This window comes from Fringilla coelebs, assembly GCF_963513975.1.
Source record: "Fringilla coelebs genome assembly, chromosome: 1".
In the NCBI taxonomy this organism is placed as follows: Eukaryota; Metazoa; Chordata; class Aves; order Passeriformes; family Fringillidae; genus Fringilla; species Fringilla coelebs.
The window spans coordinates 149,253,509-149,541,866 of record NC_140028.1 but is presented as its reverse complement, the minus strand read 5'-3'; the positions used below and the strand labels follow the sequence as shown (position 1 = coordinate 149,541,866).

The 288,358-nt window shown below is 44.2% G+C and overlaps 1 protein-coding gene across 2 annotated transcripts; it reads left to right on the top strand.

Moving 5' to 3' along the window:
• Positions 1–85,176: 85,176 nt before the first annotated feature.
• On the top strand, positions 85,177–230,720 carry CRHR2 (corticotropin releasing hormone receptor 2; the record flags this gene model as incomplete). 2 transcript variants are annotated; one of them, XM_084208557.1, is made up of 13 exons in its annotated part: positions 85,177–85,242; positions 99,265–99,358; positions 128,359–128,478; positions 164,390–164,475; positions 171,514–171,620; positions 187,539–187,656; positions 189,971–190,124; positions 192,749–192,809; positions 197,486–197,558; positions 209,216–209,301; positions 212,101–212,236; positions 214,655–214,696; positions 230,580–230,720. In XM_084208557.1, 13 exons carry the CDS (start codon positions 85,177–85,179, stop codon positions 230,718–230,720), a joined length of 1,284 nt encoding a protein of 427 aa, XP_084064683.1. The 2 variants fall into 2 exon arrangements, with proteins under 2 accessions (XP_084064683.1, XP_084064684.1); XM_084208558.1 differs by lacking the exons at positions 85,177–85,242; positions 99,265–99,358 and adding an exon at positions 128,099–128,216.
• Positions 230,721–288,358: the final 57,638 nt, after the last annotated feature.

The window sequence follows — 288,358 nt, the reverse complement described above, 5'->3', positions numbered from 1 at the left end:
AGTTATAACCCAATAACCAACCACCCATGGCTGCAATGGGGACTTTTTTATCCAATTACACAAAACCACCCAAACCCATGGAGGAGAAGGTGAAGAAAAAAGAGAAGAGGAAGGTGAAGAAGAAGAGGGACCAGCCTCCACTCTAAAACCTCCCTCTGGCTTTATATCCATTACCATATTCTAAACCCTTAAACTCTGAGTTTCCCACCCTGTGGTATCACACACTTCTATCCAAACTCCACACCCACAATCCCAGTTCTGCCATTGCATTCTGGAAGCTTCTCCACGGGCTCAGGTCAATGCAGTGTTCTCTGGGGGGTCAGTGCCTGGCAGCACAGAAATCTGAAATTCTCAGCAGCCAGGGCTCCAACAGGAACACAAATGCGTTTGGAGTCTGAAAGAAGGGAAAGAAATCAAAATCTGTTTCTCTTGGAATTATGAACTGACCCTGGATGCTGACACAAACTACTAAATTCTGAGTTCTTTGGGGATCCTGTTGTGCTTGTCACAGGAGCCTGGCACGGCCGTCCCTGTGCTGGCAGTGCTCCCAGCTGCTTCAGGGCTGCCTCAAACCAAACCAGGGGGTCAAGGCAATCTCCACACCTTGCTGTGTCCATGGATCCAAAAAGCTTCATCCAGCTGCACAAGAGGAAGGAGGTGATGGACAGACAGCTCCCAGTTTCTGATGATGACCCTCACTCTGTTAAGAACCTTTATGTCTATTTTGTGTGGCACTGGTTGTTCTCCAAGGGAACCTGGCCCTGGCACAGGAGATCTCTGCACCCTGTCACCTTCTGTGGCCTTCCCAGAGATGTTCAACCCTCTCTCTAATAAGGTTTTTATAAGGGAGACCCCTGGTTTGTGCTAAAGGAGGTATGAACCCACACTGCAGGTGGGCTCCCATCCCAGTGCCATGGTGTGCACACTTGGCTTTGGCTCCACTTGGAAAAAGAAACCCTGAATTTCACCTGTCTCAGGTGGAAATGTTTGCTGCCAGCACCAAATGTGGAGACAAGACAAAGTGACAGCAAAGAAAATGCTTGCTGCAGTTTAAATCCCCAGTTTAAATGCACCCCAACTGTTTGCAAGCCCACAGTTGATGGGCTGATGTCAAAGGGTGATGATGAGTGTGCTCACTCTGCTGAAGATGCCTTGTTATTCATAATTTGTGTGTTTTAAACCTGAGACAATATCAGTGAAGTTAAACATGTTGATTCAGTGGGCTCTGGTAGCCAGCAGAAATGTATCTCTTGGATGAAGCACTCCAAAAATAAATTAACAGCTTTTCTTTGACACTGACATTTCCTGCTGGCTAATAGCAGAATCCAAACAATAACATTGGGTTTTGTCAGAGTGAAATAGCTGGCACCAGCACAGCCTGAAAATGAATTTAAAATGTTTTCCTTAGGATGAAAAATCCTAATTTTCAGCGACCTCATTCATGCTTTTTAATGATAACGTGAATGAAAATTAAATGTTGCAACAAGCCCTACATACAAGATCTCTGTTTACCTGGTGAATATGAATGTATTTGAATGCCATGACGGAATAATCTGATTTTATTAGTCACTCTGTGGAGAGTATGATAAATGCTGAAGTCTAGCCAAGTTCTGTTAGTGCTGATAGGCTTATCTGGGCTTAGTCTGATCAGTGTCTTAAATGTGCCAGAGAGAAGCAGAGAATTCAAGGCTCTGACCTAATTTGGTCTATTCCACCTGGACTGGACTTGGGATGCATTTGAGCTCAGGGAAAGATTTAACAATTTATCAGTGTGCCAATTAGAGAGAGCTTTGCAGTGCCTGTTTCCATCACTTTGGAGCAAAATGTTGTGAGATTTGCACAACTCTCAGCCTCGATTCGGCTCGGAGTGAAAATTCACAATCTGCTCCAGGGCCCAGATGCTTCCCTCTGCCTTTGGCACTGAGAATTCCATCTCCTGCTTAAAATACTTCCCCTGTTCCCACAGACTCTTGCAAGTGGCTGGAAGTTTGTTGAGAGCTGGGTATCCCAGAATGCTCAGGCAGTCCTTAAATAATCCCCCTTTAACTCAGGGAGCTGAATTCCATGAGCTCCAGAGCTGGGCTCAGCTGAATGGAGAAATCTGGTGGCACATCAGGGACCTGTGGGTGGCCACCAGGGAGGGGACAGGATTTAGGAGCAGCACAGAGGCTCCTGAGGCTGGGCAGGACCCACCCACGGTGCCTGAGGTTACAATAGGTGCTAAACTGGGAGCTGCACATTCCCACGTCTTTCTGAAAAGGTCTTTTCCTTCCCATCTCATCTTTTCTCTTTATTTGCTCTTGCAGAGCTTGTGCAGACAAATTTTCCTTTCTGCATCCCCTAACAGTGAGATTTATTTTCAGAGCCTGTAACTGGATCTGGCTGGGAACAAAGATGTTTGGGAGCATATTTTAAATATCTCCAGTTTACACTGGAGAGGGTTTTTGCAGGTTTGTTTTTAGATCTGTCTTTTTTAAATTATCAGTAGGATCAAATCAAACCCCAGAATGAGGATATTTCGTGGGTAAAACTTGACCAAATCTGGTTTTCACTCATAACTGTGTGACTCATCTGTAATTCTCTGGAAGTGAAGAGCAAGTGAGGTGGCAGCTCTGCCACCTGTTCTACCTCACCCAGCTTGTTTGTCTCGCTTCTTTTATTTGTTGTGAGTGTTAATTAGAGGCAGACAGACTCTTCCAGAGGATGATTAATTCTGCTCCCCCCCATTTTAGCATCAACTGAACCTCTGCTTGGAGAAAGTTGCCTCTTTCCATTGCCTGGGAAACTCATTTAGGCCTAAACTTAGGGTGGATAAATATCTTTTAAGTGACTTGACCAGGGTTTTCCAGGGAGGCAGTGGCAGGAGTGAAACTCTTACCTCCTGCAATCCAATGCACTTTATTTCTGCTTGAAATCAGCCTAACTTGCACATAGAGCATGATCAAAACTCTTAGAAAGATCTTTGCCATGGCTATTGGGTATGGAAAGTGAAAATTAGCAAGGAGGTTGGGGGTTTATTTATCTATTTATTTCATTATTTATGTATTTTTAACATGCCAGGATCATTTAATGGAAACGAGCCAGTGGCAAAACAAAGGGGAAATTCCATTCAGGGATGAGTCTGATTCTGTGTGGTATCAACACCTGGGTAAAAGACAACTGGTGGAATAGCAGCCAATTTCAGTTCATTAATAATGTATGTGCACCCTCCAAAACACACTGCCACAGGAAAATTAGCAAATATGTCAACAAACTCATCAGGAGCGCTGCTGTAATTGAGTAAAGGATCCATGTGAAACACAAAACTAATTCAGAGAGAAACGTCACAGCCAGGCACTGAGGATGGTGTGATTAGCACATTTAAATGTGCACTCAGACTCATTTCTGGGCTGACTCTTTCGATTTAAACACTCTCAGTTATCCCCTCATTCCTCAAAGGTGACATTCACACCTTCTTAATCGTGTCTGGTGAAGCAAGAGTCAATGTTGAGGTGATTTATCAAAGCTGAAAGGCAGCAAAGGGATCAATTTTGTTCCTCGCTGCAGTTCTCCCAGGCTGGGCCTGCAGCCCAGCTCAGCTCTAATGGATATTGTCAAGAGTTGGATATTGTCAAGTGTTGGATACTGGGATACCAGAGCTGTCCCTTTTCGCTTGTAGAATTTGTTACTTCATTTTCAAAGCTATTTACTTTAGAATTATAGAATCCCAGAATGATTTGGGTAGGAAAAGACCTTAAAGGTCATCCAGTTCCACCCCCTGACATGGGCAGGGACACCTTCCACTATCCCAGGTTGCTCCAAGCCCCGTCCAGCCTGGCCTTGGACACTTCCAGGGATCCAGGGGCAGCCACAGCTTCTGTGATCACCCTGTTTCAGGTTCCCATTCTCACAAGGAACAATTTCTTCCCAATATCTCAAGTAAACCTGCCCTTCTGCAGAGCCATTAAATCAAATTAAACTTCCCTGGACATGGCTCTGCCGTGGGACACCAGCCTCTAATACCCTGTGGGTTTTACACTGATCAGCTCACTGCTCCTCATTCCTCAGTGACCAGATTTGGGAATGGCACCTTGAGCTCAGACAGTGTAAGAGCAGCCCTGGAGGAAGAAGAGCTCTGCTTCATGCTTAAATTACTAATTAAATTCCTGCTACTAGTTCAGGCTTAAGTGTCTAGGCTCATAGGACAGGATGATAGAATCATAGGCTCATTAATGTTGGCAAAGACCTCCGAGACCATCAAGTCCTTCCTGTTGGGATAAACCTCTCCCCAGTCCTGTGCAGAAAGTTGCTGCACTCTAGGAAGGCTGTGAGCTGCTCCTGAAGTTGTGTGGGGGTTTTTGCCTGGACTTTTATTGATGCCTGGTGGGGTTTTTGCCAACTGTCTTTGAAGCTCTGCAGAGGCTTCACACAGTCAGTAAGAAAGGTTTCGTCACGTCCAGTCCAAATTCTCACCACTTCTAAGCAAAAAAAGACCTAATTGCAGCTCCTGGCCATCAGGCAAAGAGTCCTGTCCATATGAGAAACAGCAAATAGTCCTAAAAATGCCTTGTTAAGGTCAACTCTTTGGCTGCTGGAAATTAGCACAGCTTGATTATTACTTACATGCTTTGAGTGTCAAACACCAGCTGAGACCCTGTAGCTGGAAGCTCCTTCTCCTTTTGGCTTTTTCTGGGCTGTTAGAAATGTGAGTGTCAAGCTGAGCAGAGCCAGCTAATGAAGGCATCTCTCTCTAGAGGGGGTGAGGCCTTTCTGGTGAAAGAAATCTGTTCCTGTGCTCAGAGAGAACCATCCTCATTGCTCCTGATGTCAGGGTGAAATGGGTTCACCTGCCCCAGGGCTGGAGCTTCCCCAGCCGCTCATTTGCGTTTGCAAATGCTTCAGGTGGAGGGACAGCAATAAAATGCAGCCAGGAACGCTCAGGGGGAAGGAAATGAGCTGCCACCACCCCTGTGTGCTCTTCATGGAGGGGGACACCTGTGTCCCCTCTGAGGGGATGTTACAGTCCAGCCACTGCTTCCCCTGGGAATTAATTTTTGGGGTTAATTTTTGGTGTTGCCTTGTGAAGGCTGACTTAGAACAGAGGCTAGATGGAGTTGAAGAATAAAGCAGGGATTTATTAAGAGGCTTTAATAGGTTTATCTTGGGCAGTATAACTTAAAATGGTCACAAAATGGACAACAGGTCACAGGGTCTCTCCCTGGGATCAGTTCTGCTCCATTTGCACCTTGCAGTTCATTGTCCCATCCCAGCTTCAGCCCCTGCAGTCCCACCCTGCTTGTTTTTCTCTCTCCAGCCCACGGGGTTTGTGCTCCTGGCCTGAGATTTGGCTCATTTGTCCTTGGTGCCCAGCTGGAGCAGGAATTGTTTTGTCTCCCTGCTCTGTGCACAGAGCTCAGCATCCCCTGATGTGAAGCTCAGACCCACACACTAAAGCAGCACAGAGTCTGAAAATATAAAAGCTGAAACCTGAGGCATTACTTTATGCTGGAATATACTGAATCAGAAATAACAGGGTTTTTTCCCACCCACAGCCTTGTGTTGTCTTCCCATTAGCCTCATTTTTTCATGATCCTGAGTCACCCTATGGAGAAAGATCCAGAATTTTCCCACAGCCAGTAACTGCAGCCCCAAACTCCTTCACCTCTTGCACATGGCAAATCTGAGCCCCTGACTGCTCCACCCCTTGAATCTGAAATACAACTCAAGCTTCATTTCCCAGCTCATCTTATTGATTACATATTAATTAATCAGACCACTAAATCATCCCGTTGGATGCAAAAATGCCAACACATGCAACCATGATGGTTTTTATGGGGCAGTTGCCACACAGGGGCAGCTAAAACCCCCAAGAACAGCTTTGCCCACCTGAAATTGCCTCTCCCATCTTGCAGTGATCTCTGTTCTCCTTCCCTCTGCTCTGGGCTGGCATGGTTCATAGTTTGTCACCTGCCCTTGCGGTGTATTTAGGAAAAAAATCAAATGTTTTATGGCATCTTGTAACCATATTTCCTACAGATTGGGAAATGCTGAAAATGCTCAATGGAAGGTGTCAGAAAGAAGTGCCCTGCTGGTGACCATCACAATTAATCACTGGGACCACAGTAATGAGGAGGTGCCATGAGACAACACAGCTCTGTGACCCAAATGGCTTCTGGTCGAATTGCACAAGTGGTCCCACACTGTCCCTTGAGTGGAGTGGCTCAGAGAATTGGGAAGGGGTTGTGTAATTGCCCCTCCATCCCTCTCATCCCCACTTCCTCTGCTCATAATGCAAATTCAAAGTGGGCCAGAAGAAAATTACTGGAGCTCTCATTTTTTATTGATTTATTTCATTTATTCCTACTTCTTAGCATCCAAGGCTCTTGCTGCACCATAAAAATGTGATCCAGATTGCTTTTTGTCCAAGGATTGATTCTTTTTTGTTGCATAGGACTGCTCTTCTGTGGACCTTTGCCATCTTTGCTTTGTGATTAGATTTGTGATCCAATATTGCAGATAATGAACCCCAGTGACACCATGGCTTGGCAGCGGCTGCAATTTTGTTAAAAAGTCTTCAAATCCTTCCCAGTTTTCCTGAGATGACTTCAATCTTGGAAGTCACTTTTTGTTTTCATGTCCTCCTTCTGGAAGGACCAGGGCAACCATAGAGCTGCCAGTTCCAGTTTTCCAACCTCCTCCACAGAAGTGCTTAGCTCCTTTTCACACGTATCTTTATTATCCTGTGTTTTACATCTGGTTTGTAGTTTTGAGCTGCCCCACTGAAGGGAACAAAGCCTGAAGAGAGGTGACCTGTTATTTGTGGTTGCACAATTTTTTTTTTCTGGCTGCTCTTTGACCTTGACTCTCTCCTGTAGCAGTGCCTGATAATCAGCACCAGTGCTCAAACATCCCAGAGGCTCAGCTCTTGGGCCTGCAGAATTGCTGTTCAATTGCCTTAAAACAGTTGTGAAATGGATTTTTGGTCTTTATAGCCTCAAAGAACTCTGATAGAGCAGGCACATGAACAGCTTCCACTGGGTTTTCCCACTGTAAGGGGCTCCACACAGCAGGTTCCCCTTCACCCTGGAGTTTTTGGGTTTCACACAGGAAAAACTCAGGGAATTTGACTGGTTAGGGCATCTCTAAAATTTATGACTCATCAGTTACTTTATTTTCTGTAACTTCTCCTAATCTTGAGCTCACAGAGGCCACAGAGAGACTTTGCTGACCCCATCCTCTCATGGTCTTTGTGGTGCATTTTTATTTCAAAGCCTGGGGGGAATGACAGCAGTAGGTCTGTGAGGAAGCTGTGAAAACTTCCCTCAGCTCAGCAGCTTCCCCAAAATTCTGCTTTCAAGCAGACATCTCCAATGAAGCAAGATTATTGTTGGTGACTCACTGTGAAGAGGCTCTCAAGAAGTCCCAGGAAATGGTCTTTGAAGGGCTGGGAGCATCCAACAGCTGCAAGGGAAAATGAGCACATTTAGCTCTGACGTGTTTTGATGCAGGACCAGTAATTTCATTTTTTTGGGCATTATTATGGAAGCAAAACATGTATTAACAGGGCGTAATTTATTTTAAAAAGGAGACCAAGAATGTTTACTGTCTTCCTGGTAATGCAATTGGGCTGTCCTATGATCATCTATCAGGCATGACAGCATCTCCCAATTTTATTCAGATTTGTTATTTAAGCAAATTTTCTGTAGGTGAGGAACAGGAGGGGGTGTTCTTTCTTTTAGTGTATACCTATAATTTATTTAAATCAGAGCTTTCCTGCAGGGAAGTAAAAATAAAATCTTTTGTTTGTGCTGCGTGACAGGAGCAGAATTTGCAGAAAGTCTCAATTTTTTGTCTCCTGAGAGGCAGCATTGGCAGGGTGGGACTTTCTGTGCCCCTCTGAAATTACCACACACTGAGACTTTGATCAGCAGAGCTATAACCAGAGTTTGGAGGCTTTTTTCTCTCAGCTTAAATATCAACAAAGGCTGTTGCAGTTTCTGACATTGCTTTCTCCTGGGAGGGATGGTGAGGAGCAGGCAGAGGGCTTGGGGACACTTCAAAATTACAGAGGCATGGAATCATTAGGGTTGGAACAAACCTCCAAGATCATGGAGTCCAACCCTTAACCCAGCACTGCTGTGTTCATCCCTAAACCCTGTCCCCAAGTGCCACATCCATGTTTTTGAACACTTCCAGGGATAATGACCCAGCCTGTGCCAATGCCTGCCCAGCCTTTCAGTGGAGAAACTTCTCCCTGTTTAGGAGCTGTCCCCACTGCCTGCTCACTCAGGCTCAGTTACCAAGCTAAATCCCCATAAAGCCCAACAAAGACTTCACTAATTTTCTCTCCCTCTTTTCCCTTTCCCTGCATCTCTGCACAAAGCCATGGAGTAAAATCCTTGTGCAATTAGTGGCAAAATTCCCACTGACTTCAGCGGGGCTGGGATTTCATCTTAGACCTAAAATTGCCTGTAAATTCCCTTCTAATTAAATTAGTGGGCTGAACTGTTTTCAGTGGTGCATTGAGAAAGAAAAGTTCTTTCCACTGCAGGAAATGGCAAGTTCAGTCCTAGGTCCTGCACTATTTATAGGGGACCCACATCCTCCATCCTGCCTTTAATGCTGGTGAACTTCCATAGCTTCTTACCAATGGGAATCTCTTTCCACCTCAAGCTGCTGGAAAGGATTAGCCCATAATTAAATTTCTTCAGTGAAAGGCCATCTTCAGCCTATAAAAAATCTGCCTTTTTGAGAACTGATCACTTCTCTGCTCAGTTACAGTGAACCTATAGCCACTAAATCAGAATAATTACACAGTGATGTACATACTTCCTTTTTTTTTTTTTGCCAACACAGAGTGAATTAAAAGGTTTAATTTTCTTTTGTGGCACCCAGTCTGGTTAATTGATGCTATCTGGGAAGCTTGCCCAGAGGTACCATGTAAGACATTCTGTGTCTGTCACACAAGAAATACCTACAAACAAACTCACCCCCCTCTGTTCTCTGTGCCTGAGCTCACAAAGAGAACGTGTTCACAGTGAGTATCAGAAATCTGATGAAGAGCACCAAAAGCCTGAGCCTTAACCATCCAAAACAGGGGAATTCCACAGATTTCTTCCTACCTTTTTTCCCCTCCAGCAGATGAAATATTTATTGCTCAGCAATTGCAGAAAGAGAAAGTGTTTTACATGTTTTACATCCCTAACATCTATTTCCCTTGGCACAGATGAAGAGGGCAGCAGATTTACCAGGCAGTTCTAATGAGCCAAGAGGTCATAATTTATACATCTGCCTTGAGATTCACAGGCCTTGCCATCTGTGCTGCACTTTGCTGGGTGTGAAACTCAGCCCAGGAAATGTGACTTCACACTGCCTCAAAGGTAAGCAATCTCCTTCTGCTACCTCGTGGCACCAAGTCAGCCTGGTTCTGCCCCTGCTGCTCCTGGGTGCTGCCCTCAGAGCACTCCTGGAGGCTGCAGGTGCAGAAACACCTCGTTCATCTCTGGGATATTATGGGAATTTTCCATGTTCTTTTGGCAGAATCCATTCTGTTCAGCCTGGGTGTGGTGAGAGATGTAGAGAATCACAGAACCACAGGATATCCTGAGCTGGAAGGGACCCACAAGGATCAGTGAGTCCAACTTATGGCCTTGCACAGGACAGCCCAGCAATCTTATCCTGATAGCATTATCCAAAGACTTGCTGAACTCTGGACATGAGAGATATTGCCCTGAGCTCACCTGAAAATGCAGTCAGCCTTGCTGGTTTTTGAGGGAAAAAAATAAAAAGGAAGAGGCAGCAATAAAATGTTGCATTTCAGAAGGTTTCATTCCATATTGGATATTGGTGGATAAAGCACACTTGCAGTGTCAGGGAGTCCAGGGCCTGTCCATACCATCCATTTGAACTTTGCTCACCAGAGGTGTCATCCCAGCACCTGGACACAGAGGTCAGAACCCTCACAGCACATTTTTCACGGATTTCACAGATTGTTCAGGGATGGAAGGGATCCACAAGGATCATCAGGTCCATCTCTGCACAGAATGGCCCATGTGGGGATGGAGCTCCTGACCTTGGTGACACCAGCACCATGTTCTGACCATCTGACTGTGCTGATGCCACTGCAATTTATCTGTGTGACCACGTGCTCCTGAGGTCCCAGCTGTGCTGGATTTGTGCCCCTAAAATCTCAGAATCATGGAATTGATAGGGTTGGAGAAGACCCTAAAAATCACCCAGTCCAAGCATTACCCCCACACCACCATGTTCACCACTAAACCCTGTCCCCAAGTGCCACATCCACACAGCTTTGGAGCATCCCCATGGATGGTGACTCCACCACTGCCCTGGGCAGCCTCTTTCAGTGCCAGACCACCCTTTCAGGGAAGAAATTTTTCCTGAAATCCAACCTAAATCTCTCACAGCACAACTTGAGGCTATCTCCTCTCACCCTGTCACTTGTTATCTGGGAGTAGAGACCAATCTCCACCTGGCTATGCTTTGTAATCAATTTCCAAGGAAAATTAATGTTCTAATTCCCTCCTAAAGGAATATTAATACCACATTCAGCTTCCTCAGAGCTGTGGCCTTTGCTTATGGTGAATGTTGGAAGAACCAGTGGGAGCCAATTCACCCCAGTGAATGTTCCCAGGGGAATTGCCAGCAGAAACACAACTGTGCCAAGAAATGAGCCCTCCAGGCTCCTGCTCTGTGGGCACTCCAGGGCATTGTGCACTGGGAGACTTGCTGGTATCTGATCCTGCTGGGAAAAAAGCATGGAAAAAACAACAATCTCCATCCCAGGAGCTGTGTCCAGCTATACCATAACAGAAGTCCTTACTCTGAGGTAAGGGTTCACTTTCCAGCAGGTGAATTGGTAGCTCTGAAAAGCCCAGGTTGTCCTGGCCATGGGCAGGTTTCCAGCCCATAGGATGGAATCCATTTTTCCCATTCCCACACGTTGTCTGTGTGCAAGGGAAGGCTCTGCTGGGATCATGGAGGTGAAGTCATCATGGAAGTGACTTTTTCATCATTTCTCCTGCAGCACTCACAGAGCAGAAACCCCCAATGTGCCATTCTATGTTATACCAATTAAAAGGTGGTTTGTTTGTTTGGTTTTTTTCCCCAAAAGGAATTACAAACCTCAAGCTGTGCTCTCCCTTTCTCTTTAGCACTCGAGGGAGATGATGCTCTATAACCAATCTGCTCCTTTAAAAAACAAGCTCTCCATGGGCTCTGTGGGTTCCTTGGCATGTTTTCTATATTCTGTATTTATTTTTCACTCCTGCCTGCAGCTCCAGTTGGAGATAATTGCTCTTTCTTTGTCATCATGCAAGGTCAGCTGGCTCCCCAGTGTGCTTGAGGATCTTCAAATACATCCCAGCTAGACCAGGAGCAAGACAGAATGCATTGTAAAATAGCTGCTTGCCCCTCCCAGCAGAATTTCAGCACAGGAAATACAAGATGACAGATTATTCAACCCCTAGGTAGGCCAATTAAAGGGGGAAAAACCCAACTCAGCAGCAGAGGCTCTGCTGTTATAGCTGGGAAAGGATTACTTGAGAAAAGAGACTTCGGTGTCATCTAATTTTTGGAAATTGGTAGTTGCAGTGGGACTGGCTTAGAACAATGTCCTTTTTTTTGAAAGGAAATTTTGGTGTCTTTAGAATTGCATCTTATGTACGTGTCTTGGTTGGAAAAGGCAGGTGTCTGCTAAGGAAGGCAGGAGCCTCCCTGAAATGGAAAATGTAAACCCCCTTCCTCTGAATTATTATAATTTTGAAATTAAGGGGATCTCAGGCAAAGATATGGGAATAGGAATAACAGTTCTTTACTAGCAAAATTAAAAATACAAATGCAATAGTACCAAAACAAGAAAACAAATCACTGCCAGAGCCAGAGCAGTGCCTGTCCCCAGTGTGTCAGGGTGGGGGCACAGCCCCATCCCAGGGGGGCTCAGCCCTCCTGCAGTGCCAGCTGTGGCTCTGCTGCAGCAGGATCCTGCACAAGGGGGGAGTTTTCCTCTGCAGCTGCAGGGCTGCTGGAGATGGGCCTGCTCTCCCTCTGGGAATGCAGGGCAGGAGAAAGCTGCTCCTCTGGGAATGCAGGGGGCAAAGGCTGCTGTGCTGTTCCAGGGCAGATTGTATCCAGGTAGGAATGCTTGGCTCCTGCCCTGGGTGCAGCATCTCCCCATGGGATGGTGGAATTTGATCAGCCCTGCAGGGACACTCACTGGCCATGGACAGCAGAGATCTGCTGGAGGGAGGATGGGCTGTGGGAGAGAGAAAGAAAAAACTGCCCCATGGACAGAGATAACTGCCCCAGCTCTGACAGACAGAACACACACAGATCATACAACCCAGGACAGTACAGCAGCATGAGGGAGTGATGGGGGCATTGTCCTGCCTTGCTTCCAGCCAGGTTTTGCTCATCAGCCTGAGACCCTGGTGTCAGTGTCAACTCCAGGAATAGCTGAGAGACACCGTTTGATTATGTGGATAAATGTGCCCCAGGAATAGGCTGAGTTATTGGATTTTGGAAGTAGAGCCAAAATGTTGGTTGGAGAAGTCTGTGACCCAGGTGATTAAAGATCTGTGTAGAAGCAGGAGCTGAAGCTTCTGGTTTGCCATCAGATATTGTACTGTCCCTTCACTGAAAGAGAGATTAAGCTTTGGAACAGGCTCTCCAGGGAAGTGAGGCAGTCACCATCACTGGAAGCATTGAAAAAACAAGTGGATCGGGCACTTTGTGATTTGGATTATTGGGCACTGTGGAATTCAGTGGAAGGTTGGACTTGATCGTCTTAGAGGTGTTTCCCAGCCTTAATGTTCCTGTGATTCTCTGAGTGGCTCAGCCATTGCCCTGTGAGCTGCTTTCCAAACCCTGGGCAGTGAAATGGGCCCTCATTTCCCATCTGAGAAGTGAAGTGCAGAGGTCAGCCCTGACAGGATCTGCTGTAGTTCTGTATATCCCATAAAAGAAAAGGATTCTTCCAGAGTCTGGGGCTGCTCTGGATGGAGGGACACAGCTGGGGCCCATCCCCTCATCCCTGGACAAACACCACACCAGCAGTTGCAGGGGGGTGCTGCTGTGCTCAATAAAGAATCCATCACTGCATTCCAGGCAGAGCATCCAATAAATGATAAAAACATCCTGCACCCATAAAACCCAGTGATAACTAAAACACAAAGCCACTGAGGCTGCAGCAGCTCTACTCCAGCCCTATAAAATGAGGAATCACACTGAGATTTGGAAAAAGCTGTTTTTTCCCCATCCTGGCAAGTGCTGTCTCAAGCAGTAAATCCCAAAGCCAGGAAGCCTGGGGGTGCTGCCTCGGGAGCTGTAAGTTTGACTGTGGTAACCCAGAAAAGGGCAAAGCTCTGGGTTAACACAGCCAGGCTCCTGCATTACACCCTGCCTCAGACAGTCAGGGGGCAGAGCAATCACATTTTCATTTGTCTTGCCACTCACCAGAGGTGTCAGTGCTCCAGCTGCTGACCTGATCCTTCCAGTGGCCATTGCATCACTGCCCTCTGGCTCCCAGCTGCTCCATAGAAAAATCATTACTGGGCTGCAGAGATACTCTGGCTTTTCCTTTTTAGGCAGAAACAAACAAACAAATAAAATATTCAGCTTTGCCTGCGTGGTCTCTTTGTGGTTTTGAAGAGGAAGGGGAGTGGTGGGGATTTTTTTCCCCGTCCCTGCCATAAAGTGCTGTGCTCTCTTTTCCCAAAGTGCTTGTGATTTGAGGCAAGACCAAAAAAAAACCCTATTAAAATGTGCTAATCTTTCAGCCAGTCTATCTGATAGACACATTAAAGAGGGACATGTCTTTATTTGTCATCCAGTAGGGCCAAAATTGCAATCCCTAGTGTAGAATTGATCTGTTTTGCAAGTACTGGCAGGACAACAGAGAGACTTTTTAAAGCCTGTGGCTCAGTTTATAAGAATAAATGCAAAACATATAAGAAAGGTATGAAAAGGGATCTGGAATTTTCCTGCTGTTTTCCAGAGAGAGGTCACAGCAGTGTTCTTGTGGTCTGACTCTGCCTCAGGGCTTTACAGCAGCAAAGCCTTGGAGTGTCCCACATCTTGAACTTCTTCTCAGAAATAACACAAAGAGTCCTCCAATCATTTTCTTCAATGGACACCGGGGTTCTCAATGAAGACCTGAAATACACCAGATATTTAAGACCTCTGGAACAGCCCAGGGAAGCTGTGGCTGCCTCTGGATCCCTGGAAGTGTCCAAGGCCAGGCTGGATGGGGCTTGGAGCACCCTGGGATAGTGGAAGGCGTCCCTGCCCATGGCACAGGGGTGGAACTGGATAATCATTAAGATCCCTTCCAACCTAAACCATTCTAGGATTTTATGATTCAGACAAGAATGGGAGGCCTTCAACTGCCAGAGTTTTTTACATCTGGCCTAATTAAAGTCTCAGTTTTCCCAGGATCCCCACAGAGGAGTATGAAAGATTACCTTGGTGAAGAGACCTGATGTCAGCACATCCTCCTGACCGTCTGGCACTGCAGATGCTGCATCTCTGTCAAACTCTTGAGGAATTCCACCCACTGGCTTGATTATAATGCATTTTGGGACTTATTTACTCACATTAGCAGGAGCAACTTGTGACTTAAAATCCAATTTTTGCCATCTAAGCAAAGGAAAAGATGTTTAGGTCCCACCATGGGAGACCTGGACCGCTGAGATGAATTCTCTAGTCCTTCCCAATTCACACAATTGTACCTCTAGACTCTCAAACTGACCATAAATATTTGAAATAACTAATTTGTCTCCTCAAATGAGTCATGGTGTACATTTTTCACCAACATTTTCTTTTAAAGATGTGGTTTAATTTCATCGAACAGGCGAAAGAGAAACCATATTGAAACAAAAGGGGATGCGGCAAAGCTTGCTGAGAAAGTTTTCCCAATGAAAATTGCCACAGAACAGAAATGAATCTGGCCCACAGTACACATCAACTATTTGTGAAGTGTATTAAAACCATTCCCACTAAATCAGTATGATAAATGCATTTAAAGCTTGAATAAATAATTTTGAGGAATAGCAAGCATCTTGGTTTTAATTATGACACTGTCACCTGGGAGCCTGAAGGCTCCTCTGCAGATGCACTTCTCCATCACCTGCCCCACACCTGTCTGAGTGCTTGTCTGTGCCTCCCAGGGGACAGGGAGAGCAAATAGGAGCTGCTTTGAATGTCTCCTTTCCTGAGGGATAAACTGCCTTCTGTTCACCCCCCAGTGCTGTGCTCAGGAACAGAAACACCCAGGCAGGGCAGGCAGCGTGCAGGGTCTGGCTGCTGGGTGAAATCCTTGGGATATCAGCGAGTGCAGGACCCAAATCTTCAAAGGGACTCAGCTCCTACTGAATGAATTCGATTTTGGGGACCAGGGGCATTGTTGTAAATTGATGTTCCACTCCCACGCTCGTGAGCCACAAGTGAAAATTTGATTTAAGGTCTTATAGAACGTTAGTCTTTTGAAAATGCAACAACTCAGAAACATGACTTATCTCGGTTAAACAGCCTTTAAAAATGATCACAGTCTGGCTCCATGCCTGGAACCCAAATGAAAGACAATCTCTTGGCCTGGGAAGAACCAGACAAGGCTTGCAAGGTTAATTTTCAGCCATTTTCAGCTGCTGTGCAAAGAGAAGATAAGGGAAACAGAGGAATCAGGACTAATAACAACCTGTGCTTTCTTGAAGCTTTTAATCTCCCTGTTAAGTAAATTAATTTTTATATAGGGGGATTTATAAGAAAAGTATTAATGTTTAATTACACTTAGTGCTTTGCTGCTGAGGGTAAGCCAAAGCAGATGTTTTTGTTGATGTCTGTGGCTTTGATTGCATCCATCTCAGACAGGAAATCTGAGGGGTACAAGGGAGAAAGAACAGCCCTGCTTTTAGAAAAAGGAGAAGAACTGGACTCTGGGGGCACACCTGCAGTGCTTGACATTACCTGAGGTTACTTGGACAGTGCTTTAGGAGCACCTGGAGCATTCAGGGTGTGATCTGCCCACGTGGTGGCAAATTCCAGTTAATTTTATTTTTATTTCGCCCATTTTGCAGCTGGCAGAGATGCCCAGTTATTCTGAGAGGTTAGACCTGAGTGCTGCACTGCCCAAAGGGGTGAGAAGACACAGACTGTACTGTCACAGACATATTTTCTGAAAAACACCTTTGCTAGGATTTTTCTCCTGAGAAGCTGAGAGGCCTCAGAAATGAAATGTAAACAATAATTATTTGCTGCTGTGGAATGTGGCAAGTGCATCTTTGATTGGTCTCATGTGGTTGTTTTTACTTGATGACCAATCACAATCCAGCTGTGTCGGACTCTCTGGTCAGTCACAAGATTTTATTATTCATCCTTTGCTACCCTTCTGATGAAATCCTTTCTTCTCTTCTTTAGTATACTTTTAATATATAATTTAATTTTAACATATATAATAAAATGATAAATCAGCCTTCTGAAACACAGAGTCAAGATTCTCATCTCTTCCCTCATCCTGGGACCCCTGCAAACACCACCACAGTGGGCAGTGGCTTTTTTCTGTTGCTTGGACTGGAAACCATGGGAAGAGTGTTCCTGGAACAGCACCTACCTGACAGGAGAACTACAGTAGATAAAGAGTAATTTTGAGGGAGGAACTGGAACAAAAAGGCATGAATTGATGGATTAGTCTGGGAAAGAGAGGCTGAGGGAGCTGGGGGGCTCACACTGGAGAAAAGGAGGCTCAGGGGGGACCTTGTCACTCTCTACAAGTCCCTGACAGGAGTCCCAGCCAGGGGAGGGTCAGGTCAGGCTCTTCTCCCAGGCTACCAGCGACAGGAGCAGAGGATGCAGCCTCACACTGTGCCAGGGGAGGTTCAGGTTGGGAGGTTCCTGGGGATGTGGTGGAGCCACCAGCACTGGTGGTGTTAAAAGGAAAGCCTGGACGTGGCACTCAGTGCCATGCTCTGGTTGGCAAGGTGGTTTTAGGTCACAGGTTGGACTCAGTGATCTCAAAAGCCCTTTTCAACCTAATTCTATGATTCCATCTGCAGCAGGGCTTTGGGGCTCCTCCCTTTACCTGCAGTTCCCAGATAAAGGAAATTATTCCTGCTCATTCTGGGCTCATCCCACCACAGTGTGGGCTCTTGAATAGGGAAAGGTTTTTCTCAGGGGCAGGAGAGTGACAGAGAGAGCACAGTCACACCACTGGGATGCCTGGACTGGGACAGGAGTCCAGGGGAGCCCTCGCTTCTCCTTCCTGGGCCAGGCCAGGAGCTGCCTGATGAGGGGCAGCTCTAGGAGACCTGGGAATATTCCAGAATAGAGGGAACCAGAGTCCCTGGACAGAGAGGTCCATGAGCAGCCCCCAAACTCCGTAGTTTGGGGAGGCAGGAGGACAAACTCAGAGGCACCAGTCCCTGAGAGATGCCTGTGTTCAGTCAGATGAATTCCTGTTCCAGAGCAGAGTTTTCACCAGCTGAGCTGGAAGCAAAGCAGATGCTCAGCCCAGCCAGGAGGCCATTACTCTGTGATTATTATTTCCATGTGCTTCATTTCCAGCTCTCTGGTGCCTGTCAGTGATGGATGCTGTGACAAAAAAAGTCCTCAATCCTTCTGATAACTGAAAGCACACAGGGACATAATCCTCTCCCTTTATTCTAGTAAATCTCTATTGTTCAGGTAAACCATCTGGTCATTATCCTCTATCCACACTTAGGCCCTGGAGGAATAAGTCCAAGTCAGGATAATCCACTGCTGAGCTGACAATGAGGGGTGACACGTGGTAAAATTAATTTTTTTTTTTTTTATAGTTAGGAGCATTAAAAAGCCATTCAGCAAAATGAAGTTGTTGTTATCACAAATAAATTACAGTTCAGCAGGAAAGAATTCCATTGAAAACTGATTGGCTGTAAAATTAATAATGGTTTGGGCAATGTGCCTGCTCTTGGCACTTCCCTGAAGTGTCAGCCTGTGGCAGTGCTCACTCCAGCCCCAGCTATCCACACCTCACCTTCTAGGAATGACGTGCTAAATCTTGCTGCAGGATATCTGACACGAATTCCCAAATATCATGGAAGAAATGTGGGATCTGGGCAGAGCTCCACAGGGGACATTTGCCCCTGTTTATTGCTGGCAAAGAGCCCATGAGCCTCTTCCACCCTCAAAGGAGGGAGAAACAAACCTCGTGAAAGGTGTTTCCACACCAGCTCTCTCAGTTTTGGTGTGTGGTCACACTGACAGGAGGAGAGGAGGATTTTGTTTACCCAAAGGTCAATTTTAGTTTGAGTGTCTGGAGTTTCAGTGGAAGTGTATTTGGGTGGTTCCCCATGGCAGGAAGGAAAGATGAATCTGAATCCATGTTCTCAGGAGGCTAATTTATTATTTAATAATACACTATTCTATTAAATAATGATATTCTAAACTATACTAAAGACTACAGAAAGGATACTTACAGAATGCTAAAAAGATAATAATGAAAACTCCTGATTCTCTCCAGAGTCCTGACACAGCTTGGCCCTGATTGGCCAAAGAGTGAAAACAACTCCCAGCAGAATGCAATGGAACAATCACCTGTGGGTGAACAATCTCCAAACACATTCCACATGAGCACAACACAGGAGAAGCAAATGAGATAAGAATTGTTTTCATTTTTCTCATATTCCCAGGAGGAAAATCCTGGACAAAGGGATTTTTTTCCAGAAAATAGGAATGCCACAGATATGTTGTCTCTGAGGCAGCTGTCAATAACTTGAGGAATGGTGGCCACATCTCCCAGGTGCCAAGTGCCCTTATAGAAACAATTCCAGCAGCAAAGAAGAGCCAGGACAGAGTCTCCTTCCCATGGAGAGCTGGAGGAAGCTATCTCAGAATCTGTCTGTTGGTATAGGATGTGTCTTCCTGCAAGGAAAACCCAGTTTTCTTATACAGACCCCAGAGTGTGTTGTGTGTGCTCAGGATGTTTTCCCCCCTCCTGTTCCATCAGAATGTGCCCATTCAGGATAATATGAGCAGGATTTTTGCATGAGGATTTCTGTTCATGATGGACTCTCAGCACTGAGGGTGGCTCTGGGCTCAGGACAGGATGGACACAATCAATACCCTGCCCCAGCTCCTACATCAATAATTCCTCTCAAAAGTTTGGTTGTTTCCATTCTCCCTCTCTGTCAGCTTTATCCTCCTGCCCATCCCATTAAGCAGGACTGATTTCCACCAAAAACTCCCCAGAGTGGTTCTTGCTGATGTCAGAAAATCCAGCTCCTGATCCAGATTGCACGGACACAGCAGTGAAATACCACGGTTATGGTGTCATTAAAATTGTGCAGAGAAGGGAATGTCTCCTAAAGAGGCTCTTTGGAATACATGTAACTGTGTCAGTTGATTCCTTTTCAGCAAACATCAAGCCATAAAAATGTCACTGAAGGTTATATATATATATATTCAAGGGAGAAACAGTAAGAACCATCTGAGTTCACAAATCCTCTGCTCCACAATAAAAGTCTCATCGGTAGTAATCATTCATTTCTAAAGTTGCTCAAATCTAAAATTGACTTGAAGCTATTTCTTGTTTCTTCAGTTTCAGAACCAACTGCAAGAGATTTATCTGCTTCCAAATTGTCTTTGCAAACTGTCAGTACCAAAAGGCAATTAAGCTGGAGCTCAGTGAGGTATGATGAAATAAAAATTAATTAGAAAAAGGCACATTCCAAAAAAAAAAAAAAGAGTTTTCTGGCAAAAATACATCTGTCTTTAAATTCAGACGTGCTGCAGGGATAGAGCTGAGCTGTTTGACTCCACTTGTGATATTCTCATCAAGCCCATGACACCACATGAGACAAAGCCAAGTCTGCAAGTCTTATTTCAGCATTCCAGAGTATCCTGAAATTCCAGGGTATCCTGTAAGTTCAGGTTATAGCTCAGACTTGCAGCAACACCTGGAGCTGATGTGCACCTTCTCAGCTTCTAAAAGGCCACAGCCTCCTGTGGCTCCAGTTGTGTACAAGAAACCCAAAGCTGAGCAGCTTTTCCCTATGTTTTTTAAACAAATCTCCATCTCCTCGAGCTGCCATGGTGTGTGGTGACTGCACATGCTGCATGTGACTACACACACATTTTTAAACTGTTGCTGCCATTGCATAAATCCTAATCCAGACTATTTTAGGTGCTGACAACACAGGAAATGTGTTTTTTTCCCTCAGCCTGATGATTTTGGTCCCAGCCTTTCCAGCTCTTGCCTTGAAAAGGTGAACAATGTGAAGTGCTGGGAGCACACCCACAGGGGTGAGGGGGAAGGCAGCACGATGCCCAGCCTTGCATGGCTTAGACTGGGTTCTATTCCTCAGGACACTGGTGTTTTCTCAGTGCCATTCCAGGCTCACAACTGCAGATCCAGGCAGCTCTGGAGGAGCTGGAGCAAGGATCTGCCTTTGGATGTGTGTGCAATGGAAAATGACCTCAGCAAAATGAGTTGTCACAGAGCAGTGGGGTGCTGCTGTCAAACTGGAGCCAGCTGCTGTCCCAGCTCCCCCGTGCTCACCTCCCTCCTGGTGTTTTCCTTCCCCCTGTTCCAGTGCCAAGGCAGAGGGAGGAATCTTTCCAGCACATCCTTAGGGCTGCAGTGGGACCTGGAGTGACACACTCTGCTGATGCAGATGGAAAAGTGGCTGTCAGGGCTGACATCACACGCTGTTCTTGTATTGTTCCCAACAAGCACAGCTCATTCATGTGAAACCCCCAGTGCTGATCTTCCCAAGAGGCTGCTGCTCCCGTGGGACTGGAGGGATTCACGCAAGGACAAACCCCTTGGGAACACTCAACAGCAGAGTGGTGAAAATGGCACTGGCTGCTCTCTGTTCCAGGGCTGACACAGCTCATTTTCCATGTGTTACCTGGTCCCCTGAGTCTTGCACATTTAGAGCCAGAGGCAAGGCAGGCTGTTGGCAGGGAGAGGGACTGGAATTCCATGGAGTGCTGGGCTTTCAGCAGAGTGCTTGGATTGCTCATTTGTAAAGGCTGGTGCTAATGCCAGGCAGCTCTGGAGCTATTTGTGTCCTTCCCTGAAGTGAGCAGCTGCTGTGGCATCCCTCACCCAACCCCTCATTCTGCACGAACCCCAGGCAGACCCCACGTCCCAGGCAATCCTGTCTGCCCTGCTCACACTTTCTGCAGCTCCTGGCTCCTTTCCTTCTTGGATTTATTGACTGTGGTCTCTCAGATGTAAAACCCATGACCACTGTCTCGTGCTTCCCTCCAGACTCACATTTGACTTTCAGTTTCTGGGGCTGTGTCCTCTGTGTGCTCCCATCCACACTCCGTGGATTTTAGGTTGGTTTGTTTTGGTTTTTTTTCCTACTTTATCCTTGATATAAAAATCATTAGTGATTAAAGATCCTCAACTCCAACCCATAAAGAGATCAGACTGCTGGCTCTGAAATTCTATTGGTTCAATTCCCCTTGAATGAAAAATTTTGGCATCTTTGTGAGAGGGCTTTGGTCTGTGCATCTGCCCATATGTATATTGCATATAAAGTGTATATTGTTCACCACACAGGAGCTGGTTTGAGGGGAGAATAGGGAGGCTCCTGAGCTGCTGGATTATCATGGACACAGCTGCTGGGACCCACACTCAAGTCCTCTAAAAACAGCAGAATTGAACAAAAATGCAAAATTTCCCTGTTGATTCCCATATCCAGAAGTATGTTTGTAGGGGAAAGGATCAAACAGCAGCTACAGCCAGATGTGCTGTCCCAGTTCCCTGATCTGTGTGTGGCACATCTTGGGTTCAGTTGTCCTTGGTTTCCTCTGTCTCTACAGACTGGCTGGAAATTCTAAAGTGGGGAAGGAGTGCAGAATATTTGCTGTGACCAGAAGCAAAGCACATGGCAAGAAGAAACTGATAAAAATCAGCCTGGTGTACACCCTGGATGGACATAACCATGATAAATGGTTACTACCTGGGAACCCTATCAAGCACGTCTGTGCTGGGTCTGTGTGCTGGAAATTCAGATAAAATCCATCAGTCCCTGCCTTGGACCTGTGTATCCTGTTGCTGCTTGCATCTAAAGGTCCCACACAGATCCCAGGGTCATTGCTGGAGGTGCTTCAGGTGAGCTGGGCCATTTTTCTTGGCATTCCATTAATCACAGAACTGTGGAAACAGTAAGGCTGGAAAACACCTCTCAGATCACTGAGTCCAAATGTTAACCCAGCACTGCAAGTCCACCCCTAAGACATGTCCCCAAGTGCCACACAGCTTTGGAACCCTCCTATGGATGGCAATTCCACCAGTTTCCCAGGAAATGTTCTGTCACCAACATGTTTTATGAAAAATCCTTTCTTTAGGATTTTTTCCTCCTGAGAAGCTGAGAGGCCTCAGGAACAAAATGCAAACAATGATTGTCTGTTGCTGTGGGATGCAACAGATGGATCTGGGATTGGGCTCATGTGGTTGTTTCTAATTAATGGCCAATCCCAGTCCAGCTGCCCAGCCTGTCTCAGTCAGAGACAAACCTTTGTTATTCATTCTTTTCTATTCTTAGCTAAGCCTTCTGATGAAATTTTTTTTATATTCTTTTAGTATAGTTTCTAATGTAATATAATATATATATAAAATAATAAACCAAGCCTTCTGAAACATGGAGTCACCTTTCTCATCTCTTCCCTCATCCTGGGACCCCCGTGTCACAATGTTCCAAAGCCTGACTCCCCATTCAGGGAAGAATCTGTTCCTCAGATCCAATCTGAACCTCCTCTGGTGCAGCTTGAGGCCATTTCCTCCTGTTGTGCCCTGCCATTTTTGTTGACTCTATAAAACCTGTTCCCTGCTCCAGGGAATGTGTATCAGACTATTTGTGTTTAGGGTGCTGTCCTCAGGCTGGAGAGGCTTTGTGGAAATGCTCTCTTCAGAGCAGGAATGCTGCAGAGCCTTTTCCATCTGTGTTTGCTGAGCTCATAGGGTGCCCTGAATGAAAAGCAAGAGCCTCCTGCAGCTGCAGCATCTCTGTCTCACTGCCATGGAGCAGGTGAGAGGCAAACACCCTGTGTCTGACAGAGACCATCTGTGGGACTGCTGACACAGAATTTAAGCACTTTTTGCACCATTCCCAGGTTTTGTTGCAGGAAGGGACGTGCAGGAGGTGCTGAGGAGCTCTAATGCAGCCTGCTCAGGGGGGTTCTGCCAGCAGACATTTGCTGCTCCTGTGCTGAGGGTTTGTTGTAAAATCTACCTTTGTGGCTTCTTGGAATGCACTGTGTTCTCCATGGTCCAGACATTTTTAATGATGTCAGCATCTGGCACAGCAGGCCAATGAAGGGTTAATAAATCCTGGTGCACGAGCTGGTTTGCAGGACTCTGCTATACATCAAACACCGGGAATGGGCAATATGGAATAAATTCACTCCCAGGCTGGGCTGCTTTCAAGCACAAAGCCAAGCATGAAACCCTGAGCTGTCTGCAGGTTCTGCGTTTGTTTAAAATCCAGCTTTTAAAACCTTTCTACTCAGAGGCCATTTCCCCTCTGATGTCCCTCCTGGGATCAGGGATACATCAGATTCTTAAAACTGGGTGGCAGATGGAGCTGTGGAGATGTTCCTGACACCCTTACAACCAAAAAATGCCTGGAGAATAAATCCCATCAGTTCCTGCTGCCTCCTGTGTCCTTCTCCTTCCCTTTCCATGGAAGCAAGGGGAGGGCACAGTCCTGTAGCATGAGCAGAGCCTTTCCCTGGAGGACCAGGAAATTTAAGGTCTCCATCCCTCAAGCTGCTCAGAGCCTTGCCAGCACGAGGAGTGGAAGGAGTTTTGCCTTGTGTGTTTAGGACAGGCAGGAGGTTGGTGACAGATCAGGTGTCTGCACAGATTTTTCTTTGCTTTTCAGGCTCATGTCAAGGAAATTCTCCCACCACCCCTGGGGAGTTCAGTGTGTTGGTGACACTGTGGCACCCAGGTAAATGCCAAACATTCCCTTCCACCTTTCCAGAGCAATCACAGCCTTACCACATGTCATGGTTTGAAAAGGCAGGTGTCTGCTAAGGAAGGCAGGAGCCTCCCTTGGAATGGAAAATGTAAATCCCCTCCCTCTGAATTATTATGATTTTGACATTAAGGGGCTCTCAGGCAAAGATATGGGAGTAGGAATAACAGTTCTTTAATGGGAAAATTAAAAATACAAATGCAATAGTACGAACACAAAAAAACCCACAAAACAAAAACCACAGCCAGAGCGAGAGCAGTGACTGTCCCCAGTGTGTCAGGGTGGGGGCACAGCCCCATCCCAGGGGGGCTCAGCCCTCCTGCAGTGCCAGCTGTGGCTCTGCTGCAGCAGGATCCTGCACAAGGGGGGAGTTTTCCTCTGCAGCTGCAGGGCTGCTGGAGATGGGCCTGCTCTCCCTCTGGGAATGCAGGGCAGGAGAAAGCTGCTCCTCTGGGAATGCAGGGGGCAAAGGCTGCTGTGCTGTTCCAGGGCAGATTGTATCCAGGTAGGAATGCTTGGCTCCTGCCCTGGGCGCAGCATCTCCCCATGGGATGGTGGAATTTGATCAGCCCTGCAGGGACACTCACTGGCCATGGACAGCAGAGATCTGCTGGAGGGAGGATGGGCTGTGGGAGAGACAAAGAAAACTGCCCCATGGACAGAGAGAACTGCCCCAGCTCTAACAGATGGCAATAGAACACCCCCAAACCATATCTTACAACCCAGGATACCCCAGCACATCTCTGGGATTAATACCTGTCTGATTTGCAAGATAGAAGAAAAATCCATGAGTTACTGATGGGACTCACACAAGGTCACAGAAAGAGACTTCAGACCAAGGGAGGCAGCTCTGTCCCCACTGTGTCCAAAGCCAAGCCGTGCAGACATCCCCAGCTGTGCAGCACATGTGGGGCAGGTGGCAGCACCTCTTCTAGGCTGAATTTGCCACCTCAAGCAGAAAGAAGTTCCCTGGTTAAGGGTCCAGCTCTACCACCCAAGAGAGCTCAGCACATTGACAGGTTAGCCAAAATCCCACCTGATTTTACACAGCTCAGGATGTGCCAGCATCTACATCCAACCATCAGCAGATGCCTAAGCAGGCTCTGTGTCCTTAGCAAAATTTGGTGACATGAACAAATACAAAACTTTTCAATTCTCCCATTGCATCACAGCACAGCAAAAGCTGAGGCTGCCAAGAAAAGGTTATGCATGTTGACTTCCAGCTTTAGTAGGATTGGGGGATAAAGTTCCTGTTCCCTGTTGTGTAAATTGCTGCTCAGGACACTTTTCCATCAGTGAGTCCCAAAAGAGGAGGAGGTCCTAAGGAAAGAGAAAGAAGCAGCTTTCAGTTTTGGCACCATCTGGTGCCAGTGTGATTTTATGGTCATAACAAGGCCAGGCTGGACAGGGCTTGGAGCAGCCTGGTCTTGTGGAAGGTGTCCCTGCCACGACAGGGCTGGAACTGGATGAGTTTTAAGGTCCCTTCCAACCCAAACCATTGTGTGATTCTATGATAACACTTCTTTAGTTGTACTTAGATCAGGGTGAGAGCAGCAGGAGGGTAAACTGGGATCCAGGGAGCAACTTTGTGTCTGAGCACAGCCACTGGAGGAATTCATGTTTTGTGTGTGTGCTCTACTAGTAAAACAAATCCATGAATATATATATAGAGAGAGATATATGGATATATATACTTGTCTATTTTTATGTATGTATTTCTGTTTAAACACATTATACAAACAGACTCCCGTCCTGATTACAATCATAGAATCATAAAATCACAGAACCACAGAATATCCTGAGTGGGAAAGGACCCATAAGGATCACCCAGTCCAACTCCTGACCCAGCCCAGACACCCCAACAACCCCACCCTGTGCATCCCTGGGAGTGCTGTCCAAACCCTCCTGGAGCTCTGGCAGCCTCGGGTGGGGCTGTGCCCATTCCCTGAGAGCCTGGGCAGTGCCAGCACCCTCTGGGTAAAGAGCCTTTCCTGATCTCCAGCCTGACTCTGCCCTGAGGCAGAGTTTGGAGGGAGGAGCAGCAAGGTGAGCCCAAGGTGCTCTCAGTGAGGGAGGGCTGTGCTCTCCCCTGCACTGCCCGTGTCAGCAGCCTGTGCCTGTCCCTGTGTGAGTTCCTGTCACATCCCTGTGTCCGGGTGTGCTCCCATGGGGAGCACAGGCTCAGCCTCACTGCAGGCAGGGTCTGAAGCTGTGGCAGCCTCATCTCAGCCTCATCTCAGAGTGGATGTGGCATTTCAGCACCCTCATACGGGCTGGTCTCTGCAGAATGGGTTTTTGTTTGCTTATGATATTTTCATTCATTTTACTCTTCTCTGTCCCTCTCTCTTCCCGTGGTGTTTGCCTGGCAGTGCACAAGTGGTGGTGAGACACTGTTCCCTTCCTGCTCCCCCAGACAAATCCCACTGGGCTGTTGTGCATCAAAATTCAATTCACATTTTTCTCCCCCATAGTATTCCAACAGTATTTCCAGCCTACCAGAGTCAGAGCCAACAAAGTTCTCCCTGACAGCCACTATTTTTGATATAAAGGCCCTCACTTGCACATGCTACTTAAACCAAATTGCATAAACTCAGCCCCAAAGTGACTTACAAGTTATGATGACAGCTTAACCATGAGAGCAAATTGCATCTTCAAAACCCTGTAATTTAAATTGTCTCTAAGTAGGATTGGAATCTAACAGTCTACCATTTGAGGCTTAACAGTGCAGTAATTGCAGCTGTACACAGAATACAATCAAAGCACCGGGGGGGGAAAAAAACAAAGAAAGAAATGCCACGACAACAATGCCAGAAAAATTAATTACCACATCAGCTCAGGCACTCTGAGGTGCTGGGCACTTCTACAGCAACATCAGCTGCTCCCAGCTGGCTGTGCTTAACAGAGGTAAAACAGGAAAGAACAAAATCCAAGGTAATGCAGGGATAAGAAGCACCAATCCTTCTGATCCCAGAGAAGTTGTGGACTCCCCTTCCTTGGGAGTGCCCCAGGCCAGTTTGGATGGGGCTTGGAGTAACCTGGCATAGTGGAAGGGGTCCCTGCCCATGGCAGGGGTTGGAAATGGATGATCTTTAGGGCCCTTCAATCCCAAACCTTTCTAGGATTGGTTTTTGGTCACATTACAGTCATTTTAATTACACCAGAGATTTTATATTTGTAGAAATAACCCCTTGCTCAGGGCATAAGCTTAAACCTGGCTTTCCACAGTACTTATGTCAAAAAATGTTTGAGACATTTGCTTGAAAATGTTAAAGCTCCTGATTTCCTTGCTTTCTAATAAAGATTCAGTGGGTCACACAGGCTGATCTGCTCAATTCATGCTGTGTGTCCCCTAAGCCCAGCACCGAGGGTCAAACTGAACCCTTTAACTCCCCAGGAGATGTTGTTTGTGCAGGATATGGCAGGAAGGAAGCCTCCAGTGCAGCAGGTCTGAAAAGGAGAGTTTGAATGGCTGCAGCAGAAGGGAAGGCTGAGAAATCATTTGATCATGCATGGAGAAAAACCCAATAAAAGAGATCTCTGTCTTATGGGGAAGAACAGTGGATGTTCCCAGCACCAGGGTGCAGCAGAAAAGAGCATTAACAAATTAGGGATATGCAGCAGAGAAGCATGGAAATGAGGGCATGGTTTTGATACCCAAGGATGACATAGATTCAACAGAGAAAACAGGGAAGAGCTGATACAAACACAGGAGTGGGGAAAGGGAAATTGAGCAGCTGCACCTGGAACCTGGAGCTGGTGAAATGTGGGGGGCAGCAGTGACCAGCCTGTCCTGTGACCCCAGCCCTGCACCCTGACCAGACTCACTGGAGCATCCCTGACATGTTTGCCCAGCTGTGAGAGGCCTCCCCTTCTCCTCAGTGCCATTCACCCTTGAAAGCTTTCTTTTGAGTCCCATTTAAATGTTCACATGGCATTTTCCTTCCATTTTTTTTTTTGATTCAGTGGATTTGCCTTCCCTTCTGGCACATGGGTCAGGTAAAGGCCAAATTCCCAAGCCAAAATGGTTTTGAGACTGTTCAGTTTCAGGCAGACTCATTCAAATGTGCTGCAATTTCAGACTTTGTCAACATCTAAATTCAACAGATTTTGGGTGAACAGAGAGAAAATGCTATTTCAGCTGAGTCCTTAAGCAAACTCAGCTTCTTAAGGCTCTGTGTCCACCTCTTCACCTGGCACTACAGGACACGAAATAGAATGACTCACATGCTGGAGCCTCCAAGGTAAAAAGAAGGGAAGTTTAATTTCTGACTCCAATATTTATAGACTTTCAAAAGTGACAGTGGATTGGAGGATGAAAGTGCCCCCTCTCCAATGACACTGGACAAACCAACAGTCCATCAAACTTCTCCTCCTCCTAAAAAGAATATAAAACAACAATTATTTACAGAAAAGTGTGTGAGAATCTTCATTACAATAATGTAAACATCAGAAGGCTTAGAAGGACTTAGAAGAACAGGGTGACATTCACCTCCATCCAACAACTTTGGAGTTAAAAAAAAACCAAACAGATAATTCCTTTAAAAAATTATAAAAAGCAGCATCTTGGAGAAACCCAAATCAATGGTCAAAAAAAAAAAAAAGCAGGAAGTTCTCAGCTGAACACTTTATTTTCAGTGTCTGTGGCTTTCCAGCTGGCACCTGTGTCACTCTGGAATCCCTGCAGCCTGGGGGCTGTGGGGCAGGGCTGGGACACCTGGGACACACTGGGAACCCAGCCTGCAGATCTGCAGGAACTTGGGCTCCTCAGATGCCACTTCTTGATTTTCCTTTGCAGGACATCTGCCCCTCAGAGAGGCTGCCAGAGGAACACAGCTGCCTCGAAAGCAGAACAACTTTTGGAAATGATGCTGCTGATTTCAGGAGGCAGAAGCAGCTCCTGCACACCCTGGGGCTGCTCATGTTTCTTGAGAAGGCAGTGGGCAGAGGTTTGGCAGTGACCTGAAATGCACATCCTTGGTGCAGAGTGGAGGGCAAAGTGATGATGGAGGGCAAAACACACAAAATTTGCCAGGCTGTAAGAGCTGAAATGAGGGATGCAGGACTCCAGGCAGCTCTTCCAAATGCAGTTTATTCCATCCAAGACATCACAGCAGTGCAGGGTTGTGGGTGACAGAGCCTGTGCCTACAGCTGTCAGCTCCAGCTGCTGTAGACAAGCCTGGAGACCCTTTAATTTAGTTTACAAATGCATTATATTCTTTTCTTTGCTGAGCACCTTCATACAGAAGAACCATTCTATACCTTAACTTTTACCTATAGCCTGTCATAACTGCTATCATTACCAAATTCACGTTACCATTCTCCAATCACTGAAAGTCAGTACATTACAGTTTAAGCTAGAAGTTGTTTTTCAGTTTTCTTGCAGTATAAAATTCTGAGACCTTTTTTCTACTTGTAACTTTGCTGGCTTGTTTGCCTGTGGAATATTTCTACTTGGTGAAAACATCTTGTTTGAGGTGGGTTTGCTCTAATTCATAAAAACCCCTTCTAACTAACACACCCTTTGCCTCCACTAACACTGGCTCAGCAATTCTTTTCTTCTATATCAAAACTTGCTTCCAACTCTATTCCTTCATCAGACTCCACATTCAAAAATCTTCCTGCCAAGCATCCATATCTGTGAGACTTTCTTGTCAAGCTTTCATCCTTCCCAACACCAGGCTGAAGGTCAGACCTGATATTTGGTTGAAAATAATCCCTTTTCAGGTCACTTCTGGTTTATGGTTTATCAGCATGGGTTCGTTTCAATTTCATTCTTCCAGTCTGTGGAATTGATGCTTCCAGCTCCCACTTAGCACTTTTCAGCATGAATTAAAAATCTGACAGCTTGTCTGGTGTCTGCTCTTCCCTCTGCATTGCCAGAGTGAGGTTAAAGAAGGCATTAAGGATATTTTAGAGGCCCAAGGACTGTTGTGCAGTGGGAGGAAATAATTTGCTGCTAATGCACACGACAAAGTGAAACATTAAATGTAAAGGTCATTTTGGGGGTTGGAAAGGAATCAGTTCATTTCTAAATGACTGCCTCATATGCCTCAAAATGACTGAATATCTCAGGAGGCAAAAAGCATCTGGAATATTTTGTAAAAGTCTGCAGGAGAGCCTCATGGGTTGAGCAGGAAAATGAAGATCTCCTTCTCCAGCCATCCTGGCTTGTGCTAGAGACCAAAAACAACATTACAGTATTGGGGAAATGTTGGGCCAGAGTCCTCTGAGGTAAGCAAGGAAAAAAGGCTTTCTTTTACTGGAATTTTTCTGGGGGAAAATGGACAAGGATTCAAGTTTAAAGATGAAGACATTGATTCTGAAGAGATGCAGAGTCCCACATGGTGTGACTGGAAGATGGTTTTGAGTTAAGCAGTGTGAAAGCAGCTCTCAGGAACAAAAGATTTTAAGGGATTTTAAAATTCCTTTAAAGATTTTAAGGAAATCTTTTTTTTTTTAAAGCCCTAAAGATTTGAAGGAATTTTTTAAGAGATGAGCTGGAAAAAGTCATCAAATTATGAAGAGCATTCAAATCACTAATTAAAACTCAGTTCTACAATTCAAATAAAATATAGATCACAAACCTCAGCTGGAAGGGGAGCTTTTAGAGCAGAAATTGTGCAGCACCCCTGAAATAAAGCACAGTGACCCCATATAGTCCTGAGGGATCAGACCAGAATTTTTAAAAGGAGCTCCAAGTGAGTAGAAATCCTGAGCAGGAGGTTTTTGACTTGTCAGAAGGAGGGAGCTGAGGGGAATTGCCAGAATATACTCAATTTGTGGGTTATTTTTTATCATCTTTGGGAATACTTAAAGAAGGAGACAGGCTGAACTACAACAAACATATAGTAAAGTAACATGCAAAATTTGGAGAAGTAAGCAGACATGAGGCCAAGCTGTGGGCAACTTATCAGAGTAACTATTTTATCTGTGATTTTGAACCCTTTCAGTTTATTTTTAGGTTTACCCAACATCTGCAATTCCTTTGTTTTTCCCTTATGCCCATGTCTTTGCCTCTCTGCTTGTTCTCATCACTCAACTCTGGAACACTTCCAATTGGGGCACATTTTTCTTGACTTCCTGCTAATCTTGTGGGTTTGTTGTTTTGGTTTGTTTTTTTTTTTTGACATTTTGCTGAGAGCTGTGGTTTGCTGTCTTGGGCTAAACAGGACTTAAAAACCAAGGTGCTCACTGGGTAGGATGGGCTGGGACTAAAAGTTTGTTACACCTGGGAATTGAACCCTTTCCACTGGCCACCTGCACCTGCCTGCACAGTATTTTCTGCTAATTAAGATCAGGTATGACAGGAATGTCCAAAAAATGAGAAATTTAGAGATGTTAGATGAGAAACAGTCGTTTATGTGAACATGGTCTCAGGGGTCTCAGGATGAAGGAAGAGATGAGGAAGTTGACTCCACATTCAGAAGGCTTGGTTTATTATTTTATGATATATATTATGTTAAAAACTATACTAAAAGAATAGAAGAAAGGATTTCATCAGAAGGCTGGCTTAGAATAGAAAAGGAATGAATAACAAAGGTTTGTCTTTGATGGAGACAGTCTGGACAGCTGGACTGGGATTGGCCATTAATTAGAAACAACCACATGAGACCAATCCCAGATCCACCTGTTGCATCCCACAGCAGCAAACAATCATTGTTTACATTTTGTTCCTGAGGCCTCTCAGCTTCTCAGGAGGAAAAATCCTAAGGAAAGGATTTTTTATAAAATATCATGGCTACAGGTTTTCACTTGGGTATTGTTTTCTTTGCTTCATATCAACAGGGTTTTTTTGCATCTGTAAAGTGGAATTTCTCAGCATTCTCCTCCTTCTGTTTCCATCTTTTTTGTCAAGGCTCCCCATTTCTGTGCTCTGGGGGTTGCTGTGTTTGATGCTTGCCCAGAGCAGTACCCCCACAGCCTTCCTTGTGACCCCATGTTCTCACAGATGGAGTCCCCTGGCAGCACAAGGGGTTGTTGGTAACAAACAGAGAGTGTGGAATCATTAATTTCCATCTCAGGTAAAAAAAATCTGAACTGTGTAGGCAGGCAGGGCTGGTGCTAAATTCATCAGAAATGGAGATTTATTCACACAGAGCAGTGTGGAGCTGCTGCTTTTCCCAGCAAGCCCCAGCCCAGCCACTGTGGTGCTCCTTCCCTCACCACCACCACCACTCCCAGGATTAAATATCACCTCTCAGCTGAGTTCACCAGGCTCTGAATCATCCTCTGTAACCTGCCTAGGGCTGGCTGCAAAGTTTGCTGGCAAAACGACGTGACTTTGGGACAACAGTGATAAAAACTTGGGCAGAAGATGCTGCTGAGCTGAGCTCCCTCTGCTTTTGCTGTGTGCCAGGACTCAGATCCCACACAGTCCCTGGGTGCTCTCTTCTCTCAGTTTTTAGTAAATTCTTCTTCTTGCTTGTCCTGGAGCTCGTGTTGGCAGCTCCTCTGGTTGCTCAGGATATTCTTGGTGCAGGACAAGACCTGCTGTTCACTCACCCCCTAAGCATGACCTAGAAATAAATAATGATGACATCCTCCAGGTCACCTATATGATTTTTCTGAAGTCCCTTATACTGCCCTTCAGGGTCTAGTAGCAAAATTATATTTTTATTTTTAGTTTCTGGCTATTTTCCTTCTTTCAAAGGAACTAAAATAGTAGTGTTTCAGATTAGTAAATATAAAGGATATCCCATGCATGAAGCAGTCAATGATTATCTGCTGGTAAATGTTCCAGGACATTATGAAAAGTGCAATTTAAATACACATTAGCAGCTCTTCATGGTAAGGCTTCCCTAAATATTGTCTTGAAATCACATACACACAAAAAAATACATTATTCTTAAAGGTTTTGTTCAGCACAGTGACAAGCATGCCTGTAAAGAAACCCAGACTATTATTAGCTCTAAAAAGAGAAATTTTATTTAAAAACTCTCAAGAGATGGCAATCTACTTGCTAATAAACAAGCAGCCTGCTCCTCTCTCATAAAATACTCAACCAGTAAAAGGGGGAAAAAACCCAGCAAACGTAAAGAAACATTGAAATCCTCTTCAGAACTCTTCCACCAAACTGGGTCAAGCTATTTTCAGGCTGAAGCAGTGACAGATTTTACCAGGAATAGGAAAGACTGATGTGGCCAGATTAGCAATCATCACTGATTTGGAGAGCTCGGGAGCCAGGAGCTGGGAGTTGTCCTGGGTTGTAAAATAAGTGTATATTCTATTGCCATCTGTCAGAGGAGGGGCAGTTATCTCTGTCCATGGGGCAGTTTTCTTTCTCTCTCCCACAGCCCATCCTCCCTCCAGCAGATCTCTGCTGTCCATGGCCAGTGAGTGTCCCTGCAGGGCTGATCAAATTCCACCATCCCATGGGGAGATGCTGCGCCCAGGGCAGGAGCCAAGCATTCCTACCTGGATACAATCTGCCCTGGAACAGCACAGCAGCCTTTGCCCCCTGCATTCCCAGAGGAGCAGCTTTCTCCTGCCCTGCATTCCCAGAGGGAGAGCAGGCCCATCTCCAGCAGCCCTGGAGCTGCAGAGGAAAACTCCCCCCTTGTGCAGGATCCTGCTGCAGCAGAGCCACAGCTGGCACTGCAGGAGGGCTGAGCCCCCCTGGGATGGGGCTGTGCCCCCACCCTGACACACTGGGGACAGGCACTGCTCTGGCTCTGGCAGGGTTTGTTCTCTGGTTTGTTTTTGTACTATTGCATTTGTATTTTTAGTTTTCCTAGTAAAGAACTGTTATTCCTATTCCCATCTCTTTGCCTGAGAGCCCCTTAATGTCAAAATCATAACAATTCAGAGGGAGGAGATTTAAATTTTCCATTTCAAGGGAGGCTCCTGCCCTCCTTAGCAGACACCTGTCTGTTCAAACCAATTCAGGTGTAAAACTCTGTCCATGGCTCTCTGGTTTCGCTTGGAGGAAGCAGCTGCCTCAGGAAGTCTTTACCTATTGAGAGAGGAGAGATTGTGTGAGATACCAGCATTTAAAAACTTCTTCTTTTAGAGGTCTTTTTGATAATTTCAGAGGGCTGATTAAAGGTTGGTTAGCTGGATGGAAAATCCTGGCTATTGTAGGATCAGGGATTGGAGCAGGAGGTGAGGATCCAGTGCTGGAGGATCTGAGACTGAACTCAGAATGGACGGCTGAGAGATGGGAGATGGGAAAAGGAGCATCACTTTAAACATTTCTTTCCATTTTAATATTTAACTGTCTCCCACTTGTAAAAACTCTCTTAAATCTGAAAGACTGGATGCCTCAAGCAACCATGAGCTCCAGTGGTGACTCAAATTTTAGTTTTAATTCACCCATTTAACTTTAGGAACTCAGATATTGAACATTTGGCCCCAAGTTTAGCCTAACACCTCATGCTATGCATGAGACAAACATGAAATAGATCTTTGAAGAAAACAGGTATCTACTTACTAGGAAATGTGTGCATTTCAAATTAAATTTTGATTGACTGGGATTATACTTTTGTCAGGCTTTATAGTTAAATATTATTATAACACTGTTCTGCCTTAATTGATGTCCTTAGCAAAAATTGTTCAAATAAATCACCTTTGCAACTCTTGGTTTTTTCTTCACAGAAATTTTAAAGCTGCTGTTTTAAAGAAGAAAAAAAATTGCTGACTTACATCTCTCCTGTCAGACCCTGTGATGTGATCAAGAATAGCTGAGATGTGTAACCTTCATTTAGCCCAGTGTGCCTTTTCCCTGGATATCATCCTTGGTGTTTCCCATTTGATTTCTGATTTGATTTTTCCCACAACCCCTGCAGACTGAACCATGTTCCCTTTGCAGAAAGATTTCACACATTAGCACAGACAGAGAAAATCTGGAAAGGAAGGAAATCCCTTCCCATTGTGGTTTGTTCCTGTTCTGGCCATGTCACAGAATCACAGAGGGGTTGGGGCTGGGAAAAACCTTAAAGATCATCCAATCCCAATCCTCTTGTCTTGCCCAGGAGCTGGATCCTGTTCTGAAGGATCAGCCCCATTGTTCATCCTCAGATGACTGCAGCCTCAGAGCTCAGCTGGCAGATCCTTAGAGAGAGGTCCTGACCGGGAACTGAGAGCTTGGATGGCTTTTTTTGGGGTGGTTTTTGTGTGACCAAGACCCTGTGGAAGATGGAACGATCCCTCTGTCTGTTCTACAGTTTGAAAATTGCTGTTTCATAAATGTCTAGACAGAGAGCTGTCGAGTTAAGAAAATATTCAGATGTAGCAAACGTAGAAATCAAATTATTTGTCTGAAGTTACAGATTACAGGGAAGAGTTTTGCTTTGACCCGACTCTGAAGACAAGATGATAACTCAGAATCTCTCCATATTCTTTACTAAATTCTCCTGGTTTTTAACCAGCTGTCAGTGAATACCACATCTCAGCTCCACTAAAAGTGACTTTTCATTCTCATGCACCTGTCATTTGTAGGTACACAACATTTATATTAAGAACAGGAATTATGGCCACTTGCAGGAACATGAGGCCACTTGCAGTGGGCAGGATTAAGCACTTCAGGTCCCCAAAAAGATTGGGAAGTAACTGAGTACCAAAGATGGTAGCAAAAGCATGCTTTATGGGATTTTTTTTTTAAATCCTCCCTTAAAGAAGTTCAGTGATTTTGTGTGTGTGTGGGTCTGTGGGCTCTCCATTTTTACCAGGGAAAAAAGAGGCAAACTCTAAGGGTGACAGATGATTGATGATTCTGGGTTCCTAAAATGAGACCTCCTCAGAGGTGAGCGACTTGTATTTCCTGAATATGTTTCCTGATAAAGATCTCTCTGTTCTTTGACATTCCCATACATTTTTCACTCTTGGATTTTATTCTTGGTGAGGACTGCCAGAATTCAGGGATTGCATTTTGCATTCCATAAATCCCAGAATGTACAAAAATGACAACAGCACACATGGGTTTATGTGAGAGCACATGCACACATTATTCATGGCACTGGCTGAATAGAGAGCTTTGCTTTTCACTCCCAGCAATTCTTAGCTGAGGCAATCTCACAGCCATAAATTCACTACAGAAAACATGCTAAAACTTAGGCGAGAAATGAAAAGCCTTTAATTCTGAAAGTGTAAATGTATTCAAGCTAAGCTGTGTGAGCAAAATATGGCTTTTAAATCCTTTACCCTGCCCTATTTTATTGCAGGTGCTTCTGACTACAGATTTAATTGCTACAAGAAGACAATGCTGAGGCTTTCAGCTATTACTAACCCATTTTGACTGAGACTTGGCTGACCTACAGGACCCCATGGAGCCACCCTTGTGCCATTCAAATGTTCTGGGAACAGGTTGTACAGAGTGGCTGGGGATTCCCCATCCCTGGAAGCCTGCAAAGACAAGTTCACAGGGTTCTGAGTGAGTGGTCACTCTGGTCCAGGGGAAGGTGTCCCTGCCCATAGCAGGAGGTTGGAACTAGATGATCTTTAAGGTCCTTTCCAACCCAAACCATGCTGTGATTCTGTAACTCTGTGGTTCTGTCCCCACCACCCCATTTCTGTGTTGGTGACACTCCACAGGCACTGCCATGGCTCTGTGGCACTGGGGCTGTGGGACATGCCAGGTGAGGTGGCAGTGACCCAGGGGGAAGAGCTCTTTGGAAGAGATTTCATTTCAATGCTCATCCTTGTCACTCTTTAGCTTGATTTCCTTGCCCCAATGTATTCCCTTGATGGATCACTACAGGGAATGTACCCATTCCCTCTGGGTGCAGCACTCTACACACCTGCTCTAAAATGGCAAAGAAAGCAATAATCCTTATTTCCCTTAAGGAGTTGCATTGCTTAGAGAGCTCATACCCATTTCCACCACTATGCCATTGTTTTAATGAGTTTTTAGGGCTTTACCCAGGGCTGTTCTGCAAAGCAGATTGCTCCTTTCTCTACCCCTCTCCCAGGATCGTGGTCTCACCACAGGTGGGCAGGGGTTCAGTCTGGGTAGCTGCAAATCAAATGGGGCTGTGTGTTCTATCACCATCTGTGAGAGCTGGGGCAGTTCTCTCTGTCCATGTTTGGGCAGTTTTCTTTGTCTCTCCCACAGCCCATCCTCCCTCCAGCAGATCTCTGCTGTCCATGGCCAGTGAGTGTCCCTGCAGGGCTGATCCAATTCCACCATCCCATGGGGAGATGCTGCGCCCAGGGCAGGAGCCAAGCATTCCTACCTGGATACAATCTGCCCTGGAACAGCACAGCAGCCTTTGCCCCCTGCATTCCCAGAGGAGCAGCTTTCTCCTGCCCTGCATTCCCAGAGGGAGAGCAGGCCCATCTCCAGCAGCCCTGGAGCTGCAGAGGAAAACTCCCCCCTTGTGCAGGATCCTGCTGCAGCAGAGCCACAGCTGGCACTGCAGGAGGGCTGAGCCCCCCTGGGATGGGGCTGTGCCCCCACCCTGACACACTGGGGACAGGCACTGCTCTGGCTCTGGCAGTGGTGTTTTCTATCACTGAATTTTTATTTTTCCTAATAACACTCTTATTCCTATTTCCACATCTTTGCCTGAGAGCTCCTTAATTTCAAAACTATAATAATTCAAAGGGAGGGGATTTACATTTTCCATTTCGAGGGACGTTCCTGCCCTCCTTAGCAGACACCTGTCTGTTCAAACCAAGACAGTAGCATTTATATTGGAACAGGGAATTTCAACACAGCTCCACCATTTCTGAGCCCAAACCATGCCGTTCCCTTTGTCTGTGCTGCTCTCTGATGACACAGACAAGTTTCATTCCTCTCAGAACAGAAATCTTCAGAAGTTTAATTTAGAATCAGCTCCATCTGAAATGAGAAACAGGGAGGCAGGGTGCATGAAAGGCAAAGGCACAGACCTCTCCCATGTGTTTGGAGGAGCCCAGCCTGCTCTTGGCTGGTCAGACCCCACACGAGGCAGTGTGAGACAGGTGCCTGAAGGTCTTTCTTGGAGCAAAGTAGGAAACAAGTGGTACTGAACAAAACAGAAAATAGAGAGAGATGCTCCTTTTTTTTTCATGAATAATGATCAGTGCAAATGTCACTGAGAAGAATGTGATTTTGCAGAACACATCTCTCAGTTAGGACAAGCCATTACAATGTGACTTCAGGCAGCACTTTTAACTCCCCTATAGTTGTGGACTGATTTTTTATTTAGTGGTTGGAGCTGTCAGTTTTCACTTGCTGGCATCAGGGGAAGAGTGATGGTAGAGAATGCCATTCCCTGGCAGGTACTGCCTTCAGAGCAGCCAGTCCTCTCTGTGAAGGGATGGATGTCAGCAATCCCAGTGCCTTCTCCAGCCCATGAGCTTCATGCAGGAGCTCCTCTTTCTGTGAAAAGATTTGATTTCAGTGCAGGGAGGAATGACTCAAATCTGCTGGAGATTGAAATCACCTGTGCATTGCTCAGCCCTGAGCAATACCTTTGGCTTTCTGGACTCAGCAGCAATTACTGCATGAGCTGATTCGGGACAAATCACTGATATTAATTAGGATAACCTCCACGGGCAACTGTCTAATTTAGGCACCATTTCTATTTCCTTTTGTGCCTTTATGAAAACACTAGGACAGCTTTTTCCTTCTGCTTGCATTGGTGTTCATTAAAGCATTTCAGAAAGGAACTGAAATATATTTTCCCTCTCCATAATTGCTCTCATCAATAACAAGTCACTGCCTGGATTCCAGCACATTGCCCTGAGCCACAGCAATGCATAAGCAGGAGAAAGAGCAGATGGAATTATGATATTTAAACCAAATTCTGTGGGGAGTTCTCAAGTGACAGCAACCTTTGCTACTGCCATTCATTATGGAGGCTTTTTGTTGAATGTGTAAAGAGAGCCATAATTATTGATTGCTCAGCAGGCTGCAGCTGACAGCTTAGTAAGAAGTATTAATAACTGGGATAAAGAAGTGACTAAGAAATCTTTTTTTTTTTTTCAGCGATTGGGTTTATTCCAGAGATAAATTGCAATTTTATAGCCCTTGAGAACATCAAGTGTAGGAGCAAAAAAGGTCTGCTCACACTTTCTGCCTGAGGAAACACAGAGGTGGAGCAGATTGGTTGTAAGTTAACATTCCTCAGAGGATGCTGAGCATTAACACTGAGGTGTTTTGGTGTTATTTCACTTTTCCCAAGCCACTGCATCCAGTGAATTTACAACTCATTTATGTTTTCATAAACAAGTTCTAAGTGCTTTAGTAACGCTCTGTACAAGCCATAATTATTGTGAATTAGGAAAGAGAGAAGTGGCTTTAGGTCTTGCAAGTATTTCAGTAAACTAGGCAGTGAATTTACTGGAAAATAAAGTTTAGAGAGACTAAAGCTATGTCTGGCTCTTGGCCAAATTTGGTAAATTACTTTGGACTGAAAAAAATCTTGAAAAGGAGCATGAAGAGCAAAGTGTTGCTCTCAGATTTGCTAAACAAAATATTCTGCTTTTTCATTTTGAGAGCAGTGCTTTAGATTGAAAAATGACCCAAAAAATAATTGGTTTAATCCCCCTACATTCATGGAACATTTAATTTCAGTTCAAATGAAATGATTCAAAATTAGCTCAAATTAATTTTGACTTCCTCTTCACTCCTTCATTTCAGATGGTTGGGGAAAAAAAAATTAAAATTAAAATCCTACATCTCTGTGCTTATCCCCTGAGCTGAACCATCCACACTGCCAGCTGTGCATTAGAGAATTCCAGATGTAACCAGCCAGGTTTTCCTGGGATGGAATGAGCAGCACTGCAGGGTCCGGCCCAGAGCATCAGTGGAAAAGGTCGAGAAATTGCAGCAGCAGAAAGAAATCTGAATTTACAGTAGGATATGGTGGACTGACCCTGAAATTCAGGACTGGGGGCTGATCTGCACCTTTAGGCTCTCTGAGGCCAGCTTGAGAGAGAGAGGAACCTCCTGAAGGCATCTCCCATGGCTTAGCCCTGTCCTGGAATGAGTGGGTAGGTGAGGTGATGCAAAAAAATGTAAGTGATTAATGGTAGCTGGAGGTGGAAGGTGATCCTTTATGTTTGCTTCATGCTTGTCCACAGCCTCAGTCAACTCCCTGGATCTCAAACTTAGAAAATGTAGGTCCTTACAGAACTACTGTTGGTGCTTCTCAGCTCTCACCTGTCACTCACTGGATACCTGATTTATTCTTACTGAGCCAAATAAGGGCTAAAATTAGATGGAATTCAAACTTTTACTTGGAAAAATTAATGATTTATCCTATTAAAAACAGTCTTCTGGAAGCACAGTTTATTGAGTATTTTACTGGCTGGCATTTTTGTTTCCCTCACCAGGGAGAAGTGAAATTTAACACATAAACACTTCAAATGTTTCCTTTTGGACTGAGTGATGCATGACAAAGGTCAAAACACATTTACTGTAGTTTTTCACTCTGGGACTTAGTTTAAATAATGCCACAATATTATTAGTTTGCTGTTTATGGATTCTTTGTACTCAATCTATGATTTTTTTCTGTGTCCTGCTATCATTACTGTAATACTTGGATGTCAGTAATGGACTCAGATTTTTACAAAAAAACATCAATTTGGACGCAGGCAGCCCAATTCTGTGCCATTTGCATCACAGAAAATAATTCATCACTGCCTCTGTAACCACTGGGTCTTGCTGGGAATGCTCCCAGAGCACAATACAACTCCAAGAATCTCAGTGGTGGAATTAATACCATAAAATATAGCTTTAAACTTAAACATTAAAGTGTGCTGAAGTGAGTCTCATATCTCTTTGATATTCAGTGGAACTCGGGTCCATAAATGCCTGTCTGACTTTTAAAAAATAAGACTTACTCACAAGATTTCTGGAAAATAAGTACTCTGAAGCAATTTGCTGTGTAAAATAGATCATTCCAGGGAGGGAAAAAAAAAAAAGTAATTGGTGCTATCAAACAAGCTGGAAGGTCGTGGGTTGTTCTCATGCCACACAGCAATCTCCAGTCGCTCTCCACCTCTCAACCTTGATGTAAAAAAATGTCAAAAAATTTTAAACTTTCTCCTTTAGGTGCTTGAAAGTCAGCACAGGGCTTGAAAATTGATGGTCATAAGGAGAAATGTGGGTTCTCTTGCAGTGGTGAGAGAAAACCAAGCCCAAGGGATGCTGTGAGCTTGGCCATGGGATGCCCCAAGGACCAATCTCCACCTGACTGGAACTGGGGGGGCCAGGCTAAGCAGAGCCAAGGCTGTTCTTTCTGCTTAAAGACAAATAACGTGGCATTGTTTTTATCTTTAACCTGAACTCTGCCCTGCCCCTCATCTCCAAAACCTGGTGGCTTCATCCAGCTGATTCTTATTTTATCTAAAAGTGTGGAAAAGGCAGATCCACCTGGACCTGAAAAAGCAGCAGCTACATTAAGAAAGGAAGCAACAAAAGATTAATTTAACACTGCTGACACTTGTGAAGTATTTGACTATTCTGTGCTTAAAAAATGAAAGGCTTTGTTGTACCAAAGAGAACAAAAGCCCTTTGTCAATCACCACGTGTCTTGTGTCCCATTTTAGTGACTTTAAACACTTATTTTCCACAGGTTTCCACAGGAAGCCTCTTTTAGCCTTCTGCCAGGAGCCATGGTTAATTCTTGTTGTATTTTCTGTCTCCTTTAATCTGATAAAATAAGAATAGCTCAAATCAATCACCAGGAAGGATGTCAAATCATCAGAAAGGATGTCACACCTAGCAGCTCAAAATGAGATGGTGGGGGAAGCAGTGAAGGTGGAATATTAGGAGTGAGAGCTGCCTGGAAGAGCAGGAGGTGCTGGATGCCCTCTTTTCCTCTGCTTTGGCACAGCCTCTGCCTTGAGTTTCCAGCTTTCAGTCCCCGTGGCAATGGGCATTTCCCTCCCTCTGAGCCACCTGCTGTTACTGACAGCTGAATTTGGAACCTCAACCAGCCATTTCAGGTTCCTGTGACCCCAGTGAGTCTGCTCAGCATCCCAGTGGCTCCTGAGGATTCTGTGAGACACCCCTGCAGCCCTGGCAGAGGAATTGCAGTGGGGTTCCATGAGCTCCTTGGAATTCTGGAGGAACTTCTGCTTTTGCCCAGCGCTTGGCACCACAAATGTGAGCATGGAAGGGATGGGGAAAGCTCTGCCTTGGGTACCCCAGGGTCACAGGCAAGGGAACAGGGGGGAATTAAATAGTTTGGGCTGTGAGATGGGATCCCAGCTACAGAATCCTCTTCCAAGCACCATCACCAGTTGTCTTGTGAGCAGGGTCCAGGGCTTGTCCTGGGATGTCAGATAATGCCCACATCCTCATTACCCCAACCTCTAATTTGCTGTATCAGCTTAAATAAAAGATGCAATAGTTGTCATACTCCAGGATGTGCCTCCCTAAATCTTCCTTTATTCCTGGCCTGTGAGTCCCCTGTTGCAACTGGTTTCCTGCACCCACATGTTCACCAAATGGAAAATTGGTCCTGTCTGTCACCTCCAAATGTGTCATTTTGGTTATCTTGTGTACAGTTCTTCCCTCACCCACAACAAGAGACAAGACAGTTTTGTGCTGGCCAGTGTTCAAGTTTTTCATTTGACAGTTCATGTCTGGCTATGGAGATCCACTGGCATTAGCAGGGATTTATCACAGGGATGGATCTTTTTGTGAAAACACCCTGTGCCCATTCCTGGGGCTGGTGCAAAGAGTCCTCCTGCCTTGAGAAACACCCAGGAAACAAAGGAAAACTTCTGCCTTAAAACCACCAGAGCAATTATTTCGAAGCATGGACTCACAGAATCATTTAGGTTGGAAAAGCTGTCTGAGATCACTGAGTGCAACATTCCCTCAGCACTGCCAAGCCCATCATTACACTCTGTCCCCAGGTGCCACATCCACACAACTTCCAAACACCTCCAGGGATGGTGGCTCCACCACTGCCCTGGGCAGCCTGTTCCAATGCCTGACCAGCCTTTCAGGGAAGAAATTTTCCCTAATATCCAACCCAAACCTCCCCTTGCACAACATGAGGTCACTTCATCTCCTCCTGTCCCTGTTCCTGGGAGCAGTGCCTGACCCCCCTGGCTGTCCCCTCCTGTCAGGAGCTGTGCAGAGCCACAAGGTCCCTCCTGATCCCCCTTTTCTCCAGGCTGAGCCCCTTTCCAGCTCCCTCAGCCACTCCTGGTGCTCCAGACCCTTCCCAGCTCCACTCCCTTCTCAGGACACACTCCAGCAGATTTGGGATGTCACAGGTAAATTCAACCCCTCTCCTCTGGTAAACCCCCAAAGTGGAGGAGGATCCTGTGGCTCTGCCTGGATGGGACCATGCTGACCCTGGAAATCAGCTCTGTTTCTTGTGGGGGGTTTTTTGTTCTGCCAAAGTAAATCACATGGCTGTCACTGTCATATTTTCTGGAAAAATCTCTTTGCGCAGGATTTTTCTCCTGGGAAGCTGAGAAGCTTCAGAGAAAAAGGAAAACAATATTATCTCATTTGCTTCTCCTGTGTTTTGCTGCTTTGGGATATAGTTTGGTGATTGTTTAATTGGTTTCATGTGAATTGTTTTGACTCAATGACCAATCACAGTCAGGCTGTGTCAGGACTCTAAAAGGAGTCAGGAGTTTTCATTATTATCTTTTTAGCCTTCTGTCTGTATCCTTTCTGTATTCTTTAGTATAGTTTAATATAGCATTCTTTAATATAATATAGTATTATTAAATAGTAAATTAGCCTTCTGAGAACATGGTGTCAGATTCATCCTTCCTGCCTTTGTCTGGGAACCCCTCAAATACAACACACGGCCCTCCTGTGAAGGCAGCAGTGGATGGATGGAAGTTTGTAGGTCAGGAGCAGAGAAAGGACCCATCCATGTGGGAGATGCTGCTTAGGAAGCTCCCCAGAAACTCCCCCACTCTCCCATTACATCCTTTATATTCTGTTTGTTATAGGCTGAACCCAAATAACCAAATTCTTCAGCTCCATCTTCACAAGAAAGTCTGGGGGAAAGACTGGGCTATTCCTCTGAGGAGTCACAAAGGTGGGATCCAGTCTATGACAACAAGGAGACCCTGCTGGCTGACCTCTGAAGTTTTTCCAAGGTCATTCTGGAGTTTTGAAATTGGTATAATTAATTTCTCTTTTCCCCCCCCCACCCCTCCATAATTACTGGGAAACGATTTGTACCGTGGCCTCAGAGACAGGGAGCACTGGGAGAGCTTTACAACTTATTATTCAGTGTGAGAGGCTTTCAAAGGAATTTTGAATGTATAATGAACTGTGAACACGGAGAGGGATTTCTCCCCCTCTCACCCTTTTTTCTGAATTCCCAGCACGATGTGGATGAAATGTGAAATATCAGGTCAAGGCAAATGTGGCTGCTAAACTGTGCAGGGAATAACTGTGTTCCCTTATAATAAGGCCTCATTTCCCAACTGCATCTGTTTAGCAAAAATGACTCCTGCAGCAGGGTGTTCTTTCATGCAAGTTTTGGAATTTGGTATTTTTCTTAAATTCCTTTTTTTCTTCCTTGTGTTGCCTTCTTAGGTTAACATGTGTCCTGAAACTAAAAGGCAGGAGAACAGGCATGTTAAAAAAAACCAAAAAAAAACCAAAACAAAACAAAAAACACCAAAACACAAACACAAAATAAACAAAACCAAAACCACCACCAATAAAAACAAACAAAAAAAAAACCCAACCAAAAAAAAAAGAACACCAAAAAACCCCTAAAAGAACCCAAACCAAAACAAAAATCAAAACAGGAGCAAGAGAAAGTCTAAATATGAGAGAATTTCAGGGAAGTGGTCTGAGTAGTAACTTCTGCACCAAGAGTGTGAGGCATATGCTGGCCTCACTCCACATCAGAGGCAGATTTGTTTCAAAAATTAAAATTAATCTTTTTAGCCCCCTAATGTTAAGCTTCCATCCATAGTGAAAGAGGATTATTGGCTGTTGGAGGAGAAGGAAGGGAAGATTTACAATAAACCTCTTCAAGCCCAGCAGCTCTCTGATGAAGAGAATTTAGAGATCTCTGGAAAAATGCTTTCTGTGGGATCTGAACAGCTCACCTGGATGCAGGATCAGGCCTCATGTGCACCTGTGAGAAGGGGGCCAGGTTTGGTAATCTCAGTGCCAGCCCTAAAAAACAACCTCTGGACTAAAAATGCTCAGCTCAACCCTCATTTTCTTAAGTTCAAACTCAAAGCTCCACCATTCACAGAATCAAAGAATTGTTTAGATTGGAGAAGCCCTCTAAGATCACCAATTCCAACCATTAACCCAGCACTGCCAAGTCCACCACTGAACCATGTCCCCAAGTGCTGAACTTACACAATTTTTCAACAATTCCAGGGCTGCTGATTCCATCCCTTCTCTGTTCCAATCCCTGACCACCCTTTCAGTAAAGAAGATTTTTCCTAATATCCAATCCAGACCTCCTCTCTTGTCTTCCCCTCCATTCCTTTTAAAAAACACTGGAATGCAGCTAATTAGACAAATTTCAACACTGAGGCTAAAATCTGCTTTAAAAAAACACATCTCCACTTAGAGGTTGAGATGATTTATTAAGTACAAGCAGCTTGGTGATTAGCCAATGTTCTGTGATCTGGAAGTAAATTTCAATAAAAAAGATGTAAGATTGCAAGTAAACATGCAAATTAAGGAAGGAGGAATGCACAGCTGATTTTAGTGCTTGCAAAGTGAAGCTGAAAAACAGGGATCTCCCATAAAAATATATATCTGTATGCACAGACATCTACTTAATGCACAGCTACCCCATATATTTCAAACTTGAAGTGGTGAATGTAACTCAGAATAGTAAAGGAGATGCTAATTTGTGTAACAGAGAGAGAAAGGCAAAATAGAGGAGTGTAAAGAACAGGCTTTGTGTTTTAATGGAGAAAAGCAACTCACCTTAGGCTGGTGTCCATCTGCAGCTCAATGAAGCTGTAAGAACCTGCACACTTGGCCAACATCTGCAATATATCTGCAGATATATTATGATTTAACTGTGGTTTTATGGCATCTACAGCAGAAAAAGCCCTGCTATTTTCTAGATTGTTCCTTTCCCAGCTTCATGACTTGTCCCAAGCTTCATCCTCAGGTTTCGTGTGTCAGCAGTTGAAGGTGACAAAGCTCATGAATGATGGAGCTTTAAGACAGGTTTTAATTAAACTCAGTGGTCCAACAAAAATGAAAGGGTGCAGTGTTGAGGTGGGGGAGGTTGATGTGCTCTCCTGTGAGTAGTGTCAGCTCTCACTGTCAAGCCAAGGTCTTTCAAACCTGGCTGAGACACTTCCCTAGAACACACGAATTTAATAATACTGGGAATTTAATGTGGGGATTTAATGAGTACACAGCTCACACAGACTCTCCTGGCAATCCTAAACTCAGAGCATCTGTGGTCCCATGGAAAATGAACAGCACTCTCATTTCCCTCTGAAGAAGCAGCAGCACAAATATCCCATCCAAAACCCTCCTCTGTTGCAAGGAAAACCCAAAACTACTTTTTCTTCCTGACCTGTGTTATGCCATCCCCAAAGGAGATAAATGACCCAAGGAAAATGGTTTGAGTTATTCAAGCTGAGGAGAATATCTGTACCCTCCAGGCCACCAGTCAGCAGCTTTCACTGGGGTAGAAAACATGTTTTGTGCCCTCCAGAAGTTTATTCTGAGGGTGATGGTGCCATGTGGGGCTGGAATGCAGTGAGAGGTGTCTCCCATCTCACAGGGCTGTGATCGTGGCCAGCAGCCCTGGTCAGGGGAAGCTGATAAAGGAAAGCTGAGAGATCTGCCAAGCCCTCACAGAAAATCAGCAGAGGAGCCACAGGCTGAGCCCAGGTGGGTTTCAGTGCTGGTCTGGTGTTACTGCTATATTTCCCCCAAAATACCACGGTCTGGTACTTTTTAGGAGGAAAAAAAATTCCAGCCACGTTTGCATTAGTCTGGCACAGGGTCAACAGCAGAATGGAGAAGGAGAGAAGTGCAGAGAGGAGGTAAATCAAAGGCAATGGGGATCTGTATATTGCAAAATAAAAACACTAAATCCTGGTCATTTGCATCCTCTGGAATTAGAGACATTTGGGTTTTGGTTGCATTTGATGGGCAGTAACCAGTGAAAAAAGGTTCAAAAGTTTAAGCAGCTTCACCATAAGTCCTACCAGTCAGTTCATTTTTATTTATTACTCTCCTTGGTATAAAGACAACCCAGGATTTACACCCAAGTTCATCTATTTGGTAGCTGGGGGGACTGTGGAGCTGTGTGTAACCAGCATGAGGAAAAGTTTTATTTCAAATCCTCTCAGAACACTCCAAACCACCTGAGATGCCTTATTTCAATTATCAATTTAAAAATAGAATTGGTTTTTGTTCCCTGATCCACTGATTCCTGCTTGGGTAACGTTAGAATCTCATTGAGGCCCAGGGGCAGCAAGCTTTTAATGAGGATTTAGCTAAATGGGTGATTATTTGCTGTGTCTCTTTTCTTCTTGAAAGGCTACAAGTTATCCTACACTGGTTGAACTTTTAAAATACATCACCAGGTTCTAGTCTGCAGGTCAAAATTTTTGAAAATTTTAAAGAACTCGAAGTTATAACAGATAAAAGTACTTTACACATGGTTAGATGTTACTCTACCCAAAGCTCGTACTCAGTCCTGGAGTACTCTCAGTGCTGGAGATTTTTTCAAGTTTTGGGTGTTTTTTATTTGGTTTTGGGTTTAGGGGTTTGTTTGTTTGTTTTGTTTTTTGTTTGTTGGTTGGTTTTTTGTTTTGTTTTTGTTTTGGTTTGTTTTTTTGGTTTTTTTTCCCTTTGGTTGGTTGGTTTTTTTGGGTTTTTTTTCCCCAAAGATATTTTTATTCTATTAGAAGAGCTACAGCATTTCAGGAAGAAAGAGTCAAAGATTTCCTTGGACATTTGACCTCAGTTGTGACTTAGGCCCCCTGTCATGGTCATCCCCAGCCACTTTTCTGCATGTGGCCCCACTTTATTTGCCTGTGCCACAGTCTGACTCCACCAGAGAGGACTGTAGGCAGCAACAACACCATCTTGATTTCTGTGTGAGATGTGGGATGTGAGATTAATCATACATTCCCCAGCTTCTTCCCACTGGCAGCAGCGTGTGCAAGAACAAGTGGGCATTTAGGGCCAAGGGGGATGTGAGTTTGGGGCTGCTGAAATCTAAAAAGGTTTCCTAAAAAGGAATCACTGTGATGACAAGCAGGAGATGTCTGTTTCTCCAGGGAGAGACTGGGGGGGATTTCTGATGCATGAGAAAGGCAAGTCAATAAATAAGCATTTGCTGAAGAATAAAATAATTTAAAGCCTCATCAGGAAAGCAGCTTTCTCTAAACATGGATGGCAACATGAAGGAATTGAACATCTGTGTGGTGCTTGTCTGCAGACCAAGGAGAATATATAAAAAATAATAATGTTTCTGAGTGCAGGAGGTCTGGGGTATTGGGTAGTTGGGAGTTGGGTTTTTAGGGGGGTGGTTTTGGTTTTTGAAGCAGCTTTCAGGCAATTTGCCCAGAGAAGCCTGCAATACAGATATCTTAAAGATCTAAATCCTCATGTGAAATTGAACTGGGCTTAATGTGTGTTTCTCTGGCAGTCAATAAAATGGGAGGGAGAGACACAGAGAGATTTCATTGTTGGAAAAAACCCCACTGAAGAGCCAGGAGTGTCATTTGAAGCAGCTGAGGGCAGACAGGGACACAACTGATTTTAAGGAGACTTTTTAGGACCTGTGGTTAAAGGCTTTTACCCTGCACACAGAGGAGCACAGAGAAACATTGCAGGGGGGTGACAGACCCCCAAAACCTACAGAGGAGCAATCCCAGGACCCTGCTGGCCCCAGGGCTCCAAGAGAGCCTCAATCCCACTTGTCAGGTGAGAGATGATGGAGACAAGAGGCTCCTTGCAGGATGGTAGGGAGAGCAGTTGAGGGGAAAGGGAGTATTTTGGCTGGCTGGGGAGGAACAAGCATGGGAAAACAGTAGGATAAAGAGGCTGGTCAGGGAGATAAGAGACCTGGAAGCCAGATGTTGGGATGGACAAAAGTCTGGGCTGGATATGGGAAGATACAAGACTGCTGAGCTGGCTGCTGGAGGGACAAAGGGCTCCAAGCCAGAGAGACCATCAGGTCTGGGGGTCTGCTGAGAGACCTCCTTGCTTCCTTATGTGTCAATTCTTTATCTTCTTTCTCTGTCTTGGTCAGGGTGGGGATGGAAAGTGCTCAAGACAGTGTTTCTTTTTGGGACTCGGATGTTTATTAGGTCTTACCTATGTCACAGTCTCACAAAACCTGAGTTCTGCAGCACTTCACTCTAAAAATACTACAAAATGGCCCCATCTCTCTCTCTACAAGGACTTTGAAGGATCAACTGTCCAATTAAGAAATGACACCTCAATTATTTTCACTTTTAACCCAATAACCAACCACCCGTGGCTGCAATGGGGACTTTTTTATCCAATTACACAAAACCACCCAAACCCATGGAGAAGGAGGGGAAGGAGAAGGAGCAGCCTTCACCCCAAAATCTCCCTCTTCTTTTATATCCATTCCTATATTCTAAACCCTTCAACTCTGAGTTTCCCACCCTGTGGTATCACACACTTCTATCCAAACTCCACACCCACAATCCCAGCTCTGCCATTCCATTCTGGAAGCTTCTCCACGGCCTCAGGTCAATGCAGTGTTCTCTGGGGGGTCAGTGCCTGGCAGCACAGAAATCTGAAATTCTCAGTAGCAGCCAGGGCTCCAACATTTGTGTCTGTGCACAAGGCAACTGGAGAGGAGAGGATCCAAGATCAGCTTCTGGGTGGGCAGGGTCCAAGGCCACTTCCTGGAGGGATCTATATTTATTTATTTATAGCTGTAGGAATCATCTTGCTCTTGAAATTCCCTTTCACACACCAGACTGATTGCTCTTTGTGGGAAATAGTAAAGGTAAAAAGATTTTTAGAAAGATTTCTGGATTTTTTTTTTCCTGCTTTGCTTTTCCACTGTCACATTCTCCAATGGTCATCACCCAATGTTGTCCTTTTGGATTAAAATCAACTTTCAGCTCCCTAGAACCATCTCAACAACACTGCCTTGTCTCCAGCTGCTGGTCCCCACTCTGCAGGGACAGTCTACTCAGAAATGTCACACAAGTGATCCAGCTATCACTGGATTATTTCCTGATCCTCCAAAAACTGTTGACCACGGCTTGCTTGATCCAGAGGAAGTTCTAAACAATAATGTGACATAACTCCCCACCACCTGAGACAAAAATTACTTTTTCTGAACCCTGAAAATGCATCTGCAATTTTTCAGGGTCATTTTGAGATCTGGAGTCACACATGGCTCAGGAAGGAATTATACAGGCAGATATTTATCTGGCTGTCTCTGCCTAATTTCATTCCTGAAAACTAATGTTCTTTGCTAGGAATGGGTCTTTTACATGAAGAATTTATTATCACTATGGTTTGCTTTCTTTTCTACTATTTTTCATGAAGCAAAACCATTTGTAATTGCACACCACATCACTGAGCTTTTCTGTCATATTTTTCAAGTTCTTATCATAAAATAAGCTTAACTGACTGGTGGGTAAGTCCAAATTCCACACAATGAGGCAGGATCCATTTCTTTATTCCACAAGTGTAGGCAGACTATTTTATCTATTATTTCAGGTTACTGTTTCTGATTAAACACAGGTTTTAAGCTCTTCTTTAAGTACCTTAAAATATGTTGGATTTAGCATTGTTATAGGTCTTTTATATGGGAAATGCTGTCTGGAGATTGGGACAGCAACCTGAGAGTCAAAAATACTAAATGGGATTTCTGAGGTTATGGGCAGCTTCTGGTAGAATAATTTTTTCTTCTGATTCCTGCTATGGAAACAGGGAAGGAAATAGAAAATTTTTCCAAGGAGAGCTATGGCTGGTTAGACAGCAATCTAACAGTGGGTCCAAATTTTCCTTGAAAACTGAATTATAATTATATTGCAGTGAATTTACAGAATTCCCAGGTTGGAAGAGACCTTCAAGGCCATCGAGTCCAACCCAGCCCCAACAGCTCAACTCAGCCCTGGCACCCAGTGCCACATCCAGGCTTTGTTAAACACACCCAGGGATGGGGACTGCACCACCTCCCCGGGCAGAACATTCCAGAACTTTATCACTCTTTCTGGGAAAAACTTTCTCCTGCTATCCAACCTGTATTTCCCTTGGCACAGCTGGAGGCTGTGTGCTCTGGCTGTGTCAGTGCTGCTGCAGACAGAGCCCAGCCCAGCTGAGCACAGGCACCTTTCAGGAGCTGTGAGAGTGATGAGGGCAGCCCTGAGTCTCCTTTTCTCCAGGCCAAACTGCCTGGAGAAATCTGTGTTTATAGCCTGCATATTAGCAGAGTGTTTGGAGACCTTTAGAGAAGAAAATGTAAGAGAAGCTCAATAACCTTCAGGGGTGTGAACTGTTCCTGCTCTGAGACCAAGGCTTGTCCACACCTGAGCGCCCAAAGTTTCTGTTGCCTGGGTCAAACACAGCATTGATAAATCCCTGCCTTGGAAATCAGGAGTATCAGGCACCTGCTGGGAGGAAAAGGAGCCAGCTGGAAATGAAACAGGAAAATCACCATCCCTGAGATACTCAAAACTCAGCTGGGAAATGTTTTGGGCAATCTGCCCTAACTTTGAACCTAACCCGCTTTCAGTGAGAGGTTGCACTGGAGGCATCAGAGGTTCATTTTCAATCTAAATTATTATAAATCATTACGAGTCCCTGGTCAATTTATATTCCATATTTTATTACATTTTATGACATTTCTGATCTTTTTATGAAGGCTCATAATGAAATCTGGGAAATTTTATAACTTTATTAATCCATTAAACTGGAATACACACAATATTGATCTGTGTATGTGATAGCAAACTCCATCCCAGTCTGACCCAATACATTTGGAAACGGGGGACTTTTCCCCCTTAGTTTATTTTATCTTCTCCTCCTCGTTTTCTTGTCTTCCTTCATAAAGTACTGTTTTCTGAAGCTATTTAATTCATTGATTTAATGCACAAGGAAGTGTCAGTCGCTGAGAAATATCCTGTCACTTCACACAGTTTTTCCCAGATTTTCCAATGGAAATGTGGATGGGTGCTTTAAAATTATCCCTGTAACTAGAATTTGGCAAAAAAAAAAATTCAAATATATATACACACACACACACACACACATATATATATATACACACACACATATGGAAATGTAAATAATCACAAACCAAGACTAGCAAAACATTTAATTAAAAAAAAAAGCTACAACAGGAGGTTTCCACAGTGTTAAAGCACCTTTTCTTCCTTGTATTCTTCTGGGGAAAAAAAAAAAAACCAAGAAAATTTTGGTAAATCAGTCTAGCATCTTGGGATGTTTCAGGTTTTTTCTGACAGTGTGTTTTCATACAACACTCATTAATTTAAAAACTATTTGCTCTACTGATGGTGCCTTTCTGAGTGTGTCAGCCCAGCTGTCTTCCAAAAACAACCAGGGCAGATTAAGTTGTTCCTGTGCCACAAACCTTTGTGATCTTGGCACCAGGAGAGAAAGAAGCTGTTCCTGCTCTCAGGGAGGTGTAACCTGTGGCTGCTGCTGGAGATCCCCAGCTACAAGCACATCCTGTGCTGTCAAAATTCTATCACAATGGGTGAGCAAGCACACACCTCTGCAGGGAGGACTGCTTTTCTCTTCCCCTTACAAATATCTGCCTTTGCCTGAAGATAAACATGAAACCACTGAAAATGAGAAGAGGGCCGTGGGTCCAGTGAAGTCATGCAGGAATTCAAGAGACTCAGATTCAAGTAGAGGAGCAGAATAAAATCTCTTACTCACGTAGGAACATTTCCTTACCCCTTCCATGCTTGTTTTGCCTGTCCTGGGTCAGAGCTGCCAGCACATGCTGGCCCTTTACAGAATCCATGCAGTGCTCTTGAGAAAGGCTCCAGTGCCTCCTTAGAGCCCTTCAGCCCTCCTGAAGGAGGAATAGCAATGAGGGAAGGAATGCCAGACTCCAGGAAGAAAGTCTTGACTGTAATGCCCCTCTTTATCCTCGGGTTTTGTTCGTAATGCTGTGGATTTAAAGGTTTGAGGGGATTCTGTTTAAAGATTACAGAGAGGAATTTAAGGGCTTGGGCCAGGTAATACTTAAGCAAACTTGTAATTGGTGAGCTCTGGGGTGGACTCCACCTTGTGACAGGGGTAGGGATGCATGTTGTGTGTGCTGGTGATGCTTTTTTGAGGGTTAAAAATGGACCAGGTTTCCTGTCTCTTTGTTTTACCTGCTAGAAGAAAATATCCATGAAGCCTCTGAAGCCCAGTCAAGAGGCAAAAAAGCAACAACAGATTTGTATTCTTCGTTCTTTCCTACCATTCCTTTAATTGATATTGGTGTGTTTTTCAGTCAAAGCAAAGATCTGAGATTTTAAGGGGCTATTCTTCCTTCACTGAACTTCAGGGCTAAGTTTGTTTTGCAGATGGTCTCATTAGGCAGTAAAACCAAGAGTGAAAAAATTCTGCCTTCCTAATTTTTCCAGTCAGTGCTTCAAATGTGTGCTCAAGTGAGCTCTGCCCATCACAATTAAACTGCACATGAGACTGGAGGTGTTCAGCATTCAGAACCTTCCTTTTCTCATGTGGGCAGTGGCAGAAAAGACTTTTGCCCAGAGATCTGTTTGTTCTTAGAGAGGAAATTTTCCACCCAGCAACATTTGTGTGACACAGAAGACACCAGGAGCTCCCAGCTGACTCTCCTGTCTTCACCAGCATCTGTTCACTGCTCAGCTCCAGAGAACATCTGGCTCCTCTTGGTTATTCCTGGAGCATCTGCTGAGGGCAGAGGCTTCCCCTCCAGCCCTGCATGACACCAGGGTGTTGTGTTATCAGTTTGCCCTGATTTGGGCCATTCAGTGGATCTGAAATGCTGTGGTGTGCATCAAAGGTGACTGGCCTGCTGGTTTTAGCAAGGTGAGGGAATCAGAAGAGCAAGGAAAGGGACTTGGCAAAGTTCTTCATTGAGAGACTGCCTGGTGCTCATGGAGAACAAAGCTGAGTGCCCTGGGAAAGACTGGTGGAACATTCTACAGAGGAGAAAAATTCCTTTGGGACAGCAACCTTAAGGAACAATAATCATTTTGCTTGCACAGATCTTGGTGTTCTCCCCCAGCTCCCAAGCAGAATTCCTGTCCCTGAAGATGGTTAATCAGGACCAAGCATCAATTTCTTGTTCACCCACACCCACTCCAGGCCCTGGGGTGGTCAGGGAGGCTGGAGCCACACGGCTGGTGTTGGCTGCAGGGCTCAGGTGAGTGCAATGTGAATAACTCCAAGGAAACCCTGTCAAAGCCAACAGCTGTCTCTGGCCATCCTTCCCACCTATGGGTCTTAGGAAGTACATGGATTATTCCTAAGCAGGGAAGTTGTCATTCTTGGCTTGGTGGAGCCCACTTTGCATGGGAATGTCTTTGTGGAAGTTTGTGGGAGTGGGTTCTGTTTTCCCCTCCTGAGAGTGCTATGGAAAAATTAATAGCTGCTGGGTTGAAAATATGGTTTTTTAGGAAGGTGTCCATGAGATCATACTGGTATAATAGGGTAAAAAAGAAAAACAAACTAACAAACAAAGAACTGACCCAGAAAAATCCATTATCGAGTGTCCACATGGCTTTTATTTTTTGGTGGAAATTTCAGTTGGTAATTACTGAGTAACCTGTTATATCAGCAGAGGGCATTTTGTGAATCTAATGGCATCTCACCTCCTTGTTCCTGGCAGGTGTCCCTGTCTTAAAAAGAAATTAAGTGATAAGAAGCAGAGAGGGACATTAATCCTGCAAAGTAGAACAGCAGGGACTCCAGTGAGGTGGATATGATCAGCACATGAAATCCCATTTTCCTGGGACCCATTAGGCTTTAATAGAGTAAATCTGGAGAGGAGGATGCACAAGTGTAGGGAGATTCCATCAGGAGACTGAAAATCATTGTGGGAGTGAGCCCAGGACATGCAGAGAGAGATAATTTGTTGTTGATGGGATGTAGAGTACATATGGTGCAACTCCAAGGAAATTTAAGTTGTAGCTGGGATATTCCTGCAAGAAGAGAGTAGGATCTGGATATTGAGTTACATCAGCTCTCACAATCTGAGGTGACCTTTGGTAAAGGTTACTTAAAATTGCAAGAATAAGGAGAAAAATAGCACTGACATAGTTTTTTCAAAGGTCTGGTATTTAAATTAATTAATAGTTTTCTTCTTAAAACTTTAAATTGGGAACTTGACCTGGTCTCTTGTTCCAGCTCCTTCACAGCAAGTCCAAGTCATCCTCACAATGGAGTTTCTTAGACCAACAGGGCCTCGTCCAACTGACTGACAACTTAATTATTTTTAATTGTTTATAAATATCAATGTCAATATTTTGGATTTATTATTTATTAATAATCCACATTAGATTTTCTGTTGGCACAGGATCCCTCCCCTCAGCAGCATCACATCCTCCAGATATCCCTGGTGGAGGAGTGTGGAAGGAACTTGAGATGCTGTGGCTGGCAGCAAAAAAGAAATTAGGAGGAATGCTCTGAAACTGAAAATGAGATATGAGAGTCAAATTCTTCCCACTACTGGCAATGGAGACAACAAAGAGCAAAAACCACAAGTTGCAGCTTGGGCACCTCAGGCTGGACATGGAATGTGATGTTTCCATCATGTCTTGGTTTGAAAAGACAGGTATCTGCTAAGGAAGGCAGGAGCCTCCCTTGAAATGGAAAATGTAAACCCCCTCCCTCTGAATCGTTATAGTTTTGAAATTAAGGGGAGCTCAGGCAAAGATATGGGAATAGGAATAAGAGTTCTTTATTAGAGAAGAAAACAAAAATAAAATAAAAAAATGCAGTGATACAGAACACCACTGCCAGAGCCAGAGCAGTGCCTGTCCCCAGTGTGTCAGGGTGGGGGCACAGCCCCATCCCAGGGGGGCTCAGCCCTCCTGCAGTGCCAGCTGTGGCTCTGCTGCAGCAGGATCCTGCACAAGGGGGGAGTTTTCCTCTGCAGCTCCAGGGCTGCTGGAGATGGGCCTGCTCTCCCTCTGGGAATGCAGGGCAGGAGAAAGCTGCTCCTCTGGGAATGCAGGGGGCAAAGGCTGCTGTGCTGTTCCAGGGCAGATTGTATCCAGGTAAGAATGCTTGGCTCCTGCCCTGGGCACAGCATCTCCCCATGGGATGGTGGAATTTGATCAGCCCTGCAGGGACACTCAGTGGCCATGGACAGCAGAGATCTGCTGGAGGGAGGATGGGCTGTGGGAGAGAGAAAGAAAACTGCCCCATGGACAGAGATAACTGCCCCAGCTCTGACAGATGGGGACAAAACACACACCCCCATTTCCAACCTAAGACACAGGGAATCCGTCAGATTCAGCAGCAGAAGTTCATGACATTTTATAAACCTGTCTTCCACTCAACAATCGTTGCAAAATTCACTGCATTTTTCCTCCCCTTGTTTTTTGCTTAAATTCTAGCTTACACACTACATGTAGAGAGATATTCCTAGGAAAACGGTGTTCAGCATCTCAACATTTGTACAAGAATTTAGTGGGAAACCTCATAAATGTATTTTCCTGACAGCCTGGAGGTCAGAACAAAACCATTACCTGATTCCTCACTGCCTCCTGTCCAACAAACACCTTTTGTGAAGGAGCCCAGCCCTCAGCTCACACAGCACCTTTACAGCCCACTGAGCTGTTGCTATAACTGCTTTTTATCTCCAGTACACATTAACATATCTCCTCAGTCAGGATTTATCAGGAGAGGATGTTGTTATTTTCTGGAGAAAGGCCAAATATGTTTTTCAGTTGGTGTGTGATTTGGGGCAAGGAATAACAGCTGCAAAAGTGTTTTTTTATCTTGCTGGCTGACACTGTACTTTTGTTCCCCACAGCTCAGACAGCCTTGTTGAACAGAATACAGAACACAAGACCTTTCCTCATATTCCCTTCTTATGACTGCCCTGAGGACTTAAAAATGCCATCAAGTTGTTGAGGCTTAATAGGTTATCAGAGTCATCTGAGATGTCTGTGCATTTGTTCTTATCCCAGGGCAAATGGCAGGGGATACAAATTATTCCAGACTGCCTTCATTGACAGCCACACACCAAAATAAATGAGCTCCTCCACCCCAGGGGCTGTAAGCACACACTGTAGCCACACAGCTAAAACGGGCAGGGCTGTGGATATCCACAGCTGAGAACATTACCTGGTGCTTCATCTGTCATTGCAGAGAACTGGGAGTTCTTAGGGCACCAGGCACCTGTCAGGTTTGAAAAGTCTATTTAGGGCAAGATGAATAATGCCCAGCAAGCAGCTCTTCCTCCCCATTATCTCTGCAGAGAAACCAGGCAAAAAGCTCAAATGGCACTGTGGTCATCTGGCCTGATGAATCTCACCCACTGTCTCTTTTTAAATCATCTTAATTGAGTGCCTGACATTTAAACTTCCAAACAAAGAGGATAAAAAGAGGTGTCACACACTGCCTGTGCTAAGAGTTAATACAGCAGCAAGGACCAGGTAGACAATCTCAGTGGTTTCTCTATCAAGTTACTGTTCCAGGCTTGGTTTATAAGTACAGCCATGTGGTATAATCTACAGATTTCAGGGCTCTAAGTGGATTCCAAGTGACATTCTGGCTGAAAAAAAGTACCTAAGGGACACATATCACAAATGAAGAACAGGTGAAATGTCAGAACTTGGAACTGTCTGTCAGTAAAGGATCACTATTACATGGGATATTTGTGAAGTTTCTCAGGAATTGGTGTTGTTCCTGGTGCTGTTGAAGATTTCCTGCCACTTTTTGGGTATAGATAAAATGATGGGTGACAGTGAGGACAGATGAAGGCAGGACAGCAGTGCCCAGACTTTTCCTTTTGAAAATCATCTTCCTTTCCATGCCCTGGCCTGTGGTCTACACGTTAACCACATTCCACATCTGAGTTGAGGACATGGGGAGGATATTTGGCTCATTTCCTTCAGTTTTTCCCAAAAGTGGATGCCAGGAACGCAGTCCAAGCCCATACTAGAGTGGCACAGAGTGGAGGCTGATTCCCAATGGGAACAGCCAACATCTGGTCGAGCAGTGCTGGTTTCTTTTGTAACAAGAGACAATTTTGCATCATGGACAGAAAATATATTTGGGGCCTTCTCCTCTGCTATTCCTCTCAAGGAAAGAATGTGGTCAATTCAGTGTCCCATTAAACTGTTTTGTGGCATCCACGTTCTCTGAAAAATTCCCTTCACCCAGGATTTTTCTCCTGGGAAGCTGAGAAGCCTCAGAGAAAAAGAAAACAATTCTTATCTCATTTGCTTCTCCTGTGTTGTGCTCATGTGGAATGTGTTTGGAGATTGTTCACCCACAGGTGATTGTTCCATTGCATTCTGCTGGGAGTTGTTTTCACTCTTTGGCCAGTCAGGGCCAAGCTGTGTCAGGGCTCTGGAAAGAGTCAGGAGTTTTCATTATTATCTTTTTAGCATTCTGTAAGTATTCTTTCTGTGTTCTTTAGTATAGTATAGTATTCTTTAATATAATATAGTGTAATAAAATAATAAATTAGCCTTCTGAGAACATGGAGTCAGATTCATCATTCCTGCCTTCATGGGGGCATTCTCTGCAAATACAATATTGTTTCTTTGGTGATAAGTGTTAATTAAATTTTAGCACCCAAACTATGTTGTCCTCTGAGGAACCCTCTTACCTTGTCCATCCTATTGCCTGGTGTTCACAAGCCTTAGAAAATGATGAGATTTAGGTCAGTTCTTCAAAACTTGTCTCTATGCCTGACCTAGTACCCCCTTGGGAATTTGAAATCTTCCAAAGGACCTTGCTGGTCCCTCAGGCAATGAGTAGAGGTCTCCCAATGGCAACTTTTGAAATTCAGTCCAGTCCTAGGTATTTTTGCCAGGTGAAGCTGATTTAAATATCCAATTTGCCATAGTGCAGTGGTGTACAGAGGGCAAGAGAAGCTGGATTAAGGCTGGTTTGAGGTACAGAGTGCCTGGCGAGCAGGAGATCCATCTTGAAGTTTGTGGCAATTTTTCTTTGTGGGATAAATTGTAATTTGATCTGAGCAGTCTGAATGACTAACCTGGAATATTTTTTATAGTGTTTTCCATGTTCTATAGTCTCTGTCTGTGTCAGATGCCATGTAATGAACCATTTCTTGTTTCTATAACTGTCTGCTGCGTGGAGGTGGTGAGGTACCACAGAGTAGCTGTGAAAAAGGAGGGGCTAATTGGACAGTCCAATGTCAAAGGGAAAATTAAAATCATCTGCTGTGCTTGTGGGAACACAACAATTTGGGTTAGTGCTCAAGTGTGTTTGCAGAGAGCATATTTGAAATGTGTAAACAGAATTATTCCCTGAGGAAAAGATATGCTAAAAGCTCTGTTCCCTGTGCAAGGAAGCAAAATGCAGAGCAGCTCCCCAAGACATCCTGAACTCTGATGTCTGTGTTCAAACCTATGGAAAAAAAATGCTTGTACAGAAAGTGCAGACTAAGAACCTCTCACAGATGTGATCTGACAAATATATTCATTCTCTGGACTGTTTGCACAAAGCAAACATGGCAGGAATATCAGGATAAACCAGGGTTTATTTAAAACCAGGAGTAAATATTTGCTGAACATCTCCTGCATTTTCATAGATAAAAGGTTCAAAAATAAAAACCATATGTACTCGATCTGCTGTTTAAAGATTCTCCTCATTAATCAGTCTACTTATTTTTAGTATTGCTAAAAATCTTATTTCCATGTTCTCTGTGCACCCTGAATTAAAATGTTCTAACCTTTAGCTTATGCATCATTCCTGCAGGGGAATAAAGGTTTTTCTCAGCATAACAATCTCAACTTTTTCACCATTCCTGAAGCACTTCACAATTTAGGCTTGTCAACTGTTGACACTGAGGCAGCAAAATGCTACTGTTGTGGGTGGGTGTGGAATCTGAGCCAGCTGTCTCCCACATCCACTTTTTAAAGTGAGGAACAGGGAGGAAAACAACCCTCTGAGCACTGCAGCTCAGTGGCACAAGGTCCCCCAGATTTCAGGGTGTCCTCTCAGGCCATGGCTGCACACACAGCAGTTGCAGGAACTCCAACTTCTCCCTCATTAGGTTTTTGGGGTTTTTTGGGTTTTTTTTTAGTATTTAGCTTTTTTTAGTAATTAGCATTTTTTAGTATTTAGATTTTATTTACATTTTTTCATATGGACTCTGGTGTACTTCTGTTTGGGTGAGTAAATGCCTTTGGGTTTGTTGGCAGGGATCACCCCACACACACACCGGGATGGTGCTGTCCCAGAAACCATCAGCCTCGTGAATTGTGGAGTCATTTGGGTGGAAAATGCCTCCAACATCACCAACTCCAATCTTTAACCACATTCACCTCTAAACCATATCTTTATGTGCTGCATCCACACCTCTTTTGAGCACTTCCAGTGCTGGTGACTCCATCACTTCCCTGGGCAGCCTCTTCCAGTCCTTGACAGCCCTTTTTATGAAGAAATTTTTCCCTAGATCCAACCTAAACCTCTCATGGCACAACTTGAGGCTGCTTCTTCTCTTCCTTTCACTGATTATCTAGGAGAAGACACCTCCTGTCAGGGACTTTTAGAGAACTACAAGGTCTCTCCTGAGCCTCCTTTTCTCCAGGATGAGCCCTCCCAGTTCCCTCAGCTGCTCCTCATCAGATCTGTGCTCCTTTGACCACTTTAAAAGCTGTTTTATTTCACTGCCTTCTGTCTGGGTTCCATGGTGTCCCAGAAGTTTTGTTAACCTGTCAGAAGTTCAATGAGGAGAGAGTGATGAATGGTCACTTATTACCTCTCAACTGCAGGAAAGAAGCCATTTCAGGTACATTTAAATATCTATTTGCAGGGCTCTGGGTTGTGCTGCAGCTTTGATAATATTTATATATGAGAAATCATATCAGAACCCTTCTTATTTGGTAAATAACACCAGAAAATAAATTAGATTGAGAAATGGCTATGGAAGTGATTGCTCCAAAAGAGACTAATGTGATCCTAAGCAGGTTTGATAATAAAAATTCCTGGCAATTTTATTTTTCCCTTCAGAACTATCAGTGTTTTATGGAAATGAGCACAGCATTTCAACAGATCTGTAATGTCTGGTCAAGTAAGGGTCTGACTGAAGGAGCAATAGTTCACTGCTCATCCCAGGAGCTTTGGGACTGCAATTCAAATCACTCTCCTGTCAGATTTAGGCCAGGGTCTTGTACTCACACTCCTGTGTCACCAAGGCATGCTGGTGCTGATTTATCCTTTAATCAGTAAGCACCATCCTAGAACACTTTAGTAAAATAATTCTTTTCTCTGCCATCCACTCACTGTCCTACAGACTCTCTCTGCTTTAGCTTTCTGCTTATTTTCAGCCACACAGTTTTCATGTTAGCTGAATAACAATAATAAAACAATTATCACAGATAAAAGAACAGCTGTACCACTGCCCAGGAGAGAGGATTGTGTGGGGGGATGAACAGGCAGCAGAAATAGAGAAATGACAGCTCTTCTCCCAGTCAGTCACAGCTCTTGGAAATATAGACTCAATACCCAGGAAACAACATCTTGGTTTCATAAACACATTCACAACAGGGGAAAAGCTCTTTGGGAGGAGGCAAAATGAGGCTGCCATAGGCACTCACACATGGACTGGCTGCTGTTGTTGGTATTATCACTGCAGGACCCTGTGCCAGCACCCTGGGGGGAAATTTGTCAGCAGATCTGCTTCAATAATCCTGCACCAGGCTCAGGTTTGATTAGCAGCCACTCTGGCCTGTCCAACGAGGCCAAGAACTGCCAACTCTTTAAAATGTACGACATTCCTGCCTTTCTGAGAGCAGGGAAACCACAGCAGGATGGGAGCTGGGAGCTGCCCCTCCTCTGGGACTGCTGTGAGCATTTACCATCCACAAAAGCGTGTGGGGCAGGACAAGGAGTGGCTACAGGAGAGCAAAATCTCCTGTCTGGGATCAGCTTGGGGTCACTGCTGGTCCAAATTCTTCACCCAATGCTGGTCAGAAACCATGGGGCCCTCTGGATGCTACAGTGTCTTGGTTTGAAAAGCCAGGTGACTGCTAAGGAAGGCAGGAGCCTCCCTTGAAATGGAAAATGTAAACCCCCTCCCTCTGAATTGTTATAGTTTTGGAATTAAGGGGCTCTCAGGCAAAGATATGGGAATAGGAAAAACAGGTTTTTAATAGGAAAATTGAAAATACAAATGCAATAGTACAAAAGAACCACTGCCAGAGCCAGACCCTGCCATGTCCCCAGTGTGTCAGGGTGGGGGCACAGCCCCATCCCAGGGGGGCTCAGCCCTCCTGCAGTGCCAGCTGTGGCTCTGCTGCAGCAGGATCCTGCACAAGGGGGGAGTTTTCCTCTGCAGCTCCAGGGCTGCTGGAGATGGGCCTGCTCTCCCTCTGGGAATGCAGGGCAGGAGAAAGCTGCTCCTCTGGGAATGCAGGGGGCAAAGGCTGCTGTGCTGTTCCAGGGCAGATTGTATCCAGGTAGGAATGCTTGGCTCCTGCCCTGGGCGCAGCATCTCCCCATGGGATGGTGGAATTGGATCAGCCCTGCAGGGACACTCACTGGCCATGGACAGCAGAGATCTGCTGGAGGGAGGATGGGCTGTGGGAGAGAGAAAGAAAACTGAAAGAATGAACAGAAGAGAGCTGCCCTACCTCTGACAGATGGCGATAGAACACACAGCCCAGCTACATCCTGCAATGTAAGATGTACAGCAAGTGTGGAGGCCACCACACACACAGCACTCTGCTGATGGAACCCAGTGCTGCAAGGGATTATCTACAGGTATAGAACAGGGGATTATCTATAGGTGCGTGAGCAGGGCTGTTGTTTTCCCTCTCTGATGCCCAGAGCAGTATCAATAACTAAGAACATGTCGGACAACTCATGTTTAATGAATATTGCAAAACAACCCTGACCAAAAAAAAAGAACCGTCCTGATGTACCTGTCCATAGCAGAGGGGTTGGAACTGCCTGATCTTTTAGGTCCCTTCCAACCTGAAGCATTCTGTGATTCTGGAATAAGTAAGGGCCAAGTAAACCCAGCACCTTCCACAAGAAGTGACAAAAAACATCACACACAAGAATACCTCCCTCTCCATCAGGCTCTGGTGGCTTGGAGCAGAAAACAACTCCTTGTTCCTCAATTAAGCCTGGTTCTTAGGAGCATAAAAGCTCCTTACTGAGAAAAGACTATTTACTGCTAATTGTTCCTTTCAGCTTGTAAACATGACTCTTTGCAATCCAAGGATAACTCATCTGAAGAGTCATTCTCTTCCAAGGGGGACACAGAAACCTGCCACAGCCTCTCAGAGCAGGCTGGTTCCTCCATGTCATACATTACATTCTGGCACACACTGCTGGGGTGCAGGTCGAAGGCTGGGAGTTACTTTCTGAAGTGTTTTGATAGGAATTTTGGGGAGGTGGAAAGGGGAGAAGAGAAATGAGAAATAACCGGGCAATTTACAAAGAGAACGTGGAGAATAAATCACTCATCTAAGGGTATTTGTTGACTGTTGATGAATGTGTTGCAATTCCCTTCATGCTCTCTTTCCCCGTATTGCCCTGATCAAGTTATGCTTGACCTTCTTTGTCTTTTTCAACACGACATTGACTGTTTCTATTTTTATTGATCCACATAATCCCTTCATGGACTTGGTGACATTAATATCCTCAGGGGTCTGTCTGGGTTCCAAGTCACTGAGCTGTTTTGCTTTCCCTTTCCCATCTGTGCAGGGCAGTGGCATTGCTCCTGACAATTAATTCAATAATCCACTGGATTGAGGAACGCCTTTCCAAGAATCTTGTGTGAAGTGTCTTGTAAAAACATCAGGCTTGATTAGACTTTCAAACTGAGCATTCTGAGCTGACAGTGAGCTTTGTGGTTTAGCAAGTACAAACAAATATCCTGATTTGATCTGCCTAATTTAGAGCTGAAGGACTGTTATGAAACTATGAAAGAAACTAGAAAGATATCACACATTTTTTAATCCATAGGATTGGGAAGATTGTTTAGGTTAAAAGATCAGCCTACTGGTACAGGACATAATTTAGTGAGAAAGGGACAGGTCCAAGGTTGGGATAAGTGTTGGGACATAGAGATTATTCAAGCCTGGCACCATTTTCTGACAAATAGGAAATGCTGAAGAAAAGAACACAGCAGAAACACTTTCTCCTCTTGATTCAAGCCCTTTTGGGTAGTAGTCAAATATTGCCACAAAAATAGGGTTCAGAACCCAGAGCATCCCTGGAGGTGGATGTCTGAATCTCATGTCAAGGGGAGGCAGAGGAATATTCCCCTTGGGTTGTTTCTAGAATTTGCATTAAATACCCAGGAGGGGAAAATCCCCTGACTTCAAGGTCTGTTAAGGGTTCCACTTCAAGCTTTGCACAGTGCTTGGCTTGTAAGGTAATTGGAGCAACATCTGGGGCACAGCTGTGTGCTTGAACCATCCTGGCTGTTCTCTGCTTTGCTTCAGCTCCTCAGAGAGCTCATTCCTTGTGGGGGCTCTCTCCTGATGCTCAGCTGAAAACAGCCTGACTTTACTCCTGGTAAAACCAATGCAAAAGGTGTCATCTTTATTTTGTCAATTTTATTTTGTGCTGCTGTCACCACAGTGGTGAAACATCCTCTGCATAAAATCAGCAGGAAAAGCAATATCTGACTCTGATTTGAGCTGGGAAGGAGCTGAGATGCCTGGATCTGCTGCTGCACACACTGGTTTAGTATCTTCAGCCTCCTTTACTTTGCAGAATTTACCTCGAGCAGCTCCTGGGCAAAGGAGGACAAATTTAGACTGTTTAAAGCTGCCTTTCTAAAAATAACCCGACTAAAGCACTCACCATGAGGGTCCTGCAGCTGCTGGGATTTCAAGGAAGAATTTGAAAGTTTGGCTCCACCTTCAGGGTCAAAAAGCCTCGTGCTGACACAATGGGAAACGCAGTGGTGAGGGAGGATCCTGTGGCAGGGACAGGCAGGCAGTGTTCCCAAACACACACTGCTATTTTTAAAGGAGAGCTGTCTTATGAAACAGATGACTTAGTGCTGCAGTCTCAAACAGGAAGTGTGAATGTGTGTTCTGCTAGCTGGGCAAGCAGGAAGATTATATTAATCATTCTTTTTGAAGTGGAGAGACAGTGGGCACAGGACACCAGGTTGGAGAGGGTTGTTAGGGTAGAAGAGCAGCATCAAGTCAAGGCATGAATATCCTGGATGAAAAAAAAAAAAACCAAACAAAAAACAATCCCTAAATCTCCTCAAATTTTCATGGCTATTATATTTCCATTACAAACTCTGAAAACCTGATCAAATAAGCTTTCTGCTTCAACCTGGCTGGCACACTGTATGAAACAATCAGTGGCTCATAATTTATTACTGAAATTCTCTGGTAACTCTGTGCTACCCACCCCTGTGGAAGAGGGGTATGAATTTCATTAATTCAGACATGAATTTCATGCCCCACCACAATTCCATGCTGTCAACTCACAACCTGTACTATGAGTACCCAACTAGTTCACACTCACTTGTTTTTCCAGATTCTGTAACAAAACCACTGGAAAGAAAATTAATGAAGAAACCCCTCAGAGCCCTCCAGTTTTACTTTTTTTTTTTTTTTTAAACTTTGATTAGTTATGGAAGGACTTCTGAACACTTGGTGCAAGAAAACCAGAAACTCCCTATAAATAAGTGGAGAAAGTTGTAATTAAGCATCTTCAAACCCTGCCATTTGGAAGACTTTTCATGATTTTGAAAAATTTAGCACTGGCAAGATCAACTTTAAAACTCCCTTCTGATATTCTGGGTATTAACCAGAAACTGCCCAAAAAACAGAGAATGTTAAAGCACAGGGCTGGTTTAACTTGCTGTGCCCAATAACAATAATAGTTTTTGAATAACTTTTCATTAGATCTTAATAACTGGAGTCAAAATTGGCTTAGCCTAACGAATGAGACTTGGCAGTGGAGTAGGTTTTTTTTGGGTTGGTTTGGGTTTTTACTTGTTTGTTATTTTTAAAGTCTTTTACAAAGCTTTCTAAAGGTTCTCCAGCAACGAATACAAAGCCTGATTTATGATGCACAATGGAAGAAGGAAGAAAAAAAAAAAACAATCTACCTTTTATTTTTCTCTTTTTTTTTTGAGTTGTTTCATTACCTGCTGTGTCCTCAGTAACCTTCATTGTGATCAGTATTTCAGTGGTCTGACAGTTTGATCTGAGCAGAAGTCCTGGTTCCATATGGCAAGGATGCTTTGTGCTCCCTGACTTTTCTCTTCTTCATATCAGCTCAGTTGCACCCTCATGGAGCTGTCACAACTCAACAAACTCAACAAACCAGATCCCAAAATCAACTGGGGTGGGAAAAACCAACCAGCACAGGTAAACATTTTTTCTGCCTGTTTTTGCCACTTCACATGACCAAAATATCACCTAAAAGCTCCCCGGGTGCACTGCTTTCAGGAGGCTGATGTAAATGGACTTTTTGACCATAGACTTGAAATATTTTGGGATTTAATCTGGAAAATACTACTTGCTGCCATGGTTCAGACTGATTTGGCAAATGTTCTTTGGCCTTATCATCAGCTTGGCATTTAAAGGCAAAAAAAAAAACCAATTAGAGACCATAATCTCTTCTTCCAGTTAGTGCCAAGAAATTCAAGTTTCATTCATCTTGTTACAGAACTAAACAACTGTTTCTTGGAATAAAGGAATTATGGTCCCGTCTCAAACTGACTTCTTGCATTTGCTGCCTGTATAAGGATATCCAAATGTGATCAGCCTGAGTTTATTCAGGCAATGTTATCTGGCTGAAGAAAGAGAAGGGGAGAAAAATACCTGTTAATAATAGCTATGTATTTAACTCCTAATTTAATCTACTGATAGAGTAATGCTTGGCTTAAAGATCAAAAATTTAACAGTTAGATTTATAAAGGTACTTCAGAGGGGAAGTTCTAATCAGTCATTGAATATATGCTCCTCTCCAAACTGTTCCACAATTTTGTCATCACTGCTACCCAGTAGCACAAGATAGTTTTTATTTCCATCCCTTATTCTAAGTGCCTCTCTCTCCCCACAGATGAGGTTTTGGCTGGTGGGATTGCTCGCCTCAGGGATTTGGAGCTATGAGGTGCTACTTAAGCCAGATCCCACATAATGAAAAATTGCTCCCCATTTTGGGGGAAAGTTGGCAGTTTTTGTGATTTTCCTTGCCTGGTGCAGTTGCAGGTTGTAGCAGACAGCTCTGAAATGCCCATGGCAGGGAGCAGCTGCTTCCCAAGGCAGAGCCAGGAGCTGAGGGTGATAAACCAGACAGCAGCCCCAGGAGCTCCTGGCTCTGATCCTGCCCTGCAGCACCCCAAAAAGAAGCTTTAACCACAGCTCTCTTCATAGAGAGCATCAGGCACCACTTCCCAAGGATATTTCCTGGGAATCGCAGCGAGGAACCTCAGCAAAAGTGAAAACAATTCTTATCTCTATTCTCTCTTCCAGTTGTTTTTGCACGTGTGGAATGTGCTAGGAAAATTGTTTACCTGAAGGGAGTTCTTAATTGGATTCTGGTGATGGTTGTTTATATTAATTGGCCTATTAGGTCCAAGCTGTGTCGACTGTTGGGGTCAGTTACAGGTTTTTCTTTAGTATTCTTTTAGTATCTCTTTATTATAGTAGGAATAGAATAGAATAGAATAGAATAGAATAGAATAGAATAGAATAGAATAGAATAGAATAGAATAGAATAGAATAGAATAGAATAGAATAGAATAGAATAGAATTTTAATAAAGCAATGGTTCAGCATTCTGAATCACTGGAGTCAGACCAATCATTCCCAGCTGTTGGGGGCACCCTGAATTCAATAGGGATGGCACTGAGCTTCAGCCAAAAGTCCAAAATCCTCAGGCAGGCTGATGGTGATGAGGCAGGTGCCAGGTTAAGGCAGGAAGTCATGGCTGGAGGAGGTCTGGATAATCCTGTCCCTGCCATGCTGGCCCGTGGTGACAAGGCAGGTGCCAGGTGAAGCTGGGAGGTGTCTGAGCCCAGATCAGTGATGTCCTTGTCCAAACACAGCTGGCACTGGCAAAAGGCAGATATTCATCCAGCATGACTCAGGCTGAGGCTGGAGGAACAGGACTGGACACAAAAGCAGGTGGAGTCCACAGGTGGGGTGGGTAAAGCCCCTCAGTGCCCTCAGGACTCTGTTTCTGTCCCTTTTGCTATAAAGGGAACAGATGTTAGTGTTCAGGAACTCATAATCACAGAATGATTATATGCAGGTGCTTTTATTGAAGAGCTTTGGGTGTCAGGGGTAAAGAATCCCAAATCTGACTCCAATGTGGGTTTGGGATGAACATGTCTTTATACCCTTATCATTATACAACTACATATTAATTATTACACTTACATTGTTCTATTGTATACATTGATTTCATCCAAGCATGGTTTTCTCTTGGTCCCCCTCAAACTCCTAACATAGTTTCTCATGATTCTTTAAAAAATACCTATCTAATCACATCTAACAATTATATCATTTATCATATACTGACTTCATAGGTGCAGTTTCACATGATCTAGCAAATACAAGGTCTAACATTTCCCAGGGCCTACTAAGCCTAACTTTCTTTCTAGTTCCCTGAATTTTGTGATTTTAAAATCTTTTACTATCACAGAGACAAGTTCAGACACCTGCAGCTCATCAGATGCATCTCCCATCAAATCTAACACCCAGGTTTTCCTGGGTCTGCCTTGGTTCAGAGCCTAAAACTGCTTCAAAGGAAACTTTTCACCCCAGTTAGAAGCAGGACACTTTTGGAAACTGGAATACCAGTTATTCATTACTATTTTGTTTCCATAGGAGGGATATACACTGCTTTCACAGAAGGGAATAACTGAATTAGACAATCCCTCCTCAGCATCTTTCAAGATCTGTCTGCTCTTGTGTGCAAGAGGCAGCAAGTTGAGGTCAGTGAACTCCAACCTGATGCTGCTGAAATGCAGTAACAAAATAGGCAAACTAGAATTTGTATCCCTGAAAAGCATAACAGGCATTATTTAGGAAGGTGGCATGAAGCCTTCATGAATAGTTTGACTCCTAAGTCTTGGAAAATCCAGATTTTCTTTTTGTGTACTGCATCTTTCTGATGACTGCCATCTTTTTCTCCTGCTAAACCTCAGGAATCCATGCATTTATCTCCTTCAGGCTGTGCTATGGTGACTCTCACAGTCACCTGGACAGCAGCTATAAAGAACATGACTATTTGTGTCCCCAGGGCTCTGTCAATTCAGTGTTTCCCAAACCAAGCTATATCAAATCCCAGGACAAACTCCTGTGTGCCACCCATCTCGTTCTGTGGGACAATCTGCTCAAGACATTCCAGCAGCTCCATTCCCTGGTTTTCTTACTGAAAGATTCCAGCCCCTCAGTCTTGGAGGAGATCTCTTCCATTTTGAATTTCTCTCACACTTTCTCTCACCACCACAAAACAAAATAACTGAGCCAAAAAAGCAGTGTAGCCTTAAATACACTCTGAATCTGGGCAGGAGAAATGCCAGAGAATCTGTGGAATACTGCTGTTGCTCCTGATCCTATATGGAAAGCAATAACATATTTTTGTGATAGCTGACAGCAGATAGATTATGGATCTGTCTCCTGGGAAATATCTATGTTCTGCCAAGGCTGAGATATTCAGTCTAGTCTCAACTAAGCTAATTCTGGACATGGAAACAATATAGTTGTGTTAGTAGGATGTTCCACTCAGATTAATTAGCCTTTGCAGCTGACCCATCCCTGCTCCCATCGAGAGGGATGTGGCCTGGGACATGATGAGTTTCCATGACTGTCATCCACAGCTTCCCACAGAAAGGAGGGCTCACACCAGGAGACAAAGGTGGGTAAAGCAAACCAGTCTCAGATGTAAAATATGCCAAATTGCACAAGGATTAAATCTTGTGATGTTGCTTCATTGCTAAAATCAACCTGATTTTATCCCACTGGAGTAGCCCTGGTAGCAGCCCTTGTCTGGTAAAGTGAAGGTGTTTGTGTCCATGGAGATTTTTGTGCAGTCACCCAGAATCCCAAGGTCAGCCGGTATTTACATGTCTTTGCATCTTAAAACCCTTCACATTTTTTTTCTTCCAAGAATTTACCCTTGCTAGTGCAATACTTACTCTGATTTTCTTCATTAAATCGAAATATTTCTGTGTTTTCTACATTTTCCTTTCTCTTTCTGAGAGTGCCTAATTATGGTGAAAAATACACATTTTTTCTGTTCTCCCCAATTTAACGGCGAAGGAGAATTTGAATCATCTTCCCCTTTTCTTAAATTAGGATATCTTGCCACAGCTACACACTGAGTCCTCAGCACCTCCCACCATGCACTTTAACCATTCCACTTCTGATTTGGGAAACACATGTTTTAATTAAAACCTGAGAGGGACATAGATTTTCTTTTTCACTTGAAATTCTGGGTGGGGGAAAAAAAAATTCGATTTTTCAATGGGTACTGAAGAAACAAAATTCCCCATAAAATTATATCAACAATTGCATTAGATGTCATTTTTTGAAGGGACGTTAAAAATTTATAATTATGATTACCCCATCCCTGGAAGTGTTCAAGGTCATGCTGGATGTGGCTCTGAGTAACCTGAGGCAGTGAAAGGTATCCCTGCCTATGGATGATCTTTAAGGTCCCTTCCAAACCAAGCCATCCCAAAATTCCATGATCTATGATTCTATGATTTCTGCTCTCTTTTTCTTTTCATGGGAAATAAAGTAAAAATAAAAGCTAGTTTAAAATGGAAATCACACCCTGCTGCCCCTGAAACACTGACAGGAGAATATTTCTATGGAAGTGTTCTATTCTGCTTTTTCAACACAGCGTTTTATCAACTTGACATATTTCCATGATACAATTTTCTTTTGACAGGTTGACATTTCCTCGTGGGAAATTCCATAGGAATGTTTCTGATGGGTTCTTTCAGATGATCTGCAGTTCTAAAAGTGAAGGCACAACTTGTGGGACGCTGAAAAGAGTTATAATAATCCTGGGGGGGGAGTTGGGAGCAGACTGATCACTGCATTTTGTGTTCTGCCTTAATGAATGCATAAACAAATTACAGGGCTTAAAGGAGCAGCTGACCTGCTGCCTCTTTATCATGAGAGCACAGATGCTGTACAAAATCCTTAATGTGACACTTAATGCCTTGGCTCTTGATGAGCATTCCCTCATTAATTGCTTAAGTCTCCAGATTTAAGCTCAGACATTGAGAAGGCAGAATTTACTATCAGTGTAACATACATTGGCTGAGAGGCATTTATTCCTTGAAAACAAATGAGCAGAATTGGGACTCAGCTTTTAGCAGAGCTTCCCCACTGAGGCTGATGAGAATTCCTGCCTTTTTTTGCATGCAGTGAGGGCCAGATCTGGCTCAGTAGTTTAAACATTTTAAAAGTCTGAAGCCATATTCTCACTGGCTATGAAAGCAGAATAATTCCAGCAAAGCTGACTTGCTTCAGCAATAGCACATTATCTCTCTTCTGCTTTAGATGATGTTCACACAAAGGCCTGTATTTTTGTCATTATTTTAAAAAAATTACTAAACCCAGCCTGTGTGCTTTTATGTCCTCTACAAAATGACTGTTTGTGCTATTGCTTGTGCTCACAACCAGTCTTCAGCCATTGAACTTTTAACTCAGATGCATGAACCTGGCAGTCATTATGTCCTCAATTCTGAGACAATCAGAATTATTGATCGTGGACCTTTAACTATCAGAGAAGGACAGAACAGTCTGTTAGCCAGTGGACTAAAAAAGGGCATGGCAAATACAAAACCAAGGGGATATTTTCTAGGTTACCCTATTTTCGTTTCACAGTTGTATTCTGTGGCTTTAAAATGGACTATATTGCTAACATAGTGGTGTCTGGAAGGCTTGGAGCCTGAAGGATCTGGAGAAGGTGGTCAGGGAACATTTGTTTACTGTTTCTTGCCTTGAAGAACTAAGAATTGTAAAACAAAACTAGCAAGGGTCACTGCCTTCAGCTGTGAAGCTGCTGTGCTCACACAGACCTGTCAGGAATCAGTGACATCTGCATTTTGTGTTCATTGCAGACAATTTGGTTTCATAACCATTTATTTCTTCCAGCTGAGCAGCCAGGTACAAAATTTCAGATTTCAGGGAGGATGTTTGCCAGGGCAGGTTTGTGCTGCTGAGATGAGCAGAGCAGATCTGCTCAAAGGATGGCTCTGAGATACAAACCTTTACTAAACACATCCACCCTGATCGATTTTCCATGGCTGTGTTTCCTCAAGCTCCTGGAAAGTTTATCAGCATGTTTGTCATTGAAGTTTCCACTAACTTAAACCACCACTGCCTGTTGCTACATGAAATTAATCCAGACCTATTCACCTGACTGCAGACCTATTAATAACATTCTTTGCATGCTTCAGTAGCCACAGACAAGCCATACATCTAAAAAGTGCTTTGGAACTACTGTCAAGCTCCTTTTTAAACCTCATTAAGATTGGATTACTTGGTTACATTAATCCTGGTGGCCTTATGCCAGTGGTCCTGACTCACAGTGGTTATTGTAACATGTTGGCTGTAAGAATAGGAAATAGCAAATTCAAAGGTGAGACTGAAAGAAAAAGAATCACAGAATAGTTTGGGTTGGAAGTGACTTTTTAAAGGTCATTAAGAAGGGGGATCTTCAAGCACATCAGTGCCCAGTCCAACCTGACATTGAATAATTCTATGGATGGATCATTTGTGACACTGTTTTGCCACTCTCATACAATAGTTCTTTCTTATATCTAATATAAACCAACCTTTCTTCAGTTTAAAGCTGTTACCCCTTGCCATGTCACTCCATACCATTGTAAAAAGTCCTTCTCCAGCTCTCTTACAGCCTTTTTAGGTACTGGAAAGTGCTCTCTCATCTCCCTGGAGCTGTCTCTCCTCCATGCTGAAAGAAAAGCAAGAATTGGTCCCAAAGGCCCTTTTAGTGTCTCAGTGTTGTCCACAGGTCAGATGAAATGAGGAGCCAGCATCCTGTGCTTTCAGGACTCAGTTATTGTGTGGCTGAGGCACACAGAGCTGCCTTCAGTTCACCTCCAATAAATTCAGTACCTGGTGCTCCCACCATGCAGTGGAAGGGAGCTTCCTGCCTGCCATCCAAGCACAAAAATATTGTTTGTGGGTATAAACACCACAGGTTCCATGCTTTGCAAACTGATGCTGAATTTCATGGTAACAACAGAAGCATTTTGGCTCTTTCCAACTTTCTAAGTAGGGAAAGCAAGAAGAGAGACTTAGCTTAAAACACAACGTGTCAGCAGTGGAATGTGTGAGATTTGAATTTTTGGCTCTTGAAGCCCTTGACATTAAACCAAGGTGGTCTTCCCTTCATTTTAGGTTTTAGGTTTTTGGTTTTTTTTTCTGAATCCAAGAATCAAGATACCCTCTACTTTGTTTGTTTCTGATGATTATGGGTACTGCATGTTCTAGAAAGTCTCATAATGAAACAGACTCATTTTATGGAAAGAGAGAGGTGAGGGGAGGATCAATGGGCTTCCTGCACAGAGAGACTGACATAGTGTGAAAATGCAGAGTATTATATCCTAATCTCTGGAAAAATTGATATAATCTACCATTTGCATTTTGAAAATCACCCATCAGAATCATAGAATCATTTAAATGAGAAAAGACCTCTAAGAACATTGAGTCCAACCACTAAACCAGCACTGCCAAGTCATAGGCTTACAAATAAAGGGAGGAAAAATGGGCATTCCTAAATATTCCTCTGAGTCCCTTTTGATACCAGTGAGGAGAAATTCTGTCAAAAATGAGCCCTTTACAAAGACAGCACCACAGGTGTAGAGGCACTGCTGGGAGGGCTCCTCTGCTGCACTCACCACCACAGTGGCTGATGTCAAGTGTATCTAAATTTGCCTTTTCTTGGCTTTAAGCTTTACTTGTGTGTCCTACAGTCTTGTTCTGTAAAGGGTTTCCCCACTGGGCTCACAAGGATCAAGCCTGCTGCTTGTTTTAATCCTGATTGCTGATGGAGTGATTCCCCTGGACAGAAGGGTCAAGGGATCAGTGGGTTTTTGTTTGTAGAAGGAGTTAGAAGGCAGGTGTGGTTCCATGCCAGAAAAGGGGATGAATCCTCTGAAGCAGGCAGTGTTCTCTGGACACTCAGCTCTGGGAAAGCCTCTCTGTCATAAATGCCTTTTCCTTTCTTCCAGTACAAGTATTTTTGTCTGTGTTTCACTCTGTAGCTCTGTGAGCTCTGTTTGACTTCTCCCTAATTTTAATCAGGTAAAATTTTTAAATTCACTCTGCTTTCCCTGGCTCCATTTGATGGACACCATTGCGGGGAGGGAGGTGTGTGGAAAGCAAGTCCAGGCATTTGGGGAAGCAGGATATCAAGCCCATCTATGCCACACCTAGCTCCTGGTGTAAATAACACAGGTAGAGCATTAGCTGACCAGGGCCACAATCTACCAGTGATAATCACACTTCACTTTTTGCCCCATCAGGATTTCTACAAAGACTTTTCCCAATGGAAAAATGTAAAATAAATTGCAATGAAATATGAAATCATAGATAAACCTGAGTTGGAAGAAACCTCTGGAGATGTTGATTCTCAAAGCAGGGCTGACTTCCCAGTCAGGCTTAGAGATTTTTCCAATGAGGTACAGAAAATCCCCAAACTTAGTTTTTAAATACATTAGTTCCCTGTGGCACTGTTGAAACTCTTTGAATGTCTTTTCCTTAAATAATGTAGAATACATTGGAGCTCTTCCCAACTTGGATCAGAAGAGATGTGCAAGCATGGTAAGAGACAACGTTGGTTTCATTCATAACTGCTGGTTCTTTCTGTCTCCATGGAGGGGAATTTCAAGATTTGTACCTTTTATGGAATACTGAAAGACATGGAATTCTTGTGGAGCACCTGAACAAATTTTAATTCAAAAAATATCCAAATATCCAAATTTTAGTTCAAACCCCATAAGGGTGATGTGGTTTTGCAGCCCAGCTGAATTTTGTGCTCACACCTATCAGAGATTCCCAGGCTGGTGTGCAGGAGCCACTGTTCTCAGGACATGAGTTGTATCTGTACATCTCAGCAGCATCCTGATTTATTTCCTGTGGTTGGAAAGAAAGATCTGTGGGGTCTGTCTGCCATTCAGCCACTAATACTGACAGCTGCAACTATTTGGGGAATATTATTCTGTCCATCCTTATGTGCTTTACCCAGCAGTTATAAAGATTTCAAATGACACTGAGAAAGCCTTTGTTAAGTCTGTCAAATAAGTTCTGTACCTGTTCTTGGGGCCAAAGGGAAGTTGAACTATTTTAGACATAAAATTTCTGTCTTTTACAGACTAGAACTTGTTTTGTTGTGGTTTGGTTTTTTTCTGGGATGAAACTCAAGATTCAGTCAAGTACTCCTATCACCTTATCTGGAAAGAGTGTCTGGCTTGCTTTCCACCTAAAAAAAGAACACAAGACAAAAATTACACACCCTGAAGCATTTCAACTGCAGGTGTCTTTAGCTTAATATCTCTACCTCTGTTTTTATTAGAGGGTAAATTGCCTCATCACTGACAATAATCTCTTCCTTTCCTTTTCATGCCTCAGGATGTAAAGCAGCATTTATTGACAAACAAGCAATACCCGGAAAACTCCATTTGTGAGCAAAAGGAAATTCTTTATTACCATATCTCTGATAAATAAACATGAAATGATTCATCCCCTTCCTGCTACCATAACTCACAGAAATGCTGCTTGCAAAGGGTGCTGACACAGCAGCTCAGTACAGACTGGACCAGATAAAAAGGAGAGTAGATGGATGAAAAGATGGTTTAGAAATGCAAAGTGGTGAGCAACCAGCATAAAAATCTTTTCCTTAAAGTGCTAGAAGAAAATTTCAGTGAGTGCTTGGGTAGCTTCTGCTCTGCTAAGATGAGTAAGTGGTGGAATTTTAGAGGAGTGTCTTTATATTTTTATGAGATGTTTTCCTGATTAATCCACAGGCTGAGTCCACCCACTTTGCCACCTTCCCTGCAGTGTCCATGGAAACACTGGGGTAAAGCTAGAAATTAATTGTGCGTGGCCAAACAGCCAAATTGTTTTTATTGGCAGTGGGGGATCCCTTGCTAACTTCATCTGACCTTTCAGGTGAGAGGTTCCAATCCTTACACAGGATTCAGGTAAAATTCAGCCTGGAAAAGGCTGAGCCATCCTAATCTAAGGCACTGTGAACAAGGCCATTATTTCTGCCTAACAGAAATTGTGAGCTAAAGAAATTTGATGCAGAGAGCTGCTCTGAAAAGGGATTTTGACTGATAGTCAGCCAGGCCAGAGGAAATAAGACAGGCAATCCTGGCTGAGCCACAGCAGGCCCACCAGCATGTGTTTTAATTAGGTACTGCCTGAGTGAAGCATTATTCTGTAAAATTTCAGACCCTTTGAAACTGCTGAGGCTGATTGCTGCAATATTTAGAGGAGTATTTACATGAGTGACTAACGGGTCCTCCAGCTCTCCTGCCTGGAAGAGCTCTCATGTACAACAAGGCAGCACAAACAGCTTTGATTCACACTCTGGGAGCCAGATGTTCATCACAGGGAAGTGTTGCCAAAGGTGGCACTAATTAATTGCTGTGAACAAGACAGGCTTCAGAAATGAAATGCTCTCATGCCTGAAGCTGGTGTCTCTTAGTGAGGATTTAAAGGTGTGGGGCCAGAGCATCAGTCACTGTGAATTGTCCTAATGCTGTGGAAATAGGAACAGCAAAGTGTACGGCAAGTTGTAACATTTGCAGGGTGATTTCTTTTGCAGCTAAAGACTGGGTGAATTCATAACTAATTTTAGTAACCTTCAATTCCCATCTGAACTCATTGTTTTCAGCTTCTTTCACAGACAAGGGAAGAAGCAGAGCAAAGTGGGATGTGAGTGCTCAGATGGGCCAGAGATACTGAGTTTGGGGTGTTGTGGAGCGAAGCTGGGCTGCTCTGGCTGTATTGCTCAAATCTCCACTGACTGCAAAGGGGGAATGGAGAAACCCAATCATTTGAAGACACCCTATAAATAATGTCTTTTTTCAGCCCAGTCCTACCTGTGATGGTAATTTGTTAAGCCATGAGATGTCTTAGGAACTGACATCTCATTTCCTATGTCCTTGTTAAAAGTTTAGGCTCCCATGCTGGACATCTTGTGAACATCTTATGCAGAGATTGAAGTGCTAACAGGAACCTCTGCTTAGTATTCAGTATGTGTGCTTGCATTTATTTCTATTTATCAACATCATTTCCAGACCCACTGTTTACCACATGGAGCTTTGTGCTGCTGCTGGCTCCAATGACTGGCAACACTGAGACAGCTGAAGGGCAAAAAGTAAAAAGAAAAAAAAAAAAAAAAAAAAGATGTGTAAATCCCTTGTTTCTCCTTTCTGCCAGAAGATAAATAAGTTATTTGTTTATTTATCAATGTCTTGGCAGCAAGATTTTTGCAAGCAGTTGATACACCAATGGAAAATTGTAAAAGCAAACCCTATGGTCACATTCAGGATAAGTGTTATATCTGTGTCCAACCTGAGAGTCCTAACTCACAGGGATGCCTAATTCTCAGTTTTTTAGAATCTGTTGCACTGTCACAGGTTGCCCAGAGAAGCTGCTCCACCTCTGGAAGTGTCCAAGGCCAGGTTGGATGGACTGGTTTAGTAGAAGTTGTCCCTGCCCATGGCATGGGGTGGAATGAGATGAGCTTTAAGGTCTCTTCAAACTCAAACCATTCTGGGATTCTGTGATATTTAGTTTTAAGTCTGAAGTAACACAAATGCATTTTCCTCCATGCTTTGAGTCACTTCAGCCACTCAGAATAGAAAAAAACCTGCAATAGAAGAAAAACCCAGCAAGCACGATCCAAAATAGAAGGCAGCTATTCCTGGGAAGAGGGATGCTTTTCTTCAGGGATGACACAGCACCATTAGGCTAGAGAAAAAGAGAGATAAATTATGTTGACAGCTTAATTCTAGACAAGTGGATGTAGAAAATCCCCATTTCATGCATTCTTCCACTTGCTAAGCCTGGTTCTTCTCCTGTGCGTACCTCCAGTGTGGATTCACTGAAACTCACATGGCTACAGAGTGTAAAATTGGATTATTATTGCTGTGACTGACAAATGGATATTTGTAAAATTGTTCTGATTCATTCACCTGCCAACTGCTGAGTCAAATTTCCAGTCCAATCCACTAACACTGACAGTGTCAGGCAAGAATGGCAAGAAATATCATGAACCTTTTTGTTTGCTGTGCTCTGAGCTTCCAGAGAGCCTGCAAACAGTTCTTGGGGGAAAAAAGAGAAAAAGAAGTGATTTCCAAACCTTCCACTAGAAAAGGTAAATGAGCGGCATTGCCAGATGATGGCAAGAAATAGAACAAACATTGCACTGGCAAAAAAAAAAAAAAAGTTTTTCTAAGGAAATTCCTGACAGGCTGAGTGATAACCCCAGACAAGGAAATCCTAAACTTGGCAGATCTGGGGACAGAAATTGCTGATAGCTCAGCTGCTAAAATAATTGACACCTCTAGGAATTCAGAGCAGCCTGTCAAGGGAAGGATCCTCCCAAAACTTTGTCTGGTGAAACTGCACTTCAGCAGGGAAGTTTCTTAGGCAATGATAAAAATTGTCAGAAATGAGTGTGAGCCCCAAGAGACATCTCTATTTGGCAGAAAAGTACTTTTTTTGTTTCATTGGGTTCCCTAGATCTACACTGATTACAATATGAGCTCAGCATTAAAATATTGAGGCACCTACAGTTATTTATCTCAGTTCACAAGAGAAATCCTGACCATAGTAACGTTTAAATTGCAGGACTAGATTGGATGTCTGAGCCTCAAGACAATGAAAGCTACTCTAGCATGTAAGAGGACATGGCAAGCTAAAAATTAATAACTTATTTGAGCCCAAAAATCCAGACATAATATTGAACCAAAAAGATCCAAAGAGGAAGGGAAATGGAAGAGGAGAAGAATAAGTTCTATGAATTTCTTTGCAAAGCAGTAAATCTTCCAGTTTTGCTTTATGTTCCCAAAAGTATTGTAATAAAAGTTCTTTTTGTTGAGGCCTCAACACTAAGTTATAAATTATTTCAAGCAAAAAGGACTGGGGGCTCAGCCCTTAAGTTGTGTCATTTATTTTAAGACTGCTGATATAAAAAAAATCAACCCTTGTAGAATGAGCATTGTATGAAGACATTGACTGTCAAGAGGGAAAACAAATACAAAATTTAGGAAACAATCCTAAAAACTGAATCCTGAAGAAAGAACTTCAGCAGAAAATACATGAGTCAGATTTTAGTGTAATCACAGTGGATTAAAGCTGGATGCAGGAACTGTCTCAGTCTTCATTTGATTGTTTAGTGCAATCTCCTGCTCTCCTTCAGTGTGATGCAGAAGACATTTCTGATAAAAGAGTGAAAGAGAGAGGCTGAATCATGCATTTCTCTCTGCTGTTTGGAAATCAAAGATTTATTTCCAGAGAAGTAACTTGAAATTTATTTGGAAATAATCAAGTTGTACCAAGAATCCACCAAAATGTCGTATCTGCTTAGAGGTGTGGCTCTACTTACTCAGTGTGGCTTGAAATTCTGAACCCAAATTAGGTGATTCCTCTCATGACTCATTTGCCCCCTCCCCCATTTTTAAGATGAAACATCTCTTGACAATACTTTTCACCATATTTTTAAATTTTATCTCTGAAACTGCTTTGCCAGGGAACTTTGAACAGTGTCCAGGTTGTCAGTTGTCCTTTTCAGCCTGGATCACCTGAAAACCCCAAGTACCCAATCAGCATCCCCAGATGTGGCAGCTTTGCTGTCCCACAGCTGGCTGGGCAGAGGGGAACACCTGCAGTCACCAGAAGAATTCTCCCAGCCCATCTGGGCTCGGTGCTCCCTGAGGTTTGTGGTGCCCTTGGGAAGTGAAGAGCCAATTGCATCTCCTTGGCAATAGGATGTGCCAAACACTGAGCATCAAGAAAAGCCCTGTGTTGTTCCATGAGAATACAGTGGCCACATGAGTTCCACAGTAAAGAAAGCCAGAAAATCTATTTTATGCTGAAGGGGCAATGCTTTCAGTTAATTTTCTTTCCTTCTCCCCACTCCCAAGGCTTATACTAGACCCCAGAGACTTCACTATTAGGAACCATTTCAGACAATGGAACTTTCTTTAAATATCACCGTTTTTCCCTCCATCCTACTTACATCCCTCCTTCCAGTGCCATTGCAAGTACTGACCTACTGAAGAGGAAGAAGCTCTGTGCCTTTGCTTTGTCAGAGTTTTCCTGTTTTCCTGAGCCATGCTCGTTACCAACTCTGACCCACCATTATTTCAGAACACCATCACATTCATAATTAATAAGAACTCTCCAGCTAACTTTCCTCCCTTGTAGAAATTATTCTGGTTTCAAATGTCATCGTGGCATTCAGTCATCCTGCAAGAATCAGGGGGATCTCCTCCCATTCCTTCTCCCAGCTTGGCCTTTTCCAGGTCTGGCACACCCAGATCAATTCCCCTGCCACTCTGAAACAGAGCTGAGATGCAGTCAGGAGGGAACAGGGCAGCACAACACTTCAGAGAATGGTAGCTGTTCTGAGCTGTCACATCTCTGAAAGGGGTCTAACTTTTTTCTTTTAGGGGATGAATAAAAATCTGATACATAGTTAAAATTGGACTTACTCACATCCAGCACAAGAGACCTAAAACCTATTCAAGTTCCAAATGGGGACCCAATTGGTTCCCAAGTGGGGACACATAGAAGAGGGTACTGGAACTCACCTGGAGGGATATACTTGGTATTTCCTGATGTTTCCTTTTAATTGAAAGACATCTCATCCCCCTGAGAGGTCCTCCAATGTTTCAGAGAGACAAAGTTGGCACCTGATTCAGCCCCCTTTCCCCCTTTGGTTACTGATGTCTTGTGGTTATTATTAAAATTGCTTTTCAAGTTATTTCATTTCATTGTAGAAATTCCTCAGGGTTATGGACACAGCAAGGACCTTGCTGTGTTAGATGTGACACCAAGAGCTGGCCATGCCCTTCCTCCAGTGAGGATTCTTTCTGTACAGCTTCACCACTGAGAGCTGTGGGGATACTTTAGACTCGAAGTTCTTTCAGGAGCTTTAAAGAGGAATAAAAATCACCACCAAACAAGCAAAAGGCGGTTATCCTTGTATGGGCATGACTGCAGGCCATGTCTGAAAGTCATCTGGGCAAGGACTGAGCAACTGGATCCTTGCCATGATCCCATGTGGAGACTCACTCCATCTCTGAGTATTGATCTCAGAGGTCTTGGTGTGTTCCCTGGAAGAACAAGGCTTACATTTCTCATGCCATATCCACACATAGCTATGAGGGCAGGGAGGGCAGGGAGTGATAACTCTGCTAGACACAGGAACTGGGCTCCAACAGGGTCAGGCATCCAAATCTGTAAGATTCCAACTCCCTGATCATCAGCATCCACCCCAGAGCAACCAGAGGGCCAGAAGCCCCTTGGGCAAGTCAGCAGGAAGATGAGGGGTGACCTTGCTCTGCCTTTCCTGGCACAGAGGTCTAGCCTGGCAAATATCTGTAGTTAAGAGCAGGACAAATGTCTTTTGTTTCAGAAACCATGGCCATGTGTGGATATCTGTGTCTGTACATCTCTGTTTCCATGTTATCCTTGACCAAGCTCCCCCTTAAATCCAGCCAGTAGAATTCGTGCTCCCAAAAGTTTTAGAAGAGGACATGCCGGGGAGAAGAGTCCCCAGAATAAAGGAAAAACTGCAACATGAGCTCTACCCTAAAAAAGCATCCAAAGGGGGGTGACCTTATTAGCAACCCAGACAACAAAAACCTTTGGTAGGACTTTGCAACCCAGCTGCAAGGGGAAAAGCCTCGGGCATGAGACTATGGGAATGATTTGTTTAGTCCTTAGATAGTCACAATTTTGGGGTTGTTTTGCTCTGTTTCAATACAACTTTTAAGATTACGAGGCTCTGGACAGTGCAATAAACACGGATAAATCAAAAGAGAAAGTCATGGAAAACCTTCCTGGTTCCAGGGCACTTGATATCTGCACACAGGCAGCTCCAGGCCTCTTTTACCCATTCCCATGAGTTCATGGAATCCTGTCACATGTGAGTTTCCAGTCCTGGAGGTGGATGTTTAAATGCAATAAAAGATTGGATTTATTCCTCCCTTTTGCATTTTCATGAACGAACTCATCTTAATTGGAAGCATGCAACTTTGGGATATGGCTTTGTTTTCTTTTAATAATGAAAGGAAACAAATGCTGGTGTGCAACAGGCAGAAAAGGGAAAACTAGGCAAGCTTAAATATTTACATGTATTCAAACTGTTGAATAACCACTGGAAAAGGGAAAATAATGCTGCTTTGTGAGAACTTTTGCCAGTCTCTTAGGAGGATTCCAAGTTTTCTAGTGTATGTAAGTGCCCATCTCCTCGCTGTGATGTTCATGTTGTCCTAAATGGGATTCCTGGAGGAAATTAGGAATGTAAGCATTGTTGTAGGTGTTTTAGAGAGGGTCAGAGGCTGTTTTATGCCTTGCTGAGCAAATGACATAAAGCAAAATAATTCAGCAAGGCCTTAAAGGAAGATGTCCAGGTATTTCTGCATCTGAGTAAGACTTGCCAAGCTTTTGCAAACCCTGAGAATTTGCTGAAACTCGTTCCTCTGTGCCACTATGACCTTTATGCCAAATTGATTTTGATTTAAAAAAAAACCCAACAAACAGCAAGGGGGGTTGTGGAAAGGCACTGTCATGGAGGGAAAGGAAGAAAAGGCTCCATCTGCCTGAAGGAAACAGCTGGCAACAGGTGACTACACAGGCAGGGTATGGCACTGCTCCCTGAGGAAATCCAGCTGGGCTGGGAGGGAGCTGCTCCTTTCTGCTCCTGTCCCAGAACTGAGACTGAGAGCTGTGTGCCTCGGGACACAGCTGGGCTTTTGGGGACAGTCCCAGCTGCAGCTGGGGGAAGGTTCTGACTGTGATTCACCCACAGCTGGCTGTCCTCTGGGCAGATGAGGTGGAGCAGAGGGTAAAATAATCTTATTAGGCTCATTGCTGGCACTGGGAAGCCCAGGGCTTGGCCTGATGCCCACACCTAACAACGCCACAGACACATCCATTGTATGGAGAGGCCAACTGGACATGGAGAGCAGGGAGTGATAACTCTGCTAGACACAGGAACTGGGCTCCAACAGGGTCAGGCATCCAAATCTGTAAGATTCCAATTCCCTGATCATCAGCATCCACCCCAGAGCAACCAGAGGGCCAGAAGCTCCTTGGGCAAGTCAGCAGGAAGATGAGGGGTGACCTTGCTCTACCTTTCCTGGCACAGAGGTCTAGCCTGGCAAATATCTGTAGTTAAGAGCAGAAGAAAAGTCTTTTGTTTCAGAAACCAGGTTGTGGAGAGATGGAATATAAGAACATAGTGCAGAAGGTAGTCTCACACCTGAGAAGTTGCAGCTGTACTAATCAATCACCAAAGATTAGGAACAGGCCTGCCCTTAATAGGCCACAGCTGTGTCCAATTAGAAGAGTGCTACAAAAGAGTGGCTTAGGTAGGTGAGAGGGTGTTTGTTGGTCGAGCTGTGAAGAGAGGTGGAGGTTGTGAAGAAAAAGAAGAAGGAGTCAGTGCTGTGAGGAGCTGCCCATGAGAAATTGCCGAGAAGGTATGAGAGCTTTGAAATATGATGATAACACTAGGTGCAGAAGGGTCAGCCAAGAAGCAGGTTTGGGGTTTCCTGGATAGAAGAGCGTACATGCATTGGGGAGTCCTAAAGGTCTTGGTGCTGAGGAATAAAGGGCTTCTCATGGCAGCTGGGAATAGCAGAGGAGGTGCCCCACAGCCTTTAGAAAAGGTGTGCTGATGAATTTGGTGACCAATAAGCCAGAACCTTTTTGCCCTGGAGTACAGAAGGAGATTTGCTTCTCATTGTCTTTGAGGTGGAGAGTCTCATCACATCTGGTAATGCTGCATAGTGGGCTAGAGGGGTGTCCTGTTTCTCTTGAAGGACAGGCAGGTGGTTCAGTGTGCACAGGGTCAGGGAAGATTCTTCCTTTCCTTCCCAGGCTTGGAGGCTGCCATAGAATCCTAGAAAGCCTGGGGTTGGAAGGGACCTTAAAGATCATTCTGTTTCAAACATTCTGCCAAGGGCAGGGACACTTTCCACTGTCCCAGGTTGTTCCAAACCCTGTCTAACTTGGCCTTGGACACTTCCAGGGAGGGAGCAGCCACAGCTTTGCTGGGCAACCTGTGCCTTTCCTAACAGGGAAGAATTTCTTCCTAGCATCTAATCTAAACTTTTAGCTTAAAAAGCATCCTATTGCTATGTACTCAAGCAAAGAGTTGCTCTCTCTCTTTTTATACATGTCCGCACACTGTGCACACAATGCAGCTTGTACCTGGGCACTGGGGGAAGCCTGTTGCTCCTGGAAGTTTTCAGGCAGTGGAGTTAACATTTTACCTAAATCCTGGCAGAAGTTTTCAGTCAGTGGAGTTAACATTTTACCTAATTCCTGGCAGAATGGGGTGGTGGTGAAGGGATTAATAATGTTCCTGGGGGGCTGTAGCGGGTGTATCCATTGCACCTAATTTTGGAAAATGATCCCCGCTGCACCCAGAGCCTGGGCAGGGAGAATCCTCTTGCTCCTGGACACTTTGTGGGCAGTGGAATTTCCAGCGTACAGGAGGGTGGAGGAGGATCCCCGTTATTTCGGGAAGCTGCTGTGGAAGGCGTCCCCATCGCTCGGGGAAGAGGGCTCTCCATCACCCGGCGCTCGGCGAGGGGGCTCCCCGCCGCCGCCGGCAGAGTGCGGGCGGTGCGGCCCCGCTTCCAGCCAGCGCCCATGGAGGGGGGAGCCCCTGCGGCGCTCGGAGCCGGGGCACAGCACGGTCCCCCTCGCTGCTGGAGCCTGTGAGGGTCGCGCTCCCCCGGGGGCCCCCCGCCGCCTCCATCCCCGAGGAATCCTGGGCGGAGGGCGGGCTCGGCTCCCCCTTCTCCCTCCCTCCCTGCCTGCCGGGGGTTTGCTCTGGGACGCGGCGGCAGCGCCGGGCTCGGCTCCGGGACGGCGGGCAGGGGTCAAGGGCAACAGGCGGGGGGCGATGCCGGCGCCGGGGCAGCGCCGAGGGTCCGGCTGAGCCCCGGGCACCCCCCGAGCCCTCATGGCGGGGCGAGCGCCTCAGCGCAGCCTCCCCGCGGCAGCGGCCGCCGCGCTCCTGCTCCTGCCCGTAAGTGCCGGGGACGGGAACGGGGCGGGGGCTGCGGGACAGGGACCGGGGCCGGGAGGGGGGGACGCCCCCCGGGGCCGCGGGGATCGCAGCGGGGCAGCCCCGGACGCTCGGGGCTCCGTGCGGGGACCGTGCCCTGCGCCCTCGCAGGTGCGTGCCCGGCGCTGGGGCAGCCCGGGCGGGCGCCGCTCCCTGCCAGGTGCTGCCCGGGGATCCGTCCGTGCCCGTGGCCTTTTTTGCTCCGTCACAGGTGCTCTCAGAGGCACTCTCTGCTCGCTCACCTCTGGAGCGAGTCCCTGGGCTCTTTTTGGTGCCCCCTGCCCTGTGACACAGCCACCTTTGCTCGCCAGAAGAGGTCCCAGCACGGGGACCCCGCTGGGGTGGCGGCTCCTTGCCCCAGCGGGAAGGGCTTTTCCCGGCCATCTCCTCGCTCCCTGGCGGTGCCCGGTGTCGCCGGCCTCTGTCCCGGTGCCTGTCCTGGCACCATGTGCTGCAGCAGCCATCGGCAGGCAGGGGTGGAGATGGGAGGGCTCAGCCCACGCACCCCGCCGAGCACTTGCTCCGAGTTTCTCCGGAGTGAAACCCGCAGGAAGCTTTTCCGCGTGGTCCTTCTCCATCACCAGCATCCCCCTGGGAGATGCTGGGATAAGGTGGAGATCAGGTTGGCCTCTGTCGGACTGGACTTCAAAAGCTTTCCCGGTGCTTTTTGGTAGCTTGTTTGTTTTGAGTGACGGTTTTAACTGTGCTTAAGCCAGACTTGAAAAGAAAATGTGAGCGGTTAAGCAGCTTTGAACCTGTGCAGAATTTGTAAAGGCTGTTCCCATAGCTTTAAAAAAGTGGCAGTGACCCTTCTGAACCGCAGGGTAATTGGTCTATCTTTAACATTTCCTTAGAACAGATTTTCTTTCTTTATCTGTTTCCCTAAGTTCTATTTTGTTTTGGTTTGGGTTCTGTTTGTTTGTGGGGTTTTGTTTGTTTATTTTGGGGGTTTGATTTTTTTTCTCCCCTTTCTAATTTAGAAGGAAAAAGAAAAGCCAGGTCAACAGCAGGCTTCAGAGACAAGCAACAATTTAATTTCATTTTACTTTTCACAGTAGCTTTCTTAGAAGTGAGAGAATACTTTCTCACCTCTGCCAGTGTTGGGCTTTTTTTATCCCCAAAAGAAGGAAGAGATCAGTGCACATGGGATCACAGTGGCATGGGTCTACACACTTGCTGTTTTCAACCCAAAATCACTTCCTGATCTTTGTTTCTTAGTCTCTTTTTTTCTCCCAGTCTGTGTTTTCTCTCTTTGATTTATTTTGGTCCATAAAAATACCTCAGTTTGTCTTTAGAGTGTGGGACTTACCAGTGAGGTTGTCAAAAGTACTCAGGTACTGAGTATTTAGTTAGACTAATCCATTCACAGTGAATCAAGAAATATTATGTGTTTCCTCTGTGGATACAATCTCTGGATTTTCCAGGTTTCCAGTTCTGCAATTTTGTGTTTGAATTATTTCTGCAAATTTTGGTAGTTGTGTCGCTGCTCTGAAAACAAAACTGCCTCAAAAGAAAGGGAGAAGGAAAGGTAGATTAAGGATCCAAAAGTGAAGTTTCTATAAAATGTGTTTAGTCCAAGAAATGAGTGTATTCTGTGTGTTTTTATAGGGGAGCTTGTTTGGGTGGAACATGCTGGTGTCTGACAGGGGCTTGTGTATACCTGTGTGGGAAATAACATTTTAAATCTTCACCTTCAAAGCAGCTCTAGTTGCTCCAACTGTAGCAGAAGGTTTTGCTGCTCCTTTGGGGAGTGTTTTAATCCCTGAATGTTGTCAATAAATCTGGATCTCTGCTTTCCAGCTGGAGGGAACTTTGCACTGAAAAGCTTAAGAGCAGTGTTTTAAAACTTTGGCTTAAAGCCAAAGCTCTTAAGTTCTTGTTTAACTTGAAGACACTCAAAAGTGGACTTGAAGTCAGTGACTTTATCCACATTTGTGGATTTGAGGAAAATAGCCGCTTGTGAGAGTGGGCCCTTACCCAATTAAGGGAGTTTAAGTTTTCACAGCAGCCGAGCAATTGTGTTTTATGGGAGCTGCAGGCTTGCAACGCCCACAAGATGAGGCAACTTTCTGGTACAGAATTAGATCTGCCACATGAAAATGCTGGTGCAAATGACCTGACAGATTTCACAGGGCTGGTCAGCAAAAGGGTGAAGACTTGAACTGAGATTTATGTTCTCTTAAAGGAGTTCTAGACGCATGATGCACTTGAAAACACATTTAAATAAATGTGGGAGATAAAAAACAAACCATAAAATGAAGGCAAATGAGTCTTATGACATTTTCATATAAAATCCTTGCTGAGTTCACGTAATTTGGAGGGGGGGATTATTCATCAAAACCAAAGGCAAAGCTTGCTATCATTTATTTGTTCTCCTGGAGCTGTTAAAAGAGCCAGGGCAGTGTGAGTGTATCAGCCAGTGCTGACAAGTTAAATAGTATTCCTAGTCTTAGGCTGCCAAAATTTAGCCCTATTGTGAATTAATGCAGCATAAACATCTCATCAGGAGAAGCCTTTCCTGGGGCAGTACTTTGTCAGGGTTTAGTTTGTAACCATCCCATGGCAATTACTGGATGTTGGAGGGAGGTGGCTGTGCTGGTGTTGGCTGGCTGTAGTTTTGCCGTAAAACATTTCAGTGATGATGTTCATCCCTGCCCTTAGCCAGCAAGAAAGCAGCTTTAGCTTTTGTGCATATAAGGCATCTGCTTACATATTATTATCCTATCAAGAGCAGAGGAAAAGTCATGATCAAGTCCTCTAAACTCTGTGACCTTCATATTCCAAACCAGAGCATGGTTATGGAGGAAGAGGGAGCTGGGATCTCTTTGCAGCCTGTGCATTATCAGGTGCAGAATTTTAATTTCAGCCTCACAGGTTCTAACTCTACTGCCACATCAATATCTCCAGGAAAGCTCTCCAGCCTTCAGAAAAAAAATGCCAGGGAGTGACTTGTGCTCGTGTGATTGAGCTCCTTGAGCATCTAAACCAGGGAGATGCTGTGCAGGCTGTGCACAGAGCTGGTCCATGGTGCTCCCAGATCATTCACAGGAATTGTGTGAGATCCCACCAGAGTGCTTGGGGCAGCCATGTGGCCAGGAACCATTCTAAAAATTGGACGGTCAAAGTGATTAATGACTTAGAACAGACCTTTGCACTGCTTGGTTTTTTGGCTTAGATGGAGAGTGCTGGGCTGCCATTGCTCTGGGCTTGCCCCAGGGAGGGGTTTTCCTCTAAGGCCAACTCTTCATTGCTTTGAATTTGGTGATCAGCTCTCTTTGTGTCATGGATTCCTGCGAGTTCCTGCTGCTGATGTGCTGAACTGAGAGATTCACCACAAGAAAAACAGGGTGGTGGATGATACAGACTTATTAAAGATGCATTTTCCTGTTTTCTTTTTATTTTCATTTTGCCCTATATATTAGTAAACCAAATATTTTAAAAATATTGTATTAGAACAAACATTTGCACATTTCTAGATTCTTTTAATAGTTCTGCAGATCTTATTTTTTGAGGAGAGGGGGAGGTGAGGAAATGTGGGTGGTAACAACAAGCTGCACATGCTGCTGAATCTGTTCCTTTGTAGTTTATATCACTTTCAGGTTTTGCAGCACTGCAAATGCAAGAAAGAGATTTAGGGAAAAGCTGATTTACTCTAGATTAAAAGTTTATCCAGCAGATGACTTTTTGCAGGAATTTTCTTTTCCATGCCATGTCTATAAATTGCAACAGATCGTATCCATGTCCTTGTTTCTTGGATTTTACACCACTTTTAATCCCAAATGTAGTCTGCTCTTCCTTAAAGTGCAAACATTAATTATTGGGTGTAAAGCTGGAGCTGTCCAGCGAGCCCCTCTTACCTCCCTGCCTCATGTGGATTCTCAATGGCCTGTGTTAAAGCACTGCATAAACATTGTCTTCGTCTCCTTATCTTTCTGTTCATGACAGCTAAACTTTGTGATGCTTTGCTTTATAAAACTATTTCTTTATACAGAAGTGCTTTCTATTACTGCTAATAATTCTTTTAATCTTAACAGCTTTGAAGGTAGCTGTATTTGATTTCAGTGTTGGGTAGAGTACTTTAATTTTCTTCTCTGAGAAGTTGTATAAATTTGGCTGTGGTTCTTTCTACAAGAGAAGACAAATAGAAAGTAGATCAGTCAACAGACAGAGCTGTCCTTCAGGTGACTGTCTGCTTGAATCTTGTCAGTCACATCCAAATACATGAAAATTTCATTTCCAGTTTGTGGTGCCAGTGTGGGGGTGTTTGTGGGATGCTCCCTGCAATGCTCTTTGACAAGGAGCACGTTCTGTGGTAAGCACTGCTCAGCTCCCTGGCCCTGGGCTCCTCTGCATTGGCTTTCACAAGCAGATGTTCTGCTGGATCTTCTCAAGGGCTGGTCCATCTGACTGTGGAAGGGAGAAGGAAAAGCACCTCACAGAGGTGAATTCCAATGTCCTGTCCTAACCTCTGACTCCCAAATCCCTCCTTGCTGTGCAGAGGAGGCAACACTGAGAGCCGGATGCTGGGAGTGTGCTGCTCCTTCCCCAGCTCTGGTGTGGAGCTCAATGGGTGGAGAACTTGGAATCTGCCTCTCCAAACATCCCTTAAGCCTCATGTGCCTGCACAGAAACTCAGCATGTTTTCACTAAACGAGAAAGAAAATCCACTTGTTAATTCAAGAGCTAAAAAGTACTTCTTCCACAGAGCTGTAAGGAAATGAAGCTAATTAAACAAAGCCAATTAAACCCCTATAAACTTCTGCATAATGCTGGCTAAGTAACTGTCCACCCTGGGCTGGGTATGCCAGGAAGGTAAATAGTGAGTAATGCAGATGGGGATTAAAATACATTAGCTGTCCTCACTGCAATGCTAAACCCTTGCCCTGGTAATAGTAGCTGAAGTGTCAGAGGGCTGCAGAGGAGCTGCTGCTTCCCAGGGCTGGGGGATAATCCCTGCTGCTGTTCCCCAGGGCCCTGGGAGGCAGGAGAGCTGCTCAGTGCTGTTAGCTCTGCACTGCCATGCTTTGGGAAGTGCTGTGCCCTGGCAGGGGTGGCTTTTCCAGCACAAAGGAAGGAGGAAAGGAGGCAAAAGGGAAGGGAAGGAAGTGTGCTGACGGGCCTGAACAGGTTTCCTGTGGGGCTGCCAGCCAGGCTCTGCTGTCTGAGGTATCGATTCCCTTTGAGTGGCAGGAGCAGATCCCAGGCCTGGGCATGGCTTGGGTTTCAGGGGGCTCAGGCCAGCAGAGGCTCCTGAGCCACACCAGGACTGTGCTGGGTGCTGTGGCCGTCACAGCTCTTCCCTTGCTGCTCGCTTGTTTTGTGAGCGGACATCCCTGCCAGGGACCAGGCTGCTCCTTCTGCTATCAACTGGCTCTCTCAAAGCTGAGAGGAAGCCCAGGGTGTCCCTTGGCTGCTGAGAATGGTGTCTCCAAGCTCAGGAAAGTATTTTGACCAGGTGTGCTTCCAGTCAGATGCACTGAGGATCTTTCCTCATTCTGCCTCAAAACTCACCTGCTGGGAGATCAGCTCTTCAGTCTAGCTTGAACTTGAGACACCTTCCAAAGTGTAAGAATCCCCTGCTTTATCAAAAGAAGTATCTTCATGAGGATTTTGAAGTCTTGTCAGACTTGCAATATTTCTTTCCTTCTGAAAGAAAAAAAAAGGATTAATTGAAAATTTCATCTTTAAATACAGTAATAATTTAAAAATATCTTGTCACGGTATTTTGAATAATATTTCAATTATAATTATGTGAACACAGTAAAAAATTCTTAAGAAACATGAGTGAGAAAAACCTCTAAGCCTCTGGGTTGCTGATTATTGTTCAAGATAGTCTGTAAGTTGTTTACTGCATTGCCCATTGAGAGATTTGGGGAGTAATTGTTATCTGTGAGTCTTTTCACTATAGGGACTATAAATCATATAGAATCAAAGAATGAAAAAATAATTTGTGCTGGAAGGGATTGCCAGAAGGCAGGGTTAATTCCAAAACCAAATCATTCTCGTCCACAGTTCAGTTGTGAAAATGTGCAAAGATGGAGCTCTCACAACATCTCTGAAATGTCTTTTTACAACATCTCTTTTCTGATGCTGTCGTTGTCATGGTACATAATTTTTTATGTTCTGTGAGATTTTCCCTCATTTCAGTTTGTGAATGATGGCTGTCTTGATGCTGTGCTGTCAGCTCCTGAGAGGAATCTGACTCCTCAGAGAAGAGTCTGTGATTCCCCTTCAGGTAGTGAAAGATAATTCCACACCTGGAGTTAAATTTCACAGTGATACTTGGTTTTCAAAACTAGGAGTGGGCTCCAGCCCAAGAATTAGCAGTTTAAAGAAGGATGGAGAGAAAGTTCACTGCTGATGCCCAGTGCCACCTCACTGGCTCATTTTTAAATCCCTGTCAGGAAATCTTGGGTCAGAGGAACATTTTGTGGAGGATACAGAGGTACTACTGTTGGCATTCCTTGGGAAGCTGAGCAGAGATCTTCAGCTGATAAACTCTTGATCCAGATGATTTTCAGGTGGCAGAGACATGAAAAACAAGGATTAGGAGCTCAGATTTGTTGAGTTGAAGCTGGGAGAGCCTTTGAGGTGTGGCTTTGGAAGGGTAGTGGCAGTGGTGACAATGGATGGGTGAATGATCCTTGCAGAGGCTCTGCTTGTAGATAAGGGTTAGATGAGGGAGGTATTGGCATTCACTTGGGTAAATATGACTTTTAAACTGAGCTGCTCTGGATTCTGTGAGTGTTTTGTCTCCAGTGCATGATTATCTCACCCTGGAGCCCATGTTTAAAGCACAGGTGATGGATTGGTCCTTGACAGTGGTTCCTTCTTCCACTGAAGATTGGGGAAGCAAAGGCTGGAATGGTGGGGGGTGAGGTGAGTCACACTGGAGCTGCTGAGAGGATTCAAAGAATGGGAATTGGGTGGGAAAAAATTACTCACAGACCTAAGGAGATGGCAGACATGAAGGCAGGAGTGCCCTGAGGGGCTTGCTTCCCTTCCAGGCTCTAAATATGATACCTACAGGTGTTTGGCAATGACCAACAAAACTCTTCAAGGATGTGAAATTGAAAAGCCTTTCCATTAAACAATCTTAGTTCAGGAAAGCTGCAGCTTGTGATTCAAATGCAGTTATGCTTATTTTTAACATCTCAGGTTGCTTTGGAAGGGCTTGGAGACCTGGTTGGACAAGTCCAGCCCGTGGGTGGCCTTAATCAGGTTTGGTTTCTATGTCATGATTCAGAAAATGCCTCAGCACCTGCGTGGCTTTCAGTGGATGAAGAACCTCCCCTCTAAAAGCTGCTTCAGCTGAGCATGTAGGCAGTGCTCACTGAAGGCACATCTCCAAGTTTCAACAACAACAGTGAAGTTCAGTGGTGGGTTCAGTGTAGCAGGTGCTCAAGGGTTTTTTTTAATTTATTTTTGCATAAAGATTGATTGAATTTCATGCTTTAAAACTGAGCATGTGTTTATTTGCTTTATTGAACTGGGCTCCTAATTCCCATTCCATGCAGACTTTTGGTCTCTTTTTCCAGACTTCCTGGAAGAGCTGCAGAATACATCTGGCCTCTAACATCATGGAGCAGTGTCTCCTGGAGCATTCAGTGTTCTCTAGCAAGTAGCAATGTTTTATGTGGCCACTTGGATTAACTCAGAGGGCGTTTAAAGAGCTGAAGGATGATTTGAAAATGAGCCTATTTTTCTTGAACTGTGCTCAGAGTCTTTCCCTTTACTGTAACCTTAGCTGGCTCAGGTTTCAGGTTGCAGGCTCCTGTGAAAACTTGTATTTAGACTTTCTATCCCAAATGGAAATTATTTTTCTGGTGAAGCCAAGCCAAACAATTGTACACTGCCAAGTGCTGCTGCACGAGCGATTTTAAGTCACTGTGTTGAGAAAGGCCAAAAACATCTTCATGCAGAGGGCTGACCTTTTTAGTTCTCCATAAAACAAAGTATTTCCAACACAATGACTACTGTTCTTTGATAAGCATCTCTTTCAGATGCATCTTGTGGATGAGGTAACCACATGGCAGTGGATATAAATCCATCCTGGCCACTGTGGGGATGACTTTCCTCTCCTTTCCTGTGCTAATCTCTGGTTTTGTCCTGAAGTAGCAGCTTTCACTCTTGTGATTGTGCATATTCCTTCAGGTGATTAGTAGTCAGCAAATATTCCATCTCCTCATTCCTTCCCATGTGTTGCCCTCTCTTAGAAGGAAAGAGCTGCTCAGGTGAACACTGGCATTTTTTATAAGAGCATTCCAATGAATATCTGGTGGTTTTTTTTTTCCCAAAGCATCTGTTTCCCCACACCAGTGATGTAGAGCTTGCCAGATGCCCACCTGCCCTGGAAACTGTTCAAGCAGAGGATGGATTTTGTCGAGGAATTTTGATTTTGCTGAGTTGAGCTCTTTCACTAATTACGTTTTCATTGTGAAGTTAGATGTTTGTGTTTCCCTAAAATGAGCTTCTCTGGACACAAACTAAATTTTTGCTTTTAATTGGGCCACTCTTCTGAACATGTCCATCCCAGAAGCTGGGATGAGAACTCAGTCTCATTGTGGAGATGGAGTGAATTTATTTGCTTTGCTTGCCTAATTGAAGAACTAAAAATTAAGTGTAGGTTGCCCTTTTCTCTCACACTTTTTCTTTTTTGTCCCTGAGTTCTGAGGCAAGGCTACTAAGCAGCAGCTTTTCTGTGTGCTGAAGACAGTTTTGTTGCAATTTTGATGTTGAAACGAGGCAGCATTTGCAGCCTCGGATATTTTAAAGAAACACATGGGAAAAGCTGGGGTCTTGAGAGCAGTGGAGGTTCCTAGAGACGGAGGGTAGGAAGAAGCATCCTCCTGGCCTGATCCATGCCACTGTCAGAGGTGGTTTCTCAGGAGTGGAAAATGCTTTGGCTTTATAGAGAGCACAGTGAATAGTGCAGGGTGAGACTTTGTCTGGCAAAGAAGACATGAGATGGACCCTTCTCTTGTCAGCTGTGGACTGAGCACGTTTTGTGTTGTTAACTCCCACATGTTTCTATGTTGGAAGGTTGCTTCATCTTGCTCAGTAAAAGAAAGAGCAGAGATGATTAAATAAGATGATGATGTGCTTGTGTCTTCTGCAGCCATCATCTCTAGGAATGTTTTGACCTCTCCCTCTCCTTTTTTATGCAGCGTCTAAAGAAAATTTAGGAAGGGTGCATCTATGTGACTGTCCCTGAAGTACAGAAGACCCAATCAGTAGAGATCATTCCAATTAAAAGATTTAGAATACTGCAGATGAACTGCATCTGGAAAATTTCTGCTTCTCTTCCTGAATTCCAAAGGAATCCCTGTGTGATCAGCTCAGCTGCTGCTCTGTTTTGAAGTCTAAGCTATTCAATACAAATCCCACTGCTTCTCTGGGAGTGGCTTTCTGCTGAGATGCTGTTGTACTTCCATGGGATGGATTTCTCTGGGACCTCGGGAGTACTAGAAACATTTTTTTAAAAAAGATTTTTTGCTCTGTTGCTTTGAGGCTGTGTCAGATGTCAGCACCTCTCAGCATGCCACCAGCAGATGTTTGACAGGGAGGCCTAACAACTGGCTTTTATTAGAGCACTGCAGTATGGCATCTGGGAATTCTTGTCTGAAGATGGGAAAGGGGAGTGTGTGCATCTGTCCATGTGTGGAAGCATCCACTGCCTCCAAACTCATCTCCACGTTGGCAAGGGGTGTTCCATTGTCATGGGTCATCCTTTTCCTCTTCAGTCTTTCCCTTCCCAAAGTCAGCTTGCATTCCTGCTGACTTCACTCACTCTGCTATCTACTGTGAGATATTTAAATTTAGCAGATGCTCTGTGGTGTTTGTGAGGGTCCCCAGGATGAGGTAAGAGATGAGAATCTGACTCCATGTTCTCAGAAGGCTTATTTATTATTTTATGATATATAATATTAAAAGAAATTATATTCTAAAACTATACTAAGCTATAGAGAAAGGATAGGATATGAAGGCTTCACAAGAATGAATAATAAAAACCTGTGACTGACTCCTCAGAGTCTGACACAGCTGGCCATGGTTGGCCATTAATTAAAAACAATTCATATGGAACCAATCAAGCATTCACCTGTTGGTAATCAATGTCCAAGTCACATTCCAAAGCAGCAAACACCAGGAGCAGCAATCAGATAATTATTGTTTTCATTCCTCTCTGAGGCTTCTGAGCTTCCCAGGAGAAAATCCTGGGCAAAGAGGGTTTTTCAGTAAATATCTTGGTGACAATGTCTCTGTGGTAGCCCCATGCTTGTATTGACATTTTTGGATCTATAGCTTTGGGGGTTGGTTTGCATTCCAAAGCCATTCCTTTATATTCCTGTAGCCATTTCTTCCATGTTTGAGAGGAGAAAACAACCTTTCCCATGCTGGTGAATTTTACTGCACCAGTGTTCATTTGGTTTTACATTTCTATATTGCTCCATAGTGGAACTCAGTATTTCAAACCAGGACTCTTTGTTAATTCTTCTTAAAATGAAGTTAAAAATCCTCTCTAAGCTGGATAAAATAACCACTGGATGGAAACTGTGAGTAGGCAACTCTTCTGTCTCATAGTTGATGTCCTCTGACAGAGATAAAGATCTTTCATGAATTAATGAAATGCAGTGACCATGTCCAAGGGGAAAGGCCCAATAAAATGCCCATTAGAGAGGCAGACAGTGACACCAGAGCAATTCATCCTTTTCCCAAAGTCCTCTCAGATAAAAATGGGAAGTTGACCAAAGGCTCTGTATTTTTTTTTTTTTTTTGAAGACTCAGAGCTGGCCTGCTCTTAGTTGATGTCCCTGCTTTGGAAAGTAAAAGATTGATTTCCACCTCAGTCTTTGGCTCAGCACATTAGTTTTATTTGTTCATAAATGTTCACAATGGCTCAGAGGAATTAAGTTGGCCATTTCTGTGCATGATTTAGGTAAATTTTCAGGACAAAAAAGAACTGATTTGGCGGGCAGAGGTTATGGAATAGCTGTTTTAAGAGAAATGCAGTTTGAGTAAAGTCATGCATTAGTGACCCAAAGCCATTATTTCAGTACTTCAAAATATAATTTCTGTGCAGTTGTGGGCCCAATTATTTATCTTTACAATTTTACATTACTGAAATATTTCTTTCTTTGTTTGTTTTGCTGGTTTTTATTATTGTAAGAGGGGTTTTTCAAGGCTGAGCTAGAACAGAGGCTGGAAAGAGCTAAAGAATAAAGCAGGGATTTATCCAAAGGATCTCCTCCATGGATGCACCTTGGGCAGCGCCAGAGCCCAGCCAGGGCTGCACCCAAGATGAACCAAAATGGCCCCAAAATGCCCGGCCGGGCACAGGGTCTCTCCCTGGGATCAGCTCTGCTCCATTTGCACCTTGCAGTTCATTGTCCCATCCCAGCCCCTGCAGTCCCACCCTGCTTGTTTTTCTCTCTCCAGCCCACGGGGTTTGTGCTCCTGGCCTGAGATTTGGCTCATTTGTCCTTGGTGCCCAGCTGGAGCAGGAATTGTTTTGTGTCCCTGCTCTGTGCACAGAGCTCACCATGCCCTGATGTGAAGCTCAGAACTACACACTAAAGTAGTACAGGATGTGAAAAATATAAAAGCCAAAACCTGAGACATCGTTTGGCCTTGTCTGCTTTAGATACAGTATTTTTATAAAAGAAGTTTTGCGCACAGCAAGTCTGTTGACTGTGGTTAGCGGAGAGAAAATGAAACCAAAAGTAACATAATATGTGGAAGGCACTTTTCCCCCCAGCCAGATTAACCTGAGCTGACCCTGAGGCAAATGTGACATTTAACCTTTCCTATTCCTGCCCAAGCTGCGCTCAGCTTGACCTCTGTCTGTTCTTTCCCATCGTCCTGGGGAGGGCACAGCTGAACACGCGGCGTATTTACAGTACACGGGGATGGCTTGAGTTCCTTCTTTGAAGTGAGGCAGTGCTTCAGCCTGGGAGGAGGCAGAGGGGTGAGGGTTGGAGGGCAAGAAATGCCTCTGCTGCGTCAACTCTACGTGCCTGGGTCTGTCGTGAGACGTGGCCACTGCAGAGTCTGGGTTTTGGGAGCTCTGTGCCTCGGGAGGTGGAATCTGTACCTGGCTTTATCTCCCTGACCTGACCGTGCATGGAGGGTTTGCTGTGGGAGGCAGGAGTTTAGAGCCTCCCTGGATGTTGGAATTTGAAATGCAGGGAACTCTCAGAACTTTGGGCCTGTAAGCCAAAGTTTAGCATTAAACACCAGATTTGATCTGAGACTTTAGAAAAGGCTTCCAAATGTAGGTACTAGAAGTGAGAACGTAGATTTGTAGTTTAAAGCAGAGATCTGTTAAGTAGAAGAAAGTTTAAAGTTGTAGAGTACAGTACTCTTAAGTTTGTGTGTTATAATTAAAAAAGCTTACACTGAGGTATGACTCTATAAAGCAAAATATTTAAGAATTAGGTAAAAATATAAAAATATCTTCGTTAGTAGCGTTTTATTAGTTAATAAGTCTTTAAAAGGTCTTGTGACTAGAGGGCTTGGGACTTTTTGCGTTATGCAGTGAAGATGTGAGCTGAGCTCACCTACCTATGTAAAAGATAAGAAAAATAAATCACATTATTTAAAATAACTTAAAGTCCCATCTCTAACTCATTCAAAATTCTTCACAAATCCTCACACCTGGAGGTGAAACAGCCCCCTCATGGAGTTAGTATGAAAAGAATGAAGTCTGGGAAAGGCTTTCTGTTTGTACTTCAACACTTCCTATTTTATAAAATAACAGCAAAGTGAGAAATAGGTAGAAAGAGATGCTGTACAAAGAACAGTTGTTCTTTAGACACCAACATTGCTGATGGATTCTATTGTCAGGAGCAGTTACCCTCCTTTTTATTAAGCAACAGAGAATTCAGTGACATAAAATGGGTTCCTCAATCACTTAACACACCTTAGAGCGCTGAAATATAATATCAACCTTCAAGGAGTATGGTTGTTTCCCTGAGTAAAAGCTGCTGAATTGTGTTGGAGTCATTCTGTGTAAACAGAAAACCAAAGGCATTTTGTGTGTTACCATGGCTTTGTATCCCCCTCAGAAGGATTTTCAGTCAGAAAGATTGTTTCACAGATTGAAAATGGAATTTTGTGTCATTGATTTGTCACTCCTGAATTTTCCTGCCACATTTCATTCTGTCTTTAAAGGACTTTCCAAGAGCTTCTCTTGCTCCAAGCAGCATCCCAACTTGGCTCTATATTTTGGTGTGGGCTTCTTTCCTCTGTCTGCACTGGGTGCTTCATTTTGAGTGTGAATATTAAAATATCCTCATTGATTTTCAACTCTATTTCCTAAAATTTACTTGGGATTGTATTGTGTCCTTGTACTGAACCTGAAGCTTTCTCAAAGTGCCAATGTTGGCATTACTGCTCTTTCTCACTGTCATTTGCCCTCAATAGAAGGCTCAGCCCTGAATGCTGAGGGTCAGAAACTTGTGTGTCTTCCATTGACTAAAAAGAGCCACAGGACACCTTACAGGGATGCCCAATTATCCTATGTATTCCATGGAAACACCTTCTTCAAGCCCTCTGAACTGCCCTTTGCCAATTGCTGTATCTCTTGAATGTGCAAGGGCACCCACATACCAATTAAAAGTTCACTGAAAAAACTCAACACATGATCATTAATGGGATGTGATTCAGCTCTGCTATTTCAGGTGTCTCCTTTTAATTGAGACAGAGTGGATCCTGAGCTTTGTTAAAGGCATCGAGCAGCTCCCACAAGGAGAGATCCAGATTAGGTGCTTAATTTGCAGTTTCCTGCATTTGTCAGGTGAATTCCATGTGATGCTCTGGAGCTGAGCAAGTACAACCACAAACCTTCTATGTCAGGGGGTGTCTGTACCTGAGTAAATCATGAATGGGAGCTGCTCTGAGACTGCTGGGGGCTTGTTGTACTCATGAATGAGAATCTGTTCTAGGCTGCTGCTTTACCTGCTTGGTTTCTTTCTGTTTATCCAGATAGTTCTCCACTGTGAATCCTCTGTGAACCTGCCCTTGTCTGTGCTGCTGGAAAAGTACTGTGAAGCTTTGTCAGCCCGCACCAATGTCACAGGTATTTATTCCTCCCTTTCTTGGTGGCCTCTTGTTACTGGAGGATCCCTTTTCAAAGTGTCCTTGCTCCAGGGAACATCTTTTCCTGCTGAGATAAACATACTGTTTCCAGCCTTGGCTTTTCCTTGGTGGCAATGTGGTGTGGTGTGACAAGGAAGGAAAACCTGGAATTTTACACACCTGGAGAGTTCTACGCACTTGGAGTAGGTCCCTTCAGGGGAACTACTGACAGCTCTTCCTTATAGTTTAATCTGATGAATTAGCTGTACTTACTGACTGATGTGATAGGTGAAAATTAGTATATTTGAAGTCTCTTCTCCATTTATCCAGACCAGTTTTTAGAAGCAGGGCAAAGCAGTTGTCTCTTGGGTAAAATACACCAGCACAGAAATGATGCTGTAAGAGATGTGAAACTGGATCCAACTTTGTTTCAGAAGTGGGAGAAGCACACTCAGAGCCACTCCTCTGCAGCATGACTTGGGGATGTGTGCTGCAGGGAATGGTGCTTCTGGGGGAAAAACTACATTTGTTCCCTTCCTCTTCACTTTCTTTCTCCCCCTGGTGAATATTTGTGGAAGGAGGAGCTTAAAATATAATGTAGGTATTATGATTCAGCCAGTTCTCCATCCCTGGAGAAATGGCAAAGGTAACGAGGCTCAGGGAATTAAAAACCTTTCTGTAAAATATGTTGGATCAGTAGTGTTTGATTCTGACTTAATCTATTCCTTAAGGACAATAAGCTGATCTAGATTCCAGACTGAAGTGTGAAAGTTGTGGTGCCTTAACTGCCTCTCAATTTGCATATAAATGGGTGTGTTGACCTGTATTATGAACCTGCCCCAAGCTCTGCTCCTTGGTGCTGTTGTGTTCCAGGGAGCAGCTCTGCCTCATGTAGCAGGTTTGTTTATATCAGTTTAATGACCATCTATTCCAAAACAAAGGGAAGATAAATGAGGTTCTGTATTTGGACCTTTCTTTTAGGTGTTCTTTGCCTTTTGAATGTGTTTGTAAATATTATTGTAAAACTTGCCGTTTATTCATGAAGTGTTTTTCCTTGTGCAGAGCTTCTGTTTTAGAAAAAAACCACAAATTTTCACTCCAGGCTATCTTAGAAGTGAGCAAACAATTTATTTTTCAGTTGTTGACAAAACATAATTTTCCTGGCTGTTTATGTGATGCATGAACACACAGCATATTCTCCAGTGGAGTGTGGCTACTGGAACAGAATTTTAATGGGAAAAGGGAAGGGAGAAGCTACAGAAGCCACTCTTCTCTTCCACTGTCTTTGTGTGGTGTCACTGACCAGAGGTAAAGCAATGCTCTGAAATTCTTGGAAGTTGATTTTTATAGTCAGTGCAACCTGCAGCTTTTTGAGAATAAACTTTCCTGTGATGCTTTAAAATCCTGAGAACCTGTACAGTGCTTTGAGAGTGGGTTTATACCTATAATAAACTCCAAATATAGTAAATCCCAAATTTGCTCCATGGTCAGCCTCAGGTACAAGCATGAGATGAACTTTGGGACACCCTAGGGACAAAAATTCACTTTGTTGCTTAGCATGGACCAGTGATATTTTCTCAGTGTGGAGGATCAACAGCAAGAACATGGTGGTTCCCATGACATGTTGGTTTTGTGCTCCATGAAAACTGCATCTTCCAAACAGTCTGAGCTGTTCAGCTATGAGCCTTCTCATTATAAATGGAGGTCTATAATACAATCACCACCTCTTCATGGTCAGTACAGCTCTGTTGGTACAGTTAAAGACCAAAGCACCATTTAATCCTAAATTAAAACCTAAAATGGAGCAGAAATTCAATCCTTTTTCTTTATTGGGGTCCAAGCATAATGAGCTTCTGGAACTAAATCTGCTCTAATATTTCAATGTCCAGAATGAGGTGAGCTGTGTTGCAGCCCTCATTTTGAACCTGATCCATGACCAGGATGTGTCACATGGGAACATTGGTGAGCTCCATTCAGCAGCATGGATGGAGAGAACCAGACCACAGAGCCTGCAGTGTCTGAGTCTTTTCTGTGGCTCCTGTTCTTTGACACAGTGCAGATATATTCTAGAAGGGAAAAAAAAAATCAAGAAAAGAAACCCAAGGAGAGCCATATTGAACAATCTTTATTTAGCTGGGAGAACAGTAAACATTAAGCTTTGTAATTCGTTATCTTCCCTGTTTCTTTTCCAGAAGATGCTGTTAATTAGTCCAATATGTTAATTTCCTCCTCTTATAATTACTAATTTCACCCCCAAATATGTTCACACTAAGTATCCCAAACAGATGGCATAAAATGCTTTTGAGAATGTAATGCATGGGTAATTTCACAGAATGGCTGAGAGAATGACATTGTAAATTCATTCTGAAACAATTTAAACCAAGAAATACTTTTTCAGAGTTGGAAAGCAGCATAACTCATTTTCTCTTTTGGGCATTTTTTCCTTGAAAAATCCCTAGATGGCACCTTCAGGATTGCTTGGATTCAGTTCCTGAGTGTGATGGTGTTATCAATGAGTGGTTTAGGTCATTACAAAATCACCATCAAAGCCATTAGCAGAAGTATGTTTAGCATGAATTTGTAAAAGTGTGAGTTAGCAAAGTTCAGTGTCAAGGTCCACTCTATCACTTTTTACATGGATGAATCACACAGAGGAAAATCAAGTTAGAATTGAGATAGAATGATTTATACAGAGATGAAAAATGCAAAATGGTAAAAGGGACCCTTCTGTTGAGTCATGTGGGTCAGAGTAGACCTCCCTTGCTTGTTAAACTCCTTACAGAGCTTAGGTGCAGCTCAGTCCAGTCTAAGTCCCAGATCTAGTCAATGTTTAAATCTAAAGGATTACACGTGTAGTTAATTAGCATCACCTAAAGCACCACCATCAAATGTATCCCAGCAAAAGGTGATCTTAATAAGATGTTGTAAAAATGCCAATTCACCACAGATGGAATTTTTACACAGCTTCTGAACCAGCAGCAGTCTGAGGTTTGTTCACAGTTTTTAGGTGGATTGTTGGAGCCCTGGCTGCTGAGAATTTCAGATTTCTGTGCTGCCAGGCACTGACCCCCAAGAGAACACTGCATTGACCTGAGGCTGTGGAGAAGCTTCCAGAATGGAATGGCAGAACTGGGATTGTGGGTGTGGAGTTTGGATAGAAGTGTGTGATATCACAGGCTGGAAAACTTGGAGTGTAAGGGTTTAGAATACAGTAATATATGTGAAGCAAGGTAGAAGTTTTAGGGCAGAGGCTGCTCCTCCTTCTTCACCTTCTTCTCCATGGGTTTGGGTGGTTTTGTGTAATTAGACAGAAAAGTCCGTATTGTGGGACATGAGTTATTAGGTTAAAAGTAAAATAATTTAAGTGTCATTTCTTAATTAGGTAATTAAGCCTTAAAAGACCTTGTAAGGAAAATAACCATTTTCTAACTGATTAGTGAAATACTGCAAAACTCACACCTTGTAAGACTGTAATATAGATAAGAAATAATCAACATCTAAGTCTAAACACAAAATATCATCTCGAGAGCTTCAATCCCAACCTTAACAGAGGCAGAAAAGGAACAAAAAACAACAGTGGATTGCAAGATTTTTAGCAGTTCCTAATCACTGACTAATTTAACATTTTCAGAGGCTGTCAGTAGAATTTATTACAACTACAACAGTCAATCACAGAGCTAAGACAGCAGCATTCATGCTACACTTTCTGTAGGTATCTAAATTTCCATCCTGGCCACAATCTGGGTAAGTAATTACTGGAATTTTAAAAATTCCAGTAACAATGGAAGTTAAGGAATGTTCCAAGTCTGTCAGGGAATGACTGAATATTCCCACTGTCACTCCTCACCCAACATGGTCTCTGTTCCCACCCTGGATACACAAAATTCCTCAGTATAGGGTCAGGGACACTTCACCATCAAACTCATTTCACAAAGGCCATGGGATTCCTGGGATCATAGAACAATCTAGAAGATATCTGGGTCATGGGGGAAATGCACAATACCAGATGGGAAGTGTCTTTGTGTTTGTGAACCTGAAGAAAAAAAATAGTTATTACTTATGAAAATAGTTATTACTTCACTTTCATATATAAGAGGAGTAGGTTGAAATGGAAGAATTTTTTTTTTTTTTTTGAGAACTCAGCTTAAGATGTTTCTGATGTTTTAATTTACCGGTCTGATTTGACTAGAACTACAGTGATATCCAGGATGAGCAGGTGGCTGGAATTCCATATATCTGTGTGATGTAGGTGCTGAATTACAGCTTGAATTTTTATAGGAACTTAGAGGACAGAGGTCCTCAGTTCACACTGATATTCCATGCATTGTGGAATGTTTTTGTTATTCCCTTCACATCTCTTGCCTTTCCCATCTGACGTGTTTCCACAGGAGACTGCAAGTCTCAGCTTGCATCTGATCCTACTTAATTTTGATCTGCATGGAAATCTTTTGATCCCCCTATTTGTTCCATTGACACATTTGACCACACAACCTCTAAGGCCTTGTCAAAAGATAATTCATCTGAAAACAGGAGTTTGGTCCAAAAAAAAAACACCAAAAACCACAACTCAGCATGTGGATGGCCAATGCTCCTGTGCCTTATCAGTATACAAATTATATTCTCTGTTTTTCTTCTCTTTCTTCCCTTTCAGTCAGTTTGAAGGTTGCAGTTTGCATTTATGGTGTTTAAGTGTATTTAGACAATGTGGTAAAGGAGAGGCTGGAAATCAGATGTCATACATTTCATTTCAAGAAGTCTGGGATGCACTGAAAGGAAAAAATTATTTGTTCCTCCTGGTGACTGGATCCTCTTGAGCTGGGGGCTGGTTCCTTGCCCTCATTCTGGTCACTTTGTAGTGAAAGGTTGTTGTCTCCCAGAAATGGTGGAAACATCCTGATTCTGAGTGGTGCAGGATGCCACCTGTACAAATCCAGGCTTACACTACTCCTGTGTTGTTTCCTGTGTTTTCCAAGTCTCTGGGGAAGCTGTGGTGTGACTGTGTTCGCAGGGGTCCCAGGATGAGGGAAGAGATGAGAAAGTTGACTCTGTGTTCAGAAGGCTTGGTTTATTATTTTATGATATATATTACGTTAAAAACTATACTAAAAGAAGAAAAGGTTTCATGAGAAGGCTCAGCTAAGACTAGAAAAGGAACGAATAACAAAGGTTCAGACTGATCAAAACAGTCTGAGCCAGCTGGACTGGGATTGGCCATTAATTAGAAACAACCACATGAGACCATTCACAGATCCATCAGTTGCATTCCACAGCAGCAAACAATCATTGTTCACATTTTGTTCCTGAGGCCTCTCAGCTTCTCAGGAGGAAAAATCCTAAGGAAAGGATTTTTCATAAAGTATCATGGCTACACTGTGGTTTAATGAAAGTGTTGGTGGATGTGGAAGGAGTGTATCCAGGGATGGATCTACAGCTCATCCTAGATGCTCATCAAGTCTCCAGCTAACTTGACATCACTTGGAGCTTGCCATCATTTTCCCAGTTGCTGGGACAGTGTTTTATTCTAGAGGCTCCTCACAGAACTGGGAATGTATGAATAATGTTGTTCTTGGCTGGCTTGTTAGTTTTAAATAATCAATTTCAGTCATCCTTGAACCAATGATCCTTTTAGTGGATGAAAGTTTTATGACACACAAGCGTATTTGATAATTTACTTTCCATCCCGAACTGTGAAGGTGAGCCCCTCTCTGCTCCAGGGGTTATTTATTTCTGTACATCACACCGTTCTGTTTCCTGGAAACAGAAGATTTGGCATCATTACATCCCTAAATATCCCTCCAGAGTAATGGTATGGCAGCAATTCTTGCTGCTTCCCTCCTGATTTTCCCAGCAGGCCACATCAATGAGCAGTCCCATTTAGAATGAGCCTTGGATGGGCGATTTATTTTCACAGATGCTTTCGCTCCCTTGGCGTCAGCCTGCTGGCTGCAGCTCCCCACGCTGCTCCTGCAGCTGCCTGGGGGACAGGGTCACATCCACAGCACCCAGGCAGAAAGATAACCTCAGACATCAATGTGTGCACCGTCACCACTCCAGCTGGGCACCAGCAACCTTCCCAGGGCTTCCTATTTTCAGATGTTGCAACAGCACTATTTAAATAGAGGTGATGATGTTGGTTTACTTTCCCACTGCCCCAAATGACATACCAGGCAGTCTAGCTCTGCTTGCTTGTGCTTCCCAAAATAAAGTTGACAGTGCTGGGTGTTGAACAATTTGTAATACTGCCCTTATAATTTTGAAAAGTTGCTTTATTTTTGAGTCTGGTGCCATTCCAAATTGAAGGTATGGAAATCCTTTGTGTATTGGGAAAGTGTAGACAGTCCAACAGGTTTCGTGGTCCCCTAGGGAGGATTACTAGAGTAAAAGAAAAATTTAATAATGCCAAGGTTGTGGGTTTGATCCCTGTATGGCCTGTTCGCTTAAGAGTTGGACTTGATTAATCCTTGTGAGTCCCTTCCAAATCAAATTATTCTGTGATTTATGTTGGAAAAGGCTCTTAGAATCATCCAGTCCAACCACTAATACAACACTGCCAGGTCCACCACCAAACTACGTCCCTAAGCACCACATCTAATTTCTACATTTGCTGCAGAAACAAAATATTTATGAGGGGTTTGAGGTTCTATTTTTTGGGTAAATGATTTATGGATGGGATAAGTAAACACATCTAAAGGTTCCTGCTTTTATCCTAGGTGGCCAGAGGCTGATGAGTTCTTCCAAATCTACACCAACAAATCTCTAAGCTGTGTAAAGGAGGCTCTAAAATCTCAACATGAAACATGTTTCTGTAAGAAGTTGCCCCAGTGTCTTGACGCCCTGTAAAAGTGTTTTTTCAGAACCTCAGTAAAGCACCAAAGGAAGTAATCTGCCCTCTGATTTTACATTACACAGGAATGTAAAGACCCTGGGAACAGACACTGAGGTTTTTTTCATATTTCAGAAGTGTGGCACACCTCAGTCCTGCCTCTGTCACGTCTGTCTGTGCATTCCCAGCAGCTGCTCAGTAATGACTGTTACAATGCCCCACTCCATCAAATATACCAAGTATTTGAATTTATACAGTTGGTACAATAAATGCCATTTGCTGAAAGTGGTTTCTAAATTAGATACCATTTTTTGCACACCTGATAGATGATAATAATACACTGTAGAACCTCTCATTTTGTCGAGTTCCACAGAACAGATCAAGTGCCTTTTCTGTTCACACAGAATCATCTCAGTGTGTCTGCTCCTAACTGAAAACATTCCCTGTCCTTTAAATCAGCATGTCTCTCTCTGGGTTTGGGGGGTGATGAGCCTTTCAAGGGTTAAAATAACACCCTGGCCAATCTAAGAGTGAACCCACCAGAGTGGTGCTACAGTGAGCACTGTTCTGAAGGATGGGTGGTTCAGAGGATGTCCAACATCTGCAGAGCTGCAGGATCACTATTACTAGGAAATGGGAGAGATTGGGTGGAATAGGCAATTCTTTTGTTGGTGTTTCTGATTTCAGTTTAGTGCCCAAATGTGGGAAATGGATTTATAGAAGAAAATTCTCCAAGCCTGACAGAAGGCTCACACAGTGTGTGCATCTGTATGCAAACCTTGAGATAAGAAATGCTGACTTAGAAACGCCATGGAATAGGACAGACATTGCTGAGAGAGAAATTGAACTAGAAAGAAGTTTCAAAGGGTGGCCTTGCAGATAAGACTGGATACTTTGGAGAAATAGAACTATGGAAGATGCATTGTAGTGGGACCCACGAGGGGTAATTTTAGATGACTGGCTTTAAAGCATTTACAGCATGATGTGGCAAAAGCTAATAAGCCAAGAAACACTTAAAGTGTATTGTAATTAGGAAATAGTTGGCTTCTGATGTGATTGTGATGTTCTGGTTCAGAAAAGAGCTTAGTCCAACACCCATGGACCCATGACTGAGTTGACTCTCCAGGTTAGCAGTGAGCCTCTAGATGTGCTCTTGCTGACACACAGTCATCGCCTCACCTTTGTCTCCCTGCTTTGGACAAAGCCAATGTTTCCATGCTTGATTTGGAGGGGTGTCCTGACCACACTCAGAGCCAGATTCACCACAAAGCCAGACCCAAATCACAAGGTGAGGCTGAGGTCCATCCATTTCCCTGTGAGGGTAAATTCTGTGTATAGATTTGTGCCTGCCAGTGCTGCCTCCTTCAGTACCAACTACTGACACCCAAAAAAGACCTTCAACCCTCTGTTCTTGGTGTGTGCAAGATCTGCCCAAAGCTGTTTGAGGATCCAGCAGTGGCTGCTTTGAGGAAGGGAAAGGATGCTTCATACTTGCAGGAGCTGTTCTGGCTTACCCCAGACTAGAATTTGAGCACAGAAAATGCATCAGAGATTGAGCTTGAGGAAATCACCTGCTGTAAAGTTTCAGCTGGCAGCTCCTTGTTTAACTCTGTGTTGCATCACTTGGTTGAACTTTGATGAATAAACTCTGTTATGCAGGGAATTAATTGGCCTTTACCAACCCTGAGATAAGAACATCTTATTGTATAGTCATTGAACCATAGAACAGAATTGTCTGAGACCTTTAAAATCAGTGAGTCCAGCCCTTAACCCAGCAGTGCCCAGTCCACCACTAAGCCCTGTCCCCAAGTGCCACATCTACACCTTTTAAATACCTCCAGGCTGGTGACTCAGCCACTTCCTTGGGCAGCCCTCTGTCCCATGTACACAAAAATAATAGTTAAGCACTAAAGCTTGTAAAAGTGCAAAGCAACCTGTAAAGCTCCAGCTCTGCATTGCTCAGCTTTCTTATTCCATTACCAAATAAGAACTTGAAGGGTTATTTTTTTTTTCCCCTCCAGGCATTCATCTTACTCGTTAAACTGTCAGAGGGTGGACACTGGCTGTATGAGAAAGAGAAAATGGAAAATGTTAACATGGTTTATGTAAGCCACTTGGACTTGAACTGCTCAACACTTCATGCCCTGTGCATCTTTTTTTGTAGCAGATTCATTCTCTTTGTCGTGCTACTGCTGTGCATAAATGGTCAGACAAAAGGGTTGTTTATGGATGCAGATATTTCAAGTTGCACATACCAGTAGCTAAGAGGTGACACAAATGAGAAACAGATTGCTAAGGGTATAAAATACTGGGTGGTCTCAGCTCCACTGATGTAGAACAGGAGTCTGATTTCAAGGCTCCCTGCTCACCCTCTGGACTCTCCACCTTGTGCAGATATCCCTGGTACATCAGGCCAAGCATTTAGAAGCTGATCTCTTGCCTACTGTCACTATGAAATACAGAGGGAGTTTTTACCATGCCAGAGAAACCTGGTCCTGTATTAGGAAATCCTCTGGGATGAACATGGGAGCTGGGAGAGTGTTCATTTATCTCCTCTCTCTGTGTTGTTCCCTAAATATCCCCTGCTGGAGACTGGAAGATGTAGTAGGTAGATCCTCAGGCAGAACCAAAAGAGCTGCTCTGGTATTTTTGAACAAGCCTGGGGTTTTTTTTTATTTATTGAGTTTAAAGGCAGCCTAAGGCCTGCTCAGCTGTAGATGCCTGCTTTGCAATATCCAGAGTTACAGGAAATAAATCATTCCCCTAAGAACCTGCTCTTTCTTTGAAAGTATCCCTGAGGTAATTCCACAGCAGGTGGGAGACTATTACTCACTGCCTCCTGTGTAAATAAAGGGGAAAGAGTTAATATCAGAAGTGAGATGTATTTGCAATTTTGCTGTTAATCTGTTCAAGGAGAGTGCTGGTGAGTTCATGCCCGTGGATGTGGGTGTGAAATCTTCATATGAATCCTCAGTGGGGAGCCATACCTCAGTAGGCATCAGCTCTTTGAAATTTGTATCAGCTAAACACAAGATTTCTGACTAAGATGGGGAACTTCTTATCTGAGAAATTAATTGTGAGTTATTAAATATACCTAAATATGTATAAAAATAAGCACATATAAGTATGTATGAATATCTGATTATTTTAGAAATCAAAAGTATCATTATGCTGAAACTGTCCTTCCAGTAATCACTGGGTGAACTCAGTTCTAGGATTTAGGAGTATGATCAGTATTTTTTTGCTGTCTTCTCTCCAGAAAAATGTATCTATTCTCGTTTGAGTTAATTTTAAACTTTGCGTAGATCTCCATTTTCTTCACGGATAAATAAACTCAATTCACACATTTATTTATGCAGGATGCTCACCAATTTTTTTCCCCCCTGTTACTCGTAGAGGTTTTAAAAGTCTTGATTTTCAGAGGAGGGAAATGCTATTTCAATGCCACTGTTGCCACCTAAAGTGCTTGTCACTTCTGCTTGGGTGAGTGCCCGGTTCACTCAGATGTGGCTGCTGTTCTCTCACATTGTTTTGATGGATTACTGGTCTTCTTTTATTTAATTTCTTATGAAACCTTCTCAGATCCAAATGTAAAATTCTTTTTAGCAGAAAAAATACAGGTTTTTTTAGGTTGCTGTAAAATAACTTGTGCTACAAATCTCTGATATAAGTAATACAGAAATTCACCCAGTAGATCTACTTTTTAAAAAAAGAATTATTTTTTACACAATGACAGTGAAAATTAATGTAGCCATCCATGTTATTAAATTTTTGGCTATTATTTCCCCTATCTGGAGGATAAAATTTTATGACCATTTTCAACAGGGAGACAGCTCAGGGGCAGCAGTTGAAACATGCACAGTAAAAATTGTTATGTCTTCTATTTTTCTGTTAAAATCATCAGAATTTTATCAACATCCACAAGACAATGAAATAAACGTGTCTGATTGGGGAAAACACACAGTAAAGGAAAACTCTATGCAGCATTACATGATATCTGTAACCTTGTTTTTCTGCAGTCCCATAGTCCACAGATGGAACAAGCAAAGAATACTTGATTTTTGATCTGCATTGCAGATTTCAGAGCACTTTGTCACTCTTTATCTCATTCCAGGAGGCCTGACTGTGGTGTATTATGTGAAGTCCATAATTTTGCAGTTACTTCTTCCTTCCAGTGCTACAATAAACTGAAATACTTTGTTCTGGTTAACTTTGTGTAGATTAAAACTTAAAAACCTCGTAGCAAAAGCAGAATCCGTGAAAGATGAGGGGTGGATATTTTTACCTCTTTTTTATGTATGGTGAAAGATGAAAAATGAAATTATTTTCCAAGAATTCAAAGGCAATCACCAGAGGAATATCAGAACTTGAGGCTTTCTCACTCTGCAGGCTGCCTGCAGTACTTGGTTGGGCCTGAACCCAGAGCAATTAAAAGCAAGCAGCTGATATTTTTGCATTGCAAAAGTTTTAAATATTCTGTGGTAGCCTGGCAAGCCCACACACAACCTGAGAGCTTTCTAATTGATCGGTGCAAGTGCTCTTGCTTTTAGCTGAGTCTCTCAAGTGTTGATATCTTCATTTAAACTTCCTCAGAGGTGATGCTCATAGTTACAATCCATGCTAAAAGAATGGATTCCATGTGAATTTTTGTGCCTGTTGGGAAGTTCCAGGGAACAGAAGTAATGACTCTGGAGAAGGAAATATTGAGGTGATCACAATGAATAATGCAGTGCCTGCTAAAAGCTCAAGTAAGGGCAGTGGGGATAACTTTTCCAACACCCCAGCATTAGCAGGAGCTGGGTTTGAAATTCCTCTCTCTGCCTTGTGCTCTCAACCACTCTCTTCCTCTAGGAAATGTGCCACTGAACTTATTTTGATGTGGAGAAAATAGGATCGAAATGTTAAGACACTGACAGTGGTTGATGTGTTTTGTGCTGCAGAAACACCTTTATGCCCTACAAGAGATGGTATTTAAAATGTTTTATGGAGCATGGGGAAGGTGATCAGCATTCTAAAAACATCTGTCCTCTTTATCTGTGCCATGGATACAGCTGGTTATTGATATGGAAATGTTAATGGGGATGCTGTGGGTGTGTTTATGGGATAAATATATTTGCTTAATTAATTTATAGGCAAGGTGGGCAAGGCTGTCATGGCAGAGGATAAGGATGTGGGCAAGGCAAAATCCTTACCTGATCACGTCCAGCCTTTGTGTGATCTGAGCAGGAGCTGGAAAGTCTCAAACATGTGATCAAACCTGACAAGGAAATTGAAACACAGTCCAAGTGAGTTAAAGCAAGCTCTTGAGTCACTTTGGTCCTGGCAGACCTCACTGAATATTGCGGAATATTCTGGCACACAGCCTAGGAGGGGTCAGCTGTGGGATTTACCTCAAAGAAAATTTGTCCAAACACCTCAGCACACGCAGTTACGGGGTTTAAGGTGTGACAGAAGTGCTGCTAACCTTGTTACCATGACAGCCTTTGGTCTATCCAGCACTTTTCTTCCTGGAATCTCTCAGGCTGTCCATGAATAAGCAGCAGAAGTGCTGCATTCCGAAGCTCTTTTTTTATTTCTCTTCATGTCAGTTCTGTCTGAGTCAGTGTTTTCCTTCACCTTCTATACCCTGTTCCTGAGACAGTAAAGATTCAGTGCTCATTTGGGAGTTTCACTGGCTGGGGAGGGGCTGAGCAGCTGGGACACAGCTGAGTGTGTGTCTTTCCCCTCTTCTCCAGACTTTTCCTGTACTCTCTTCCCATTCCTTCCTTCTCCTTCCCAAATTCCTGAGATGTAAGACATCCATCTCTCACTCCATCTTCCTCTTTAGACCCTCAGGTCCTGCTCTGCATTTTGTTGCAGATTTCAAGGTGTCCTCACCAGTCCTTATTGATCTTACAGAGCCTGCTGGGCTGTTGGGAAGATGGAGGTGGTGGAGATGAGGTGGAGCAGGATCTAGAGCTGGACTTTGCTCTGAAAATCAGGGTACCTGGGACTTTTTAGGGTTTTCTTCTCCTGCGGCCATTTCTGCACAAGCTCGGGGGTTTAAGACTGAATGGAGAAGCAGCTGCCATGGGATATTTCAAGAAAAGTTTTCTTTCAGTTCCCCTGATGTACTGAGGGATTCCCAAAGAGAAAATACAATTACAGCCAGAGTGTTTGCTGTTTCTTTCTGGCTAGGAATTTCCAACACGATGACAATGATAATATAAAATTACCCATAGGTAAAAACAAACTTTAAAACATCTGTTTAAAAGCTTAATACTTCTCGTTGGTAGTCATTGCCTAAGTGAGAGTAAACTGAATTTTACCTTTAGGAAACTCCAAATCATGCAGATTTAGGAATGTGTTTCATTTTCAACAATTACTGCTAGAGATTTTAAAAAAATCTTGATTTCCGTAACTGTAAATATTTTCCTTTAACAAGGGAAAAAATTTTACAAGCTTGGAAAATCCATTTATTTTTAAAAAAATCATATTAAATCCATAAAGGAAAAAATGTTCATAAAATCAATTTCTTCCCCTTATGTCTAATCAGAAGATTATTAGAAAATTATTAGAAAGTTAGACATTTATCAAAGTAAGTGCAGAGATTTCCACACTTTAAAAAAATGGAGATAAAACTCACTCTCCACTGTGGATGCCTAAAATTAGGAGAGAATAATTCTGCCCCTCAATTTTATCCTCCTATTCTCTGTTACATTCATTTTAGTGCAATTAAGGTGTCATCAACATTTTGCAGCCCTTGGCATGCATTTTTTGTGTGTTTCTCCAATAAACTGAATAGTAAATATCCAAGGAAATTGCTGTTCTGAACAACAGGGGTTCAATTAGGGAAAGCAGCAAGTTCATTTTGAAGGATGATCCTAGAATTATTGGAACCATTTGTGTGGAAAAGACCTTTACAACCATCAAGTCTGGCTGTAAATCCAGCACTGCCAAGCCCAGCACTCAGCAATGTCCCCAAGTGCCACATCTACACAGTGACTCCACCCTTCCTGAGCCTGGCTCAATGCTTGCAACCCTTCTGATGAGGAATTTTTTTTCCTAATATCCAATTGAAACCTCCCCTGGTGCAGCTGGAGGCCGTTTCCTCTTGTCCTATCACTTGCTGTTTGCCATATAACATTCATTTTCCATTGCTGTGGGCTTCTGATTCCACAATTTGTGTGCCACTGAAGCCTAGTTTTGGTGATTCATAATGAAGGAATCTGCTTTAGTGCTGAAATAACGCCCTTTTTTGTGTCATCAGCACACTTTGGTGTAGGTGATGTAGTTCAGAAATGTAAAAGAAGGGGCTATTCAGACTTTTGGCTCCTTAGAAGAACTGGAGTGGTTGTTAAAGTGCAGGCAGAATTATTTGAAAACTTTTTAAGAAACATTTTGTCAGTAGCAAGAGGGACAAGTGGAGTCAGGTGATAAAGCCAAGGAGGGCTGGTTGTGCTGCTGCAGCTGGCAGAGGAGGACACATCATGTCCAAAGGCAAGGGAACAAGGATAAAAAAGATGCAGAGTCCTTTTCTAGCCTGTTCATGCTTCAACCTCAATATTTTGTCTTCCTGCAGAGGGCCGGGTCACCCAGGTGTCTGTCTGCCTCTGAACCAGCCACTGGGCTTTGCTGATTTACAGTCAGTGTACAGAAAGAGGCATCTCCAGAGGGATGGCTCCTGCTAGGAGCAAATCACAGGGTAAAATAAATTGATTCATGAAGGCATTTGTATTCCTTGCTGGAAGGTTACCGGCTCTTCTTGGAAAACTTCATTTTCTTTACCTGGTTCTTTGTAAATCCATGTAAACTCTACATTCATAGATTCCCAGCTGCTTTCTATTTTAATAGTTTTTCCTTTATTTTTACTGTTTCAACCCTTTAATGAAAGCTTTTAGGAGACCAATGAGTTTTCATTTTCTGGGGCACTTCTAATCTCAGAGATGGAAACTCCAGATCTGTCTTGTGGTTATAAATCATACTTTTACTGTTAGGATTCATTTTCTCATTAGGAAAGGATCTCGAAGCTAAACCAGATCAGCATGTCTCTTGGGATAAACACTGCAGATCTCAATATAATCAGAATGGAGGAGAATTTTATCCTTTAAACAGTAAGAGTTTATAGTTGCTTGTTTGCCTCCTTCCTTCCCTTTGTATTTATTCTGGAAAGGATGTGCTTCAATGAGATTTTTCTTCTCTTAACTGCTGCTCTTAAAATTACATCAGTCCCAAACTGATGGGCTGTATTAAAAGTACAAGTGTAAATGCTGAAAAATTAAAATCTCTTTGTTATGCAAATGGAAGATACTCAGCAGAAAATCCCCCAAAACAGCACTTTGCAGTAGCTGGGTATTTTTTGAGTGCTTTGTAGAAACCTGATGATGTTGAGTTCTTGGTCCTGAGCAGTTCAGCTCCTACTGGGTCCAGGAAATGGGGCAAAATGAGTTGGTTTAGTGCTGTTACTTAGCTGGTTGCTTGTTACAGCCTCCCCCATGCTTCAACACACACTATGGATTTGTGAAGTCAGCAGGTGCAGGTACAGGATACAGCTCATTATTTCTAATTATTTCTTCGCTTTCCTCTTAGTTGGTGCTATGGGTTGGTGAAAACAAATTGTAAAGGCATAGAATGGTTTGGGTTGGAAGGGATCTTAAAGACAATTTACTTCTCCCCCTGCCATGGGCAGGGATGCCTTCCACTATCCCAGGTTGCTCCAATTTCTGTCCAGCCTGGCCTTGGACACTTCCAGGGATCCAGGGGCAGCCACAGCTTCTCTGGGCACCCTGTGCCAGGTTCCCACCCTCACAGGGAACATATTTTTTCCCCAATATCCACTCTAAAGCTCCTCTCTGGCAGTGGGAAGCCATTCTCCCTTGTCCTGCCACTCCAGGCCCTTCTAAAGAGTCTCTCTCCATCTTTATTGTTGGCTCCTTCAGGCATTTGAAGGCCACAACTGGGTCACCCCAAAGCTTCTCCTCTCCAGGCTGAACAAACACAGTTCTCCCAGCCTTTCCTCCCAGCAGAGCTGCTCCCTCCCTCTGATCACCCAGGTGCTTCCTCTGCTCTCACCCCAACAGCTCCTTGTCCTTCCTGTGCTGGACACAGGACATCACGGTTAGGAACGGGATTCCTACATAGCCAAAATAAAATCATCGCCGAAAATGGTACAAAAACAAAAGCCAAAGCAAAGCCTCAGTGGAAGCATTCAACTCTGCACAAAGTGAGGCTGTTTTTGCAGGAAAGTTCTTCCAGGCCTGATTTCAGATGGAATTCCTGTCCCTCAATCTGGACATTTATAGCACAGACATGTCCCAGGGAGCAGGTCAGCCCAGGTTGTTTTGTTTTTATTGCTAATTGAGAAAGAGACACTTTTAGAAGCAAATTTATCTGATCCAATTTAAGTTTCTCCTTTATGGTGACAGAAATCATCCCAGAGAATCCACTGACTTCACAGAGTGGATCCCTCTTGACTTTTAAGAGAACTTGGAGGCTTCTGTGCCCTGACAGCTCCTCTGCAGGCCATAAACTGAGACAAATGATCCCAGCCACATCAGCTGCAGCTCAGAGGAGGGCTGGCATGAGCAGTGCCCATCCATCAATTTTTTATGGACTGCTTAGTTTATATTTTCTGCAGGTTTTCCCTCCAGCAAAGACTTTTAGGGAACATAATCCATAAAATGCAGTGTAATTCTGCTGAAGAGGGGCAGTGTTTTCTTCTAAAAACCATAAATTGTTTATTCTTATATAAGAAGTTTCTTATGAGGAGATGGTTGGTTTTTTTTAATCTGAAGAGGGTAAATTGGGCTGTTCTTTTGTCTCCATAAAACAACCAATTATTTTGAATCCATGGCTTTCTTGGTGTGGGGGAACACTCAGCTATTGATTTCTGTGGAGAGTGGAATTTTAATGTTAAACTCACAGGATTGTGTTGGAGAAATAACTTTCGCTCATAATCATAGAATGGGTTGCAAGGGACTTTAAAGTTCATTTAATTCCAATGCTGTAATAAACACAATAGTAATAAGAATAATAATAAATGCATGTAAATAAATCCAAATATCTAAAAAAATAGAGGTGGAGAAAGCTTTAAGAAGTTTAATATACATAATGTAGACAACCACATTTAAGTCAGACACTTCAGACTTCGCTTCTGGGAAATTTCAAGTGTTGGAACAGGTCTCCAACAGGTCCAACCTGGCCTTGAACACTTATCAACATCTAAAATTTAAAGATCCAACCCATTTATTTCATTTGGGAAACTGAAGATTTCAAAAAAAATATCTAGGAAACTGATGTAAATTCCTGCTCAAAATCTTACACCTTTGTTCTTCTGTCTACATTTTCTGTCACCTGGCAAGCTAAAAATCCAGTACAATTCAGACTAAATAATTAAGGTGTAATTTAAATGACCCCTAGGATGTTTCAGCCCAACTCTAGCTAATTTTATATTCAAAGACAGAAGCAAAGGCCAAGAAAATCCATTTGTCCATTATCACTGGCATTTTTTTCTATCTGTTTTAGACTGTCTCAAAGGATTTGGGATAAAATGACCACAGCCAGGGCTCTTTATTCAAAGCTACTTCTAATTCATGGAAAATAAAGTATTTTCTGCCATGCCTCATGGGCTGGCTGGCTTGTGTCTCAGAATTAAAAATATTCAGGCTAACTGAGAGAAGTCATACCAGGATAATGTTAAAATCCACATCCCTCCCTGGCTGGTGGGGACAAAATTGATTTTGATTCAGGATATACCCAAGAGTTTGGGTGAGCAGTGAGAGATGTAGAGCAAAGTTCATCCCAAATTATTATTTTGGGGTGATCAAAGGTACGTATTTTTTCTTCTGGTACTCAATATGGCCTTAAGAAAAGATAGAAAAAATTGTTCTGTTTCCACAAAACAATTTAGTTTTAAGTAACTCAGCCCTTTTGATCCAAAAGAAGCAGGGGAAAAAGAAACAATCAGAAATTTTCATTGGGCAGTGGTCTGATGTTTGATGATTGATCCATCAGGAGCAAAATGAACCAGCCTGGGAAATTGGAATTGGGGTGGGAAATAAGGTAGAAATGAGCTGGCAGAAGGCTGAAATCACACTTAGCTGGAAAAGGAATTGAGTTGTGATTTCAGAGTGAAATGATGCAGCGTGGGGAGGAATGGGTGATGAAGGCAAGCACTGCTGGCCACCTTAAACCCATAATCTCATGTGCAGTTCATAAACTTGGGTGGAAAAGGAAATTTTCTCTTCAGGGAAATTCATCTCTTACTGTAACAACACTTTCTGCTGCCAAAGGCAGGACAGTGAAATGCATCTTTTTCCACATGTGGATCTCTGGATGAAGCAGTGAACCCTTCCTGTTTCCATAGCTGCTGATTTTGCATTCAGGTACCTGCAAGCAGGTTTTCTTTTGCAGTGTTTCGGTCCTCAATCAGACAGTTTCCTTTGCAGTAATGAAGAATTAGGAGAGCCCTCCAGTGGCTGAGGGATAAGGATGAGCCCTGGCAGAGAGCCAGACCAGCTTGGAAACCAGGGGCAGAAATATCTGCAGCATATTTCAGAAGTAGGAACTTCCAGCCCTGTTAGGGATGGCTTGTACCCCGCTTACATTAGTTCTTTGATCCAGAGGAATTCCACAGCACCTGAGAAACTCTGTGAGTGAAATAATATGTGGGTATTCCTTTGTTATTTCTGTCTAAAAAAGGGCTATTTGCAGGAAGGGGATAAACTGATAGCTTTTACACTTAATAACTTTACAGGGATTGAAAATGAAAAGAACTTGGTCCTCACAAAGGTAATTCTTAGTATCCAGAATGCAATAACTGCCAAAAAAAAAATCTCTTCAAAAGAAAATTAATCATTATTATTCCTTCATTTTGTAGTCCCCAAAGGTAAAGCCGTGATGAGCAGGTCTTGTTGCCTGAAACATTGCTGTAAGTGATGATTCTGATGATTTTATTAACTGGGGAAGGGAAGAAATGCTGAAAAATAATTTTTTCCAGGCATCAATCACAGATTTTGACATCTGCTTATGATAACTGGCAGTTAGCAACATCATGGATGGGCACTCTGGGGGGTGTTGGGACGTTTTGGAAGGTTAACAAGAAGATTTGATGAGTTCAGAAGAGAAGCATCACTTGCTTAGCAATGAGATGTTGTTATCTTGCCTTTGCAATTGAGTGTGAGAGCATGTGAGTGACAAAATATTTAATCAGAATGTTACATGTTTCCCCCAAACTCATTCTTTAATATTCATTGGGGTGAGACGTGCAGTTTTCCAAATAGAAACCACATTAACACATCCTGGGGAAAGAAACCCAGCTGTGCTGTCAAGCAGATTGGGAGTGCCACGCTTCCCAGGATTAATTTGTTGCTGCACCTGTTATTAAAATCCCTATCCCACTATCAGCTTCTTGGTGACATTTACCCGTGTTTTACGTCTATGCTGAAATAAATCTGTTTCAATGTTGGTGCTTATTTCAGTTTTCAGCTGTTTTGCTTTGAATTCTTGTGGATTGATCCATGGCTTTTGTAAAAATCCACTATAACCAATGCTGATGGAATCAGTTACAGATTGAGATCTGCATATCCAATGTCTTGATAAGAACAGAAAAAACTTGGGGTTTGAGGCTTTAAACTGTTTTCCAAGGTTTATACAGATTGTGAAAGTTCTTAGCCATAAAATGGGCGCAGACAATTTACAGGTGGCTTAAAATGTATGATTTAAAATAACAGCATTCTATAAGTTTTATACAAGATCATAAAAACTCAAATAAAAACATAGCATTTTAACAAATATGTGTGCATTTCAAAGCAGCATAAAGTCCTAGCTTTCAATTTCTGTCTGACATGTAAGTAAAACTCCAATACCCATCTCAGATATGTGATGTGTTGGCAGGTGACAGCTCTTTCCAAAGTACAAATATAGCTTGGGGTGAATAACATCCTACTAGTAGAATATCTAAGAGTTGTAAATTTGAAGAAGATATTGTCTCCAAATTAAATGAATCATCATTCTCTGAAAGTGTCCATTTCCCTGGAGACTGTTAGAGAACCTGATTTAGTCTAGACACCCAAATTTTAGGTGGCTGGAATTAGGTGAGATGAATCCTTCTGCCTCTATGAGATTCTCAAATACCCTAAACCATGCAAGACCTGAAGTACCCTGAGCTGCAGAGTCAGAAATACTGTTCCTGCTGGTGAAAACATCAAGGGGTAGTGAGCCAAGCTAGGGGGGAGATCTGGAGAGGGATTTTTTATCCCAGAAGGTATCCGGAATTATGTGAGGTCACTGATTCCAGACACAGGCACGAGCCATTGCAACAGAATTAATGTTCTGACATCCTCCCTGTTCTTCTGGGGCTGCAAACGTGTGCAGCAGCAGTTTAAAAATCACAGATCAGGCAATTATTACATTCTTTTTACTCAGTTATCATGGCAATAATAATATTACGATAATCCATTTTCATGCCTAATCATTCCAGCTGGGGTCTGGTGTGACTGGATCCTCCTCGCTGTCTGGTGAAAAGGATGTGTTTGAGAACCCCTGTCTGAATTCTCAAAGTCAGTATTCTTCTCGTGGTTCCTACCACTTCATTTCCAGGCTTTTTCTCTGATGTTTGCTGAGTGGTGGCTGGCAGAGAGATGCAAATCTATTGCACAGTGTTTGTGTTGTATTGATTTCCTCTGGTAAATAATTCCATTAAATCTAAGGCATGGAATCTCTAAACATAATGCTGCTGGCATTGAGATAGCCCTGTCCTAACAGGACATTTTTCTTCTCATATTTATTCCTGATGTGTTTAATTTCAAATAGTTTTGCTTGCTCTCCTATGAAATGGTATGCCCAAAGTTAGGATTACACACTGTCAAACCCTCCAGGGAGACGAGGTGGGCCAGTGGGGAAAAGCTCAGCAAACAATTTGATCTTGGTTCAGGGCATCTGGAATAGGATTAATCTGATTAATACAGACATTTACATCAATCCAAGCTGGTTCCTCTTACAGACAGCAAAGATCTACTCAGGGTACTGGTTAGAGCTGAGGACAAAATCAATCTCATCAGGTGAATATCATTGCAGAAGTTCTTTCTTTTTTTTTCTGTTGGTTGTACACCTCAGTTAACTGGAATCTCTGGAAACATTTGCACTGGGGGCACCATAACCGATGTGTGCAAAATTTGTTTCCTCTCTGAGATGTGTTGTAAACATAACAGTTCAGCCAAGGGGAGAAAATTGTCAGGAAAACTTTCCTTGCTCTACAAGGCTTGTGCTACTCTTTGTGTTTTAAGAGGTTTCCCACATTTATGAATGATTTAAATTAACTCAAGGAATAAAAATCTACTACACAGAGTAAAGCCTCTGTAATAATAGTGAAAGCCTCCCTGTGACATGCTGCTGATGGGATTCTTCCCTTTTATGACAGGCCCAGGTTTTGCCCAGTCTGATCTCTCCAGGTGTCCCAGAACACTTGAGATGCCTGAGGACAAAATGTTTGCCCTGTTTCACAAGGGAAGGATCTTCCTAAGGTCCTCAGTTTTCTGCCAGCCTCCTGTGGCTATTCCAGCCGTGCTGGAGTACTTCAGATCTTGCAGGGCACACACTTCTGGGCAGTGGAATCAGAGTCTTGATCCTTCCTGCCTATAGATGGCAGCTTTGATAACTCATGGAAAGCAGAGGGTCAGAGCAATCTTGAGAGCTGGCAACTCTGCAGTGTTTCAATCTGTTGCAAGTCCTCGATTTTCCACTTGGTTTGGGCACAAAGGAGTACAGAAGCCAGTAGCCCAAGGTCCCAAACCCAGACTGATGCTGCTCCTCAAAGAAAACCCAAGCAAATATGAGTTGGATGGTTTAAAACTGGGAGTCATGACATTGTAGCTACCATGGGTGCTAAGCCCTGAAGACAGGTCCCAGACCCCAAAGGGTTAATTATCTTACTTCTACTGTTAAAGCTGCTTAGGAAGCCCTGTTGATTAGATCATGGCAATTTGGAACAGGCTGGTTTTGTTGGTTTGTCTTAGTTTGAAAAGACGGGTGTCTGCTAATGGAAAGTGCAAACCCCCTCCCTCAAATAATTATGATTTTGAAATTAAAAGGCTCTCAGGCAAAGATGTGGGCAAAGGAATAACAGTTCTTTATTAGAAAAAATAGAAATGCAGTAATACAGAACACCAGAGCCAGAGCAGTGCCTGTCCCCAGTGTGTCAGGGTGGGGGCACAGCCCCATCCCAGGGGGGCTCAGCCCTCCTGCAGTGCCAGCTGTGGTTCTGCTGCAGCAGGATCCTGCACAAGGGGGGAGTTTTCCTCTGCAGCTCCAGGGCTGCTGGAGATGGGCCTGCTCTCCCTCTGGGAATGCAGGGCAGGAGAAAGCTGCTCCTCTGGGAATGCAGGGGGCAAAGGCTGCTGTGCTGTTCCAGGGCAGATTGGATCCAGGTAGGAATGCTTGGCTCCTGCCCTGGGCGCAGCATCTCCCCATGGGATGGTGGAATTTGATCAGCCCTGCAGGGACACTCAGTGGCCATGGACAGCAGAGATCTGCTGGAGGGAGGATGGGCTGTGGGAGAGACAAAGAAAAAACTGCCCCATGGACAGAGAGAACTGCCCCTCCTCTGACAGATGGTAAATAGAATATACAGCCCCTGCCACAGCTTGCATTTGCAGACTAAGACATTTTGGCATCTGATTTGGGTAATTTTTAGAGCTGGGATACTGAGCAGCATGATCATGAGTTATTTGTCTCTCTTTGTGCTTTCTGAGCTACCTGATGTTTCAAAATCAAGCACCGTACAGTGCCTGTTAGTTTCCAGAGGAAGTGAGGGATTGACTTCTGAACATTTTGGTGTCTTTTATTTCTGTACGTCCTCCCAGCTTATGGTGCATGGGAAGACTACTCAGATCTTCCCAGCATGCACAGAAAGGCAGCACAACCAAGCAGAGTGGGTGGCAGGGAGAGCAAAAGTTTGGCATATCCTGAATTAAGCCCCAAGGAATTTTGTAGCTGATGTGTGCTGCGGAGAGCAGGACAAGACCCCTGAATCTTTACATCCTTTCTGGCTGTGGTCCCATTGTACATAACAGAAAGAGTGGGACTAATGACACGCATCCTCATGGTCATCATTCGTTCAGATGGGACTTAACCCTCTTTATTTTTGCTATCTTTTGTGTTTATGCTGTAAACAGAGCACCAGGCCATTGCCAGGCATAGATAAATATATCAGATGGGCTCCTTTGTGTCTTTGTGTGTCTGTGAAGCGCTGACTCTGAATTTGACCCTGTATAAATTCAGAGTTATTCTGGAATGCTGCTGTGCTCTTCTGCAATAGATGATGTTCTGTACATTCATCTAAAGCAGCTCACTTCAAGAAAAATAGCTCTGGCAGTTTATTAGTGTGTCAAGGTTGGTTCTTTTGTGTGTTTTGTGTTCTTGTAATCTCCCTGCGGTGTCTCATCGTTTGTCTCATGTAACATGATTCACTCACACAGGTTTTATAGCTGTAGAGAATGACAAGTGTATTAATGTGCCAAAAGAAATATATTGATACTGTATTGAAATGGCTACAAGCCATTTATTATTTACACTGTTGGATCTTTTTACACCCCCAGTAAATATTTTCTAGCATCAATGAAGCTGAAAAGATTCATCACCACAGACCTGCATTTATTAATTTTATCTTTGCTCAGTGGAGTCATACTTCATTTCTAGCAATAAAGAATGTCTCCTGTTTCTAACAAATGAGTCTATCAGCTGAAACAAAGATCTCTATGTATCTGTGTCTAATCTTCACATACAACAATTTTCAACTCTGAACTTTCCATGTAGGTCTCAAGTAGATGCAGAAAGGACCAGATTTTGATTAAAAGTGTAGCTCTCAGTTTGAGAAGGGTTTTCTTTAGCAGTCTTCTCCTGCAGCAGAGTGGAATTCATTGTGAGGAGCCAGGGTGTGGTGTGGCAGAGAAGTCAGGCATATGTGACATATCCATGGCAGTTCTGGAGCTGTCTGTGGAAATCTTTAAGCTGTCCTCAGTCTCTTGCTGTTTGAATTACCTTGCTCCCTATGGTCCTAATGTGCTCCCACTCTGAAAATTGCATTAACACACCTGGAATGGGAAGATAAATATTCTACCAGCTCATGGCCATGTTGTCACTGGATTTGAGAAGTGCAGCGAGAGCAGTTTTACAGTGCAGCTTGAGAAGGAGGGCCTTGAGTTTTGTGGCCCAAAAGCCACTTTGGTAAATTTGTACCTTCCTCCAAGTCTTGCATTCCTTACCAAGCTGAAAAGTCACAGTAACTTAATAGTTTGATGCTGGAAGGTCATTGCAATAACACAGGATTACTGGGGGACACTTTTCAGAGAGGAAAAGGAGATGAGAAAAAATTGATTGTACCATTTGAAACCCTCCAGCCTTGTATTAGAAGTGACAGCTCCATGAGTGAGTTAACAGAGCAGTTTGTACATGAGATGAAGAGTCTGGATGTGGATATACACACCTGGGTTGGGGGAAGAGAGCTGAAGCGCCAACACTGGGACTGTGGCTTGGTGTCATACTTCCACACTGATGAGGTAAAATTCCTGACAGCCAAATGGCACTGAGGTGCAGAGGACATTGGTGTCACCAGATATGGACAGATGATGTGCATTTCCTGCCCTGAGCCTTGTTACAAAGCAGAGCAGAGGGTGGCTGCTGTGCCTGGAGAGCAGGAGCTCTTCACATTGACAGACAGAGAACGTGAGTGATGAAACTGTCACTGTAGTGGGAGGCTGAATACAGTGGCTTTTCTTTCTCTGAAGAAGGGAAATGAGGAGAGAACTTGTGTTCTGGTTTTTTTTCCCTCCTTGGTTTTATTCCCCCTCCTCCCAATAGTCATCCTGGGTTTTGAAATACACCAAGGGATTTCTTGGTTTTGTGCAGATTGAGTGTCTGAGAAGAAGTCAGGTGGTTCTGGAGCTCCTTCCACCCTCTCCAAACACTTCCAGTGACTGCCTGAGTCTGCATAGAGCTGAGTTTTGGTGTTGCTGGATAATCACAGCTCATCCTTGCTACTGACTGTTCGTGGGGCAAACAAAAAGCTGTGCTCTGGCTAATTCCATCAGCTGTGGCTTGGAGTGGGTTGTAGATGGAGAAAGCAGCTGTGGAGCAGTGGTGGGAGGGCTGACATACAGAGGTTTCCACTCCCATTTATGAGCAGAGCTCATTCCTTTCCCAGAAGAACTGCAGGTGACCTTTTAACAAGCCCTCTTTAAAGGGTCTTACTGAGCTCTGTGTGTGTGTGTGCACAGGTTTGTTTGTCTGTCCTGTTCTCTTCCAGAGCCTTGCACATGCACCCAAACCAGCCAGTGAATAGCAGCACGCGGGAACGAGCCCACTTGAAAGCTGGCAAAGTTTTTCTGCCTGCCAAGAACCAAATCCCAGCTTTCTTAGGATGCTGAGGAATTTCTAAGGCAGATCTCTGGTGCCTGGCAAGGTCTGATTTGTGTCATGTGCACCATGGCATCGGTAGAGAAGCAGAAGTGTCAGCAGCTGCAGGATTTCTGTCAATCTTTCATGTAATTGAATTGCTTCTTGCATAAAGAATAACATTTTCACATCAAATGAGTCCAACTGACAGAGTCAGGATTTCACTAGATCCAGTCAGAGGGAAACTTTGGTGAAGTGGGTAATTGTACCCAGGGATAGCTGCAAAAGTAGTTTTTTCATCAAGAGGTTCCAGTAGAACTGGGATTATTAAAAAATGGGGCTGATTTGTGGACTGAGGAACAATAAATTATTTTCTTCATTCGGATTTAATCCTCAACATTCATCCCCTCTATATTTATTTTTGCAGTGGGTTTTTAAATTAATATTAAATATATGGAACACAACAGGATTGTATGATACATAATGCTTCTAAGATTTTCTAAAACTTGAACTGAAAAGATGAAAATCAGTTTAGATTGAAGATTTTCTAGTTCTTCTCACTTAAATGAAGAAATCATTCTCCTGATCCTGAAAAAATATTTAGTTTAATTCAGGGCTATTGTTTCAGGTGTTAGCCACTATAAAGAACAGAACTGAAATGAAATTCAGCTTAGTGTTCAACTCTGTAATATTTGAACCATTTAAAAAATCTTCAAGAGTTTATTCTGGAAAACAGAGGGCAGAATTAGGAACATGAAACATTTACCAAATTTAAAAGTAGTTACTTTTTTTTAAACTGTCTTTCTTTTTTTGTAATTTATTGAGTGATGCATTCCTCAAAAAATTCAGGAAACTCCAATGCCCAAAGCCTCCGAGCAGGATTTTGATTCCAGTGTGCTGAACAAACAGCATGAAAAAATAGAAAGGGCAGACAGTAGGTGAGAAATGAAGACTTTTGGCCAGGCTGTGTGATTTTTCTCCTGCAGAGAGGCAGCAGAAGCAGGAAAAAAAATAATCTTACAACATCCTGGACCAGTGTCCTGCTGACTGCTCAGTCCTGCCTGTGTGGGAGCGGCCACTGAGCTCAGTGGTACCACTGGGCACATTCAGGTGCTGTCCTGTGAGAAGGTCTCAAAGCCACCCCTGAGGACAAAAAGGAATTTTATGAGCCCAGCTGAACTGTCAGGAAGGAGAAGATGAGGGTTTAGAACACCCTTTAACCCTCACTCTTGGAAGTTGGAGAAAAAGGTTTTTCTCCTCAAAGCACTGTTCAAAGCCAGCCAGTATGTTGGTCATGGTCATGTTACATGACTGGTGCTAAAAAGATTTTCTCACCTGCTTTTTGGGGTTAGAGGTGCATGGGACAAAGAGATCCGTTGGTGTTGATAAGGGTTAATTTGTTGCAATTGAGATTTCTCCAGAAGGGCTGCAGTTTTGGGAACATTCACTTGGGAAGGAGATCAAGGCTCCAGAGAGAGAAGCAGAGAGATGCATTCGCTTCCTCAGAATATCACAGTGTCTAGAGAGTTAGTACACTTGTTATTCTCCTGGGGTTTTACATATTTCAAATAAAAATACTTATCCCAAAACCACAGTGGCACTCCTCCCCTCTCTGCCACTGCAGTCTGAAAATGTTAAAAAATCTCCAGATTCCCAGATGGCAAAATAACATCCTGGCTGGTTCTCTTCTCAGTGCATGTTGTTAATTTATTTGTTGTTCTAACCCAGTTATTTTTTCTTTTTCTTCTCTCTGGATGCCACAATTCTTTTAGTGCTTCAAAAGTGAAGAATAAAGCCCTTCAGTCTTAAATACAAATAAAAGGAAAGTCCAGGCCTTTGCAGGGTGGGTGATAAATATTATAGGAAGTCCTGTACCACTGTCTTGAGCTCAGTGTAAGCACCTTGTCTGATCTAAAGCTGTGAACAGACTGGAAATGTTTCCTTTTGCTGTCTTTGCCTTCTTTTTCTGCATTCCTCTCTGCCATTTCCATATCTGCTGATCTTGGTCTACTCCCTTACAAGTCAGTTTTTTGTTTGCTTCCCAAAATCCTTCTGAATCTGATCATAAATGATCCTTAGCAACCCTTTTTTTTTTTTTAGGGATTTCCTCATAGCCTGGTATAGCAAGTCAGAAAGGCTGGTCAGGTCTGAGCTGCTCTCCAGCATGTCCCAGAGTGCAGCCCTTCACCCAGTTCCCATTCTGCTGAGTTTTGATTGCCTGAAGCCTTCCAGCTCCTTCCCATCTTCTCCTCCTTCCCCGTCACCAGACCCTTCTCCTCCTGTCCCTCACTGACCTCAGTTTGTCAAGCCCTTTGCTCTTCCCTCTCTCCCCACACCAGGATTTTCTGGTTTAGAGGCTGCTCCTCTTGCTCCTGGTCAGTGTGGCTGCTCATCCTTTCTGAAAACCTTGCCCCCTCCTACCACTGGAAAATGAGAGGGGCATTTCTTTTCTTCCTCTTCCCCTGAATGATCCATCCCTTGCTTCAGAGCTCTCTGTGCCTTGCCCTGCTCTACTGTCCACCCCATCCCATCCATGTGAGGAGCTGAAAGACGTGTTCCCTTGGTGCCTACACCCTGCTCTCCCCACTCTGCCCTGCTCTACTGTCCACCCCATCCCATCCATGTGAGGGGCTGAAAGATGTGTTCCCTTGGAGCCTACACCCTGCTCTCCCCACTCTGCCTCTGCTGTGGGTCATTATTCCAGATTTCTTTACTCCAGACCAGGCTGCACGGGGCTTGAAGCGACCTGCTCTATTGGAAGGTATTGGAGTGTATTTTGACCTTTAACTTCTCTTCCAGCCCCAGCCTTCTGTGATTCTGTGATTACTCCAGATTCCTTTATCCCAACACCTCTCTTCTATCGGATCATCTCCTTCATCCCTGCTTTTATTATTTCTCTTCTTTCTCAGGGCCTGCACAGCAGCTCCTGGACCGGGTCCCTCCTTCCCCCCCCCTGCCCCAGCATCCCTGCTCATCCTCAGTTCCACCAGCAAAGGCAGGAATTGCTTCTCTCCACACAAAAACCGAGGAGTTCTCCTCCTCTGATGGCTTTTCCTGTTCTCCCTGGCTTTAATTTGCAGCGAGTATTTTTTTTTTTTTTTTTGCAAAAGCTCTCATCCCTGGAGCTAACAATAAAACTGTGCCTCAGTGTGTCGGAGGGAGGGAGGGAGAGGCAGAAAGGAGAGGGAGGGAGGGGGATGCAGCAGCACAGCGCTCTGGCACGGTGAGGCGGCATCTGCGAGCCCAGGGACACCGGGGAGAGCAGAGCCCCTCACTCCGGGCTCAGCCCGATGCCATTGGCTCCCGAGCCGCTGGATTTAAAGGGAAGAGGAGCTCGCAGGGCTGAGCTGCACAGGCAGACGCAGGCTCAGCCAAGTTGTCAGCACGCTGCGAGCAGGAGAGGCTCGAACGCACCAGACTGCGGGGTGCCCGCGCCTTGATGCTCCTGTGGCTCCAGAAAGGGCAAAAAAGAAGAAAGGACCAAAAAAAATAAAGCAGCCAGAAAGGGGTGAAGGAGCCTGATCCAGTCCAGCAGTCCCAGAGGGAATAATGGATGTGACCATCTCTCAGTTCATCTTAGAAGAATTTGATGTGAACTGCAGCCTCCTGGATCGTTTGCACGAGACTTTTTTAGAGAGTTCCTCTCTCCCTTTCCTGGGCTTTGATGGTAGGAATTGTTACCTGGTGCAGAGCTCGGGGAAAGCTATAGAAGTGCTGAGATTCGGTTTGGTTTGTGATGCAAAGTGCGTGGCTTTTGTGCTTTCTCAAGTGCTTCTTTTTGCCTTTCTGTCCCGTTTTTCTAACCCCAGGTCCCTACTGCAATGCCACCACGGACCAGATCGGGACCTGCTGGCCCAGAACCTCTGCGGGGGAACTCGTGGAGAGACCCTGCCCCGAGTTCTTCAATGGGATCAAGTACAACACCACGAGTAAGTACAAACTCCTTTCTTCTCCCGCAGATCTCACGTTCAGAAGCCGCCTGGGGACACCCAAAATATATTTTCATTAGAGAGAAAAAAAAATAACAATAAAAGAAAAAAAAAAAAGTTTGCTTGGGAATCAACATTTCCTCCACATTCCAGCCTGTATATTCAAAATTTTTGCCTGGAATGATGCAGATTTCTCAAAAGCGCAGACTTGTGGACGCTGTTTCCTCTTTGCTAGAGTACATTTAGGGAGATCCGGGCAGAAAATATCCTCTGCAGTCTGAGGAGGGTTTGTTGTGCTTTGTGTGTTTGTGCATGTGTAGCTGCCTACAGCTCAGTGTGTTTGTAGCAGTGCTTCACCCACCTGGATAATTAGACAACCTTTGGCTCATGGAATACTTAGTCCTACCACCTAAACTGTATTTTGAAAGGACAGTCAGTCCCTTTTCCTGGCTGGCTGTGTGACCAGGGTTCAAACCCTGCTGGGAGTTGGATGTATCAGACAGAAAGAAGGCTGAGGGCTGCAATCTGTTTTAACAACTTCATCAGGGACTGGCTGCTGAGGCTGGAGCTGCATCAGCTCTGCACGGGAGACAGGAGAAGAAATTAGGAGGCAAATAATATTCAAAGCAAGGGAGCATGTGGGCTCCTTAGAAATCTCCTGGATGCTTTATTCTTCGAGGTAAACAATCATGATGACTCACTACAAATTTATTATTCAGGCTGTGGGACCCAGGCACTCATTTCCTTTTGCTTATCTGTCAATACCCTTTGGACCTTTCATTAAGAGTTTTTAAACATATTAATTCCAAATATGTGCAGCCACTTTTTTGTCACTCATTTTTTCAGTGTGGTTTTGATAGGGATAATTTCATTCCATGTAGGGATGTTTTCATTCCATGTTTCACTCTGAACTTTTGCTTGGGTATTGGTGATCTCCCTTGCAGGTAGTGTTAATTTTGTGGGGCCAGCATCCCATAAAAAAGTGACTCTGACATTTTAGATCTTATTTTTAAACTTGGAGAAAGTGAATTTATTCCTTCCCCAGCTCTAGGTACCATGGTCAGGTAACTGGCCAGAAGTTTGGTATGTTGGGCTCTGTGAAACAAAGTCCCCTGCCAGGTTTGTTCTCAGGGACAGGCTTTGAGCAGAGTAAAAGTTGCCTCAGGGAAGTGAAAATCATCCTAAAGCCCTCTGATCTCAGACCTGGGTCTTTGCAATAAAACAGGAGAGAGCCTGGAATGGGCTGGGTGATGCTGGCTCTGATTACAGCAGGCACTTCACTGCTCGCACAAGTCTCAGTTGAGACCAGAAGAAAATTTCTGAGAATTAAGGGCAGTGCAGAACACAGTGGAAAGAATTTAAATGTTTTTGCTGTATATGAGAAAAAAAAATGTTGACTACCCCAGTTTTGTTTTTATAAACTCTGTTGATGCTTTCACTAGTTCATCAATGACCTGATTTAAAGTTCTTCCCTGCTCTTCTCCTTCTCAGTGGTGGCTGATGCTTGTATTGCAGTGCTAATAAGTTTTCTTAAATTCTTTATTTTTGGAACAATGGCATGTTAATTAAATTAAAGACTAATGGAAATATGTCATTGAAATGCTGAAGCATTATTTTCTGAGGAAATGGACATTTTTCTCCTTTCTGCATAAAATGTGAGTAGCTACCTCCAGTTGATCTTATACACTTCGTGTGTGTGGTTCCTCCAAGCTGTAGTGCAGAAAACAGAGGGAAGAATTATATCAAAATTTGGTCAAATTTTGGAATCAGTAGCTCTTTGGGAAATAGCAGTTAAGTGATTAAAGCTTGGGAAAGCAGTAGGACAGCAGGTTAAGGTTTGAATACACAGGTGCAATCTCTTTTGGCATTTGAAAAATAAAATTACTGCATGCAGAACACGTCCAGCATTTGGGAAAACCAAACACTAACACACTCTGACCACTTGCATGATTTCACCAAGTTGGTTTGTGGGCTGCCTCTTTTGTGATGAGGCTGATTGTGCTGAAAACCTCAGCTGTGTTCCCCATGCAGATGATAAAATGAGCACAGACAACTGATTAAAGAATGGGAAATGGATCTTGCAAATCTCAGAGGTGAATAATACAGCTCAAAATGAGGGTCTGATAGGAGATGGCTTGAATCAACAGAAGATTTCTGCCTAGGACATGTAGTTTTGTTCTATTTTGTTTTGCATTTTGATGAGGCAGAGGGAGAAATGATGGTTTGTTACATTATACTGATTTTTTTTTTTTTTTGAGAACAAAATCAGACCAATTTAGAAAAACCACCTTGCATTGCTTTTCTTCACCTAAGAGCTTATCCAGCTCTAGGTTGTAGCTCAGCATTTATTATACTGTCAGCTATCCCATGTTCAGGAGCTGCCACCTTTTAGGAACTACAGCTTTTTTTTGGCATTGATTTTGTATATCTGTGAGTATATTTTGGATATCTGTGAGTATATTTTGTGTATCTGTCAGCATATCTCTTATTTGAAAGCCTGTAAAAATTTTGGATCTATTTCAATGATTTCTTTTTCAGTTTTAGAATTCAGACTCTCAAAGATTCCAATTTCCCACCAATTTCCTAAAAGCAACTCATCAGCTGAGGGAGGGAATGAGCCCAGCAGCATTCCCTGTCAGGGAAAGCTTTTGCATTGTAGACTCTGGCAAATCCAAACAGTGTGAAAAGCTTTTGAAAAACTCAGAGAAGCACAAGACACTGATCCATGGCCAAGTTTTGGTACTCTTGGGGCTATTTCTGCCCCTCACTGTAGCCTCTGTGCACGTAGGGGATGGAGTTCAAGGCCAAAACTGACAGGTAGGTTCCTGCACAGATCAGCTCATCAGAGGCTTTGGATGCACCTCCCCTGCTTTGTGTCCATCCTGTCACCTCTCAGGCTTGCTGCTCACTCTAACCCAGGTGGGGAATGCTATCAAACCCTACCAATGCCAGCAAAATAATCAAAAAGCATTTAGAAAACTCCTTAAGAAAAAGAACTTGTGCTTAAAAAACTCCCCTCCTGTTTGCCACATTAGAATAAACTGTTTGTGTGAAATATTTCCATCCTAACTGCAAGAAATTCCCGTGGTGATTCTGTGCCTGGGTCTGTGTTTCTCTGTGTCTCCTGGGAGCTGCTGAGTGACTCAGATAAGTTTTAGCTGCATTCATAAAACAAAGTCTGTCAGTCTGTGAGGATTTTTTATCCCTGACATTTTGTTATTTTGGTGATATGTTGGGGGTTTTTTCCTCCCTCTTTATTTGGGAAATAAAGTCGTGTTGACAAGATCACACTCTGGTTACCCTGCAGTGTGAATATGGGCAAAATGCTCTTTGACCAAGGATCTGAAAATTATGCCATCCACTTACAACTTTGCAATTTTTATGTATTATTCTCAAAGAGGAAAAAATTAAAAGAAACAGGGGGAAAAAAAAGTCTGTGTTGGTGCAGTGTGTGACTGTGCACTTGTCTCTGCTCAGGTTCTATATTTAGTGGAAAATGACAATATCATTGCTGCCCTCTAGATGTGTTTATGCTTTGACAGTGTGAAGCTTTTAGTCTTGTTTTAGGAAACAGATTAATTCACTTATTAGGATATCCTGAAGCTTGATTAATTCAGCAAATGGCCTGTAATGAGTGTGGTTTTGCTGCTTGCTCAAAAGCAGCTGTTCAAGCACAGACTTAGAGCGTGTTACAGGCTGAAGTATGCCTCCATTAACAGTTCCCCTACAGATTTCCCTGTGCAAAGGGAAAAAAAAACAGGGTTAAATGTCCATCTGATGGACAAAAAGTGTTGACTTTTGTAGCCTCAACTGAACTGAATTTGTCTCAAACACCTGGTGTGGCAGGGGGGGTGTTCTGTGGTGACACCCATCCGTCATGGGCTGCTCACTCTGCTCTGGGCTGCAGGCAGGAGCTGCAGGCATTCAGAAGGTTTTTCAGATTAAAACCCACAAAGCTAGGTACTTCCAAGTAGTATCAACAGCTAATTTAAGTATTTAAGCTCTAATACAAGTCAGAGCTCTAATTGACAGAAGGAGTGAAGCCTAGGGAGTTACTGAGCTCAGCCTAAATGAGCAGCTCAGCTCAGGTCAGCCTAAATGAGCAGCTCAGCTCAGCAGCCCCTGCAGAGGTGATAGTGCTGTCTGATTTGCCATGGGGTATTTTGGTGCTGTTTCAGCCTTGTTGTAGGATTGTGTTTCATCTCCCAGGCCTCACAGGTGTTGCAGATGCTCAGTGACAAATGATCCAATGCCCGTGTTCAGGCAGCTGAATTCGTCCCTGGGCGTGTGTTGTGCTGAAGAGATCCCACACCTGGGGATTGAGATCAAACTGCTTTTGTGATCCACAGGAAGAAAAGGTCTCTGTAGCTCCAGCTCCCTGCCTGCAAATCCCCCTGTCTCTCTCTCTCAGGGTAGCCACTTTGACTGAAATAGCCACTGCACAGGAGTGTTTTGGATATCACCCAAAGCATCCTCCTCACCTTTTCCAGCTGAGAACAGGCACATAACCACTGCTAACCTCGCCCTGATGGGGATTTGGTTCCTCCTTGTTTTGAGGGGATGGGCACCACCCTTTTCTTGGCCCTACAAGCAGCTGGGAAAGCTTTGGAGAGGGTTGGTGACTTAGCAACTGTTGTTCACACGGATGGGCACGGGGGAAGGAGCCCCTGGCACGGGGATCTCACCTGTACCTGTTAGCAAGGCTTGCTCCACACTGAGAGGAGAATTCCTGCAGCTCATGGCTGTCTCATCTTGATCACAGAGGAATGATCTTTTGTGTGCTGAGGGAAAGGTGGAGAAGTGAATTAATAGCTCTTCTAGTATGCATTTCCCCTCTCTTTGGAAAAGGTTTAAAGGGATGAGTCAATTAGCACAAAAAGTGCTAATTTTTGTAGGTTAAAACCCCGTTCTTTTATGGAGATCTAACCTTTGCTGCTTCTCCTTCTGATTAATTATTGTTCAGAGTTCTGGAAATGTGGCTCCAGCCTGCATATAAAACATGAGCCTTGCTAGGAAATTATGGATCTCAGGGCCTTGTTCGTATTTTGTGGGCAAGCCCTGTCCTGATCATTACAGAAATGTGCACTCTTATAAGTGGCTGGCCTAGAGGCTCAATTAACATTTTCATTTATGTTTTATCTCATGTATTTTAGTGTTTTGACCACTTCTGTTGATCACATTCACATGACTTACTTGTTCCCCAGAGGTTTTTCTGGCTTGATTTCTAAAGGCTGTGTTTTTGAAAGCAAAGTCCTGCTGTAAATGACAGAGAGCCCTGAAGTTCTGACGGCTTTTCATCATTATTGGAGAGAAATAAAATGCTCATCATGGCCATGCATGTGTGTTTCCACATTCAAAAAAATTACTATGAAACCCTAAAACTACTCTCACCTCATCTGTCTTCTGTAACCTTGTTAGTTATCCAGAAGGCTTTTATCCCACTGTTTAATGACAGGGGATTTGGGATAAAAATAAATGGTTTGTAGTGAATTTTAGTTATGGAGTCACTAGAAAAAGACTTCTTTCTTGTTAAAAAAGTCTGCAGCCTTGCAGTAGCCATATATCACCATCCTGGGGTGTAAAACACAGTATTTTCAGCAAGGAAGTCAAGATACATGAAAGTTAAAGGAATGAGACTGATGAGAAATGCAACAAAGTTGACAGTGGAAAAAAAGAAATCCAGAATTGGAATTCTGGGGGAGGAAATAAAACATCATTTTTAAGCTCGTAAAGGTTCTCTCTGAGGAGATCAAATCTGAAGCTGATTAGATCAGCTTGTCTCCAATAGCTCTGTGTCCAGATTAGGATTTCAACCATTTTTGTTCATTTTCTCTTGCTGCTTTTGCAGAGGAACACAAATACACACATCTTCTACAAATATAGTGGGAGGCTCTGGAGTTCAGTCATGCACAGATGGGAGAGGCTTCACTTGCTTCCCCCCCAATTTTTTTTTCTTTTTTTCCTTTCCTTTGTGAAGCATAATTTGTGGTATGAGATGGCTCTGATTTTGCAGTCTGGAAGAAAAGTGTTGGAAAAAATATTTACGAGGAGGAATGAAAAGAATCCATTTTTCTTGCTCCCACTACTATCATCATGTAAAACATGTGATTTCTTCACTGAGCCCAGGACACAAGTTAATTGCTGTAGTAAAATAAGGAGATTGTTAATGTTACTTCAGCCAACGTTCAAGGACCTTTTCTCCAGCCAATTAAACATGGATTTGTACTTTTGTTCTTTGCTAATAACTTGAGATGGCTTTGCTGTGATTCTGTTGCTCCTGATTTGGGTTCTCTTCAGGCTTGGTTTTGGGGCAAAATTCACCCAGACTTCACAAAAATTGGAACTGTAGCTGCCATTCTGCACCAAAGTCAGTCAGACCTGAGCAGTGGCACATCTTGGAGAGGGCTTTAAACCCTGGGCCATCGGGAGGGTCAGCAAACACAGGGTTGCCCACGTTATTTTGGAGGCTTCTTCGTGATTCCTTCTTTCCCTAAGGCAGCTGCCCCATCCATCTCTCTGGAACTTGCTGTTGTCTAAGCTGGCAGTGACTTCCAGCTGGCAAACAGATGGACTGAAGTCAATTTCTTTCCACAAGTTTGGAATTAGATGATACTTGCAAAAATGTGTGCTTCTGGAGCAAGGGGGTGGGGGAAGAGGGAATAGCTCAGGAGCAGATGAGGATGGGAAAGAATTAAATATATCAGAAATCCTTATCTCACCATATCAAAATGAAAAGAAAAATCCCACCCAGCTGCATGCAACGTGGACATGGGATTTCTTGTTCCTTGTGGCTTGGGATTTCTTGTTCCTTGTGGATTGGGATTTCTTGTTTTATGGTGCTTTATGACCCATTTTCCACCCAGACAAGGTGTGGGAGGCTGAGGTGGATCTGTGAAGGTGGAAAGGGGCTGTTCTCACCAGGTGCTGAACACCTGAGACTCTCTGGGGTCACCTGAGACTCTCTGGGGCTCACCTGTGACTCTCTGGGGTCACCTGAGACTTTCTGGGGCTCAGCTGAGACTTTCTCGGACTCACCTGAGATACTCTGGGCTCACCTGAGACACTCTGGGGCTCACCTGAGACATTCTGGGCTCACCTGAGAGTCTCTGTGTCTCGGGGGGTTGCAGCCTGTGTTTGCTGTCCCAGAAGCTGGGGGACAGTGTCACCGGGGCCATTGTCACCCGCCGTTCCGCCTGCCAGCCACAGGGTGTCACTTAGAGTGCAGGTAAAGCCAGTGTCCCCTGCGGGCTGGATGGGTACAGGGTCACCCTGCTGCACAGCTGAAGAGCCTCACTGAGGAGGACAGGGACAAGGACACCGTGGGGAAGGAGTTCTGGGAGGGATCCTGTGCCCCCTCTTCTGTGGGTGTTGCCTCTTTCAGCAGGGCTGCTCTGAAAAGCTGTGGGAAGGGCAGTGCTAAGCTTTGTTCCCAGGTGTGTGTTGGGGTGGAGGATGTGGAGCTGGACACAAAGCTGTCAGAGGAGCCTGAGCAGGCAGCAGGAGCCTGCCCTTGGATGATGCAGGGATTGCTCATGGCTGGACACGCTGTTTCACCGTGGCACTGCTGCCCTTGGCATCCAGCTGATGGCTCAATGCAGCAGCTGTTGGATTTTCCCTCAGTACCTGCAGATGCTCCAGGTGCTCCCACTGAACAGCAATAACTCACAGCTGTGTTACCAGAGGGGCAGGACCACCTCAGCTCTCACCTGCCTGCTGCTGTGTTCTGCAGAACAATTCAAGCAATAAATTGGGCAGATTTAGGTTCTTTAGGTTTCTCTCTGTGCTCTGCTGTGACATGAGAAGTATCTTTGCTGTTCATATAGTGGTGAATCTGCAATTTCTGTGGCTTGGAAGAACAGAACTTCAAGCTGCATCCTTGTCCAAATAAAAGTCTCAGGCTCTGACAGTCATTCAAGGCTTTGCCCAAGGTTTGCTGTCCTGGGAAAGGGAACCTCCTGCTCAGTTTTGGACCCCAACATCCAGACTTGACACCCAGATTAGAACAGCCATTCTTAGCAGCTTGAGAAGTTGATGAGAAATAAGGTTTCCCATGGAAATTGAAGGGGAATGGATTTTTAGTAGATATTTTCTTTCTTTTCTTTTCTTTTTTTTTTTTCAGTGTGGTTTTCATTCCCCTCAGATGTTATTCTTGGAGTTCATAATTGGTAGCTCTTGGGACAAATTCATAAAATCAATAAAACCAGGATTGCTTTATGCTGATTTCTCTCTTTGCAGTGGTGGGAATAACAGAGGAGCAGATACTGCTCCATATGAGACTTGTGCTGGGAGAAGCAATACTTTGAAACAAATTATAGGAACAGAAACTCAGTATTTTTTTAAAGAAAGAAAATACTCTGAAGTCCCATGAAGAGCTTTCCCTGGGAAACTGAAAGAAGGAAGAACCTTTCCCAGTTTGGTTTTATTGTCCCAAACCCCTGGTGGTTGGAATGCCCTGACCATGCTGTGAGAGAAGAATTCATGGAGAGGAGCTGCATCCTCCTCAGTCAGCCAGGGAGTAAACAGAGCTTTGGGAAATAGAAAATGTGTTATGGAAATGAGAGAAACACAGAAAATTGGAAATTAGTTTGCTAGTGCATCATCACCATTTTAACTAAACTTAGATGTGACTTTCTGGGGATTCTTTTTCTCATTTCTAAGAATTTTTATCTAACTTAGAAATTGCTGAATTATGCCAGTAATCCCTGAAACATCAGCATTTGTGTATTTCAAAGTACATCCAGAGCAGTCAGGACTTGTTGCAGGATCTCCAGGCTCCACACTCATTCCTGCTCTGCAGCTGGAGCAGCTGATGCAGAGTTTGGAAGGAGAAGGATTTCAAAGATTGTTGTTTCTGAGCTGATCTTAACACACTTGAACAACTGAAAACTCTGCTCTCTGTGTGGGAAGCAGTGTGGAAAATGGGAATTTGGGTGCTGGAAATGGATTTCTAGGATTCACAAGGAGGACACCCCCTGTTCCTTTGCAGGACAGCAGAGCAAAAGCCTGGGGATGATGGGGAAAGGGAGAAGCAGGGCCCTCCAAGAGATTTCCCAGTGTTGGCCTTCCACAGAGAAAGCTCCTCACTGATTCCTTCCTAGGGGGAATTTTTTGCTGTTCCAGGAGCTCTGGGGGGGACAGAGAGACTCTTGACTTGGAAATCCCTTTTGGGAGGTCCTTTTCATCAAGGGCTTATTTTTCTTTTCAGGATGTGGATGGTGGTGCCTTGGGTGGGACTGCAGGGATTTGGACAGGGCTGCACCCTGACAAGGCCTTTGGAGAGAGAACCCCTGTCATTCTTCATGGGGAACACTTTGTGTTAAAGAAACACAGGGTCCCTGCCAGAGGTTCACACTTTGGTTAATTTTGGCCATCTAATCCAAATTTTTGTATTTCCCACTCTACATAACTATCCTGTATAAACTCACCCACTTGCCTCTATGTTATTAATTACCAAATTAATGTCTGAAAATGCACATTTACACCAGAGCTGCCTGGGACACAGGAAGTCTCCTTAGCAACCCAAAAATCAGAAGGCTTTTGTTGGGTGTGAAAGTGAGGGAACAAATTCCCACTTTCTGCTTTCTCTTTCCAAGCCTGTCTCAGAAGGGACAGGGATAAATCCAAGTGCAGTTGTGGAGGTTCACTGCATCACCCAGTCCCAGGAGTGGCTGTAGCAGTGGGAATGCTGGGGTTTGCTGCTTCTTACTCCTTTTTGGGGAGAGCTAGAGGATCCCCACAAAGATCTTTTCACACAGTTAAGTCATCTTTGTCCACCTACAAACCCATTCTCAGTCTGGATTTTTTTTTGCCTTAATCTATTTTTAATCCCTTCATCTCTCCTGTGTTCACAGCATGTTTCCCCTGGGAAAAAAATTCAGCAACAGTAATAACAGCAGTTTTATTTTCCATGAGCATTTTGCTTTATTCCTTTTGTGAACACTGAGGGGGATAGAAGGATCTCTGAGCTGACCCAGTGAGGTGAGTGTGTCAGAAGAACACAGACATCAGAGCAGTGTGATTCAGTTTATCCTGGGAATATGTAAAAAGCTCTCCTGAAACTAGAAATATCCTAATCAGTAGCTGGATTTTTCAGCAAACAGGGGCAAAGTCTTTCCTGGGGATTCCTATTTTACTGATTCTCTGTTAGATCTCAGCTGCAAATCTGTGGCTGAGTTCCTGGGATTACAGATGACCACACTCACTGCAATTACAGGGCTTTGAGAGAAGCTGGGGGTTATTTTTTCATCATTTCTTTGAGTGGTCAGATACCTGCCTGTCTCCTGGCTGACTTCAGTGCATTATCCCTCCTGGGCTCTTTATCCAACCCCATTCTCATTTTCCCAGGCCCTGAGCAGGCACAGAGAGGCATGAATGGGGTAGATGTGAATGAGTCACTGATGCTCTGGGACCAGCTGAAAATCAACTGTGTGTGCACTGAGCTTCTGGTGCACCTGAGCTAAAATTCACTTCCTGAAACCTCAGGGAAGGGAATTGATTTCTCAGTGGTAGGTCACTTATGTGTGTGTGAGTCTTTAGGTTCCTGAGTAGCTTTGAAAACTTCACTGGGATTTTATTTCATTTCTTTCATGAAATGAAGCACTTCTGTGAATCTTGAGCGTGGAGCTGAAGAAGCTCTGGCTTTGCCTGGTGCAAATAAGCCTGTTGTGGCAATAGGATATTGCAGGTTGGATCAGATGAACTCTGCAGGCATTTCTGTGATGTCCCTGCAGATCTCAGATGGATCCTTCAGTGGCCTCTATCACCAACTGTTTGTTTTTCATGGACACCTGTGACTTGGAGATGGTGTTTTTTCTATGAAGAACTTGTGTTACCAACTGTGCAGTAGAGTGAGAGTGATCTCAAGCTCTTGCTTTGATTCCATTTACCTATTGATGCATAATATGTGATTTTCCTGCACCATTAAAATGGTTTAGTTCATCCTTTGCTTGCTTTTAGGGGAATTGAGTGATACCCATGGGGCACTGACCTTTGTCTAGTTGCCATGTTACCTCAGTGAAAATCAGCTGGAAAAGGCAGGGCTAATTGCTTTGATTTAATCCTGAAATGTCAATGACTCAGTGATGGCTCATTCATGGAAGTTATCTGCTCGAGGTGGAAGGACTGGATAAAAATAACTTCCTTGGGATGAACTTTAAGTGCTGGAAGTTTCAAATCATAGCATCAGAGAATGGTTTGAGTTGAAAGGGGCCTTAAAGATGACCTATATCTGACACCTCTGCCATGAGAAGGCACAAAGGGATGGGGCAGACCTATGGGAAGCATGCAGAAAGCATTTCTGGGGAAGAACTGAAGTGCCTCACTTTCTGCTGTGGCACAGGAGTTGCCATCCCAAAGAACAGCAGGTGAGAGAAGGGAATGGAGGGTTAAATACCAGATATAAACAGTAAGGTGATACTGTCCCACATCCAAGACATAGCAGAAACAATTCCTGACTGCAGGGCCCCCAGAGCCTCTGAGCAAACTAAAATTCAGCAGAAGAAAATGTCAGACCCAAAGTATTTGTCTTGTAAATGAAAAGGGGACGTGCAGATTGATTTTTAGTATGTTTGCCCTAAGTACCTTCTCCCTTCCCTTGTCTCAGCAGGAAAGATATGTCCATAAATTGGTTTTCTTCATTATTTTTCTTTCTGTGTCTCAGAGGATCTTCCTGTCCCCTGATTTGGTGGGCAGGCACATGGCAGGACCACAGCCTCCTGTTAGAGCCACTCTACTTCTTGTTGTGTTGCCTTCAGAGTGAATTCCAGGACTTCCCTGGCCCCAGCTGGCAGGGATCCATCTGGCTGGCATTGTCCTGCCCAGAGGCAGCACTGTGTCCAGTTCTGGGTCCCTCAGTTTGGGAAGGATGTGGAGATGCTTGAGTGCATCTAGAGGAGGCAACGAGGCTGGAGAGGGGCTGGGAACACAAACCCTGTGAGGAATGTTTGTAGGAGCTGGGGGTGCTCAGCCTGGAGAAGAGGAGGCTCAGAGGTGACCTTTTTGCTCTCTACAGCTCCCTGAAGGGAGGCTGCAGACAGCTGGGGTTGGTCTCTTCCACCAGGCAGCACTGACAGAACCAGAGGGCACAGTCTCCAGCTACATCAGGGAAGGGATAGGTTGGATATTAGGAAAAATTTGTCACCAAAAGAATAATAAAGTGATGGAATGCTCTCTCCAGGGAGGTGATAGAATCACCATCTCTGGATGTGTTTAAAAAAAGACTGGACATGGCACTTGGTGCTATAGTCTAGGTGAGGTGTTAGGGCATAGGTTGGACTCGATGATCTTGGAGGTCTCTTCCAGCCTCATTGTTCTGTGATTCTGTGATTTGTGGCTGTGACAGCGTGAACAGAAGGGATGGAGGCAGGTTCCAGCTTGTTTCTGTCAGAACAGGCAGCAAATGGGACCTGTTCATACCCTGCAGCTGGTCCCTGCTCAGGCTCCTGTCCTTCAGCCCTGCCCTCTGTAAATTAACTCCAATATTTAAGGCACTCTGAAGCTTTCCAACCCTGGAAAGACTTCTCTCCTCCTTTGTTTTTTGGTTTAGAGTGCAAGAAGTTCCCTGCTAACATGTCACCTTTATTCCTCAGTGTCATTAATTTCTCTGTGGCTGAGCCAGGAGAGTTTTGAGGAGAGAATCTGTGTCTTGCAGTGGTTTTTAAGAGTTTCCATACAAAGAACTTGGATGTACAAAGTGCTAAGCAGACAGCTGGGTTTCAGTGTCTTGCTAGTTTTCTCTCCAGGTCTCTTTTTCAGTAGTAAAATTCTTCTCAATATGGAGATGTGAACTGAATGGAAAGCATCCCTTTGTGTGGTCTGGGAAAACCAGAGATACTTTCATTAATACCTTCAGAACTGCAGAAATATCCGTGAGCTTGGATATTTAATTTGTGTAAGTGCTGGGTCAAGTCACCAATATACTTGTGAGTTTAGCCATGAGATTTCACAGCTCTGTAGCATTCACATTTTCTGGAAAAATCCCTCCACCCAGGATTTTTCTCCTGGGAAGCTGAGGAGCATCAGAGAAAAGGAAAACAATTCTTATCTCATTTGCTTCTCCTGTGTTGTGCTCATGTGGAATGTGTTTGGAGATTGTTCACCCACAGGTGATTGTTCCATTGCATTCTGCTGGGAGTTGTTTTCACTCTTTGGCCAATCAGGGCCAAGCTGTGTCAGGGCTCTGTAAAGAGTCAGGAGTTTTCATTATTATCTTTTTTAGGATTTACTAAGCGTCCTTTCTGTGTTCTTTAGTGTAGTTTAGTATAGCATTCTTTAATATAATGTAGTATTATAAAATAATAAATTAGCCTTTAATATAGTATAGTATTATAAAATAATAAATTAGCCTCCTAAGAACATGGAGTCAGATTCATCATTCCTCCCTGCCACGGGGGTCCCTGCAGATACAATACAGCTCTGTTTTCATGCCTTGCTGTCTTGGTGCAGGCCTCCTGGTCTGTAGCACCTGCAGGTTTTCTGTGTGCCAGATGAAGTGCTCAGTTATCACAATCACATTTATGCAGCTATTTGCTGCTCCTCTCTGCAATGCAGAGTTGTTTCCTAGGCTACATTTCCTGGTATAATACATATCCTGTTGTCGGATCCCTTCCAGTGGATTTGGCTTCATTCCTTGATCCAATGAAGATAAATTAGTGAACTGTCCTGCTTTATCAGTGGAGATGGGCTTTGTTTTCCATAAGCCAAGTTTTATTTTTTCCATTACTTTTTTTTTTTTCCCTGAAAACACACTTCAAACACCTCAGGTAACTTTGTACCATGGATGAAGAGGAATTTCAAACTCTCAGGCAAAACGATGTGAGACAAGGAGAGGAGGAAGCAGCCTTTGATCAGGCTCTGCACTGCCTTTTTCTAAAGTGCTAAAACCTAAATAAAAAGCAAAAAACTAAATAACAATGTATTGATTCTCTGAAGGCTTTCTGGTGTCACCCCTTGGGTGCAGGGGACACTTTGGGTGTGATGAGGAGTGCAGGGTGTGACAGGGTCAGCAGCCCACAAGTGCAAGAAATGGAGCAATAGGGAAACCAGCAGCTTAACTGTGGGTCCAAAAAGTGGGAAATGGATTTACAGAAAATTCTCCAAGCCTGACAGAAGGCTCACACAGTGTGTGCATCTGTGTGCAAACCTTGAGATGAGAAATGCTGACTTAGGAATGCCATGAAATAGGACAGACATTGCTGAGGGAGAAATGGAACCAGGAACAAGTTTCAAAGGATGGCCTTAGAAATAAGACTGTATACTTGGGAGAAATAGAACTAGGAAAGATGCATTGTAATAGGACCCATGAGAAGTAATTTTATATAATTAGCTTTAAGGCATTTACAACATGGTGTGGCAAAAAGCTGATAGACCAAGAAATGCTTATAGTATATTGTAATTAGGAAATAGTTGGCTTCTGAGTGTGATGGTGTGAATGAGAACATCTATATTGTCTCACCCTTCTCATGAGACTGAAAATAAAATAAAAGTGTTTAAAACGCCTCTCAGTTGCCCCAGCTCTGGGTCAGAAAAGGGCTTAATCTGACACAAGAAGTTGCAGAATCAGGGTTTGTACTTAAAAAGTAGTAGAAGGAGAAACAAAGCTACTGTCAGGACAAGGAAAGAAAGAAAAAAACAAAATAGGAAAGTGTGGTGGTTCCAGTTGTGGGTTTCTCTGGGTCTGGATTGAAGGCACTTGAGACAGCAGTTCATGCTCACACTCAGGTGTTTATTATTTCTTATCAGTAAAACAGTCTCACTGCTGTGAGTTCAGCAGCTTTTCATTAGAAGGCACAAAATGCCCAACAATCTCTTGTTCCAAGGACTTTTAAGACTAAGCTATACAATGAAGAACTGACACCTGGATTATTTTCCCTTTTAACCCAAGAACTGATCCCACAGAGCCCCAGTGCAGACTCTTCTGCCCAATTACAAAATGCCACCCAAACCCATGGAGAAGGAGGAAGAAGAAGCATGAAGAAGAAACCCAGGATGACACCCTGTGCCCTCCATCTTGCTGCCATCCACAGCACACTAAAAACCCCAAACCCTCAATTTCTCACCCAGTGACACACCCACACTGCTCTCTATAATCTATTTCACACTTTTGTGGCTTCCAGTCTATCTTGAAGTCTGGGAAACTTTCTCCATGAGTGAGGGTCAGAGTCAGTGCTGCCCTGGGGGTCAGGGTAGCAGACACAGAAATATTCCCAGTGCTCTGGGTTTCTGCAGAAAGGAGAGGGCTCAGCTTTTCCTGTGCACTGTGGGGTTTGATGTCAGTGAGTCTGACAGGCTGACTCTGGAGCTGAGCTTTCTGTGTCTGCTCAGCCCAGCTCTCACACACCCACCTGAAGGAGCCACAGCAGCACTTGCAATAAATCAGCATTTTTCGAGTGCCCCAGGCAGTGCTGATCCCAGCTGTGCTCTGGGGCAGGCAGTGTTCCAGGTGCAATCCTCATTCCTGAATGGGTGTCGTTTGCTCTCCCCTCTGCCCAACCTTCCCAGCTGCTCTCACTGCCAGCAGTCGCTGAGATGAGCTAATTACACAGATTATGCAATTTTGCTGCACATAATACATGTAATTTTGTAATGAAGGAGTGGTGCTATGTAATAACAGTTCACACAAACCTGCCTTTGACACGAGGCTCTGGCAGGAAGCTCAGCAGGAGAAACTTTGCATAAGAGTTAAATAAGACCATCAGATCATTGGTAGGGAAAAAGATCTCCAGACATTTGTATGTTCTTTTGGAATTGCTAATATATCCACAGAGATTTATTTTTTAATAAGTAGATTTCAGCTGCAATAATAGCAGTGTCCTGAATACTCAGATGAATTTCATGAATACAAGCAAATAAATGATTCACAGAAGACTTGATTTCCTCTTTTTTTTTGCATGATCAAGCAGAAGATTATTTTTGTTTGTTGCAACACTGTGGCTTGTTGCTGTGATGGTGTTTGTTGCAGTCTTCTCTTCATAAAATAATAGAATAATTAAGGTTGAAAAAGACCTCTAAGATCATCATGTCCAGCTATTAAACCAGCACTTCCTGTTTGCTTCTTTCTGTGTGGACAAGATTATTGATTATTGATGGTAAAATTAGCTTCATTTTGCTGGCACTGCTGTGGGACTTAAGGACCAGATTTTTTTTGTTTTGTTTTGTTTTTAATAAGCTCTAAACAAACTCTGGAAAATATTTTCCCTAGGCAACTACTGGGAGGCCAGAGAGGAAAGAGAAGAGCTGTAGTAGGTTAATGTGGCAAAGGTTTGGTAGCAGAGGAATGCAGGAGGGATTATTCTGAGAAGAGATTGTCAGGGGCTGTCCCCACGTTTGACAGAGCCAAATTAATTAGCTGAACTCGTAATTACTCACTAAGCTGTCTTTTTCTCATGCTAAAAGTTTTCCATCTTATTTTATCCCTCTATCTTGATAAGGAGAGGTGGAGAGCAAGAGGTCTGGTGGGCACCTAGCAGTCAGCCAGGGCCATCCCACCCCAGGGGGATATCAAATTAATGCAGGAAAATTCATCCTGGCATATTTTTTTTCAAAATTTTTCAATCTTGGGAATGCAGTTAGGAGGGCTGAATGCTGCACAGCACAGGCTGCTGTCCTAGGGAAAGGCTTCCAGAAGGCAAACTGGGGCATTTGAATGGAATTTTAAATTGGACTATTTATTCAATTTCATCTCTGACTGTATTTTACACCAGGTGGAAATGCTTTAAATCCAGCCTGTGGTTTATAGCTAAATGCACTCCCTGGTTTTCCATCTCAGAGCACAGTCAGGATTCAGAGTGCTGACTCAGAGACATTTTTATCTCTCAGTGAAGTCATGAAGAAATTCTCTCTGCCTGTAGCAGATATCCTTTCCCAAAACAGACACACCAGACTAATGTGATGTTATTTTTACATGAGATTCCGGCTCAGTTGTCTCACTTCAAAGAATATCAAAATTAGTCATTTTTCATTGAAACAAAGGCTCTGATCTGTGGTATCATCATTCCCTAGAAACATTTTTAAACTTCCCTGAAGTTCCTGATGTCATTTGACATGAGATATCCTTTTTGGCATGGTCCTTAAAATCCCACAGTAATGAGAGTTTCTGCCTTAGCTGAGGATCTCAGGTTCCAGTCTGGTGCCATCAGCTGATTCTTGAGGAGCTGTACCATGACACCTCCAAGCTCTCCTCCACTAAATGCTCTCCATTCAACTTCAGGAACTTCAGTTTCTGCCATTTCAGCAGTGTTTGAGACTCAAATTCCCTCTCAGTTATCACAAGGAAGGCTGGCTGTTAAACTGCTGCCCTCTGGCTCCCCAAACCCTCCTGCAAATGTGTTCAGTGTAGCTCAGTGCTTCAGCTCTGAGGCCAGTCACTTCAACAGATCACAAACAGCACTATTTCAGGGTGGGGAAAAGTGTAAGTAGAAAGAAAGTGGTAAAAAAACAGAGAAAATAGATGTAAAGGAGAGTTTGTAAACTGGCTGTGGTCACTTGTAATCAAGCAGCATTTCCTGCAGTCTGAAGCATCCTGTGAGTGGTTTTCATAAATTATTTCAGTACAAAGGTAACAGAGGCCCTTGGAGTCATTGGCAAATGCATTTTGCTGTAAATCTGTTTGGAGAGATAATGAGCTGTATTGTTCTCTCAGACTGAACTAAATCCTAAGTACTTCTCTGAAGTTAAATGTTTCTTCCTGACATATTTGTGATGTGCAGTCATGTAACAGCTAATTACAGTGATTAACTGCATTTCACAGAATCTGACCAGAAGAAACTATTACATGAGGTATATTGCATCTCCTTTTTGTTTCAAAAATAACAAGGGAAAATTTTAATTACCTTTGTATTGTCATTAGAATAATCTGCTAGCCTCCTTCTATTGATTAATCCAAAGATAAATTCTTGTGCACAGGAAAGGAAGAGACATTTTCATCTCAACACTTCATGTGTAATTACTTAAAGAATCTTCTATCTATAGAAATATTTAGATTCTATTTTAAGAGGAGAAGAGTTTGAGGGTGGTGCATCAAATGATCTCATTTCACATGATATAATTAAGATCAGACAGCTGAGAAGGAAAAAAAAAATCTTGTTAATCATTTAATTTTAAAAGCCATTATTGGGAACTACTCCAACTACTCCAGGATGTTGTAGCTGCGTGACAGTAAAGTCATCTTTTACTCACTAACATTTCATTTGGGAGCTGTTCTGGGGGAAATCTCTCTTTGTAAGGCACAGCAGGGGAAATGAAGGTTCAGCTGTGAGCTCCCTAATCAGAGAATCAGAGATTGCTTTGGGTTGGAAGGGACCTTAAAGATCATCCAGTGCCACCCGCCTCTGCCATGGGCAGGGACACTTCCACTAGACCAGGTTGCTCAGAGCCCCATCCAACCTGGCTGAAACACCCCCAGGGATGGGGAATCTCTGGTTTTGTTATGGACAGGATTTACAGAATCCTAGAATCAGAGATCATCCTGAGCTGTAAGGGACCCACAAGGATCATCGTGTCCAGCTCCTGGCCCTGCACAGACACCCCAGCAATCCCACCCTGCGCATCCCTGGGAGCATTGTCCAAACCCTCCTGGAGCTCCGGCAGCCTCAGGTGGGGCTGTGCCCCACCACTCCCTGGGGAAGAACCTTTTCCTGATCTCCAACCTAAACCTCCCCTGACCCAGCTTCAAGTCATTCCCTCAGGGCTTATCACCAGAGAGAAGAGATCCATGTCTGCCTCTCCACTGCCTCTCAGGAGGGTGTCAAAGACCACAGGGAGCTCTCCCCTCGCTCAGTCTCCTCTTCTGAACAAGCCAAGTGCCCTCAGCCTCTCCTCGTATGGTTTCCTCTCCAGACCCTTGACCATCTTCACTGCCCTCCTTTATATGAGTCAGGAGTGTCAAGTCTTAAATTCTTTTTGCCAAGGTCAGGATTAAATGTGTGAGATGGGGTTTCTTGTTGGGATTCAGATGTTTGTCAGTTCTTATCTATGTCACAGTCTCACAAACCCTGAGTTCTGCAGCACTTCACTCTCACAAACTGAAAATGGAGCCCCATCTCTCTCTCTCCAAGGCCTTTGAAGGATAAACTCTCCAATTAAGAAATGACACCGAAAATTTTTACTTTTAACCCAATAACCAACCACCCATGGCTGCAATGGGGACTTTTTTATCCTATTACACAAAACCACCCAAACCTGTGGAGGAGAAGGAGAAGAAGGAGAAGACAAAGATGAAGAAGAAGAAGAAGATGGTGAAGAAGAAGGACCAGCCTTCACTCTAAAACCTCCATCTGGCTTTATAGATATTACTATATTCTAAACCCTTAAACTCTGAGTTTCCCACCCTGTGGTATCACACACTTCTATCCAAACTCCACACCCACAATCCCAGTTCTGTCATTCCATTCTGGAAGCTTCTCCACGGCCTCAGGTCAATGCAGTGTTCTCTGGGGGGTCAGTGCCTGGCAGCACAGAAATCTGAAATTCTCAGCAGCCAGGGCTCCAACAAGGAGCACTTATGTAGAAGCCATCCTTGCTGTGCTTGTTGTGGCCATCACTCTTTTGGGCTGTGATCTCTGGCTGGGGTTTTTTGTTGTGCACTTTGAAGTCTCCTCACTGCCTGGCTTGGATCCTGCACCCAGCCTCCAGTTTCTTGTTCTTACCCTGCTCTTTCCTAGCCTTAGCTCACAGGAATTGTGGAAAGGTTCTGTTTTCAGTAACAGCCTCTGCTGCTGGAATTGAAGCCAGCACTGTGCAAAACCTCCACATGCCACATGAGCCCAATTCCTTAGGCTCAGAATGCTCTCCTGGGTATTGATCCATCACTACACCTGCTAAAATCATGGAGGGATCAAAGTCCAGACTCAGGAAGTGTTAACAGCTCTTCAGGCTGTGTCTTTCTGCATGGTCTGTGTGCACCTCAGGTAACCCTGCCACACCAACCCGTCCTGAGAGAATGCACAATTTCATTCAGATGTTATTCTGTAGGATTCTTCTAAGCCTACTGCTAGAAAACTGTAGCACTGAAGCTCAAGATCCAAAATAAGGGGGGTTTTGTTCATATGAGGTGGGCTTTATCACACTGACCTTGAGCCACCTCTGAGTGATGACTCCTCAAAGCCTTCTCAACTCCTGGTCAACAGAGAAAGGGGAAGAGACCAAATCACCCTCTGAACATGTCCATCTTCAGCAATAATCCCAGAGGTTTCCACATCTGAACTGTTTCTGTGACTAAAAATAAGTAAGGAAAGCCTTTTATCTCATCTTGAAGATGGATGGGCTCCTCAGATGGACTTGGAAAGGCACCACTGCAATACAAGCAAAAGAGGAAGCTTGCAGAATTATTTAGGTGTATTTTGTGAACAGATAATTAGAATGTAGCACTATGGACCTTTGTATCATCATTTTTAAAAAGCTTTCCCCCCCTTTTCTTTATTCCTCTCCTCCTATCTTGTCTAGAGATAAGATCTGACCCACCTCTGGAATTTCATTCCTTCAGGGGTGGCAAATGCATTCCTGAAGGAAGAACTGCAGGTGTTCCTGAAGGTCTTTGCCATTTGGCTTTGCCCTTGGAATGGGAGGTGACAGAGTAGTTGGACACAGGCTGGGTTTCCCTATTTCACTGTTTTAAAATCAAATTCATAGGGCAAAAAAGGGAACAAACAGAGCTTAATAGAACAGCACTTCATCCCTTGAGGCACTGGTCCAAAATGAGCATTTCCAGTGGAACTGTTAAGTAATTGCTTGTTTTTCTTAGAGAGGAGGCTTGAGGATTTGGATGTGCATTTGTGCAGAGGTTTTATGTTGCACTGCAGATTTTTTCATGTTTGCATTAAATTGAAAATAGGTCTAAACTTTCAAGCTAGCATATTTTTCAAAAATATTATGTAGCTTTTCTATACCCCACTCATGATGTGCACAGGAGGCTTTTATTGCCATAAAACATAATTCACTGCTCTTCAGATGCAATCAATATTTCACTCTACCTTTCTAAAAAAATGAAGTTGCCTTTTAATTTGTCTATCAAGGAAAACAGCTCTAGTATCACCGTATCACCTTTCCCACGTTTGATATACAAGTCAGTAGCTCATTATTACTTGGCAGAGGAAGTCTAAAGCTGAATTAATTTGAAAAGTGTTAACATTTCAGATGCTTTTTCATGCACTTTGGGTTCTTTGAAGTCCAAAGCAGATCATCTGCCCATTCCAGCATCTTTTTTTTACTGTTGTTTGTAGGGGGTTTTATTTCTTTTTTTGTATTCTACACCACAGTTGTTCGTGGCAAGCTTGGGATTTAAGGTTTTATGGTTTGGTACCAAGGAGAATATCAATTAAGCAGTCCTCACTTGACTACCCAGTGGTTAAATATTGCTCACTCAATTTGCTCTTGGGGAGCTTGTTTTGTAGTTGAAAAGCAAATGGCATTGAGGATAAATTTGCCTCAGTGTAAAAGATGTAATGTATGAGTTTCCAGTAGTTTTTCTTGTCATAAGAGAAGATCTCAGAAAATCTGTTGCCAAAGTCAGTAAATGTCTAAATGGCAGAGTCTCAGCTAAGTGGAAGTGAATTATGAGCACTAAACATTTCTCTGAGGTGAATGAGCGTTTCCAGACATATTTTACCTGATCTAATTGCTCTCTTTGTTGAAGGAGATGGTAAATCTCTTTTAAGAGACCTTTTTTCCCATCTAGTTTCTAAAACTCTTCCTGCATTTTCACTGTAAACACCAATCTTAGTGCCCATCTTCCACATCAGCACCACAAGAAACCAGCAGGTATTTTAGGAGCAAGAAAATCCAGCTCTGAAAGACAGGAGGTTTCTGCAGCATCCTCCCTTCTAGACTTTCCTGCAGTTACCTGTATTAAACTGAATCTGATGCTGAAGCATCACCAACTCTTTTATCCTCTTTGGAACACCTGGAACATTTCCTGCACCTCCAGTTCTTGGCTTATGTCCTTGCTGGATGCAGCATTTCTTTAGGGATGGTGTTGGCATAGGAAGACTGCCGTCCTTCCCTCTTTCATTGTTTCATTTCTGTCCAGATCAAATTTATTGTGCCATTTCCAAATCCCTGGAGGCAGTGTTTATGTCAGGACAATGTCCCAGGAAGGTGGTACATAAATCTGTGGCTAAACCTGCAAATTTGGGGTCTGGAAACTTCTAGATTTGAAGAGATCTTCATATCACCTTTAGGAAAAAAGGGAAAAAGCAAAGTATAGGGAAAGAATGTTGAGGAAAACATGGAGCTGAGCTGAAACAGTGACAGGTGTCATCTTAGCACTCTGAGAGGGGTCTAGAATATTTATGGGGTGGGGAGAGAGCTGTTATGTCCTTTTTTGTACTGTGAGATTTATATGACAAGCCTAAGATGAATGCCCTGCATGTAAAGCTGTGCAAGGTGTGCAGTGTTCAGAGCCAGCATGAGATGATTTATCCTTTCCATCCACATCCTTACCATTGTGGAACTGCATGGAGAGTGAATCCCCCTGTTTCCTGCAGTTCCCAGAGCTGTTTGAGTGGTACAGACAGCACTGAGATCACAGACATGTGGGTCTTTAAAAGATGTATGTGATGATGCCACACCATGCTTGCCAGGCTGCAGGGAACCCAAAACCACATGGGATGGTTCAGAGGTGGCCCACTTATCATTCCTGCCTGAAATAAGCTCAGGATCTTAAGATTCATCAGGGAGTTTAGCCAAGAAATGAAGCTGGTGAAATGCTTTTCTTAGACTGTCACAGCATGTGCTGACAGCATTTTATGTGCTATAAAATTAGAAGAGATTTTAAAATTCCCTTTCTCCCTCCCATGCCATTTCAAACCCCCAAAGAGACAATAATTACCAGGTGATAAGAAAGCACCTTCCCACATAACAGCAGGCTTCCCAAAGGAGAGATGCATTGTACTAATCAGGTTATGGCAGGGGAGCAGCCTCTTCACCTCTTTTCCAGCTGCCTTCTGCAGAAGATTATTCAAAGTCTTCCTGGCCAGCAAGTGATCACTCAGCTCCCTGTGCATGGGGGAATCTCTTGTGGAGCATCATTTGTGCAGGGACTGAGAGATGCCTTGGAAGCTGGGCTGAGGCAGAGGACCCAGGAGCAGTGCAGACAGTCCCATCTCACCCTCAGAGAGCCAAAGGCATATCTCTGATCTGTATTTGCTGGTTGATAAGGTGCTGTGGGCATGAAAACAGCCCTTACAGAACAATATAGTCCTTCACAGTTCCCTCTCAAAATTAATCTCGTACTTCTTCACTTCCTTTTTGATATCACTTGCAAACCAAATTTCCTGGTGTCTGTACAGCACTAGCAAACATTATATGAAATATTATTTCTCTCAGGTTTCTGATCTCACCCAAAGTTTCAATAAATGCTGTCCTGGAGGGAAGGACTGGCACATGATTCATATTCCATGCTGTATTTTGGGAAGGTGTAGAAATGCACCAATGGAAGCAGCAATATAAAGTATGGAAAGGGGAGCCTGGGGGGGTTAAGGAGTTGGTGAACTTTTAAATCCAAGTATCATCATCAGCCCAGCAGTTGCTTATCTACAACCTCAGCTATCTCCTGCTGCCCTTCTTACCAAATAAAGCATCTCTGGACACTGAGTTCCCCATAGCAGTGTTGTGCTGGGTGATTAATTCAATAAACTTTCGGGCACTGTTTTCAAGGATGGGAACAGAAAAACCGAGAGAGGCAAAACTGGAGCTCAAAAGCCCAGTGCTCCTTATTGTAATTTCTTTAATGATAATTTCCTGCTCCTCGTTGTGGCTGTGTAAGAAAGATCTGAGGTAGGTGTTGCTTTTCTCCTGGCAAGATCTGTTTTTAAACTTTATTCTTCACCCAGTAGGAGAAGGAATTTATGTGGAGGGACAGCCCACAGAAATGTAACACTATTAGTGTCTGTAAAAGGTTTTTGAGACTTGGAATTATTATATTTTCCTGTGTCTGCAGGGACTTTACTTTCCCTTCTCAAACAAACCTAATCTGTGGTGGCCTAAAGAATCTATTTATAACCTTCACATCTGCAATCTCCACCGTCAAAATTCGCCCTCGTGATGTTGCTGAACATTTTGCTCGTCCTGTAAAATTGTTTGGTCAGGGAAGGGGTTTTATTCTGACACCTCAGGTTCACTTCACAGAAATTGGGAGAACTAGCCCATTCTCATCCCCTTTTTAAACTTATATTATTAGAAGGGGAAATGTGGTTCAGCAGAATGGGCTCATATCTGCCAAGAAACATCTGGAATTTCTTATGTTCCTATATTAGGCTTCGCTATGAAAGCTGGCAGGGGCTGCTTTGGCAAACAGTCACTGGTCTGATGTGTGCAGGGTTCTTTTGTCTTGCAGACAGTCTGTTTCTTGCCTGCCTTCTCCTGATGAATATTTAGGCTTGGGGAAGACACAGGAGCTTCCTGGCAAGCACACACAGCACGAGCTGACAGCAGCGGATGTTGTGTTTTTATTCTGACGTCCCAAGACGTGCAAGTGTGACAGGACCTGTCTGAATCATCCTCTAGGGCTGAGATTTTTAAAAGGCAAGGATTACTATAAAGTGCTGGATGTATGATCTGGACAATGGTTTGAGATGGGAAAAAAAAGCCAACCCAAAACCAGCTAACAAAGAAAAAGCCAAGCAACTGTTGTGGTTCCTGGTGTAGGCAAACCCCCAGTGCTGACTCAGGGATGATAATCAGGTTTTGCTGATCCTCCTGGCCTTTTTGCCTGATTCATTCCCTGTGCTGTGTGTGATATTTTCTCTCATCTCTTATTATCTGTGTCTCCTGTGTGCTGCTTCCCTCTCACAGCCTCTGCTGCTGGACCAGAGGTTTCATGTGAATTCCTTGTCAAAAGGTATTTGAACCTTACCAGGCAAATCCCACATGAATGGGTGCATTTTGGAACCTGCTCTCATCCCTCCTTTTCTCAGCCACCTTTCTCATTATTTTTGCAGAGTTCTAAGAGCAGGCAGGATTATTCCCAGTGAACACTGACTCTCTGCTCCATCACAGGAGCCACTCCTACAGCTGCTGTGCTTTGCTTTTGTGACTGCAGCTCATAAATTCCCGAATAAATTCCAGGCAGTGAAAGCTCTGTGAGAAGAGTATTGCTTCCCCCATTCCCACTTTGCTATGGCAAGAATTAAAGTAGAGAGAGGCTGCACACACTCCTGTCTTTCAAGGGGTTGTGCAAATTGTCTTCTCCAGTTGTCTGTCCTAAACTCCAGCCTCCAGCTCCTTTCCTCTCCCTCTTGTGCTAATCAGATCTTAGTGCTTCTCAGTCCCACGGTGCTTTACTACAGGTAATAAAGTACAGTTACACCTCTCATTATCATTGCCATCTCTCTGTGCATTCAGTAATTATGCCAGGTGACTAATTGAATTTTGAACTTCAGCTAAGAAGCAATTACCATAAAGATGAAACATCATTACCAGCCTGTGCCCTGCCAGCCTTCCAGAAGGGGGTTAGGGAGGGTTTCATGGCTCTGTGCTCTCCTGGTCTGTCAAACTCAGAAACAATGGGTGCTGCAGCCCTGGGTGATGCCTTTCCTCCTCCTGATGCTGTGCAGGAATTCACTGCCACTGCACCACAAACAGAGAATTAATGACCTCTTGGACTAACCAGCAGGAAGAACATTTTCTCAGACTACACCTTTCTGTTTTTTAGGGAGCTGTGTAGGTGGAAGCTCCCTCTCTATACAGGTGGAAGTGTTCTGGGCTGGGGAATCTTTCCTGATAATTTGTACATGATCCATGCAAACACAGGTTGGATGATAGCCTGTTCCTTAAAACAATTGCATTACCCAGAGTCAAATGAGGGAAGTCTTTAAAATAAACAGAAAGTGATTGTTCCACATCAAATTACAGACCCATCCAGGTCAGTGTTTTGTTTACTCCTGGCACCTACATTTAGGAGAGAAGATGCTTCTATTTGCTGTAAGTGATTAAATCCCTCCTATCAGTGTGGGGTCAATGGAAGAACAACTCTGCTCCATAAGTAAATGGCCATGGACCAGCTGAATCTGTCTCAGCTGTGTTGGCTGCAATCTTGGGATCAATTAATTAGCTTAAATTTGGGAATTTAGTACAGTTTAATAGCCTGGGTTGAGTAGATACCATGGACATGACCTCAAAGAGTGCTGGATGTCTCTGTTGGAGCATGGACATGGTAACCTTCACTGATGCATCAGCATCTGCATCAGGACAGCAGAGTTTGAATGTCTTAATCTTGAGCTCAGCTGTAAAAGAGCAGTGTAAGACTAGGACAGGTGGGACACCATCACAATAAAAAACCAACTATTTCCTATTTACAATACATTATAAACGTTTCTTAACCTATCAACTTTCACCTCATCATACTGTAAATACTTGAAAATCAATCATCTAAAATTACCCCTCATAAGTCCTACTACAATACATCTTCCATAGTTCTATTTCTCAAAAATACCTTATCTTATTTACAAAACCATCCTTTAGAACTTATTTTTAATTCCATTTCTCTCTCAACAATACCTGTCCTTTTCCAGAACATTTCTAAGTCAGCATTTCTTATCTCAAAGTTTACATGCAGATACATAGTATGGAAACCTTCTGTCACACTTTAAAAATTTTCCATAAATCCATTTCCCACAGACTCTCCTGGGTGTTCTTATAGTTTCCAGCAATCCAAGTGTCAGTGACTTGCTGAAGTACAAGTGATGTGTGTGAATCTTATTTTGTGTGACACCTGTGTGACACCTGGCCTTTCAGGAGAGATTCATTTGAGCAACTGGGTGTGGAAATAAGCCCAGCATGAATGCCAGAATTTTATTTTCAACAGGATTTTGGGGAGTTATAAAATTTCTGATTTCTGTTCAGCTGGAAGTGAAGGGGTTGGGAGTTTGGTTTGACTTTTATATTTTGCTGGGCTTTTTTTTTTTTTCTTTTTTTCTTTTTATTGTGCTGAAAACCAGGTGAAGGAAAAGATGCTAACCTGAGGAATAATCTCTGCTTTGTAATCTCCCTCTTTTATCTTTCTTTTAAAAGATACATGGAGGTCTGAGCTGGAAACCTTTGGGTTCTGTGTGTGCTCACACCTGGGCTTGTGCTGTTTCAGGGATATACCTGCAGACTGCACAAAGCCTTGGGAGGCTGCAGGCAGGATTAGCCAAGCTTTAGTCAAGTTCTGCTGAGCCTCTTCACTGGGTTTTCTCTCTCTTCTTCTGGGTGTTCCTCAGCTGTTTCTGTAACAGCACAGCCCTGACGTTTCAGAACAAGAGTTTCCTCAATCACAAGCCATGAAATAATTTCTTAAGGAAATTATTGTTATATAGGGATATTAATGATATAATTAAATACCAATTCTTTTATTATTCAGTTATTAATAGGAGGGTTATCACAGGAGCTGTAAGCAATTTGGGATGAGGAAGGCAGCTTCCAGGATGATTCCTAAATCATTCTTCTGAGGAGTGATTGTCTTGGGAAAGGGCAAGTTTGGGAATTGCCTGTCAGTGCCCACACCCCAATCCTGAAACAATTCAAAATGAAGCTGTGAAGAAGCAGAGTATTTGCTATAAAAAATTGTATTTTATGGAAGAGTTTTTGCTAACCCTGAAGGCACGGGGAGTGAAAAATATTGCAGGAAATTTTGTTTCCTGAAGTGAACCATGCAGGGATCAGAAAGTCAACCAGAATGTGTGGGATTTTTTGTGAGAAGCTTTACATTAGGAGGTATTTCACTGAACAAGGTTGAAAAGAGCCTTTTTCTGCCAGTTCTGCACGATTCACTCTATGGGCTGTTTCTAATGCCACTGTTTGCTGCCAGGAGCCCCAGGAGAGTCCAAGGCCAGGTTGGACAGGGCTTGGAGCACCCTGGTCTAGTGGAAGGTGTCCCTGCCATGGCAGGGAGTGGAACTGGACCATTTTAAAGTCTATTCCAACCCAGAATATTCTGTCACCCTCTGTACAAACAGAGCTGAGTACCTCAGGTGCCCTCAATCTGTGTAAGTCCAACAGCAGGGTGCCTTGGGCTAGAAACCCACAGAATGTTTTCCTGAACTCTGAAAGAGCCTGGAGCACTTCTGAATTTCTGAAAGGTTCTGTTCCTGCCTTTGCTTTTGACCTGTTCTGTGACCTGGGTGAGCCACTTGAGCTCTGCAGCTGATGGGAAATCAATGCAGCAAGTGAGCATAATTAGGCTGCTTGAGGTTCTTGCAAACCTTTTTAGGATTTCTTGGCAAAGGAAAACAATAGAAAACTCATCAACATTTCTAATGTGCTTCAAAGCCTGAGGACACATCGAGCTGAGCCAGACAGAGCTGAGTTTAGAAATATTTTTCTAGGAGAACATTTCTTGCCTAAATTATGATTTATCTGCCTTCCAAGACTCTCCTATAAGTGCATTATATTTCTGTACTAATTAAAAAAAAAAAAAAACCCAGCTGTGACATCCAGAGAAAACCTTCTGGCTTTCAAGCTGATGTTGGCTGATGTACAAAGCAATGAGCATCAGTTGGATAACTGTTCTTGCCTCTCCTTATTTTTGTCAGAATATCCCTCATTCACAAATAAAAATGTGGAGAGAGATTATTTTTAATTATTTTTTCCAGTCTCCTGGATGTCACAATTATATGCTGCTGTCACTTAAAATTTCTAGAAATAGAAGGCAATTGTCCTGATGCTTTGTGAATCCTACCTGGCTCGAGCTTGTCACTGCAACAATCAGAAAAAAAATAAAGCACCAAAGAGGGAGTGTGGCACATGAATAAATAATTTATAGCCCCATGATTCAGCCCCTATTTTTAGAAGCTTGCTGTTTTTCTCAGACTTTGAAAAGAGGCTAAGAATAGTCTATACATGAAGTGATGTGTGCCTTATGCAACACAGGTTTTTTTCTGTCTCATTTGATCAGACTCCTGTGAAATCTGGGCAGCCAATCTGAGGCATTTGTATCATACAGTTGGATTTACTGGGGATCATGGTGGATAAGTACCCAAGAGAAAATTTTTTTGCTTAATACCAAGCAAAATGTCTTATTTTGAACATTAAATGAATAAAAATTGTTTGGAGGAGACACTGGGAGAATCTTATAATGTCCCAGTGATTAGAAGAACCCCCTGAAAAAGAAGGAATCCTTTAAACTGGGTTTGAAGTTCTCATGAAATCCAACATTGGAAGAGACCAGAGTTGAGCTCCACGTTGTGAGCAACTCCTGGGCTACAACATGCAGCACTGGGACATTTTGGATTGTTTTACTCCTGTCTTCTTTGAATGTGTCTAAAATTTTTCTTCAGGGGGTAAAACTTGGGTCCAATTTACATTTAGCAAACCTGTCTAGTGATTTTTGCTGCCCCAAAACTGTGCATTTCAAAATCCATTTATTCAGCTCAGAAGATGGCATCCAGCTTTAATCTTGTCACTGAGACAATGCAGGGTTTCTCCACTGTCTCTTCTGATTTTACAGACCAGCATATCACAGAAACTATTTTCATTTATATCTAAGGGAAAATCTCACTTACTTGGGCTTCTTTTCCATTGGAAAATTTGGCATAAACACCTTCATGGTGGGGGCACCATGGGCTGCTGGGCTGTGCCCTGAAGCCAGAGCAGGAAGGGATTGGTGAGATGTGGGGACAAGACTGGCTGCAAGTTGATATTCTAAAATTACAAGGTTGAACTCCACCTGTGGCAAATATACAGCTCTAACCTAGCCTGAAAAGGATGGCATATTGCTCAGCTAGGTCAGAGGTAAAACCAGTTCAATAGTTGTCTTAAAAAGTGAGGAAAAAATGTAGGTATAAGATATCAATGAAAAAGGATCACAGTGGGGAGATTTACCAGACTGCCTGTGAGAGTTTTACAAAATAATTACTGAAAATTCCTGGGGCTTCCACTTTTTAATCTGACTGAAGAAGTCCTGTGGGCAGGGAGGTGGATGGTGTGACCCACTGTGCTCTTGCCAGGTGTTCATTGCCTCTGTGAGTCTGTGCCACAGTCACCCCTAACCCCACTGCCCAGAGCCCTGTGTGTTCTAGGGAGTGTGTTCAGGGGGGTTCTGGTTTTCTGATGGATGCACCCTTCCTTTCAGCTCAGCTGACAAGGATCAGCAAGCTGCCCAAGCAGCCATATACCCTCAGCTCAGGGATTAACAGCCTGTCTTATTTATTTATTCATTTTTCTGTTTATTCCCTTCACTCCACTAGCTGATGAACTTGGCTCAAGATTCCATGGCCACTCTGTAGAATCCAGGAGATGAAAGGCATAAATAGCCAGATGAGAGGCATCAATAGCCAGAGAAAGGCATAAATAGCCAGAGAGAGGCATCAATAGCCAGAGAGAGGCATCAATAGCCAGAGAAAGGCATAAATAGCCAGAGAGAGGCATCAATAGCCAGAGAGAGGCATCAATAGCCAGAGAGAGGCATCAATAGCCAGAGAGAGGCATCAATAGCCAGAGAAAGGCATCAATAGCCAGAGAAGTCAGATTTCCATTTTAATGATAACTGGAAATGTAAACCTATTCAAAAAGTCATCTACATGAAACACAGCAAGACAAGTAAAATCTCTTTCAAAACCAGCTCGGTTCCAGTTGTCAGGGACAAGATCCATGGTGGCAGTGCCTGCATGCAGTGTCTGGAATTGTCTTTCACTCACTAATGGCTGGGAGGAAGTGGTGAGCTTCCTGCTGAGAATGACATCCACTTACCTTCACCCAGTGCTCCTGTCTCCTGTTTGTGTCGTGCTTTTAATGGACTTTTACTGACTGAACACCAGCCTGCCACCAGGCCAATCCATACATATTGAGTTACCACCACCTGAAAGGCTTTGTGCTCTTCAACAGGGTCGATCAAAAAAGAAAAATACAAAATACCACTCGTCAAACACTTCCCTTTACATACCCCACTCGGAAATGCAACATCATCTGCAGTTAGAAATTAAATTAAAGGCTAGGTTTTACTTCATTAACTGATGTAGAACATTGTGCCTGAGCTGTGTTTTAAAGCTGTTCCAGAGGATAATTTTATGCACTTATTCACAGAACCACAGGATGGTTGAGATCCACCTGCAGCCAGTTGCCCAGGAGCACATCTTAAAAAGGTTTTAAGTATCTTCAAAAAGGGAGACTCCACAACCTCCCTGGGCAGCCTGTTCCAGCATTCTGTCACCCTCACAGCAAAAATATGTCACTAGATTCTAAGGAGTGGGCAAATCACAGCTGGGATGGCAAATATTGGATGTTGCTGCTCCATTTTCTGTTTAGACACACACTGAGGGCTCTTCAGAAGAGTCTCTGGCAGTGTTGTTAATAAAGTGCAATAAATCGGAGTAGAATTCATTTTTCATGACTTTAGATGTGTAAAAGACACATTTCTCTTTGGGATAAAGGCCCTTGAGCTGGTTTGTAAAAACTGCTTTCATCCCATGCCATTTTTCCCACAATTAATCTGGTGATGGTAGTGCTGAGTTGCAGGGATGCTGAGGAGAGTTATGGGAGAAGTGGAAAGAGAGTTTGGATGTCTTCCCCCTTTACCAAACACCAGAGTGTGAGGAGTCCTTCAAATGAGTAAATAAAAGTCTGTGAGTTTCTCTCACGTTCTTCCATGTCAGATGAAAATCACTTTCCATTATTATTGATGTATGGGCTCAAATCTGGGTTGATCAGCTTTTTCTTTTTTTTCTTTTTATTGAAACAACAAATATGCTGGAGTTCCTTAAAAGCCCTGCAAACAGAGAGCTGTGATTATCAGAGCCTGTTTTTTTTTTTATAAATGCAATGTTTCTATTTATAAGTATTTTGATAAGTACAATGTTTCTATTTGGGTTTCTAGTATAAGACTTGACTAATGTGGTAATTACAGGCTTTTCTCTGTTTGACTTTTTCTAGTATCTATTGTGAATCTGTTAAAATTTTGGTGTGGTCATAAGGTACTAGATCATAATTGTAGAAAGTGTTTTTTAATAGTTGTTTGAAGTATGGAGAGTTTAAGTCACTCTCTTTTATTGTTTAAGTTTGTTGTTATGTGTCAATGGTATTTTTGGGGGATTTGTATTTTGTGTGTGATAAAATAACAGGCAATAAAATACTATAAACCTCACAACTTTAAAAACTATAATATAAATAAGAAATAATAAACATCTAAATCTAAACACAAAATATCATCTCAAATACTTCAACCCAACCTTAAATGAAACAAAAAAAAAAAAAAAAAAACCAAAAACCAACAATGCAACACTAATTTTCTTCCGCATTTAAGGAACTTTTGCTCTCACCTTGAATTTCTCACTTGCTCTTAAAGGGTTCTACTCCACGAAGAATAAAGTTCAGACTCTCTGTAGCATGGGTGGGTGTGTATAAATACATGAGAGTGAGACATTCCTGTGGGTGTTCGATTGTTTATCTGGATATATTCTGTAAAGAGATATAAAATAATAGACTGAGCTGGACTTTCCCAAGAGCTGGAGTCAGGGAGAATTGGGTATCCCAGCTGGATTCCTGCCAAGGCTTTGCTGTAGCCATGCTCAGATTTTTTACCTGCCTTTTTGTGGTGTGGAATGAGGTTTTTCAGGGGTGGAGACCCCTTTTACATCACCTCAGAGTCCAGGAGAGCTGTGAATGTTGGTGCTGCTGTTGTGTGTTGTCACTGTGATATTTTCTGGAAAAATCCCTTCGCCAGGATTTCTTCTCCTGGGAAGATGAGAAACCTCAGAGAAGAATGAAAACAACAATTATCTGATTGCTTCTCCCTGTTTTGCTGCTTTGGGATGTGGTCTGGACATTGTTTATCCAACAGGTGGTTGTTTGATTGTTTTCATGTGAATTGTTTTGACTTAATGACCAATCACAGTCAGGTTGTGTCAGGACTCTGGAAGCAGTCACAAGTTTTCATGATCATTCTTTAAAACCTTCTGTCTGTATCCTTTCTCTATTCTTTAGTATAGTTTAGTATAGCATTCTGTAATATAATATAAGTACATAAAATAATAAATTAGTCTTCTAAGAACACGGAGTCACATTCGCAATTCCTCCTTCATCCTGGGGACCCCAAAAATGCCACAGTGTGTCTGGGCTCTGCCTGCTATCCTTGGCTTTCTTGATGGAATGTGACTGTGATCAGCCCCCCTGAGTCAGCCCTTGGGGAAAGAGGATGATGCATTTGCAGCCTGGAGGGGTTGAAATCCATTCTGTGGAAGCTGGAAACCCTGAGGACTCCTGGATATTCCTTTCTGTTCAGGCAGTTCCCTTTCACCTCCCTGCCTGTCTCCTGCACTGATGGTTAAGCAAAAGAAACCAAGAGCCACAAATCTACAACAAAAGGAAATCAACATTTTTAAAGTGGAAGAAGAGACCATAGACTGAGGCCCAGGAGTGAATATTGGATGATGTGTCAAGAGCTCCGTGCATAAAGGCTGAGTGCTGCCTGTGCCATCCTGACTCATCTACTGCTCATTCCTCATTTGCATGAACATTCAATCTCCTTGTCCAGTTGTGTTTTACAATAACAATATATTATTGTGTTATACAATAATAATATATTATTATATACTAAACAAGTGCAAGTGCACACAGAGCACAAATAACCCCATGTTGCAACCACCAAATCTTTATTTGGTGTATTCCTTCTTGAGAGTAAAGTCAGGAAGGAAGGGAAATTATAAGAGAAAGTATGCTGAGTTCTTCAGTATGTCATTTGCCTAGGAAAATGAGATTTTACGCAATTGTTTTTCAACTAGGAAAAAATAGTGCTAATAGCCATATTTTTTTATAATTAGCTCTTGTTGCCCTAGAAAGATCATGTAAGTTCTTTTCTTCTTGGGTGTTCATTGTTTGTTTCCACAGTGGAGCTCTCAATTACGATTCCTGCATTTTTTTCCCTTTTTTTTGTGACAGTCGCTAAGAAGAACTGAACTTAATCCAGTGTCTTTCTGCACATAGTGCATGAACAGGAGCTGCTTCCTCCAGTGAGACTCTTACCTCACCCAGTAAATGAGATATTTCTCCTTTAAAGCACTGGATAAAAGAGCTCATTTTGTTATTAAAAAAGAGAGAGTGAGGGAAAGAGGAGGAGAGAGAGAAAGGAAAGGAAAGGAAAGGAAAGGAAAGGAAAGGAAAGGAAAGGAAAGGAAAGGAAAGGAAAGGAAAGGAAAGGAAAGGAAAGGAAAGGAAAGGAAAGGAAAGGAAAGGAAAGGAAAGGAAAGGAAAGGAAAGGAAAGGAAAGGAAAGGAAAGGAAAGGAAAGGAAAGGAAAGGAAAGGAAAGGAAAGGAAAGGAAAGGAAAGGAAAGGAAAGGAAAGGGAAAAGGAAAAGGGAAGGAAAGGGAAAGGGAAGGGAAGGAAAGGAAAGGAAAGGAGGGGAAAGGGGAAAGGAGAGAGAGAAAGGAGAGAGAGAAAGGAGAAAGGAAAGGGAAGAGGAAAGGGAAAAGGCTTTACTGTGGGATATAAATTAGCAATGACAAGTGGAGTTTGGAATGAGAGGTTCCCAGAAGCCAGATCTGTTTGCTGCTGGTGTTGAGAAGTGACTGATACTGGAGGAGATCCTGGACAAGAGAAATTCAGAGTTTGATTTTCCCCCTCCTGTTCATGCCCTCAGCACGTGGGAGATGTGCTGTGACAGCTCAGAGAGCTGCCCTGATGTGGGTTGTGCATCCCCAGTGCCTCGCAGGGTGGATTGTGTTTGTGCTCTCCACAGCTGAGCTGGAGGGATACAACCAGGGAAAATGAAGAGTCAGAATGAGTAAAACAAGGGTTTGAATGAAAAAAATAAGGGTTTCATATGAGCAGTACCTTGGAAGTGGGACTCAGCATCCAGCTAAGCATCAGCTCATCTGGAGAGTCAGGAGTTTGCTACAGAGACTCAAAGTCAGTAACAATTCTGCACAGGGAGCTTCAGCACTGGCCAAAGGAGGGGACAAATGCAGGGGCTTTTAGGGATGTAAATCAGATCCTGTCACCTGAACCCCACTCAGACTGTTTTGTTTAGTTTGTCCTTATCACTCCAAAAAGAAAGTGGAAAAGTGCAACTAGACACCAGCAATATGAAATTCAGTGATTTGTGGGGATACAGTGTCACCTGGAGCATCTGCAGGGACTGTTATTTGTTGGCTTCCCTTCTCAGTAAGAAAAAGGACCTTTTCAAAAGTCTTTTTACCTTTTTCAAAAGCACCTTTTCAAAAGTCTCTTGACCTTTTTCAAAGGCTGGTGTCAGCAGCACATTTAGGACCATTTGATTTTCCTGCACTAAATGACCGTGGCAAAGGCCCAAAAAGAAATTGGGTAAAGGGCAGCAACAACATCATGAAGAGTCCATCAGGAAGTTGCCTGTATTGGTCCTTGGGGGATCTTTCTGGATTTCCTGTTTTATTTTAATTCTCTTGTTTCTAAGAAACAGTTCAAAATAAGAATGGAAAAAAACCAAGAACCTCTTGCTTAGGATTGGATGTGCCTTTGAGGAGTTGAGGAAGGTTTGTACAGGAAAACTGCAGTTTTCTCTCAGAATTCCTTGGGATGAAGAGAGTGCTTGCCAGAAATTGAACTCCCCTCTTTGCCCCAGTATTGCCACATGGAGTTCCCAGAGCCTTGCAGGGTGATGTTGAATTTGGACATTAAATCTCTGCTTTGGTAATTTGTGATTTTCACTTACAATCTGTGAGAATTAGCACCCTGGAAAACACCAGGAATGGTTTCAGTTGCAGTGTTCTCGTACCTTTGCTGCTTCTGAATTGATATTCTGTTAAAAAAAATCTATTAATAAATACCTTTAAATACTCGTGGTCTGTAGATGTGTTTGTTTTTTATTTCTCCTCTTCTGAGTGGGTTGCTCCAGTCATCACAGAGGTGGGATAAGTTGATTTGCCTTGTAAATAATCTGTTCTGTCACTCTTGCCTTGAACCTGTGAAATGTCTAGGCTGTTCAAGTCCAGCACAGAGTGTTCATCTCTCTTTTATTTTGGTCTGTACCAGGAAATGCCTACAGAGAATGCCTGGGCAATGGGACATGGGCTTCCAAGATAAACTACTCTCAGTGCGAGCCTATTCTGGATGACAAGGTCTGTATTTTTCCCTTCATTCTTCTCAATGACATTTCTCAGCATAAATGAATGCAAAACTAAACTTAAGGTTAACATGCTGATTTGGGACCTCTGAGAGAGATTCCATTTCTGTCTCTGCAACAAAACCTCCCTGTGAATTGAGGCAAATCACTTGTCCTCTCTCCATATCCCTTGCTCACATGGTTCTTTAAAAAGGATGCTTTATCTCACTCTGTCCCTGATGATGTGTGTTTATGCAGATTTTGCCTAGCTTTGTTCAGAGCCTACAGCTGCTACAGTAAATGTTAGCAATAATAACAATAAGACCTAAAGCCTCTTTGGCACTAAAAAATAAGTTCAACCATCTGATTCCACCCTATATCTGCCCATTCTGAGGTCTCATCAACAACTGACCTTTACAGATCTCAATGTCATTTCTCCTTAAGCAAATATGTAAAGAGGCAGCAACAGAAAAAATACATAAAAAGTAGAGTCAGGACCCAGCTGTCTTTAAGAAATTGAACCAGTCTTGCATGATATGAGAATTATCAGATTTAAATTAGCATATGGGATTAAGTTCCTTCAGAAGGGATGTGAGGAATTATGCAAAGCCTTTTTCTTTTCAGATGTCTCAGAGACATCATTGACATTCACCCTCACACACTTTAAGCCTTCAAGCCCTTCATACTCTTCCTCTTCCTGCTGTGTTGGGTGCTGTGGTGGGACACAACCCCACAAAGGCTTTGTGCTCTCTCTGCCAGGAATGGCTTTTCCCTCTGGGAACCAGGGTGGAGCCCAGCAGCTCAGGCTGGTTTCTTTTGGTGATGCCTTGAGAAGGCTGACCTGGAAAAGAGGCTAGATGGAGCTAAAGAATAAAAGTAAGGATTTATTAGGAGGCCTCAATGGATCCACCTTGGGCAGCACCAGAGCCCAGCCAGGGCTGCACCCAAGATGAACCAAAATGGCCCCAAAATGCACGGCCGGGCACGGGGTCTCTCCCTGGGATCAGCTCTGCTCCATTTGCACCTTGCAGTTCATTGTCCCATCCCAGCTTTAGCCCCTGCAGTCCCACCCTGCTTGTTTTTCTCTCTCCAGCCCACGGGGTTTGTGCTCCTGGCCTGAGATTTGGCTCATTTGTCCTTGGTGCCCAGCTGGAGCAGGAATTGTTTTGTCTCCCTGCTCTGTGCACAGAGCTCAGCATCCCCTGATGTGAGCTCAGACCCACACACTAAAGCAGCACAGAGTCTGAATATATAAAAGCTGAAACCTGAGGCATCATTGGGATTCATTCAACTCATTGTGTCCTTTAGTTGTGCCATGCCAGGGGCAGAGAGGAGGAAGATGAGATCCCACATTTAGAACTCAGGGGCTCTCTGTGGTGATGGTGCACCCCAAAGAGCCAGGCTGTGCTTTGGCTGTGGTGCAGCATCCATCCTGTAAGATCCAGTGCTTGGTCAGCCTGGGTTTTCCCCAGTAGATCACAAAACAAATAACAACACACCAGCTGCTGAGGAGGAACCTGTTCTTACCCCCTGGCTAATTTAATCCCCCTTCCTTTTCCTAGAGGCTTCTAGGAATTAAGAAAAGTTGTGCTAGTACCCGACTGCCACCCAGAGGGACATTCAAGGTGGTCCAGCACAGTGGAGAGGCTCCCAAGGCAACTTAGTTTAGACCAACCTAAGCTGGGACCAGCCCAGTGCAGCCCCTCATTCCCATTTAAAATGAAAAGCTAACTTGCTGGATGAATCAGGTCCCTAAAGCATCTCAGTGCATTGTTGCAGGAACCTGGGGGGCTGGGAGGGACAGACTGACCATGTCTTAAAAGTGAGCAAGAGAGGGGATGTGGAGCAGCTGATTTGGAGGATGGGGAGCAGAGCTGAGCCAAGACTGGGTTCCTGTGGTGGGGTTTAGGTGGTACAGGAAACCTGAGCTGGGAGCAGTGAGCTGCACCCACTCAGGACAAGGCTGCTGCATTTTAATAACACTCATTACATGTTTGCATGCCTCCCAACAGTGGCTGTCTGTGCACAAGCAAATACAGAGGGGTTTTATTTGAAAAGGCTGGAGAAGTGTTGTGACTAGAGGACAGGATTATTTCCCTTTACTCTGTTTTTCCTTTCAAAAATTTTGCAGCTATGGTGATAGCTTAAAACTCCTTAAATAGCATGTTTCTTAAACAGATGAAAGTGCAGATGTTCCCCCACCCTTGCTTACAGAGGCTTAAAAACTCATTTATTAGATCTTTAAAGATTTGTGACGAGCTTTGCAAATATTAATATTTGTGAATATTTTTGAAATCTCTCATAATGCTCAGTGTTACAGATGAATACTTTGTGATCTCAAAAAAAAAGATAGAAACAAGGAACAATCCCCACAGATTTGCTCCATTTTGATTAAAGGTGAGATTCAGGCACACAAGTGGGTCTATTGTTATTTACTGGACTTAGCAGATGCTGAACATCAGCTGAGGGGTAATGCCCTGTGACTTGTGTTTATTTTTAATCCAAAAAAACCAACTCTGCTTTTAAGCTTGACGACTGCCAGGCAGAGTGCTAAAGAATCACATGGTTTTAATTCAGTGATTGATAACAGGGGACAGGAACAGGACTTTCCAACATCAATCCCATGCTTTATGACAGAGTTTTGGTAATGTAGCAATAGAAATTTTAGGTTTTTTTCAGCTGAGGGTCAGTCTTGAGGGGCATCAGCTCAGTAACACTCATTCACTGTGTTATATTAATGCATCATTGCTCTGCTTGTGGTTGAGACCTGTGGCAGCAGCTGGTAAAACTCTGCTCTGGGACTGATTTGCTGCTGGATTCCCACTCTGACTAAAACCTAGTTCCTTAAATGTAGTTGTGTAGTGTGGTTTAAAATGTCCCAGTGTCTCCAGACTGTCCTTTGGAATGCCTGTGTCCTTCATGCCCAGAGAAGGGAACAGAGCTGGGAAGGCTCTGGAGCACCAGGAGTGGCTGAGGGAGCTGGAGAGGGGCTCAGCCTGGAGAAAAGGGGGACCAGGAGGGACCTTGTGGCTCTGCACAGCTCCTGACAGGAGGGGACAGCCAGGGGGGTCAGGCACTGCTCCAGGGAACAGGGACAGGAGCAGAGGGAATGGGCCTCCAGTTGTGTGAGGGGAGGTTTAGACTGGGTGTTAGTGGAAATTTCTTCTCTGAAAGGATTTTCAGACATTGGAACAGGCTGCCCAGGACAGTGGTGGAGTCACCATCCCTGCAAGTGTTCAGAAAACTTGTGGATGTGGCACCTGGGGGCAGGGTTTGGTGGTGCCGAGGGAATGGTTGGAGTCAATGATCTTAGAGATGTTTTCCAACCTTAAAAAATCTGATTCAGCAGCAGCCATGGAGGTCCCACCAGGACCAGCTGGGAATCCAGGTGTGCCCAGTTCACCTCAGGGGACACAAGGTGTCTGTGTGTGCACACCTGCTCCTAAGCCATGCCTTGGGTGGGTACCCAAGTGTTGCTGTCCTCCTGTCAGACTGAATCTCACCCTATGAACGAATAGTTGGCTCCTCCTCCAGGCTCAGAAACAAGACACAGAAATAATCCTGATCCAGCTGGCTGCTTGGTGGCACAGTGTGTGACAAATGGAAAGATTCTCCTCAGCCTACAAGCTCCTGTGTTGAAAGGGCCTTCACTGCATCCGACACAAACCTCTGCTCTTCTTAGAAGAAAAGTGAGCGTCTCAGGCAGCACAAGAGACATCCTAGCCTCCAAAGAGAGCTGTAAATCAGGAACTTTGGTGTTGTGGTCTGTGGCAGCTGTATTTATAAATGTGAATTTGCTTCTGCTGATGTTTTGAGGTGGCTTCAAGCTGAGTAGCTGAGTTAGCACCACACTGGGCTCGGGCTAATGTATCCTGCCTAGGAGCACGGTCACGTCAGCCACAGCAGCTCCCAGCTGGCTCAGGACGGGAAGGCAGTGAGCTCAGAGTCATCTGGCATGACACAGATACTTCCCAGTTGCTTCTGAAAGTCTTTGGAGAGGTGTCCTTAAGCTGTGCTGGTGCTGAGATCATCCTGGCACCAGGAGGAAATTGGAAGTGACTGACTGGCAATGGCGTGTGCAGCCTCCCAGGGAGACGCGAGCTGTGAACGCTGGCAGGACCTGTCAGTAAGTTCTGTTAGAGGAAGCAGGATCCTTGTCAGATGGTCTGAGAGTGCTGGGATTAGGTGGGTATTGATCCAAATCACTCACTGAGCTGTTTAGGGCAGGTTAAGCAAGGGGGAAAGTGCCCTAGACAGAATGAGTCTGTCATTAGCCTGGAGGGGAGCCCAGCATGCCTTAGATGTGCAAAGCCAGTGCAGGTAAAGACATGGTGCTGTCATTCCTCAGTGTAGAAGCTCTGGAGACACCTCTGCCCTGCCTGGTGGAACATGATTGTCATGTCTAATGTCATGGAATGGGATTGCAGTGGTGGGACCTGCTGTGGCCAGGGGGTAAAACCATCTCTGGGTTCCCCATCCCTGGATTCCCCATCCCTGGAATCCCCATCCCTGGATTCCCCATCCCTGGAATCCTCATCCATGGAAGTGTTCCAGGTCAGGGGCTCTAGTAGCTGGCACTCCTGCTCATCATCAGGAATCATCATTAAGATCCCTTCTGACCCAAACCTTTCCAGGATTCTATGATCTCCTGCTCTAGCTCATTTCTAATCTAGCAACCTCCTCCTAAGCTTGAATTAAAATCTTTGTTTTAGTGAAGTGAATCTTCCTGAAAGCAGAAGGATATTGGGTAACAGGAGAAGGTTGTTGACATTTTAAATGTATTGGTGTCCAAGAGGGCCAGAAAAGAGCTGTGCAAGTGTTTTACATGAGCTCTGGGGGACAAACACATGATTTTCTGGCACGTGCTTTTCAGCCCTGAAGATGTTGCCTCCCATTCCAGCAATGCAGGTTGCATGTAGGCTGGTGGAAAGTGATCCTGCCACCCTGTCAGCTTAGTTTTCCCTAAGCACCGAGGCAGTTCTTGTTTCTGTGATGTTTGAATTTGCCTTCAGGAAACCTTGTTAGCATCAGAAGCAGAAAATATGAAAGTCGTGCCTGTTTTTCCTTCAGCATCAGTGCATCAAACAGGAGCTTCATAAATTTATTTTTCCAATTAATTTTCTCATGTTTTAAACCACGCCTTCTTGAAACTTGAGTGAAGTTCAAATAGTGTTCAGGAGCCAAAGGAGGGTCAGACTTAAAGAGCAAGAACCTCCTTCTGGAAAAACACAAGGTTTGCCATCTTCCAGGAGATTTCTGGCCCTAAATGAGCAACTCTGGAAACAGTTCTTAGTCAGATGGGTTTGGGTTTTGATAGTGCTGTGAGAAGCAGTGGATTCAATGATCCTTTGGGATCCCTTGAGATGTTCTGTGATCCTCTGGCTCTGTCAATTAAGCAGGAGAGTCAATGAGCCCTGCAGTTTGCCAGGGCATTGTTAAATAAAACTACATTGCACAGGTAGGCACAGCAGGTCAAGGGACTTCTCTTTCCCTTCAGGTGTCCCCTCAACTGAAGGATAAATAAAACACAGCGTGGAATTTGAATTCTGTAGCTTCATTTTGTTGCTTTTTTTTTCTTTTCACCTCCAGGCAATTCAGAAAATGGGCCCGTGGATGGGGAAGTTTATTTTAGGGGATTTTATAATAGACTTAAAAATACTCTGCGTGGTTGAGTTGTGTCCAGAAACAGCACATTACTCTGTGAGCTGAAGATGCAGGCAGGTTTCATCACAAAAATGATTCCAAGAGAGCTCCCTGGCTCTCTGGCAAAGTGCTGGAAGATGCTTATCTTCAGAGAACAATGGAACAGATGAGCTACAGCTGCTGGTTGTAGTTTCAGCCAAACATTCATTCACTGACAAATTCCTTTCACTGGAGTAAAATGTTAAGGGAAATTGTTAGGGAAAAAAATTTTAAAAAAGAAATTCAAACATTTTTTTTTTTTTAATGATGCCATTTGTAGGATTTTACTTTCATATTTTTATCACAAGAGAGGAAATGTAGGTGGTTGGTTTGTAAGAGCCAAGAGCCTTGTTCTTCTGAAGGAGGGCAACATCCCAATGTGGGGAAAGATCTGCTTAACTTGAAAAGAAATAAATGTCAAAACTAATAATAAATATATTTTTCAGGGACATTTAGTCTTCCAGTAGCAAACCTCTTTTTAGCCATCTTCAGTATTTATCTGAATAGTGTCTTTCTACTTCTTCCTAGCCAGGCAAAGAGAGGAGATGCTTCTCCTTTCTCCAAAGCCAACAGCAGCCCACCAATAAAGATGTTTCTGCAAGGGCAAATTTTGGTCACTAAATCCCTAAATTCACTGATTTAGATGGGAGCACTTCTGTACTTAATTTTTTTGTTTACAGGATCAAGGGCTTGCCAACCATCTCCCCCACATGCAAGGAAATAGACGCTAACAGAGAAAATTTCACCACATATTTGGGCTGCTGCTAAAAACAACAGGATCCCTGGTTTATCAGAACTGAAGGGACATCAGCTTTTAGTCTGCTTTGGTTTGAGGGATAAAGATCACAGCCTGCAAGGAATGTCCCTCAGGAAAATCTGCCTGTATGGGAAGGGCTTGTTGTTTATTCTTGCTGACATTTTTGGGTGAAAACCAAGCCATTTGAGTAGGAAAATGGCATAACCTGGCTCATTAAGACCGTGTTGTTTCCTAAGAAAATAATGTTTTGTAACTTTTGAAACTCTGAGAAGATGTGTCTTTGGTAGGTTTGTCGCCTAAAATGACAAAGATTTAAAATAAAGAAATCTGAGGAAATGGAAAAAAAAAATTAAAAGGGAAAAGTGGGGACAAAATAACATTTTTTGCAGATATTTGTAAGAAACTGTGGACAAATCCCAAACTGAAATGACACCAAGCCTGTGTGCCTGGACAATTTATTTACCTTACCTAGAGGCATCAGCCCTGGTGCTATTATATCATTATAAAGTTTTGAAAAGTAAAAGTAATGACTGTTTTCTGAAGTGCTGAACTGTTCCTGGATGCCAGTGCTGGGAGACTGATGGTGATTTAATGCTGTTATCTCTTTGCCTCCAGAGGAAGTATGCGCTCCATTACAAGATTGCTCTCATCATAAACTACCTGGGCCACTGTATTTCAGTGGGGGCCCTCATAGTTGCCTTTATGCTTTTCTTGTGCTTGAGGTGAGTAATGTGTTTGCATGTTTCTAACTCACTTGGGTGATGATTTCTGGGTTGCTCCAGCCCTCTCCTGGCTCTGTCCAGGTCGTGGATGGTCCTGAAATTGGTCATGGCTTTTATATTTCTGAGCAGATCTGTGGTTTTGCTGACTAATGTGCTCCTCCTCAGCGTAGGAGCTGAAGCCTGTTTGGGTCAGGGAAGGAACTGAACATGATTTATTGATGCAGCAAAAAAAAAATCAGTGAGCACAGTGTTATTCATTAAGGGACACCAGGATCTGAGTGTTCAATTTGCAAGTTTTGAGGGCAAATTTTGTTTTCTCACAAGGCAGAGCATGGTAATGTCTTGCATTCCCTGACAGCTAAAACTCAGATCTAAACCAAAGGAGGCAGAATGAAATATTTCCATTTTGCTTTGGGTTAATTTTCTTTTTTCTTTCATTAAAGGGCTTAGAAGTTTTCTTAAATAAAAAGAGGAACATCATTAGTGGAGCTTAATCCCCAGCAGTGCTCATGAAATGATGAATGCAAATCAAAGAGACTGCATAGAAACCCTTCCCTGCTCTGGTCCAGGGTGCTGAAGGGAGTTTGGCAGATGGAGATGTCAGAGAAAGCAGAGTTAGGGCTGCGGGGAAGAGAAAGGACAGGAGGAAAGGCAAATTGGTGGGAAACAAATAGATGTGGATCAGTCATCACATGTATGTCCACAGCCTGAATCACAGGAATGTATTTTCATCGGAGTGGCCTGATGGGTTAATTCTGTTTTATTTCTTGGATTCCATGCCTGGCATTTCTGTACAATTTGTGCTGTGTTGTCCAGGAGAGTTCGACCTGGACTTAAACCCAGCTCCACTGAGTGCTGTGCAATGATAATCCCTAAGAAAAACCTTGATCTAAAAGCAGAGGATAAACTGTGGGTGGAGGACATCCTCCCCCTGGGCAGGAGTACAGCAGGATGATTGACAGTGACCTCAGTGCAAGAATGACTGTTTTCCTGGAGCAGAGCATCCCCAAAGTCTTAGCTAAGTCTTCTGAGCATTCCTAACAAGGCCTTTTCTAATAACAATGAGAATCTTCTCACACTCCAGCATTTATAAACAGAATAATCTATGCTAATGGAAACAAAAAAAGCACCTTAAAACATTAAATGGGAACTTTTATGATGCATCAGTTTAAACTTCCATTTCAAGCCCTCTACAGTGCATATAAAGCTAATTCCCACAGTGCTTGGAGACCTGAATTAATTTGCACTGAATAAAGAATGCAAATTATTCATTGCAGTAGCTATATTCCCTGCTTTTATGCTCAGTCTTTTATAAATGCTTGAGTAAATAACACAAAAACAATTAGGTAGGATGATATAAATGTTACCCAGCTTCAAACACGGAGGTGGCTCACCTGAATTCTTCTAAATTGTTCTTCTGTTATTTAAACATTAAGGTTTAAATTTTGCAGTCAGCTTCAACATTAGAAACAGCAACTGAGTAGTAGCAATTAAGAATTTCCTGTACATGCTGTGAATTAAGATACTCCATCTCTTCAAATTCATATTGTGTTGTGCAAAACGTGTCCAGTGTGCAGCCAGAGTTAACCAGCATGAGATCCCTCAGGGTCTCTCAATATACATTTTCCAAAGTTCTAGAGATGTTCCAGGGAAGGCAACCCAAATTCATGTTTCATTACAGGTTGTCCCTTCCCAAATTTTGGGCTGTGGAGATCATCACATTTACCTCTATAAAATGCCCAAGAACAAATCCGTTTTGATAATCAATTTCTTTTATTTGGGGCTTTCTTTAATGCTGTTTTATTTTGGATGGAAGAAGGTATGATGGAATTGGGTAATAGGAGAGATTTTAGGTAGTTCCTGGCCAAAAAATACAATCTGACTTAAAGCAGGAATCTGCCCGTTCTTTATTCCTGTCCCACTCCATCCATCTACCTCACTCCATGAGTCCCTGCTGAGGGTGAAAATAGAGGAGACCTCCAGGAAGATTCAAGTTTTACATCTGCCCCCAATTTTTGTGCATCTTCCCCAGGACCTGCTCAATTTTCCTTTGCTCTGTTGGTGTAGGTGGATCCCAAAGGCAACTCTGTCTCAAGGGGGAGGCTGCAGCACACCTGCTCTGTTGGAATAGAACTGCTGGAAAGCCTTTGGGATCTCTCACTCTGGGGGTTTTAGGAGCAGGTGAAATATTTGGCTGGCATGGCAAAAGGCGTTGCTGTTTTGTATCCAATAAAGGATTTGTTCAGCTGGTCAGGAGGGTGTGCTGCTTTTGGAAATGAGCTTCACCACCCCTGGTGCTGCCCCAGCCCAGCTGGGCTTAGTCCTCACTTGTGCTGAAGTGGGAAGGGGGAAAGAACTGGATCTCAACCCTGTTTTTCCAAATTTATCCTGTCACCTTGTACCCAGCTTCATTCTTCCTCCATTTCTTAAGCAGCTTCATCCTTTGTTCCCAGCCCGCCCTTCATTTAGCAGAAAAGTCTTGCTGCCCTAAACACTGAGGAATCACAGTGTTTTAAGGGTCAGGAACCTCAGATGTAGCAGCAGGTGATGAAATCATCTGCCATTTGGTTCCATGAGACCCCAACACAACTGGGAGGGGATGAGAGCTCAGCCAGGACCCCCTTTTCCTGGGAAGACCCATTTTAACCTTGTTTTCTCCAGTTCTGTCTCATCTGAACCTCTGCAATGACAATCAAGCCAGTAAACATTTCATTTAGCACCTAAATAATCAAAAGTGAAGGAGAAGCCTTGATTGCTGCTGGCACAGTGGCTGAATGCCAGTGAGTCACTGAGGCAGCAAGTCAGCATCAGTTTCTCAAGGTCTAAATGTTGGAGGTCTTAAAATTGTGAGAGCTGTTCTGTCTGTACCATGCAAAAGCAAACAAACTCACCCACAAAAGGAATTCAGCAAGAAGGAAGAACAAAAGGATTTGTGCACAAAGTGTGCTGCAGGAGTGGATCAATCTCCAGTACAGGCCTTGGAGAGATTTGCTCAGGGCACTTCACTTGGTGTTGTTGAATGGATCTGCACTGCTGGGATTCTCAGTCTGTTTGTTCTCATTAATAGTCAAGGTTTGCTCCCTCCCTCCTTCCACTGACTCAGCCTCATCGTCCCACAGAATCACAATCTCACGCTGCTGAAGCAGAAATTTTCCATAGGTGGAATTCTGCTATCAGTAATACTGATCAAACTGAAGAAAAAAATAATAAAAATTCCAAAGGATTAAAACACTTGATTTTAATCCCATTTTCCCGTTGCTGTTGCTGATAATGCAGAAACCCAGATTGCTTTGTCCTGGATTTTCCCTTGTCACTCTGCTGTTAGAGCATCCTCTGAGGCAGAATAAGAGTCCTTTGTAAAACTCCTGAGTTGTTATTAAACAATGTCCTGGCAGTGGCCAGCAGTGACCTGAGTGGATTCCATCAGAAGTTTTATTTGTGCAGTGGTTATCAGAAAAGAAGTAGGGGAAGAAAGGTATTTGTTCTGGGAGGCATCCATGTCCCTGCTGAGTTTTGAATCCAATAAAGGACAGTGCTGACAGGAAGACAGGCTGGAGATTAAAACTGATATGTCCTTGCTGGATAAAGGCTGCTCTAAAAACAACCAAACCCACAAACATTGTCATAACATCTTCTGCCACTACTATGGTGGCAGTGAAAGCAAACTGAGGACTTGAGGGAAGTTCTGCTTTCTTGTAGCCCTTAAATTTAGCTCTTTCTATTTCCCCTGTAAAGCATCTGATATGTTTTCTTCTCACAGGCCTGAGGCAGTGTCCCCATTCTTTTATGTGATTACACACAGATTTCCTAAATCCCACATATTATTTCTCCCCAAAAGACTGGAACATTTTTTTTCCTCAAACAATGTAATCACTTCTTTTTTTCTTTTTCTCCCCCCTAACCATCTCCTGTCTGCTTTCCTTTATCCTCTCCTGTTCCAAGCTCCTTTGAATTACCCTGTTGCTCTTCAGTCTGCTGCAGGCCTCTGTAAGAATGGAAGAGTTTGATGAAATAATTTGTAGAAACCTGTCAGGAGAAATGGAGAGCATCAATACAGAGTAGGTTTCATAGAGCAAAGTGAAGCGACACCTCTCAGAACCTGCAGACTGAGGATATCTCAAGTGGGAAGGAGATCTGCACAATTAGTTCTGGCTTGCATTTAAGAGGATGAGGTTTCTGATGTAATCAGAGCAGGCTCCAAATCTAAGGCACAATCCTTTCTTGTGTGGAGCAAGAGGCAGGAGCAAGTCCCAGGTCAGGACATGACCTGACAGAGTTCATGTCAGTGCTCCATCACCTCCTGCCTTCCCACCCAGCCCAGCTCAGTCTGTTCCATCTGCCACTTCAACAGCAGAGCCTTCATTCAGGATTCCACACGTGGCAATTTGAAACTTCCCCGTGAATCCTGGGCTGGGCTGGGCTGGGCTGGGTGCAGCGTGGGTTTGAACACAGCTCTGTGACAGCCCACAGTGAGGACCACAGAGAAAGGCAGGTATCACTGCTAGCAATGAAGGGACGGGACTATTTTTGTGTTAAGAAGGGTTTATTGCTCAGATAAACATCAGTCTCAGAGGCTGTGAGATTTCAGAGGAGCAAGAAGTCAGCCATAGCTCAAGAGCTCAAGAGTAGTCACAAATTTCTTTGTTACAAGGTAATATAGAACTTTCTAACTTAATAAAACAGTTGCTCTAGGGTTTATTTTGCTTTTCTAACCTATCACTTTTACTCACTTCTGCTGCACTCTGGATACTTTTATTCAATAGGCATATTTGCTTCTATTAAAACTTCTAAACTCAGCCTTTTCTGGACAACTACACTCTTACATTATAAACCTTTCACTATCCTTATTAATACAATTTTTCACTTATTTAAGGCATATTCTTACTGACAACTGTAGAAACATAAGTTTATGATTTTTCTGCTTTATATCTGTGTATTGTATTTTTACATCAATCTAAGCTTCTTCTAAGGTTGCAGATCAAATCTTTCCATGTCTGTGGAAGGTTTTGTTTTTCCAATTCCCACAGGCAGGAATGAGAATTATGGAGCTCTGTAAATAAGAACAAGCCCAATGAGGGGGGCATCTTTAAATACAAAACATCTGAAGTGCCTGTACTGCCTGAATCTCTTTGAAGAGTCTCATCTGATGAACTCAGATGAAGGCCAGGAACACTTTTCCTATTGATTAACCCCAGGCCATTGCCTTTGCTTCCCACTGCCTTTACTCACCCCCTTTTTATCTCACATCTGCAGGACTTGTTCTTCACACTCTTTGTGTAGAGCCTACCCCACACAATATAAAATCCCAGATAGCATGGCCCTCATGAGCTCCTGGAACAATACCAGTAATTAAAAGTGTGCCCAGAGAGCTCTGTTCTTAAAATGTGAAAGGTTTCACAAGCTGCATCTGAAATTGTGGTATTGTAACCTAGCACAATGAAAGCCACTGAGGAGTGTTGTTGCTGCCTATAAATACATCACCATGGGATAAACACTGGGAACTGAAGAGCTGCTTATGATCAAGGACAGTGTCAGTGCAAGGAAAAATGGGTATGGGTGCTCTACAGACAGATTTGTCAGTGGATATGAAAGGATGATTTCCAGCCCACAGAGCAGAGGGGTCCCAGAGCAGTGTGGTAGAGGAAAAAAATAATTGAGTCAAACTAGAGAAGCAGGAATTTATGAAATGCTTTTGGTCAGTTCCTTTCTTGACCTGAGGTTTGGAGGCCACTTTCTGTCCTGTGCCAGAAGTATGTTACTGCTGGTATATTTCTGTTGCTGCCAAGATTTTAGTTGTGAGATTTTGGAGATGGACATTAACTTGTTTAAATTCTGATTATAGAACTGCTCTAAGTCTATAGACTGTCAAGCTAAAACTTGTCTATGTTCTACTTCTGATGATGATGGAATGGTTTTGGGAACAGTGGAGAAAACATTGCAACTTTTCCAAGATTTCAGAGAAAGGGGGAAAGCAAAGTTGGGTCTTTGTATTTTATATATGAACCATGCTCAGGAGTGCAATTTTATTTAAAAAAAACCACATCCTGAGTCATCTCTGGGAAGGAAAATCAGAGAATATGTTTTCAAGATGATGTTGAGAGTTATCAACTGCAGATGCACCTGTTCAAGTGCCAAATGGTTCAGTTTCAGTTTTCACCCATGGAATTGCACATGTAGGTCCCTCACTAACTCCACTGTAGTTGTTCAGCACTCAGGAACTTTCTCTTCTGCCTGATCTAAAAGATAATTTAAGTGCTGGAGAGTGTCCAGATAAGGGGATGGGGATGGAGAAGGGTCTGGAGCACCAGGAGAGGCTGAGGGAAGCTGGAAAGGGGCTCAGCCTGGAGAAAAGGGGGATCAGGAGGGACCTTGTGGCTCTGCACAACTCCTGACAGGAGGGGACACCTGGGGGATCAGGCACTGCTCCCAGGAACAGGGAGAGGAAGAGGGGAAATGGCCTCAAGCTGTGTCAGGGGAGATATAGGCTGGATATTAGGGAGAATTTCTTGGTCAGGCATTGGAGCATCCTGCCCTGGGCAGTGGTGGAGTCACCATCCCTGGAAATGCTCAAAAAATCTTGTGGATGTGGCACCTGGGGACAGAGTTTAGGGGTGCTGGGTCAATGACAGAGTTTAGGGGTGCTGGGTCAATGGTTGAATTTGATGATCTTGGAGGTCTTTTCCAACCTAAACAATTGCATGGTTCTGTGGATTCTGCTGTTTCACATTGCCCTGTCAGCTAAAACATGAGAGAGGGGAGAGGTGGGCATTTCTGTCACCCCTAAATGGGCCATGGACACCCCTGGCAGCTCTGGGGTGCCTCTGCCTGTTTTGGGAACACCATCTTTCCCTGGGGAAGTGCCCAGGCTGAGCCACTGGACACATTTCCTACTGCCCAGTGAGCACCATGAGAATGAGGAATTTAGACCAAGCACAGGAATGATTATCTGGGAGGTTGCCAATCCTCAATTCCTGGCCAAGTGCTCCAAAATAATTAAATATTTCACACCATGTCTTGGTGTAAATGAGGCCAAGGAGAGTGTGAAAAGCAGCATCAGCAGTTCAGACTTTCCTCCTTGGTTTATCATCACAGTATTTGCAAATGCAGATAATGTAATAAACTTTGCTAATTGTGTAATTGTATTAAAAGTTTAAAAAAAAAACCAAAAAAAACCATAACCTTTGAATTCTCTAGCTTGTCATTTAAATTAATTTTGTTTCAGATTTTACTTTTTTTTTTTTGTATAATCCCATAAGGGGATTATAAATGAGGACGTGCTGTGCACTCTATTTCCCAAACAGCAGCTGTAAGCCAGATCAACCACTCTGAGCTCTCCCTCTCTGGCCTCTGAAGTCCTGTCTCTGATTTGTGCAATCCCACTGCAGTGGCCACTCTCCATGGAAAACATTCACCTTTCCACATGTGGACTGCTAACTACAACCTGTGTCAGAAAACCTGAGCTGCTGCAAGGTGTTTTCTGCTCAAAGAGATACTTTCCAGCCCTGTTATCTCTTTGTTCAAAAATTTCTGGCATCTGACCACCATTTAGCAGAGCAAATTAGAGCAGAGTCCTAAATCTTTTTCTTCAGCCACAATCACAAGCTGCACTAAATAAAGTCATCTGTATTTGTATCATTCTTGTGAAAATTGGGAATTTTCTGCAATGGATGTCTTGATGGCACAGTCAAGGTTGGATTTCTGTTTGTGGAGTTTGCAGGGGCTGGGTTTCCCTTATTTAAGTGAGTTTAAGTTGTCCCTTATTTAAGCAGCAAGCACAGCCAGTCTGGGGCTGCCCTGGCTGTTGTGTGTTGTGTTGGCTGCATCCTTCCCACCCCTGGAACATCAGTGCTGGGAGCCCTTGTGTCTGGAGCAGGCAGGATGCCCCATGTCCTGTGATTAAAAACTGGCTGGAAGGCAGGAGAGTGAAGCTTTGGAAAAGACAAACACACAGATGCTTCCACAGTGGGTTTATTTTTAGGATCTCTGCACATCCTAAATGCTCATGGGAGCTGCTGCTTCTCCTCCTCACCTGAGCACTTCACTCCTGTCCTCCTCATAAAGCTGTCACCTCCTTCCAGGCTTCCATTCTTCCCTTCCTTTTCCTGTGGGAATATTTACATTCCCCAGGCCACTGCCACCAAGAAGCTGATTTTCCCTGCCAGCATCTCCAGCTGCTGTTCCCATCTGGAAGCATTAGCAGTTCCAGAATATGTGCCCTGATTGAGCACCCAGGGGAAAGAAACCATGGGGACCTCAGGGGAGGCTTCCATGTGGGTGAAAGCAAATAGGCCCTGACAGGCACAGAGCCTGGGAAATAACTTGCTGTGAGGTATTCTTCCCACTCTGCGCCGTTTATGGCTTGTGCATGTGCTGTGCCTGCCCTAGAAAAGACTAAAGAGGGGAAATAATTTTTTAAGTATTGTCCGCGATTCTCCTTCTGGTGTGTTCCAGTCGTGGGATGGGAAGAGCTCCAGCAAAGTGCACTCCTATTTCTCCTATCAACTGTTTCCAGAGAGACTTTGGGACAGCAGTCTTAATTGAACATCATGATTAATGGAATACTACATGAATTAATAGAAGGTTTCCAAGCTTCCTTAATACAGTTTTCATTTGCAATTATTTCTATGCAGATGATTCAACTGATTCAGCGAGCTTTCAACCACACTGGCACATTATTATGATTGTTAATGTTAATTGTTTGTCTCATGCTTTGAATCAGAAAATAGTGGCTCTGTGCATCCCAGAGGAAAAATACCACTGTATGGACAGAGTGAGAAAAAACCCAATAAATCAACAGAAAGCTACTTTGAGTTTTACCAGGGCTATTTATAGATGTCCATTTCTGAATCAGTGAGGCCACCTTTACAGAAAGGATTGATGTGATTTTCTTTCTGCCTTTCCAGATCTCACAATTTTGCAAGTAAAAGGAATGGGGTTTCTATCTCTGCTTTCTCTGTTGAATCACACAATTAAGGTCATTTGGTGGAACTAATAAGCAGCACATCCTCTCTCTACCAGCCATCAGAAGCTCTTCCTGCCCACCTCTGACCCAGGCTGCAGTCAGCTGCTGGAGAATTTTGCTTTTTTTTCCCCTTTGCTGCTGTTTTCCTTCGTGGAAGCCCAGCTCTGACACCTGCACACAAGGCAGTTCAGGATGCTGGTGGCTGGAAGCCGAGTCAGGGAGCAACATGGTCTGTTCTTAGATCAGATAAAGGGGTTCTTGTGTGCAATTTCTCACAATACACCTGGCTCTTGATTTACTAATTAGGAAGGCCAAGGAGGAGCATGTTGGCTTTCACCCTAATTGCTTCTTCATGTCCAACGTGCTGCAGAGCTGAGCTGAGTGCTCTGTGTGTGTGTGGTGAGAGGGAGGCTCATCCCAAATCCCAGATAATCTCATCTGGTTTGGCCAGCACAGCCAGAGCCAGGCTCTGGCACTCTGGATTCGCTGGAATACACACATCTTCCTGCAGAGCATGGAGATCACTGAGCTTGGGGTAGACCTCTGAGATCATTGCCTACAACCATTACTCCAGCACTGCCAAGGCCAACACTGAACCCTGTCCCCAAGTGCCACATCTGCATGTTTTTTGAACAGTTCCAGGGATGGTGACTCCACCACTGCTCTGGGCAGGCTGTTCCAATGCCTGACCACTCTTTTCAACAAAGACATTTTTCCTAATACCCAAACTAAACCTTCCCTGGTGCAACTTGAGGCTGTTTCCTCTGGTCCTGCCCTCTGGGAGGAGAGCCTGACCCCCACCCAGCTGCATCCTCCTGTCAGGGAGTTCTAGAGAGTGAGAAGCTCTCCTCTGAGCCCCCTTTTCTGCAGACTAAACACCCCCAGCTCCTCAGCTGCTCCTCATCAACTTGTGCTCCAGATTCTTCTCCTTCTCTGCACAAGCTCCACTAGAGTTGTCCCCTGATTCCTGCAAATATCAAACAAGGCACTTCATAACTCAGTCTCCCATGAGTGTGCTGTCACTTGCTGCACTCCTCTACCCAAAGCCTCACATCATCAGCCTTTGAAACAGGTTTGGTGCCGTGTAGACTGACCCATGATGAAAAAACCCCAAAATTCTCCTGGTGACACCATGCTCAGAGCTGCTGGTGATGATCTGCTGGTTCTTCCTCTTCCTTCCTTCACCATTCCCTCCAAATGGAAGGATAGAGAACAGTATTTGTGCTTCTTATCCTTTAACCAGTTGTCTGGATGGAGACATGAAAACATGAGGATGTGAAGACATAAAAACATGAAGAGATGAAAGCATGAGGAGATGAAGACATGAGGACACGAGGACATGAAGACACCTCTGCTAAACCCACAGCAGGACTCCTGTGCATCAGAACCTCCTGCCCTTTCAGGAGGAGGTGTCTGGATACCATTCAGCAGGAAAAGTGCTGGTTCTTAAGGAATCATGAGGAATCCTTTCATTTACAAAGCCAAGATGCCTCCAGTGGCAATGTCTTTGCTCTCCATGTCAGAAATTGTCCATCCTTTTCTCTTCTCAAGGAAACCCTTTTCCTTCTGCCTGCTCCTTCACTCAGGATGACACACACCCCTTGCTTGTGCCTGTCTCACCCTGCTGTATTTCAGGGGGATATTTCCTGCCCCAAACCTGCTCTCAGGCACAGCCAGGAGTGAGATTGCTGCATGAACTGTGTGACTGCAGGGTGCAGCACCAAGCACTCCTCCCAGTTTGCTCCCACAGCCCATGGATGAGCAGTTTCTTGCTGTCCAGACCCAGGCTTTTTCTGTTCCTTCACCCTGCAGCTCCCACAGGACAGGAGGGGGTGCATTTGTGAGGAAATGCCTCCTCACCCAGCCCTTGGGAGTGGGCAGACAGGCAGAGGAGAGGAACCCACACAGGCCAAGATGTTCTGCTGGGAATAACAGGTTATGAGCCCTTCAGTCCATCATGTTGGTGGAGTAATCCGTGGTTTGACCCCAGGGAACCTAAACCACAAAAGGAGTCCAGTGACTCCTGTGAGGAGTTGGGGCCACCAGTGAGGTCATTTAATGCATTTAAATGCAGCTTCTGAATCAGGAATATCAGGAATACTGCCAGGAGCAAGGAGGTAAGAGCAAGGAACAACTTGCAATTCAACTCCCTTGTTTCCAGTGCTCTTTCCCAAATTATTTTTACTGATCCCCACAGGGATTGGTTCCCAGCCTAAATGGCACATTGGTCTGGGTGGACATGGAAGTTCTTATGTCTTTATATTCTGACCTCAGTCTTAAAGTTTGTGCTGCAACTTCTCTCTTTATTCCACCCATCCTCAGACCCATGCATCAGGGAAGAGCCAGCAGAAGAGTCCAGCCAAAGCTTTGAGCAGTGATTTTTGCGTGAAAAGGAATAGAGTAGGAAGAAAGTAATCAATTCCTCCTCAGTGGAAGCCTGTAGCCTCAGTCTGTGGTGTCTTGTGATGTGCCAGCCTTCAGGATCTCTGGGTGGTGATTTGTGCTGCTGTTCTTGCTCCATTCAGCACACATCAAGCCTTGTAAAACAAGGGGAAATGGCATAAGTGATGTTACCTGACATGAAGAGCAATAGGAAACCTTCCATCATTAGGTCCTTTGGGCTGTGGAACTCTGAATGTGTCTGTAAGTCAGAATTCCTTGCCAGCAGTGCTGTAATTGTGTGTGAAGCAGCAGTTCAGCTCCCAGTCCCCATTCCTCCTCTCTCCCACGTGATTCTTTCCCTCTTGAGAAGGAGCTCTCTGCTGCTCTCTGTTCTCTCATTTCCTTCATGGTGCCACTGCCACCACCCCCAGATTGGGATATCCCCCTCCTGAGGTAAGAACAACCCCCAATTTCTTAGCTTCTGGATTTTGGGGAAATTCATTCACGCCAACCCCAGTGCCTCCAGAAAAGCTCAGTTCACTAACTTCTAACACAGCTTAATGTGTTCTAAATTCCACTTCCTGCCAGTTGCAGAGTTATAGGAATTTTTTTTTTTTTTTTGTGCTGCCTGTGAGGGCAATTATTGCTGCTCCTGGAGCACAGGTTTGGTTACTTTTCCACTGCACAGAGCAAAGCCAATAATTAATCAAGGAGAAAGGAATTGTGGGGCTCATTGTCATAGAAGACTGATAGGAGTGTTTCAGTTTTCAAAATGGGACAGGTCATTTTCATGAATAACAGGGGCATTTACATTTAAATTAAGGCTCATAATTTTAAGGTACCTCCTATCTGCAAAGAGCCAGGAAAAGACCTGTGGAGGAGAAATTACTCCTATGAGTATTCTGAGTTGTTTTCCCTCAGGCTTTGAGATGAATGAGTGTGACAAGGTCAGCTTTGTCCTTTCAGCAAACATTAGCTGTGCTGCAGGTCTCCTGTTGTCCAGCACTTTTGTTGCCCAGTTTGGGGAATGTCCTTCATTCAGTGCCCACCTCAGACTCCAGCCTGGCTGCAGAGGTAAATTCTGTGCACAGAGTGAGCTCCCGAGCCCAGCAGAGCATTTTCACCTGAAAAAAGCCTGGAATGAGGAGATCCTTTCCTCAGCACCCCTCCAGATGCTTTACACCTGCTAAATTACAATAACTCCAGGCACCAGCAGTGCCTGAAAATGAGAGCAGCTTTCTCAGGTGCCTGCCAAGAGATTGTTCCCCTGTTCCATGGACTGCAGCCCTGCTGTGCCCTGCAGCCTCCACACACTTTATTATCCTGCAGAGTCTCCCTCCCCTCTGCAAACCTGACACAGTTATTTCTCAAGCTTTCCCTGCCCTTGGCTGTGAATTGCATTATTGCCACTGATTTCTGTGCTGGTGGTAGTTAGGAGAAAGAACAATGGGCTCTGGGCTCGTTGTGAGCAATAACAAACTTTCAGTGTCCAGTTGGGGCTCTTATTAAAAGAAAATAAAAGGGGAAAAAAATAGGGAAAAGTTAAAACCATTCTGTGAGTTATTTGAGAAAGTCTGTGACACTTTCAGACATCTCTCAGGTTATCTTTCATGGCTCTGCTAGCCCCAAAGACAGGAAAAGGAGGTAAAAAGACATATTTACCATCTGAGCCACACACTCAGTGTCTCCAGAAGGGAATGGGGCAGTGGGGTGAGGTTACTCATACCCCAAATATGGCTTTGGCTCAAGGCAGTGGCACAGGAGAGCCAGCTGTGCCTGTTCCATGTCCAAGCCAAAGCTTCAGGCTTCATTTTGGTCAATTCCAGCTGCTGGCCACATGTATATAATTCATTTTACACCAGGAGCACACCTTCCCTCAGCAAACTGGGCTGGAAAAGAAGAGACCATCAAGGCCCCTGAGTTTTTCAAAGACAATGTGGTTTTGATGATTGGGGGAAAATCTCTTTTTTATGATCCAAAAATCTACAACTCTTTATTTGATCCTGTTTGCCTGTGTGTCCAGTCCAATGTCCTGCTGTAAATCTTGTGGCAATAAGATTTCCCTAGCCAGGTTCAGTGATGTTTCAGCTTATGGGATGATTAAACTGAAAAATATCTAAATATATCTATATCTAAATGGATGCCTGGAGCAAGGATTTTTTCCCCCTGCTCCTTTATCTTACCTTTTCCAAAAAATACATTCAGGTGGCAAGTGTGCCAGATCTGTTTTGTTGCTAAAGCTCTCAAAAGCAATTCATTTCATCGCAATAACTCACAGTTTGACCTGAATTTCCTTAGTTCTAGTCCCCTGCCTCCTTCTCTCCCTAGAAGCAATGTTTCAAACTCATCCTTTCATTTGCTAATCCCTGACCTGGAGGGAGTGAATGAGACACGTGGGTGAAGGGGAGTTGCAGGATATTTATGGGCAGGGAGATGCTCTGAGCAGGATCTTTCAGAGCCTGGTGCTCTCCTGGGGCTCAGCATGGGCAGCTTGGTTTCCTCCTTTCTTAGGAAGCCAAACTTGAACCTCAGCCTTTTCTTAAAAGTGAAATTCTCAAAGTGAGGCAGGTCTGACATGTCTGAGAGCAGTGTTTTGGAGTTTGTAGCTTAAATAAAAGAGAGAGGGTCTGAGCAGCTGAAGATTTGTTCTCCAGATTAACTCATCATGAGTCACTGAGGCTCTCAAACCAAAAACCAATTTCATTCTGACTTCTTAAACTCAGAGGTGATTTTAACATTGGCTTAGCAGGGTTATACCTCTGAGTGTCTCTCTGTAAGTATCTCATATGTGGGAGGTCTTCTGGGTTTTTTTTTTTTCTGAATTGCTTGAAATCTCTGAGAGATTTGTGAGGCTGAAGGACATCACAGAATTGCTTCTGGCCCTAAGACTGACTCATTTAGTCCCAAGAACAATACAATGAGTGTTTTATGGTAGGAAAATGTTGTTTGTTGTTAAGAAGAGGGACTTGTTTGCCTTGCAAAAGACCTGAGGCAACAAAAAGTTGGTTTCTGGATTGTGCCTCTCTTTTTGTTGTCCCTGGGGTGAGATCAGTCCCTTCCAGCTGAGCAGCTTTGAGCCACTTTCTGTGTTTGTCCCACATCATCTGGCAGCTTCCCTGGCAAGCAGAGAGCCTGATACGGCCCTGCCAAATCCCAGGAAGTGCTCTGGCTGCTTGAACCCCTGTGGAAGTGATTTTCATAAATGGAGGGGTATTGTATTTGTGGGGTGCCCTGTGGCAGGGAAGAAATGATGAATCTGACTCCATGATCTCAGAAGGCTAATTTATTATTTTATGGTACTTTATTATATTAAAGAATACTATACTAAACTATACTAAAGAATACAGAAAGGATACTTACAGAAGGCTAAAAAGATAATAATGAAAACTCCTGGCTCTTTCCAGAGTCCTGACACAGCTTGGCCCTGATTGGCCAAAGAGTGAAAACAACTCACATGAAACCAATGGAACAATCACCTGTTGAATAAACAGTATCCAAACACATTCAAAGCAGCAAAATGCAGGAGAAGCAAATGAGATTAGAATTGTTTTCCTTTTTCTCTGAAGCTTCTCAGCTTCCCAGGAGAAGAATCCTGGGTAAAGGGATTTTTCCAGAAAACAGGAATGACACAGAGGGGTTTGCTTTGAGCTGGGAAAAGATCATTTAATTGAAGGTTCTGTAACTGCAACACTGCAACTTGGCACTTGCCATCCTTTACCAGCTCACAAAGAATCAGAAGAGAAATGTTCTGGTCTTAAATGACTGAACCTGTCACGAGTGACTCTGTCTTGCTTCAGTGCTGCTTTGTTTTCTGGCAATAGCATCATGCCCTGGCTGCCTCCTGGAGCCATTTCCAGCAGCAAGTCTATTTCAGGTGTGCCCTCTTTTGTTTTATGCCACTGTGTCCCAGCTTACTGTAGCTCATATTTTACATTGTGCTCATAATTTACATTGCACCTGAATGGGGGCTGGGGAGGGACTAAAACCAGACACAAATGTTTCCTGATGAAGGAGAATGTGCAGCTCTGCCTCATTTAAGGTACAAGTTTAAGCCAGCTAAGCTCAGGATTGAAAAGCAGGCAGCTCATGCTCTCCTGTTGCATTAATTCAGACTCACACAGGTGAGCCTGTTCAAGAATTAACCAAATGTAAACTATTCCAGCTTTGCCACTCCAGCACAAATATTTGTCACTAAATCTCCTCCAGTGAACAACTCAGCAGCCTCCAGGGCAGCCTGGTTGTTCAGAGGCTTTTCTATCAATTCCAGTGGTTCTAGAGATGGAGGGAAGGGGAGCAAAACTAATAACCAAGGATGAAATAACAGTTTGAATATTTGATTTATTTTTTTTTTCCAGTAGATCCAAGCAGTTTCACTCGCTTGAATTGATTCAATTGTGTTGTCAAGACAAATTATTGTCTGTGGCTTTGCAAAAACACAAGGCTCCTTTTTCACAGAGTAACCGGGGGATAAACTGTGCAATGAACAGAATTTACCCATTTGTTCTGTATGGTTCCTGATGTGGGGGTGGATACATTCATTATATATGTTCACTTCAATGTGTTTCCCTGCTCAGGAGTATCAGATGCCTGAGGAATATTATCCACTGGAACTTGATCACCACGTTCATCCTGAGGAATGTGATGTGGTTTCTGCTTCAAATGATAGATCACAACATCCATGAGAGCAATGAGGTGAGTGCAGGGAGGTGGCAGGGCCCTGCCCTGGAGCTCAGGGTGCTGAGTCCCTTTGTGTGGATATTTCAAGGGACACCTATCCATGTGCTCATAGAGATTTCCATGCTTCCCTTCATTTCAGTGTCAGCTGGGCACTCATCATCCTTGATGAGCTCTTCAAATGTAAGATCTGACATCTGAACTTCAGTCCCATGCTTTGGGAAAACAAATAGAGAAATCATTAGTGCCCACATAAAGAAGATGTCCATGCATAAATCACTATTATTACTCATCCAGATGCTCCTTTGAGAAGATGTAAATTCTGTTAATTCAGTGTTTGCTCTGTCTGTGCTTCTGGCAGTGTCACACTCCAGAAGATGGAGTTTAGGAGCTTTATGGTCAACAGTTCCATGCTGTGTGACTTGCCCTCATGATTATGCTCCAAATCTTTATTGAGATTTTTACAGTTATTTAGGAAAAATCTGTTGGAGACAGGACTCAAATACCTCTTAAAATGTGAGCACAAGGTGACAACGAAAATATAAACCTGCAAATATAAGGATGGGGCATCACATGCCCCAGTTTTCATTAACTCATCTTTTCTTTGCAGCCTTTCTGGGAAAGGTGCTTTATACAAGCTTGGTGATAACTTTGTTATGTGATTGTGGGATAAGTCAGTCAAAATAACACCACCAGAATAAATAGGAACATCATTTATTCTAGCTATTGATGTGATCTCTTTGTGCTGATCCATGGAGATTAAATAACAGATACAGAAGTATCAATGTGGAAATATTTTGCAATAAGTTTATAATGCTTGCAAAAAAAAAATCAAGAAGGAATTGATGAAGTTTTCTGGAGCCTAATGGTGGGTACATGTGGGATCAAGAATCCTCAGTCAAATAAACCAAAAGGTGTGAACTAACGAGCTCTGCAATTTTATTCAATTCTATTCCATTTTAGTAAATCCACAAAGGACTTGCTCAAAATTCATTTTATCCTGGTCTCCTATGGAAGTCATGCAGGGGGAGATCTCACCACCATTATTTGTATTTGTTTGTCCCAGAATCTTCCCAATCCTCCAGCCAGTTCCTCTTAGTTCTGACGGAGGAAAAATTAACTTGGGTGTAATTCTTTTTGTAAAATTCCTGTAAAGAAAGGGAAAGAGGAAAGGAAAAAGGAAATTTTGTTTTAAACAAACATTTGAAAACAAAATGTTTAAGCTTCTGGGATGTTTTGGGCTTTAATCCTATTTTAAGGGTGAAGCCAAACTAATTTTCAAATATTAATGAAATAATACAGAAATGAAAGTGTTAACATATCCAAAAGATTTCTTTGTTTTATTTCCATTCAATACACAGAAGTGATCACAACTTGTGGATGGGCTGTCATTTTGTGACTGTGCTTCTTGCCCAGTAAATTCTTAAACCTCAGAATTTTACTGGGCTCTGTGGTGCATCTGTTGCTCTGTTGGCTGCCTGTAGACCATCAGTATCTCCTGCATATGAAGGCTAAAATAAAATTAACTGAGGGTCAAAGTTGGAAACACTTCACTAGAGTTAGTTAAAAGGCTGGAGAATGGTGAGACCAAATGACCAAAATCAGAGACAGCAGAGAACCCAGGTAATTAGAGATGTCCTTCAGGGAATGCACTCAGTATCTGCTTGGTAAGAAAGAAGATGAGCAGCACTGTGGAAATTGCCCTCACTTCCCTGTGATTTATTGCTGGGATATTCCCATCTGGAGCTAATTGTGCCTCCCACAGCTGTGCTCTCACTGCACAGCCATTTTGGGGAGAAAAAAACCACATTTTCTCACATTTTACAAAAAATTCCTGTTGAGGTTGTGGCAGAATTCAGAGGTGACATGTGACATGGTGTGACTTACAGAATGAAGCACCAGTGGTGGGAACAGAGGGGTTAAATTGGCTGATAAAAATATGCCTTTAAAATATTTTTTTGCTTTAAATATCAGTTATGCTCCTTCCCCTCAGTGGAAACAAAGCAAGACCATGACATTGACACAGCTCAGCTGTGGTGACATGACCTGCTCCTCCTGGAGGCTTGTTCTGGAACCTGAATTTTCTAGACAGGTTTAGATACAGCAGGTCTTGCATGTTATGGTCAAAGCCAGCCTCAGCAGAAGTTCACAGATGGATCTGTGAATTCCTGTCAGCACCTAAAATATTGTGATTCCAATCCACAGGACAAATCTGCATCCCATGAGTGAATCCTACCATGGATATTTTTTTTTTAAAGGGAATAACAACATACAGAATCTTTGAAACGTTCTCACCATGACTTTAAAATCTTCTTTTCTGTTCCCTTTCCAGCCCTGGTGTCGATGTATTACCACTGTCTACAATTACTTTGTGGTGACCAACTTCTTCTGGATGTTTGTGGAAGGCTGCTACTTGCACACTGCTATAGTGATGACCTACTCCACTGATAAGCTGAGGAAATGGGTCTTTCTCTTCATAGGGTGGTGTAAGTGACCTTTGTGGTTAAAATGGTGTTCTGTGGTACCTGGCATTAGTGGTAAAGACAAAAAGGGGCAAGAATAAATATTATAAACACCCCTGGGGTGAAATCTGGACCACTCTGTCTGAGCAGACACTTCTAAGTGAGGAGCTGACTTGAAAAAGAGCTTCATTATCCACAGCTGCTGAGGGATTTGTTCCTAGAAAAACAGCCTTTAGCAGAGAGTCTCCCATCATCTTTGGACTGTCCTTGGGGCTACTCAAAGACTCAGCTGTGGCAAAGCTGCCTTTGGGATGCTGTGGTCAGTTATGGTTCCTGAGGTCAGAAAGGGATGTGGAAAAAACTGGAGAGATTCTCCAGCTGAAAATGTGATCAGGGATATAAAGGGGATGAGATGTGATGTGAGGCTGAAAGAGCTGAGCTGCTTTAATCTGGCAGAGAGGAAGATGAGGAGGGATCTGTTTGGTACCAGGAATGATCTGAAAGATAATTACAGAGATGATGGAGCCAAGTTCTGCTTGGTAATAGCAGATGTTATAAAAAGGGACAATATCCATGAACTGCAGACTGGGAGGTTCCATTTGGATGTTAAGGAAACAGAAAATGTACCAGGAGATGGTGGAACACTGAAACATGTGACTGAAAAGCTGTGAAACCTCTGACCTTGGGGTTATTAAAAATTCAGCCAGGCTGAGCCCTGGCTAAGGTGGGTGAGTATGGATGGTTCTGCTCAGAGCAGTAAATTGGGGCAAACACCTTCAGAGATCCTTCCCAACCAACATCTCCATGTTTTGAGCTCTGCCAGGAGATGTTTGGCAGGACAAGCCCCACGCAGGCAGTTTGATCATTTGAATGAAAATCTAAGGTCAAACAGAACTGGTGAATCTAGCAGTTCTTTTCTGTTGAAGGAAGAAAGGTGGAAAAAAGTCACCAATATTTTCTTTCATGAAAGCAGAATGACATTTTGTTCAGGAGTGCCTCTCCCTCTCTGCAGAAGTAATTGGATTGCAGTTCTGAAGGCAGAAGCAGCCTTTGAAACAAAATATGTCATTCAATCCAAAATCAAATGGGAGGAAGGAGGAGTTGTAGTAGAAAGAAAATGTTTATTTGGGGAGTTGATTCAATTTTTTCCTCAATAGTTTTCAATTCTCTCAGCAAACTGGAAAATCAGCTGCTTACACAGCTCTCACACACCCACAGACTGGTTTGATCCCTGGTGTTTTCACTCCCTACCTCTGTCAGAATCCTCTGGGTCTCTCATTACTAATGTAGGAGTGCTGTGAGCTGAATAAACCTTTCCAGCCACCTTGTGGGTGCATTCTGGCTCTGCTCTGCCTCCTCATACACATTTTTTTTACCAGTCTAATTCTCAAATCCCTATTCTTCACTAAAAAAGGAAAAATAAAATGTTTTCCTTCAGGAGAGAGGACATGGCTCCATTTTCTCTATCCATTCCTCCAAGAACGTGGGGAAATGAGTGCACCAGACCCTCTGAGTCCATGGTGAACAGGATGAAACAAAACACAATTATCTGAAGGGTACAGGAGCCACCAGGGATGATGTGGCAGGAGGTGAGAGCTGCTCAGGCTCAAGATGACCCCTCAGCAACTCAGCCCCATCCCCTCTGTGTCGTGGTTCTTTTTCCATCTCTTCAAAGCCTCCATTGCCCACAGAAGGGGCAGCAGGTGGGAGGTTAAAAGAGACAAATCTGTGTCAGAGACAAATGCACCTCTGCTCCTCACTGGGGCTCTGTCCACGCTCTCACCTCAGTGATTTCAGTGGTTTCAGAGATGTGAACCTGCATTTCAGATTGGTGAGGCTGGACTTGTTTGGGTTTTCCTGAGGTGAGAAGTTAAAGGGGCAATGGAGAGGGAAAAAAATCTCCCCTTTGAATCTTGACATCCCCTTGCCTGAGTGTGAGTCAGGAGGCCACTTGCATTTACTCTTCCTCCCTTCCAGGTGCCTTCTCCAGCAAATCCCCTTCAAATCAGCTGGTTTGGAAGGCCTAACACAAAGTTAGGGAGTGCAGTGATGTCTGTAAAGTTAAAAGTAGCTGGGTCCTTCAGAAAGAGAAAAAAACCCAAGAATTCTGATACTTAAAGATATCAAGCTATTCTTTCTCACAATCCTGTTTCATAAGGAACTCAAAAAAAAAGAAAAGGTGGAAAGTTTTGAAATTGTGTTTAATCTAGAGATCCCAGTATGTTTACAAGCTTCTTGGAGCCTGGGAAATAAAAACCTAAACATTGACTTCCAAGTGCTGTCTTTAGAGATTCTGCTGTATCAACTGCAGGAAAGTGAAAAGGGACCAAAACTGCCTTTAAGTCAGCCAAAATTCTTCTGGTCACTTCTATGGAGATACAGGTATTTATGTGTGTATTTGTTAATATTTTTATTAACTTTCCTGACTGAAGTTTCGTTGGGATGATTTTTTTTCATTTCTAAATTCAAAGGTGTTAGCAGTTGTGATGTCTCAAGCAGACCAAGATAGGACCACTGTGATTTAGAGTCTCCCATTCATTAACTCAGACTCTCCTCACACAGATCTGAATTTACTTTGGTACCATGGACGCATACATCTCTCCATGATGAACTCCTAATTTTGTTTGTTTGTTTGTTTTCTCCTGCAGGTATTCCCTGCCCAATCATCATTGCCTGGGCCATTGGCAAGCTGTATTATGAAAACGAGCAGTAAGTGATGTTAATATTTGTGTTTGTGTGGGTCTCTAAACAAATTAGGAAATGGATACACATCCAAACCATTTCCCAGGTCACATATTCCTGCTTCCCCTGGCTGTGCATTTCTTTTTTCCACAGTCTGAGGAGCTGCTCCTTGCTCAGCCATTCCCAGTCCCTGCCTGTCCTGCTGATTTCTTACATGTGGCATTGGAGAGCTCTGGTTCCCCGAGAAAAGCTTTGTTCCCTAAAGAGCTGCCAGGTCTGATCAGTTCCTCTGTCCCTAAAGACAGGTTCCCAGGGGGATCTCATCCACTGATTCTCCAAACAGCTGGAAGTTCCTCTTCTAAAATGCAGGGTCCTGACTTTGCTCCTTGCCAGAGCTTTTGTCCGTTTGTCCTGAGCATTGGGGGAGTCGTGCTGCTCCCAGGAGGGCACGCCCAGCCAGAGGGACACAGGCAGAAACATGGACTTACCTGCAGCTTCCTGTGCAAACCCAGAGCACTGGGAATATTTCTGTGTCTGCTCTAGGTGCCCTGACCCCCAGGGCAGCACTGACTCTGACCCTCACTCATGGAGAAAGTTTCCCAGACTTCAAGATAGACTGGAACCCACAAAAGTGTGAAATAGATTATAGAGAGCAGTGTGGGTGTGTCACTGGGTGAGAAATTGAGGGTTTGGGGTTTTTAGTGTGCTGTGGATGGCAGCAAGATGGAGGGCACAGGGTGTCATCCTGGGTTTCTTCTTCATGCTTCTTCCTCCTCCTTCTCCATGGGTTTGGGTGGCATTTTGTAATTGGGCAGAAGAGTCTGCACTGGGGCTCTGTGGGATCAGTTATTGGGTTAAAAGGGAAAATAATGCAGGTGTCAGTTCTTAATTGGACAGTTTAGTGTTAAAAGGCCTTGGAACAAGAGATTGTTGGGCATTTTGTGCCTTCTAATGAAAAGCTGCTGAACTCCCAGCAGTGAGACTGTTTCACTGATAAGAAATAATAAACACTTAAGTCCCAACATAAATTGCTATCTCAAGTGCCTTCAATCCAAACCCAAAGAAACCAACAATTAGTACCCCCACACTTCCAAGACTGTTTGAGACTGCCCAAAATTCAGGTAAAATGGGAATTTCCTCTTTCTCTGAGTCTCCATTTAAGTTGTGTGGAGGTTGAGCTGGATTTCAGGTTGTGTAGCTCATCGTAGTTGAAAAGCTCAAAATAGAAAGAATGTTAAGAAAATGCTTCAAGCAACTTCCTGACTTTTTAATCTTTGTATTTAATAGAGATCTTTAATATTAGAGATCTTTAATATCTGTTAATATTAATTTAATAGAGATCTTTGTATTTAATAGAGATCATTTGCTGCACAGTGAGGCAACTATAATTGGTACTGTGGCAAATATCCTGCCTGGGGTTTATCACTTCTTTAGCAAAATATGGCAACTCTGGGAAAAAAAAAGTGCTGTTAAATCTCAATTTTAAAAATCACCCACAAATTATCAAGAGCTTTTGCAGTAATTTCATTGATGGGCATTTGTTAAGGGGAAGAACATTAGTGAGACCTAATTAACAGTAGTGATAAAACCAGTGGTGGGTTTGGTTATATGAAGAACTATCAGAGAACCCTAAAGAATATTAAGTAGTGCTGTTCAGCAGAAATGTGTTTTACATCTCTGAGTCTCATCATAACTGTCTTCCTGAATTGTCCTCTTCAATATTCAGGAGGTGTTTATTTATCTTTCCAGAGGTAAAAAGAAGAATAAAAAGTGGTTAAATGGCTTTTATTTCACACAGATGCACCAAATAATTGTCAGTGATTTAAGTTTCTCTTTTTGCTTTCAAAGAAATTATTTTATTGCAGGAACAATGGCTTGTGTTGGATTTAAAGTAAGAGTTCAGATGATTGGCAGAACAGTTTGCAATGTCTTAGCTAAAAGTTCTAGTTGGAACAGTTAAGACTCTAAATATGAAATTTTGCTAATCAATTGCAGACATTTATAATGTTTCTGGCAAATAACTGTCTCCTCTCTGTGCTACCCAATCAATTTAATTAGAAATATGTATATTACAATGTAACAGATCTGGTTTATAACCTTATGAGATGAACACAGACCTAAAAAAGCTGTTGGATTTTTTTTTCTCCACTACCTACAAAAGGACCCTTGGAGTACCAACACCCCTGGAGACTCCTGTGTTCCAGAGTCTGTCCTTGGCTACAGCCTTGTTTCCTCACTGTGGAAATAAATCCACATTAATTCTTCACTCAGCACAACCTTGGTCTAATGCTGGACTTTACATAATAAATTTCAGCATTTTGGTCTTCAAGCTAAGCAACATTTAAATTCCAAAGAGCAACAAGAACAGCCTTTGCCCTGGAACCTCGTTTGTGCTCTACCAGCTCAGTTCCAAATTATTTGCTGACTTTTTCTGCCACATGCCTCAGTCTGCTTCATATTAGTCCCACTGCTAGGGCAGCCAGCTTCCCAGGAACTCTGCTTCTCTTAGTTCTCCGAGTTTCAGGCAATAAAAAATAGTTCTCCCAAAATACCCTTCAAAATCTGCTCTCAAATGTAGATCTTGCAAGTTCTGGAGAAATTTGTTGCCTGCCCTTGGCATATCTTGTAATGTATTTTTTTATTCATGTCTTTCCAGCTACATTAAAAAAAATAAAATTCAAAAACACAGTTTCATTCATTTAAGGCTGCCCTGGGGATTCTTCTTGGATGATAACTTGGCTGGAGGAGGTACCTTATTTCAAGTCTTGCTCTCATGCCTGAATTTTGGAGGATGAGTTGCAAAATTACCAATTCACACTCGGTGCACCAGGGAATAGCAGGCATCTTTCACATTTCTAAAACATTCAAAGCTCCCTCATTCATTTGGAACTTAAAGGATGCGGGAATTGAGCCAAGAAAAGGCAAATAATTGTGAGGCCCTGAACTGTTGCTGATTCCAGCTGTGTTCCTCGACACTCCTGTGCAGTCAGAGCATCTTGCAGTGGGCAAGCAGCTCCTCCTGTTTTAGCAAACACCACATTTTGGAGAGGGGCTTTGAGGGTGTGGTGTGATCCACGAGGATCCCATCTGAACCAGAGCTTTCCTGATCCCAGTTAATTTCCCCAGGACTTGTGAGGTCTTGTCTTGCAGACTCCAGCCTCTTTGAGGCAGCCCATTGCATCTTGCTGCTTGTAAAAGTGCAAATGTGGCCCTGTGGTCTCCCTGGCTCAGGAATTACCCCTGTTTCCATGGCTCCAGTGGCACTAAATTATCTGTTTCACAAAGAAAGCATGGCACAACTTTTGCTGTATAGATTTGTTATGGGGTATCCATGACAGGGAAGAAAACTCTCAGACCCTTGAACTCCAAAATCTACTTCCTAAGGGATCTGGAGCTCCAATGATCTCAACCTTCAGGAATTATGAATGCAAAGCTGTCTTAGCTTGGTGGAATCCTGGATGCAGACCCTGTGGCTGTATCTGTAAAACTGAATTAGCTGGGCCTGGATTAATTCCTAGGGCTCCACTTCCAAATAGCATGCAGTAATTCACATCCCTATCATTAAATCTTCTTGGCCTCCAAAATCAGGGGAGCTGCAGTTTGTGGACTACTGGGAATGTCCTCTGGCTCCTGCTAGCTCCAGATTTGTTCCCAGGAATAGTTTTGGCCTTGGTTAGTTTTTGGCCTGGACCAAAACTACCCCAAGGAAAAGGGAATGGTGTGAGCTCAGACCTGAGCCCAGTCTCTCATTCGTGTACCAACATAAACAGAGCAGATTTATTATCCTCAGGGAAGAGGATGAAGTGAGTGTCAGTGTGGGTTGCTGTGAAATCACGGGGTTCTTTTGTTGTGTAACACATCAGGCAGAAAAACATTTGGAATTAGTGGAAGTCAGGCCGGTGCTGGCTCACATGGGACACATCCAGGCTCTCCTCTGCTCTGGGGCCACTCAGCTCACCTGTGAATTCTCTTCACCTGAGTCCATTTCCCAGCCTGTTTTGGGTTGTCCCAGACAATTTGGAAAGGGATGTTGGAGCAGGAATTTGGTGGCTTCAGATGATGGTTCTGCTCTGTCTGCTGGCTTTGGTGGCCGTGGAATCATTAGGGTTGGAAAAGGCCTCTCAGATTGTGCCCAGCCACTCCCCAGCACTGCCACTAAACCCTGTCCCCAAGTGCCACATCTACATGGTTTTTGAGCACTTCCAGAGTCCCCAGTGATCCCCAGATTCGTTCAAAGCCAATGGGATGGCTCCTTATCCATTCAGTGTTTTATTTAGACAGCATTTCCTTGCAACTTGACACATAGCTTTAATTAACAGTCCTTACTTTGTGAATGTGTCTCTGAGCACTGCAATGCATAACAGGGTTTTTTACTCTTACACAAAATACTTCTTTAATCCCTTTCTCAGACATCTCCTGCATCCTTCTTACATCAGGTTCTCATATTTCTTACAAATATTTACATAGGCAATAGCCAAAACCATAGAGAGAGCATGAATGTTCTAATGGAAGGGGAAAGTGGGGCTCAGATCTGTGTCCAACCACAGGTGATGTGCAGCAGGAAATTCCATTACTTGCTGATTATTTTTATATAAACAGTGCAGTGAGCAAAGGAACACCTCTCTATAATGTCCTTCATATTGCAGTCTAGAAGAAGTGAATTTACGTTTACAAATTGCTTTATTTTGTTTTGTTTTTTACAGGTGCTGGTTTGGAAAAGAGCCAGGGAAATACATTGACTACATCTACCAAGGGCCAGTGATTCTTGTTCTCCTGGTAAGTGTTTATGTGGGTGGAAGAACACTGCCATCTCCCACTGAGAGAAAATTTCATCTGTCATGTTCCACATCTGCTTTTATGGAAAATAAGACACAAACAAGGCCAAACATCTTCAGGTGTTCTCTGAAGTAGCCACAGCAGATAACGCTGCAAGAATTGAAGTGATTTGGTTTTGGCTGTTCCTTTGGGTTTGGGCAGTTCTTTCCTCCTCCCTCTGCAGTGCTGTTTGCCTTTGTACAAGGTTTTGAGAGGTAGAAAGGAAAATCTTCAAAGCCAGGGGGTGCATTACAATACCTGCTCATCCACCTGGGGCTCATGACAACTACAGCGATTCTGTCACACACATTATTTAGAAAAATGTAATAATCATGGTCAGGAATTGCATCCTGCACTGTCAGCTCCATTTGCTCCATCACCAGCACTGCTGTGTGTTTGTTTCCAGATTTCCTGTTGTGAAGTTTCCTCCCCAGTGCTGCCCACACTTACCAGGCTGTTTATCTGTTTACCCAACACTCCGTCTCTTGTGCCAACCAAGATTAGGCAGAGGGAGAAGGAAGCTCATTCATAACCCATTTTGAGACTTCAGCTGAAGCACAGTGGTGCTTTCCCAGAGACAAAATAAACCTGAGTGTGGATGGAATGTATTAGTTAGCTATTAGTAAGGACAGAGCTGAAAAAAAGGATTCTGTTCTTACGGGCAGATGAACCAACAGGGAATTCCCAGGGCTCAGTGGGTTCCCCCTCTTAGGGAGCCAAGGTGTCTGCTGAGGAAGGCAGGAGCCTCCCTTGAAATGGAAAATGTAAACCCCCCTTCTGTGAATTATTATGATTTTGAAATTAAAAGGCTCTCAGGCAAAGATATGGGAATAGGAATAACAGGTTTTTAATAGGAAAATTAAAAATACAAATGCAATAGTACAAAAGAACTACTGCCAGAGCCAGAGCAGTCGCTGTCCCCAGTGTGTCAGGGTGGGGGCACAGCCCCATCCCAGGGGGGCTCAGCCCTCCTGCAGTGCCAGCTGTGGCTCTGCTGCAGCAGGATCCTGCACAAGGGGGGAGTTTTCCTCTGCAGCTGCAGGGCTGCTGGAGATGGGCCTGCTCTCCCTCTGGGAATGCAGGGCAGGAGAAAGCTGCTCCTCTGGGAATGCAGGGGGCAGAGGCTGCTGTGCTGTTCCAGGGCAGATTGTATCCAGGTAGGAATGCTTGGCTCCTGCCCTGGGCACAGCATCTCCCCATGGGATGGTGGAATTTGATCAGCCCTGCAGGGACACTCACTGGCCATGGACAGCAGAGATCTGCTGGAGGGAGGATGGGCTGTGGGAGAGAGAAAGAAAACTGCCCCATGAACAGAGATAACTGCCCCTCCTGGTTCTGACAAATGGCAATAGAACACACGCAGATCTTACAGCCCAGGACACAAGGTTTGCTGTAGCTGTCCCTTATGTCACTCCAGCCCCCACAGGGAAGGTGCAAATGCTCCTGAACAGGCACCAGTGGCAGCTTTCCCATGTTCTCACCTTGTCAGTGCCCTGTTCACGGGATTCAGTGTGAAAAATGTTTCTGTGCTGCCCAGCAGCTGATCTGAGTGTATGTTCTGAGAGCAGGAGAGTTCATTTCTGTTTAATTGTTAAGATTAACAATCTTAACAATCATTTCTGTGTTAACTGTTAAGATACAGCAAAAAGATCACCTGAAAAGAGGAAAAAAAAAACAGAGTATATTTTTACATTAAAGTTCTTTTCTTTACGTTCTAAGGAGAGAAATAGCAATGGGTGTGATATACAAATATAAATTGTGTTGCTGAGGGAGCCATCACACAACCAGAAAGAGCCTCACAGTAAATTGACCTAATTGATACAGAGATTCCCTCACAAATAAATTCTGTTTAGATGACACAAGGCGGGAGATTTGTGATGCTTGGAGCACTTGGGTTTCACATCATTGCCTGGAAATGTCTGAATTTTCTATAACCCCTTTAGTCCACAGGATCTGTAAAATCATTGGGTAGCATCTCTGACAGATACCATAGAATCATGAAAATGGCATTTTTCTCCCCAGAACAGCACTGTAAATATTTAAAGACCCCAAAGAGATCCAGAAGATGGAGGTATGGTTGGGAGCTGCCACTTTCTGTACAGATCATTATATCTGCCTCTAATTTGGAACAGCCTTGAGACCCCTCTAAACTGGGCCAGTGACTGAAGAGCCCAGAGCTGACACTGAACTGAACCTTCCTACCTTGACCTGCCTGCACTTGAGCCCTAATTAAAACACTAATGAGGTAGCAGCAGTAATTGCACTGTGGGGTGGAAAGGAGCTGATAAAATTTAAGGACAAGCCCTTCCTCCCCTCACTTTAGGGTTATTCCCCTCAGAGAGCACTGCTGGAGGAGGAAAGCATCCCTCTCCACACTCCTGATTCCTAAAATCTGCTCCTCTGCTTTTTCTTATTTTTTTATTTGAACTGTCAGTTCATCTTTGGAGTGTTTCTAATTAAAACCCACAACCCCACCGTGTCTTAAAGCCCCTTGACATGCTCACTTCTTTGATCCTTATGTGAATAAATTAAAACTGGAGATAATGACTGAAGCATCCCTTGCTGTTACTGGAGTCAGTGACCCTTTCAAGGGTGCTGTGAGAAGTGCTGGGTGAAGAGCACAGAAATCTGACATGTGCCATGTACCCAGGGCAGCAGTCAGACATCCCTGCCCTCGGATGGGATTATGTCTCTGCCTTAGCACAAAGTGCTGCCTTCCTCTTCCCTCCGGTGAACAGTGGCCACCACAAGTGGAAAACACAGGGATTTTCAAAAGAGGACAACTCTGTGAGCTCTTCCAGTCACTGCTCATGAGCTGGAGTTGAATTAATGAGGAATTGAAGTGGAGCTGCAGCTCTGGTTTGTGAAAGAACAAACAGGACAGGGCACAGGCCTGATGGGGCAAGGGGGAATGGCTTGGAGATAAAGGAGGGTAGATTGAGGTGGGATATTAGGAATAAATTCTCTCCTGGGATGGTGGAAGGTGTCCCTGCCATGGTAGAGGGTAGAACAGGATGGGCTTTAAGGTCCCTTCCAACCCAAACCATTCTGTGACAGCTCTGTGAGACAGCTGTCCCAGGCCTCTGCTGGAAAAATAGAGACACAGATGTTACAAGAAGAAATTAGTGTTATTTCCAAAAGAGGACTAACACTAAGAGCTGAAATTCTAAATCCATGAAATTACAATTCCTGTGCACCTGGGGCAGTTAAAATTGCCTTCACCCACCTGAGTGAAGAGCCAAGAGCTCAGTGTCCAGCTCAGGTGAGCTTTGGTTACCCCTTGGACACATCTTGGTGTATTCCAGAAACATCATTGCACCAAGCACTGGCAATATGATTGGAGTGCTGAATATTCTTAGAGGGATAAAATTTGCTTCTAAAGATGCAATTATCTTGAAATATTATTTTTAAGGATTTTTTTTTTCTCTGTCAAAAATTATTTCCACTGGTTTTGATTTCTCATTTTCTCACCTCTGTGCATTGAGCTGTTGCAGCACAGGATGGTGGAACACAAGGAACAGGTCATGCAGGAGCTCTAAGCCTCGCTGGGAAATAAAGATTGGCCACAAAAAGGCCTTTGATCATGGCAGCAGCCCTCAAGTCCATTTCTAGATCACATTATTGTCTTGTATCTTGGGTACAAAACCTTGAATGAGGCAGTGGAGTTGTTGGATTGATTGATTGATTGATTGATTGACTGATTGATTGATTTTCTACTTGTCTGTGTAGAAGGAGCTCAGAGATTGACTTGGGCTGAAAACAGGGAAATTATTTTAGAGACAATTGCAGAAAAAAAAGGAAACTGATTCTAAGTGCTCATTCTGTATATTGGGCAAGAAACCTGTATTTTTATTGACAAAACATGTCAGGGAGAAAATTTAGGTAATAACTTTTTTTTTTTTTTTTTTGTTTCATTCCTGAATGGATTTTGACTTTTCCATATCCCACAAGAGAATTAATAATTGAGCACATTGGATGCTTTGATATTTAACTTCTCATAGCACTGGAAAGACACACTCTATTAGATATTTTCAATTGAGCACATTGGGGTTTTTAATTCTTTTCTCAGAGTCACATAACCAAGTTTTAATCACTGAAGCTAAAAAAGAGGCAAAGGATTGGGAAAAAAGCCAGGGAAGTGAATTCCTTAATAAAATCTCTGAATCCTCCCAATTTTATTAAGGAAAATGCATTTCTTGGGTTCAATTTGAGGTGTAAAACTGCCAAAAAACTGGTGAACCTTGAAAACAGAGCAGGGTCAGAGGAGAAGTCTCAGAGGAGAGGCACCAGAGGTATTTACCTGAGCTGTTTTTCCCCTCAGTGACTTCTGCTGTGAGCTCACCCCCGCTATGAACTGCTCTGCAATATTTTTCAGAGTTAAAACTGTATAAATTTGTGACTTTTCAAACAGGCAGATCAATTTTTTTTCCCCAAAAACCTTTCATTCAGCTTTAATAGATTTTTTTTTTCCCCCTCATGTGCTTGAGAACTGAAGAGTTTTGCAGCCTCTGGGGTTTTTTGTGTCTGGATGAAAATAATTCCCTAGAACCAGTTAGCTGCTGCAGTGAGTGGGTGTATGAGGTGGGGGAGGCCCTGGAGTTCACTTCTGCCTCTGCCTTCATCATTTATTTAATTCTGAATAAGTTAGATTGCTGCTCAAAGCTCAGCTTCCCCAGCTATAAAGCCACTTTACTGATTATCTCTTTTAAAACTACTATTTAAAAATTATCCTCCCTTGCTTTGAGATTCCTGGATGACAAGTAGGGGTCCTTATTTCAGTGTGGGGTTTTGCTCAGGAGAGAAAACCACAGATAGCCAAGAGGTGTTTATGATGTGCTGCTCATTAAAGATGCAGCATTTTTGTGGTGGCAAGTTCAAACCTAACCCCAGTAATCAAGGTGTGACCACACAAATGGATTTTTACATCAGCATCCTCTTGCCTGGGTTTTTCTTTCTCAGTAATTCCAGGGAGGTTTTTTTTGTTTCCTTTCTTCTGCTGGGAGCTGGGATGAGGTTTTCAGGGAGCCACTGAGTTAATTCCCGCATTTCTTTTGTGAATGAAAACTCCCAAAGCTCATAACTCTCCCTGTAAAGCTGAGATTGTTTTGTCTCCCCTGTGGTGTTACCTTCCCATCAGGTGATTTCCTGTGCCAGGTTATTGCCTGATCACTCAGTCCCTGGACAGCTCTTTGCAATCAGTCTTGATTTTTGCTGCTCTGAGCAGTTTGATGCCACCAAAAATCTGTCAGCCTGTTCTTCAATCCCTTTTACAGATCACTGAGATTTGTGTGAAACAGCACAGATCTGCTGCTAGCCTCTTTCAGTTGAGAAACCAGAATAATCTATGTGTATATATACATATATATATGTATTCCTGCCCTTTTCCCTTGTGTTCTTATGCACAGTGCTCTTCCCTTCGAGCCTGCAGCAGCCAAACTTCTCTGGGAACCTCTGGAGTTTGGAATTTGAATTCCTTTCAGATGATTGTCCACTGGATCTCCCTTGTTGTCCAGTTGACTCTTTCAGAGGACTTCACAAACCTCATCACTCTTCCCTGCACACCTTGTTTCTCTTCTTTACAAAGGATTTGTCCAGACCAGCTTCAGTTTATGGGAAATATCAGTACCTCAGTGTAGCAACCACTGGCTGATGCTCTGGAAGGCTCTGACAGGAAAAAAAATTCAGTAAATACCTGAGTTAGTTCAGTTTTTCAAAACCAAGGCTGTGGAAAGACAGGGTGTTTTTAAAGTTTGTCACATTAGAGAGTGGAGGTGCTTAAGCTTATCAACAAAATCAGCTGATTTATTGACAAAAAGGAATTTTCAATGAGTGAGAGTTTTCCTCCCACTGTCCCAGGCTGCTCCCAGCCCTGTCCAGCCTGGCCTTGGGCACTTCCAGGGATCCAGGGGCAGCCACAGCTGCTCTGGGAACCTGTGCCAGGGCCTGCCCACCCTGCCAGGGAACAATTTCCTCCCAATATCCAATCTAAACCAGCTCTTTTTCAGTTTGAAGCCCTTCCCCCTTGCCCTGTCGCTGTCTTCACTTCTTTTGATCTGTCATACTCCATTTCAAACACCACAGTCCACATTGCTGAAGTTCTTCTGATCTTCTAAAGAAATCAAAGTTTTCTCACTCACTATTTTATGTAAAGTATCTCACCTGTGTATGTAGCTGTATGCATTTCATTTATGGTGTTTTTTACTGAAAAGCATTCCCTAGTCCTGTGTAAGCATCCTCCTTGCTGACACAATTGCTTCTCTGAATATTTTCTTGGTTTCTACTGACTCTCTTCACACTTCTGTTTCCACTTCTGCATTGCTCTGTTCCGAGACTGAGATTTTGTTGTTATTATTATTATTATTATTATTATTATTATTATTATTATTATTATTGATACTTTTTTTTCATTTCTCCTTCCTATCTGAATGGCTTATTTTTTTTCTCAAACACTGATCAAATTAGTTTTCTTATTGATTTTTTTAAATCTCTAAAGAAGAGCAGCTCCTCCACTGCTGCAGCTTTGCAGTTCATGACCCATTGACATCCTTGAGTTCTTCTTGCAGGATTTTAATATAATTTCTGCTGTTTTGCATGCAGGTTGGACTAGCTGCACAGAGCACAAAGATAATGTGCTGGTTTGATTACAGTCCATCCAGAATTTATCTCTAATTTTGCCACCATTCTATTATTGACTTTTTGCTATTCATATTTTGTAGTTGTGGAGTCAGTAAGTGCCCAGCAAGGTGTCCAGTACCACAAACACTCTACAAATATTCTGAATTTTCTACTTCTGTTTGTGTAATGTTCATCCTTCTTAACCACAAAAGGATTTCTTAATCAAATAAGGACTTCAGGAATCCTTATTCCTGATTTTACATAGAAGTGTTTTCCAGCCCTTTGCCCAAAAGAATCATTGTGGTGCCTGTGACCTTTGAAAAAGAAACTTTTGTGATAAAAAGCTCTGTCTGAGGATCAGGTCAGGCCAGCATGGTAGGACAATTAAAACAAAGCATTAATTAGCTGGCAGAGTGCTCATCTGAGGTCAGGGTGGCAGCATCCAGAGCTCTCACTCAAAGGACTGCTCTGATCCCAATTTGGGTTACTTAACCCTGAGGTGATTTTACAGCACTGCATAAAAATATGAAATCTAAATAGAATAATTTTTATGGTTCCTGGGAGTGAAGAGGAACAAACATTCTAGGAAGCAGAGGAGCACAGGCTTTCTGTGAAGCATGAAATACAAAACCCAGCAGAAAATGAGCAAAATAAAAGCCACTTGTCCATTAAATTCTCAAAAGAAGGAGCAGAGCTTAATGACCTCCCTTTTAAACTCCTGGGCTTGGGGAAAACTGCAGAGGAGCCCTCAGAGTCAGCATTGCCTCTTTTGTGCACTTTGGCTATTTCATCTTGATAAGGGAGATAAATTTCCTCTCAAGTGCAGTTTGCTTTTTAGGAGAGAAAAATTTTACCACCAAAATCATTTACTGAAAAGTTTCTTTTGCTTCCGAAGAGTTTCTGGGCTCGTGTGTTCAGGTTATGATAGAACAGTGCCAAAACAGATGGCTCAGATACTTTCTGGATCACTGGCTTGTAACTCCATTTTGGGGGTCTGAATTTTCATCCCAATTTAGAAATGGAAAGACTGAACTTCTGGCAAGAAATGAAAACTTTTTTTTTCCCATCTGTACTTGGAGAGGGTCTTATTCCAACAGTAATGATATTCTTAGCATGGCATAAATAAAGGAGAAGAAGAAATAAGCCATTTTATTCTGTCTTCAAGACTTTGCCTTTGGATTCATTTTATCTACCAGTAAATGTCAAGGTAAAAATCCCTAGTTATGCTCTCCATTAGGAAGCAGAAAACATGGATAAACAGAAATGAATGAAAATAGAAAATGAGCCTAAAGAGGAATAAAAAGGATACACTGCCTTTCATCATTGCCTCTCTTAAATGACCTTTCCTGGGTCTCCTTTGATGGAACTGATGTGTGGGTTTTGTTAGAGCTGCCAGCCCTGAGGAATTAATCTGTTGACACAGAGCTCCCATAATAACAAAGAAGTCCTTGACAAACAATTGTGTACTTTGGTTCATACAGCACTTAGGCTCTTTGCTAGGAAAACTCACTTTGCAGTGGAGTGAGATCCTTCTCCTTGTGAAACACTGGGATCTAGCTGAGGAACAAAGAGCAGAGCCTTCATCTGCTCTGCTGTGAATCAGGCTCAGTCTGGTGGCCACTAGAACTGGATGGATTCTCTCCAGCTGAGAAAAGAGCTCCATTTTCATCTCCAAACCTGTTCCCTGCTTGGTCATGTCCCCTCTCCTGAGCAAACTGCCCCCATCATCCCCACGAGCTTGGTCTCAGGCCCAGCAAGGACAAACAGACAATTAAAACCCCATCTGATTATGCACTGAAAATTGATCTTCAGATCAGTTCATAAAATAGTTCTTCAGACCTCTCTGAGTGCTGCTAAAAGACCCTACTGAGGCAGTTTCTTTTTCAAATGGAGTTCAGAGTGCCTTTATGAAAAGGCATCAGAGTGAGTAGTTGTTTTTTTTTTTGTTTTTTTTTAAGAAATCATTAAAAGTGAACACACTGAAATGTGCTTCTAGAAGGGAAAACCAAAACTAAGTATTTTGCTGTGACCACATTTTCATCTTTTCTCTTGGATTTTTTGCTTGCTAAGATCTGCATTGTAGGGGTGACCCTATCCAAGTCTTGAAGATGTCTCAGAAAAGTCTTAATAGAGACAAAATGTTGGTGCCTCCAAACATTTTTAAGCTTCCATAGACTGTAATGTCAGAGAACCTCATTGACACAGTCCCATTCACTTCATTGAAGCTCACCTGAAGATCAGTGGAAGATTTGTGTGGGCAGCTGGTTCAAGTCCAAGCCCTATTTAGTCCAAAACCACTCATTTAAAATATGTCAAATGAACCACTGTTGAAAAGTTTCCATTTCTTTGCAGTGAATATAAATAGATCTTGGGATAACCAACTGCTTAATCTGACAAGAAATGATGCCAGCCCAACTCAGTTCCTTCTGCTCTTGCTCTTCTAATCCTCACTCTGGGATGGAATTGATTTATAGCCAAGGCCAAGTCACTTGGCTTTTCTCTCTTACCTACAAAATCCAGAATGGGGAAGAATCAATTATTCCTTTTTCCTGAAGGAACTGTGGGATGAAGCCAGCAGCAGGAGCTGTGTGGAACGGGGCTGCACTCGTGTCCTGTCCTGCTGCAGCAACAGCTGGGCAGAGAAACCCAGGAGAAAATGAAAAACCAAGCCTTGAAGGAGCTTCACACATCCTAAAGGAGGTTCTAAAGGCAGAAGGAGCTGTGAATTATTTTTCTAAGCTCCCTTTATGCACTGAAAAGGCCAGAGGATTCTCCTGACTCAATGTTCCCCTGCATCCAAGCCATCACCTCTTGGGCACACACACCAGACCCATTTTTCCAGCACCTTCCCCCCAGCTCAGGATCCTCTCCTTTCCACCTGTCCCATTCACCAGCCTTTTAAAAAAACCCAATTCTGTGGTTTGCAGGTAAAGGCAGACTGGTAAAAGACTACAGCAATGATGGAAGAAGCAGAGTCAAAGTCACCCTGAACTTCAGACTGAGGTTCCTCAGGAGGAGGATTCAGTTTGAGTGGCCAATGCTGCTGTTGCCTTCTCCTAGAAAATGGACTTAGCAATCATGTCCTGGCAGGGTTCCTTAGGCACCTGGGCAGTTTTTTAAGTCAGCACTGAGGCATCTGCCTTGCTGGTGCTCCTGGAGAGAGGTGAGGTCTCTCACCAGCTTTGTGTCACATGTGCCAGTGCCACTCACAGACTCCAGGGATGCAGGGGTGCCTCAGGTGCTGCTCTGCTCTGGGCTTGGGCAGCTGAACTGGGAGAATTAAACCAGGCTTTTATAGAATGAGAGTGTTTCTGGGGAAAGAACTTCCAGAATTTTCAGCTAGCAGTTCTTCTGGACTGATGAATCACGCCTCTGCAAATGAATTTCACAAAAGGCCAGAATCCCTCATTTTCTGATGCAGGCTGTGGCAATTTGAATTTCCAGTTCAGATGGCAGGATGCTGTCACATCGAAGCAGGACTCATGAAACTTGAAATGCCTTCTTCAGCCCAGTTCATCACTATAATGCCATGTGATCAGTCCCACTGATATTTGGAATTTTCTCTTACCTCGGAGTCTGTAATTCAGTCTGGCACTTTCCATTACAATTGCAAAACTGGAACATTTTGGATTGGTGCCTTTTTTGAATCCTTGGTAGAAATAACCCGAGCCTGGCTCTGAGCTGATGGAGAACCTCAAGATTCAGTAGCAGAATTGCAGAGGGAGGTTTTCATTCTGTGGGTGAAGGTCACCTCCACTCACCTCCTGCTGGGCAGAGTCTGCCTGAACATCTCTCTCTGTGTTACTGAGGAACAGGGCAGTCACCAGTGAGAGGAGTTTAAGATTCAACTCAAACCACAGATAAGGAGCTGCTTTTGTCTCTGATAAATAAAGCATGAACCAAGTATCAAGCTCTTAATATGACAAAAAAACAAATCTGAGAAGAACAAACACGCAGGCTGCAGTGCTTTGTTTACTTCTTGTACTCCCCAGGGCCCTGCTCTGCTGAGGAAATCATTTCCAAAAACGCCGTGTTAACTCCTAGAACAGCATTTCTGTATCTCACATAGGGTGTTTGCACAATTCCCAGTGCTGCCAGTCTCCCAGAGTCTGCTCAGGTGTTTTATTGCTCCATTTGTTCTGAGCCATGGAGCAGGGAATGCTCTGATGGATGCCAAGATATGTAAACATTGAAATATACCCCATAGCACCAGGAAAAAGGAGCATATTTTGAGAACACCTTTCAGTTGGCAGCTCTGCTGGGGTGTTTGTAAATATTCAGATGTCAATCACAGAATTGTTCCATCCATTCAGGGGCTGAAAAACACCAGGAGCCCCTGGGATTGTGTGTGAGGTAAATATTTTCTCCCAAGCTGTGCTGGGACCTCAGCAATTGTGTAGTTCTGACAACTTTGGGACAGACCCATGTCTTGAAAGCTGCCCTGCTTTATGCTCTGAAAGCAACTCCAAACCTTCTCCTGAGAGCCAAATCCTTCCACTGATCACAGGCTAAAAATCAATCTTCTCTTCAGTTTGTTGGGCTTTTTTTAATCTTCTGTTTGCACTATGCAAGAAAGTTGCCAGCAGATGCTACACCAGTAATTAGAGGAAATATCAAATCTCAGTGGGGAGGCTGCAGCACAAATAATAATTAGCCAGCTCAGCAGATTGAGAAGGGGAGTGGCAAATCCATCAATCCCACCTTTAGTTCCTCATTGCACCCAGAAAAGGAGAAAAGGCAGTAAAAAGAAGCTCCTTCTTAGGGCAATAATGATGTACTCCGTTTTCACTGCTGTTTTGGGAGCATTAGGAGTTGTTGGATGTTTGCTGTATAATCTGATATTTCTAGTAAACTTCTGTCTGTTGCAATCAGTGGTAAAGCCAAAAGGCTGTTTTCAGTCAGATTGAAACTGTAAAATGTGCTTTTTAAAGTGTATCACATCCTGTAAGCCATTCTTTTACTGACTGGTTGCATTTGTTCCCTCTCTCTCCCTTCTTTTCCAGATCAATTTTGTATTTCTATTTAACATAGTTAGGATTTTAATGACAAAGCTGAGAGCTTCAACCACTTCAGAAACAATCCAGTACAGGTAAGCCAGCTTGTGATTTCTGGTGCTAACAAAGCTCTGCCTTGATTGTCCTGTCCTTGTCCCATCTTTGTCTTTCCAGGTGCCACTGTTGGTGGAGCCCTTAAATTAGGCCCACAGAATTTATCTGTGCAGCCTCTCCAGAAAAGCCTGCCTGCATTTTTCTGTCCACTCCATTTCACTTCAGGGCCCAACACACACAGAATCTCCTCCTTTCCATGAAATCTGAAGGATTTGGTCTCCTGTGAGGACAGATTTACCCATTTCTGTATGTGCACAAATGTTTATGGAGTAATGTTGCATCCAGCTCTGGGCTCCCCAGCACAGGAAGGAGCTGGAGCTGCTGGAGCCAGTCCAGGCAAGGCACCAGGATAATCCCAGGGATGGAGAACTGGGATTGCTCAGCCTGGAAAAGCCTTTGTGGTGACAGAATTTTGGCCTGAAGGGAGCCTGCAAGAGGGTGGAGAGAGACCACTGAGAAGGGTCTGGAGTGACAGGACACAGGGAATGGCTTCAAACTGACAGAGAGCAGGTTAGGATGGATATTAGGAATAAATTCTCTCCTGTGAGGGTGGGAACCTGGCACAGGGTGCCCAGAGAAGCTGTGGCTGCCCCTGGATCCCTGAAGTGTCCCAGCCCAGGCTGGATGGGTCTTGGAGCACCCTGGGATGGTGAAAGGTGTTCATGCCCATGGCAGGGGCTTGCACTGGATGATCTTTAACCTTCCAACCCAAACCATCCTGGGATTCTGTGATTAATGTGTGCATACAGGTATTTAATGCTCCAGTTAAAATGTGTAGGAGGGGAATGAGGGGTGATTGTGCCCCTTCCTTTCAGCTGGTGCCAGAATTAGTGTCACCACTCAGTGGCTTGCATCACAGAACTGATCCTCAGCTAATCAGTTCATTGGTGTTTGGCTTCTCAGGGAAATCAGTCCCCATACCCAGCAGAACCCCACAAACACTGGGATGGCAGGAAGGAAATCCAAGAGGAAAGGTGGCCTGACCCCTTCAGACACCAGTGTGGGCTTAGATCAGCCCTAACAGCCTAAAACAAATTCTCAGACTCCAGGAGATGCTGAGTGCCCTCCTCTTGTCATCTGCAGTATCTTGGAAGATATTTGGGGGACGTAGGGACTAACAGGTCCTTGCAGGAGGAAATGGCACAGGTTTTGAGATCAGTCACTCTGCCTCATTTCTGGATAAAATCTCAGCATATCAAGCTGAGTTGCATCTTGCTGTCCTCAAATCAGGCTGCACTTTGGAGGCAGTTTTGCTGCAGTAATGTGCTTTGTTGTTTTGCCTGATTCCTTCCTTTTGCTCCTGTCAGGGTTTTGTTAGTGGAGTTCATGCGGTGGTCTGAAGTTCAGACCCTTCTCTGCACATTTCCTGAGAAATGAAGGGAAGAACACCCCTTTTTCTTGCTCAAACCTCATGCCATAAAACTAAAACTGGCCTGAAAAAGCCCTGATTCAAACCTCTGTGCATTTTTAACCCTTCTGCAGCTTGCAGGGAGGCATTAGAGACATTACAGTGAATCAGTCTACAGCAACTGCCATTGTTCTTGAACAGATGACAGTGATCTTATCCTTGCAGTCTCTCTGAGGGAATTGTCTTTTCCACAGCCTAAATGGAAACCTTTAGAATTCCAGCAAAGCCTTGAAGCTCTAAAGCAGAGCAGAGCAACCCTTTGCTGAGCAGATATTAAATTGTGTGGCAGTGGTTCCTTAAGGCTGTCACTTCATCCTGACACTGGTTTTGTGCTCCCTTGCCTGTCTTTATCTACCTGGTATGGCATTATTCAGGGATTTATACAGACTTAGCCAAATTTCAGCCTTTTTGTTCATGCAATGACATTCTGCTCTCAGCTGACACCCCAAGATGCTGTTACAGCACCAATAATAAGGATTAGCCCCTAATAATTCTGTTAATCACTGATGATTATTGATGATGATTCTTTCACCACCTGCTTTGTGATTTGTGGTTCCTAAGACAGCCCTGAGCAGCTGAGCTGGGTGTTGCAGAAAGTGTTTACACTGCAGACAACATCAAATGATGGGCACAGAGCAGGTCTCAGCTGAGCTGGGCACTGATCACATCGCCCTGAGGTGTCAGAAATCACTCAGCAAGCCTGCAGAGAATCTCAAGGCTTTAAGCCTCACTGGTAGGAGAGGAAAGGAAGAAGAGAGTGAAGGAGAGGGATAAAAATAAGGTTCCTATTCACCCCCTGGAGTTCAGAGTGTGGGGGGAGCAGCAGATTCAAAGGCTGTACTGGGACACTCCCCAGGTGGACAGGACTGCTCAGGCAGGGAGGGTGGCACTCCTTCCATGCTCCTCCTTTCCATGGTTGTTCTTCCCTATGTTCATGGGGTATTTTTGGGGTCCCCTGTCGTGGGGAGAAATGATGAATCTGACTCCATGTTCTTAGAGGGCTAATTTATTATTTTATGCTATTATATTATATTAAAGAATACTATACTAAAGAATAGAGAAAGGATACAGACAGAAGGCTAAAAGATAATAATGAAAACTCCTGACTCCTTCCAGAGTCCTGACACAGCTGGCTGTGATTGGTCATTAAGTTAAAACAATTCACATGAAACCAATTAAACAATAACCTGTTGGATAAACAATCTCCAAACCACATCCCAAAGCAGCAAAACACAGGAGAAGCAAATGAGATAATATTGTTTTCCTTTTTCTCTGAGGTTTCTCAGCTTCCCAGGAAAGAAATCCTGGGCAAGGGGATTTTTCAGAAAATATGACAGTGACAGTTCACTTGTTTTCTGTTCCCTGCCCACAGGAAGGCAGTCAAGGCCACCTTGGTTCTCCTGCCCCTGCTTGGCATCACCTACATGCTTTTCTTTGTCAACCCTGGTGAGGATGACATTTCCCAGATTGTTTTCATCTATTTCAATTCCTTCCTTCAGTCTTTTCAGGTAAGAGAGCAGGTTTACAGCTCTATCAGCTGAAAGCTCTATCCTCTATACAGCTCTGTCCTCACTGCTTTTCAGCCATGAAACTTCAGGCAGGGAAGTCTGTGATAGAAATTATACTTGCAAGTTGTTGGGAAGGATGAAAGTTTGACAAGAAAGTCTCACAGATATGTCTGCTTGGCAGAAAGAATTTTGAATGTGGAATATGAAGAAGGAATAGAGTTGGGAACAAGTTTTGATATAGAAGAAAAGAATTGCTGAGCCAGTCTTAATGGATAACCAAGGAGGCAAAGGGTGTGTTAGTTAGAAGGGGTTTTTATGGCTTAGAGCAAAGAATGAACCCACCTCAAACAAGATGGTTTTTTACCAAGCAGACAAAGTCAGCAAAGTTGCAAGTAGAAAAAATGTCTCATAATTTTCCATTGCAAGAAAACTGAAAAACAACTGTAATGTACTGACTTTTAGTGATTGGAGAATGGTAACATGAATATGGTAATTATAGTAGTTATGACAGGCTATAGGTAAAAGTTAAGGGATAGGTTGGTTCTACTGTATGAAGGTGCTCAGCAAAGAAAAGTCTATAATGGATTGTAACCAAAACCAAAGGGTCTCCAGGCCTGCCTGCAGCTGGAGCTGACAGCTGTAGGCACAGCTCTGTCACCCACCACCCTGGGCTGCTGTGACATCTGGGATGGAATAAACTGCATTTGGAAGAGCTGCCTGGAGTCCTGCATCTCTCAGCAAATAGCTCTATGAATAATAGATGTCCAAGAGTGTCATGTGGGGTGGGAAATCCTCTCAGGTGTGGACTGGAGGGATTCACCTCCCTTAGCTCAGCTCTGGCTTCAGCTCCTCACAGAAAATCAACAGAGAGAGAGAGAGATGTTTTATTCCACCAGCCTGAGAGAGGATGAGGGATCCCCTCCCAAGGTGCCTCTGTCTTCCCAGAGCACACACTGGGCTGAGGCTTGGACTCAGTGTTGCTAAACCAAAGGGAAACAGCTCCCACATGTTGGACTTGCTGCTCTATTTGGGTTGTGAGAGTCTCCAGACAAGTTTTTGTTTATTTAATCCATCAGTCTCACCTTTAGTTCCTCACTGCACCCAGAAAAGGAGAAAAGGGAGTAAAAAGAAGCTTCTTGTTAAGGCAATAATGATGTGCTGTTCTATGCAGCCAACAGCCCAACATTTAATTAACATTTGAAGTTATGTAATGTGATGATTTTTTTTAAAGGGATGTTAGGAATTTATTTTAACTATTTTCTCTGATTCAGAAAAAAAAAAACCATGGTGAGTATAAGTTTAGAACCAACCAGTTGGTTAAAAAGAAAGGAAGACAACAAAACATTATTCATCTGCTTTCAGAGAAATTCCTAATATTTCCTAATATTCAAAGATCATTCATGCTTCAAGGGGTGGATCACTGAACAAGCTTTTGGTAGGAATTTCACTGAGAGGTAAGGGACAGTGTTTCAGACACACCTGAGCTGTGTTGCCCTGCCTGTTTTGAGCCATCAGCCCCATCTCCTCCCTCCCCTGGATTAACTGGAGCTCTGGCAGGATGGAAAAGCCAGTGGAATGTGAGCAATGGCCCCAGCTCTGTGAATCTGACACAAACCCAAAAGCAATGAACACCCTGAAGGCTCTTTAGCCACTCCTTCCTGCCCAGGTGGGTCCTGCAGCTTTACCTCCTGAACTAGGGTGGGAGTTTGTTTGACAGTGATGTTTTTACCTCCTGTGTGCAGGAACAAGTGCTGTGATACCCAGGATATCAATACAAGCACGCAGCTGGCAAGCTAAATCTAGGCTGGGCTTACTGTTGTTACTGATTGCATCCCACCAGAAACCACAGCTGACTATCCAAAATAAAAAATGTCCCTTTTAACCTGTCAAGGAACCAACCTTACCCTTTACCTATGAAGTAATTCCATGTTTTTCATTCCTTAAAATTGTATTTTTTACCTGCTGTTGCTCAGTGTCTCAAAGAGATGCTGCATTGCTCTTTAGTTCTGTGAAGAGGTGTGTAAGAAAGCAAGCACAGGGAGTCTCTGGTGACTGGTTAATGGCTCTGGTGGTTAATGATGATAATAATTACAGCCCTGAAACCAAGATGGGCAGAATTCCAACTTTGCAGTCATTACAGGGATTTAGGCACTGCTGTCAGCAGATTGCCCAGAGCCTTTGAGCTCAGGTGAATTTAATCAATCTGATGATGCCCTTGCCCCTGTGGGACCATCCAAAGCCATTTAACACCCCCTGTGAGTGCCTGGGGTGTCCCCCAGAGCTGTCAGCCATGGGGCAGCTCCTCTCAGGGGGACTGGATGCTGTAGAGATGTTTTAGCCCAGCTGCAGGGACAATCCCCTCTCAGTGACAGTGTTCAAATGTTCACCTAATAATTGCCTGCTTTTTCTTCTGCCCAGGGTTTCTTTGTGTCAGTGTTTTACTGCTTCTTGAATGGTGAGGTAAGTGATTCACCCCTGGGAGGTGGAATTTGTTTGGGTGCCTGATTACAGAGACCTGAGATGTTTCCAGGGGGTCCCAGTCCCATCAGTCTCTTGTAGAAGGCTCTTAATGTGCACCTGAATTTCCCAGCCTTTGTCCTCAAAACTTTATCAATTTCAAAGAAGTTTTGTCAGATTATAAATTTTCTGTTCTTCATCTTAAGACTTCTTTGAAGTTTCTCATGAATTAAAATATGATTTCTGGGCATAGCTGATTACTTGTGAGCTGGACTCTGGTTAAGTGCTGCAGGTGTCCCATTTTTATAGTGCCATGCTGGGCTGAGGGAGTTTGTCCATGTCTCTGTCCTTGTCACTGTCTCTGAGTGATCAGTGCCTGTTGCATTCAGAAAAGAGGGTTGAAAACTGATTAAATCAAAATTAATATGAGGTACTGCTACTCAAGCAAGAAATGCTTCACTAATATCCCTCAGTGTTTGACTTCCACCCCAAAGTGTGAGAGATTTAAATCTTTCCCCTGCTTATATTGTCAGTGACTCATTTACCTGCATTAAAATGTGTCATCTTTGTCAGCTAAAATTTTAGTCCCTGCAGAAATCAATTCCATACTTTATTATTCCTGATGCATTGGTATAAACTTGGTTTGTGCTGCTTCTTAATTTCATTGTGGGCTATGAAAAAGAATGGGCATGGCTTTAAAGCAGCAGTATTTTATTTGAAATATTTTCATTTTACAAATTGATTTTATTTTTATTATATTTCTTTTGTTTTGTTTTACATTAATATCTTTCCCTCTTCATCATGAAGTCTGAGGTGATGCTAACAAGAAGCAGCTCAGTTTTCTGAATTAAGTGCATCCCACTTTTATATCTTGGCAGCAGATTTCTCTGTTCTCTTTCCAACTTTCCTTCCATAAATTGTCACCATTCCATTTGCCTATTAAAAAATATGGAGTTTAAATCTTCCTTCAAAATACAGGTGCCTGTAGAACTGCACTTACCTCAGGCTGTGTCAGGGGAGGTTTGGGTTAGGTGTCAGGAAAAGGCATTGCCCAGATCCCCAGGGAATGGGAACATTCCCAAGGCTGCCAGAGCTCCAGGAGTGTTTGGACAACACTCCCAGGGATGCACAGAATTCCCAGAGTGACGAGGTTGGAAGAGACCTTCAAGACCATCCAGTCCAACCCAGCCCCAACCCCTCAACTCAGCCCTGGCACCCAGTGCCACATCCAGGCTTTGTTAAACACACCCAGGGATGGGGACTGCACCACCTCCCCGGGCAGAACATTCCAGAACTTTATCACTCTTTCTGTGAAAAACTTTTCCCTGCTATCCAGCCTGTATTTCCCTTGGTGCAGCTGGAGGCTGTGTGCTCTGGCTGTGTCAGTGCTGCTGCAGACAGAGCCCAGCCCAGCTGAGCACAGGCACCTTTCAGGAGCTGTGAGAGTGCTGAGGGCAGCCCTGAGTCTCCTTTTCTCCAGGCTGAGCACCCCCAGCTCCCTCAGGGCTCCTCTCAGGGTTTGTGTTCCCAGCCCCTCTCCAGCCTCGCTGTCCCCTCTGGATGTGCTCAGCCCGGGGTTGTTGGGGTGTCTCTGCAGGAGTTGGACTCCATGATTCTTGTGGCTCCTTTCCAGACTGGCATTTCTGTGATCTACTTGTCATATTCATCAGGCCTGCACTGTTCAAGCAGAAGGAGAATCTTCCTGCAGATACCAGGCTTTTTTAAAGTCTTTTTTCCTTTTTCCCCTGGTGTCCCAGTGACCATCAGGGGCTAGAACCCAGGCCATGTGATCTCACAGCCAGTCAGGACTTTCTGTCACCCCACTTCCATTTTGTGGCACTCACACTTGGAGCTGTTGGCTGTTCACAGCAGGTTTTCACTCTTCTGGCTGTTCTGGCAATCTTTCAGCTCTTTTTACTGGGAGAAATATCCAAACTTCCCCTTCCCTATACCACTCTGAAACTGTCTGTCCAAAGCCATGAGCCAGCATCCCATCTCCTGTAGCTTTGATGAGTTCAGACATAATTGAGCCTGTCAAAGGAGGGTGATTCACCTCATGCACTTGTAGACCTTTAGAGCAATCTACTGGGAAATCTGGGCTGATTCCAGACCTGATTTTCCAGCTGTATCACACTGGGAGTAGGCATTTCTGAGGGAGTCATTCCAGGGTTGAGATACCCAGCTTGGGATGTTGATTCATTTCCCTAAACTCAGATTGTTGGTGCTGCTGAGGAGGCTGCAGAGGATCTGAGGCATCCCCGTGGCTCTTAGCAGCTGATGCAGGATCTGGAGAAAATTCTCATCTATTGTATTTGCAGGAACCCTCTTGGCAGGGAAGGAATGATGAGTCTGACTCCATGTTCTCAGGAGGCTAATTTATTATTCTATAATACTATATTATATTAAAGAATCCTATACTAACTGTACTAAAGAATACAGAAAGGATACTTACAGAATATAAAAAGATAGTAATGAAAACTTGTGACTCTCTCTGGAGTCCTGACACAGCTTGGCCCTGACTGGCCAAAACAACTCCCAGCAGAATGCAATGGAACAATCACCTGTGGGTGAACAATCCCCAAACACATTCCACATGAGCACAACACAGGAGAAGCAAATGAGATAAGAATTGTTTCCTTTTCTCTGAGGCTTCTCAGCTTCCCAGGAGAAAAATCCTGGGTGATCCTGTGATTTTTTCAGATAATGTGAATGCCACACTCATCTGACTGGGAAGTGGGAAAGCCAGGTGGGATCCAGTGGGGCTTCTCACATGGCTCTGTGTCAGTAATTCAAGCCAGCCAATACAACCTTTTTGCTTTTTAAGCTTTTCTCAGCTTGCTTTACAACAGGCACCTCCATCTGCTCACCTGAGCAGCTCCAGCCTGGGCTGGCTCTCCACTGCATGCCCAGAAACCCTGCTGCCATGGGGGCACCCACAGAAGCTGAATTTGTGAGGGAAATCTTCCCTGTAGCATTTTTTGACATAAAATGTGCAGCTTCCACTTGACTGACTAAACCATGGCAACTCTCTGACTGCTTCTTTGAGGTGAACCACAAGTCCAGACCTCCCAAATATTAAATATTGTCTATTTCAAAACTGTGAAAAAACTTCGGGCTTGTCTTGATGTACTCTGAAATTGGGGGGTTTTTTTGGACTATCATAAAGCTTTTACAGGATAAAATCTCCTGTTCTGTTCTAACCTCAGTTTTACACAGCACTGAAGGAAGCAGCAAACTCAGAGAATTTTCAGAGCTTTCTGGGTGTGTAATCACATTGTCCAGAACACAAATTTGCATTTCACAGTACACTGTTTTAAAAGCTGAGCTGCTCCCAGCCAGGCATCCCTACTAGAAGTGGTGATGAAGGCAATGCCACTCAATCCCCACGAGGTACCAGATTCTGCTCAAAAAGGGGAAAAATAACCTGTGAGGAGCAGCCTTTCAGTAGCCTGAAAGTTTCATAGAAATCACTGAAGCCTTGTTGGTATCTCTTCAGTGTTCCTGTGTCTGTGGTGGATGGCTTGATAACTTGCTGTCTCAGAAGGTTGTGAATACTTCAGATTTTCCACTTACAGCAGAGCTGGGTTCTTTAAATGCCTGTAAAGGTCTTTATCAGCTTACTCATCCCCCCCAGTGCCAGGCTTGCTCTGAATGATGACACAAGCAAAAAGCCTGGAAAATCCATCAACCTAAGCTTTAATAATGCTGTGACCTCAGCTCCATCCATCCCATCCTGTGTTTGATGCACATCCTGCTGGGTGCTTACAAACTGCCAGTAGCTGTCTGTAGTAGAGCTCAGAAATTATGGATACCCCTCAAAAAAACCCCAAAAGTCCCTTCATAAGATCTTCAATGAGTGCTTCACGTCTGGGGGACTTGTCCCTTCACAATTTGTGTGTTTCCTTTTGTTTCCTGTTGGACTAAAAGCTGCTGCATTTAGTGGAAGACAGAGGAAACACCATTGTGGGTTCCTCAGGTGTGAAAGAATTGCTGTAGGGATGTTCTGCTCCCTAGGAAACCCCATTAAAAACCCTGATTTGGGGTTTTTTCCTGAGGCTCAGTGTGTGATTTCACTGAGTTTTCTCATCAGGAAGTATTTTTGAGGAAGAAGGAGAATAATAGGAACTAAAGGAACAGAGGTGATCTTGTTTTCAGCAGCCACTGAGGGACCCCCTGCAAAATTCCTTCCCTGTCAGGGCTGGAATTGGATGCAGCCTTTGCACAGTTGTGCTGGATTTTAATGTTCTCAGAATAAAGAAAGGCTACAATTAACCCCAGTCCCTTATGAGGAGAGGAAATTGTGCAATGAATTTACTGCTTGAAGTGCACACAGAGATTTTGCAGTGAGATTTAGTAAATGTTGGGACTATTTCTCAATCTGATGTGAAAATCATTTGGTTTGGGTACAGGGAAAGCGTTATTAGAAGTTACTGGAATCTGAGCAAAAGGCAGAAACATTACTTAAGGCTGCATTTTGGTGGAGTCACAGGAAATGGAACCATGTGTCCTGAGAAACATGCATGAACTGAAAAATAAAGAGGAAAATTCTACTGGCTCTGGTACCTTTATGCTGCACCCCTCAGTGCAGTTCCCACAATATCTGAGCAGTGCAGTCTGTGGAGCTTCAAAACCCCTGTACAACTAAAACTGGGTTTAAAAATCAAAATCAGCATCTTAAAAACACTCAGGATGTGAGAGGCTGTTCCAGAGAAGAGTTTGCCTACAGAGTTGGCAAGGGTTGGACTCCATGATCCTTATGGATCCCTTCCAGGCTGAGATATTTTGGGATTCTGGGATTCTATTCTATGAAGTTTCTGTCCCTTTGTCAGAGTTCTGCCTGTGAAGTTTGGAAAATGAAACAGCTGAGAGTTTTTCCTCTGTAACTTCCATTGATTTAAACAAACATACCTGGAGATCTAACCAAAAATGACACCTTGGTAACACCTGATGCCACCTAATTTTCAGTGATTTGGTCTCAAAAACGTGGCAGCACTGGAGGGAAAAAGTGAAGCTTTAAAATTCAGTCCATGCAAAGAATTTCAAATGAGATGAGTTTATTTCCTTTATTTTTGAGTGGACATTTGACCTGGGCATGCAGCCCCTGCCCTCATTTCCACAGAGCACAGTGCTTCACACAGCTCCTGCACTGGCTTGCTTGGCTGCAGTGAGAGAGGCTGTCAAGCCCCTCAGCTGAAGATAAAACAATCAGTAAATCAAAGAACCAATCTGAGATAATCCAGCTGAGCCATTCACCCCACACTGCCAACCCCCACCAAACCACGTCCCCATCCACAGCTTTTGAACTCTTCCAGGGATGGGCATTCCCCCACTTTGTCTGTCAGCCCCTTTCAATGCCTGACCACCCTTTCAGTGAAGAAATTCTTCCAAATATCCAATCTACCCCTCTCCTGCTGCAATTTGAGGCCATTTCCTCTCATTCTGTCACTTCTGATTTGGGAGCAGAACCACAGGGTCCCTCTGAGCCTCCTTTTCTCCAGGCTGAGCCCCTTTCCAGCTCCCCCAGCTGCTCCTCATCAGATTTGTGCTCCAGACCCTTCCCCAGCTCCGTTCCCTTCCCTCTTTCCAAGCCTCATAGACAAATTATTGCAGTGAGTCCATGGAGGAGAAGCAATTTAGATTAAAAGTTTACAGCTTTTTGTGTTTTATTGCTTCTGAAAAGGTCTGAAGCTGTTTTGAATGAAGTGTGTGTGCCATGGGTGGGCACAAGGGGCCGATGGCACTTGACTCATTAATTTGTTTAGAGAATTTCTGGAAAAAAAGTTACATTTTTGTTTTTGGACAGATAGAAACACTAGAGGGCAAAAATATGCAAATTGCACTTAATCCAAGTAGAAAAGAGCATCTCTGGACTTCGAAGAAAATTGACAGTGAGAGGTTTCTGAGAAATGGAGGTGTTATGAAGAGTGGCATAATGAAAAATCTGTATGCATTTGTGTTGAATGCCACTTCAGAAGACTGAATGCAGCTGGTGAACTTCTGTTTCAATGACTGCAAAAAAACAAGGTGCTTCTCAAATTTTTTTCAGTCAACTCACAGATCACAAGGCTGAATTTAATTTCAGATAACACTGGATTTTTAAAAAAAAAGGGTTTAGAATGGAGATTTTTGGAGAAAAGATAGAGTTTACAAGAGTATGTAGTGACAGGACAAGGGGGAAGGGCTTCAAACTGAAAGAGGTTTAGATTGGATATTAGGAGGAAATTCTTCCCTCTCAGGGTGGGCAGTCCTGGCACAGGTGCCCAGAGCAGCTGTGGCTGCCCCTGGATCCCTGGAGGTGCCCAAGGCCTGGCTGGAGAGGGTTTGGATCACCCTGGGATGGTGGAAGGTGTCCCTGCCATGGCAGGGGTGGGATTGGATGAGGTTTAATGTTCCTTCCAAGCCAGGCCATGCAGTGATTCTGTGGATGGTGTGAAACTGGGTTGGAGGGATGAATTCCCACACAGATCCTGCTGGAGCCTTTTCACTGCAGGTCAGTTTTTCCTTTCAGTTCTTTAGTGAGCACCTTCTGCTCTGGGGAGTGTCACCATTGAGTCAGGAACAGGAAGAAAGGTGACACTTGACTCCAAACATTCTCAGAGGCAAAAGGCTCCTTCATTACAATCTCACAATATTTACAACCAGCATCATCCACCCAGAACCTGAGTGGTTCTTCATCAACACCCCTCACATGATTGGTTAATTAAGGAAACACCCTTTGGTGAGCATCTGATGAGAAAACAACTGTCCAAAACACCAGCTGCAAGATTGTTGTAATTCCTTCTCTCAGCCTTCTTAAAACTCCCCAGAACAATTCCTGGGAAAGTTTATCTGTTTTTCTCTCTGCCCAAAGTGTCAGTATCCACAGGGGAAGATGGGTACAGCACTCCCAGCATTTCTCTTCCACCTCTGACTCATCCCACACAAAGTTTTTTAAAGGAAGAGGGATCCTCCATCCAGTTCCCTTCCTGGTGTTGTGTTTACCTTTCAGCCAGACCTTCTTAACAGTGATGGTTTTCTCCTGAGACAAACTAAAGTATTTCAGAGAGAGGCAAAGAGTGCATTTAAAGCGTTTCATATTGCAAAGAGGGCTGGCTGCACTCCTGCTACCTCAGCAGTGATGATGGGAACCAGAGGATAACAGAGGAGTAAGAATCCCTGCTCCAGAGATCAGGTGCTTCATGCAATTTCCAATTACCACCAGATCCCTCAGAGAGTTCATGGAAAAAAAAAAATCACTTTTTTTTTGACAGAGGGGAAACACTAGAGGGCAAAAATACGCAAATTGCATTTAATCCAAGTGGAAAAGAGCATCTCTGGACTTCCAAGGAAATGGAAGCATTTGCAAGTGATCCTTGCAAGCCTTTCCAGCCATGATGGGAGGTCCCAGCAGAGCCATCCCAGAGCAGGAGCTTGGGAGTGGAGGTGACTGTTTGAGAGCAGCCCACATCTACAAAGGGATGGTGCTTGATGAGGGGCTGCTCAGGGTAGAGCAAGCTCCTCTCTGAAGCTGAATGAAGGGAACAAGGAAAATCCTGATTAAACAGGGAAGAAAAATACAATAGTAAGGATGTTTAAGCACTGGAAGAGAGGCTCAAAGGTGTTTTGAGATCCCTGTCCATGTTTGTGCTCAAAATGACTTGATAAGACCCTGCCACAATTTCAAAACTGGATAAAGCCACTGTGCTGCATGTGCTCTGATCATGGCACAGGACCAGAGGCTTCTGATGTCCCTTCCTACCTTCATTATTCTATAATTCATGAGTTCTGTGTCCATTATAAGGTACCTGTCCTTCATTCCTATCTATATCCTGGATGGATGCATAACCAGCCAGACCTGAGTCTGAAAACATGCTTTTAGAGCCTGAATTCTTAGCTCAGCACTCAGACTCAGTATTATCTGACCAATATCAACAATCATCTAGGAACTGACATTTAGAATGCAATTAGCTGGCTTGGAGAGAAAACACCACAGAGAGGAATAGATCAGATGCCACTGTAAATTATTCTCACAACAAGGTGCAAGACAAAGATAAATATGTTTAATTTTTTTTCTGTTGACCCTTTAGCCAAGCATCATCTGTCAAGCTCAAAGTGGCTTCCTGTGATCTGATCATCTTGGGAGGCTGTTCACTGGAAGTGCCAGCTCTGAGTCAGCCCTGAAATGGTTTCTCACCCCCTGCCCATCAGCCCAGGCAGGCTCCAAATTATTCATCCCAAGCCCAAAGGATGTGTATTAAGCATTCCTTAATATCTCTGAATAAATACCAATATGGAGGTGGGCTAGAGGGCTAAACTTTAATTCCCTTTGCCCTGAGGGTCCTTCCCCATCCCCTTTTCCTCCTCATTACCCCAGTGCTGATGTGAGGGTGACTCCAGAGCACCCCACAACAAAACCAGAGGGGCTTGGGGTGGGCTGGGTGCACCCCTGGCCTCCCTCTGCTGTGGGTAGTTCTGGTCCTTTGTGGTCCAGAAGAAAGGAGCAGCATTTGTTTCCACATAAAAATGTGTGGCAAATCTGTATGGCTAGTCAGAATTGTTGAACTGTTCTTTATGAACTTCTGGAACTGCTATTTATGATACCAAAATTGCACTGCTGTGGCCTTGGAAATAAACTTTGACATCCCAGGCTGGCAGGTGCTGTGAAAATATCCCCAGATCGTAAAAAATTGCTGCCAAAGACCCTGAGGGGAAAAAAAATTAAAAAGGGATTGCAGACCAATTAAGCAGGATAATTTTTAGGCAGAAAAAGACCCATAATAAAGTTATATAAATAATGGTGTGAGGTAGGGTACTTGTTGAAACAAAACCCAACATTGTGCCCAAGCTTTGTTTTTGTTTCCTTTCAGCCTTGCAGGTTGTTTTGACTGCATCCCTTCCTGAGCTCAGGAGGATTAAATTCTGATAATGGCATCTTTGTGGGGATGTTCAGTTCAGTATTTTGTGTGATGGTAACATGAGCACCCTTGGCCTGAGGGGTTGGGGCTGGGGGAGCCTTGCACAGCTGCTCAGTGATGTGGTTGATTTACAAAAAACAAGGATAAAGACACTCCTGTCTCTCTGGGAGAATCAGAACTCCTCACCTGGAGATCCCCAGGTCTGTCTCTGTGCTGAAGCCACTCTTTTTCTTTGTTTCAAATCATTCTGTGCTTCATCCTTCCAAGGACCTGGAGAGGTTTGACCAACAGCTGCTTCACAGCATTTGCCATTAAATACAGCATTTGCCATTAAATACAGCATTTGCCATCAAATACAGCATTTGCCATTAAATACAGGATTTGCCATTAAATACAGCATTTGCATTAAATACAGCATTTGCCATTAAATACAGCATTTGCCATTAAATACAGCATTTGCATTAAATACAGCATTTGCCATCCCTCCTCCCTGAGGAGCACCCTGAACATTTGGAAAACTTTCAAAGTACCATTTAAGGCATCACCTTACTTTTATTTAAGTTCTACTAAGTAATGGATGGGATTTCCCCCCCTCAAATCTTAAACACCTAATACATGCACAGAACCAGTTGAGCTTCTCACCTTCAGCTTCATTTATGGGCAGTGATTCACACAAATGAGACTTATTTAATTGTCTTTTTTTGATGAGGTGTTGCCAATACCTCAGGCCTTACTGAGTCTTTACAGGGAGAGGCCAGAACTTCAAAAATCTCATGAAAATTAATTTCACTGCAGAGTCTGGTGCAGTGAGATCAGTGCCTTGATATTTAAAGATCCATTTTGCTGGACATTGCTTGAAATTCCCACTTGTTCATCATTTTTATTTAATTATATAATACTACTTAAACACATAAAGAAGAAGGTGAAGAAGAAGGATTAGTTTTTATTTTAAAACTTTTATTTTGTTTTATTTATATATATTATCACATTTTAAAATTTTAAACTTTTAAGTTTTTTATTATGTGTTATTATATTTAAACTACTTTTATTTATATTTATTTATTTATTTATATTATATTTAAACTACTTTAATTTATATTTATTTATTTATTTATATATATTATATTTAAACTACTTTTATTTAAACTACACACTTTTATTATTTAATTTTGGAACTTTTCTTTAAGACTTTAGGTGAAATGTGGTGTTCTTTTGGGGGTTAGGGTTTGCTAGTACAGAAAGGTTACAATTTTCAACAATTAGGGTTCTAACAAGAGAGGACTTGGTGTCCTTCTGGCCCTCACCTGTTGACACTTCCAGGTGAGGGATGTCACCTGGGGACAGAGGATGGTGACATCCCAATGGCCTTAATTCCAGCTTCCATTGCTGTGGCAGCTCATCTATTCCTACTCTTCTTTCTATTATAAAAACTATCATATTTTAGTATATTATAATATATATAAATAAATAATTTTCTATATAATTTAATATATATTAAATATATACTACTTAATATATTTATTATATAGTAATTAATAGAATGTATATTATATTTAGTATATTTATATATATAAATTATATGTAATACATTTTAGTATATTTTAGTATTATTACATCCAAAAGCCCCAGGTGTATCACCCCCTTTGTTCTGTGTAAGTGAATCAAAACTTCTTCCTCTCTTGTAATGATACAAGACATTTCTTCCAAAATCTGATTTTTAGTGTTACTCAGGGCTGTTTTCTCAGCCCATTTCTAGTTGAAATGCACTTTCTTGCAGTTTCTTGCAGTTGATGGCTGCAAGAAATGACCCAGCAGCCAGTGTCTAGCACAGGTAATAGCAGCACAAAGTTGATGTCTATTTTGTCAACAGAAAACCTTCTCTAAATGTTTTCATCCTTCTCTCCATCTCTTTCATTCTTTTTTATTCTGCTGTGGAGGAGGAGGAAGAAAGGTTTTTAACAGTATTTTTTATTTAATATCATCTAAAAGTTTGACAAGTCCCCTGCTTAGGTGATCCAGTCAGAAGAGAAAAAGTCACTCACTGATTTCCTTTCATCCCATTATCCAATTCCTTTTTCTTGACTGTTCCAAAGCAGTGCCCACACTCTGCAGGCACAAATAATGCTGGCAAACCTGGTTTGACCACAGCTCAGAAACTGGGATTATTCCCTGTACACAAAGCAGAAAGAGCTGAAAAGGGTGATTCTGAAAAAGGACCTATTTGCAAGAAAAAGACAGACCAAGAGTCAACACAGGCACCCAGCTCTGTGCTCAGAGAAGGGGAAATTTTGGTCCTGTCAAGCAAGTAGAGCTCACAGAGGTGAGGCTGATAATTTGTGTTCCCAGGACTCCTTGTGGAGCTCTAACCACCAATGACAACCCAGAGCATCCTTGGGATGTGACAGGCCAGTGCTGGCAACTGCAGGTCATAAATGTGCTAATGCTGACTCTGGGACATGGTCCTGACTCTGGAAATGCCTAATAAATAGAGGAGGCTGCTCTTATAGAGATTAACAACCATAGTTGATATTTTGCATTCTCTTTTTCTTTTACTCTTCCACTGTACTATAGCTTTTTTTTGGTGTCTTTTAGCCACAGCCATTTTTTTTTCCTTTTCTAAATCACAAGATATAAATTTGACCTTAACTTTCTCTGCTTGCACTCTGGTCACATACTAATTGCAGTTAATTATTCTGTCATTAAAAACTGCTTTGCCCTCACCCTTGAAAGTGCAGAGCCCATTTCCATGTGCCCAGTACATTAGGAATGGCTCCAGCTGTACAAGAAGACAGCATTTTTGGTTTTTTTTTATTTTTTTATCCTGTCTCAAACCATATCACAAAAGCCAACTGCTTGTTTAGACTCACATCTTTATCTCCAGGTGGCTCTTTTTGACTTGGTTGGCTTGAAGCACAAATGATAAATCTAATCTGGCTTCACTGGCTGAGTAAGTATCTCTTCACACTGGTTCCTCAGGGAAAGAAAGCCCACAACAATAAAAACAACAACAAACCAAACTCACCCAAAAAAAAAAAAAATAAAACACAAAATTTCACTGCAGAAGAAAGGAGGAAAATTTTCTCTAAATCTCAGCAGGGGAGAAAGGAGCATTCAAGAAGCAACATCCCTCTGCACCTCAGGTATTCAGGGCACAATTTCCCATGACAGTGGTCTGACACTTCATGTGTTACTTAAACCACTTGTCAGGTTTAAGCATTCATTTAGGCTGGGTTTGTACCCAGGGGAGCAAGGAGTCCTCAGGGGGATTGTCTCTGTTCCTCCAGTGTCTGTACTGGAAGCATAAATAATGGATCCAATAATTGGATGGGGCTTGGAACAACCTGGTCCAGTGGAAAGTGCCCCTGTCCATGGAAGGGGGCTGGAAAAAAATTAACTTTGAGGTCTCTTGCAGCCCAAACCATTCAGTGATTCTGTGATAATTGGCCAAGATAAGGTGTGAGGCTGTCAGGGCAGGTGCCTCCCCCCTTGCATGGACTCTGGCACGTGGATTTGCCTCTGGGTGTGCTTTATATCCTCCCTGCAATCCAGAATCAGGGGCAAGGATCCCTCTGCCACTGCAGGTGGAACCATGGTAGGTTTGCCAGTAGTGAATTCCCAAGTCCAGCTCCATGGCACAGCTCTCCAGTGTTCCTCCTGTGTTCCCAGGAGGGTTCAGTGAGCCAGGGAGATCGGTTTGGGGAGAAGAGGATGATGGTCAGCAGTCCAGGCTGCTGCAGTTTGTGATTGAGTCCATCCATCCTGACTCTGCTATTTCATATAACTGTGTCATTGAACTCATTTTATAACCTGACCAAACCCCATCATGAAACTGGTGGAGAGGTGTTGAAGCTACTGCTCCATAACGAGAGGCTCTTCCAGAAATCCTCTGCACTGTTGTTTAACCACGTTGTTCTCATTCCCATCTCCAAATCATTCATGATGATCATGTTCTTCCTGGCAGTTCTGTCTTTATTTCCCCTTTTTTTGGGTGTTTTCTCTTTCTCCAGTTGTATTCCCTCATATTCTTTGTTTCATTAGGTTCTGTCTCACCCCTACTAAGTGTAAAAAACTCTATTATTTATATTGAAACAAATCATTGATTCAAAATTATAAGAAACCCAGAGTGGCTTTCTCCTTACCTTACCTTAGAAATCTGCAGCTGCTTGCCTTAAATCACAGAAGCACAGCATCAGTTAGGTTGGAAAAGACCTCTGAGATCACTGGGTCCAAGCTATGAGCTAAAACCACCATGCTAACCATGGCAGTAGCACAGATCACAGACAGCTGAGAACACAACCAAAGAAATCAATCCTCTGCTCTGATTTGCCCAATCTCTGCCTCTAGAAGGGCTCTGATAGAAAAGCCACCTTTCCAGGTGGAGGATTCCTCTGAAAAGGCACCAAAGAGGCAATTGCAAAACTGCTTTCCAGGCTGGTGCTCACAAACCTGCAGAATTCCATGGACAAAGCTGTGCTGGGAGGGGATTACTTGCTCACAGTTTCTCACAGGCAGTGCTGCAGCCCAGGGCTCTCAAAGCCCACCCAGAAATGGGGAAATTGAAACCAGCTAAGAGAAGGACAGCAGTTCCCCCTTTTCTGTGTCCTCCTTGTAAACTTTGCTATGTTTTGACCATGGGGCCTTCACCCTGTTCATCTGGGGCACCTAAAACTGACAGGGCATGGTTTGGGTTGGAAACACCTCCAATCCTGGAGCTCTTCATCTCACCTGAGCACCCTTAGAAAGGACGTTTGAGCTGCTCTGAAGTGGGGCTGGAGACTGTGTGTGTTCCCTGTGTTTTGAGTAGACCTCACAGAGCTCCTGCAGATAGTCCTCAAGCTTTCAAAGAAATGACAAAAAGCAATGATTATTCATGTTTGGGCATTTTTTTCTTTGACTCCACCTCCCCTGCAGTGCCAGTGGTGGTGACAGACACGCCCAGGGTGGCTTGGATTGACCTCACCCAGGTGCTGAGAGCTGAGAACCTGTGCCAGCATGGGCTTCACAGCCTCTGAAAGCTCCTCCAGGCCTTGTGCAGTTGCCATGGCAGCTGATGCCTTCGAGGTCTCCTCCACAACAGCATCACTGCTGATAACACCCAAAGTTCCCCCTGTCCGTGGTAAAATGGGGCTTAAAATGATCTTTCACTTTTGGGGGATGCAGGGAAAATAAGCACATTATAAAGACTAAAAAATAGCCATGGTTAGATATCAATATTGTCTGAACTTACCTAAATTTATAAACCAGACATCTTAAATAGAGCTTGTTGTCTAGACTCATTTTATAACCAATTAAAGGAAATAGGTATTTTTCATCTGACCACAAATATCTGGTCTGTTTTGGACACCTGCTTTAGAAGGAGATGAATCATCCCCTTTGACCACACCCTTTGGTTCCCTCTTGGTCAGGAGGAGATCTGTAGGTCAGTGGTTGAGGTGTAATGTCTATATTGTATTATTTTGTAAAAAAAAATGTAATATTTTGTAAAAAAATGTGGTTTTGGTAAAGGAGACCCTGGCTTGATACAGAAGTTTTATGTCACGATGCTTCTTCCAAAGTTCACCAGATTCCAGGTTGGCAGCAGAACATCAGCATCCTTTCCAAGTGTCATGAACAGTCCAGGTTTTGGACTCTCCAGGAAGATGGGCCCTGATTCCTCTCATCTAATTTTGTAGGCTTATTTATCTCCCTGGGTTAGGGGTTTGAATTGCTTTCCTCTCTACAGTAAGCAAGAATATCCAGAAACTGGTCCAAATGCTTCATGCCAGGTTCTCACTTTGAGTCTTCCCTGCCAGGGATTTGGTCTATTTTAGGAGTATTTCAAGCCTTCCCTCCCACTGTATTTGAGGTTTAGGGTTCCTTTCTCCTGTTTTTCTCTTGCATATATATGTATATATTTGAGCCAGAGTTCCTGGGCTCTCTCTATGTTCCGTGAAAAAAAAAAAACCACAAAAAAACCCACTAAAATTCAAGGTTCATCTGACCTATTGGTCAGCACCTGCTTGAGGATGGCCTTCTGCTGATGTGGAGCAAATTCCACTGCCTGCTGGAGGTGTTCACAGGGCTGGCTCAGGTGTGCCAGAGCTTGGCTAGATCCCCTGTCCTTCTTCACATCCAAGGGCAGCAGGGTCCCCTGGGATGGGGCTCTCCAAGAATTCCATCAGGTCTTGGACAGACCTTGGATGCACCATCCATTAGCCCACCCATCCTGAGGGCTTGATTCAGTTGGGAATGCTTAGGCCTGTTGGGAATGCTCTGGGGTATTTAAGATACCAGATACAAGACATGAGGTGTGTAAAATGTTTTTTCCCTGAGTCAAGTACTCAAGAGAATATCAGTGAATTAGAAGCTCCCGTTCAGGCGTCTGAATCAGTCCCTGTGATGTCTAAAGAGGCTGACCTGGAACAGAGGCTGGACAGAGTTAAAGGAATAAAGCAGGGGTTTATTGAAATGCCTTCAAAAGATACACCCTGGGCAGCACAGGAGACTGGCCATGGCTCTACCCAGGATGGACCCAAGATGGACTCCAATTCACAAGTTTTCAACTTTTTATAAGTTTTGGTCCATTTCCATATTGGGGTTAATTGTCCAATTACAGCTCCAGGTTATGCAGTCCCATCCTCCCAGATTGCTCTCCTCAGTTTGCTGTTTGCACTTTTTGGGCCTGAAGCTGCAATGGTGTCCTTGGTTCTGGGGCTGGAACAGGATTGTTTTGTGTGCTGAGCTGTGAGGAGAACTTGCTGACACTTTGTGAAGTTCAAAGTTATATACCAATGCAGTACAGAGTCTGGAAAACGTGAAAGCTAAAACTTAAGGCATCATTTCCCCCCTTTAAAAGCTTAAAGCATCACCTGTGACAATTTCAAGCCTTCCCTCCCACTGTTTGAGGTTTAGGCTTCCTTCCTCCTGTTTTACACTTGCTCATCCCAGCACTGTCCAGCCTCCCTTTACACCTGAAGCTGTGCCTTCACCTTGTCCCCTGTGTTCCTCCCCAGGTGCGTTCTGCTGCCAGGAAGAGGTGGCACCGCTGGCAGGACCACCACTCGCTGCGGGTGCGCGTGGCTCGGGCCATGTCCATCCCCACGTCCCCCACGCGCATCAGCTTCCACAGCATCAAACAGACCGCGGCCGTCTGACCGCCCACCCCACCACCACCACCACCACCAGCACCCCGTGGCCTTCAGAGCTCTCCTGTCTGCGCTGCCACCCCAGAGCCCCTTCCTGCAGACTGCAAACTCTCCTCCTTTGGCCCCCTGATCTCTCTCCAGTGAGGGGCCCGTCTTGTTTCGTCTCCCACGTCCGCGATGCTGCTTGGAGGCAACCGGGAAAAAGCCTCTTGGAGTTGGTGGTGGTAAAACAGATTCCAAGAAGGAACAGGTTCAACCCTGACTGCGTCCTGTGGAAGTTCACAATGCAAAGTCTAAAACAGCACACTGGCAGGAATAATCAAATATTTTTTCACCTTCCTTTCTTTTTTTTTTTTTTTTTTGTTTGTTTTTATTCCCCCTTTCTTATTGCAGTGAACAAACTGTTTTGAACACACTGCCCATCTCACCCTGTACATTGATTCCCAATGATTTCAACAGTTTTGGTGTATAATAGCCCATCCCTTTCTTGTTTTCCTTGTAAAAAAGTTTCTTCTGCGCAAAACTGTCGTTTGAGAACTTGTGGCAGCAAGAAGAAGAGTGTCTGAAAGGTGGTGTGAAAAGCCTGAATTTATCTGCCTCCCCCATTTCTCTTTTGGACAGACTGGGAATTGTCAGGGCATCGCTGGACTGTTCCACACAGGGCACTTTGCCTGGTGAGCACCATGCCCTGCTCTTACACAGATTTTCAAAGGACAGGAGTAGCTCTAAGTAGCTCCACAAAATACTCTCATTCCTCTTAGCCCCACGCTTCCAGCACAGTGTAAGTGGAAAGCCTTTGGAAAGTGGTTTGTTTTCAGCTCAGAGCATTAGGGTGGGGAAGGACAGCTCTTCTGGGTTTAAAAAACACAAAAGGGAAGCACTGTAAAGATAATAAGGATGACAAGAGGATGTTTGTGTTCCAAGGATAATGCTACCTGCTGCACAAAGGTATCTATTGAGCATTTTGAACTAGAGCAGTTGTATCTACCAGGCTTTTTATGTGATGTTCAAGAAAACTGTATATTTTCAATAATAAACACTACTCTGGGTTGGTTTCAATAAAACCAGGCATCGTTTTCTTTACCTCTGGAAAGGAAGAGGACATCTGTCTTGAGAGTGGTTTTGCAGCTAAAATCAGGGAAGGAAATCCTGTTTGATAGTGAGCCAAGAAGAAGAACAACCTCGTGATAAAATCCTGACACGGGGGCATTTAAAAGCAAGAAGAATTGCCTCCCTTCTCAGCTCATGGTTTTATACTGGATCCCTGTCCCTCTGCACCCTCTCCACTGGGCTTTGCCACAGCAGTAAGAAAAATGTTGTGTTATACATTCTCCATCAGCTGCATCTCAACTGAGCTGGAGTAATTTGCTCTTTCCACTTTTATCGAGCTTACTCTGAATTTTCTTCAGATGTTTTATAGGACTTTTCAGCACGAGCTTGATTTAAACCTCCAGATTTATGTTGCTCTGGTTTTCAGGGGCTGGAAAATCTCTTGGAAAACACTGTTATAAATCCCCTGCTTATGGGGAGGGGGTGGGGGGGGTGGTGTGGGATGTCTGTCCTAACAGCTCAGTCATATTCAACTATGAGCTTGCTGGCAATGAACAGCAAATTTAAATAAACAACATTTTGTAACTTTTCCCTCTCCTAACTCATTTGGATTCATGTGCCTCAAAGAGATAACAGAGGGAGGAAGGAAACAGAGGGAGGATGGAGATTTGAGTGCCTGATGAGAGAGGACCTGTTGTATTTTCTGAGACCTTTGATGATAGGAGGGATGTTGAATCTGACTCCATGTTCTTAGAGGGCTAATTTATTATTTTATGATCTATATTATATAAAAGAATACTAAACTATACTAAAGAATACAGAAAGGATACAGACAGAAGGCTAAAAGATAATAATGAAAAATTCCTGACTCCTTCCAGAGTCCTGACACAGCTTGGCCCTGATTGGCCAAAGAGTGAAAACAATTCACATGAAACCAATGAAACAATCACCTGTTAGATAAACAGTGTCCAAACACATTCCAAAGCAGCAAAACAGGGAGAAGCAAATCAGATAATATTGTTTTCCTGTTTATCTGAGGGTTCTCGGCTTCTCAGGAGAGAAATCCTGGCAAAGGGATTTCCCAGAAAATACAACAGTGACAAGGACTGGGTCAGTGCTTTTATTCCTCACAGCAGCAATGCACAGCCCCTGGCATCTTGTGTTTGAAGGGAGGGACACACCTACAGGTTAGAAACATGTACAGTGAGTATGTCTGTGTTTGCTCTGGCTCTGGGCCATGCTGGGGTGAAAAAGGGATTTTCAGTGCAGCAGATTCTGTCAGAAATTGCAGGTTATTGGTGCTGCCAGCAGCGTAGCAGACATCCAGACTTGGAGCAGGTCTGAATAGAGAAGAAATTTGGCAGCTGAAGCAGTGAACTAATGGTTAACTCTGGGGTCCTTTAGAGTTTACCTCAGTGAGCCACTGGAATGTATCAGTGCCAGGGCACCCACTTTGTGCCAGTGTTCTGGGCTATTGCTGCAATGCCCCCTTTTCACTTACAATAATATTCCCTGAACATTGAAGACAATGAATAGGTGAAGACAGTTAAATTTGGTTTGTGTCTCACTAAGTCAGGTGTCTGGTGTCCCACTGCCCTTGGTACCTACCCAAGGAAAATGTGCAGCTTAAAGAAAATAAAAATAACCTTTTAGACTCTGCAAGCTCTCACCCCCAGGACTCTGGAAGAAGCTGACAGTTCACTCTCCTGACAGCAGTGGTGCTGCTCTTGTCTCTGCTGCACTGTCTGGTGGAGGGCTAACATCTGTCACAACAGCATTTGGCACATCCAAGCTGGATGACAAACTGCTCATCTTTCCTGGGAACACCAGCCAGAGTAGCTGCTGATGACATCCCAAGGCATGGGGTGCTCAGAAATTGATTAATTTGAGTTTAGCTCTTTGGAAATCAGCCCAGGAGATAACACCTGGGAGCAAAACAGATAAGCAAGAACTTCCATTTTCCCTGAGTAGCCCTTGATAAAAATGCTGGAGGTGAGCCACACACCTTCACGCCAAGAAAACAAATAAATATTCCTGAATTTGCACTGAGTGATGTTGATCTTGCCTTTTAGCAGTGAATTCATGGTTTGGTGATTATCCAGGATACCTGTGAGCAGAGCTGCTGAGATGTTCCCCAGATGTCTTGGGCAGCAAAGGGGGCTCCGTGGCCACGTGGGTGAGGAGCAGCAGTGTGGAAAAGCACCCAGGGAGCTCATGGGTGCTGAAATCAACCCAAACCAGGCAGGTGGCCTGGCAGCAAAGATCTGGGATGTTTTGAAGGAAATGATTATTCCCTTCCACTTTGCACTCCTTGGACCACTGCCAGATGCTGTGCCCAGTTTGGTGACCCCAGTGCAGGAGATATTAACAAACTAAATCAAGAACAGCCACAGGGACACCAAGATGCTCTGGTCTGGAGCACTCTCCATGTGCAGAGATGCAAAAGGAGCTGATTCAAAATGAGGAAAGGATTTTGGATGGAGCTAACAACAGCCTGCCAGTACCTCAAGATTACTGACAGAGCCAAGCCCTTCACAGTGGTTTGAGGCAGGAGGAACCAGAAAACTGTAACAAAAAAGGGCCAGATAAGATGGAGAAAGAAGAAAGTTTTTCCTCATAAAGACAGTTAAGCAGTGGGAGAAGTTTCCCAGTGAGGATGGGAGATTCTTTCAAGATTTTTCAAGACCCAAATGGATAAAGCCCTGAGCAACATTCTGAGCCTGCTGTGAGTGGGGGGTTTGGACTGGAGACCTCCTGAGGTGCCTTAGGACCTGGATTATGCCATCCTCCTAGTGCTGGTGTTGTCAGTCGTGCCTCTGAGACAAGAGAAGGATTAACATGATCAAGGTCTGGCTGCTGCCTTTTTTCCCTGTGCACCTCAGGGGCTTCAGAAACACGCTCATGTCTCCTCTCTTCAAAAGAAGGTTCTTTCTTTGCTGTCTCCTGGCAGGAAGGCAAAGATGAATAAAGTCACACTCTTCAGGGAAAACTTTCCTCTTTACTTCGTGATGCCTTTTAAAGCTGTGTGTCCCTTTCAACAAAATAATCATTTATGGCACAAGTCTGGGATGATTCAGATGTAGCTTTTGGATCAGCAGGAGCAGTCTGAGCTCATCAGTGCCAGGAAGATGGTGGTGGATCTGTTGCAGTGACAGCATCTGTGCACGTGTGTGTCTGTGTGTGTGCTCAGGCACACGTGTGTCCACGGCCCCCTGTGCATTTGAAGAAAATAGATCAAATTTCTCTGGATTTATGGCTTACTGTGCAGGAGAAAAACAGAGCTGCTCATGTTCAGTGAGTCATTATGAAAATGAACAACTCTGAGCACTCAAGTGCTTGAAACAAGACTCTCCAAAGCTCTTCCAGGAAAATGTTTGCAGTGCTGAGCACCACAGATCATGTGTGTGCCAACTGGCTGGGGCACAAGTGTAAGCTGACTTTGGAGCTGGGCTAATTGCTTCCCTCTGACACTATTTAAATATTTTTCCCCTCTTTCTTTGCAGTAAATGTCCAGTTCCAGCTTGCAGTGGAGCCAGCTGTGCTGCAGTTCCTGGGATGCAGTGGTTTAGGATTGGCTTTGGGCTCCATCACTGCACATGTACAGGGGATTGGGATGTGAGCACGGGGTGTGGAATCCACAGCTCCAGCTTCCAGCAGAGCATCACACCCCTGGGGATGTGCTCTGCAGTGAGACAAGGTCGTCTTTCCACCCTAGATGGCTCTGAGGTGGAAAAAGAGCTTTGAATGCAGAGATGGAGTCAGGACAGCGTGGGGCAGGAGGCTGGGCAGAGAGGAGCTGTGAAGGGACATGCTCTGACCACCCTGGTCTCATGGCTTCATTGGTACCTGCTCCTTCAGACAGCCACACAAGGCTCTTCTCTTAGTCCATGGGGAGAAGAAAAGCAGTTTTGGGATTACAGTCTTTGAGTACCAGGTATCCCTCCATGGAAAGGATATTGCAGGTTCATGAGTGTGAAGGTTTCACATAAATCCTCCAATTTTTCAGAGATTAATTCACTTCATTCCTTTTCTCGTGTATGTCTTCCACAAAGCTGGAAGAAGCACCTCAAGAGAAACTTTTGGAAAAGAGATAGTATTTAAATTTACTGATGGTAAAATACATAGTTAAAACAAAAACCTGGCTCACCTAGACAATCCTGCTGGGTTCTACATTGGTTTCTTAAGTTTCTCCACTTGCTAATTAGTGCAGGAGAAAGCAAATCCTGGTTGCTGTAATTACCACAGAGCAGTGCTATAGTGACCTTGTGCTCTGAGGGGCCAAAGCTTTGAAGAAGAACTCCTCCAACTTTAATGAGTTTCCCAGATGCTAACGAGCCAGCCAGCCTCCAGGAGGGCTGTGTGTGCTCAGCACTGTCCAAGGGCTGTGAAATGACCCTCCTGACTCATCTCCCCTCTGCACTTGAGGGCTGCAAGGGCTCATCTCAGAGGCTGAACCAATTAATTGCACTCTGCTGATTGGCACGTGTCAAACGAGCGGCGCAGCCGGCCCGGGTGGCAGAATGACAAATTGCAGCAGGGTGCTGCTGGTGAGGGCATGGGGAGCAGCAGGGGGGTGTCCTCGAGGTCCAGCAGGGTCCTGTTCATCACTGGCACGGTGCTAATGAGCTGGGAATAGTGGTTAACCTGGCTCATCCCAACCCTGGCCAGCCACAGCCAGCCTCAAAGTGCATTTCCACAGTAGAGACCCTGCACGTCCTGCCTGGGATTTGGTGGTTGGCTCACCCTGACCTTTGCTGGTTGCTGACTTTCAGCCCAGCAGTTCAGCCAGAGGCCAATGGATCAGCAGTGGCAGCCTGGGGATGCTGCTCAGCAGGGATCCCCTCCACGTGGGAATCTGGGATTGCTGCTGCCTGGCAGGACAGGAATGCTGGCTCTGAGGGCAGCAAAGCAGGGCAGCCCAGCTCCTTTGGGGGAGATCTGAGCTTGCCATGGTTCTGTGTGTCCCTGCAAGCCTCCCTGTGCAGCAGCCAGGCAGGGACGGGCTCAGTTCTGTCAAAAACAGGATAATTTGGTGATCTGGTCCAACCCCCTGCACTGGGCAGGGACATCTCCAGCCAGGTCAGGTTGGTCAGAGCCCTGAGCAGGCACCTGTCCATGGTGCTTCAGAAAGGTCCTCGAGTCCGAGGATCAAAGAATTCTTCTCTTTAACAAAAGGATTGTGTTCAGGATACAGAAAGAGGCATCTAAAAGATGGTTTATTGCAAAATCAGTCTCATGGAAGGGTGAGCCTGCAAGGCTGTTGCCTCCAAAGCCATCACATCAGAAGCCCTTATAATTCTAGTTACCATGTCTTTTATAAATTTCTTCTCTAATCAGCTGCTTCCACAAAGCTCACTATCATCTTCATAACCAATTAATTGCTACATTTTACACAATTTACTGCAATGTGTCTTTTTCTATCCAATTGTGACTCTACAGAAACTTATTGCTGGATCTTCTACTTTTTACCAACTCTACAAGTACTATTGTTAGACTTTAATTGTCTAATAATAGAAGTATATAGTTCTAGAGTTCTATAAAAGTAAAATAGTTATAATTAATTAATAATTAATTTGTAGTTCTATACAACTATAATTAAATGCTATCTTGCTTAGCCTATTTATTTTCTTATATGAGGCATATTTCTACTTGCTTAAAACATATTTCTACTTAGACTAGAAATCTTGATTCTCATTCATGTTTGTTTCACGATTCTATTCTAAAGCTCCAAGCCTTCTCCAAGGTCTTAGGTCAAACACTGTCTCTCTCTCTATCTCCATCTCCATCTCTGAGTTTGTGTGTTCAGGGCCTTGGGAGCTCTCTGTGCTTGCATTTCCCACAGGATTGGATAAGCTTTTGGAGAAAAAAACCCAAACACAAATCATGGAATTAGAGAATTGCCCCACTGGGGTGCACAGATCCCTCAGTGCCTGTCCACAGAGCAGCTCACACAGTGTGGGCTCTTCTTGCCCTGTGCCACACCAAAATGCAGAAAACCCCATGACAAACTGACAGCTTTGCACAACTCAATCCACACCTGAAACGAGCTGTACCTGTGGATTTCTGTTGAAAACATGTCAGACTCAACTGACTTTAGAAATACCCTCACACGTGTTTGTGTGGTTCTCAGTGTCTATGAACTTGTCTGACATATTTCTGACAGATCTGCTGCAAATATCACAGACCCATCAAATCACAGAATGCTGTGGGTTGGAGGGGACCTTACAGATCATCTCATTCCAACCCCTGCTATGGGCAGGACACCTTCCACCAGAAGGAGAATACTCAGCCCTGGATTTGGAGAAGGAGAGTGATGATTTCACTGGTCCTGAGCTACCTCCTGGGCATGAAGGTTCATTGTGTGCACAGAGCAGCTCAACACAAGCACCCACTAATTTTGCTTGAAGGTTTTGTTTCAGCTTTGCTGATGGGCATTTTCTCCTTTTAATAAAATTACTCATTTTGCATGTTTTACACACTCGCTGAGAAAAATCTGCACCCAGCAATATTCCTCCACATTTGTGCTGTGCTCCAGGCTCACCTTCACCTGTTTACAGCAGCTGCCTCTCTCATCCTCATGGTTTCCCCCTTCTTGGTGTGCACAGGCACATACTTGCTTTGCTCAGCACTGACAAGCATTGAGAAGTTGCTTGCAAAGCAAAAAAAAGAGAAAAAGTTGCATAAAAACATTTTCTCAAAGCTGCCAACATCATAAATCTTCAGGAACCACGCAGTTCCCTCTCCTGCTGAACTCATAAAGGCAGGGATGTAAAACCAAACAGCTCCAACCTGCAGCTTCTCCAATTCTCTGTGCTCCCAGGGATTGGGAGGAAAGCCTTGAGCCTGTGCAGCCCCACAGCTCCTTCCATAAATCAGATTTCTCACAGGTTCTGCAGTGACAGGAGCTCCCAGCCACGAGATGTTTGTGGTTCACGTGGGACAGGCTCCTTGTGAAATGATTGCAGCAGTCCCAGCTGAAATGCTGGAAAATCAGAGCCAATTAAAAACCAAACCCATCAGACTCCTGGTCCCTAGTTCAGCGAGTGAGGATCACATTGCTTTTCCCTGTCACTCACACATCAGCATCTTTTTGGGTGGTGTTATTCAGCAGTCCTTCAGAAATGAATCAACAACCTGAACAATCAAACTGTCTCAGCTCGGTTATTTTGCTGCTCACTGACACTTTTATTGGCACAGCAGTGTGTGTACCACTGCATTAGGCACATTTATCCCATCTGTGGCACTGCTGAAATGGGGATATTTGGTTTGCCAGGACCAGATTCACATCTGCACCCAGAATCAGGTGGAAGACTGTCTTAGGTTGAAAGATGTTAGTGATGGTGTGTGTTCTATCACCATCTGTCAGAGGTGGGGCAGTTCTCTCTGTCCATGGGGCAGTTTTCTTTGTCTCTCCCACAGCCCATCCTCCCTCCAGCAGATCTCTGCTGTCCATGGCCAGTGAGTGTCCCTGCAGGGCTGATCCAATTCCACCATCCCATGGGGAGATGCTGCGCCCAGGGCAGGAGCCAAGCATTCCTACCTGGATACAATCTGCCCTGGAGCAGCACAGCAGCCTTTGCCCCCTGCATTCCCAGAGGAGCAGCTTTCTCCTGCCCTGCATTCCCAGAGGGAGAGCAGGCCCATCTCCAGCAGCCCTGGAGCTGCAGAGGAAAACTCCCCCCTTGTGCAGGATCCTGCTGCAGCAGAGCCACAGCTGGCACTGCAGGAGGGCTGAGCCCCCCTGGGATGGGGCTGTGCCCCCACCCTGACACACTGGGGACAGGCACTGCTCTGGCTCTGGCTGTGATGTTCTGTATTACTGAATTTATATTTTATTTTTATTTTCTTCCCTAATAAAGAACTGCTACTCCTATTCCCATATCTTTGCCTGAGAGCCCCTTAATTTCAAAATCACAATAATTCGGAGGGAGGAGTTTACATTTTCCATTTCAAGGGAGGCTCCTGCCTTCCTTAGGACACATCAATCTTTTCAAACCAAGACAAAGACTCACCTCAGACTCTGCAGAGCTGATGCCAAATGTGTAGCTGTTGTCACACAGGGAGCATTTGGTGTGTGGGATTCAAAACAGGCTTTCAAAAGGTGGGGGATTCCCAAATATCTTTTTGCTTTTTGACAACTCCACAGGATTCCTGGCCCACCTCTGTGCCCAGCTAAGGAGGGCTCTCAAATCTGCTTCAGGAGAAGGTCCCAACACCTCAATTCCTGCCCCTCTCCAAGGGCAGGTGAAGCTCCCACCTCTCCATCAGGGTTCACCTGAGAAGGACAAGTAGGAGGAGGTATCCCCATGTTTTCTACATCCCCTGTTTTCTGGTAGGATTTGGCTAAGAGGGGTAAAAAATAAAACAAAGACAGCAAAAGCTATAAAATAATTGTAACTCACACAAAGTGCCAAGGAAAACACTCCCAAGTCACAGAGCAGTTTTTCACAGCAGAACTGCTGGTCTTGGCTGGAGAGCCGAAGGAAGAAAAGTCCATCAAAAGCAACTCTGAGGCTTTCCTGACTCAGCTTTGGGACTGGGGTGTGCCATAACCCCTGGGGCAGGCACGTGGCTGCTGGGCAGCTGGAAGGAAGCCCCAGCTGTGGAGATGGAGATGGAGATGGGAGCAGGCAGTGCTGCCAGCCCCAGCAGGGCTGGGAGAGCTCAGCCCTGGGAGCAGCCTTGGCTGGGGATGGCTCCTGCCTGCCCAGCCAGGGTCACCAGCAGAGCCTGCACACGGGGGAAACCTCTCCTGAGAGGAAAGGGTGGGAGAATTGTTCAGCCTGGAGAAGAGGAGTCTCTGGAGAGACCACACTGCAGCCTTTCAGCACCTAAAGGGGTTACAGGAATCCCAGAGGGACCTTTGACAAGGGCAGGTAGGGACAGGAGAGGGAATGGCTTCAGACTGGCAGAGGGCAAGGGTATAGGATTGGATTTTGGGAAGAAATTGTCATCTGTGAGGGTGCTTAAGCCCTGGCACAGGGTGCCCAGAGAAGCTGTGGCTGCCCCTGGGTCCCTGGAAGTGTCCAAGACCAGGCTGGATGGGGCTTGGAGCAACCTGGGATGGTGGAAGGTGTCCCTGCCCATGACAGAGAATTTGAAAGTATTTCCCTGGCTCACCAGAGAATTTTCACCATTTTTCCTCATGTTGCAGAAGAGATCTTGCAGTTTGCAGTGAATTTAATTGCCTCCTTCATGAAAAAGAAGGTAAATAAAGCAGGGTTTCACATGGTGCCAAACATGATTTATCTCCGGTCTTCTGTTGTGGTTTATTAGCTAATTATGCACAGCTTGGATCAAGAGTCATTATGAGCTCGTGTTTTTTCAGCACAAATTCACTGTAAGTAAAGAAAAATTAGCTGCTCACATTAGTGCTCAGCATAAAATTAAAAGGGAATTATTCAAGGTTTGACATGAATTAGTAAATGCACAGGCAGTGGTGTTTTAGAGTCAGACACTGGAAAGTTAAAAACCTCTCTTCTGCCTTTTTACAGATGCATGTTTTATTTGTAGTGTTTTGGAGAAATCGGTGAGTTTAACTGATTCTTGGCCATTTCATACTTCTCTAATTTCACAACAACAGTCAGGAGCTTTCAGCAGGTGCCCTAGTCTGAGATGAAAAAGATCTATGATCCTCACATCCCAGCTTTTTCCAGATGTTTTTCCTTTCTCTACTGATCAGGAATATATTATTAAATCTGTCTATATAATGGATCCATCAACAGGTTTTTCAGACTCTAATATCTACAGAAGCTCAAGGCCAGACTGGTCAGGGCTTGGAGCACCCTGGGATAGTGGAAAGTGTCCCTGCCCATGGCAGGGGTGGAACTGGATGAGCTTTGAGGCCCCTCCCAACACAAACCCTTCCATGATTCTGTGACAGTGATGAAGGAGGCATTAATTTAAATAACATTTTCCACTCTTGTTTTCTTTGTGCTGTTCCTGGCAGAGGGGGTGTGCAGGTTGCAGTGGTTGATTTTTAAGCAGCCTCAAAGCTCTTCCATGTCCCCAAGGCTGGGAGCAGCCTGGGTGAGAATTGTGGAGACCTGAGCACTTGCAGGAGGTTCATGCCAGGGTTTTAACAAGCTCCTAGCAATGTTTGCTTTTCCAAAAAACTGTACCCTTATTATGGACAGTTCTCCTTCACCAAAAGTTAACCCCTGGATGAGAATCTCAGACATTTTCCTCCAGCCCTTATTCCCAGCACATGGGAGAGATCAGAAACGTGGACACTTTGAGATAAAAACTATGAATCTTCTCAAGCAGCTTTTATTCAGACATTTCCACTCTCAGGCACCACTTTGTGGCTGAAGCAGACCAAGCCCCAGTCATTCCAGGCTGATGCCAGAATCATTCCTGCTGCCACCAAGGGAGGGTTTCACTCTCAGCCACGTCAGAAGGGAGAAAGCAAAACCTAAAATCCTTTCCCTCCCCATGGTTCCAGCAGCTCTGTCTGTCAGGGGTTCACTGGAAATCTGTCCTTGCATCATAGCACAAGTGAACTTCACCAGGACCATCTCAAAGGGAGGGAAAATTGGAAGAAAACATTTTTCAAAATGTTCATGAACTTGTTGGAAAAAGAAATTTCTTTTTGATGTTAGTCTTCTGAATTTTTATCGCTTTTATCTTCTAAACCTTTATCACTTTTATCATTTTTAATGAATAGTATTCCAGACTTTGGAACCAAGAATGATTTTCAAGATGAAAAAAAAAATAATAAAACCATGCAAAAATTGGCAATGTCAGGAATGTTATAACAAATTAACTTTTGGTATTCATAGCTTTTACCCCTTGAGGGTTTGCAAAACTAATGAGTTCCATTACTCAGCTCTTCTTTCAAGTGCTTGCTGCTTTCTAGAGTTTGATCAGAAAATTCAAGGTCTCCTTTTTAATCCATGGTTGCTCTGTAATTTAGCACTGTCATAATTTAAACCTTGGCCAGGAGAATCTGGCTAAGGTTGAAATAAAACCCTGAATAAATTAGAAGTGCAGATCTTGCTGTCTTCATTCAAAAAGTCTTAGTGCCATCCCCCAAGTGCCTCGATTTCCTCTTTCTTTTTGTCCTTTATGGGTAGACTAAATAAAAATCAGTCACTTAAACCCCATTTTGTGTTATTTTTGGACATGGCCTTGCCCCGTGGATGACAAACTCCAACAGCTGCTCAAGGTACAGTGAGGACACATCCTCTGGTGCTGGATGAAAGGATCCATCCCAGCTCCTGTGGGATGTCCAGGATGTGGGAATGAGGGGAATGAGCCTCTGAGCTTCTCACTCAGGAAAAGGGAGAGGAACGGACACCGAGGCCACAACTCACCTGTCCTCTCACAGGCACAGGTGAGATAAATTCCCCTTTTATTTCACAGATGTGCTGAATTCCCTCAGCACAGAAATGATCCACATTCTCAACCTGCTTAAATCCACCTGGATGCTTTCACTGGGGCTTCACTTTTGTTTTGGTCTAATGTGATGATGAATCCCATCCATTGTTTTCCATGGAGCTCCTTTTGGATCCAGAGTGGTGTAAGTGGGAGGAGAAAACTGCTAATGATACAATTATCATCCTTTTAGGGGAAATCAGCTCCTGAATCAGACTGTCACTACAAAATTCATTTTGCCAACTTGAACATTGCAAGAAATTCTACACAGGGAAAAGTACATAGAGAAAAAATATATTTTAAAAACCTGTCCTCGATGGAAACAATAGGGGTAAAGCAACCACTAACCAAAAAGAGAGGAGAAATCCCTTCTGCTGGAGGGATAGATGATATGAAATGAAATAGAACAGAAATGAAAATACTCAGAATTCATTATCTGTATTTCTTTTTCATTCACTTTCAGAGGAAGCAGCCAAGGAAAACCTCAGGAGATCCTAAAGGACAGGAGATGCCTGAGTACTGCTAAGGGAATGAGAGCCTTGGACAGTGCCAGGGATCTTTCCCAGTGTGAAATAGGCCTTTCCAGACTGTAACAGGAGCTGGAAGTCCCTACCAGAGGCAAATGTCACTCTCATAATTACTCTTCACTTCAACAGTTTTACTCCATTATAACCCCAGTGATTCCTGCTGCTCTGATTTATATCAGCATTCACCCAAAACATTCCCTGAACACCCACAGCATTATTTCTAAATATCTCTGTGTGAACCACAGGGGCATTTCGTTGTGGAATCAGCTCTAATTTAAAGAACACAGAGGACCAGAGCAAGATCTAGCAAAAAATGCTTACTCTGTCCTTTTTTCTTTTTTTTTTTTGTATTTCCACCCCAATTTGGTGGTTTTTTGGGGCTGCCTCCTCTCTTATCTACATGTCTACATATCCATCTACCCAAGGCACCAAAGAAGCACAGAGCACACAGGTCTCCCATGCAGGGATAAGAAAATTCCAGGTAGGGCAGGGCTGGCAGCAGCCTGGGACAGTGGAAGGTGTCCCTGCCCATGGCAGGGTGTTCTTTAAGGTCTCTTCCAACCCAAACCATTCTGGAATTCTGGGATTTTCAATGTTCCTGGTGAGGCCATGGAGATGGAGGTGCCACTGCAGGAATTCCTCTCTGCACCATTCCTTCTCCTGGGCCAGAAGAGACAAAGCATAACGCAAGTGAGCACCACAGAAACTCAAGCACTTCTTATTTTTTAATATTTCTTAATTTTTTATTTGTAAGGAAGAAGCAACAGAGTATGGAGTGAAGGCAAATTAAAGAAGAAAAAGTCAGAACAAAGAGGTGACCTTGTATTTCATCTCTGATTAATGCAGGTTATTTATTGTGAATAGCACCACTAGAGACTGTACCTTGTGCCTGAGGCACTTTCCTGTCTATAAATAGAGAGTGCTCAAGGCTGTTTGAAAATATATACAAAAAAATGAAGAAATGAAACATCCCAAGAGATCATGTTTTGGACAGATTAATCCAAGGGCAGCTTCCACTGGAACTGAGGCCATAGAAGAGAAAGTACACTGAGATTTAGAGGTGTGTCCTGCCTCATCCCAGGATTCTGAGATTTCTGGTGTCTTGCTGGAGAAGAGCAGTGTCTGTGGAGAGATCTGAGATGATCTCTGTATTGTAGGTGCCTTATCCTGAGCTGAATTCCCTCCTGGAACTGGGGACTCAGGGGATCTGAAATTCCCCAGGGTACTGGAGACCTCTCCGTGGAGCTGGGAGATGGGACAGGTAAAACCAGCTGGAATAACCCAGGTTGGGCACACAATCATCAAATTGGAGAATAATTGAGGTTCAAAAAACCTATCAGTGCCAGGTCCACTGCTGAACCATGTCCCTAAACACCTCCAGTAGCAGGAGATGCTGTCTGGGCACTGAATCAGGACTTCTGTGTTGTGTACTAAATGCTCTCAGTCTCCTCCACAGGGCATTTTTCTTTCCCTCTTAGCCCCAAAGAGCCAAAATCTGGTGGGATCTCTGATCTTAGGTGATCTGTCCTTGTCCCCAAGCACCTCAGCACCTCCAGCATGTTCTCCAAGGAGAGGGAGCTGTGCTGGTTTTTTGGACTCAGTGGATTTCAGGGACCTGTTCCTGTCTGGGTGAGGCAGTCACAGCTTTGGACTGTCACAGTCACTTACTCTAAACAGAAAATGACTGCATTCCCTGGCACTGGAGGGCATTTGGTGTGGAAACACTGAAATACAGAGCCTGAGCAAGGCTGATCTTCTGGAAAGCCACTTCTCCCCACTTCCACCACAGCAATTTTGCCCATGCAATGTAAAACCATTGCAATTTGGGAGTGTCTGCTGCACTGCAACCACTCCACTTCCCAGCCCCTGCTCTGACAGAGAGAAATTATTTCTGTGTGAGAAGGAGGTAGGGGAGGTGAGGTCACATTAAGGTGTTCATTATCTGGAGAAAACATGGTGCTTTCTCCAGATCATGGTGTTTTCTCCCAGAGTGATACTTGGGAGAAGACCAGAAAAAAAACCCAGAAGTAAGTAAGTTAGTAAGTAAGTAAGTAAGTAAGTAAGTAAGTAAGTAACTAACTAACTAACTAACTAACTAACTAACTAACTAACTAACTAACTAACTACATAAATAAATAAATAAATAAATAAATAAATAAATAAATAAATAAACAAATGAATGAAATTATAATGATGATGATGATAATAATAATAATAATAATAGTAGTAGTAAAAGCTTCACTGAGATATTCCAGTCCTGGAGACAAGGCACACCAAGCCATGGGGTGTTGGCCTGGTGAAATCCAGGTTTTGCCTTGCAGGTCAGGTGGGTTGAGAGAAAGAGCACAGGGCTGCCATCCATCAGCTGAACCCTGCTGCTGCTGCAGCACCACGTGCAGCTCTGACAGGCAGGGAAAGGCTGGGGCTGCCTGAGTCAGCAGCAACAAGGCTCCTTTTTCATGTCTAAGTGTCTTGGTTTGAACAGGCAGGTGTCTGCTACAGAAGGCAGGAGCCTCCCCAGAATGGAAAATGTAAACCCCCCCTTATAATAATTCTGTGAATTATTATGATTTTGAAATTAAGAGGCAATCGGGCAAAGAAATGGGAATAGAAATAACAGTTCTTTATTAGGAAAAATACAAATGCAATAGCACAAAAAAAAAAAAACCCTGCCAGAGCCAGAGCAGTGCCTGTCCCCAGTGTGTCAGGGTGGGGGCACAGCCCCATCCCAGGGGGGCTCAGCCCTCCTGCAGTGCCAGCTGTGGCTCTGCTGCAGCAGGATCCTGCACAAGGGGGGAGTTTTCCTCTGCAGCTCCAGGGCTGCTGGAGATGGGCCTGCTCTCCCTCTGGGAATGCAGGGCAGGAGAAAGCTGCTCCTCTGGGAATGCAGGGGGCAAAGGCTGCTGTGCTGTTCCAGGGCAGATTGTATCCAGGTAGGAATGCTTGGCTCCTGCCCTGGGCGCAGCATCTCCCCATGGGATGGTGGAATTTGATCAGCCCTGCAGGGACACTCAGTGGCCATGGACAGCAGAGATCTGCTGGAGGGAGGATGGGCTGTGGGAGAGAGAAAGAAAACTGCCCCATGAACAGAGATAACTGCCCCACCTCTGACAGATGGCAATAACACACCCCCAGCTACACCTTGCACCCTGAGACATCAAGCTTGAATGGTTTAACTGGAAAAGCTGCCTCTGTCAAAAGTCAGTCATTTCTATCACCCAGGACACAAATTATGTGTCCATTTTGGCAGTGAAATCCTGGACAAGCATCCACAGCATCCAGCTGCTGGCACTGACCTCGGGTAGAGAAGTGTCTTCTATTTAATTGCCCTGTGTTCCTTCTGTGGTCCATAGAGAGCCAGTTAACAGCATCAGGAGTCCAGAGCATGACTTATCTCATCTGAAAGAGGAAGGTGAAAAAGATTTTTAGGCCTCTGTAAGTGTCTGTTTCTCTCTGATGGTAATAAGTGAGCTGAGTGGAGCTGGTCTGGGTTTAGACAGAGACCCATTTAATCACAGACTAATTGGAGCTGGAGGGGACCTTTAAAGGTCACAGAGTGCAAGCCCCTCTCACTGAGCAGGGAGGTCTCCAATGAGATCAGGTTCCTCCAGCCCCATCCAGCCTGGCCTTGAGTGATGGGGCAGCCACAGCTTCCCTGGGCAGCTGTGCCAAGGCCTCACCACTATGATTGTGAAAATCTTCTTTCTGATATCTACTCAAACCTACCCTCTGTTGTCTTGCAGTTTTAAGATTTTCTAAGCCTTCTGATGTTTACATTCTTGTAACGAACTTCCTCACACACTTTATGTAAATAACTTATTGTTCTTCATTCTTTTATAGAAGAGGAGAAATTTTATGGACTGTTGGTTTGTCCAGTGTCATTGGAGAGGTGGCACTGTCACCCTCCAATTCACTTTTAGAAATCTATAAATATCAGAGTCAGAAATTAAAAGGACTCTTTTTTACCTTGGAGAGCTGTGTGTCCACCTAGTTTTATTTCGTGTCCTAGAGTGATAATCCCCTTTCAGTTTGAAGCTGTTGTCCTTGTCCTGTCACTCCATGCCTTGTCCCAAGTCCTTCTAAATCTCTCCTGTTGCCCCTTCAGGCTCTGGAAAGGGCTCTGAGCTTTCCCTGGAGCCTTCTCCTCTCCAGCTGAACATTCCCACGTCTCCCAGCCTGGCTCCTGAGGTTGTCAGATGGATCTTGCCTGATCTGTTTTTCCCCAGCCCACACAACCTGCTCCAAAGCCAGCTGAGGATCCAAGGCATTTATTGAGGACAATTCCATGGTAAAGGCAGCAGCCACCACCAGAGCACAGCCTGGTCAGAAACAGCCCAGCTGTTACACACAGGCAGCCAGAAAACCCTGAATAACAGCAATTTTCTTGTGTCTGAATGTTTTGCTGACTGCAGGCTACAGTAAAAGGAGGGAAAATAATCTTGAAGGCTTCTTTGTGCCAGTTCAAGGCAATGCCTTAAGTTTTAGCTTTCATATTTTCCAGATTCTGTACTGAATTGGTATATAACTCTGAACTTCACATAGTGTTAGCAAGTTCTCCTCACAGATCAGTCACACAAAACAATCCTTTTCCAGCCCCAGAACCAAGGACACCATTGCAGCTTCAGGCCTAAAAACTGCAAATAGCAGCAAACTGAGGAGAACAATCTGGGAGGATGGGACTGCATAACCTGGAGCTGGAATTGGACAATTAACCCCAATATGGAAATGGACCAAAACTTATAAAAAATTGAAAACTTGTGACTTGGGGTCCATCTTGGGTCCATCCTGGGTAGAGCCATGGCCAGGCTCTTGTGCTGCCCAAGGTGTACCCTTTAAAGGCCTTTAATTAAATCCCTACTTTATTCCTTTAATCTGTCTAGCCTCTGTTCTAGGTAGCCTTTCTAAGCATAAAAGATCCTGTTAAATATCTCCAGTTCATGAGTGCTTTGATGCAGCTGAGAAACTGCTCCTGAAAACACATTTTCCCTGGAGCATCAACACACTGTGATCTAAAGAAAGAGGGCAAGAGTTCTCAGCAAAAACCCCAGCCTCTTTAGGTCTGACAGTGTGTGCAATTTTAAATCCATTATCCGCCAATCTGCCAGCTGTTCTTCTTCCACCACTTTTCCCAACAAAAGTATTAAATCAGAGACTGGTAGCTGTCATAATGCTTTGATCCATCTTCACCTTGCCATTCTGGATTTTATATGACATTGTTAGCTGAGTCAAAGCAAGAGACATTTCTCTAATTCCAGAATTTAGCAGCCTTTCTGTCTGCTAGCCATCCTCAGCCACGGGAACAGGGGAATGTCTATCTTGCATCTGTGTTCCTGTGCTCTGAGATAGGCACTGGCCTAATCTTTGTGTTTCAGGCAGAAAAGTAAACCCACAACACAAACCCACCCCACCCTCTGAAGCTGTTCCCTGACTCGTTTTTTTTTAAGTAGGAGATAAACAGCTTTGACAAGAGAATCTATTCACTGCAAGGGAAGGAGCTGATGGAGACAGAGCCTGAAATAACCCAAGTGCCCCCAACACCCAGTTCAGGGACATCTGCAGAGCAGTGGCACCATTGCACCTCCCAAGAGTGATGGAAGCCTGCATTTTCCATGGCATTTTCCCTGTGGGGGAGGAATCAGGAGCCCAGAATTAGCTTTGTGCAAGCTTTGGTTCAACATAACTCACGTGCACACCCACAGTTTGCAGGGCAAGCCCTCAGCAATCCCAGCAGAAACATTTGGGATTCAACAAGTGCCTCTTGACTGGAGCTTTCCAAAATTAGCAAACTCACTCCCCACCCACAGGGGCCATCCCTGCCCAAGCTGTGAGTGCTTTTTGGGAGAAAAGTAGTATTTGTGCAGCTTGTGTAGCTCCAGCAGAGCGTGGAAAATGCTGCTTGCTCAAGCACCTTGTTCTGATGTATAAAAATAGACAGGGCATGTGTTATCCTTCCATGTGAATGGGAACAGGGTAGGAAACAGGGACCATGAAAGGAAATCATGGAGGAGTTGTGCTGTGCTTCAGTCCTTTGAGCAGCCTGGGCTGGGACAGCAGCTGAAGCCACAGCAGGAACGTGGACATCTCCTGCAAATCTGATGGGAAAAATGGGTCAAGGTTGTGATTTCCTGGAAATCTCAAGGGAATATTGGGTCAAGGTTGTGATTTCCTGGAAATCTCAAGGGAATATTGGGTCAAGGTTGTGATTTCCTGGAAATCTCAAGGGAAGAATTGATCAAGGTTGTGATTTCCTGGAAATCTGATGGGAATATTGGATCAAGGTTGTGTTTTCCTGGAAATCTCAAGGGAAGAATGGGTCAAGGTTGTGATTTCCTGGAAATCTGATGGGAATATTTGGGCAAGGTTTTGATTTCCTGGAAATCTCAAGGGAATATTGGGTCAAGGTTGTGATTTCCTGGAAATCTCAAGGGAAGAATGGGTCAAGGTTGTGATTTCCTGGAAATCTCAAGGGAATTATGGATCAAGGTTGTGATTTCCTGGAAATCTCAAGGGAAGGATCTTCCTCAGAGATGTCCAGGAGCCAATCCCAATGAAAGCAAGTAGAAATCATGGGATGAGGCAGGTACCCACTGAAGCTAAAGACTGGGTTTGTCTTGATGTTCAGCTATGAAAAGACAGCAGGAATTTCAGAGGAAAAATGCTTACTGGCTCCTCTGGTTTATGCAGCAGACACATCAGACATTTAGCTGTCTGGAGTGAGTGCTGAACCTTCAGAATGGAAAATAAATTAGGTTCTGAAAAGAATCAAGGTAAAAGGACCCAAATAAATGCATTGAACTGCTGAGCACCAGGTGAAAATGCAAAATGCTCAACACAAATTACAGAAGTGCACAGAAGCCAGGCATTCCTGTGTCCCTTCAGAAATGCCCCAGTGAGAGCAGGCCATTCCCTATAAGCATCCCTTTCTCAAGCTGGACATGTCACATTCCTGACACCATCCAGGAACTGTTTGCTGCCTCTGTGAAAACCCCAGGGCAGAGCAGGACAGTCATGGAGTCCCTGCTCAGCCTGGTCTCACCTCACAGTGCTGCAGAATTGTCTTCTCCTGATCCTTGTCTTACATCTGCCAGGAGACAGCAGCTGCTCAAAGAATCCAGGAAGTGCAATCTGAGAAAAGATCCATCCTACCCACGTTGGTGTTCTGCCATGAAAGCTTTGAGAGGCTTTCTGCTCCCACTGAGAAGGTCTCTAGCTCCCATTCCAGCTCTGAGTCTGAAATCCTTGTTGGATTTGCAGAATTTGTGCTCAAGGGCCATCAGAGGCATTGGACTGGTGGGGTCTTGAGTCTTCTGTGCTCTCCCCATTTTCTTGCAGACATAGAAGCCAAAGTTCTGCAAGTTCGAGCAGGGATTTGCCTTCCTGTTCCCAACCCTCATCTCCCCTTTTGGCCTCTCCAAAAAGACACCTCTAAGTCCTCCTTAAGGATAATCTGAGTTGGCCTCTTCTCCAAACACCTTGAAAAAGTCATGAAGAGACCCCAGATGCCCAAGAAAGCACCAAAGACAAAACTCCACAGCTCTGGGTGTAAGAGCCACAATGAGGGATGCAGGACTCCAGGCAGCACTTCCAAATGCAGTTTATTCCATCCAAGATGTCACAGCAGTGCAGGGTGGTGGGTGACAGAGCTGTGCCTACAGCTGTCAGCTCCAGCTGCAGGCAGGCCTGGAGACCCTTTGGTTTTGGTTACAATGCATTATAGACTTTTCTTTGCTGAGCACCTTCATACAGTAGAACCAATCTATACCTTAACTTTTACCCATAGCCTGTCATAACTGCTATCATTACCATATTTATGTTACCATTCTCCAATCACTGAAAGTCAGTACATTACAGTTTAAGCTGGAAGTTGTTTTTCAGTTTTCTTGCAGTGGAAAATTCTGAGACCTTTTTTCTACTTGCCACATTGGCAGGCTTGTTTGCCTGTGCTCTCTTTCTGCTTGGTAAAAACATCTTCTTGTTTGGGGTGGGTTCATCCTTTGCTCTAAGCCATAAAAACCCCTTCTAACTCACACACCCTTTGCCTCCTTGGTTATCCACTAAGACTGGCTCAGCAATTCTTTTCTTCTAGATCAAAACTTGCTTCCAACACTATTCTTTATTCAGACTCCACATTCAAAAATCCTTCTGCCAAGCAGACATATCTGTGGGACTTTCTTGTCAAACTTTCATCCTTCCCAACATCTGGGGACAGTTTTCCTCCCTGCAGACCAGAGAGCTCCGTGAGCTCTCCTGAGGGGTTGGTGTTACCCACAAAGCAGCGCTGGGAAATTTCCTGTGTGGGTTGGAAACTGCCACTGCTGGTTCTGGGTGGGGTCAGTCTGTCTGTCCCCCCCTCAAAGTGCTGCCCTGACGTACACCCAGCATGGCTGTGCTGTCCCTGCTCCTGCACCCCTGAGCCCTGACATCTCCTCTGCCTTCGCAGCCCTCTCATAACCCAAGCTCCCCTGCAGTCATGCTGGCTGCAGCTTTTCCCCTTTCTAGAGAGCTGTTTCCTTCTCCACATCCTCCCAGGCCTGCTGAGGAGCTCTCCAAGGAGTTTGCAATGTCAAAAGCCCCTCGTAAATCAGTTCTCTGCAGCTTTCCCAAGAAGGAGCGCTCCGGCGCCACCGTGTCCCTCCCAGCCATTTCCCACCGCTCCCTTGCAGAGCATCCAGGCTGCTCCCTGCATTCTCAGCCCCCAAAAATTCCTCCAGTGATTTTCTCACTGCGTTTCAGAGCCCACAAGTAGGTGTTTGCAAACAAGCAACCCAGCCAAACACGAAGCCCCACGCTCCCTCATCCTGACTCAACTCAGGCACCGGGGGGAATTTGACAAGCTGTGCAATGCATTATCTCATCCCTGCTGCAGCTTTCACCCACACCCTGTCCAATCAGGAGCCAGTTAGCCCACTAAAAATGTCAAAGCAGCTCAGAAAAGGATGCTCAAAAATACCTCATTGCTTTGCAGAACCTTATGCTGTTCATAGCTCTTTCCTGCGAGGTTGTTTTGGTTTGGGGTTTTTTTTATTATTGTTTCAGAAAATTGGCAGCTCACCCCGTGCTGTGACACTGAACAATCAGCTGAGTACTCAACATCAATGAAGGGACACTTCTAAAGTTGCCATCCCAGCCTTCAGGGCTGATGGCTGTGGGTAGCACAGTGATTCCTCACACTGACACAGCTGAAATCCACTAATAAGCTCCTGCTGAGATATTGCTTTCTCACCCATCCTGCAGCAGAGCTGCTGAGAAACTCCCTGCCAAAATAAATGCCACTGAGAACTCCACCTGTCCTTCCCTGGACTTTCCAGCACAGAGTGCCTTGAACAACAACAACAACAACAAAAAAAGTGGCACCAGGAGAGGAAGAGAGTCTGACATAAAGCCCATCTCTGACCTTATGATTGCCATGAGTCTTATAATACACAAGAAAGCCAAGTGACACTGGAGAAGACAAGGAGGGAAGGGGGACCATATGTCTCACCTCCCTGGCTGTCAGCACGTTTCTGACTTGTTAGGAAACCTGGTCCTCAGCCAAATGCTCTGTTGTCACTTTTCTGAGCAAGGCCTAGAGGGCACATCAGTCCTTGGCTGTGTGTGAGACCCATGCTGACTCCAGAGCAGCAAAATGCCCTCAAGAAGTGCAGTCAAAAGAGTGATGTGGTTTGGGGTTGCTGTGATAGGAGTAACCCACTGAAAACCCCAAACCCTGCAGTCTGGAGGTGGTGCTCTCCAATGGAATTCTCAGAAATCTCAGCAGTGTCTTTGCACCCATCCCTCTGTGCTCTAAGTACATCTCAGATTTCAGCACAGCACCAGCACAACAAGATGCCTCACTCAGAATATTTGCCCCCCTGTATTTTCATTCTGGAAAAATGTGCCCATGTTTGAGACAGGGTGCTGGATTGTGGCTGGTCTGTCACCCAGGTCCCCATTCTCCTCCAAATGCCAGGTGTCCCAGGGAGAAGCAAAACCCCCCTCACCCCTAGATGGTCAAAGGCATCCCCAGAAATCTCTGTCTGCTGCCTGTGGTAACTCCTACCACCCAGCTGTGCCAGAGGGACTCCTAAAGCTTTCCATGAGATAACCCCCCTCAGGGCTCTCAGGGAAAGGCAGAATTTGGTGCCCCTGCCATGGCAGAATGCCTCCATACCCCAATCACTGGGGACAGCAGCTCTGCTTGCCCTCACTGGAGCTCCACAGCTTGGTGCCAAATATCTGCTCTAGCACCTCCCTGCCCTCCATGCACAGGGTCCATCCTTCTGAGCAGCCTCTGCCTTCCCATCTGAATTGCTGAAAATCCTGGAGTCTCTAGAAACCCCAGGGATTTACCCTTTACCAGATCACAAATAAGTGCCATCCTGAAGCCCTTTCCATCTTGCTCACCACATCAGTTGATAAACCCCATCAAACTCCTCCCTCTTTCACCTCTTCTGCTTCTCCTTCCCCTCTATCCACCAAATTACACACACCTGCTCCAGCCACAGGTTCACAGCTGGTTCATGGGATCAGAGCACAAATCCTGAGCAAAATCCAAGAGGCAAAGCCAAACATCTGTTTTTTCATCCTTATGGCAGATCCAGGAGCTGCTCTTTAGCCAGGGAGAATATCAAGGAATAAATCTCTGGCCAAAACAGCTTTTAAACCTGAGTTGAGCCAAGGTGTCACATTGCCTGGAGTGTGAGCTGTGGCTTTATCCTGTTAGGACAGGTGGAGAGCTTCCCCCAAACCCCAAAGGGGCATTCAGACACTGTGAGGGGTCCCTGCCTAGGCTGACCCCCTGTTAGCACAGCCAGTCCTTCCTAGGAAAACACTGACTAAAATTAGCAGTGGGAAATACAGAAGGGCTGTCATGAATAAGGTTCATAGGCCAAAAAAAGAGCTGGAAGTAGAAATAACTTTGATTCAATTAACTGGTGGGTCTATAGAAAATAAACAAACTGTTGGGTGCACAGGATGTTTCCTCCAGGAGCAAATTTGCCTCCAAGCTGCTACTCAGCCTTCAAAACTCAACGTGATTTTGAGCAATCACACAGATTGTAACCAGTTGCTAAATCTGGCAGAAAAACAAGGCTTCCTTGCTGTCCCAAGTGCATTTGGAATTCAGGATGCTTGCCAGGGAAGGGAGGATGGATGTCTGGGAGTGTGATGTGTTTGAGTGACGGGGAGAAAGCAAAATGTTTTGTGTTTATTTTTGTCTGGGGTCAGCGTTGACTCAGAAGGAAGGCAACAGAAACTTGGGCAAACAAACAAAAAGTATCCAGGTTTTCTGATGGCTGGAGCTGTTCCTGCCTGCAGGTGCTGAGGGAAGCTGGGGATCACTGGAATCATGAGTCATTTAGAGGTGTGAGGACACAAAGCCCTTTCCCTTCTGTCTGCAAACCAGCTGGGAAACTCACAGGGAGAGTTCATTGAAACCTGGATTAATAAATACTCCAGCCTCAGGCTGAAGATATTTTTAGACTGAAGTTTGTTTTGCTGTAGAATCTCCCACAAGCTCTTCTTAGCTTGATCCTCCCATCAGCCTGGAAAGCACCAAAGGAGAAAAGACAAAGCCAAAGCTCCTTACAGGTCCCTGAGGCCACATCCATGCAGCTCTGCACAAGGCTGAACAGCTTAGACATACTCAGGACAAAGGTGAAAGAGCAAAGAAATCCACACCTGGGCAGCTCATCCCAGCCTACCCATCACAGAATCACAGAACTCCAGCTTGGAGGACACCTCAAGGATCACCTGGTCCAATATTTCTTGGGAAAAACTCAATCCAGACAAGACAGCCCAGCACCCTGTCCAAAAGCATCACAAAAGTGTCCAGGGTTGGGATCCACCACTTCCCTGGCAGATATTATTCCAGTGGCTGATAGCTCTCATTGAGAAAAAAATTCCCTCTTGTGTCCAACTGGAATCTCTTCAGGAGTAACTTGTACCCAGCACCCCTCATCTTCTCCATGTGGCTCCCTATACAAAGTGAATCTCCATCTCTGCAGCCACTCTTTAAATACTTTGAAACACCAAGGAGAGCTTGATCCATTACACTGAGATCCATGGAAATGGACACAATCCTGTGCTCCAAAATATCCATGTCCCTGAGCTCCAGACCCAGAAAGTCAGGAGGAAAATAAGGAAAATAAGGAAAATAAAATAAGGAAAATAAGGAAAATAAGGAAAATAAGTCAGCCTGGGAAATGCTGAGCCCATATTGCCCCTGGGAGCTGAGCCTCAGACCTAGAGGATCCCTGTCTTTTCTCCTCTGGACACACAAAGTTTTCAGGTGTTTTGCCACCTTTTCAGGTTTGGCCACCTTCCAGACTGCAACAGATTTCCCTTGCCAGAGAAAAAGAAATCCATGTTCACCTGCTTGTACAGGTCCTGGAGGCATTTCTGTAGCAGGCAAGAAAAAGTCCCTGGGTAAAATTTAATCCCTAATGTAAAAGGTAATCCCTGTTCTTCAATTAATCCCTTCATCTGCAGTTAGGCTAAAGCAGGCATATCAGATGTCTGGGTCAGACCTCCCAGTTCCACTTCCATCTACCAGGCTTCACCTTGATCAGACACAGAGGGTGATAAGGGCTGGTCTCCAGGGAAGGTCACTCATTTCTGGGGGGTAATTAGTGATGCCTGCAGTAAAAATGCTGTGGTACTTCCCTTCACAAGTTTAGTGCTTCAAGTGACTGTACCCCAGCCAACCAAACAAAACCTGGCCTGTTCATCAGTTCACAGGATGGATTTTCAGAGCTGTGACTGTGCATGGGGCTTTTCTATCTCACATTTACGTTGTGCTGATCCCTGGTGTGACAATGTGAGAGCATCACACATGGCACCAGGGCTGCAGAGGGCTCCACAAGGTGCCATGGACTGGTTTATTTATTCCTCTTGCACCTTCCAAGGCTCCTTGTGCTGTGCTAAGGAAGCATCATGCAGGAATGGGGAGAGCCCAGAGGCAGGAAAACTGCAAGACAGGAGCTGATAAATTGCAGGAGGGTAAATGAGGTGAAATGGGAAAATTATAGACACACAGTGCTTGACTATATAAAACTTCTCCAGGAATAAAAAATAGTGCTGCAGTAGCAATGTCATCACAGTTTCTCAGACCATCACACCATCAGGGCTTTGGAGCTGGGATCCAAGGGATCCAAAGGCTGGATCTTTTGGGAAAATTGCTGATTGACTCCCAGCAGAACTTACCTTCCCACATTTCCTAAAGAGCTGCTTTAGAGAACTGGAGGGAATGTCACCTTGTTAGGAGAAAGATTTCTGGGGACACTTCCAGGCTCCTTTGGAAAAGCATCTGCCCAGTATCCATGTCTCTGTATTGGGAGGACAGGCTCAAAAGCAGAGCAGAGCAGGGGAGGGATGCACCTTGCACAAATTGTCCCCTCTTGGGAGCAGAGAGATCAGGGGAGCTGCTGGGCAGCCACACAGTCCAAATTCTGGCTGCAAAGGGCAGGGCACTCAGAGGAGAAGCCAGCAGAGTGTGCATCTGCAGTGTCTCACCCCAGAAGAGGGATATAATGAGGTGTTCATCATTTCTGGATGTTTTGGTGACAATTTGTCTCTCTAGTTCTTATTTACCACATATAGTCTGTTACATACATTCAAACATAGAAAAAGATTTATATTTTATGGGGATGTTTTAATACTAAATCACAGAATAATGAAGTTGGAAGAGACCTCTAAGATCATCAAGTCCAACCATGCCCTAACACCTCACCTAGACTATAGCACCAAGTGCCATGTCCAGGTTTTGTTTGTTGGTTTGTTTGTTTTTTTGCACTCAGAAAACCTAAATATCAGCCCAGCCCAAATAAACCCTAATCCCAGGACCCACTGGCACTGGCAGAGGTGACAAACACCTTGCTTGCTTGCTTGGCAATTGCAGTTTCCCACTGTCTGCTGAGTCTTCTACATCTCTGAGTCATCTTACAGAATATTAATGGCACACAAATTACTCTTTGAAATGCTCTTCATAGGCTGTCCAAGCCCAAACCAGGAGTGAATCCAGCAATGTCACTATTTAGATGAAACTGCCTGGGTTGGAAGGGAAGACGGGATGTCCCAGCTCTGGGGCTGCTCTCCTGCCGTTGCAATTAAATTTATGTGAAAAGGCAATTTAAAAAAATTAACCAACTGGAGTAGATTGCCAAGGGCATGACAGTGCAGGTGGAAATATTTCAATGGCAATGTCCCCTGCAAAACTGGCCAACCACGTTTGGGCAAATCCCAACGAGCTCTACCAAACCACTCACAACTCCTGAGAGTTTTGCTGAGGAGCAGCTGGGAGCATATCAGAGGAATGAAATCTGGGGTGAAGAATGCTGGAAAACTCAAAGTTACAATTCCCCATGAGTCAGGTCAGCTTGCCCTTTCCCACACAATCCCAAGCCACCATTTGGAGGTCAGCAGGAGGTGGGACACGTCCATCCACATCATGCCTGTGAACAAGCTGCTCCAATATGATTTTTGTCCCTTTTTTTCACAGACATGGAAGATCTGGGTCTCAGGAAAGAGTTAAATTAGGAGCTTGTTGCTTTTTTCAACATATCTGTGTCTTTTAAACACAAAGGATAATACCTGCATTCACGTAGCACAATGGATGTTTTCTGCTAGTTAGGATTTAGCACAGTAAGACTTCTTTGTTTGGGAAGGAAAAAATTATTCTCTGCTTTAGAAAAAAGAAAGAGAGGAAAAAAATCATTTATCTTCCATTTAGGTTTCTATTGAGAGAGATTACAATGAAAAAAACCCCTCATTTTAAATACAATAATTTCATTCAGCTCATTTTAACTCTAATGAATTGACACTAACAAGTGAAGAACGTGCCTCCTTTTTCACCCCTTTCTTCCTGTGCTTTTATACTTTGGTCAAGGTCAGAGCAATTAAGCTTTACTCTTTCCACATGATCAGCTGGTCAGAGGCCCAGGACAGGAACAGGCTGAGCAGGCAGAATGTGATTCCAAAGGCAGGATGCTGAGGAGAGAGAGAAGAGAAGAAACACTCAGGTGCCATCCCCTCAGATGAAATATTATGCTGGGAGGCATTCAGCCCTTGCTCACTGCAGAAACTGGGTGTGTGAAACTTGGTGAATTTTATGTTTATTACTTACTTTTAATGACCAAGATTGTGATCAGCCCAGCAACGTCCTCCAGCACTCTGGAGCATTTATGGTGCCTTCTCTGGAACACTCAAGTTGAAGATTGTGACAGTCTACAGAATAAAGTGACAGAGGGCCTCATGACCAACATGGATTTCTCTCACCTGAGTGCAGTGGTCATATCCATGGTTCACCTTCCCAGCCCATGGAAACCTTGGGGTGATCTCTCTAACCTTATCTTTGGGTGTTGAATGAGACAATTTGGAATATCCTGCCTGGCTGTTGATCCAGGAGGTCACAGCAGACACCATTAGAAATCTCCAGCAGTTCTCATTAAGCTGATTCAAGCCCTTGTACTGCAAGGAATGGCACTTAGACACCTAATTAATGAATAAACTGAGTTTGGACTGTGAAATGTCTTTGCCTCCCCCACAGGTTGTCCTGTCACCTCCAAAGGCAGCCACCTCCACTCACCACCCGAGTCAGACACCTCCAGGCCCATTTGAGGTCATCAGAGAGAAACTGGCTCTTCTAGATCACAAATTACCTACCCTGGGTATGGATGAGTGAGATCTCCTTACAAATTTCTAATCCAGAAAATATAAATGAGTGATTTTCTCCAACTGCATGAAAACAACGTTTTGTCTTCTCCTTCCCAGTTATCATCAATGATTTAGGCAAAGCCTTCCCAGATTTCTGTTCCCAATGGGAGGGTTCATGAGTAGAAAACTCTATTTTATCCAGGAGTCAGTATTCTCTATTTTATATATATCTTCTATTTTATCCAGGAGTCAGTATTCCTTGGCTCAGGAGACCTGTAGGTCACAAGACAGCATTTCCAACCCATTCTGTTTCTAATTGGAAGAGATGGCTCAGAGGTGACCAGAGAAAAGCCAGCACCAGGTCAGGATTGTGGAAAAAGAGATTTAATAGGATTGTTTAGAAAGCACTCTGAGCTCTCCACTGTAAAATGGAGGTATGAGGGAAGCAGAACATTTCAGCCAGGGGCTAGAGCTCCCCTTCTGTCCCATGATGGCCTTCAGCATTGTATTGGTGAGCTCTCTTCTCCTTCTCTTCTCCTTCTCTTCTCCTTCTCTTCTCTTTCTCTTCTCCTTCTCTTCCCTTCCCATGTGAGCTGTCCTTCCTGGAAGGAGAGCAATTATTTCCCACTCAGATCTGCCTCCCTTCCTGTGGCACATGTCACAAACTACAAATAATGAAAATACACTACAAAGGCACAGAAGTCTAACACATCATCTCAGCACACAGACTCCTCAAAGGATAACACAGGAAGCTTCCCCAAGTAATTCCACCCCCTCTCCTCATCTCCCTCACTTCTTAACATCTCCATTTTTCATCAAAACACCCCATTTGTCTAAAACCACAGATCTCTCATCTGGGTAAATCCTATAGCAATGGATCTCATTTGTATGTAAAAAAATACATCAAAAGAGGCACCAGTGTTTTTAAAGAAGCTTACTGTGTTTTCATCCTAACAATTTCCCCCTCCTACTGTCAGGGAGCTGTTTCTGTCACTCATTTCAGGCAAGAATAAGTAGTGATAAAAGGAAGAAAGCTTGTGAAGTGGCACCCTGCCAAAACAGCAAAACCTGTATTTTCCCCTTCCTCCAAAACCATATCAAGCCAAATGGTTTCTCACAAAGAGGGATCTACAAACTGGGAGGGTTGCAGAGACACAAATAATAGCACCAGGGGAGCACAGGAATAGAGGCCATGGACAAGGGTGAGAAGGAAAAGGGCTCCTCAAAACCACATGTGCTGGTCTGAGAGCCACTGCTCACCAGGAGCCACAGGCAAAGTGTGTCTGCAGCACTGTCCCTTTTCTCTCAATTGAGTTCTTCATTTCTGCCAAAAAAATTCTTCAGTGATTGAGGTATTTTCAAGGACCCCCGATGAGGGGAGGAAAGATGAATCTGACTCCATGTTCTTTGAGGCTAATTTTTTAATTTTATGATCTATATTATATTAAAGAATGCTATACTAAACTATACTAAAGAATAGAGAAAGGATACAGACAGAAGGCTAAAAAATAATAATGAAAACTCCTGACTCCTTCCAGAGTCCTGACACAACCTGACTGTGATTGGTCATTGAGTCAAAACAATTCACATGAAACCAATTAAACAATGACCTGTTGGATAAACAATCTCCAAACCACATCCCAAAGCAGCAAAACGCAGGAGAAGCAAATGAGATAATATTGTTTTCCCTTTTCCCCTGAGAATTCTCAGCTTCCCAGGAGAGAAATCCTGGGCAAGGGGATTTTTCAGAAAATATGACTGTGACAGTGAAACCTGAATGATCTCTGAAGGCAAAATATTGGAATTATCTCTGAAAGCAGCTGGTTAAAGTTTTGTGGTCTTCCTATGGGAGTGTCTGTCTCAACTTTCCCTTTAAGCAATTATACTCACCATGTCTTTTTTTTTCTGAATCAGAGAAAATAGAAATACATCCCTATCATCCCTAAAAAATCACCACATTAAATAACAGCCTCTAATATTAATAATAAACTGGGCTGTTGGCTGCAGAGAGCAGCACATAAACTTTTGGCTGGTGATTCTTACAACCAGCATCCAACTGCAAACCTCCCTAAAATACAATCTTTCAACTTTCTAATGCATTCACTTTTTCAACTCTTTTCTTTTTCAACTCCTGCGTGTCTGGGAGCTGGAATGATTGACCCTCTCTGCAAACATCACTGCCAAGGCAGACACAACCTGCTGAAGTTGTCAATTGGCTCCTGTTGTGTTCTCTCTCTGGGGATTTCACAGGCAAAATCTGCCAAAATGAGCAGTTTTCTGTCTTATCACATCACCACAAGGGTTTTGCAAGAGGAAAAGTGGGCTTTTCATGTTTTCCCCTTTTTTATGTGGGATAACTACTCATGTTTGGGGAGCTCAGCTCATCCTGTGGAAATTTTTGGACTTTGGCAGTGGTAAAAATCAAGGAAATGGTGATTTCCTAATGATAATTATTTATAAAGGCATCAGTTAAAATTACAGATTGTTAAATTTGAGCATCACTTTTAGGCATTTTAAAGTGTCTATTCTGAAGCAAGATTTTGTCAAGCCTTTGCTGACATGGATGGCTGAAAAAAAGGATAAAAAACTGATGATGTGGGTTTGATTTTTGCAGGAAGAACTGAATCTGTTGTCATTCTCCTGTTTATTCCACTGCCATGGGCAATGGCAAGGCAGAGAGCTTGACTGATTTCTAGAATGAAAGAATGTACAGCTTGATAAAGAACTGACTGATTAGAGGCACTTCTCAGCTAATGATCGTCAATTAATGCTAATTTCCAAAGAGCAGCAGAGAAAAGAATGGATTCCCACGGGCTACACCTAGCTGTCTGCAGAGATCAAATTACTCCCTTCTCTGCATGGCTGCATAAAGCAAAGAGTGAAAAGTCTCAGAGCATAATTGGGTTGGACTCCATGATCCTGAAGGTCTCTTCCAACCTGGTCATTCTGTGGATTCTGTGAGTTCAGAGAAAAGGCTGAAGGATCTGGAGCATCCTGACTGTGTTTACACTGTGCAAATCTGCTTTGGATTTTAGGACCCAACATTCCTGTCTGCCCACACTGCTGAAAAATGTATCTTGGTGATGCCTCCTTCCCTCCATCCTGTAGCACAGAGCTGACTATTGCTGTAATAGGACAGGAAATGAATGACATGGACACTGAAACTTCTAAGGTAAAAAGAAGAAGTTTATTTCTTGACTTTGATATGTATAGAATTTTCAAAGTGACTGGATTGAAGGATGAAATTGCTGCTTTTCTAATGACACTGGTTAAACTAACAGTCTTTCAAATTTTTGTTCTTCCAAAAAGGAATGCAAAAACAATTATTATTTAGATAAAAGTGTGTGAGAACTCTATTACAAAAATGTAAACATCAGAAGGCTTAGAAGAGTTTAGAAGAACAGGGTGACAGACTATGGCACTGGCATCTCCTGGCCTGGTGGACTTCAGATTTTCTCTTGAACAATTCTCTGAGTTTTCTCAGTGAGTCTCAGACTCCCATCAGACGCTGCAAACACCTTCCTGCCATCCAGAGGATGGCTCTGGCACAGAAGAACTGCTCTCAGATAGATAAAGGAACAGGGATTCAGCTGTTTCAGGGCTCCTCTTCACCCCCTCTTTACACAGACAAAGCTTCAAATAGGGCCAGGGCAGGACCCTTCAGAGAAGGGGACACAACTCTGTCACTACTTGGCACCAGCCAGGCAGGACTGGCACTGCTGGGACGCTCCAAGAGTGGCTCCAAAGGCTCCCAACAGACCCTAACACTGGATACTAGGAGGAGATTCCAATCTCCAACCTGCAATCCCCAGTGCCAGGCACAGGTTGATGCTGCAGAAGTTGCTCTGCCCAGCTGGAGTTACTCTGGGCAAAGCTTCCCATGGACTGGCCTTGCCTCTCACACTGCCTGGGCTTTAGGAAGGGAAGAGAGGAGGAAATGAGAGCTTGGCAGGTGGATGGGAATGGGAAATGGTGGGATCACCACCCCTGGAAATGCTCATAAGGTGGCAATGTCTTAGGTTCAAAATGGGGGTGTGTGTTCTGTCACCATCTGTCAGAGCTGGGGCAGTTCTCTCTGTCCATGGGGCAGTTTTCTTTCTCTCTCCCACAGCCCATCCTCCCTCCAGGAGATCTCTGCTGTCCATGGCCAGTGAGTGTCCCTGCAGGGCTGATCCAATTCCACCATCCCATGGGGAGATGCTGCGCCCAGGGCAGGAGCCAAGCATTCCTACCTGGATACAATCTGCCCTGGAACAGCACAGCAGCCTTTGCCCCCTGCATTCCCAGAGGAGCAGCTTTCTCCTGCCCTGCATTCCCAGAGGGAGAGCAGCCCCATCTCCAGCAGCCCTGGAGCTGCAGAGGAAAACTCCCCCCTTGTGCAGGATCCTGCTGCAGCAGAGCCACAGCTGGCACTGCAGGAGGGCTGAGCCCCCCTGGGATGGGGCTGTGCCCCCACCCTGACACACTGGGGACAGGCACTGCTCTGGCTCTGGCTGTGGTGTTCTGTATCACTGCATTGTTTATTTTTGTTTGTTTGTTTGTTTTTTTCCCTAATAAAGAACTGTTTTTCCTGCTCCCATATCTTTGCCTGAGAGCCTTTTAATTCCAAAATCATAATAATTCAGAGGGAGGGGTTTACATTTTCCATTTCAAGGGAGGTTCCTGCTTTCCTTAGCAGACACCTGTCTGTTCAAACCAAGGCAGGCACTTGGGTACTTGTTTTAGTGGTGAGCTTGGAAATGCTAAGTTAATGGACTCAATCTTACAGGACTTTTCCAACTTTAATAATTCTGTGATTCTCTATTTTCCCTAAAAAGCTCCCTCTCTCAGCAGAAATGTTGTCACCAGCGCTGAGAAATTTTCTTGGAGATTTGTGGGGGAGTCTCTGGAGGGATTGTTCCTCGTGGGTTCTGTTGTGTTGAGCATGTCAGCTGCCATCATCACCTCTTTGGGGTGTGGATCATGAACCCACCAAGTTTCACAGGCAGCCTTTTCCCCCACAAACTGCCTGGCATATGCTGCTCGAAATGAGAAAGAGGAAACTGGGTAGGGATCTTTCTAGGAGAACCTTAGGTGTGTGAAGGAGGCCAGATGGAGTGAAATAACCCAGAAGAGCTGAGATGTCACATGTTTGGGAGCTTCTTAATTTTTTTAGTGCCATGGAAATGAATTTTGCACTGCCCTTTGCTACAAAAGTCCCCTTGTTGATCACACATCCCCCAGGGAAAAAAAATGGGGAAAAGCTTCACATTTCTTGATCATCACCGAATACAGATGACCTGAACAGCTCCTCTGGAAAGATTAGCACAGCACTGTCCTCCCTGCATTTCCAGCCATCATTTTCAAATCATCATTTTCAAATTTTCAAATTCCCATCATTTTCCTCCCTGTCAGTTTACAAACACATCCATTACCATGGGACACAACTTTTGCTTTGTTAGCACGTGAATGAAGGGATTCCAAGACAAGACAGAAGTAGAGTTGGCAATATTCTCCTTCCACATTCCTGTAATCAATGTGGGTCAAATAAAAAACAGGAGGAAAACAAGGAACATGCAAATATGGTTAACTGGGACCTGCAAAGTCAGGAGCAGAGACATGAGGGGCTTCTGTGCAAAATGTCCAAAGCAGAAAGGCTGGGAGAGCTGGAGGGAGGCATACTCACTCAAAAATAAATACCTGGACAGTAAATACCCATCAAATTCAGTCAAAAGTAAATACCTGGCCTCCATCTGAGTTAACCCCTTCAGACCTCCTGAAACCAGCAGAGATCTGATCAGTCTGGGGAGGGAACAGCTCAGACATGAGCCAAAACAGCCCAGATAAATCATGATGTGAAAGAAACTGTTTTCTCTTTTACTCAGCTAAACTCAGCTGCCCGCTTTGTGAGGAAGTACAGTTGCTTTGGATATATTTGCTTTATTTTACTGGAGCCTTGATTTTTCTCACTCTCTGGACACTCAGTCCCTCTGTGCAGAGAGACTAAGCACTTCTGATATTCCTGAAAACCTCAGTAATTCTGTTTCACTCACTACTGCACTGCTTGAAATCACATTATTACAGAGAATCTCAAGTTTCAAAAGTTTTTCTTTTCAAAAGATAAATTCAGAGCAAACTTTTTTTTTTTCCTTATCCTTAAATCCTTTTTAACAGATTTCATTATTTTAGAAAGAGTTTTAACTCAAGTGTTTCAACTTTGGCATGTTCAGCCAGCATCTCTAAGGAGCAGCTGACATGAGCTCCAATCTGACTGATTTCACAGGTCCCGTTATCTTTGCTTTGGAGAAAAAAAAAAATCTCCATCTACTGATAAAAATATACTGAGAATTCTAAATCCTGACAAGTATCTTTATTTCTGACTGATGTTTTTCCTCAAAAAAAGAGGTCAGAGCCTGCAAGTTATTGGAAGAAACAGCTTTCCAGCACAAATGTCCTCCCTTGGGTGAGGAAAATGCTCTTTTCTGCCCTTCCCTTGGTGAGCAGAGTGGGATCCTGTGTGGAAATATCCATCTGTGAGGACATTTGGGTCCCACAGAATTGGCCTGGTTTTGTCAAGTGCAAGTTCACCTGCTCTACTGTGGAAGAATATTCCAATTAGATGCTGAAATGTAGGTTTTTACTGCCTTTGCAGAGCCTTGATACCCACAGAGGGAAGAGAGACACGAGACTGAGCCTTTAGAGACTTGTGCTCCCCTGGGGCTAAAGCTGGAAGATGCTGGGGCAGAGCATCTCAGAAGTCAGGAAATATTTATGTTTGATTCACTGAGCCAAATCCACATTGTCTTTCTAAACCAACCTCACAGATATCCAGGAGACTCTGCAGACCAAGCAGAGGATTTATCTCCCCTCCTTTTGGTGGTCTGGCTGTCCAGTCTAAGAGAGATGCCCAGAGAAATAGGATTCCCTAGAGGACAACTTCACCCCTTTTTCTTGGGGTGGGCTAAATCCAATCATTTATTGACAGCAGAGGGATTGCAATGAGCAAAACTGCCTCAAATGTCTGAAGTTAGCTCAGATGAGATGAATCCCAACGTGCTGCTCAGCATGAGTGGGGGTTTGGGATCTGCTCCACAGCAGGATGCAGCAGGGCTGGAGGATTTTGGGATCTGCTCCACAGCAGGATGGAGCAGGGCTGGGAGGATTTGGGATCTGGTCCACAGCAGGATGCAGCAGAGCTGAAAGAGTTTTGGGATCTGCTCCACAGCAGGATGTAGCAGAATAGGGGGGTTTTGGAATTTGGTCCACAGAAGGATGCAGCAGAGCTGGGAGGAGTTTGGGATCTGCTCCACAGCAGGATGGAGCAGAGGTGAGAGAATTTTGGGATCTGCTCCACAGCAAGATGCAGCAGAATAGGAGGGTTTTGGAATTTGCTCCACAGAAGGATGCAGCAGAGCTGGGAGAATTTGGGGATCTGCTCCACAGCAGGATGGGGCAGGGCTGGGAGGATTTGGGATCTGCTCCACAGCAGGATGGAGCAGCGCTGGGAGGGGTTTGGGATCTGCTCCACAGCAGGATGGAGCAGAGCTGGGAGGGGTTTGGGATCTGCTCCACAGCAGGATGGAGCAGAGCTGGGAGGATTTGGGGATCTGCTCCACTGCAAGATGCAGCAGAATAGGAGGGTTTTGGAATTTGCTCCACATCAGGATGCAGCAGAGCTGGGAGGATTTTGGAACTTGCTCCACAGCAAGTTGCAGCAGATTTGGGAGGGTTTGGGATCTGCTCCACAGCAGGATGCAGCAGAGGTGAGAGAATTTTGGGATCTGCTCCACAGCCAGGTGCAGCAGAGCTGGGAGGGTTTGGGATCTGCAAGATGCAGCAGAGGTGGGAGGAGGAGCCAAGGCAGCAGGCAGGAGAAATGTAGGGCCAAAACTTGGAAATCATCTCCAAGCACATGGCTGGGATTGTGCCACCTCTGTGGATTGCTGTTGGATAAACAGCCCCATTTGTTTCTGACACACCACATTTCCACTTTGCAAAGCTGAAACACGCTCTACTAAATAGACACAATCCAGCAGCCCTCTAAAGGGAAACGCCAGGAGCTCATTACCCAGCATTAGAAGGGCTGTGGCATAAATTCTGCTTCCTTCTGGAATGAACACTGGGATTTATTGACTGAGAAGACTGGAGCTTCTTCATCCCTGGAGGTTTCCAAGCAGGTGTTAGACATCCCTGGATGATGTGAGCACTTCATTTCATAGAAGAAGGATTTGAAGTTTGGCTCATTTGGATAAAGCTTTCTTCATGCAGGCAGAAGAAATGCAGTGGCACTGCTTTCTAAGCAGGATTGTGCCAAAATAACACAAAAGAGAGGGATGCTCCCAGCCAGGATGAGTCACTGATTTCTGTTTAGCTTTTCAGAAAGAGCTGGTCACTAACAATAATAAAAAACTCATTTAAAATCATTCCAAGAGGGAATTAAAGCTCTGTAGCCTAGATGTCCTGTCCTCCCTTCTGGGATTCACGTTCTCTGAACCTGAGAGAAACAGTGAGAGAGGCAGAGAAGGGAATGACCAAAACAATTCTTATCTCATTTACTGCTCCTGTGTTTGTGCACAAGTGGAATGCATTTTGGAAGATTGTTTACCTGAGGGGATTTGGTAATTGGATTCTGGTCTGAGTGTTTTGCTTTCTTGACCAATCTCTGCAAGCTGTGTCCTGACAGTCAGGAGACAGTCACGAGATTTTATTCACTTGAGTTCTTGTTCACTTTCAGTTTAGATGTACTGTAATATAGTATAAAATAATATAGTATTATGAAGTAATTAATTAGCCTTCTGAATCAATGGAGTCAGATGCATCATTATTCCCTTCATGGAGGGGTTGCCTGCAAATCTGATACTCCCTTATTGACCATCTAGGAAAGTGGATGGAAGCTTGGGGTTTATTCCCAGCACTGTGTTACTGCTTTATAACATGGGATAAAAGTGCTCTGGGCCTTCTTTTGCCCACTGGTAAAACTGGAGATCCTGGCACTGACCCTGCCTTCCCAATCCCCTGCCAGGGAGGAGCAGGAGCGAGGTGTCCCTGCAAGGAGCACCCAAAGCTGCCTGAGGGCTGAAGGGGTTTGCAGTGCCACTGCTTTGGAGTGGCTGAGGAGAGGGAAACTGCCCTGGGATGTTTTCCCAGGCTGCAGTGATCCACAGGGCTGGGGTGCCTGAGGGCTGCTCTGGTTGGTGTGGCAGCAGGATCTCACTGTCCTGTGCCAGTGATGCCTTGAGAAGGCTGACCTAGAACAGAGACTAGATGGAGCTAAAGAATAAAGTATAATAAAAGAATAAAGAATAAATAAAATGTATTAAAAGGCCTCCATGGATGCACCTTGGGCAGCACCAGAGCCCAGCCAGGGCTGCACCCAAGATGACCCAAAATGGCCCCAAAATGCCCGGCCGGGCACGGGGTCTCTCCCTGGGATCAGCTCTGCTCCATTTGCACCTTGCAGTTCATTGTCCCATCCCAGCTTCAGCCCCTGCAGTCCCACCCTGCTTGTTTTTCTCTCTCCAGCCCACGGGGTTTGTGCTCCTGGGCTGAGATTTGGCTCATTTGTCCTTGGTGCCCAGCTGGAGCAGGAATTGTTTTGTCTCCCTGCTCTGTGCACAGAGCTCACCATCCCCTGATGTGAAGCTCAGACCCACGCACTAAAGCAGCACAGAATGTGAAAATATAAAAGCCAAAACCTTCAAAATATGAAAGCTAAAAGCATCACCAGCAGATCAGACACAGCTGCCAAGGATGGCACAAGCAAAACCAGGTTCCACTTGTGCTGTGCTGACTCCACGAAATCACAGAATGGTTTGGGTGGAAGGGGCCTTAAAGATTATCTCCTTCCAACCCTCTGCCATGGGCAGGGACACCTTCCACTAGACCAGGTAGCTCCAGGTCCCATCCTGGAATACCCCCAGGGCCAGGCAGGAAGGGGAGCTCCTGCCTCTCTGGGTCTGGAGGCTGAGCAGGTCCCTGCCAGGAGGATTCTCCATGCCCTGGGTCAGGACTCAGCACAGAGCAGGGCAGACACTGGTGCTAACCTGAACAACAGCACAGACACCCCACAAAACACAAACTCTGACCTCAGCAGATTTGGGGGACTGGAAGAGCAGACTCAGAACAGAGAGAGCCTGGTTCCACTGCAGCAGAGCCCATATTCACTGACTCCAACAGCAGAACAACAAAGCCCTGGCACTTCAAAGATTTCTTTTATGGTGCTTTTCCCATTAACAAACATCATCTGTTCCTTTCAACAGGAGAGCCATGCCCTGGTTGGCTCCCAGCACTCGGGTCCCCAGGGACTGGCTGTGTTTATACAGCCAGGCACGGGCAGAGAGGGGACTGACAGCTCCCCAGAGCACAGGAGCAGCTCTGGCTGACAACAACGGGGCATTTGGCTCCCAGCAAAGGCATTGTGCCTGCCTGGAGAGTCCTCCTGTTTCCATTCTGCAGCACAAACCACACCAACTCAGCCCACAGAGCAGGAGATGAGTGCTTGGGGTCACTTTAAATGACTTATTGTCACACAATTAGCATTTGTATCAGGGAGTTGCAGTTCTTTCTGGAGTCCACAATACAATGGATGTTTTTTTAAGCTGGGAAAGCTCTTGGAGTGGAAAAGCAAATTTTTTTGGACTAAAAAATTGCAGGAATTGGAGGTATTCAAAAGTCAGCTGGACATGGTCTTGGGCAACCAGCTCTAGGTGACCCTGCTTGAGAGGAGGTTGGGCCAGGTGACCTCCAGAGGTCCCTTCCAGCCTCAGCCAGTCTGTGATTCTCTGTGAAATCCCTTTGAATACAGGAAAAATTCATCTGCTGGGCTTGGTGCAGTTTTCCTAGAGAACAATTTGATATCACCACGGACAGCCCAAGGCTCACACCCAAAGTAAATCTATGTATGGTGAGAGGAGAGGAGGGGAGGGGAGGGGAGGGGAGGGGAGGGGAGGGGAGGGGAGGGGAGGGGAGGGGAGGGGAGAGGGGAGAGGGGAGGGGAGGGGGGAGGGGAGCCCCTGGAACTTGCCCTGAATTTTGTGCCATATCCTGATTTTCTGAGTAACACTGATACTGGCTATGCCCTTACAATGAAATCTTGGAATCACTGAGGTTGGAAAGGACCTCTGAGATCATGGAGTCCAGCCAGCACTGCCAAGTCCACCACCAAACCCCGTCCCCAAGGGCCACATCCACGTGTTTTTTTCAGGTCCTCCAGGGACAGTGATTCCAACAGCTCCCTAGGCAGTCAGTTCCAATGCCTGACCACGTTTAAATGTCTGATCTAAACCTCCCTGTGCATGACTTATGGACATTTCCTCTTGTCCCACCTCGTGTTACCTGGGACAAGAGCCTGACCCCCACCTGGCTTCACCTCCCTGTCCCCCCTGATCCCCCTTTTCTCCAGGCTGAGCCCCTTTCCCAGCTCCCTCAGCTGCTCCTGGTGCTCCAGAGCCTCCCCCAGCTCTGTTCCCTTCCCTGGACACACTCCAGCCCCTCAATGTGTTTCTTGTTGTGAGGGTGGATTCAAGGTGGGTTTAATGTGAGGCCTCACACTGCAGATTAGCACAAACCCCCCTTTTACTTCTCTTCTTGTTTACTGGGGGATGTCACAAGGCTCTCACCCCACTCTGACGGTTCCAAACCAGCTGATTCCAAGAGTTTTGAATTGCACAGCAAATGAAATCACCCCTAAAAACAACAAAGCTGCTTGGGCTGTTCTCACATCTATTCTGCTGCCTTGGTTTGAACAGACAGGTTCGGGAGCCTTCCTTGAAATGGAAAATGTAAACCCTCTCCCTCTGAATTATTATGATTTTGAAATAATGGGGCTCTCAGGTAAGGATGTGGGAATAGGAATACCAGTTCTTTATTAGGAAAAATAAAAAAATACAAATGCAATAGTACACACCAAAAAAAAAAAAAAACCAAACAAAAAAAAAACCAAACCAAACCAAACAAAAAACCAAAAAAAACCAAAAAAACCCGCTGCCAGAGCAGTCCCTGTCCCCAGTGTGTCAGGGTGGGGGCACAGCCCCATCCCAGGGGGGCTCAGCCCTCCTGCAGTGCCAGCTGTGGCTCTGCTGCAGCAGGATCCTGCACAAGGGGGGAGTTTTCCTCTGCAGCTCCAGGGCTGCTGGAGATGGGCCTGCTCTCCCTCTGGGAATGCAGGGCAGGAGAAAGCTGCTCCTCTGGGAATGCAGGGGGCAAAGGCTGCTGTGCTGTTCCAGGGCAGATTGTATCCAGGTAGGAATGCTTGGCTCCTGCCCTGGGCGCAGCATCTCCCCATGGGATGGTGGAATTTGATCAGCCCTGCAGGGACACTCACTGGCCATGGACAGCAGAGATCTGCTGGAGGGAGGATGGGCTGTGGGAGAGAGAAAGAAAACTGCCCCATGGACAGAGATAACTGCCCCACCTCTGACAGATGGTGATAGAACACACACTTAACCCAGGACATCCGCTCTTGCAAAAGATTGGTGTTCAGTGGCAGGAGTTTGTCAATTTTACAGGCCAGTCCTTGCTTGAGGTTTTGCTTCAAATAAAAAAGAAAATGCTCCAAAGAAAATGGGAGAGCACAAGAGATGAGTGAAGGTGTTTCTTATACCTGACAGAGCATCACAGCCCACCCTGGCTGAGTGGAAAACAGGGAAGTGGGGCTTTTTCCATTCCCAGCCCTCTTCTCTCTCCTTTAAAGCCTCCTCTCCTTTGAAGTATTGTTTAAAACACAAGAACCAGGATACCACTTATTTTCTCCCCCTCCAAAGAAAGTTTAAGACAGCAAGACAACAAATCTTCAAGTGTCAAAAATCTCTTCTCTCCTGAGCAGGCAGCCAGCAAATCCCTGGGGCTGCTGCAAGCTCACACTGCCAAATCCTGAGCTCTGGGAATGTGGGCACTTCACCTGGACTGCTCACCTGGGCAAGATATTTATTTAGTAAACATTTAAATATTTATCAACAGCTTTAGGAGCCTTCCCTGCTGGGTTTCTCACAGAACCAGGAGCAATGTGAAGCTGAGGGGATGCACAAGGACCAGGAATGCTCTGGGTGTCTCAGGGTGGTGGCTGAATCACCAGGAGCATGAGAGTTACCAGCCCTAAATATCCTGGAGCTGAAGAGCTCATAGATTTTTTTTTTCCCCCCAATCATTTGGTTTCCATGTCCTCCTGAAAGGATTTCCACCCTATTTCTTCACCTGCAAGTTTGGGTTTTAAGGCCTCTTGGTGGGAATCCAAAGGGTTTTCTGGCTGTGTTGGCTAAAACTCAGCCTAAACATAAGATCAGCTGAGCTTTGAAGGACAAAGACAGCTTTCCATATCATTTAAAAGAAATAAATCTCTGAACTACACTCTAGGCCTTTGAGGAAGGCATTAAAGCGGATGAAAAATCTTGCTTGTTTTATTTTCTCCACCAGCTTGTTAGTCCTCTGTAGATAGATAAAACCACTTTGAAAATGGAAGTGTTTCAACCCTCTAAAATGAATTTTTTATCCTTATTCAGTCTTGTCGACTTTACACATAGAAATCCTGACAATCCTTTCTCAAGTGGAGGAGAGAGAATGAGTCTTGAGGAGGGTGACAGAGGGGATCAGGGAGATTAAACCAAACAGGAGCTGAAAGAAGAAGCAATAACTGCCCTGCACCAGAGAAAACCTGTCCTTTCAGCACAGGCTGAGCATTTTAATTTGGGGTTACTCTTTTCCTTGGCCCAAAGAATGAGTGGTGCTTCTTTCCCAGGGTGTATTTTTACTACATGGAGGCTGTACCTAAGAACTAAAGCAAGGAGGAAGGAAATGACCTTTACACTAGAAGGCAAAGCAGGAGAAGGATCAGCAGAGCAGGCAAGTGAAGGCTCTCAGTCAGGAGTGAGAATGGGATGCAGTGATGATCCTATCTGCATAATTATGATTTGATTTATTGCTAATGCAGCACCTAAATATTGCCAGTGCAGTATCTAAAGCACTACCCCATCACCTACATAGTTTAGATTATAGATAATTTTATTTTAAATATATTACAGCAGATTAAAGTTGGGTTATGGTCCCTCCTGTTGAGTCACAACCTTTTGTGACATTTCCATGCTGTCTAAACTTCTAAGGGAAATCTAAACTGCTTAGTCTCAGATTTGGTCAAAAATCTGTGTCTAAAAGGTTATAGTATGAGCAGGTTTGGCCAGAAACACACAGATTTAAACTCTCTGATCCCACAGAACTCAGTTACAAACCAACAAGGCACCTATGGAGCTGCTTTGGGATTTTATCTCTGTATTTGACCAGATTTTAGTGTCTTTTATCACCCATCCAGCAGTGAGTGTCCCTTGCCTTGGAGCAGGGCTGCCAGGGTAGGATACACCCAGAAGCAGCCTGGACACACCAGTTTGCCCAGCTGGCCCAGTGTCCAGCAGCATTTCATCCCCTTTTCCAACAAAACCAATCACAAACACCTCAGCTCCCCCATCCCTGGAATGCACCATTTAAAGGAGCATCCAGACAGCTCCTTCTGCCACACCCTCGTGGTGTTCATAGAATCATGGAAGAGGTTGGGTTGGGACCTTAAAAATCATCTCATCCCACCCCTGCCATGGGCAGGGTCACCTCTCACTATCCCAGGTTGCTCCAGCATGGCCTGGAACACTTCCAGGGATCCAGGGGCAGCCACAGCTTCTCTGGGAACCTCTGCCCACCTTCACAGGGAAGAATTTCATCCTAATATCCAATCTAACCCTGTTGCATTTCAGCTTAAAGCCATTATCTTAGGGTAAGGCACATTTCCTGTCAGGGGGTGTGGAGGGGGAGACAAGGGCTGTGCTGGGATGTGCACAGGGACTCAGCTCTCCTGTCACTGGGGCAGCCCTGGGGATTTGGTCACACCTGGAGCAGCAGCTCTGCCACAGCTGTTCACAGCTCCCAGGGCTGTGTCCCTCCCCTGTGACATCTGAGGGGGGACAACCCCTCCCTGGCCTCCAGGAGAGCAAATTCACACAGGTCTCTTGCCTTTAGTCCCCAGTGTCAGATCCCTAGAGGAGAGGGGCTGGGAAGAGGCAGGAGAAGAGGGGAGGCAGCAGCACCTCGGGGTTTGGTCCTGACATCAGGATTTGCATGGCAATTTCTGCACATCCCTGCCTGAGCCAGAGCCCAGCCTGCAGAAACCAGCTCAGGGGGGCAGAGGTGTGATCCAACCCAGCCTAAGGCAGATGTCTCAATTAGAGCAGATGATTCACACCCTTGAAATTCCTCCACTGAATAGAAGCTGCTCTCACTACCAGAGAGCCTGGCTGGGGGTACATGTTGGGCTGCCTTTCAGTGGGGTGGGGGGCTGAAAGGCAGCAGATGACCTGCAGGACTCCCTACTTGGGTAGCCACAATGTCATTGCAGGTGATTTTTGGCAGGGAGGACCTGTGGGGTTTGCTGTGGGGAAAGGAAGAGCGCTGGACAGCAGCTGCTGTGCTGGAAAGGCCCTGGGAAGGCTGCTCTGCTCTCAGCAGGGCTGTGCTCTCTGTTCAGCCTTGTGCTGTTGTATTTGTTGGGAAATGCCCAAGGAAGGCAGGAATGATGCATCTGACTCCATGTTCTCAGAAAGCTAATTTATTATTTAATAATACTATATTTTAGTAAAGAATACGACACTAAACAATACTAAAGAACACAGAAAGGATACTTACAGAAGGCTAAAAAGATAATAATGAAAACTCCTGACTCTTTCCAGAGTCCCAACACAGCTTGGCCCTGATTGGCCAAAGAGTGAAAACAACTCCCAGCAGAATGCAATGGAACAATCACCTGTGGGTGAACAATGTCCAAACACATTCCACATGTGAGCACAACACAGGAGAAGCAAATGAGATAAGAATTGTTTTCCTTTGCTCTGAGGCTTCTCAGCTTCCCAGGAGAAAAATCCTGGGCGAAGGAATTTTTTCAGAGAATATGAATGCCCAGTGCATGTCATTTAGACACTGATAGCTGCAGGTTTCTATGCTGTCTCATAATGGGGTAGCTGCTTTGGGGTAGAAAGTTGCAACCACAGCAAAGAGAGCAGGACCAGGGGCTGAAGGTGACTGGTGCAGGGATGAGTATCCAGGTTCTTGCAGCATCCCAGTTCCCTGCTCACCACTTCAAACTCTTGGGGATGTTTGATCGGTCCCACAGTTGTGCCAGCACATGGGGCAGGGTGAGTAGGGCACAGAGGGTGTAAGAGCCACAATGAGGGATGCAGGACTCCAGGCAGCTCTTCCAAATGCAGTTTATTCCATCCCAGATGTCACAGCAGTGCAGGGTGGTGGGTGACAGAGCTGTGCCTACAGCTGTCAGCTCCAGCTGCAGGCAGGCCTGGAGACCCTTTGGTTTGGTTACAATGCATTTTATACTTTTCTTTGCTGAGCATCTTCATACAGTAGAACCAATCTATACCTTAACTTTTACCTATAGCCTGTCCTAACTACTAGAATTACCATATTCATGTTACCATTCTCCAATCACTAAAAGTCAGTACATTACAGTTTAAGCTAGAAGTTGTTTTCCAGTTTTCTTGCAGTGAAAAATTCTGAGATCTTTTTTCTACTTGTAACTTTGCTGACTTGTTTACCTGTGCTGTTTTCTTGCTTGGTAAAAACATCATCTTGTTTGAGGTGGGTTTATCCTTTGCTCTAAGTCATAAAAACCCCTTCTAATTAACACACCCTTTGCCTCCTTGGTTACCCAGTAAGACTGGCTCAGCAACTCTTTTCATCTATATCAAAACTTGCTTCCATCTCTATTTCTTCTTCAGATTCTACATCCAAAATTCTTTCTGCCAAGCAGACATATCTGTGAGACTTTCTTGTCAAACTTTCATCCTTCCCAAGAGGAAGGGTTTCTGATTTGGGGGCATCACAGCCACAATCTTTCCTTCTCCCTCCTGACAGAGCAGGACAGAGTGACCAGGAGCTCTCCCCAAGAGCACAAAACCAACTTCAGGTACAAGGAGCCCATTGACTGTTGGAAGCAGATAAGTCACTGTGATCTGGCCAGGCTTGAAATCAGCACTGGGGCCATTTGTGCTTGCACCAGTTTTTAATTTCGAGCTCTTATCAGATGAATATGATGGATATGGAAGCAGCCACAGACACTGCAGTTGTTTTCTTTGTCGCAGGAGAGGAAACTGTGGGCTTGGGCTGCACAATGGAGCTCTAAGAGATGCAGGCCAAAACAAAGAAAATATTTCCTTGCTAATCAGATGCTCAAAAGCAATTAAAGAAAAGCAGGGGGTTGGAATAGCATGGAAAATTAGTTGTAATTTTGAACACTTTATTCTCTGGTACCTCATTTGCCTTGCTGTGAGAGCTGTTTCCTAAATTAACACAAACAATCCCTAGTGCAACAAGGCAGCAAGGGGCTCCCTCAGCCTCAGCTGGCACCTCTCATGTTTGCACATCTCAGGAGCAATCACAGGCTCACCTGGACAAATAACTGTGCTCCCTGCTGCCTTATCTGCCCACACCCAATTGTCCATCCCTCCTGCCCTGTGTGTACCCAGCACAACATCCCACCTCTTGCTCTGAAGCCCCCTGACAGGATTAATTGTGGCATCTTTAATAAAACCTGTGGCAATATTTCCTTCTAAATAGGAAAAAAACCCGGAGATTTTGTTTACCCATCCTCCTTCATTTTGCCAAATTTCATTTTTATTCCACTGTATAATTAATCAGGCAGTGGTGCATATGACAGCTTGGCTTAAATTTAGTTCTCACTTCCCCTATGTAGCCTTGTCAGACACAGCTGGCAGGTCAAACACGGGGTTGGGGTTGTCTGAAGAAGCGACATAGAAATCTCCAGCCTGGATCAGATCTTTTCTCCACCAATTCCAGCATCTTGTCTCCAATGGCAACCAGCTCCAGGCCCTCCAGAGAGTGAGAGGTGCACGGATGCTGGAGGAGAAGGATGCACCAGCACCCAACCTGCCCAAAGGAGTTCCTGAGCTAGGGGGTCCTCTGCCATCAGAGGGTGGCGGGACACACTCCCACAGCCCTCCTCAGCCTGGTGTGGCATTCACATTCTCTGAAAAATCCTTTTGCCCAGGGTTTTTCTCCTGGGAAGCTGAGAGGCAGAGAGAAGCCTCAGAGAAAAGGAAAACAATTCTTATCTCATTTGCTTCTCCTGTGTTGTGCTCATGTGGAATGTGTTTGGAGATTGTTCACCCACAGGTGATTGTTCCATTGCATTCTGCTGGGAGTTGTTTTCACTCTTTGGCCAATCGGGGCCAAGCTGTGTCGGGACTCTGGAAAGAGTCAGGAGTTTTCATTATTATCTTTTTAGCATTCAGTATCTTTTCTGTATTCTTTAGTTAGTATAGTATTCTTTATTATAATACAGTATCGTAAAGTAATAAATGAGCCTTCTGAGAACATGGAGTCAGATTCATCATTCCTGCCTTCATCAGGGCATTCCCTGCAAATACAATACCCTGGGTGGCTGCTGATCCTTGTTCCCTCTGAGTGTCCATGGGACAGTCCAAGCCACTCAGAGCTTGGTGGCTGCTCAAGGGTTCAGACCTGTGGAAATGTCAGGGGGTAAAATGGGAGAGATCATCTTCTGCAAAGTGCAGAACTCCAGGCACTGTAAGGCAGAATATGAGATCGTTTCAGCCCTGTGCTGGTCTCTGCACCAGGGAAGTGCAGCACAGAACTTGCAGGTGTGCAGGGCTGTGAGACTGACTTTTCACTCTTTCTCCATGTAGAATCTCTCTCCTAGTTTCATTCATTTCACCTTCCCAAACACCAAACACCTGCAGGCTGGTATAGGCACCACTGCAATCACTTGCTTCAACTCTTTGATCCCTTCCCACTCTGTGCAGATCTGTTCTTACAGGTTATTCATCCCACTGATGGGTAAACTCGATCTGTGTCTTGCCTTTTGCTAACCTGATATGAGGAATAATCTCCTAAATGAGGACAGGGATTGGACATGCCATGCCAGCACCTCTGTGTCTCCTGCAACAGTGTTCATATCAGGACATCAAATCATGATGCAGTGGAGAGAGGATTTGGCAGGTGAAAATCTTGGAGGATTAAGGTGGTTTATGAGGAAAGGAGCTTGGGAGTGAGATCCTGGTCTGGGAAGACACTGGGAAACAATTCTCATTTAAATAAGAGCAAACAAAGGCAAGTTTATAATATATTTGGGAAACAGAGAAAGAAATTAAGAGAGAAACAGAGAGGATGTGAGAAAAACACATTCACACATTTATTTATGCAAGAGACTTTATTAGACCAAAAGTGAAGCATTACCTTAACAAACAAAATGAAACAAACAAACAACAACAAAAAAAAAAAAAAAAAAAAAAAGAAAAAAGAAAAAAAAACAAACACAAAATCCCCACAATATAACAGCAAATTGTCCCAAGTGTGAGGTTTTCTAAGTGGGAGAACCAGGCAGGGCTTTCACTGGCATCTAGTGGTGCATTGCAGAGGCAGCTGACGGCACAGCTTCACTTCCAAGGTGGATTTCCCTGGGACAGTGGAGACTCTTCAGGCTGGGGCATCACCACTTCCAAACTGATTTAAAGAGATGGTTTTGGACACAGCCTAACTCTGTCAAACTGTCACAGTTTTCTGTGTGAAACACTTTGTGCCTGAACACAAAATGTTTGGAGTCCGTGTTTCACCACATGAACAAAAGCTTGAGGTGATACCAAGGAATATTTCATCTCTCTTTCCTTGGATTTTGGGGCTTTCCATGAGTCTGAGGGGGCATCAGGCAGATCTGGTCTGTTTGGAGGAGAGGCTGAGCTGGGGCTGGGGAAATGCAGGTGTCAGTGCAGAGGAACAGGAGCTCTGAGGATGCAGGTTTTCTGCCCTACAGGAGGTGTCCACTTTGGAATAAGCTAAATTGTGTCCCCGTGGACAAATGGACACAGCTGGGATGGCACAACCCTGGCCCCTTCCTCCAGAACCTTCTGGAAGGCGAAGAGGTCACACAGACAGTCTCCACCCCTCCAGCTGCTCACCCTGTTCCCACAGCATCCATGCCAGCACTCTTTGATGTGGTGTCCTGGTGGTTTTTGCATCCCCACAGATGGTCCATCCCCACCGTGGCTCTGCTGTACCCACCACTGAGAGCCTGCCATGGTTAGGGTGAGGGCGTGAGGAGTGCAGGAAATCCTCCAGCAAGAAGGAGGACCTGAGGTGGCACCAGCAGATCCACAGTGTGGTGATGTTCAAAGGGGTCCCAGGATGAGGGAAGAGATGAGAATCTTGACTACATGTTTCAGAAGGCTGGTTTATTATTTTATGATATATATTATATTAAAAGAAAATGATATATTAAAACTATACTAAAAGAATAGAAAAAAGGATTTCATCAGAAGGCTAGCAAGCAATAAAAAGGAATGGAATGATAAAAAAATCTTGATACTGACCAGAGAGTCTGGTACAGCCAGACTGTGATTGGCCATTAATTAAAAACAGCCACATGAGACCAATCAAAGATGCACCTGTTGAATTCCACAGCAGCAAATAATTATTATTTACATTTCATTTCTGAGGCCTCTCAGGAGAAAAGATCCTAACGAAAGGATTTTCATAAAATATGTCTGTGACACCACAGGGGAGCAGAGGAGCTCTTCCCTTGTGGGGTTTCACCCGGGGCCACCTGGCCACCTCCAGAGCATCCCCACAGGGGAGAGACCTTCCCCCTGGGGATCTGCCCAGCAGAGGACTCACACCAGGGTGAGATCTCCCAGGATGTCTCCAGGATCTCCCCCAGCACCCAAACACACACCCCTGGTGAGGGGAGCAGACTGGCCTGTGCTGAGTGTGAGAACAGCTTTGTGAAGAAGTCTTGGGTTTTGTGTTGCTGGAATGGCTCCTGAGGTATCAAAAAGTCTTTGATCCCAGCCCTGTGCTCAAGGAAGAAGTCAGGATTCCTCAGCTCTGCTTTTCAAGGCTGTTTATTTTCTCTTGTCTCACACATTCTCTCTCTGACCTGCTGAGATCTGTCCAGCAGGTCGGGTTGTGGCACAGCCCCTGCCCTTGTGGTGGTGTTGGCTTTTCATACTAAGAACTACGTGTCCTTTATTTACAATAATTTTCCAATACCCATCACCTATGTTAGACAGTCTGTCTCTACTCTAAACCAATCCAGAAGTGTCACCATCACAGCAGAAGATGGAGGGGAAGAAGGAGAAGGAGAAGGAGAAGGAGGAGGAAAGAAGAAGAAGAAGGAAGAAGAAGAAGAAGAAGGACAGGACACACCCAGATTCCTCCATCTTGCCTTTTGAACCCCCATTCTAAAAACCCCAAAATTCTCCTTTTTCACCCTGTGATAAATTCACTGTCATTCTACTCAAACTCTTGTGGCTTGTAACTCCTCACACAAAGTTGGTAATTGTTTCCATGGGCTAAAATCAAAGGCACAGGTGATTTTGACTCTGTACCAAGGTCTCTGAGCCCCCTGCCAGGGTCTGGAGTCCTCCAGGACAGCCAGAGGAATGTCCTGGGTTTTGACCAGAGGGGCTCCCTCACAGCCCACAGGGAGGTGCACAGGCAGGAGAAGCCCTTCCAGTGTCCCCAGTGCAGCAGGGGCTTTGGGCAGAGGGCCACACTCCTGGCTCACCAGAAGGTGCACCTCTGTAATGTCTCCTCAATAAATAAGTATTTACAGAAAAGAAGGGAAACTGAGCCTCTTTTCTGGTTTCTGGGGTGGTTTTATCACAAGCATCACTGAGAGAGCCATGCTGTGTTCTCCCCACACTGCAAGAGGTGAGCAGTGCCAGAGCCAGATGTGCAGCTGTGGCAACCAAATGGGTTTAACTGGGGATTATCACAGAATCACAGAATGGTTTGGGTTGGAAAGGACTTTAAAGATCGTCCATCTCCAACTGGGACATCAGGAGGGAACAAAGGGACATCAGGATTGAACAAAGCAAAATCCTCACAGTAGGATACAGCCTTCATCCTTTTCTTTCTAAAGCCATTAAAAGGGCTCCCAGATGATAACAAAATGCTTAAAATCCAAATCATTGCCCCATTTTGGACTGCATGGGTGTAACAGAAATCCATCTTTGCAAGCATTCTCTGAGCAGTCTCTGTCACCAAGGAAAAGGATGCCCCCAAGTGAATTGAACAGGTAAAACTGAAGCCAATGGAGTTAAATCTAAGTAAAAGTCGTGTTAATGGAGAGACATCCAAGCTCTGATGACTTTTAAAAAGAAATCTGGTTTTGCACTGCAGTAAGGCTTGTCTTGAGGCAGGCTAGGCACATTTTTTCCACGGAATTCATGAGGAATTTGGCCGAGGATCACCTCATTGACAATCTGTGTGCATGACTTCAACATCAGTTCTGTCTCCAGCCTTCAGCACAGCCTGTCTGGGTGGGGATGGAGCTGGGCACGGGCTGTGGTGGGCAGTGTTTGAGCAGGAGAGCTCCTCTCCTACTCGGTGGGACACAGCTGGTGCTCGGTGTGTCCTGCTGGGGTGGGAACCAGAGGGTCCTTGGCTCCAGAGCAAACATCTGCTCCAGCAGAAGGGCCTTGGGATGTTTACTTGTCCTTTGAGAACAGGATAGTTCCCATGAGAACTGCTTGGAGAATCCCAGGCTCTGGAGGATCTGATGTCCCCAGAGATGGGGAGTGAGGGGAGGAGAGAGAGCAGGGTGAAAGCTGGGTGAGCAGCAGGGCACTGAGTATCCCACACTTCCAAAGGAGCTTTAGCTGCTTAGATTTGACTCTCAGCCTCCATGGGTGTCCACGTTGGGCGCCAAAATCTGTCTCAGTTTGGAAAGAAAGTTGCCTGCTAAAGGAGACAGGAGCCTCCCCTGAAATGAAGACTGCAAACCCTCCCCACCCCTCCGAATTGCTATGAATTTTAAATTAGGGGTTCTCAGGCAAAAAATATAGGAGCAGGAAATAACAGTTCTTTAATAGGGAAGGAAAAAAATAAGATGATAAAATAAAACAGTGCAATACACCAGAACAACACTGTCAGAGTCAGAACTCAACCTGACACCCTGTGGGTCAGGGTGTTGGCAGCAGTCCAGTTGGAAAAGGGGCTGCAGCCCTCCTGGAGTGTCAGGGGTGGTTCTGTTGGAGCAGGGCAGTCCTGTAGGAAAGGGGTGAATTCTTCCTCCGCAGATCCGTGGAAGGAGAAGCAGCTGCTGAACCACTGGGGAGTCCAGTGGAGAAAAAGCTGTTTTGTTGCGTCAGAATCTCCAGATTGTATCTGGGTGGGAATGCTTGGCTCCTCCCTCTGGGCGGAGCATCTCACAATGGGATGTTATAGTTCTTATCAGTCATGTGGTGACATTCAATAGCTCCTTATCAGCAGATGTTCCCTGCTGAGGGACCTTGATTATGATCACTCAGGAAGAGAGATAAGGAGCATTGCCCACTTGACACAGACAACTGCCATACAGATGGCAATAGAATACATCTTGCCTTGCAATCTGGAACAATGGGGAAGGAGGATTTGCCCACCACCACCCCCCTGGCTGCCTCTCATCCCATCCAGAGCCAAGGGGAAGCAGCCAGGTAGCACCACGTGGGGCCAGGGGGGGCTCAAGGTGTGCTTGGAGCCGCCTTTTCCATCTCCTGATCCAAAGCACAGCCCCTCCCTTCAGAGGGATTTCTTGTGCTGGAACAAAGCCAAGGGGAGAGATCTCCATCAGACCACCAAAGCTTCTGTCATCCCCTGCAGGTCTTCTGAGTGAGGCCATAGAAAAATCTGTGACACCAGCCAGCTTTAAGGTCCCTTCCAACAAAAGCCATTCCACAATTCTGGGATGTCATACCCAGGAAATGTACCTGGTGCAGCAGCACAAGGGCACAGATGTCACGGGAGCTGTTCCCTCCTCCTCTGCCTGAGGCCTCCTTTCTCCTGCCTTCTCCTTCTACAAACCACATCCTTAACCAAAAACCAACAGAACCAACCAAAACAGAAAGAGAATGTAAAAACATCCTCTGTGACAGGGCATGATCCAGAGTGAAAAATGGAAAACTGGAGCTGTGTTTCCCAGGATTTCAGATTTCAAATATAATGGCATTTCCTTCCCCTGAGGATACTGAATTCCTGTAAAAGACAGGTGTAGCTTTTCAGCCTGATTTTGGAAAGGGAAAATCTAAGAGAAACATTGGATCTCAACAAAATCCCAAAAGCAGGATATGTCAGAGACACACCCTTATCCTTCTGTTCCCCCATCCCATGCTTTGAAGCAGTTGTGGACTCATTTAATCTGAATAATGACAGGACAGGACAACTCAAACAGGACACACAGTCAAACCAATTTCTCCTGACAATCAGGAGAAATTTGTTTGACTTCTAAATGACACACATGTGAAATCAGAAAACACAAACTGCACAAAATATGCAGTGCCCAGCACAGACTGAACTCCTTTGTCACAGTACTATTTTTTCAAATTAATAATGAATGAATTAATAATATTTTCTTTTAAAATTCCTTATTCTGAGAGTATGTCCCCAACATTTTGACCTGTGCTGCCAGAGGAAGGTGCTGCTGATAAATAACCAGGCTGAGTGGCTGTGTCTGGAGTTCAGCCAGGCCACTACATTTCCCTTTTGTGAAGAGTTTTGGGCTCCACTGACAAAAAGGTGATGGAAGAGGAGAGCAGGAGGGCTCACGGAGTGATTCCTGGGGGTGTCTGTGCAGGGCCAGGAGATGGGCTCGATGGTCCTTGGGGTGCCCTCCAGCCCAGAGTATCCCAGGAATTCTGTGAGTCTCTCCTTGCCCAGCTCCGAGGGGCTCAGCCACAGAACAGAGTGAGAGCATCCACGTGGACAACACAGAGGTGCCTGCTGGGCTTTCAAAATGCAAAGCAGCTCAGTTTAGCTGCCTAAAAACAGCAATTAAAGAAGACAACTATTGTAAATAAAAAGCCATTTCCAGCCTGCTGCAGCACGGGCACTGCATCTCCCTAAAACAACCCCAAACCTTTTTTTTTTGACAGATTCCATCTGCTGCATCCCCACGCTTTATTCTCTCCCAGTCGATCTGTTTGATTTTGAAGATTCCCTTCAGCATTTCTGTCCTTTCAATTGTCCTCTTTTTTTTTCCCTACATTTGTTTCACTGGTGGTAAATCCATCAGCCCTAAGCAGGCAGGGTGATAACAGACCCTGATAACAGGAACACACACCAAACTACCCGGTGAAGAGCAGGGAATGAATCCATTCACTGGGAAACAGCCCGTGGTGGAGGGCTGCTGCTTCCTGAAAGCTTCTGTAGCCTTTTTTTCATTTTGTTTTGTTTTGTGCAAGATGTTCTTGCTCCAGTAATCTTTGCACAGCTCTGGCCTATTTCTGCAAGCTGCAGACACAGCAAGGCTGGCTCAGCCCTGGCCCCCCAGGCCCCCCCTCCTCACCCCTGGCTCGGGGATTTTCTTTCAGGAATGAAATGAAAGTGGGGAATAAATTACCCAGCACCCCTTTTCTCACTTGCTGGGAAAGATGAAAGTTTGACAAGAAAGTTTTACAGATATGTATGCTCAGTAGAAAGATTTTTAAATGTAGAGTCTGATGAAGAATAGAGATGGAAGCAAGTTTTGATCTAGAAGAAAAGAATTGCTGAGCCAGTCTTAGTGGATAACCAAGGAGACAAAGGGTGTGTTAGTTAGAAGGGGTTTTTATGGCTTAGAGCAAAGGATGAACCCACCCCAAACAAGAAGATGTTTTTACTAAGCAGAAAGACAGCACAGGCTGTCAGCAAATGTTCAAGTAGAAAAGAGGTCTCAGATTTTTTCACTGCAAGAAAACAACTTCTAGCTTAAGCTGTAATGTACTGACTTTCAGTGATTGGAGAATGGTAACATGAATATGGTAATTATAGCAGTTATGACAGGCTATAGGTAAAAGTTAAGGTATAGATTTGTTCTACTGTATGAAGATGCTCAGCAAAGAAAAGTCTATAATGCACTGTAACCAAACCAAAGGGTCTCCAGGCCTGCCTGCAGCTGGAGCTGACAGCTGTAGGCACAGCTCTGTCACCCACCACCCTGCACTGCTGGGACATCTGGGATGGAATAAACTGCATTTGGAAGAGCTGCCTGGAGCCCTGCATCCCTCATTGTGGCTCTTTCACTGATTTCTTTTGCCTATGTTATGTGTTGCTAATTATCCCTCTGCACACAAACAAACTGGAGCTGGGACAGTGGAGAGGCAGCCACAGACATCACAAAATCGTGGCAGAACTCCTGCCCTGATGAGGTGACAGCTTTTCCAGCCAGGGGACTGTGAGTGATGAGTACCAGACCGTGTTGCTGGAGCAGGGGTACAAGGAGAAAAGGCTTTTCCTCAGCATCTTCCAGATGAGACCCTGCAGGACAATTAGAGAGCAAGCAGGGCCTGGCTGGCCCCAGCTTTGGAAGAGAGCAGCAGCTCCGTGTTCATGGGATGTGCCTGGGGCTTTCTAGAAAAGTCTGACAGCTGTGGGGTGAATGGAGATAAATTCTCATAACAAAGTCTCTCACCTGCAAATCTGTGTGAGTGAGGAAATTAAGAAAGTTCAGAATTGATGTGTTTTTCCCTGTCTCAGTGGTTGTAGGTCCACAGGGGAAGATTTTTGGGGGTGTCTTGTGCAGGGATAGGAGTTGGACTCAATGATTTTTGTGAACTCAGGGTATTTTGTGATTCTGTGATTCCATTTTGAGTTGGACTCAGTGATTTTGTGAACTCAGGGTATTTTGTGATTCTGTGATTCTGTATTTTATCTCACCTGAACTCCTTATGTAAACACCTGAGCTGGCCTGACCCCTTACTCAAAATCAAAGGAAAGAAACAAAGAGATGGGAAAGGGATTTTTCTGCTGCATTTGCATGATGACTCTGAGATCAGACTCCAGGACTCTTTCTGGCTGTGTCTCCACGAGCAGCAGAGGGGAGCCAGGCTTGGAGTGAGACATCCCCATCAGTCCATGCTGCTTTTAGCCTACAGAATGATTTATAAATTATTTCATTTATAATTTATAAAATTATTTGGGAAGAACAGACAGGAATTTTTAGATATCAGACAAAATTGGTGCACAGGGTCAGTCTTGCAGATACCTGTGGTGTAAAAACCCCCCTCTGGCAGAGCTGGCTGTGCTGGTGGAGCTCTGCCTGCAGGATCTCTCAGGGAGGTTGCTGCTGCAGGCAGGAGGGTGGAGAGGCTGCTAAAACCCCCAGAAATTCCCAGTTCTATTTTTTATGGCTTTGTTTCCATTCATGGTAGGCAGAAGGCAGCGGGGCAGGACATGGAGTAACAAGCAGGAGTGAAATATTAATATATAATCCAATGTTGTTTGCTGTTCACGGAACAAAATAAATTGAATTTTGTACTTATCCTTCATTTTTACATCACATCCCAGCATGCTTTTTCTGCGTAGGATCCTCCAGCTATGAGACTCACTCTTCCCCCTAGACTTTTTTCTGTATGTGCTCTGATTTGCAGGTAATTTGCTGTAAAAATAACTAACTAACTAACTAACTAACTAACTAACTAACTAACTAAATAAATAAATAAATAAATAAATAAATAAGCAAGCAAGGTAATCAATAAATATAAATAAATATCTATTATATATAAATATTAAATGATATAAATATAAACATATGTATAAATCTATAAATAAGTATATTAATATATAAATATATAACTCTATATAAATATATGAATGTGTATAAATATATAAATATGTAAATAAGTATATATTATATAAATATTAAATTATATAAATCAATATAATATAAATATATCAGTATATAGATATCAATAAAATCTGTACTAGAGAAAGATGTGCATCAGTGCTGTCAGATTCAAGCACTCCTGAATGTGGGGGGAAGCGAGAGCCTGGGATGGAAACATCCACTTGGGACCATCTTCCTCATCTTGATTCAGCTGAGGGGAGGGAGGATGGTGTCAGGCTGAAGTTTTCCTGCAGGAATCACTGAGAAGGAACTCAGCTCTCCAAGTGTCTCTTTAAACATCGTGAAAAGCACACTTGGGCTCCTCACTCATGTTGGTGTAAATCAATCCAGAAAAATCTGTCACAAACAGAGGTACCTGGGATGCTCTTTTGGAGACATCTCTGAGCCAGACATCACCTGGTGACCCAGTGGGATGTTTCAAGGCCAGCCTGGATGGGTTTTGGGGCAGCCTGGTCTAGTGGGAGGTGTCCCTGGACATGGCAGGGGGTTGGAACTGGATGAGCTTTCAGGTCCCTTCCAACCCAAACCCTTCCATGACTCTGTGATTTTTTTCCTTAACTGTTTTTTGTCACTGTCATATTTTCTGAAAAATCTCTTCACCAGGATTTTTTTCTCCTGGGAAGCTGAGAAGTTTCAGAGAATTATCTGATTGCTTCTCCTGTGTTTTGCTGCTTTGGAATGTGGTTGGAGATTGTTTATCCAACGTGTGAATTGTTTTTACTGAGTGACCCATCACCATCCAGCTGTGTTGGGACTCTGGAAGCAGTCACGAGTTTTCATCATCATTCTTTGTAACCTTCTGTCTGTATCCTTTCTCTATGCTTTAGTATAGTTTAGTATAACATTCTTTAATATAATATAATTACATAAATTAGCCTTCTAAGAACATGGAGTCAGATTCTCAATTCCTCCTTCGCCCTGGGGACCCCAAAAACACCACAGTTTTCCAAGCAACTCTTCACTGAGCCGGTGAATTTCTGGATTCTCCAGCCTCCATCAATCCCCACTTCCATTTGCTGGTTGAGGGAGCAGCTCTGCCCCTTCTCCCCCACAGAGGACATTTGTTATTCAGAACAAAAATATTACATGGCTGTGTTTATTTAATCGAGTCAAAATTCATAGGCAGCATCTGTGCAGAAGATAAAATGTTCTGGGACAGTTTAGACCTTTTCTTATCTGAGTGATTAGGGTTATGTAAAGTCTTTTCTCTCAAACACAGAGATGGAGTTTCATAAGCAATGGACCAAAATAGTGCCAAGCATCCAACCACCTCCCCTTGATCACACAGGATTAGTACAATTAATCTGTGGGCATTAGTGACCAGCAGGGTTTTGCTTGGAGGATACAATATATATTTATTATTTCATATCTGATTTCCCCCAAGAGCAGAAAATTCACCTGTGGGCTTCGCCCTTCATCGTTAT